This window comes from Haliotis asinina, chromosome 9 (genome assembly GCF_037392515.1).
Source record: "Haliotis asinina isolate JCU_RB_2024 chromosome 9, JCU_Hal_asi_v2, whole genome shotgun sequence".
Lineage (NCBI taxonomy): Eukaryota > Metazoa > Mollusca > Gastropoda > Lepetellida > Haliotidae > Haliotis > Haliotis asinina.
In genome coordinates this window covers 63,185,649-63,474,006 of record NC_090288.1, presented here as the reverse complement: position 1 = coordinate 63,474,006, position 288,358 = coordinate 63,185,649, and the positions used below count along the sequence as shown (strand labels likewise).

Genomic DNA, 288,358 nt, shown 5'->3' with positions numbered 1-288,358 from the left:
AGCGATGACTGCAGCTAAAACTACATTTCTTACATATACCGCACCTCAGCTGAACGTCACATTTATTATGTTTCTTTCGCTTTCTCAGTCTCTGTTATATACCAAATACCTCATAGGTATCCTTGACGTATCGCTGTTCAGTCTCTGTTGTATATCAAATACCTCATAGGTATCCTTGACGTATCACTGTTCAGTCTCTGTTATATACCAAATACCTCATAGGTATCCTTGACGTATCACTGTTCAGTCTCTGTTGTATATCAAATACCTCATAGGTATCCTTGACGTATCGCTGTTCAGTCTCTGTTGTATATCAAATACCTCCTAGGTATCCTTGACGTATCGCTGTTCAGTCTCTGTTATATACCAAATACCTCATAGGTATCCTTGACGTATCACTGTTCAGTCTCTGTTGTATATCAAATACCTCATAGGTATCCTTGACGTATCGCTGTTCAGTCTCTGTTGTATATCAAATACCTCATAGGTATCCTTGACGTATCACTGTTCAGTCTCTGTTATATACCAAATACCTCATAGGTATCCTTGACGTATCACTGTTCAGTCTCTGTTGTATATCAAATACCTCATAGGTATCCTTGACGTATCGCTGTTCAGTCTCTGTTGTATATCAAATACCTCCTAGGTATCCTTGACGTATCGCTGTTCAGTCTCTGTTATATACCAAATACCTCATAGGTATCCTTGACGTATCACTGTTCAGTCTCTGTTGTATATCAAATACCTCATAGGTATCCTTGACGTATCGCTGTTCAGTCTCTGTTGTATATCAAATACCTCCTAGGTATCCTTGACGTATCGCTGTTCAGTCTCTGTTATATACCAAATACCTCATAGGTATCCTTGACGTATCGCTGTTCAGTCTCTGTTATATAACAAATACCTCATAGGTATCCTTGACGTATCACTGTTCAGTCTCTGTTGTATATCAAATACCTCCTAGGTATCCTTGACGTATCGCTGTTCAGTCTCTGTTATATACCAAATACCTCATAGGTATCCTTGACGTATCGCTGTTCAGTCTCTGTTATATATCAAATACCTCCTAGGTATCCTTGACGTATCACTGTTCAGTCTCTGTTGTATATCAAATACCTCCTAGGTATCCTTGACGTATCGCTGTTCAGTCTCTGTTATATAACAAATACCTCATAGGTATCCTTGACTTATCACTGTTCAGTCTCTGTTATATACCAAATACCTCATAGTATCCTTGACGTATAACCATTCAGTATAGACGTAGCGAGACCCGCAGCTACAAACACGGCATTTCTTGCAAATACCCAAGACCAACTTAACGTGGCATTGTTCATGTTTGATTCAACAGAAATAGGTTTTAATGTAATTCGCTTGCCTTTATGTGAGAAGTAAACATTTGAACACCAGACGTCATGGAACACATCTCTATGTGAATTATCTACAGCTTAATATTCCAGTCTGAAAACCGAGGAACCATATCTACAGCTTAATATTCCAGTCTGAAAACCGAGGAACCATATCTACAGCTTAATATTCCAGTCTGAAAACCGAGGAACCATATCTACAGCTTAATATTCCAGTCTGAAAACCGAGGAACCATATCTACAGCTTAATATTCCAGTCTGAAAACCGAGGAACCATATCTACAGCTTAATATTCCAGTCTGAAAACCGAGGAACCATATCTACAGTGGTCTCCTAGCTGTGTATGTAGCTCACCAGTGCACTAGTGATCGTGGTGGGGATAGGTGCACTTGCTGGAACTATTACGAGAGGATATTCTGCTAAGCATGCAGAAAAAACGCTAAAAGTTGTAGCAACACAAACTGCTGGACTAGATGTAGGCAACAAAACTCTTCTTACTACAGCAAGTCTATATTTAGACGAGACGTAATCCTATCATAGATATCACCTTTCTTGACATGTTCTACTGGTGCGGCAGGTGATTCGAAGTACAGTGTCGTTATCAGTCCCACTGAGTAATTACCAGTATCGTGCAAAAACACAACCATTCTCCAGCTTTATCTGCTGTTGTGACGCCAACACAACAGAATCAGACACACTGACCTACAGCGCTTCGCTGCACGTGCGGTACCCAATCACCTTGCAAGCACCTGGTATATGTATTCCTACGCCGACTGCTTGCATACCGCTAGTGGTTGTGCTCTAACAGGTGTTTGCAATTCTGTGAAAGTAATCCACGTCAGTGTGTGCTGCAGTGGTTCTGATATGAATTATCTGAGATACACAAATAGTGCCCGCAAAGGTCGACTTCCTTTCACCAATATGTTGTATAGTGTAAGGATTGTACCCACATGATGAATTGACTGATATATCTTCCCACTGTTGTAAAGAAGTCACGAATTTTATTTGATTAAATTGTGAGTTAGTTTGCTGTTAACACCGCACTCAATGATCCGGCTCATTGACTGCTGTTCGAAACTGTACCGACCGCACAATCCAGTGACTGATCATAGAGCTAAACCTACCGTCATCGGGTTACTTGGGATTGCGTTTAAACATATTGAAACTATCGATTCGGCTGTCGGCGATATGTTATGTATTGCCTCTTTCGCATAAATACCATTTTAACTTTTTGAAAATGGCTAAGATGTGATATTTCTAGTTAGAGTTTGAAACACACTCTAGGGTCGGTACTTCAACTCAAAGTTATGCTTTGAAGAAAAACAAATACCGACAGATACTAATGCCAAGTGGTATAGTAAACACGTCACAGGTATAACCAGCTACAGACGTTAGACGAAGTCCATTTAACGCAGTTATCCCTTCAAACTTCTTCGGCTTGTCCGCAATTACATACCCAGTGGATATTTGTCTGTGTTTCAATTATGTTGCAAATATGTCAACGCCAAAGAAACATTTACCTCCTAGCAGTTATCTCCCTTGTTCCACTTACAAGACTAATGTTAATGTTCCTGAACGGAATTCGAAACTTAAATTATTCATGGGGCTTTGCGCTTAGTCATAATACGATCGATAGGGTTTGACTCACTCCACTTATTTAGTGTTGTGGGACTCGGTGCATGATCCATTGAATGAGAAGTTCAATTATTCACTGACCCAGATAGATGAATCATTAGGTCAAGTAAAATAGTTTTTATAAACGTTTTTTTTTGTTATATTTCATGACAGGTTGTACAAGGTTGAATGGTTTATGAAAATATCAGCATCAGATATTGGTCATGACTACATTACTGTAACAGCTGTGTATTTAATAGTAAGAGACCGGCTTAGTCAGCGAGAACAAAGTGACTGGAAGTGACGTCATGTTTTCTGTTCTGTAAGAGATATTTATTTTATCACCCGACAGGGGCAACCACAGCGATATCGATTGAACTAGCTGAAGGAGATATCGAGATCATAACATGCATCGTGATACTTTCCAGACCAGTATGACGTTATTTGTTTCTATGACGTCACAGCAAAGGGACGTCAGGAACCTCTCCGTGAATGTTTAAGCTGGGCCCCGTCTCGCATATCGCAATATTACATAACTTTGTCGCAAAGACAGCTGGGAACCAGCTTATGTTCAACACCTTGTCAATGAATGCTAACAATCGCAAAGGCGCCATGACCATACTCCGGCGCTGAAATCGACTGGCCGAAAACGCTGAAATTGTGACGAAGCCGGCGTTCCACGTCCTACTGACACTGGAGAATGTTCTTCGATTGAGCAGAAATTTCTTCTGAGTGAAATGAGCTTCCCTTTTCTTCACTCATGGTCATTTCAGCAGTGTTCAAATACACGGTTCAACATGGGTCTGGGGTCTGTTCTCTGGGAGTACACTGAACAAGACTGACGGTAGCGACCCCTGTCCCATGACGGGTCAGAATTATATGTTCAGAAACTAAGCGGTAGTCCAGTATATGCCCACCACTGGACCTCCTAAGCCACATATGGTCATTGGACTCCTAGATTTCCCGGCCCATGCTCGTGGTTTGGAGTCAGAATTCTATCCATAGTCCGACCCAGCCTATGTAGATTGCGCCATGGAACTTGATAACTGTAAATGCTTAGGCCCGTGTCCAACTTCACACGTTTTCAACCAAGCTGTTTTAGGCCTTGTCCAACTTCACACATTTTCAACCAAGTTGTTATACTTTCCAGTGCCAGGAACCGAACACAGCCATTCTAATAATCGCGGTGAGAGTGTGAGCTTAATTTTGCGCCCCCTTTTAGCAATATTCCGGCCACATTGTACCCATGTGGGGAATCGAACCGGAGGTTTCGGTGTGACGAGCGACCTCTTTAACCACTATGCTATCCCACTGCCCAATGTTCTGGGTAGTGTTGGGAGGTGTTCACATAATCCTCCAAGTCCTTGGTGGGTTCGGCCTCCTCTGTGATGTATAATGATATTGTCATTATTATATATAATAATAACAACGGACCTGGGATTTCTATTGTGAGTGGGTGAGTGAGTGAGATGAGTTTTACGCCGCCTTTAGCAATATTCTAGCTATATGAAAGAGGACCCGGGGTTTTACATTGTGGTATATTTTGAAGTACCTTCAAAAACCCACAGAGAAGTTTCGTTCTAGACAAGCCATATTTTGTGTGCAACAGTCATTAGAACGTTGGAATCCTAGGGAAAGAAAGGTCCAAAGTGTTGCGTGTTTGTTCTCCGAGAACATCCTTGGGACAATGAACGTCCTCAATATTGCGTGTGTGTCTTCCGAGGAAATCCCAGGGAAAGAAAGGTTCCTGATATCGCATTGGGTATATCTGCCTCAGGGTCTGTATGAAGGACCAGTTCGGACTGGATCTTGTATTTTGGGGCTCACGCGACTAAATACATGTATAACTTCGTAAAAAAACTGAATGTAACGTTTAGAACGTATTTGGAAAAGCGGAACGCCCCCACTTCGCCTCCACCAACCCTGACCCTCCTTACATGCTCAGTCATGTGGATGTTATTTGGATATTCTGTCAGAGAATTTCATATTTTAATTCCCAGAATAATGTTTACAGACTTTGAATCAGTAATACAGTGCAGTAGAGTACAGTACAGTACAGTACAGTACAGTACAGTACAGTACAGTATAGGCCGCTTCATAGTACACAGTGTTTCCTTGATCACCTTGTCGAATATCATGCAGTTCACATATATGTAAAATAATGAAATAAGCATGTATATGAAGTGCTACATGTTTACAGACTTAACCTCGCCTACTTTGTAATATACTATCTGTCTGACAGTCCCAGAAACACAATTTACTCTTCCGCCCACTTCTTTCTTTAATGAGACACTCCATCTGAGGTAAGTCAAATTTTTCTATCTGACCGGTGCTCCTGTTTAATTTCATGTTAGTTATTGGTTTCTGTCTGAACTATATGTTTTCACAGTAATCTGGTAATCTGGATCTGTTATCGAAATGAGACATACAATTTCTGCCGTTATGATTGAATGATACACATGCGACAGCCGGTTACCAGCAGTGGCATCTCGCATTCACGTGTCACACAGCCCACGCTAGCTGGTCGATGTGGACACATGTCCGCCAATCATGTGGGCCACAGTGACGTCATCAGAGGTTCATACTGATCAGATGTCATCCATGAATGACATTAATCAATAGCTACGACTGAAATAGCATGGTGCTGACGGGTTTGAAAAGTCGCAATGAACACTGAACAAATGACAGCATTTGTATGAAATCCACAGACTGTTGAGAGTCTGTCGGTCAAAAATGATTGATTCCATGTAGAGTCAGATTTCCGTGTACAGTGACAAGGCGATGGTTACACCCAGCTTTACTAGGGGCAGGGACAAGTTATGTCACAGCGGAGACATTTGGTACTACAGGGTGCAGGGACGTTACACTACAGGGTATAGGTATGCATATACTACAGACTAGAGTGCAGGGACGTTACACTACAGAGTGTAGGGACGTTATGATACAGGGTGCAGGGACGTTATACTACAGGGTGTAGGGACGTTATACTACAGGGTGCAGGGACGTTACACTACAGGGTGTAGGGACGTTATACTACAGGGTGCAGGGACGTTATACTACAGGGTGTAGGTATGCATATACTACAGAGTGCAGGGACGTTACACTACAGGGTATAGGTATGCATATACTACAGACTAGAGTGCAGGGACGTTACACTACAGAGTGTAGGGACGTTATGATACAGGGTACAAGGATGTTATATTACAGAGTGCAGGGATTTTATTCTACAAAGTGCAGGGACGTTATACTACAGGGTATAGGTATGCATATACTACAGAGTGCAGGGACGTTATACTACAGGGTGTAGGGATAGGGACGTTATACTTCAGCGGGGAGGGACGTTATATTACAGAGTGCAGGGACGTTACACTACAGAGAGTAGGGACGTTATGATACAGGGTACAAGGATGTTATATTACAGAGTGCAGGGATTTTATTCTACAAAGTGCAGGGACGTTATACTACAGGGTATAGGTATGCATATACTACAGAGTGCAGAGACGTTATACTACAGGGTGTAGGGATAGGGACGTTATACTTCAGCGGGGAGGGACGTTATATTACAGAGTGCAGGGACGTTATACTACAGAGTGCAGGGACGTTATACTACAGGGTATAGGTATGCATATACTACAGAGTGCAGGGACGTTATACTACAGGGTGTAGGGACGTTATACTACAGGGTATAGGTATGCATATACTACAGAGTGCAGGGACGTTATACTACAGGGTATAGGTATGCATATACTACAGAGTGTAGGGACGTTATACTACAGGGTATAGGTATGCATATACTACAGAATGCAGGGACGTTATACTACAGGGTGTAGGGACGTTATACTACAGGGTATAGGTATGCATATACTACAGAGTGCAGGGACGTTATACTACAGGGTGTAGGGATAGGGACGTTATACTTCAGCGGGGAGGGACGTTATATTACAGAGTGCAGGGACGTTCTACTACAGAGTGCAGGGACGTTATACTACAGAGTGCAGGGACGTTACACTACAGAGAATAGGGACGTTATACTACAGAGTGCAGGGACGTTATGATACAGGGTACAAGGATGTTATATTACAGAGTGCAGGGATTTTATTCTACTAAGTGCAGGGACGTTATACTACAGGGTGTAGGGATAGGGACGTTATACGTCAGCGGGGAGGGACGTTATACTACAGGGTGTAGGGACGTTATACTACAGGGTGTAGGGATAGGGACGTTATTCTTCAGCGGGGAGGGACGTTATATTACAGAGTGCAGGGACGTTATACTACAGAGTGCAGGGATAGGGACGTTATACTTCAGCGGGGAGGGACGTTATACTACAGAGTGTAGGGACGTTATACTTCAGCGGGGAGGGACGTTATATTACAGGGTGTAGGGACGTTATACTTCAGCGGGGAGGGACGTTATACTACAGAGTGCAGGGATAGGGACGTTATACTTCAGCGGGGAGGGACGTTATACTACAGAGTGCAGGGACGTTATACTTCAGCGGGGAGGGACGTTATACTACAGGGTGTAGGGACGTTATACTACAAAGTGCAGGGACGTTATACTACAGGGTGTAGGGACGTTATACTACAAAGTGCAGGGACGTTGTACTACAGGGTGTAGGGACGTTATACTACAGGGTGTAGGGACGTTATACTTCAGCGGGGAGGGACGTTATATTACAGAGTGCAGGGTCGTTATACTACAAAGTGCAGGGACGTTATACTATAAAGTGCAGGGACGTTATATTACAGAGTGCAGGGACGTTATACTACAAAGTGCAGGGACGTTATACTACAAAGTGCAGGGATGTTATACTACAGGGTGCAGGGGTGATATACTACAGAGTGCAGGGATGTTATACCACAGGATCCATCAGCGTTATACTACAGGTCGCGGGGATATTATGCTACAGGGTGCAGTGACGTTTTACTACAGGGTGCAGGGACGCTATACTACAGGGTGGAGGGACGTTATACTGCAGGGTGTAGGAACGTTATGCTATAGGGTGCAAGGATGTTATATTACCGAGTGCAGGGATATTATACAACAAAGTGGAGGGATGTTATACTACAGGGTGCAGGGATGTTATACTACAGGGTGCAGGGGCGTTATACTACAGGGCGCAGGGATGTTATACTACAGGGTGCAGGGAAGTTGTACTACAGGGTGCGGGGATGTTTTGCTACAGGGTGCAGGGACGTTTTACTACAGAGTGCAGCGACGTTATACTACAGGGTGCAGGGACGTTATATTACAGGGTGCAGGGACGTTTTACTACAGGGTGCAGGGAGGTTACATTACAGGGTATAAAGATATTATACAGGGTGCAAGAACCTATTCTACAGGGATAGGTATAGGGATGTTATACTATAAGGTGTTGCAGGGATGTTATGATACACGGTGTAGTAATATTACACAACAGGGTGCAGAGATGTAAAACTACGGGGTGCAGGGACCTTATACCACAAGGTGCAGGGAAGTTGCAATACAGGGTCAAATAGTATTATGTACTGACATAACAGAGTGCACTGATATTACACTACAGGGTATTGGGGAAAGGTATATTGTTATAGGGTTCAAGCCTGATCACTACCTTCAGTCTCCCGTTCGTAACGCCGTCTTTAGTGGCTATTCAGCACACAGGAAACTTGTCGATAAATGTGATTTTTCAGTAAAACCCGTTGGAAACTTCGGCCTTGAAAAAAAGGTACTTACGGGATGCCCAACTTTGCCTCTGTCTAACTGCCTGTGTTTAGAACATGTCTCCAGGTCAATACTGAAAACCGCGAACTTGGCTCCGAAAGCATTTCAAAATGTGCTAAATACATGCCGACACAGCGAAATACAAATACACTCCCAGAAGCGTTGAACACATAAGGGGATACAAGTTGCTTTGGAGAAAGGATGAGTTTTTTATTCGATATTGCAAATTGTTAATTTTGACTTTGGTAATGTGTCAAAACATTTCCCTTGCTGTCTCATTTCGGTTTTGGGTGACGCCTTTTAGAATGGGAATTCACGGTGCAAATTATGAATTGTAACCATGAGTCTCCTTCTATGGTTTGCTGCTCGCTGAGATTGCCTCCTGTCAATTTAGCGATGACATGTTTATTATGATGAATAACGTCAGGTCAACCGACGCCATCTTCTGGTTGACCATGGAATGTTCGTCTGCCAAAGTCCAATAACTTGATATTGTCATTGTCACATTTATAGTTGTCAAAGGTGCTGCCATGTGCACGGTGAGCTTTTAATGGCAATATTGTAAGAATGCCAGCAAAGCCACATAGTACAGCAATCATGAATCCTCGTATATTATGCACGCTTTACTGGCACTGTACCCAAATGTCAGATTCGTTATCGGAGCTTGGATGATAAGCTTGGCCCAGAGCCTGTTTCCGAAGCAGAAAATTGCAGGACAAATTGAATCAAATTGTGTAATCTTGGAATCCGGCAAGCTTCTTTGCATTGTAGCAGCATTGTAGCTGGACGTTTGTTCTGAAGGTCAGGGGTCAGTCAAGGTCACGGCGGAGCAATTCTTTCTCAGTATGACGTCGGAATAGAAATAGTTTCAGATATTGAAAATAGAACCTAATAAATGCGATCCATGTAGAAGACACGGCGTTATATCGCCAGATAACTACATTGCTGTGCTACTGTCCACATTCACAATAGCTCAGCAAATATGTATAAATCATGGCGTCTCTTTGGCTGGCAGACGACACCGGAAGTGGTTGATAAGGATGCTGTCATTAATCGAATGCTTCCTAGTCGGGGCACGTGACTGTCAGCGTTGCGAGAGGAAACAGTGACACATTTCATCCTGAGGAATGTTTTTTCATTAGTCAGATTTTCTATTCTCAGAAATTCTCTCACGATTTGTTGACGTTAATCCTGATGGAAAGTCGAGACCACCATCACCATGTGAACATATCACAAATCACTCGGGCTGTATCCAGTCAGACCTCTCCCGGTAGCAGTGTCTGCTCTTGACAACAGGGGTCCAAGAAGATACGAATTATATATTATATACATCTCGATAACTTCAGTCATGAAAGAGGAAACTGCTCTTAGTGGTCGTGGAAACGTCTCCTATGTCGAGGTAGTGGATTTCGTCTGAAAGTTATCATGCACTGATTATAATACATCAGTGTTTCAGACGGAAATACACAGACCTGACACTTCTGTGAAAGCAGTCTATTTCTCAGACCATAGAGGACAATTTAAGGACCAAGAGAAATTCTATCTCAAGACTAGAATGGGTTATTAAATATGAACTGCCTCACCTCAGTGTGCCACGGCTCAGTTTCACAAAAGGGGCTGTTGTCGGCACGTGTACTACAGATATGTACCCCAAATACGTTCCCGTGTTCAGAAAAGTACCCTAGCCAAGGTCTAAATACAGACAGTTACCCTAAGACGGGTTCATTCTGCGTTGTGGCGTTATCTTGATCGGAAATGACTTACTGTTGTATTAGATACTTTGCTCGCGTTATTAATATTTCGAGATGTACATGACCACTTGAACAGGAACAACAACATGAGGTTTAGGTTTCGGTTTGAGGAATATAAACTCGTCCGCCGTTTAGAGTACGGGGTACCTTTCTGTATTTTAATTTTGGCTGGAGTACACTTCTGGATACAGAAACGTTCCTGGGTCACACATCTATAGTATCTATGCCAACAATGATCCTTTCAGTCTCAGTTTCGGATACGTTTACTGTTTGTAGGCTTGCTCTTGGTGAACTGGAACACTGTCTTTCTTGCTTCATGTAAGGCTCTGTAGGATGAATTCTCCAGAAGATAAGCGGTTTCCTCCGCTTAATGATCTGTTCGATGCTATGATGTTACACATGGTGATAGATGAAACGGTGTTTAACAGTGATATACCACTAGAATATAAGACACCCCAAATGAGAACTAGCATTAGCCTCAGTTAGCAGGTCGGGGTCCAGGATGAACCTAATGGTGAAATCAGCGCGTGACTCCCTGTCTCAACAGATGGAGCGTTATGCTAGTTCTCACCACTGATGCAATTACACTGGGCTAGTAGGGCAGGTCAGATCGAGGTGGTACAGCTCAGTGTTCAGACAACGGTCCGGAGGTTGCAAACCGATGGGTCGAATCTATATCTGATGTTCTTATTTAACTGGCTAAATGTGTTTTTGGCAACTTAACCCCCCTCTACAATAATATACAAGTGTATTTATACACAGCACGTTTCTGATTGAAACCATCCAACTTACATGCAGGTTTTTGCAAATACAAGTGGAAGTATAAAAATAGGGACACGCCAGAGTATATATGTTTTCTCCGGAAATTGAAAGAGCTATTGTTTATTTTGTTTATGTCCGTCTTAACCACTACTCATTTGGAAACAGACAATAAACTGGTGGGTTGTTAAAAGTGGTTTGTTAATTTTGTGAAAAGACTTAGCAACCACATGAAAGAAGCTATGTTGAAAATGCTGGAAGAGTCTACCAACAGAAAATATGTCAAGAATACCCTCAGCTGTGGCATATTACGCAAAAGAAAATATTTTGAAAATGTAAATTAAATCACACACAAATTTATGGATTATAACTTCTTTCTTTTTTTCTTTATGTATGTACGTACGTGCGTACGTACATACGTATGTATGTGTGTGTGTGTGTGTGTGTGTGTGTGTGTGTGTGTGTGTGTGTGTGTGTGTATGAAGATCTTCAGACTTTTGTGGGTGTGTATACGCTGTTGCGTGTACATTACAGTTTCGTTTTGGATATATTAATTGTCGCTAAATTAGGTCTTTTTACTTGGACACAAAAACTGACTCTCTATGATGGAGGTGTGTCCTTTATATTCTTGCCTCTCAGTTCATATCTCAGTTCAGATAGGTGCTTGATTGTGGAGGAACGTTCAATATTGTAATCACAAATCATGACGCTCTTGGCTGATGCATCAAGATACAAACAGTGTGGGTGTACGCTGTTCAGTGTAATACAGCAACTTTGTGGAATGTTTATTGCGCGTGATACACTGAAGGCCACTACAATAATCTCAGCGATATCTGAAACCCGTTGTTTTGTTAAACACTGTCAACATACTCGGTATTGTCTTTGGAACCATCATGGCTCCGTCCATTTAAGAACATCCACATTGAACACAAACATATCATTACATATCAGCCGAGCATCTATACTGAGTAAGTTTGCAGTTGTTTGTCTTATTTATAATATTGCAAAACATTTCTTGAAAAATGGCGAAACGCTGAAACAGAGCTTGGAACAAATACACCGTAAACGGAATAGGAAACACTAGCTGCCTGCTCTTGTCAGTGTTAACTGCGGCCCCAAAACATTGACATCTAACTAGAAATTAGCCGAACAAGCAAATCTTCAAGTTTTATAAGATTGTCATCAAGAACTTATTTTATCCTGTACATGTTTTCATATTAGGATGGACAACTCTTAATGTTCTCTCTCGGCTCGTGATGTTAAAGTTTGTGGTCGTCAGGCTGAAGACCATGGTTCGATACCCCATATGTGTACACTGTATGAAGTCTATTTGTAGCATCCAAGCCGTTGTATTGTTGTAATATTGCTAAAACGGCATAAAACTGTACTCATTCACTCGCAATGTTTCTGGTAATTGGCAATCAAATGATCCATTAATTTGGACGTCTTTAACGTGGAGCCTGTTATTCAGTGCTCATGTAGTTCAAACCTCTTTAGCTCAGGGTGCTGTGGGGGTTTAACCCAGGTGGGCACTGTTTGTTTTTCCCCCGTCATGATATTGCTAGAATATTGCTAAAACAGCAAAACACTAAACTCACTCACTCACTCTTTAGCTCGAATCACAGTCTCGTACGGGCGGACTTACAAGACCCCGTTAGCGCAAGTTCAGGGGTACAGACACCCTCAGTGCGAACCCTATAGCCGAAAACTCGCTAGCACGGATTCCGTTAGCCCTGTCCCAGTCCATGCCCTTGTGGACGCCATGACCTTGGGGTCCGTTAGTCGTGAACCCGTTTGTCCTGACCCTGATTATAGCATAGATAGCATAGCATTTGAGACGATTCCTGCCTCCTGTTTCACCATACCAAATGTCTAATTTTACAAAGTCTACACCCTGGGCGGCGATTAAGCCCATGTTCATGGACCCAGTGAAATAAAATAACTTTAAATGTGTCAACTTCCGGTCTATAATGTACAATGTTGGCCGAACACTACACTGAGCTGCCAGTGTCAATTTGCGACAACCGCCTTCAGCATCTTCTCCAATTTCCTCATGTGATAGTGACGCCACGTGACTATATCATATCTCATATCACTCTCAATGCGTCGCGGAAGTATTTCCATGGGCACATGCGCGATACGGCGAAAGTAGTTCCGGAAATTGCCCCCAACCATCACGGACGTTTATACTACTAGCTATTTCCGTCCTGTTGCTAGCGGCCTGTTGGTCAAGAGGCTAAGCCGCACTTGCTTTGGTGAGAGCAGAGATATTGTCCTTTTTGTCTCGGGTTGCAGTGACTGAGTGTCTGGTCATACGATCTGATCATAGACAGCTTGAACACATTGTACCTGTGGAAGGTTGTGTGAGATGACTGTGTCTGTGCAATATTCTAGAGGAGCCACCGACATTTATAAAGACTTCTGAGACATTGTAACGCTGAACTCATGAATATTCACACAGAACAGAGTTTTTGTATTCTTCGTTAACCCTGCTTCCATTGCAGGAATGTTCAAAGTCTGACAACAGTGGCTCTGAAACCGAACTCCTTACAAGGCTGCCATAGACAACAAACACTACATTGTAAATTCATATCACATTATCTGTGTTCGTGAATGGGAATGAAGTCAGTCCTTCAGCCCTTACCATTATCCCCAAACGCCAGCGCCAGACGATCTGACAAAGGTCATTTGATGAAAGAGGACAGAACAAGTCTGTTGCACGACTGGGAATCTAAAAGTCCACACAAACACTTGTGTCTGAACCCAGCAACGAGGGATGTGAACTACAGTGCATTAACTTCAAACGCTGGAGCCACTATACGTGCATTGGGTTCCCAGCTGAGGAACATCATCTCCATGTTGTTGCCCCCAATATGCCATCTACCTTCACGACAACCAACATAGAACTGATAATGTCAAACTATGGTACATCACCTGGGTGAAACACAAGTATAGCGTGGCTGGAAAGCTTGGGGAAAAGAAGAACAGCAGTTAATCCTCCACCCGAACAGAGTCAGAGATTTTCAACACACCAGTCTGTGAACTCATGCCAAGTTGGGACGGCGTATCTTTCAGAATTATATAGACGATTAATGTGGTTTCACACGCTTCAATCGCATAACTATATGTGGCACATGCAGCATCTACACATGTTAGTAGATTATATATCACCTGCTGTAATCTCATTTTTGTATTACTTGTCACCACGGGAAAGAAGGGGTGACTGACGGTGACCTCAACTTCAGGGCATCGCTCTTGGAGTTGCTTGTCTAAATAAGAACTTTTTTTCATAATGCACACGTTGTCTGATAAGAGTCCAGCTTACGATTGAAGAGTTTAGACCATGTGACATCGGCATGACTTTGAGCATAAACTTTGTTCTGAAAGGCCAAAGAAAAATGTGGAGGGTACCTTTATCGGTTTCAATAAAGTTTTTGTTATCGGATGTGGAAATGGTCGGAAGTAGGAACTCCTAACAGACGCATAGCAAGCCATTTTTCGTGTAAGCCCGATAGAGTTCCAAGCGTTATATTTAGATAGTATTGAGGGCTTTACCAACCTGTTCAGCACAAAACATGTGTATACGCAAGCTCAAGCTTTGTTACAATGGCAGCTTTGCACCTTTGAAAAGCCACAATGTGCTTGGTAATGTATGTTCTACATTTGATTATGCTGTCATACCCAAAGATGGCCCCAGTATCCATATAGGAGTCAAGCAACGAAGTGTCTGCGACCCTACGTTATTAAGACAATAAATTGGGCAAAATCACCTGACCACCCCTATTATATGACACACCGCAACCCCACCCAGTGCCTGCTGATGACCTAAGATTGTTTGTTTCCTCTGCTCTTGGTATAAACATAATGAGACCCAGAAAGCAAGATATTCGCATTGGATTCTTAAAGTTAACTTTATAAATTATGTATTTGGGGATCTTCAAAAGTGAACAAAAATCAATTTTAATGGAGGAAAGAAATTAGTTGGTCTGTGGACTCCTTCTTGGGTTGGTGATGGTGGATAAAGGCTGATGGCAATACTCTGAGAGGCAAAGCTATTCCAGTTTGGTAGAAAATCAAACGTCCGCTGAAATCAACTTGCACGCATTCCCAAAACTGTTTTGATGACACCCGTTGCGTCATACGGAGATGAAATATGGTTGCCAGTATGATGTGAACTTCGGATGACATGTATAAAAATTCCAGTAGAATGGGATCACAATCCAAATAACAAGTCGCAAAACAACATCGGGAGTGCCGACGACTGTACCCATTTGTCCCTCTCTTCCACACAGAGACAAAACTCGGTGCAGATGTGTGTGTGTGTGTGTGTGTGTGTGTGTGTGTTTTGTTTTGTTTTTGTGTGTGTGTGTGGTGTCATGATACAAACCCTTAGGTGTCTTGTATAATACTCCTGCATCTTATCTGTTTACACAATCTTAAGTATATGTAAACGTATGTCTTAACTTTATAAATATATTCCCTAATGTAATAATTTTGCATATGATGATTCTCTCGTACAGCACTCAGAGTTTCCCCTCAAGGGTCAGGACGTATCAGGTTAGACCAGAACAGCCCCTGGAATATACAGGGACTAAACACATCTGTCGTTTCTTTTGTTGACTGAAAAGGAGCCCCAACACACACACACACACACACACACACACACACACACACACACACACACACACACACACACACACACACACACACACACACACACTCTCTCTCTCTCTCTCTCTCTCTCTCTCTCTCTCTCTCTCTCTAGGTGACTCACTCACCCACCCACTCACTCACTCCACTTGTACATAATGGTCCCAATCTTCTATCCAGGTAAACGATCTGGTACGAGAAGACATCTTTGTCATGGTCAATGTACCACATTTATTTTATAAGCTTCCAGGCAGCAGACGTAGCGTAGGGTCAGAGGAAGGCAAAGCCTACAAAGACTGGCCCTTTAATTCTACTTACATGCGGGCAATTCAAAACATAATTTACCTCGATGTGCAACTGAGCGTGCCATTGGTACGATGTCGTTATTCACTGAGATGGAGTTTTCGTCGTATGTGTCATGCACGAGGTTGAAACTTATTTTGACACACCCGTATTTATGCGTATGTAATGCATGACATGACGGTGTTGTACCTATATGTAATGCATGACATGACGGTGTTGTACCTATATGTAATGCATGACATGACGGTGTTGTACCTATATGTAATGCATGACATGACGGTGTTGTACCTATATGTAATGCATGACATGACGGTGGTGTACCTATATGTAATGCATTGATGTACTCTACCAAATACTATATACTTGGTGCTGTACATGACGGTGTTCCCATGGTCGTTTGCTCTAATAAATCTATTAGTTAACAATGTCTCTACTGAAAGACCCTCGCGTTCAGATGGGTTAAAGGTTATTCAAATAGTTAAGTGGCTTTTTCCAATGATTATAACAGTCATATTTCTAATACAGTGGAAGCTGTCAGAACCGGGATCTGCTCATTAGCGCAAGTTGTCAACACCGGCATAAAGCCCCAATTTGGGGCCTGTACGTTTATCATCAGCTCGCCAATCCAGCACAGTGTCTAAATTGGATTATTTCTTCAGTCCCTGTGAGTGCCGGTTTAGACAGCTTCCATTATAAAACCCACAACATTCTACATTCGCCACATATATGCTCTGTTAGGGTATGAAATGCACGCATCTTCTTTAACAACAACGACAAGTAAACAAGACTGCTCTGAATAAACAAAAAAGCATCTGGTTCAAGTCAAGTCCAAACTGTTGAAGGACTCTGGAAATTCTAAGACAATAATTCGGTCAACTCTGGCCCAGCCGTTGCTGTGTAATCCACACTTCGGCTGATGGTCTAGTTTACGATATCCCTACGCACTCAATGCGACTTAGTGTGACCGAATTCTCTAGGGGTGTATTACTACGCGCTGACAATGAACGCTCCGAGGAGGTTGTCATTAACAATGGTCGACTGACCTTGAACCTCAAAATATCATTTAGCCGTTATAACATAATGACTGCCGTCCTACCCTATTCGCTGTTTCAGAGTCGCACATTAACACCGGTTCGTAGCCAGCCGACGTGATTTTATCGTCTGCCAAATCTGTCGTCTGCTCAGACTGTCAGATAAATGTCAAGGATGCCACATGCGCCATCTGTGAAAAACTGGATATGACTTATACTGTTGGCTGGTTTCATGGGCATCTCATCCTTGTAGCAATGTTAATCGGATTTCAAGATCAGCTTGCATCCTTCTATGTGTTATCCCTCGCCAAACGTACGATGTAGAACGCTATGCTCTTCTTACTGTGTATAACGGAGAGGAAACAACCTCCGCCTTCCAGTCTCCGCCGGTGACGTATTAAATTGAACTCCTGTATCAAAGAGCGGTATTCATATGTCAGTATGAAATATATTAAGACAGACAGATAGCCTTCATTTGTATCTGAGATCAAGAGTACATGCTAATGATTACACAGTGCCATTTAGAAAGTGTAACATGCTGTATTGGGGATTACACTTTCTTAGTAAAGTACAATTTCTAGTACGTTTTTGAGCTGAGACCCAGTCAGGTTTCGAACCCACACCCTCAGAGTAAGGCACCTGATCGCCAGCACACAAAGTCGCCTAACCCGCTCAGCTGCCGCGACTTCCACAAAATGAAAGTCGGACAACTGGTAGTCTAGACTGTGGGCTGTGTGTACCCTTCTGATAAGCGTTAAATGAGACTCAGCTAAAAAAAGTACTAGAATTTGTAGTTTACTGAGAAAGTGTAATCCCAAATATAATATATGTTTCAGTAGATCCTAATGCAGACTGTTTTGTGTCTTGGGCTCCTTATGGTGATGCATTTCATGTAATCGTTTGCAAAGACTCATAGGTGAGTGAGTGTGTGAGTTTAGTTTTACACCGCAATCAGCAATATTTCAGCTATATGGCGACGGTCTGTAAATAATCGAATCTGGACCAGACAATCCAGTGATCAACAACATGAGCATTGATCTGCGCAGTTGGGAGCCTATGACATGTGTCAACCAAGTCAGCGAGCCTGACCACCCGATCCCGTTAATCACCTCTTAGGACAAGTGTAGTCACCTTTTACGGCAAGCATGGGTTGCTGAAGGCCTATTCTACCCCGGGACCTTCACGGGTAGATTCACGGGTATATAAATACATATAAATGAATGAATAAACACAAAGAATAATAATGCATAGTTAGTGATGTACAGCTTCTTGGGTGCAGTTTAGGCTTGTTGCATAGACCAGAGGTAAATAAATACAAGGCATGACAATGTAAGGTATACAGACTAGCAGGGAGGGATTAAACCTAGCTCTACAGATCCTGGTTATAAAAATACACAAGGTAGGTTTTTCATTGTTGCTGGCTAGTAGTCTACAAACATTTTGAAAGATGGGTGATTTGTATAATACTCTGGTAGATACTTTTGTTTCCTCTCCTCATATCTAGGACATACAAGCAGGACATGGAACTCGTCTTCATCTTTCGACAGACCGGGCAGAGTGACGCGTCAGGGTCAAGGTTTTAGTCCGAGTGGAGTTTCGTATACAGAAGTTGTGTGCATTAAGCTGAATTTTGAAAGTCCTCTGCAGAGCTTCAGGGATTCAAGGTGAAATTCCACGTTTCAGTGAATCTTAATGTGGACATAAGTATGTAGGGGGTTTGGTGATTTAAGATCGTTGGACCAGTCGTGAATATATATATTTCATGGCATCTCTGTTTAAATATTCTCAAGAATACTTTATCATTACCTATATCCTGTGCAAGCCACGTCCCTTCAACACCATAACCAAACAGTAATTGCCTAACGTAAGCTACTCGGTTGACAGCCCTGTTTCGTCAAGTCGTTTCAATATGTAGTAGGATCGTTTTGAAACACATTGTATAGTTAGTGATTACTGGTACTCATTTTGTTCCATCATCTATACTAGCTATCACACCCCATACGTGCAAATTACTTCTGGTGATATCCTTGAATAATTTTCTCAATATTCGGAGGCTTTCTGGACAAGGAGTATATTTCTTTATGAAGATGATTTGAGGGAATTACACCAAGACTGGCTATGGCGGGTGATGTTGGACATTGTTTTGCAGGAATTACCATAACTGCTGCCGAAACAATCAGGAATGGTGCCAGTAGTCTATATTGGCTGTTACAAAGGAGAGGTTATTTCAAATCAGCAATTCAAAACGCAGCTGAACTCTATTTCAGTTTTAAGCTACATTAAATAGTACAATCCAGTGTGCCCTCTTGGGCCTTCAGACAGCCATTACTGCAGTCTTTCATCAGCGCAGCTTGACGCAGTGATGAGTAGAGGAGGGTCTTGCAGGTTAACTGTTGTAGATAGTGTGAACGGGTTACTGTCGATGGCGTTGTACTGTCTGTTTGACCTCAGGAGGCTGAAATTGATTGCTTTGATCATTAGTATATATAGAGAGGGGAAGGAGGGCTTAGTGAAATCTACAAGATATTGACATCTGTCTACTTGAGAGGCAAGGTGATGACGTGCTCATTACACTTCACGTGGTTCTTGTCGTGCGTGTTGTCTTGATTGTGTGGACCGGGAATCTCGACACCGACTAGTCTTGTGGTGCTAGCATCAGCCGTCTAAAGAATGTGCGTGGTGCTAGTTGTGAATTATCCCAGATTAACCTTGTTTATGACCTTTCGTCTGTCAATATTGAGTCGCAGGTTTCACCAAAGTATTTGACGACCACGGCGAAGTCAAGAAGAGAAGAGTCCAGGTATTAAATTGTCGTCATTTAAAACACTTTAAGGCCACGCAGACACCTTATCAAACAATATTGCGAGCGCATTCTTTCTTTCCTGCAAACATATATATCCTTTACAGCTCAGTATTTTACATGAATGACTTTAACATCGCAAAGTCGTTGAGGCATCTGCACACAGGATGCATCGGAAATTTGAGGTCCGGTGCTCTTTGAGACCAGAACGATGATACCTAAGTTCCATTTTCAGCCCAATGGTTTATAAGTGCCAAATTCAGTTAACATCTGTTCATGAACACAGAGATATCCTTAAAGAAACCGAGGTGTAAGTCAAACCTGTGTCAGTCTCAAACTGCACCTGTGGCAGGTATTCTCTCGGCGGTAAAATAGCCCAGTCCGACAATTAAGCACAGTGTTGTTCAAAGTGTGCACACGTACATTTTGGTCAAATCCATTTTCCAAGCAGTCATACCCTCGTTGTGCCCCGTAGAATGTTGGACTGATCTTGTGTGAGATGAGATGCACAACCAATGTCACCAAGTTGAAGTTATATCGGCAATCATCAGTTATATTACCACGTGACAGTTATATTACCACGTGACAGTTATATTACCACGTGACAGGTATATCACCACTCCACTGTTACATCAGCACGTGACAGTTATATCACCACCTCGCTGTTATATTATCACGTGACAGTTATGTCACTACTGGACAGTTATATCGCCGCCTCACTGTTATGTCATAGCGTGTCGGTCATATCACTAAGTGTCAGTTATATCACCACCTCAATGTTATATCATCACATGACAGTTATATCACCACGTCACGGTTATATCAGTTATACACCACGTGGCATTTATATCCCGAAATGTAAGTTTATTTTCAAGTAAAGGATGTTGTGTCACATATATAACATATCCATTCGTGTCAGTTATATAACAGAGAAACAGACAGTATAAGTGATTTAAGAGTTCAAGAGACTATAACTGAAGTCTACCATATTAACCCTACATGAGTTACCTTCCCTGCAATACAAACTACGTATTTACATAATCAGACATCTTATGACTATGATAAACTCAGGCTATTTATCCCGGTTGATCGTACAGACTGTATATCTTCAGAAAAAAGATGGAATATTATTATTTATTCTGCTATTACAAAAGTATCTCCAATGCCAATGTGTTGTTGCATGCAATGCTCCTATATCCCGTGGCGGGCCTACACCACTCCGAGTTCTCCTCGCTGCAAGTGGTGGATCGCACGTCGTCATAAACCACAATATTCAGTTCGGTTATTGACAGCCTTTATGGCAAAATGTCGCGCCGTTTTGCATGGTAGGATAACTCTGTCTCAAATGGTTTATTATTCTGCGTAATACTATGAATCCCTAACTTATTGTACGCAATAGACTTTGTCATTGTATCTGATACAGATTTGGCCACTGTACCCAACAGATGTTGTCATCGCATCTGAAAGAGATCTGGTCACTCTACCCAACAGATGTTGTCATTGTATCTGATACAGATTTGGTCATTGTATTGAGGTTGATCCTGCCTGTACACTGGACATGGTCCTTTCCTGTGAGGAGACTTGTTGCACATGTTTACTGCACCTTTTCCTCGATGTAAAATGAGTTCTTGTCAGTAAACTAGACTTTCTTTTTACTGCGACATGCATCAGCAATGGCAGCTACTGCATAAAAACGTGCGACATATCTACTGACTAAGGACAGCAAAGAATATTGTCGAAGTGGCTTTAAATTGTAGCGCACCCACTCATATATTGATACACAGATGAATTTATGTAAAGTCGAAGTACTCGAAGCATCATATTTGATATGCCGACTTGTTGCATGAGGACCGGGTCCAAATAGTCACTGTGGACATTCAGTCACGGATCATACGACCGGAGAGAATGATTAATGGTAGAGATATTTTACCCTCTACTCCATTTCATTAGACGGTGTTTCACGTATTGATTACACACTCCTTTTTATCCGGGGATAGAATGCGATGTCTCAAAGCAGACCGATCGAAGTGCCCTGGGACAACCTTTATCTAAGACAGATTCAATGGCGAGCCATGAACTTCGATAGTCATCTTTGGGAGGCGACTCCAAACAGGCAAAGAATTGCCTGGTAGTTGAGAACTGGACGGTAATACTTTTAAAGCCCCAAATTACACCCTTAGCGTCTGAGTCAGTGAAGAGGTCCCTCCTATGTCTGGACACTATGAGACTATTGGGAAGGTTTCTGTTCAGTTTAAGCTTGTGCGTGTATCTTGTCTGGGTCGATCTTATTTATGTGATTTGTGTGTTTGCCGCTGGTAACGCTGATACAAGTGCTAAACCAACATGGTTTCAGCACATCAATACATCAGTACATGACTACGGAGCCCCGGCTATACACGACACAGACAACGACACATCGGGCTGTATGTCCTAGTGCACGACTACAGAACCAAATACATCCCTAGCTATTCACGACACCGACAACGGCACGCTGGGATGTATGTCCTAGTGCGAGACCGTGGAGCCAGATACATCCTTAGCAATACATGACACCGACAACGACACGCTGGGATGTATATCCTAGTGCGAGACCATGGAGCCAAATACACCCTTGTTGTGATAGTAGATGGTTATGTGATCGGTGGTGGATGGTTGCGTTGATGGTGGACGGGTGTGGTGATGGTCGAAGGTCATGATGATGCTGGATGGTTGTGGCTATGGTGGGTGGTTGTGGTGATGGTGGATGGTTGCGGTGATGGTGGACGGTTGTGGTGATGGTGGACGGGTGTGGTGATGGTGGACGGGTGTAGTGATAGTGGACGGTCGTGGTAATGGTGGACGGTTGTGGCTATGGTGGGTGGTTGTGGTGATGGTAGATGGTTGTGTTGATGGTGGACGGGTGTGGTGATGGTCGAAGGTCGTGATGATGCTGGATGGTTGTGGCTATGGTGGATGGTTGTGGTGATGGTGGATGATTGTGGTGATGGTGGACGGTTGTGGCTATGGTGGGTGGTTGCAGTGATGGTGGACGGTTGCAGTGATGGCTGTGGCTATGGTAGATGGTTGTAGTGATGGTGGATGGTTGTGGTGACGGTGGATGGTTGTGGTGATGGTGGATGGTTGTGATGATCCTGGATAGCATGAGGGACACGGTCCATCGATGATCACATAATCACCTACGGTACAGAAAGGACGTCCATGAGAGAGTAAGTTCCGCAGGTCTCAATTTTCTCGGTCAACCCGCAGCCAGACAAACAGATAACAACACCCGATGTTTCTAAGTCTGACACCTCATGTGTTGCTCGGCCTGACACCTACGGTAACAACATCCTATGTTACTCAATCTGACACCTACCGTAACAACATCCTACGATAACAACATGATACGTTTTAGTCTAGTGGTTACAGCGGTCGCTCTTCCCGCTAAACGTGGCGTAAAACCAAACCCACTCACTCACTCACATTCAGTGGGTTAATATGACGGAGGTACGGTTACGGTAACACTGAGTATTTCTGTTTTGTCTACTAGCAATGTGTCTCGTTTATGTGTCCACACTAATCCAACATTGATTTATCGGTGTCTTAAACATCTATCACGGCGTTAACAAATTCAATGATGTTTTCCGCGTCTTCTGTGACTATGAGGAAACCACCAACAGCTACCGTTTCATGTCCAGATGAAAGCTGTTAGGATCCTTCTGTTCCGAGCTTCTTTCCTTGGACACAACCTGGTCATTGATTCAACTAATATTCCTCGATAACGAGGGGATGCTAAATACATGGTCTACACAAACACGTCTCCTCTGTGTTCAATCAGTCGCTTAGGGCAACAAGAGGATTACAACATTTCTTATAGCCAAACTTTTAAAATGGCATCGGAAAGACCCAGTTTGGCACGAATAGTGCCAGAAAGCGGGAACCATCGATTCTGAAATGTGACTTGAAGGTTATAATGATAAGCAACAATATGGCGGCTGCGAACAGACAACCAGTCGTAAATGACTTTATTGCGTGTGGCAGCTCATGAGATACCCTGAGGTTTCCCGTTCTGGGCTAGATGTAGTCTTTGTGATTAATTTGCTTGAATTCCTGGCTCGAATGAACCATTGGATTTTGGTATCGTATTGTGCGAGATCTCGCGAGAAGACTTCTCACGCCATGTTGAATCTGCTCGGACAAATCACCTCTTGATAGTTATCCGCGCCCAGTACATGAACTTTTGACCAGTGGCTACTCACTCTAAATCCTTCTGTATCTTCAGATAGTTCGTCAGTCACGATGGATATCATGGGCTGCTTAGTGTCACCTAGGTCCTGTGTGGTCTGTAACTCAAGCACTATCAGAATTCGTAGCAGAAATTGTAGCTGTAGTTGTGGTAACTGTTGGAGGTAGTGGTGATGGTGGCAGTTCATGGTGATGAGGGAGGTAGTGGTGATGGTGGCAGTTCATGGTGATGAGGGAGGTAGTGGTGATGGTGGTGATGGTGGCAGTTCATGGTGATGAGGGAGGTAGTGGTGATGGTGGCAGTTCATGGTGATGAGGGCGGTAGTGGTGATGGTGGTGATGGTGACAGTTCATGGTGATGAGGGAGGTAGTGGTGATGGTGGCAGTACATGGTGATGAGGGCGGTAGTGGTGATGGTGGCAGTTCATGGTGATGAGGGAGGTAGTGGTGATGGTGGCAGTTCATGGTGATGAGGGAGGTAGTGGTGATGGTGGTGATGGTGACAGTTCATGGTGATGAGGGAGGTAGGGGTGATGGTGGCAGTACATGGTGATGAGGGCGGTAGTGGTGATGGTGGCAGTTCATGGTGATGAGGGCGGTAGTGGTGATGGTGGCAGTTCATGGTGATGAGGGCGGTAGTGGTGATGGTGGTGATGGTGGCAGTTCATGGTGATGAGGGAGGTAGTGGTGATGGTGGCAGTTCATGGTGATGAGGGAGGTAGTGGTGATGGTGGTGATGGCGGCAGTTTATGGTGATGAGGGAGGTAGTGGTGATGGTGGCAGTACATGGTGATGAGGGCGGTAGTGGTGATGGTGGCAGTTCATGGTGATGCGGGAGGGTGTGGTGTTGCAGTATTTTCGCACAATTAACATGTATCTGCACCTTTAACAGGCTTAATACATTACTTTGGACTACACGTTATTCTTTGCATGCATGTGTGTTGTGCGTGGTTGTCTGAGTGTGTGGCGCGTGCGTGCGTGCGTGCGTGCGTGCCTTTGTGACCTTTTGTACAGGTCCTTTGATTTTCTGTTTGCAGCGCATACAACGACAGGGCAGATGTTGGCTCGTGCTGTCGTTCTGCGGTTTCCTCCAGAATCTGTAATTATTGGTATTGCCGGAATATTTCCCATCTCTATATAGACTCCAGAGCTGTGCTTAGTGTCTGTGAATATTTTTGGACAAACAGTTGCGAGGCCTCAAATGTTTCTTTGGGCGTCACACAGTGCTGTAGGAAACTCAACGTTACCAGTGGCGACGTGTGTTAAGGACGCGGAGAAATGTTTTATAGAGTACGTATGATGACGTGAACAGAAGAATCACACAATGCTATCAAGGTCAACTACGAAGGGGGGTAACTCTATTTCCGGTGAGACTACGCCACCTTCTGTGGCTTTGCTCGATATTCTTCACTAAAACCTTACCGATCTTGCCCAGCTTGTTTTCAAAGCAGATGCTTAGTGGACAAAAGCACGGATCAATTTGCCGCATCTAGGTTGGTAATGCTCTTCATAAAGGCTTAATGACTGCTTCAATAGTTCTACACAAACACTACGGGAAGGGTCGGGTACTTAGGTAATCTGAGACCGTCCGGTGCAGTAATTACAGACACGGGAACGACCATGTTCGATAACCGTAAATCAGAGACAAGTCTGACACTAAAGCTGGACAAATGTGTGCGTCTCAACTGAAACAAGAGAAACAGAGAAAGTCCAACAGTGAAATGGATGCAAATTCTGTCTCTCTCCTGAAACAAGTGAAAAAATCAGCCTCTTTGCTGAAAGAAGCGAAACGTTGATCCACCAAATCCAACCTACATCACATCAGAATCGACTTACCCTTTCCACACTCAGTCAAAAGAAATGTTGATTTGTATACGTTCAGCTCACCTTGTAGCGCCGAGACATACTTACCTTCAGGACCTGATCTAACAATACAGGTATAGGGCCAGTGTATCATACGGAACTATTACTCACCTCGCGAACTTCACAGCCTGGGGTACAGTTTCAGGCAACCTCCGTTCTTCCATCAAAATAGTTTTAGTCGAAAGCATTGACAGAGGGCCCCGTATTGCACAAAGCAACACTGGTACTTACTGTTGCTTGGGGCCATTTCTGGCTTTTTGTGTGATTATTTGATGAAACAGGATTTTGTGTGTGTTGAAGCATATGTTGATGTTGTTTAAAGATACCCAGATGACCAAATAGAATAAACCTTCCTACCTTGCTAGGCCTTGCTTGCTAGGGTTCCACCAAACCAGTGACTGGTTGCTTGTCTACATTGTTGAAACTGAGATACAGCACCATATGGCGATAAACAGACACACTAACAGTACGTGATTCAGGAAAAATAATAAGATCTTACAGCACAAGTTTCAGATGTTTACGGTACGAGTGACAACTCCAGAATACGTGTTTGTTGAACTTCCAAATCAATGTGTGTTCGATTGGAGGTGCTGGATAAAAAGCAGTCTTGAGACGAAAACCAAATCTTCTCGTGTCTGCGCACCACCTGAAGGATTTAGAACTATTTTCGTTATTTTAACCATGAATATGATCTTTTGAAGCCACGTGAGAGAAGTAGAAAGGAAAGTGTTTATATTGTAATCAAAACCCGGTCTTTGTTGGGCCTCTGGCTGGGTACACGTGAATCAAAATACCAGGCATTGTTACACAGTACTGGAATAGTTCAGCCAGGATTCCTTGATTCCATAGATACTTGTAGCATGCTAATTACAGAAACACCATTCACAGAAACACCATCAACTTGGATAAATCAGAAGTTCGGGGTCACCTGACCCTCTGCCATATACCGGAAGGTGTCCCATGATGATTAGTTCATCGTCACCTGTTCCTCGTTGATATACAGGAACTCATTGTCATCAAGCCAGATTTGACTTTCACTCACTTTGGGGAGAATATTATGTTGTGTAACAATACAAACATCATGGCCGTTGATTGGTTTTGGCTATTTAGATGGAATTTCAAAATACCTCGTCCATATCCCCTCGGTCCGTCATTCCAAGCCACACGCCGACCATTTAACTGCCCAATGAGAACGTAATACTCGCTGTCTCTTCAAGACACTTATTCAATTATTTCTGTCACAATATCCCAAATCAACATGTTTACCTCAGAATTCTATACATAGCATTTGCACTATTATTGGTCACAGAAGATCCTTTCAGTAGGATAATTAGATTTCTCGCCATATCCGTTCTACAGCTCTGTGGGCCCCGGCAGATGACGTCATATCCTATTGGCGATCGATAAATATTTTCTAAGATAATTTCTCAAAACTACTGACGGGGTCAGAATAACAGTTACATATTGCCAGCGGGTCAAGTCAACATATTGCAGCAGACGTTTTCCGGTAAGGCCCGTCGTGACGTCACAAATATCTCTCGATTTTTCTAATCGATAAATTACACCGACTTGCCAAGTGATGTCCACCACACAGGTGTTGGAACATCTGCCGCCGGCCTTGACTAGTTCAGAAACTTGTTCGCAAGGCCATACCGTTCGATAGATGTCTTTACGAAGTAATTCTGTCACACAATTAGATATGATTGGAAATGATTAAATTAGACATTTCTACCTGAGACACTAATTCCTGTACCTGTCAGGTAAGTCTGTTTCCAGCATTATGTCGTCATTTGGGTTTAAAATAAACAGACGAAGGCAGAAGAAGAAGACTGTGGATTGGATGGCCAGTCTCTTTGGTTGTATGTTATGTTAAACGTATGGCTGTTTGGGAATATTGGTAACTGGACCGTTTCCTTCCAATTCCCTATTGTACACGTCGACTTAATGCTGAATAGGTTTATGTGCGGCGTTAAACAAACAACCTCACTGGTTAACTGTATATCCTGTCTGATCCCAGCTCCACAATCTCATTAACGATCCTCGTTAATTTGATTGGCATCACACCCCATACATACACGGCTCGGATTTAGTATCCCTTTAATGATGGAAGTATCTTTAAAAATGTTCAAAATCTGTTTCATAACATAAATAGTTGATGTGACGTTATTTGCTGATATGAAGACATGCGCTGCTTCATATGTCACGCACTTGTTTATTGTATTATGGCTAGAAAGAATCTGACACCTCTTCCAAGCAGAGGTAAGAAAATCAATAGTCCCACACAAATCTATGTTTAACTCCCAAGAAGGAGACATGGATCACATCAGACATTTCAACAGGAAAACTCTTCACACAGCAGCCACCAATTATTCCTGAAGAACCTCCCCGGTTAACGGCCATACTGGTCAGAAGAGACCTGGTTCAATGTCCAATATGTGTGGCTTGTTGAATATCCGTCTTGACAAATTCCTAACAGGATGTGAATCACAGCATAATCTCCGACACATGTGTACAGATGTAAGAAAGGAATTGCTAGATTAAACAATGTTGTCTTGAAAATGAAGTCTAAATGCATGTATCTCCGTCGAATCCTACATTGAGATGGGTTATTTTAAAGCAGGAAACCTTTGTTTTAGTTGAATTTTGTTTGAGAATAGCAAAGGCGTCTGACGTAGTTCAGTCAGATAATAATTTCACAGTGTAATTATGGGTGAAGACCGTTTGGCCACGATGCCTTCTGCATGATACTGCCAAAACGTCAATAAACGTCTCAAAACATCTGACTGGACAAACATAACCAATTACGCACGGTTTGTGAGTACGGTGACATCATCAGACTAAAAGCTGGCCGGTTTCTGACCTTTCCCCATACATCCAGGCTGTCACTACACTGGGTGAGGGGGCACCGTGATGTCTATATCGATACAGGAGATTGAAGTATGTGTCAGTGCTTGTATGGCACTGCAATGGATCATTCCCATTACGAGCTCGTTAACAGCTGTACGGCTTAGACTCAACAAAATACAATTAATGAGGGAATCAGGTGAGGTGAAATTTGATGTTTCCGGTTGGGTGTAAGGTTCATATCAGCATCTTTTCCCAAATAAATAGTCAATAACCGCTCTAGCCAGTCCGTGCTCTAGGCTGTCACAAAAACTATGATTGACAGTTATGACTTTAATTATCGCCTTTGATACGCGATGGATGTACTTGTATACGGGTTGGGTATACATGAATATGCGTAAGTGATACCATGTTGGATATATTTGAGACACACCATACGTCAGAATTACGATCCATTATCGTAGAATTATGAACCAGTAGATACTCTGTAAAGTCAAACAAGGGTATAGGAGCTCGCTAACACAATCTGGAGAAGATGCCTAGTATGACGAGACCTCATGTGGATTTAACGCCCTATGCAGTGTCCACTTTGACGCCAGGTTTGATCATGACCGGGTCTATTCCGGACACCAGTTAGAAATCCATAAGTACAGTTATTATGATTTATAACAAGGTCAACGATATCTTTGATTGTCCTCCAGACATGATATTCAACTGCGCACGCTCAAACTTACTTCCGCTCTTTAAGAGTCACCACGACCTTCGCACAGGATCATATAACAGGAAGTTGTCGATGTGTAACAATGTGTGTAGTGAGATCTTCCTATCGTCCACACTGTACGCACAATAGCTAACATCTGACTACCTCGACATTCTTAGAATTTCTCAAAGGTTTGACATAATCCATACCCTTCCTGCTTCCCTGACTTTGACCTTGTGTTACAGAATGCGACGGCGAGACATGGTGTCGTGTTGTGTGTTTCATTGTTGAGACGTATCAAGAACTATTGTGCACGACTGACAGGAAGACGCAAATAGGGCCTCGCTGTGCCATTGCAAAGTGGTCAATGGTCCGGTGTGTTGGGAAAACATGGGACCGTCCTTGGTCGAATAAGGAACTGCTGACCGTTGGTTCGAATCCCACTACTGTCCCCATTATAATCTTTGACCTTAGCACACTGTCACTCAATCACTGACTCAATTCCTTTCATCTGAGACTCGCGAGTGTCTTATTCAAATCCCGACACGATATTTAGCCTCTTTGCATACATGCCTTGCTTTCCGAATGTTGATGTTGAGAGTTGATGCGTGTCCAAAGATCCTAAAAGGATCGGGTGATCAGGCTCGCTGACTTGGTTGACACATGACATAGGGTCCCAAATGTGACGATCGATGCTCATGTTGTTGATCACCGGATTGCCTGGTACAGAATCTATTATTTCGCGAAGTAGCTGGAATATTGTTGAGTTCGATGTAAAAATAACCACAGTCCCTTCAAATTTATATGTTTAACGCGGATCTTAAAAGCGATTTAATGATTATTGCTAATGGGTGTCGTCAAGTCAGCTTGGTGTGTATCCTGATCTCCTGATCTCCCCAGTACATGTTTTAGTGCTTTGGTTTGATGTCAACGTACATTGATGGCGGAAGCTTATGACATTTAGGTGAATCGATTGATCGTTCACAACACAAAACAATTACCGGGCCAGTTGAGCAATGTCACATGATACTACATCAAAGCAGAACATTTAAATTCCTGTGTAACCAGCGCTACACGTTCACCTTCTGTAATAGGTTAATACAAAAAATGTTTCTTTGAGATCAGATCACCCTCAAATACTCACATGAGTAATCAGCAGCTTGGAACACGCAGCCGTGGTGACGGTGTCCTTGACTGAGGGAGTTATGTATTAAAGCAACTTAATAAATACAACAACCCAGTGATCTTCAACCAATGAATACCCGGGTTACAAATGGTCTTCGCGTAAACCATGCTTATAATAAGAGGCGAATAACGCGTCCGGGTGGTCTGTGTAGTTGATTTGGTTCTCATCGTATCCCATTGCGAAGATTGATGCTTTTGATGTTGATCACTGGATTGTATGCTCCATGCTCGATTGTTTTTACAGAAGGTAGCCATATGACTGGAATATTGAGTGCGGTGTAAATTACAAAGTTATGGGAGGATTTGTTGATGTAATGTTCATGTTCATGTTCATGTTCATGTTCATGTTCATGTACATTCTCCTTGAACGACCGATCCTGCAGATAAATGTAAACGCACTTATACTCAGCAAAATTTTATAAAGGTAAAAAGGTAAAGTGGAAAAAATCTTACTTTGCTTTGCAACTATTCACACAAAATAAATACCTATCACATGTGAATTTCTGATGTCCACATGTATCGGGAATACTTTGTGTCGAAAAGAATAAAGTGCCGCTAAAGTTGCGGAAATCATTGTCATTAATGGTACAACATTTCACCTCAGGTTCAGAACATTCCGGTTTGACGAAAGGTAGTTGTTAAGAGTGTATCATTACCTGACGTAAATAATGGCGTGGAAGCTGCTTTATTGAAAGGGTTTGGGAGCTAAATAACACAGAATCATCAGATCAGGTGAGATTAATCAAGCACAGAATGGGACATTGTAAGAGACTGTGTGGTAAGCGCATGCCCCAGATACCTCGCACTGCATCAAGACAAACGGTTGTGTGACTACAGTATTTTCATTTTTTTTTTTTAGAAACATGACAGCTGATGGTGCTTGGATGTTTGACGTTATTTCTATAACAACGGCTTCAGTGTTTTTTACTGCCTTTGTCGTACTGCCCTTGAATATCGCACTGTCAGCCTATTGCATCACGTTATTGTAAATAATTTGCAGTAATATTTTTCCTTTGTAAACGTAGCTAGTTGTAGGATGCAATTATCAAATGCAGTAATGTATTGTTTCAAGTTGTCAATCACATGTAACAGAACAATAGGTGCAGGAGATCATATGTGTAACAATGTGACAATATGTAACAGAACAATGGGTTCAGCAGACCACATATAACATAACAATAGGTGCAGCAGATCGTATGTAACTGAACAATGGGGGCAGTAGGTCACATGTAACAGAACAATGGAAGCAACAGGTCACATGTAACAGAACAATGTTGGCAACAGATCACATGTAACAGGACAATGGGGGCAGCAGGTCACATGTAAAAGACCAATGGGGGCAGCAGTCACTATGGATACATGGTATCTACCTGATGCCAGATTTTATATCATCTGTAAGGTCTATTGATACTTCTTTTCAGAAGAGAAAGCCAAACATCTTGTGACGTGGCAGTACCATTCACTGTGATGCATGTGTAACACAGCGTTCAAGCTGACATTCGGAAGGGGCACTGCTTCCAGATCCACGTAATAATGAACAGGTACTGTCCCACTAAAACAGGAATCAGAACCAGTGGTCAAACTAATAGGCAGGTAATGGTCAAACCACAAAGTGGACGTTGTGTTTGTCATTCCCCCCCCCCCCCCCCCCCCCCCCCCCTGGTCTCTCCCAATGTGTCTAGTACTGTTGCTGGCTAGTTGCACAGACTGGTTTGAAACGCCCCATCTGATATGGAAATTATTCATAGGTTCTTTCATGCGAGTTGGGTAAGTATCAGCTTTACTGACAGCCGAAATCGACAAAACTGAAATATTCAGCGACTTAATATAATAGGGGGATTTCTGGCCGTACAGGAGGGCTCTTGTAATTGAAGTAATCTATTTGCAATGTCTCCAAACTGAAATAAGACCAGCTCTATCATTGATGCCCCGTCCACGGCGGGCAGATCACCAGAAGCATTGATAATATCGGACATTTGAAACGGTGTATTTAGAATTAAATATAATCTGTTGTTATTGAATTAATCACCCCTGACAAGAAAGAATTTGGTCACCTACAATAGACATTGATGTGCCAACACGACCTTAGCGGGCAGAAGTGATAGGTGAGATGAAGATGTTCACGATGAGTGTCATGGCGTCTATGCTGCAGATTTAACTGATATTACCCACATATATACATTGATTTAAGGCTTACACTTGCCCCATGTTAGGTCACGCGTATGTGTTTAGGGGTTGTGGTGTGTATTGATGATGGGATAGTATGGGTCGTGTGTATTGACTTGTTTAAGTGCTGTGAATGTCAGGGTAGCTCAACAAACACAGGACATTGCGACTTCATTGATGGACAAAAATACCCGTGATCAAAGTGGTCAGCGGAATGACCTCTGTGTTTATTTAGGCGCTGTAATGTCGCTAGTCGTTATGAAAGGGCAGCCGCTGGATCATAGCAACATAGAAACGATGCTCGGGGCCCGACTGTGTTGTTTACGAGCCCTGTGGGAGCATGTTAATGTTTTCATAGCACCAGTGATCTAAAACAGTCGTTGCCTGTGTATTTGTGCTAATCGGCAGACTAGGTGTATGCATTTCCTCGATATGGGCGACTTTGTTACACAGCCCGGCCCTCATTGAGGCTGTTCGATCGTAAGATTAACATACCATAGGGAACTAGGTGAAATAAATGTCAAACGAACGTTTGAAAAACATTCCGATGCACACAAGATTATGTTAGACACAAATACCCGCAGCCGTTACTCATGCATAATGATGAATGAACATCCACATAGACAGTTTGTGTTTAAGCAAATACAAAGAAAAAATTCAGGTACACGTCACGGCAGTAAACGTGAGTGAGTGAGTATAGTTTTACGCCGCCTTTCATATTCCTAGCAATATCATTTCGTGTTTGGGTTCCTCACATTGTACCGTGTAAACGAGCTTAATTATGTTACTTGATGCCCCTTCGTTCCGTAATGTATCGTTCAGAATAACACATGTTCGGATTTCCGATGCATGGTTAACGGTTATGTCCCTTAGCATTTATAGTGATACTGTTGACAAAGGGCTGAGTTTTATTCTCATGGGTACATTGTGAAGAGCGTAAGTAAAGCCCTACTCTCACACTAGTTACGACTGTTGGGGCGACAGAACAATACCCATATCATTTCAAACATAGTAGATACAGCGTATTTGCATAAAGAAAAAATGTGACCTGAATTTATGACGTAACCGACTTTGCTAGATCATATACCTCGATATCATATACGTACATTTAATATCGTCATATACGTAATCAGAAGCGGACTATTTTAACACCATGTCTTTTGGCTCCGTCATCCATCGTCTTTTCCCTACACAAACGTCATTAAATGATGTAGTGGCCACTCTAATATCCTTCTGACTGTTTGTATTGACATTAGTGAAACATCACCACAAAGGTCACTTTGTCTTCTCACGTACATGTCAATCCTATATTCATGGAAATCCTAATATAGTTATTTGTAATAAAGGATTAAAGTAGGGGATATTTCTCTTTGCGAGCTTACCACAGGCCAATGCCAGTTCTTATGATAAAACGTCATATACATGAAAACAGGTGAAACATTCTCAAAGGCATGGAATAAATTGTTACATTACCTGTTGATTTCTCTTCATCATCCGTTTCCTCCTTTGTTCAGCATTTCATCAAACTTGTAAATCCAGTATCTCCTACTTTTGTTATGGTATAGTTGGAAATAGTCACTGTACGTAATACGTAGAAAGCTGGACTGATTCAATACCAACAGACAGAAGGCGTATCTGACAATTTTAAACTTTTTACTGATGAGGGTGATGCTGTCTCTTACTGTGGTGTTTCCAATAGCTTCCCAGTTGGTTCCATCAAATACATCATTATAACACCCGCTGACAGGTGGATTTAGATACGTCTTGGTCAGAGCTAAAAGTATGTGTAGACGTTAGAGATGGCCCCGGTAGGTGATAGGTTTTGATATCTGCTTGATCGAGATCACCCAAATTTCAGTTTGAGTTTCATCCCAAATAAAAGATGCATTTTGATCAAACGTTACACGGTGTTTTGAAAGAGGACAAGCTTTCCCTGAGGTAAGTAGAAATGTTTAATCAATAAAAACTTCAGTGCTTTGAAATTTAAAAAAAATATAAACAACCCAGCGTTCTTGTGTACGTTAAAGTACAACAACAATTACCACTGATGGGTCTCCTCAGACTGGCCAGTACCACGGTTGCCCTGAGAGGAAGTACTGTACATCCAGAGGTCCTGTTGCAGTTTGCTGGGTCTCTCCGAACTGGTCAGTACCACGGTTGCCCTGAGAGGAAGTACTGTACATCCAGAGGTCCTGTTGCAGTTTGTTGGGTCTCTCCGAACTGGCCAGTACCACGGTTGCCCTGAGAGGAAGTACTGTACATCCAGAGGTCCTGTTGCAGTTTGTTGGGTCTCTCCGAACTGACCAGTACCACGGTTGCCCTGAGAGGAAGTACTGTACATCCAGAGGTCCTGTTGCAGTTTGTTGGGTCTCTCCGAACTGGCCAGTACCACGGTTGCCCTGAGAGGAAGTACTGTACATCCAGAGGTCCTGTTGCAGTTTGTTGGGTCTCTCCGAACTGACCAGTACCACGGTTGCCCTGAGAGGAAGTACTGTACATCCAGAGGTCCTGTTGCAGCTTTGTGGGTCTCTCCGAACTGGTCAGTACCACGGTTGCCTTGAGATGAAGTACTATACATCCAGATGTCCTGTTGCAGCTCGTTGCGTATCCCCCGCCTGGCCAGTATAACGATTGCCCTGAGAGGAAGTACTGTACATGGAGAGGTCCTGCTGCAGCTTGTTGGGTCTCTCCGAATTGGTCAGTACCACGGTTGTCCTGAGAGGAAGTACTGTACATGGTTAGGCCCTGCTGCAGTTTATTGAATCTCCCTGATTTGAACAGTATAACGGTTACCCCGAGAGGACGTACTGTACATGGAGGGGTCCTGCTACAGTTTATTGAATCTCCCTGATTTGAACAGTATAACGGTTACCCCGAGAGGACGTACTGTACATGGTTAGGCCCTGCTGCAGTTTATTGAATCTCCCTGATTTGAACAGTATAACGGTTACCCCGAGAGGACGTACTGTACATGGAGAGGCCCTGCTGCAGTTTATTGAATCTCCCTGATTTGAACAGTATAACGGTTACCCCGAGAGGACGTACTGTACATGGAGAGGCCCTGCTGCAGTTTATTGAATCTCCCTGATTTGAACAGTATAACGGTTACCCCGAGAGGACGTACTGTACATGGAGAGGTCCTGCTACACCTGATGGGTCTCCTTACACTGAGCAGTATTACGGAGTTGCCATGAGAGGATGTACTTACTGTACACCGAGACTTCCCGTTGCAAGTTGATGTGTCTCTCCGGGCTGGCATTATTGCTGTTTTTTTTCTTTCAATGAACTGGGAAATTTTAGAAGAACTGGTTGTTGGGGGATATTATGTATTAACACCCCCGAGCAGTGATTTCATGTTGGGTTTAGTATTTTGATGCTGCAACTCGACCTTTGATGTTTCTAGCGTAATGTTGTGGTATGTTGAGTGTGTGATATTTTGTGAAATAAAGGAGGCGTTTGCGTGTCTTGGAGTGCTTCCAGGTACCCTGCGCGGAGCCTGTTTTTATCTCAGCAAAATCTTTTCTATGTTTTTTTTGTGTGTGTGAATTTATGTTTTATTCAGATAACTGTACAAAGAGCACCAAAATCGTATTAAAGTGACCACCACTGCAAATTGTAGAATAAGCAAATTCACCAAGCATGTCTCCAAATCGAACAGGAAAATTAGTGGAATGGTGGTATATTGCGTATTTGAATAATTCAGAAAGGACACCCTTGGTTGTTTCATTACAGGCGGTCCATATACATCTATGCTGAACAAAAGTAATATTATCGTATGAATCTAAGAGACAGACGATTCAAAACGTGTGGTCGATAGTATGGCGACGATAAACGGGAGACCTCTTTAAAGTCTCTTTAAATACATTGTTCCAACTTAAATACTACTTAAATACCACGTAAACACTACTGCATTTACAACCTAACACACTCTCATCATATTTTTTTCAGAAGGCCAGCAAGGTGAAACAGACTCAGTTAGGATACATTTAGTGACAAAATGCACAAACGATTGCCACATTCAGTAGGGCGCGAACTCCTATATCCGTGGCAAAGTGACCTCCAAGTCAATGACCTTTCTGTAGGTCGATAGGTCACGGCAGTACAAGGCGTCGTTGGGAGACCCTCGAGGCACTCTGCGTTGCTTCATGTTGTACATAACTACCTTTGTCATTAACACGATCATAAAGTTAGATTTAGTCTTGTCAGCTGGAGAGAGGTGACAAAAATACCATAAATAACGACAGAATGGCGATACGCTGCACTTGTATGTAAATTCGTCCCGAAGCTCGAATCATTCAAGATTAAACTCATCAGCTTTACTGAGTGGCATATCAGAAGTTTAGATGTGCAATGATCACTGTTCGACAACGCTACAAGAATCTGTATCTAAACGAAATACAAGAAACTGCTATCCATAGAGTTTGCTAAAACTCTTGACGCAGTTTGATAAATACATTGTGAGCTTCAGCTGGGATGCTCAATCTATCAAAATATTAACGGAATACAAGAGGGTTAGGGATGTGAATATATGTGTTCAACAGTTGTTCTTGCTAGCTGTAAAAATATGGGGAAGGTGGTTGTGCCTTGAGTAAACATCCCCTGTAATTGACGAAGCTGATATACCTGCTTTAAACAAAGATCCCATTGTCCCATGCAAGGAAATTCAATTACATAACTTTCTTATCAAATAAAACGCTATCTATAGTTTCCCGGCATTTGGTTTGTTGTGAAGGTTAATATAAATCTAATTTCCTGGGGAGATGTAACACCGTCAGGGTCAACGTTGACGTGGTGCCAAGAAATGGGTTTGAAATTCGATACTTCTTATCTAGAATTTTGTAAATGCACTTGGAAACAGAGATATGTTTGAACGAAATATTGTTAAGAGAAACCTCTTACTGAATAGTAGCTGTGACAGGATAGTATGTACAGGTGTTTCGACCATCTAGTGTGGTTAGAGGCGCGGTAAGTTAACTTAGTCTCAGTGTTATTTGTAACACTCCTCTGCTGAGTGTAACAAACCGTGGTAGGAGGCCGTGTCAGGTAACCCTTGAGCGACCTATGACAGTCCAATCAAACGCGAGACGGCCAAACGGACTTGACCAGTCAGACAACAGCTACTGTTTAGAGTTTGGCGGGACTTACAAAATGCCCCAGTCACCGACATCAGAGACCATATAATAACTATTATATGGTCTATGGTCTCTGCCGACATTGATCCCCCAACAAATGAAAATTCGTATAAAACACAGTCAGATATTTGACTTATAGTATATACGTAGTATATACGCTTAGGGATTTCTGATGACCTGTTTTCCATTAGCCAATATTTCCGCTAGCTGACATCCTTTTATACTGACAAGACCGCTATTTTCTTCAGCGACTGTTTACTTACTATTGATAGTGTTGTAAAGTTTAGAAGTAAAGTTCAAAAGGTATGTGCGAAGTTCCACTTTCGCGATTTGGTAAGCTGTGTTATGATTGGTCAGTCTCAAAGGTTATACCTGACGCGACCTCCTACTTGGGTTTGTTAGACTTAGTAGGGGTGTATTACGAGTAATATTTAGACTAAGTCCAGTTAGACTGGCTTCCTTCACTATCGACAAAGTCGTACTGGTCAACGTTATCACGTCAGACTACACAGGGGCATGATATAAACAGAATTATGACACACGTGGCCACGTCTTCACAGGGACCTGATACACACATGACCATGTCATCACGTTAAAGCAAATAAGAAACGTTTACATAAATACGTGAGACGAGGACCCCGATCAGTTCACTTTTCAGAATCAAAATACTCACCAAAGGGAGGGAACTGCTGCGTGCATAGTCTTCTCAACCAAGAAACAGTGAGCCAATCACTGCCTGTCCCATGCATCAATAGCGTCTCATTGGCTCTCTCTCCACGTCAGTCTCAGCAGTTTCACGGGACAAATAAACGACTGAGTGTGACTTTCACTACATTTACTCAATCCAGACTCGATTTATAGGACGTTTCATGTCGTGTTAGTGATGCTACAGACAGTGGAGGTCGGGTTGTTGGGCATTATAATCCAGTCAATATGGCAGCCGTATTAACGCCTGGCGGCTTCCACTTCGTTTCACTCGTACTGCAAATCGAACTGATAAGCATCCTTGGTGAGGGCCGCTCTATTTGAGTAGCAGGCCCATATGGAGAATTGTACATTCATATGATTAAGGATGTGTGTTCCAAAAGCTAGTTAGCTACGAGTTTAGAAGTTCAATGGAAGACACCAGTCTTGAAACGAACGATGATAGATGTCACTGTGATCCCATCAGGATCATGTCCAATTGTCCAGTCAAAGGTCTCACAGCAAGTGGATTCTACTTGGTACAAGCAGATCAGACAGATCCTCAGAAGTAAAACATTCAACTCACTCACTCAGCCTCTTGATCCACACCCTCGGCCCCTCCACTCACTCAGCCTCTCGATCCACACCCTCGGCCCCTCCACTCGCTCAGCCTCTCGATCCACACCCTCGGCCCCTCAACTCACTCAGCCTCTCGATCCACACCCTCGGCCCCTCCACTCAGCACCCACTCAACCTCTCACACAGCCATTCAGAACCCACTCAATCATACACACAGTCGCTCAACCATACACTCAACCGCTCACACAGCCATTAAGCACCCACTTAACCACTCACACAGTCGCTCAACCATACACTCAACCGCTCACCCAGCCATTAAGTACCCACTCAACCGATCACCCAGCCATTCAGCACCCACTCTACCACTCACACAGTCGCTCAACCATACACTAAACCACTCACCCAACTATTAAGTACCCACTCAACCACTCACACTATCGCTCAACCATACACTCAACCACTCACTCAGCCATTAAGCACCCACTCAACCACTCACCCAGCCATTCAGCACCCACTCAACCACTCACACTATCGCTCAACCATACACTCAACCACTCACCCAGCCATTCAGCACCCACTCAACCACTCACACAGTCGCTCATCCACTGTACATCTAACATGTGCTGAATAGAATATCTCCAGCCGTAGTCATGCCAGTGTGAAGTTATTTAGCATAGCGCGTAGATTTAAGTAAAAAAATATCCATTCAAACAATTAAGATGCTTCCTGATCTGAAACATCAATAAAACAGACGAAAACGCAAGGAGACGGTACATTAAAACAATCGCTCGAACGTACCCCTGTTTAAGTCATGTTGACCCAAGATGAAATATGTGATAGATCACAGCCTCCGGAGTCGGCGATTTGATGTTCCTGTACGGGTTATCGATTCCGTCAACCGGGTGTAGGGGCCGTCTCATAGGTCTCACAGCATTTATTGTGTTGAGGTCACAGGAGAGAAAGTCACATAATACAACGGCTTCTTGGGCGACTCTTGTATATTAATTATTGGAATTGGACTTTTCTGTTTCATTAATTTTGATTAAATATTGGGATAACGTGTACAAATTTGATAGTTGTTGCAAATGTGCGATATAAGGACTACGGTAAGCCACAGTGAACACCATCAGTTGATATAGAAACGTTTTTTGAGTTCCATTAAAGAAGTAATGAACTTGAATCCGATGTCTGGGTATATGATGTAAATGATTAACAATATTGATGTTTTAAATAGAGTGGCATGAGGTGAGGAAATCCTTTCGAAAATTCAGACGAAAGAAAGAGAGCCAATGGACTTTGTTGAATATTATTTCCTTACTGATGCCACCACACATCTAGTACCACTAATAACTGATGTCTTTAACTCGATACTTAGGTCTTGATTTATCAGACGGGCGGTTGAAGTGTAGAATCAGGCCGACATCTTAAAAGGTGAACACCTAGGTTCGAACTCATTCCACGGACGCCACCGACATCCCCCGACATCCCCCTACATGCCTTGTTTGGATTTGAACCCACACCTTGAACGTAAGCTATGTATTTTCACCTGGACGTGTGAGTTACCTGCCCTTTGTTTGGCTACCCGTCAGATTGTGAGAAGCTGTGAGTAATTTCTACGTGACTTCTGCTATAACTGCATATAGGTATATACGGGGTGGCTGTTGAGATGTATTAGGGGACTGCTACTTCGGATTTACGCTCATCTGTCTACTGACAGGCGTTTCACCTGTCAAGAGACCTACCACTCGTCTACATTGAACTTTCACATCTTTCAGCAATCTTCAATCAGTAAATCTATTTTATTCTGAATATCAATACTTTGGTGAGTTCATATTGTAGATTTGTGACCCAGTGCTTAAGATTTATGATCCAGTAGTATTGTATGAGAAATGCGTACTGTTATTTATTGCAATCCTGTTTATCGAGTATTCCGTATCTCTGTTCTATATTGCTAGTTAAAAGGGGACTCACAAGCTTTCCTATGTCAGCAATTTTTAAGCTGTACCAACAGCACATTTCTTAACTTACGAGGAGTGTTCCAAAAGTGGTCGGCCTCACTGTATTCTAGATGTCCAATGTTAGAAGAGTTTCCATTTTATTTTGAAGGAATCATTATCAGAGGCATATACAGAACACGTGGTTAATGTGGTTAACGTGGTTAACGTGGTTAATGTAGTTAACGTGGTTAACGTGGTTAATGTGGTTAACGTGGTTAATGTGGTTAATGTGGTTAATGTGATTAATGTGGTTAACGTGGTTAATGTGGTTAACGTGGTTAACGTGGTTAATGTGGTTAATGTGGTTAACGTGGTTAATGTAGTTAACGTGGTTAATGTGGTTAACGTGGTTAATGTGGTTAACGTGGTTAACGTGGTTAATGTGGTTAATGTGGTTAACGTGGTTAACGTGGTTAATGTGGTTAACGTGGTTAATGTGGTTAATGTGGTTAACGTGGTTAATGTGGTTAACGTGGTTAATGTGGTTAACGTGGTTAATGTGGTTAACGTGGTTAACGTGGTTAATATGGTTAATGTGGTTAACGTGGTTAACGTGGTTAATATGGTTAATGTGGTTAACGTGGTTAACGTGGTTAATGTGGTTAACGTGGTTAATGTGGTTAACAAGATATTTGTCATCACAACACATTGGGATGTAATGTTTCTTTAAACTTTGCAGAAGTGAAAAACAATCTGTCATTTGGTACCTCTTAGATGATGGCCTTAGCTCAGATAATATGATATAAACCATTTTCAGTATAGTGTGGATGACTTCACGTCATAATCACCATTCAAAGATTTGGATTGCTTGATTTATGCAAGGCCGTTTTTAAAGGATACCACCATTTTAATGTTTCAAAAACATTTTGTCCAGATACGTAGATGAAAAGATACCAAGGTAGAAAGAAAAAAAAGCAAACAAACAAACAACAACAACAACAACAACAAAACAAAAACAAAAAAATAAAATAAAATAAAAAGACAACTAACGCTGATCATGAGGCTGGAACATGGCAAAAACAGTTCGCTTGCACTTGACAGATAATATGTAGAAAGAGAAATCATTTGCATTTCTATAACTGTCCAGGTGAGGCGACCGCCTTTAGGTCATCCCTCGTAGCAAAGATCATGTGCCAGAACGTAAGATTCACAGTTATGCTACGTAATCAGGTTTCTTCGTTCGTCCCGTGAAGAGTAAATCAAGGGGGGAAATCTGAGAAATATGTGACATTCCGTTAATGTTTTCTTCATTATGGTAAGCTTTAAAAGTTAAAGAAATATTGAAAAGCAGTTCCGTCAAAACTTCAGAGCTTTAGAGATGTGTAAAGAGCATATAACCTTTGAAATATGCCTTTATTTTGCCGGGTATGTACCATGATAAATATCTTTAAGACTTACCTGATATGTATAAGTTGAAAACACGTTGTGAGAACTAGAGTAAAAAGTATGAAAAACTTCAACTTCATATCAAACTGAATCTATCAATTCCATTCTTACAAATGTCAAAGCCGATGCAAAACCTGACGGGGGTTCCCCGTACCACAGTTCTGTCTCATTTCACAATATTTCTGTAAGTATTTGCTGAATTAATATTATACGTCTATCTCATGTACTACCATTGGTCGTTGTTTCCAACATTGATCCTGGTGTTTATATTTAAAACATCCCGGCCGTTTTCTGTTCTGACTCCACATCTACATTTGGCATATGCTAACCTATGACGTAGACGTGTTGCTCCTGGCAACCATCATTGTACGCGATGACGCACAACCAATATCTGTGTTAGAACAGTGAGACACGTATAACACAGATACGCACTACCATTCACTTGCATAGATTTGTTGTTGCTTAACACAGGACAAAGAAATATTACGCCTATGTGACGGTGGTATGTAAACAGTCAAATCCAGTGACGGACATTATGAGCACAGATCCACCAGATGCGATGCCCTACATCAACTAGGTTAGTGACCCATATACCCAATCCCGTTAGTCGTCTGTTACGACAAGCATCGGTTGCTGAAGATCATATAGAATGCACACACATATACACATTAGAATAATTAATACAGAGAACCAAATAGAACCAGGAGTTTACATATATACACTCACTTCGTTTCTCTTTTCTCACACCAAGAAGGAGTGATTGTTTAGTGAGTGATATCACGGCTGGGGACGCCAGAAATTGGTTTCACACGTTGTACCCATGTGGGGAATCAAACCCGGGTCTTCAGTGTGGCGAGCGAACGCTTTAACCACTAGTCTACCCCACCTACCGTCCTATATCAACAGGGTTCCTACTAGACCGCCGCCATATAGCTGGTGTATTGCTGTGGGCGGCATAAAACTAATCTCACTCACTCACTCACACTTCTACATCAAGAAATCTCACATAGTTTGTTCATCCAGGATGACAACTGCTGTACGATGTAATACCGACTGAAACGAGTTGTAGCGCTAGTCTGGCTCTATGTACTCGGACCCTGCTCATGACTCAGCTGCCGTCCATAGAAGTTGAGGAGGTCAGCTCTTTCAGACACCAGTTAGGCAATCAAGATGATATTGAGTTTCCACTAACCCGGAGCGTGTCTCTGTGTGTGTTTGCTCTAGACGATATTAGACTGTACAAGTACTTTCATGGCTGTACACATCCCCACGTTCACACAAACCACGTCTAATGTCACTCACGGAACATCCTCATTTTCCAAATACTGTCTAGACGACCTGTGAAACCTGCCCTGGGAAATATGGTGTAATTACACATCAAATGGCATACCAGCCAAATATTGTCGATGTCACTCCTCCAGGAGAGCTGTCGGTGGTAATGAGCTTATGTTGTAATGAGCTCGCTGTGAAGAGCATGGCCAGCACCCAAGGCAGAATGGTATGAAACGGGGACATCTTCCTTGCTGGTTTTAATACTGGTAATTGTCCTTCTGGGCCGCAGGGAACAGCCCGAAGTTTCCGGAAATTTTGGCTCTCAAAAATAAGTGGCTTTTTTCATTGAAATAGATGAATTTCATTTTTCCTGTTCTTTTTTTTCATATTTGCTGGAATAATGCATCTTGGTTTGTGACTCATTCTTTAAGATCCCATGAAACTGATATTAATCTTTGATAGCGGTCTTCACGATCTGAAATGAGTCTCACAAAAGTTTCCATCAGTTAAAGATGACGACTCCTTCAGTTTGTTACAGAGAGCATGTTGTACACAGAGCGTTTGAGGTGGTTGTGTGTGTGCGTGTTAAAACAATAGCACATATGATGAAATGTTGTCTACCCCTGGAGGACCTGACATCGCCTGGAAACCCTCAGACCGGTACCGCTGAAGAGTACAGCGTTACGACTGTTGTGGAAAGAGTAACGACAGAGCGATTTGTCTCTGTGGATGTTTAAATTTGATCGAAACAAGAAAAAAACTTTTTAAAGGCAACGCTGGAGGCCGCTGGGTAAATTAAGACATTTAGTGAGATGATGACATGAGATGATTTGTTTGTGAAGCTGATTTCAAGACCTTACCTTCGTTTATTAGAGAGTCGCTTCTGATAGAGATCGGTACTCGTATAGCAAAAAACGGTACCCCCATCTCCAATGTATGACATTTCATATCAAAGGTCTTTGTCATGCATATCAATATACCGTTATCAAAATATCGGCAGGTCAATAATTGCAAGCCATCAAACATCTCCTTCGAGTTACGTGATCGGGTGGTCAGACTCGCTAACTGGGCTCATCCACGTCATCCTGTCCAGTTGCGTAGATTGATGTTCGTGCTGTTGATCACCGGATTGTCTGGTCCAGACTCATTAATTACGACCCGCCGCCTTATAACTGGGACACTGCCTAATGTGGCGTAAAACTAAGCTTACCCACCCACCCGAGTATGTGCTGGTTGTTCCATATAGTAACACACAAAGTTTCAAGTACCTGGTGGTCGTTTGGGGAAATATTCAGACACAGACGCAGATACACAGACAGATAGACAGACACACGGACACGGACACAGACAGACACAGACAGACAGACACAGACAGTCCCTCATATAACCCCTCCCTACTCAGCGATTCACTCACCAATCCCCGCCTTCGTTCACCAGCCTCCTACCTTCAGAAATTCCACAAAATATACTTCTCCCCTATTGCTCACGATCGCCCATACCGAGCTGTTTTCAGTGTCCACTTCCGGCGACCTCTCTTCCGAAAGTATGTTTTTTGTCCCGACGTCTAAACCTCATGTTGTTCAAAACTACACGTCTCTAATGACCTTGAGATGAAGACCAAACAGAAAGAGGTCACGGGGACCTGATGTCCTTTTCAAAACAATCAATTACATTTTCTAAGTTGGGTCGCGCCGTATCGGTCCGCGCAAATATGTATTCATACGCAACCAATTCCGGTTGCAAGGTAACAGAAGAGGATCGTTCCATTATTTGGTTGATCTGAATGAGGTATCTATATTTCTCCAGATGCCCTCAGTCTTATTGATATTGGGCGTGTTCCGCTGTGACGTGTCTGTCTGGCCGTGGTATAATGTACATAACGGTGCACGCTGTTGAGTAATTCCCGTGTGTTATTACAGTAACACACTAGCTGTCTACACAATCTGGCGACGTATCGCATCATCAACAAGTCAATATGGATAATCAAGGAGTGTTTGATTACACAGCTGATGTAGGTATTCAATACTTTAATATACCAACACGTGTCACCAACAGCCAGGCAGGCATATAGGTGCCATAAAAGCACCCACGAGGTGGGCGATGTACCTGAAAATGTGCTCATTTAGATATGCTGGTTCCAGGGAGGTAGAGTGAGAGTGAGTGAGTTGGGGTGGGGTTTATGCCGCCTTTAACAATATTCCACCAATGTCACCAGAAATGGACTTCACACTTTGTACGCTTGCGGGGAATCGAAACCGGGTATTCTGGGCGATGAGCGGACGTTTTAACCTCACAGCCCTTGTTTCTGTAAAAAAATATATAGTAAAAATGACAGTGAGTGATGTTGTTACTGTTGTTGTTGTTGTTGTTGATGATGATGATGATGATGATGATGATGATGATATTGTCATGTTAAGTCTCCGTCATAAATGGTTGTACGGTTCTTTGCCCCACATACCTTTTCCTTGGTGCATTGCTTTAATACGAGAGTCCCAGACAATACGCAGTAGAACTGATATATTATTCATGTATATATTATTTCCCGGTTTGCTGCATATAGGATCCCCGCATTATAATAGTGTGAACTACATCGAGGTTTTTGTAACAGCATATATATATATAGTTTTGCTGCTGTAGCGTGTATGTCTGGGTATAGTGGAATAAATACTCGCGTGCTATTCAACCTAAAGCGATATCATCTGATATATTTTGCAGATAGTTATGTGCATTTATATTAACATTAGATCTGATAAGAGATGTCAGATGTTTGATTGGTCAATGAAAATACATTCGAGATTTGTACAGTTGTACAATCACAATGATGGGCAATGGTAAAAATTACACACTTGAGGATATGAGTACACACTCGAGGTGTCTCTTAACGAACGATAGTGAAGGGGTTACAGGTGTTAAAGCCTTCGCTCGTCAATGTGTAATCTTAGTGTTCTCATCGCAGAAGTAGGACCTTTCAAACTGATCGTTCGTCTTATAGCAATCATGTACACACCGGACGTGGAAATGAGGTAGTTTTGAACATGAGCATGGTTTACTTCAAAATAGTAGTATGTTTGTAGGTGCCAGGTTTCTTTTGTACATCAGTATATATGCTTAAGTGACAAATATTGGTGCTCTTCATCAATCGCCACAGGAGGTGTATATGTGACATATCACGTGACACACCACGTATCGATGGTCACGCGAAAACATCAAGAAACATCGCTACTAAATCATAGATAGCTAACCATCGTAGTGTATGACAGTTTACATAGCTAACCATTGCAGTATGTGACAGTTTACATAGATAGTTAACCACGGCAGTATGTGACAGTTTACATAGATAGCTAACCATCGCAGTGTGTGACAGTTTACCTGCCACGTGATGTGACGGACAGATCGTGTCAAGAAATGGTGGTAGTTCTAAGTTATGTGCAAGTCTTTGAGATGTAGCTATGGGGTGAGACACAATATCTACACCATTGCTTAGTCTCTCACAACAACCCAGCCCATATTGTTTGTTTGATCCACTTAACCGGACGTCGTGCTATCCGGACGATTTTCGAGTGAAACCAAAACGTCCGGATAAACGGGGTTGGACTGTAAACTGAAAAGGAGCCCAAGGGAGACCAGAGATTCCGACCTGAACCTGAAGAAATCTAGACTGGCTTCATTGAAGGCTTTAGCACTGCAGAGAAGATTTGGCAGTAGGGAAATAATGTGGTTTACGGACTATGAGACAGACTACACAATATCCAGCCCTACTCTGATATTCCTACGCATCGATCCGTTTGTGAGGATACTACCGCTAGCTCTGTTTCCATCTGCAGAAATATCCAACAAGATCCATCTTCATTGTCTGTTTTTCAACATTTAACGCCACACTCTTTAACATACATCTAGCCATTAAATTGAGTGTATGAGCCTGTGTCGACATTTAAATCAGTGGGTGCCCAGTGATGTAACACAATCTTGTTAAGAACCCTGCATTTCAGAAAAATATTGAATGAAGTATAAAGTGTCTATGGTGGACCATCCACAAAGAATGTAACACATTTTCTAAGGCGAAACATCACTGCAGTCCGTAATGATCCCGTTTGCTGTCATCTCAGCTATATATACTGACACATCGTTGGCAAAGCTACAACGTACTGTAGGTGTACTCTAAGTGGAACATATGGTATACAAGCATGTGTGGAATACACAACAGCAGAGACTCATGTAGACCTAGCGGACCAATATGTCATTTGTTTGAGTTGCTTGTGTTGCTTGTGTGAGGATCAGATTGTGGAGGTGTTTGTATCTTGTCATGTACAGGCTCATAGCAACGTGAGACTCGTGTCGTCTAAAGCATCTGTTTGTCTTTCATGGTTGCTTCCATTATACTCAGAAAGTCATGATTGTAGGTTAAAATCCCGATTCCTGACACCGTATATTTCTAGGCTTGACAACACCATTACCATTGCTTCCGGGTTTCCTAACGATGTCAGCAATCTTTGAGAATCACTCCCACATCGAACCATCACGTCGTGATAAAACGGGAACACTGAAGCGTCGTGTTGGTTAAACAGCTAATCCCCTCACCCATTCCAACGTTTACCGGTTCATCACAACCACTTAAGCCACTTTAAACATCAATCCCTCATTAAACCTCGTACAATCCACTTAGTCACTCCCGTCAGTCTAAGCATACTTATCCCCAGTACTTTTCGTTACACTCCACTACTGAGTCTAACAAAATCTCATAGCAGGTCGCGTCAGGTAACCTTTGAGATTGACGAATCAGAACACAGCTTACCAAATCGCGAAAGTGGACCTTCGCAGATACCTTTTGAACTTTTTATCTCGAAACGGTTCGTACCCGAACGATCCCGAATGCTATTTTGCGTACATTCGCTTCCGGGTGAGGCACACGGCGTACGTACAACCATGACAACGGTGAGTAAACAGTCGCTGAAAATGGTGTTTTTGGCAATATTCAAGGATGTCATCTTGCGGAAATATTAGCTAATGGTAACGGAAACCACAAAGCGTATATACTGCAGGTCAAATAATTGTTATATGCGGATTTTTGTTTGTGGAGAGATCTGTATCAGTGACGTGAATAAATTGAAAGTCCCTCCGATCCCTAAACACTAGCCGTTGTCTGGTTGGTTAAACCTATTTGACTGTCTCGCGTTTTATGACGGTCATTGGTCGCTCATATATAGGTTACCAGATGCGACCTTCTACTAGGTTTTGTTAGACTCAGTGGTGGAGTGTAACGAATAACATTGAGACAAAGTTTACTTAGACTGTCACTCCCGTCCTTGGTTAAACCCTCCCACTCACTGACTCCCATTTAGCCGTATTCAACCCACGCACTCACTCACGCACTCTCCTGCTGAAACAATCACAACCACTACACGTGCCATCTCCCGCCTTATATCTGTCTGAGATCGTCTTCACTGAAGCGCTGATAGTAACGGTAGTAGAACATCACAGACATTGCTGAAATACCCTCACGCATAGTGCCAACAACATAATTTGGTAGTAAATACCACGCTGACGTCCCTCGTGCTGGTGCGGAGTAAGTACACGGAAGGAGGTGCTGCCAGAACTCCTTGCGTCAGTCACAGAGTTACATAAAGTCCACGTGACTGTCTCTCCGAGAGAGGGTCGTACACGTACACTTCTACCCAGCTAGCACCGGGTGTAGCTCACGTGCTGCTTGTTCCATCACACTTTGTCTCTGAATATATACTAGTATATATACTCTGCAAAATGTACGAAGCAGAAACGGCAAAGTCGACACTTTGGAAATATCTGAGAAATTGTGCATATACATACAACATATTTAAACAAAATGAATACCAAATATTGTTCATATCTGTATGCATTAAGAATGCTCTGTGCGGTAGAATAAGTACGGCAAAAAACTACCCAAAAATGGGGAATACACAGAATCAACTATGTGGGAATATGGCGGCCAAGTAGAAATATTTAATCGCGAGTTCGGGGAATTAGCTCGCTTGGCAAGAGGTATGACTACACCAACCCACACACACCACACCACAACACAACACAACACCTGAATAAAACAAACAAGGCGTTTAATACACAGCAGTAGCAGGATAATCTGTTACATAATCATTCGAACTACCAACAGTCGTATAAAGACAGATACATGCATTGCATCTTGGTTCTGTTAGCTATACAGATACCGGTCATGGTTTAAGTCCGATACTCGTTATCACTGTGACCCTTGACAGGTTTAACATTGAGGAACGTGGTCAGTTGGTCTGTAAATTTCCAGTTTTCAATAACACATACCGTTATAAAATACTGGTAAACTTTTGTCCAATTTCCCCGTGTTAATACAAACACGGAATAAAAGTGAAACATGCATTGTTGGTTTATCTAAAACATGGGTTTTCATTTGTAGACTCTAGAGGAAGTAAACAGGCTTGGTGGGGTTATGTCATGATGGTGGGTCGTCATCTCCCACACCGATACAACATACTTGGTACACGTATTGGGCAACAACCTTAGACAGAAGAAGGTTTCTGCCTGGCCAGTATGCAACAAGCAAAAGTCAATTTTCAAGATAACAACGCCCGCCTACATAACTACTGGCATCGACTATCACAGTAGTGCCATAACCCCCAAGGTCCCCAGATCTAAATTTAACCTCATCGAACATTTATCAGATGCCCTTGATCTACGTCACCGATCGCGTTAATATCAGCTTTAAAAACTCCAACAGTTGGCACAAGCAGTGCCGGAAGAGTGGGTGAACATTCCTCAGGCAACATCTCGTTATCTGATTGATCCATGGGGCGACGATGCCAGGGCGTTTTGTCGTCAAGTGCGGGATATACAAGTTATTGAGGGCAGACGACCATTGTTTGAAGTGTATCAAGATGAACCTCGGTTAGTGTAGAACTTTTGACTTTTGCCTTTTATGAATACTGTATTATGGCCGGTTGAGTTTTTGCAGAGTACATATTATTTCAAGAAACATATATCTCAGAAAATGTTGTCCGAAAGGAGAATTACTAGTTTAGTTAGGAACTATTAAATACGAACGATAAAGTCATCAAAACCTTACTGACTAGTGAAGAACTATGCACGAGCGTCCCGTAGCCGTACCGGAAATCGCCGGTCATTCGTTCGCATCTGAGATACGCCTCGGTGGCAACCATGGTTTGTCTGTACCACCCCTGTTATGCTTGAGGATGGACAAGGAGACAGCGGGTTACGAATGATACCCCACGTAAAATCATACCTTGTTGAAGGTCTACATTTGCGGGTTATTCTGTCTGTTCTGAGATTTTTGTGTAGCCTAGTGGTTAAAACGTGTGTGTGTGTGTGTGCGTGTGTGTGCGTGTGTGTGTGTGTGTGCGTGTGCGTGTGCGTGTGTGTGCGTGCGCGCGCGCGCGCGCGCGTGTGTGTGTGTGTGTGTGTGTGTGTATGTATGGCCATCACTCGTGGAGATCCTGGGTAGAATTTGTCTTCAAGACTGACAGGAACGTGTGGTCAGGCGCTCGCTGACTTGGCTGACACTTGTGATTCTAACCCATTTGCTCAGATAGATGGTGATGCTGTTGATCAAGGATTTTCTGTTCCAGACGCGATTATTTACAGACCGCCACCATATCAATGGAATATTGCTGAGTGCGGCCTAAACCTAACCTTACACAGTCCAGCAACCAGCAGCTGTCTATGCCTTTCTCTCTGTCCAAAAGACCGTCTGTCTGTCTGTCTGTCTGTCTGTCTGTCTGTCTAGCTGCCAGCATGATATCAGTGGAATACCCTCACAAAGAACAACTTCCAGTGTTCCATCAGTCGTCCACGCCAACTTGCCAGACACGGGGCCATATAATGGACGCGCAGTGCACGGTGTAATGTTTAGTTTGCTCCGGATAATCGCTCCGTGGTGCAGGAATCTCCCATTGCCTCATGGCATATCGACATCACATATCTATTACAAACACCTATCACACCAGGTATCATTAGCTAATTAGTCACGCGGCAAACCAGGTGCTCCACTTTCTAAGTTGCAGGTCACGTCCTTTTCGTCCGATCGACTTCTCTCCAGTGAGGCGGACTTACATAATACATGCCTTCACACCCAATCCTGCGAGCTGAACGGAGTGCACAACCTTGGCAACAATCCATGTACCGGGCCAGTTATGTTTGGCGTGATATGTGAGATATGCATTAAGCATGGTATTGGCAGATGTTTGGTTCTTGTTATATATGCTAAATGATACATTGTTTATGTTGTAAAAGAGAACGTTTGGGGTGGTGTGGGGTTAGACTGGAGGCAATGTGTGTAAATTTTGAAAGAGAGGTGGTGTTAAGTTTTAACAAAAGGTTAAGTGGAGGGGAGGGTGAGGAGAGGCGGTGCGTTTGCCAGCAGCGCGTTTGCTAGCCAGTCTTGCTCCAAGACTATATTGAATGTGAAGCCAGTGGGTGTCTGGTAATTCTATCGTTTAAAGAGGCAAGTCTAGATAAGCGGACAATTTACAAAGATGCCAGTCTGTTATTTATATTTTTGTAAGAATTGATCATGTAAACTATTACTTATTACCATAGTAACGTGTCCAAGTCTACTCCTTTGTCTGTGGTCCAGACGGGGAAGAGGGTTAGACAGAGGGTGGTGCGGATAAAACAGGAGTAGTGTCGGTTACAGAAGATAGGGTGTTATTAGGGGTGGGATTACGTGGGGTTGGGTAAGACTGAGGGTGATGTATGTCCAAATGGAGTAGGGGAATCACTGAGAGTGGCTTGGGTTATATTGGTTTAGGGTAAGATTGAGGGTGGGGAAGATGGAGGGTGTTACAGGTCACGGGGGCTATATTAGGGTTATATAATCAACGTTGTTCAGCGTTCAGCTACACATGCAGATCCCTGAACGGCTGCCAGAGTCCACAGCGCGTCAATACCACAACTGTTTTCTCCACAAGCGTTCTTGAAAATAGGTTAATCTCTTTTAAAGGATTTTGTTTTTGCAACAAACATGGCATAAGCAGCATGCCGCATGTACAACAGTGTCCCATCGTACACTTACACGGCCACTCAACCATGCCGCATGTACAACAGTGTCCCATCGTACACTTACACGGCCACTCAACCATGCCGCATGTACAACAGTGTCCCATCGTACACTTACACGGCCACTCAACCATGTCGCATGTACAACAGTGTCCCATCGTACACTTACACGGCCACTCAACCATGCCGCATGTACAACAGTGTCCCATCGTACACTTACACGGGCACTCAACCATGCCGCATGTACAACAGTGTCCCGTCGTACACTTACACGGCCACTCAACCATGTCGCATACCGGGAAGAAAAAGCAACACATCATCACTTTAATCATAGCAGTTATACGATGCATGTGTAATGACTCCATGTCGTAGTGGGTGGCGATCGTGGTCGTGTGTGCTGGTGTGAGTCGACGTGTAGGTGTCGACGTGCAGGTGGCGACGTTACAACAACGAACGACGCTACCAGTCTGATATTAACTGGACCTGAGGGTCAGAGTCCAGCTGAACTAAATTCGGGTATATCCCACCTTCAAGCAGTCTGACTTGGTCTGTATATCGCCACACATGACGTAACGTAATCAACAGAGACGAGAACTGTCGAACTTGGCATGTGTTGGGTAAAAGGCAAAACATATGTCTAATGAGAGGTACTTCAGATGTCCCAGAAACATCGTCACCCAAACACGCTCACGCGTGCACGTCCCGCCCTCACACTTCCTACAATGCCCAGATGGCAACAAATGTATGCTGGAACAGCAGGTAGATGTCACAGCTTTCGACGTCTCCGCTGTAACCATAGAGCAGTGAAAAGCTGGTCGCGTGTCGGCCTTTTGGGGTAAATCCTCCCCTGGCTTGTGTGTGGTGTGGGCGAAGACGAGCGTTTTATGTGCATTGTGGCTTGTAATTGTGAGTGTTTTGTGTGCGTGTGTATGTGTACATAGCGAGCGCATGTATTTTTGCACGTGCTTATGTGTATCCAGGCTTGTGTGTATCTGTGTGACTATTTTTGTGCGTTTGTAATACATGTGCGTATCTTTTAGGTTTGTGTTGAATGAGTTATTATGTTTGGGAGGAGTGAGGGAGTCTATTGTCCACTTTCCACTCTGCAAAAGACTTATTGTTTGTATATTTAGAATATTACTTACCCACCTATTTACTCATTACATGTAATTACATGTATCTATATTTATTCTTCATTCAGTCATGATATCCGTGTCTTTAACGGCGCCCGTCCTCGAATCAATACCATGCATACAAACGTTAAAATATCACACTTTTCCATGGGTTTAAGATATTCATATATAAAGGTACATATACATATATATGTATTCATATATGTATTTCATTCCTCTGTTTCCCTGGCAATTTTCCATACTGACAAATATCTACTGACACTTTGCAGTATGTTTAATCGGTACTTTGCCATCAAACTGATGAGACTCGCGTTTACTGTTCCCATGTCTCATCGTTCAGCTGTTTACTGGCCACAGCTATCGCTAAATCCACTCTCCTCCTCCCTTCGTGGATTCCGATCCTCTATCAGTCAAATGGCATCTGAGACCCACCCACTCGCTGTCGGTATGCGCAGCCATGACAAGAACAGGTTCCGCCCTGATGTCTCCAAGGCCTGAATCTGAACGTGGTCATTAATTAGGCTAATTAATGAACGTAATCTCACTACTGACTTAATCCCGTCCTTTGAGGCTTCCTTGTCCAGCTTGGAATCAGTCGATCAAATTTAGGACGCATCCACCTTAACCATGACAATCTTACTGATCCAGCCACTGTGACGTCACACACATAGTTGTACCTCTCACGTGTCATCATCCACAGCATACATCTCCAGCACGTGCACTATCGTCTCTTTCCCCAGACAGCTGTCAGTAACATGTCCTTTAACACCTGATCACCACACCAACAATCGCCATCAACGCTCATCCAAACAATCACACTTTCTGTGGTTCTAGACTCAGTCTTCCATTGATTCATTCTGTCAAACGTTAGCTCTTGGTGTCCTTCGCTAAGACGCTTCTGAATATCTAGTTTTCGAAGTCCCTTGAGCTTTTTCCAGTCTATGATAAATCTCCGTGTCCAGTGCAAAGACTGGCCTGGTCATTACATCTCATCGTCATTCGCTAAAGACTAATAACTCTCTACTCAAATGTCGTTTCCTCTTCTTGCTTATCAATACAGGACCTATTCTTTATGGTGACCGGACAAAATCCATCCTAGTATTGTGACAAAATCCACCTCTTCTTAACAGAAAAATGGACTAAATCCACCCTTCTGAAATGGATGTAGCTAAAAGTTTTAGTCAGTCCTGATCTTTGATCAAGATGCATTTCTCAAGCATTAGAAGCATTGTTTTGATAGCATTTACGTTTTCATGAAACTCTTTGGTTATTACTTAATCCCCTTTAGTGCATAAATAAAGAATTAAGATGTTGTTGCAAGCCTGACTGGAGATCTTTATACTCATGTTTCGATAGAACATACTTTTTAATCAGTCCGAGATGATCCTGTGGAGACTCATCGACTGTCTGAGAAAAGACAGCTGTCTTGAGTGTACAGCCAGCTACAGGTCCGAAAGAGGCCATCTCCTTTAGTTAAGAACCAGAATAGCCTCCAAACGTCTCCAAGGACGCCTTGCAGATTTGTGCAAGGCCTACGGAGCGAAGGAGGAGACACGTAAGGACTTCCTCCACGGCGTCGGCCGTTGTTGAAGTTAAATGCAGTGTCAGTACAGTCAGAGAAACTGTAACGTAGTAGCTACATTGCTGTATGTTTTCCCTGGTACAATGCATATTGCGTCCATGATTTGTGGCAAGATGTTTATTCATAGATATTCTGCATGATAATAAGAAATAAGGATAAATAATATGTTTCATTATGTGTGAAACATATATGTTTTCGTTGGTTCTGTTATCGATTATGAATAACTGATATGAATAAAATTCATTTCTGTGAGTAAACATGCCATTAGATTTTGATTCTTAGGGTGGAATTTATTAGGGGTGAATTTGTCGGGTTGGATTAGGTCCGGGTTGATTTTGTCCTAGGTTGCAATTTGGGGTTGATTTTGTCCGGGTGGATTCTGTCCTGGATTCATTCTTTACTGTCTTACACCACCACCACCACGTCAACAGCATCAGCATCAGCACCACCCTCGCCACACCACCGACAAGAGCGTCAGCATCTAACCATCGGCACAAGTCATCAGCAGAACACCGTTCAGCGAGCCCCAGACTGCTGATCCATACATGAACACTCTTAATCATGCAAATAGGTAGTTCCAGAGACTCGAATCCAATAGTAGCAATCACCCTTGCCTGCCATCAACGTCCCACCACACCCTCCCCGTTCCACGGACGACTATCTCCACCTCGCTCCTCTCCTCGCAGACAGAAGTCTGAAGAGACTGCTAATCTAATAGGCGCTGTGAAAGAGCGTGCAAATGCGTTTTCTCCATCCCAGTGTGAGAGCAGCGAGGCGTGTAGGCACACAGGGCCCCATACACAAAGACGAGTTAACCCCTGCCGACACTTGTCTCATATACCCTACAGAGTAAATTCCAAACTGAAATCCAATTCAGATCTAGAATCATTTGGCAAGTCTAGATTGCCCCCGCTCTGAAATAAAACATTGTCCTTGGCTAAATTTGCAATGTATCATTTATTTTATAGACACAGTTGAAAATGATTACTTATTTCTGGAATGAATGTTTATGGACTATTCATTCAAGTGGGTTTTCAACATATTACTCACTAGGTGTCAGTTTAGGAAAGACGATAGGGCCATCGTATATATCATCAATCCAACATATAATGTGTGAGCGGCTTGTAGCAATAATCCAGCAAGGTAGAGACATACATCGATAGGAGGTACACGTTCTAGTGTAGACATACATAGATAGGAGGTATACGGTCTAGTGTAGACATACATTGATAGGAGGTACACGTTCTAGTGTAGACATACATCGATAGGAGGTATACGTTCCAGTGCAGACATACATAGATAGGAGGTATACGGTCTAGTGTGGACATACATAGATAGGAGGTATACGTTCTAGTGTAGACATACATAGATAGGAGGTATACGTTGTAGTGTAGACATACATAGATAGGAGGTATACGTTCTAGTGTAGACATACATCGATAGGAGGTATACGTTGTAGTGTAGACATACATATATAGGAGGTATACGTTCTAGTGTAGACATACATCGATAGGAGGTGTAGGTTCTAGTGTAGACATACATTGATAGGAGGTATACGCTGTAGTGTAGACATACATTGATAGGAGGTATACGTTTTAGTGTAGACATACATAGATAGGAGGTATACGGTCTAGTGTGGACATACATAGATAGGAGGTATACGTTGTAGTGTAGACATACATCGATAGGAGGTATACGTTGTAGTGTAGACATACATAGATAGGAGGTATACGGTCTAGTGTAGACATACATAGATAGGAGGTATACGTTCTAGTGTTGACATACATTGATAGGGGGTATACGCTGTAGTGTAGACATACATCGATAGCAGGTATACGTTCTAGTGTAGACATACATAGATAGGAGGTATACGGTCTAGTGTAGACATACATCGATAGGAGGTATACGTTGTAGTGTAGACATACATAGATAGGAGGTATACGGTCTAGTGTGGACATACATAGATAGGAGGTATACGTTGTAGTGTAGACATACATCGATAGGAGGTATACGTTGTAGTGTAGACATACATCGATAGGAGGTATACGGTCTAGTGTAGACATACATAGATAGGAGGTATACGTTCTAGTGTTGACATACATTGATAGGGGGTATACGTTCTAGTGTAGACATACATCGATAGCAGGTATACGTTCTAGTGTAGACATACATAGATAGGAGGTATACGGTCTAGTGTAGACATACATCGATAGGAGGTATACGTTGTAGTGTAGACATACATAGATAGGAGGTATACGGTCTAGTGTGGACATACATAGATAGGAGGTATACGTTGTAGTGTAGACATACATCGATAGGAGGTATACGTTGTAGTGTAGACATACATCGATAGGAGGTATACGGTCTAGTGTAGACATACATAGATAGGAGGTATACGTTCTAGTGTTGACATACATTGATAGGGGGTATACGTTCTAGTGTAGACATACATCGATAGGAGGTATACGTTGTAGTGTAGACATACATAGGTAGGAGGTACACGTTCTAGTGTAGACATACATAGATAGGAGGTATACGGTCTAGTGTGGACATACATAGGTAGGAGGTATACGTTGTAGTGTAGACATACATCGATAGGAGGTATACATTGTAGTGTAGACATACATCGATAGGAGGTATACGATCTAGTGTAGACATACATAGATAGGAGGTATACGTTCTAGTGTTGACATACATTGATAGGGGGTATACGTTCTAGTGTAGACATACATCGATAGGAGATATACGTTCTAGTGTAGACATACATCGATAGCAGGTATACGTTCTAGTGTAGACATACATCGATAGGAGGTATACGTTCTAGTGTAGACATACATCGATAGGAGGTATACGTTGTAGTGTAGACATACATCGATAGGAGGTATACGATCTAGTGTAGACATACATAGATAGGAGGTATACGTTCTAGTGTTGACATACATTGATAGGGGGTATACGTTCTAGTGTAGACATACATCGATAGGAGGTATACGTTCTGGTGTAGACATACATCGATAGGAGGTATACGTTCTAGTGTAGACATACATCGATAGGAGGTATACGTTCTAGTGTAGACATACATAGATAGGAGGTATACGTTCTAGTGTAGACATACATCGATAGGAGGTATACGTTCTAGTGTAGACATACATTGATAGGAGGTATACGTTGTAGTGTAGACATACATAGATAGGAGGTATACGTTGTAGTGTAGACATACATAGATAGGAGGTGTAGGTTCTAGTGTAGACATACATTGATAGGGGGTATACGTTCTAGTGTAGACATACATTGATAGGAGGTATTCGTTCTAGTGTAGACACACATTGATAGGAGGTATGCGTTCTAGTGTAGACATACGTCGATAGGAGGTAAACGTTCTAGTGTAGGAACACACTGATGTCAATGTATGTCTACACGTGAACGTACACCTGAAACCACCACTGTACGTACGGACACCCCCCGTCGACACACTCCTTTTCCCGCTCTGCCGATTGTGACTCACCAGCAGGCATAGTGGCCGGCAACTCCAGACTGGACTTTCGTCTACAGATGCCTATCATAACTGACCAAATTATTTGTTGCAATTTCGCTGCCACGGAGTTTTAAAAGAGTGGCAAAACGGTCAACAAAAGATAGGAAACACTGACATTTGAACCGATGCCATTATGCCCCATAACAAACGCCTGGACTGAATTCGGTGAGGAGTCTACAGACTGGGCACCTGTCTATAGGGTATAAATCTTCACCATGTTTGCGCCATTCTAGCTCGTCGATGAGCTGGGATAATGAGGGACCTGTCAAATTGCTACTACAGTGTGATTTGATTGTGGCATGAGGCCGTAATTCTCCTCAGCGTAGTACTCCCAATCTGTGGGATGTCATCGACCTCAGTTGCTGGGTGTTTGTTGATGCAGACCCCATGTGCGTTAAGTTAGTCATGTTTTTGTAATTACTTTCTCCTCAGTACGAATATTGATTGTATCAACAGTCTGACTTTCGTCTCTTCAAATCAGTGGCCATCTACAATCATTACTACAAGTCGTGACATATCCATTTACTTTTGTCAATACTTATGATAAGCAAAGTTCTCGACCAAATTGCCTTCATAGCCTACCCAATCTCCCAGCCTGTCCTTGTTCTGTCTTAGCGCAGTATTCGTGTGAGTGGTTCGCGTTAGTAACTCTCTGTGCAAATCGTGTCTGTACGTCGTGTGAGTAATTCATGTAGTTCAAGTAAGTGGTGTGTGTATATGTGTGTAATCTGGGGATAAAATGTGAATGGGCTGACATGTCACAGGACTGAACTTGAAGAAAGGATCGGGATGTTTATCCGATTAGAAATGGACCCGTTTTTCACAGGATAATCGGGTGAGTTGAAAAAATAGCGCCGCGAATACAAACAACTTTAAAGGTATATTACACCACAATCAAGGACAATTGTGTATGCGTAATCGGAATGGGGAAATCAGACTCGCTGACACATTTCATTGCATCCAAATAGGATAGGACGATGGTTTTTGCTATTGTTCACAGAATGGTCTGGTCCAGACTCGATTATTGCAGACCGCAGCCATGAAGATTAGTGCATTGTTTATGCAAAATTAAGCAGCCAATCAGCAAGGTAAACTGTCGTGCCAAAGAGAATATAATCTTTTTTGGTGAAAAGTAGTTTCAGCAGCTGTGCTGCTCTGCGCACATTGCGAAAGCGCAGTGAATAGGTTCTCCCAGCTTGAAGCAGGGTGCCCGGATTATAAGGTCGTAGTCTGCTCTAAACAACAAAAAAAATCTACTCGTTACTTTGAAAACAATGTTGATTGTGATAAGCACCCTCTGTCAAAGACAAAACTCAATGCCTGTTTTGATACCTATGTGTCTGCTTGCCTCTCTTCAATCATGACCACATGCAATTTGAACTTAACACCTTCTAAGCTATACGAATAACATAAAGCCCTGAGTATATCGGCAAATAAAGCAATCAATGAAAAGTCTTCGATACGTGCACGCCCACCCGCTCTGACTGGGTTCGGTATCCCGTGCTTCCTTTTGATGGTAGTAAACCCAAGCACAAAATGTTGCGCTTTTAATTTCCGATTGTAATTTTGTTTATTTGGGGTTTTTGTTCATAATCAGCAATGTATATTATGTGTCAGAAATAAATTATAATTGTTTTTTAATTATTAATTATATTTTTGGCAGCATCTAAGCTTTAAGCTACGGCCACTTCACATACATCGCCATAGAATGACCATTTCTTATTATAAATTGTTAAATATGTAATTGTACGTCGTTGTAATTTTCTGTTTCTAGGCACTCATATATTTAGTTTGACAGTCTCAGGAAGACGATGGTTTATGAAAGGTTTTTCGCGGTGAAATAGCAAGTACACCAAAAGAAAAAGACACTATTGTCTGTTTCCACAAGCGAAAGACAATAGGATGGTCGCGTACACTGAACTACATATGTCTCGAAGCCAGTCTGTTGAAAACCGCCTTGGATGTTGATTCACATGACTTAAATACGGACTGGATTTGAACCGCAATTATTCTTGTTCTGATGACGTGGCAGCATTTTCATGTGAAAGGCGATATACAAAATACGATTATTCAAACATTACACATATGGCCCCCACAAACTTCCGGAGAACCTCGGTCTGGTTCCATGTGACGTCATGTAATGCCACCCTGCCACTTGCACGAATTTTGCCTCCAAACTGGCGCGCAGTTTGTCTTGACAATGCGTGTAATTTATAATTAGATGGTAAGCGTGTAATTTAGTTGGCGAAGTGTTCGCGTCCTGTTTACGCATAGGTTACGCTCTTAGCACGTAATACGTGGCCGAAAATGGTGCGAGGTCAAGTATTGTTGGTGCATTGTGTACGTCTAAGACGGGCATTGTTCCAGCATGAACATGTGTTACTACAGCCACTTCACGCATGCGTGAAGCGGTCGTAGTATTTTATGGCACATATATAAAATAGCAGGCAAATTCCCCAGCTTAATGCACCGATGTGGTCCTGCATGGTGTTTGACACCGGAGAAAAAGCTGTTAATACAGAAAAAAGTGTCTATATCCACATGGAAGGTCCAAGAGGCTATGCAGACATTACCTGAGAATGTCCTCCAACTTGTTCCAAGAGATTGTTGAGAATTTAACCCCTCACCTTGAGAAGAAGACAACATCTACGAGAGAACTGCTGGAGGTGGAACCCAAACTTGCAACCATTCTCCGCTTCCTAGCCACTTTTAATTCCTATTCTGTTGTAAAACTACAGTACAGCTCCAGAGGACCATGACTTTTCAGCAACCCCCGCGCCAATACCTGTTAAACTGTCATTACTATTCTCTAAATTCGTTGTGTAAAGAAAGGTATTAAAGAAAGTGCTTCTATTTCCCATTTTAAGGTAGTACTATAGAGTTACCTCCCTTTGGTGTTTCGAAATAAACACGTTGATGGCGATGGTCGTATGTGCTCGAACCTTTAGGAAATGTTGAGTGTATATATGGAGGCTAGTTGTCGACACGGATACTCACAGATTTACTGGAGTACATATCTGCCAATCTCCGTCAACGGTTGACCTACATAACCGCTGCTTGACCGCTCGCTGTGAATCTTTTGTATCTTGCCTTTGTTTTTGCTGAATACAAATTGTTGAAAATATCAAACTTGTCAGTCTTATATTTTGCTGGTTCTGAGGGGATTTCTTATACCTTTTGTCTCGGCAATTTTTAACCGTAACATTAGAATAAAGTGACAGCCCAGTGCTACTGTCCCCTGAACATCCTTTTCCGTCTTGGCAACCTCGGTGTACGGCCTCCTCTATGTTTCTGGTTCTTGTTCCCTCCCTTCTTCAAGTCTTCTATCCTATGTTGGTCCTGCTCTTCTTCTGGCTGTCTTCTTCTTGGCAGGCATCTTGTCGACTGATCGCTGTCGAGTTGAGAAATGTGGGGATTTGCGATAGGCTCGCGTTTATGTACATGCGCGGTCATCGCTGATTTGTGCGCAGACAATGCGCAAAAAACACGTACCCAATGCGTATCATGTTCAAGACATGCGCATACTATACGGGTCGTGCGCAAACTATGCAGGAACTCGTCCTGCCATGACCAAATGAACAAGTCGGTACAATGCACAAGTCCCGTCCGCCCACTCCACGACATGTTTGAAGGCGGATTTTGCGCAGTCTGGCGCGACGATGTCGCACAGAGTTCGTAATGAAAGCGGGCCAGTGCGTGACACTGCGAAATTGACACCATTGATACGCACCGCTCTCAGTGTTTACGAGTAGGCTCCGCACTGTTCACGACTACTTCACTACAGTGACACGAAGATAATGCTGATTATGCTTTGGACATTTTAAAATTATCATTGCGCAGTGGTTCGCAGTCCCCCACCGTTTATGCACACTTCACACAAGTTTACACCGAGTTTACTCACTGGCGCACAAAACTACGTACCAGTGCGGGGACAAAATTCGTGCAAGTGTCAAGATGGTTTAACAGATCAATTGTTAAGACAAAAGCAATATGTGTCTAAAGTGATCACTTGTACCGAAAATGTACTTATTTTACCCAAGCCCCGCGAGGGGGATGGGGGCGGGGAGGGTGTGTGTGTGTGTGTGTGTGTGTCACTTTGTAAAATGGGCAATTTACATCTATGCACGTGTCCAACAACCCGCCCAGATTCTGCCCCAACCTATTACAACGTGTATTAAAAATGAAAATCATTATTTGCTGTTCTCGTCGCCCAAACACAGCCGACCAGAGACCGACGTATAATTAATCATTGGCTAGCAGATCGATACACAGACGACAGCCCCATTTTGTCCATCTAGAGATATTGATATGTCTCATTGCAGTTATTTACACGCCTTCTTGTTAATGGGGCTCCGCTGCGTCTCGTACTTGGACACACATTGAGAGTCAAAGTCACCCGTGGTTAGGAAAGATGCGCCCTAGAGTACCAAGTTGTGAGGAGAACATCGCCGGGAAGAGATGGTACCGTTGTCTTCTTGTTATACGACAGATGCACTTAAAACCCTGCTTCAGTTTAATGTGAACCCCTTGATTAGATTCGCAATCAACACACAAAGATCAGTTCAAGAGGAAGGGTGTTGAAGAAAATTACATTTTCTGTTTATTAAACCTACGATCGAAGACTTCAAAGCTTCAAATCTTGTAAGTGAAGATATTCAAGACTGAAGGCTGTTAAACAAGTATTGAAATATTGTGACTTCCGGTCAAAACATTTCTGTTTGAACCACCTCTCCCATTAATTATGTTGTATTTCATTGGTAGATTGAACGGCTGTTAATTTGATCATACAATCAAAGTTTACTTTTGACAAAGACTTTACATACAGTCTTCGCAGATGTTATGCGAACAATGGAAAAGATCCATACCCTTCCGCCGGCCTGTATCCAGTAATCAGTTGCTCGCGACGAAAGACTTAATAGTAAGACAATGCTTCCGATGTCTAATTAAGGGGTCTGCGCAAAAAAACGTCTCATTTTGAAGTTTGACCTGCAAGAGGGTAAATAAACTAGGCCACGTTTTTTACTTTAAGACACCAACTCCGTTCCATATAGCCATAGAAACATTAATGACACTACCCGAAATGAAGACTGTCAAGTGTGTCTTTAGACATGACTATATTCTCGGGACCTGGCTGCTAGTCTGTCTCACAGACCCTGTGTAGTATTAATGTCCCCAAGCTCACTCTGTGTAGTATTAATGTCCCCCAGCTCACTCTGTGTAGTATTAATGTCCCCCCAGCTCACTCTGTGTAGTATTAATGTCCCATAGCTAATTCTGTGTAGTATTAATGTCCCCCAACTCACTCTGTGTGGCTTCGGCTGTAAATGTACACTAATGCTTAGTCTCTGAGAAACTATAATTTTGATAGTAACAAACTAACCAATACAAGTTGAAAACTAGCCCAGAGACTCAGAACCAGAGGAGATCTAGACTTGCTTCACTCAAAACTTTATCATGGCAGAGATGGCTTGGTAGTAGGGAAAATAATGTGGTTCAGGGACCGTGAGAAAGATTTCTGAAAATGAAGCAGGTCTAGATTCTCCCTTGGTTGTGAACTTTCACACGTGAAACAGTGCTGACAGAACGTCGAGTGGTTACAAGGCTGTCCCGACGAAGTTTAAGTACAATTTAAAGCCAACGATTAGCGTTGATTTTTGGGAGAGTATCACATTGATAATGAAATGAAGTGATTCATCATGGGGCTTGGTGCTTTCATGAAAGGCGGCGACATATTTCTGAATTGATGGAGACAAGGATGAATGAAGGCGGAGATTGTGTTTTCATCCATTTTGACATTCCTCACTTAGGCGTATTGCTCTTGTGTTTAATCACAACTCAAACACGACTGTGTTGTTAGAAAGCATCATTCAGGGCCCCTACTTACTCCACATTGTCCCTTAACATGCATTCAAAGTCATCGGAAGTTCATACGAGTTTGTTTGGGTTTCCAATGAAATGTAAACAAATTGACATCAGATCACACAGATTGAATGAATTGCTCTTTTGCATCATCAATGAGTTATTGCAACCATTTCCAGATACTAATTGATACATCAGAGTACTGGTTGACTGTACTAGCTAACCTGGGCCCTGAAGGATTGCATGATGCTTCTCAGGTGGGCAGGGGTTATACCAAAGACATACCAGTGAAAGGGTGTGTATTATGTCATGCAGGCAACTGAAACTATCCATCAATCATTGTATCCATCATGCCATTGTCTAGTATACCAAATACATACCACATACACATCACTTACAGGGTGTATAATACCAAATACATAGCACTTAAAGGGTGTATAATACCAAATACATAGCACTTACAGGGTGTATAATACCAAATACATAGCACTTAAAGCGTGTATAATACCAAATCCACACCACGTAAGGGCGTATAGTACCAAACACACAGCACATGTATACAATATGTAGAGCACCTGAATGGGTTGATGATGATAAAGCAAACACGTAATACGATAGAAATATCCTCTACCAAATGCAGACCGCTGTAAGGATATATATGGATGACTTTAAGGGTATAGTACCCTAATAAGAGTGCTTTGTACATTATACTGCAACATCAAACGCAGAGTTCTTTAGATGACACTGTACCAAGCACAGCACCTGAAGGTCACAGCAAGCCAAATAGAGAAGACACCAGGAATGCACTTTATCAGCTACAGACTACTTTAAAGATATGTTACACCAAACACAGAACGTTTATGGTATAGCCCAAAGAATACATGCAGACAACTTTAAAGGTGTATTTTACCAACGTTTAAGAAACAAATCACTATACATACATTATACCTCATACCGAAGATATGTGAACACCTATCACGCTCCGGTTACATTTGTACCAATGTTTAGATAACGTGTTTACACTTCCACGTGGACAATGTATTCTATGCACAAAGACTAAAGTGAGCACCGCTACGTGGATCATATCGCGCCTATTACCTATATACAGAGAATCACCCTCCCTCGTATATTGTATTACTTAAACCACTGCGAGCTGCATGTCAATCAACAGATGGCGATATTGGTTTATACAGAAGTACACTACACCTAGCGACATCCAGTCCTGACCGGAAACTATTCAAACCCATCTCGAACGTATCAGATTAGCTTTATGACCTGGAGCAGACGACACTATTAAATGAAGGCCTGGTATTGTCATCGGCTTGTCATCACTGTATGAAGCCTTTGAAAGTGTCAGGGGAACCGTTTACATCAGTTAATAATGTCGAGTTGTTGGATTCGATAGTGGAAGGTATCACAAGTCCAGCTATATTGATACAGGGATGACCGCGCATACTGATTGAATCTGGCTTGGTGAGTGGTTCATGAAATCTCGTCTGCTGGGAAGTCAGTGTGAGATTTGAGCGTGATTTGATAGAAACATCATCCAGCATCGTGAGAGCCACGTAGTAATGCTCAATACAATGATAAAATATGACATACCACACACGGACACTTCATGTCGATATATGTTATCAGATCATAGGACCCACATGAGGTCACTGGGTATAGGGGACGTCATTCTGTTTCGTATGCTACAAACGCATTGACACAATTTGTTCACATGGACCCACGCACACAAAAGACGTATGTTAACCATCACCGTCAACTTGTCAAATACACGTGTAGGTATTCAGGTTTTCAGAATCGGAGTCACTACCCATGCACAGAGTGAGTCATTTTTTACGCCTTATAAGAAATTTGACTGATCATTGGTCTTGTGAATATTTCTACGGAAACATCAATTTAATAAAATATGTTTATTGTCTTGCAAGTATTAATGTAAGTCAGCTAACTGGTTAAAGTGAGTTATTTCCCTTTGTTATGAAGGATAATGTTAAACCCGTCGGGTACCACTTATATTGCCAAACCTTTCTTACTTTAACGCTGAAAAGAACATGTTTCTCATGTGAAAAATTGTGCATAAAATGACAGGTTATCAATCTTTAAGTCAATCCTTCAATCCTGCACCTATAACAGTCACGTGTCATATACTTCAGCACGTGTCGCAGGAAGTACCAACGTGGAAGCTTCTTGTTTTGTAATTTCAGTAAGTCTGTACACATCATCATCCTACCAAGCCCATAAGCCAAACATAAGGTGTCAAGCCATCGAATTAGTCTGTCTGTCTCACAGTCCCCTGGACCACATTATTTAACTGTACGCCCAGTCTGTTTGCAATGGTGAAGTTCCAAACGAAGCAAGTCAAGGTACGAGGGGATGTCAATAAGTGCTGAGCCTTGCATAGAAACACACAAAATATTGGTATGAACCACATATATTTTTCAACATAGTTCACTTGTGAGTCAAGACACTTGTTCCATCTTTTCTGCCAGGCACTGATGCCATCTCCGTAGAAGGCGCCATTTTGGTCCTCAAACCAAGCCTCAGTAGCAGCAATAAGCGCATTATCATCCTGAAATCTACGACCACGCAAGTGTTTCTTGAGATTTGGGAACAGATGGTAATCACTTGGTGCCAGGTCTGGAGAGTAGGGGGGATGTGGCAAGATTTCGTACCCGCATTCCTGGACAGCAGCGACTGCAACGCGAGAGGTGCGTACTGGAGCATTGTCTTGATGTAGAAGAATACCACGTCTGATCTTGCCCCGGCGCTTCTCCTTGATTGACTGTCGCACTTGCCTCAACAAGTTAGCGTAATATTCCCCATTCATTGTTCTTCCTTTTGGTAAGTAATCTATGTGGATGACGCCTTTGCTATCCCAGAAGACTGTCGCCATTACCGTCTGCACTGATCTGGAGGCTTTGAACTTTTTGGTCTTGGGAGAAGTGATATGTTTCCATTCCATGGATTCTTGTTTGCTCTCAGGATCATAGTGGTGGATCCAGGTTTCATCACAGGTTACTAGCCTAAAGTGAAAATCTTCTGGATTCTTGTTGTATCTGGTTAGCATGGAGTTGCTTATGGTGACCCTTGTTTGCTTCATTTCATCTGTAAGCATTCTTGGCACCCATCTTGCGCACACCTTAGACATGACGAGATGTTCATGAAGAATTGTCTCGATGGATCCGTGTGAAATGCCTGTGGTCTCCTCTATCTCGTGGAGTGTGATTCGACGATTTTCCAGCACAAGTCTATGCACTCTGTCAATGTTTTCCTGACTAGTGCTTGTTGTTGGGCGACCTGGACGGGGGTCATCTTCAAGACTCTCTCTACCATGCTTAAATTCATTGACCCATCGTTTGATGGTAGCAGATGAAGGGGAAGATTTCCCATAAACTGCTGAAAGCCTTTCTTCAATGTTCTTCGCCGAGTTTCCTTCAAGAACTAAAAACTAAATTACTGCTCTGTACTCAAGTTTATTCATTTTCGCTGCGGTGAGGGGGGTCTCGTTCTGTCAATGTGAGCTGTTCAATAACTTCTGAGAGTAGGATACCAAAACTTATATATCACATCAGCTACACCCCAAGGTTCAATGTCGTACCATAGGCTGTGACACCTGGGTGTGAAAAATGCTCAAGGCTCAAAACTTATTGACATCCCCTCGTATCCCCAGCCCGGGAAAGAGGGCCAATAAATAAACCTGTCATTTGATTACATATCATTTGATTACATATGATGGCTGTAGAATGTAATTTCTGATTAATAATGTTCCAACGCAGACATGTTTAGTCTGAAACAAACGCTTTGTCTCTGAATATATATAATTTTGACAAGGAGGCTCACTGAGATGGGAGATTCAGAACCTCAAGCTGAAGAAATCTAGACCTGTTTCATTTAAGGCAGGCTTGCTAGAAGGGAAAACAATGTACGTAGTTCACTGACTCTGGTAGTTCAGAGACTATTCCCGAATCGGCCATGTCACATGGGCGCCTTTCAACGTGAGAGAGTCTTTTTTCATTCATATCAAAATTATACACATTCGGAGAGTGTTTTCAAATAATATAAGGGTTTTAAAACTTACCATCTGTCCAATGGGCATTGACAGACATCGGCTCAGGCTGACCAGAGCTGAGTAGTGGAAAATCTCTGCCAGGAGTATGGCATGACATGTCCCACATTGTCCGTGGTCGTCCTGGGAGTAAATAGCTCGGTTAAATCGTTTGTGAGTCACGATTAAACCGGTTGTGTGTCACACATTCTACAGTTTGAACCAAAGGTATGAACTGTTCACAAGTTTAAGTATAAATTAATATGGTTCGTGAAAACCGTGACGTACATGATACAGCGCCTGTCTATGTACAAGCGGCGTTCATTATACCTCGACAGTGTATATAGTATCTGCTTAAAACCCGCCGTTAAGTAGTTAAGTTGCTCCTCAAGCCGACTACATGGGTTCGATTCCACTGGTGCTCTCAATCGTTATAATACTTGAACTATTGGTGTGAAAAGCCCTGACTCAAATTAACACCATCGAGGCCTCCGTGTTCCCGATTGTCCTATCCGGATAGCCTATGGGTTATAGCGTTTGCTGGTCACGCGGAAGACCCGGGTTCGATTTCCTGCATGGTTGCAATGTCTGAAGCCTGTTTCTGGTCTCCCTTGCCTTGACATTGCTGGAATATTGCTAAAAGAGGTGTATAAGTCAATTCACTCACTGTATGGATAGACATCAACAACCTCCCCACAGTCAACCGCTTCTGTTGCTTTGCGGATTCAGTAAACCATTGAAGTAAAACAGTTATTCCGACTGAGCGCTGCCACCTTGGCCCTTGTGTGAATGATTAATATACTAGCGACACTTATGTTTCTAGCCAAGCTATAACCTGCATTTCTCGCCATTTCCGTTCCTTATCGCGGAATTTCAGCCACAAGAGTAATTTGATCAAATGATATTTTCAGAATCGAATCGTGTTATAATAAAACTGATGGAATACCCTGTGTTTGGGGTCAGGTAGAGAATTATACTGTAACGTGATCTGATAGACTTGGGTTTCTTTATCCATTGAATACAGACGGTCAGTATCAGAGAATGGCCGGTCTCGTTAAACTGACGAACCGGATTCCATCTGGCTCAAAGAGTAAACCAGCAGAGAATAGACTTCAAAGTCTCTCAATTTCAGGATTTAAGGTTAGAAGGGTTGATAATAGACTCCCAGAGTTGAGAAGGTGATGTGAGCGGAGAGCAGGGCAGGTGTTATTATTCAGTGCATGGGAAGGTTATGTGAGAGGTTGAGAGACCATGACAGCCCGTGAGGGAAATACCCACCAACTAACCCCATTCTTCAGTTCGCCAGTGAGTGACGACGAAAGGTATTCAATTTTCCTAGCTGGTCCATTAGAGTAAAAGCTTGAGAAACCATGATATGTGTGCTACAGCAGCCAAACCTGCCTAAAGCGTTCATCCAGCTTGTCGGACACCTAAATACATCCTCATGTGTCCGATTTATAGGCTAACCCTACACAGAGGGTATATTTGTGCCCAAAACAAGCCACAGGGATGAACAGAAATAGATCTGACTACCGTCTGTCTGAGTGACCACACGTGTCCATAGTTCAGATGGCTGAATGACCTGCCCACAGAGGTCACATTAGCCTCTCTTACAAGAGATACCGATCGTACAGGATGTGTGGGGAGATAACCCACGTCGAAAACCTAATTTGAACGCTGGCTCAAACAATTGTTAATGTGAATTATGTAAATCCATTTGACGTCGTGGCTTGTCAAACGGAACATATGCATATTTTATTGAATTATTCTTTGTCTGACAAATGCTGTGTTGTTCTCCCGAGGGATTATGTTTGGGGGCGAGCGCTGGCGCATGGTTCTGTGACAGGCAGCCAGTCGAATAATTTGGTCTCGTCGACTTAGGATCATTGTCCTTTGTTTCCATATTTTTGCGTAATAGTTGATCTGTGATAGACATGATGCATCGTATTTCGTCATGTAACATCATGTGTCGTCGTGTAACATCAAGCATCGTTGTAACATCATTTGTCGACGTGTAACATCGTGTAACATCAAGTATCGTTGTAACATCGTGCATCATCAAGTATCGTAACATCATGTGTTATCGTGTAACATCGTATAACGTCGTATAACATCGTGTAATATCAAGTATCGTTGTAACATCGTGTGTCATGTAACATCGTGTGTCGTCGTGTGACATCGTGTATTCAGTGCTTACATAGAGAGAAGAGTCGAAGGGCGCTGTAACATATGGAGGTAGCAGTAAGCATCTATAGACATAAGACAAACTGAATATAATTTCATGTTCGTCACCGGTTTTATGAACCAGGATAATTTACACCAAAACTTGTAAACAATGCATATCTTTCCTGCACAGTGTGGAATGTGTGACACACAAACGATTTAAACGTGACACACAAACGTCTTAACCGCACTGTTTACTCAAAGGAGTAGCACCGTGTATCGTCGGGTAAAATCGTGTATCGTCCTCATCGTGTATCGTCGGGTAAAATCGTGTATCGTCATATCGTAACATCATTTACGTTACATCAGTTTACAGTTATATCCTTTGGATGTTAGATCCGAAGAAAGGCAGATAATCCACAGCTTTCTTCAAAGACTCAGATCACCACATCTTCAATAAATTCTCCACTCATCTACCTTTTCACCGATAAGCCAAACAAAATATCTCTTTTGCAAAATTTTAAATTTACGTCAACAACACATGAATCATGTAAGTAAGTGAAACCTGCCAAACTCCATTTAGGACATCTCGGGACAAGCGGCGATAAATGAGAAATTGTACAACATCTAAAAGAATCCTCATGTTCAGAGCACTGCTAAAACTTTACAAGGTTGAACTTTAAAAAGACAGACAGAATATGTGTGGCTAATAAAGTGAAAGATGGGGATCCCTTTGTGTTGATTTGCTCTGTCTACAATCTTCTAACACAATATACACGTAATATCATCGCCCACTTGAACCCTACGCTCACTATCACTTAAAATACCTCTCAGTTCCTTCAGTCTGTTCCACAGTCCCCGAGCCGTACCTTCTCCCTACGGTCCATCACTGCCTGTAATACAAAACTCTAATTGAAACAAGTCTAGATTTCCTCAGCTTCTGAATATGACACAGGTCCTTTCAGTTAATGTATATATGTTTTCACACAGTCATATCCTTTTAGACATCGAGCACATGTCACCAAGGTAACCTTGAGTGATCACACACTAAACATCGGGTACATGTCACCAAGGTAACCTTGAGTGATCACACACTAAACATCGGGTACATGTCACCAAGGTAACCTTGAGTGATCACACACTAAACATCGGGCACATGTCACCAAGGTAACCTTGAGTGATCACACACTAAACATCGGGCACACCTCTCCAAGTAGACTAACGCATAGTCTCTGAAAATATCATTTAGAGTTTTAGCGTTGCACTGAGGGCTGGGCTGTAGGGAATATATTACGGTTCATGGAGTGTGAGATAGTCTACCCCTCTAGGTAAACTTGTGTGATCATAGACTAAAAATAATAGCAGAGTAATCAAAGTATAATTATTCAGTAGAATAGATTTTTGCAATCAGAAATAATGTATCTAGACTATGTTGAGCTAATGAATCAGTGTATCAATTAACATTCCAGTTCTACGATGCCTATCAGATCAAATTATAATTCAGGCGAGCAGCTAATGACAATCACGAAGCACGTGCCAGATGGGCTGATCACATTAGTCATTATGGCATGGGTGTCTTGAGATTTTAGATTAAGATAAATTAGGAATTAAACCTGTATTGATGAAGTCAGTTAGTAACGTTGGCTGCTGTGGAAGAGAGGAGAGCGGCACTGGACCGAAATGTCATTGGCAGGGCGGTCAAGATGGCGGTCAGGTTTGCAACACATGCGGACTATTGTCATTATGGTGATGGATGGATGCATTACTACAAGTAATTACACGTGCTCTGTTTATACGGGTCAAAGTTCACGTTATCTGATACATCACATGCATAATCTGAATGGGAATCACAAAGGTCACGTGTTTTTCATCTTTCTACAACGTGTTATTACTCCTGTTTTTTATCCCCTTTTTTCACTAGTTTATAGTTGACATAACTAGTTAGAGCATCATGCGCTGAATGCACCCTCTTCCTGATTGTTCAGAGAGGACGTACGGACAAGTATACCTGGTGCAGTTCCAGTCCAGATTATGATGACGAACTTCAGAGAGATTAATTTAATACAAATTGAATACAATTTTGGAGGTTTCGTTCTAACATCGAAATCCCCAGTTAATAGTTTATTTAAACTTTTATTCACTATTTTTATGAAAAAATAAAAATATGTTTTAAATATGGACGAATATTAATATTGCCAAGTGCATTTTAAACTCAGTATTCTATTTGCAGACTGGCGTCTAGAGAATACAAGACCTGGGGACATCCCTGTGAGGAGAACGCAGAAATCATAAATCCTGAATGAATAATTCAAACGTCAGAATAAACAAGCTCCGTTTCGTTATTCCACAAGACGTCCACGAGAAGAAAACCGGCGACCACTGATGCCCTTAAATGTCCCAATCGTTAAATTGTCAGTATTTCGTCTGCAACAAACCGAAACCCGTTCCAATCACATGAAAATCCACATTTTAAACGTGCCCTGCCTCGTAATCTTGTTCGTGGGGAACAGCCAATCAGCGAAGAGCATCTCCATGCCTCGCGCCATGAAGTAACGGCGTGACTTGACCGTGAGTCAGACAGTCTAGTTTCAACGTCAGGGCAATTTTCTAAATTTCATCCTGACGGGGAATTTTATGGCATCGTTAAAGGCATGAAATTATGCTTAGTAATTTTTCAGATTCTCTCTTTTCGCCTTGACGCGATTTCCCAAGCGTTCTATGCTCTACTTTCAATTTCCTCCACCCTTTTCACGTGTCCAACGCGTATCTTTACATTGAAACTCGATGCTCACAATATCTTTCATTTTCTAAAAGTAATGCTTTTGAATTTATTTATAATTAGCACTGAAGTAATTCTCTCTCCAGTCTCATTTGCAACAAATAAGCAAATTTGATATTTTAAGAACATATTTCACAACAGAACGATTACATACATATCACAAACTTATTTTAGTACTCACACACTCACACTTTTAGGCATAAAACCATAATAAAAATATGATCATTAAACGGTAAAGATTTATGCAAGTGGGTCTTATAACAGAACGAGGAAATGGGCGATAGCGCGGTAGGCGGAAACAGTCGCCTAACAGACGTTTCTTATTGTATGGTTAGTGATGCGTTATATTCACACTGGGTTATATTCACACTGGGTTATATTCACACTGGGCAAGGCCAGTATGACGAGTCAGCTTGCTGGACAGAACTATCATTGCCAGTTTCGGTTACTCATCATGTATGAACTACTGGTACCTGACGCCGCCGTGGGGAGATTCAACTGCCGCGTGTTGCTGGGGATGAGCTGGAAGCGCCGCGATAAAAGGTATCGGTTTCCACGTGACACCTGGATCTGGTAGTTCGTGTCTATTGATATCCCACAGACTGAATAAACTGTCGTGTACGTCAATGGAGGTCTTAAAAAACATGTTTATGTTGAACTGGGAGATTGTAAACGATTCATTTGTTTATTGACTGTCGGACTTCAATATACAAATATAGGCTTCAGTTGACGTTACTGACATATTATACAGTCAATATGTACCTATACTACCCATCAAACGTTTAGACTCGCTAGAGTAAATGTAGACACGTACTTCAGTTAGCTGTTCTAAACTAGATTTGGCAAAATATTCCATACTGTTTGAAGGTACTGTTTACACAGGAATTGATGTATTGTAAAATAAACTCGTAACTTTGAAAAGTGTATTGCCATGAGTTCAATAATGATGAAATGTTAACAAAGCTTTGCACCCAAACCCATTTTCACGTGCCTTTCAGCAATCTGATGCAGGATCCTCATGTAATGCATCGGTGTGTGAGTGTGTGAGTGTGTGTGAGTGTGTGAGAGTGTGTGTGTGTGAGTGAGTGTGTGTGAGTGTGTGTGTGAGAGTGTGTGCGAATGTGTGCGAGTGTGTGTGCGAGTGTGTGTGCGAGTGTGTGTGTGAGTGTGTGTGCGAGTGTGTGTGCGAGTGTGTGTGCGAGTGTGTGTGCGAGTGTGTGTGTGAGTGAGTGTGTGTGAGTGTGTGTGTGAGTGAGTGAGTGTGTGTGTGTGAAAGTGTGTGTGTGTGTGTGAAAGTGTGTGTGTGAGAGAGTGTGTGAGAGTGTGTGCGAGTGTGTGCGAGTGTGTGTGTGAGTGAGTGTGTGAGTGTGTGTGAGTGTGTGAGTGAGTGTGTGTGAGTGAGTGTGTGTGAGTGTGTGTGTGAGAGTGTGTGCGAATGTATGCGAGTGTGTGTGCGAGTGTGTGTGCGAGTGTGTGTGCGAGTGTGTGTGTGAGTGAGTGTGTGTGAAAGTGTGTGTGTGAGTGAGTGAGTGAGTGTGTGTGAAAGTGTGTGTGTGTGTGTGAAAGTGTGTGTGTGAGAGAGTGTGTGAGAGTGTGTGCGAGTGTGTGCGAGTGTGTGTGTGAGTGAGTGTGTGAGTGTGTGAGAGTGTGTGTGTGTGAGTGAGTGTGTGTGAGTGTGTGTGTGAGTGTGTGTGCGAATGTGTGCGAGTGTGTGTGCGAGTGTGTGTGTGAGTGTGTGTGCGAGTGTGTGTGCGAGTGTGTGTGTGAGTGAGTGTGTGTGAGTGTGTGTGTGAGTGAGTGAGTGTGTGTGTGAAAGTGTGTGTGTGTGTGTGAAAGTGTGTGTGTGAGAGAGTGTGTGAGAGTGTGTGCGAGTGTGTGCGAGTGTGTGTGTGAGTGTGTGTGTGAGTGTGTGTGCGAGTGTGTGCGAGTGTGTGTGCGAGTGTGTGTGCGAGTGTGTGTGTGAGTGTGAGTGTGTGTGTGAAAGTGTGTGTGTGAGTGTGTGTGTGAGTGAGTGTGTGTGTGTGAAAGTGTGTGTGTGAGTGTGTGTGTGAGTGAGTGTGTGTGTGTGTGAAAGTGTGTGTGAGTGTGTGTGTGTGCGAGTGTGTGTGAGTGTGTGTGTGAGTGTGTGTGCGAGTGTGTGTGTGAGTGTGTGTGTGTGTGAGTGTGTGTGTGTGTGAGTGTGTGTGTGTGAGTGTGTGTGTGTGTGTGAAAGTGTGTGTGAGTGTGTGTGTGAGTGAGTGTGTGTGTGTGAAAGTGTGTGTGCGAGTGTGTGTGCGAGTGTGTGTGCGAGTGTGTGTGCGAGTGTGTGTGTGTGAGTGTGTGTGTGAGTGAGTGAGTGTGTGTGTGAAAGTGTGTGTGTGTGTGTTTGTGTGTGTGTGTGTGTTTTTAAGTTGATTACTATTTAATCATTTGTGTGTGGAACTCATTATATATACAATGGCACAAGGTTGACGGTGGTTACAGATTGACGACGACGTATGGTTGTGACCGATGTAACGGACACTGACGTCGCCGGGAGGTGTTAGCACTGATTATATAGCTATAACTCACAAACTAAATTTGTGTCGTTGATTCAGTATACGCACAAGTGTGTCATCTGTACAATTTACGACACAAACTAAAGAAATCATAATTGTAATGAGCACAGACGGTAGGGGTGGTTTGTACAGTGGGTACAGCTGGGTGTACAGTCTGGATGGGTGGGTGTAGCTTTCATTTCCCTCATTAAGTAATGCACATCAGCGTGATCTAGCAACAGTTATGTGATGTAACGGGACTTGATCACGTAGTTCACTTCGTGTTAGTTTTTCAAATAGTGACATGTGGAGCGAGGCCCCAATGAGTGGTTGTAATATACGGTGATATAATGTAAATACAGTAAATAATGGACAAGTTGTTCCATGACCGCCAGTCATTCTTGCACATTTTTTTTTCAAATTTTCCAGGGGTATGGCATAACTACAAGATAGTGACCTGTCAAAAACAGAGGAGTCACTATCACAAGGGTCAAGGTTGCAGTCCTCAGTGGGAATAGCTGTTTAACTTGAGTTAACGTGAGAGGTTTCACCCCTGAAGATCCGGACTAGAATTGATCTTCAGTAACTCATGCTTGTCGCGAGAGGCGACCAACAGGATCAGGTGGTCAGGTTCCCTGACCTGGTTGACACGTCATCTGTTCCAAATTGCGTAGACTGATGCTCATGCTTTTGATCTCTGGATTTTCTTGTTCAGACTCTATTATTTTCAGACCGCCGCCATGTAGCTGGAATAATACTGACTGCGACATAAAACTAAACTACCTCACTCACTCACTAATGTCATTGGTTCTTCCAATGCTGCACGTCTGATTTCATCCGACACCGTGATACCCCATTCCGCACATCAAGATGCAGCACAAGATAAACTTACCAGAGAATCAGAATCGCTAGAGGCTTCAAACATTACCGCTGTACCCGAATTAATGTGACAGATTGCCACTAATTATTTTATACGTTTCCATGGCAACCGTCGCGTGCGTAAGGTCCGAGATGGGCCTGGCGGCTGATGTGGACGATATTACTGCGATATTCGTGATTCAGTAGATATTGCCGTGAGGGTTGACCCCCGCGCGGTCACAAAGTCGTGACCCGTATGCAGTCACACATCACACCGAAAGGAGAACCAGTGTGTCCTTTTTTTAAACCCCAACACTGTCTAACCACGGCTACCTGGTTGTATGCTGCTATCTTCCATCAGTTGTATAGTGTTCTGTTAGTGCCAGTACAGTCCATGTTCCTAAGTATAGCGCTAGTAGAATCAAGGCAGTAAATAAAATACCTAAATACTTTAATAGAAGCTGGGGTGTTCATCGCCAGGTCCCAATCTCTAGGGATGTCTTCAGTAGGATAAGGATCATCAGTCCACTACATATAGTGCCGGGATGTCATTAAGCAAAGAAGTAGAGACAATATGATATAGGTGCGTACATACGCTAGTGTATCCTGTAATATGCTGTCCTTGAAGTTCCATGAATGTAAAGGAATACCAAGTGCTGTGGACAGTCAACTTCTTTATTGCGAATGTATTCGTTCTTGGTACTAACGCTGTTATCAAGCAAGTGTTGAGTACCTCTACCGTCAGTACTAACGCTGTTATCAAGCAAGTGTTGAGTACCTCCACCGTCAGTACCAAGACCTATAGGCCACACTGATTTCAGTAAAGAAGCTGACTATTCTTAAAACATGATATTCCTCCGTCTGTACAAACTTCGAAAATGCCTCTCAAAGGAGTGCCATGAATGTGGTTATCCAGTGGAGTCTCTTCAGAGTGGACGTCACGTCCTGTGAGTGTAAGTTGCATTTTGTAAGTTGATTTCTTGAATATTTACATTGAGTCGTGGTTTTAACTCCAGTAACATCGTTCCGTAGGCACCCCCACTCCCACTCCCACCCCGACCCCCAATGAGAGATGAAGAAAATCTCTCTCGGCTTCAGAACCACACACATGACCAGTGAGAGTCTGCGTCAGGATCCATCCCCCATGTGTTTTCTTCCCTTTGACACCTCGGTATCCTTGTTCTTAGTGGCTAGTGGGATGAGCCTTGAGGGTCAGCAGAATGGCTTCAAGGAGTGTTAATAGCTTAAAGCCTTCTGGTTAGGTAATGGGTTTAGAAGGTCAATGTACGACCACAGTGCGTGTAAAACTGATTTGTAGATATACCAACAGATACCAACATTAGTTGTTACATAAGACATGAATATAAAGACACACCAGTATGTCAAATACGTCCTTTTAGTCTCCGACATCTTTACAGTGAAAATATACAAATGCACCTCTTACTGCTGAAATAATACATATTCACGTGCCTTGCTACACACATCAAAGTCCTGTCCCACTTGCGGGGATCGATACTCATGGTGTCAATAATATGACCGTCAAGTCCTGACTCGATTGTTTACAGCCCACCGTCATATAACTGTGAAATTAACTGCGGTATCAAACAATGCACAAACAAAACAAGTAAAAGCTGATGACATGAAACATATCAATAATCTGTTTTGTCAGCACAATACATATCGCTCTCAGACTCTGTTAATTATTAGTATTCATTATTCGTGGCCGTAGGGTGGAACCTAGTTAGGACTGACGTGGTGTCAGTCTATAGTTAGATCCCGCTTGTTAGATTTTCAGACCCAAAGCTGCTTTACAGTGCTGGGGTACGATAACTTCTAGCACCGCAGCACACTTGTGACTAAATGAGTTCGTGTTTCAGGTCACATCTGCAGTTTTTCAGCCACATCTAACAACAGTTTCTAGCCCCTGAAATGAACATATTTTACAGATGAAAAAAGTTCATAGTAAAATAAAATATAACAACAAGGAGTCTAGAGACTTTCTTCATTTCAGAAGATGTGGAAATCTAGACTTGGCACATTTTCTAGACTTGCATGGGCTTTGTACGATATATTTGCTTCAGGATCTTTATGACAGACTAAGCCGTACCTGTGTGTTCACTGTAGGGTGAAAGTCCAATCAAGGTATCATATGTGCAGTTCTAACATAAATTTTAGATACACCCAGGGCGGTGGGGTAGCCTAGTGGTTAAAGCGTTCGCTCGTCACGTCGAACATCCTGGCCCGATATTCCTTCATGGGTACACTGTGTGATGTCCGATGTCAACCGCCGTGATGTTGCTGAAATATGACGTTTCCAAATTCCAAAATTGAGATAAAACGGAGTCCTGAAATCGTTCATCCCGTCCAGTATCGGCTTTTAAAACAGTTCTGTCAGTTCTGTACTACAGTTCCTCTTCTTCTTCTTCTTCTATAGCTAAAAGCGGCGTAAAACCATACTTACTTACTCACTCACCTATATGAAATACCCGACGGGGAAATGGGATCCACTGGAACCGCTCGTGAAATCACCGACATCGTTCTGTTAAATACTGAACATGTGTTATGACTGAATAAAATTTAAATATTAACAAAGGAAAGAACAGAGGAAAAGGATGCCGGGGCGTCAGGTGGTAGGAACCCCTGGGTGATGGATGCTGACGGAGGCGCTCACTGGCGTCGTGCGCGCGTGTGTGTGGTGTGTGTGTGTGTGTGTGTGTGTGTGTGTGTGTGTGTGTGTGTGTGTGAGTGTGTGTGTGTGTGTGTGTGTGTGTGTGAGTGTGTGTGTGTGAGTGTGTGTGTGTGAGTGTGTGTGTGTGAGTGTGTGTCTGTCTGTGTGTCAGTCTCTGTGTGTGTGTGTGTGAAAGGATAACGTTCAACATATGTCCTTCCAGGACTCTGTCATGATCGATGTTTGTAGTTCATATTTAATCCAAGTACACCTCTTGCACTAGTGCACTAGAGTGACTTCGACCAGACAGCAAATTTGTTAAGATTACACCCAACGGACCGCAAGTACTTCATTCATTGATTCAGTGTGGTTCCTGGTTTCTCTAGAGCAGACTAGGGTTTGTTAAAGGGCGGAAACCACGTTCTGAGTTAATAATAGGTGTATATTGACCAGGATACTTCTCAGAGAGTCATCCGACTTGTACAGTAGCCAGGTACTTCAAGCACGACTCTGGTGTTCAAGCTGTTATAGAATTGGTGCCTGTCATATTGTATCGTCTTCGTCCCGAATGAGTCACTGGAATTTTAGTTGTAGATTGCACTCAAATCACTGTTTCCTGATCTACATGACGTTTATTACGTTACATCCCATTTATGCCTTCGACAACATGGAACATCAGGTATTGGAGAGAAGGTTATCGCCCCTTTAAGCAAGGTTTCGCCAAAACATTATTTTCATCATAATGTCAACCTTACTCCACGAATTTGCCTGCTCCAAGGCTGTACTGAAGCTCTTCCCATGATGTGTAGTAATTCTATCCTTTCATGGTCACATGCAACGTCTAGATAAGCGGACAGGACACTCACTCTAAGGACGCCAGTCTTTTCGAGGGATGTGTGTATGTATGTATGTGTGTGTGTGTGTGTGTGTGTGTGTGTGTGTGTGTGTGTGTGTGTGTGTGTGTGTGTGTGTGTGGATACATCTGTGGAGTGTGACTTGTCTGTTGGAGTATCAGTCAGACAATCAGCACAGAAACTAAGATTTGAATAAAAGTAACTCCTTCTCAATGATTGTCTGAATTTTAAGGCACTTAAAGTAAAAAAATTATTACATGCATTTATTATTTAGATTGAGTGAGTGAGTTTAGTTTTACGCCGCTCTCAGCAATATTCCTTTTTTATGGAGGCGGTCTTTAAATACGAGTCTGGACTAACCGATCAAGTGATTAACATTATGAGTATCTACGCAGTTGAGACACGGTGGCATATATCATCCAATTCAGCGAGCTTGACCACCTGATCCCGTTAGTCGCCTCTTACGTCAAGCACGGGATACTGAAGATCAATTCTAACTCGGATCTCCCCGGGTAATTTGTAATTTATAAAATGCAGATTTTCAGTTAATGCAATACTAAAAGAATGCACTGTATTACGGATAATGTGTTTAAAATCGTCAAGAGGGTGCATTTCGGATAAGAAATGCTGGCGGTATTTTTTGACACTATACTATTTTCATTGAGTGTGTTTTTCAGAAACCATTTTCAGAAACTTATATAATTACCAAGTTTCTGTCCTCGAGACTCCCAAGGTCTGTTTTAAACATACAGTAAAGTATCAGGAAATGAGGGAGACAGTTGGAATTAACATGTAAAACACACGCCTTCGTTTGCAGGCATCCACTGGAGATCGGAACGACAGCACATTCTAGATACAGTTCAGTCAGTGTTTTTCATTTGATTATCCAAAAACAACAACGAAGCCAGAGTAGAATTTGCTCGTATTAAGGTGAAAATATACATGTTATTGAATAACGTAGTCCACTGACATTTCGTTGGCATCAAGGCTAACAAAGCCTATGTATGATCGTCATTAGCGTCTCTCACAGCACTACGTAGGCGGGTGTGAGGGTCATGAAGTTAACGTTAGATTGATAAAATCGTTTTTATGTGTTTGACGCATTCCAGTAGAGTATGCTGTGATTGTCGGCCATTTTCTAAACACTGCTGCAAGACATGGACTATCCAGATGGGCCAGCATTAAACCAGTTGAGTTCAATAGAGACACCCACAGAATTCTGTCTTTTGGACAATCATGTCTCATGTTATAAAAGTCCTTAAATGTCAGTCCAAGGTTTGACCGGATAATTCCGGTGACGTAGACGTCATCCATGGCTATGAACCGCGTCACGGACGACGCACGGTAGAGCTGTGACACAACGTCACGGGAGACAATGTACCCGTAACCTTGGCAAAAGTCTGGTACAAGGGTAAACGGGTACATGCTAAAAGACATTTTGTATTTTGAATCATTTCGTCTGGCCGCGTGTTTATTTCTGATTATTGAACATTCCAACACATTTGTACGATCCAGCTGTAGCAGATGTCGAACTATTACATACGGATTGATAAACACATCGTCGTCCATTTTGAGGACAAACGTCACTTCCGGGCAGTGATTCAACATCCAGTGTTGACCCATTACATGTTTGAAGGTAAGGTTTGCATAAACGTCTTTGAAATTACCTTGCACAATGTCCTTGTACTCTGCAGCCTCGTGTTCAACACGTTGTCGACATGCCTCCCTTTCGGTTGTTCCAACTAAGAAAATTAAAACTATATTCTTGTTTGAGATATTTTTTACACTTCCAAATGTGTTGCGGATCATTCTTCTAGGTTTAAAATGACACACTGCTGTATGGACAAGGATCAGCAAAAACACAGAACGACCTTGACATTGATCAGAGGTCAAGGTGAAGCTGTACTGGTGAAGGTTGAGGAGTGGATTTCGCTTTTCATTTCTTCTCATTATCGAGAAATTGAACAAACCAGGGATTGCTTCAGTTTGAGGATGAACCAACACAGGTAGATGTACTCTCATGTTGTGTGCGGTAGAATGCGAAGCTTCTATCCAATGGCCACCCATATCTGCATGTATCCAGACTTTCTTTGCACCTAATCTCCGCGTAGAAGTTACATACGCAATTTGCATGTAATTCGATACAAGCCAGGTTGAAAATATCACAATTAAAGTTACCCATTGGAACCGCTTCATGATGTAAATGTGACTGAAAGTAGACGAAAAAAATCTTATCGTTAGGGTCACAGTTCAAGTGTAGCTATGGAATGTGACACCGAGAACAAATTCAGCCTTTGTGTCAATTAGGAGGGTTGAACTCCGTGTTCAAAGTGAGAAGTGCATGAATACAATAATTCTTAGAGAATATCAATCGAGTGCTCACGGCCCCAATGTCAGGGGAATTAATATTAGCGTTTTGCTCATGCTTTGAGTGAGTGCATGCAGCCCAGATTAAAACAAATGAAAAATGCTAAAACATATATACTGCCGACTACTAGTCTTATATTCATGTACATAGTCGTAATGATATAAATGTATTTCTCTCACTCAGGTATGACATGGAAGAAGGAGCACTTACACAGATCGCGGAGTTGGCATGATTGGCGAACTAATGTCAAACCAAATTATCCTGCTACGAATCCTGTTTAATGTTCTTGACAAGAACTTTGAAGAATCCGAACATCTATCAAGATCAACCACCTCACCGACTACGTGTTACAGGATCGGGTTGCAATTTTAATAATTGTCACCAGTTACTGGCTCACTTCCAATCTGTACATAACACTGCGTTAAGAGCTCCATTTGTGAAAGGAAGAAGGCGTCGGTATTGATGACTTTTCATCAGCGTATATAAGTGGTACGAAATACAAGCCAGGTGTTACAAATTTAGCGAAATGATTTCATTACAATCTGCGTGACAGCTTGGGCCATTGTTCACATTTAGTCACTGCGTGTTGTTTTCATGTGGGGACGGAGGGACACAACTGTGTTGAAAAAGTCAATTTTTTTTACCGGTGTAGACTAAAGAGATCAGCTTTTCTGACACGTTCTTTTCAGCGTCGTGGTCCTGTATTCACATTCAATTAGGATAACGCCCGTCCTCAGACCGTTAGGGTTGCCATGACCTTTGTTCAACAGCATAATGTTCAAGTATTGCCTTGGCCTGAACATTCCAAAATATGTTAGATGACATAGAGCGGCGTCTACTCCCTATTGTATATCCTCCAAAACAACATTCGTGACTCGGCAGCGGAAGTTGTAGAGGATAAGGCAAATCTTCTATGCCCATTTGATAAAATCATCGAGTCAGTGATGCACAGCTGTTTTCGTTATCAAAGGTGGACATACCTGTTATTTAAGTTTTATTTTTGTTTTATTTTTGTTTTTTGTTTTTTTTAAATGTAGGAAAAGTAAGTTCAGTGATGCGTGGTTTCTATTTATTGCTAGTATATTATCTTTTGAAAAATGTCACCCCCGAAACAGGTGTCATTGACAGCGTCTGTGGTTTCAATGACCATATATTACGTTGTGTATCCTCATTTAGAAGATAAATTTGTATGATCCCCAGAGAGTTGAGACTGATATATTGTGTCGTGGAGATGACGTAGGCACGATGTATAAGTGTACATAGGAGGTCCTCACGTCACGTTGTTTATCAGTCGCATTTTCTTGTATACTTTGATGGCTATTTTGAGAAGGTCGAGTGTCAATTGACGGCTTTCAAACGTCCAAGAATGATCTTTTTGAGGCTAAATCGTCGAGACTAATGACTAAGAAGTCTAAATTGTGTTGATGTGAAATCTTTTATCACAAATTTCGTGGAGCTATATACGTAATTACTGAGAAAGACAGTTCACGTTTGACCATTTCAGCGGTCAAGGTGAACCGTTATAGATTAAGGTCAAGAAGCACCAAGAATCTGTCGATGTATTCTTATGTACACGTAGGGTATTTGTTAACATCTGCATCTGCATGACACACAACTTGGTGACAAGTGTCAAGTGACACCAGATGTACTAAGCCTATGTTAAAGTATACGACTGTCGTATATACGTCTAGGTAAACCTTACCCGCACGATCATGTAACTTCATCGGTAAAGGGCAATTACCAGACGTTTGACTCAAAATCAAATTATTCATAATGATGTGCTTGCTGTTTACTGTAAAGGTTGATCATCTGTTGCCCTTTTACTGCATCGATTACTGTTCCACACCACGTTAACGCTGTACTTGTATACGTCAATGCCGAACCGTAAGCCACCCCAACAGCAATCACGTCACGTGACAACGGCCTTGGTCAATCGATGTCGGACTGTCATGTGTCACGTTGTTATTGACAGTCAGACCAGACGATATGAAAATATTGGATTTTATGTGAAAATATAACATCTCTGGTTACCTGTGGGATTCTCGGAGTATTGAGACTTGTTTTTTTTGTTGTGGTTTTGTGTCACTGAATGCGTTTGTCCTTGGATGCTGAAAGGATAAACAATATGGAGGAAAGTGATGGTACTCTTACGCTGACGTCAAAATCCCAAGTTGAAGTCATGTACTTTAATACTATGTAATATGTTGTTTCAGACGGGTTACATCCTTACTTGTAGTTGTAACTGAATGTTGTTCAACGCCGCAATCTGCAACAAGTCCGCTTGACCATTATTCCATGTATGTCACTGAATATAGACGAAACTTTCAGTAATGATTCACTCAGACTAGATCAGACAACCCTTCAGTAACTATTCACTCAGACTGGATCAGACAACCCTTCAGTAATAAGTCACTCAGACTAGATCAGACAACCCTTCAGTAACTATTCACTCAGACTGGATCAGACAACCCTTCAGTAATTATTCACTCAGACTGAATCAGACAAACCTTCAGTAATGATTCACTCAGATTGAATCAGACAAACCTTCAGTAATGAGTCACTCAGACTAGATCAGACAAACCTTCAGCAATGATTCACTCAGACTGAATCAGACAAACCTTCAGTAATGAGTCACTCAGACTAGATCAGACAAACCTTCAGCAATGATTCACTCAGACTGAATCAGACAAACCTTCAGTAACTATTCACTCAGACTGGATCAGACAAACCTTCAGCAATGATTCACTCAGACTAGATAAGACAAACCTTCAGTAATAATTCACTCAGACTAGATCAGACAGCCCTTCAGTAATGATTCACTAAGACTGGATCAGACAAGCCTTCAGCAATGATTCACTCAGACTGAATCAGACAAACCTTCAGTAATGAGTCACTCAGACTAGATCAGACAACCCTTCAGTAATGAGTCACTCAGACTATATAAGACAAACCTTCAGTAACTATTCACTCAGACTAGATCAGACAACCCTTCAGTAATGATTCACACAGACTGGATCAGACAAACCTTCAGCAATGATTCACTCAGACTGAATCAGACAAACCTTCAGTAACGAGTCACTCAGACTAGATCAGACAAGCCTTCAGCAATGACACACTCAGTCTAGATGAGACAGCCCTTCAGTAATGATTCACTCAGACTGAATCAGACAACCCTTCAGTAATGAGTCACTCAGACTAGATAAGACAAACCTTCAGTAACTATTCACTCAGACTGGATCAGACACCCCTTCAGTAACTATTCGCTCAGACTGGATCAGGCAAACTTTCAGCAATGATTCACTCAGACTGAATCAGACAAACCTTCAGTAATGTTTCACTCAGACTGAATCAGACAAACTTTCAGTAATGTTTCACTCAGACTGGATCAGACAACCCTTCAGTAATGATTCACTCAGACTGAATCAAACAAACCTTCAGCAACGATTCACTCAGACTGGATCAGACAAACCTTCAGTAATGTTTCACTCAGACTGAATCAGACAGCCCTTCAGTAATGTTTCACTCAGACTGAATCAGACAGCCCTTCAGTAATAATTCACTCAGACTGAATCAGACAAACCTTCAGCAATGACACACTTAGTCTGGATCAGACAACCCTTCAGTAATGTTTCACTCAGACTGAATCAGACAACCCTTCAGTAATGATTCACTTAGACTGGATCAGACAACCCTTCAGTATTGTTTCACTCAGACTGGATCAGACAAACCTTCAGCAATGACACACTCAGACTGAATCAGACAAACCTTCAGTAATGATTCACTCAGACTGAATCAGACAAACCTTCAGTAATGATTCACTCAGACTGGATCAGACAACCCTTCAGTAATGATCCATATATTGACTTGGTTGAGCAAACCTACAGCCATATGATAGCTTTATAACAGGCATATATGGCAGCTGAAGAAAAGCTGACAGTCCTGTGACAACGCTCACATGTTGTAATATGTGTTGATGATGCTACAAATACTGGTGCTGGGTTCTAGTTATCAGTGCATTAGCCATCACTCACGCAGCTAATGACGCTTCAGCTCTCGTCGTATAATGTGCAAAGTCCACCGTAGGCGTCATGTCACGCCGCTACTCTCAGTTGTTCTCTTCCATCACAGAGACCTATTACCCTCTATGATTTCTAGGTGATATTGGTATAATGTGCACCTGTATATTCATGATACTCGACAGACCCAGACTCTAGTGACCTTTCGCATTACACGTTTGTAATTTGTCAGTCGTAGTAATGTCGGCTTCCTGTGGTCAGCGCGGAGACTACATCGCCTTACGGTAGCAACGAAATAAAAGTCTTTCCGCTGCTCAGTGTAATTCTCCTCAACATGGATCATTAATCGTATTGTTCCGAAAACCTGTTTGTCCAGTTTAACGGAACCACTTTGTTAGTTAGCACGGCCTCTGTTGGTGTTGTTCAGAAGACTGTGATAGCACGACCGTGCTCCTGCTCTCGGTCTGAACATGTCGTATGAGTAACAGAAACGTGATTTATCAGGCTGGTGAAATTACCTCACTAGTGAACGGCTGTTTCCGGTAAATACAAACCCTGAAGATCCGGTTAGGAATGATCTCCATCAACCCATGTTTGCCGCAAGAGGCTACTAACGGGATCGGGTGGTCAGACTCGCTAACTTCGTTGCCTCATGTAGACCAATTGCGCAGATCGATGCTTATGATCTTAATCACTTAATCCTCCTATCCTGACTATATTATATACAAACCGCCGTGCACACATCTATAATGTAGATGTATATGTATTAATAGGAATGCTAGGGGATGACAATGCCCTTCTACCCATTTGTGGTGCAAAACTTTCCATCCCTGTCTTCATAAGGCAGCACGGCAAACCATCTTACTACACATTTCTATTCCTTGGATGAACGGTCCTTGGATGTGTACTCCTGAAGTATCATTGCTATAAATATCTGTGCTTTGTAAATACCATATGTTTATATATGTAACTGAGTGGGGCTGTATTTCCATAATCTCCGGATATCTTTTGGAGGAAATAAAGACTTTCATTCATTCTATCATTCATTCTATCATTCATTCTATCATTCATTCTATCATTCATTCATTCATTCATTCATTCATTACGGGCGTTGGCATCTTTGGTGGTTTTTCGTAAGTTTCGGATTTTGTTACCAAATTCATTCGCACTGCCTCTGAACAGAATACTGATCCTAGTCACTGATTACGTCTGGATATAGTTGAGTGATACAAGGTTCCCCTTCACAGAGAAAACCTGCGTATATGAGTGATTAAGTGAGTTTAGTTTTGCGCCGCACTCAGCAATATTCCTGCTTTATGGCGACCTGCGTATATGATGCAGTGTTAAAATACGCATAAAAACAAACTCTGCGTCGCTTCTGATGCAATAAAATCACTTATCAAAACCTGACTATTCACTACTGTGGGTAATAAATTTAACGTAAATGATTTCTGATTTCAAACCGATCCGAAAGTACACACGATAAATCTCTACAATTTAGACTTAGAAGCATATACCTGAAATTCTATTAGGTTATTATTAGTTAAAAATTTGTTATCGTTGTAGAATGGTTGACCCCCAAATATTTATTTTGACTTCCCAAAACATTTTGGAGTGTGAATCTGACCCCAAATGTAAGTGTCAGTGGGGAAGCCTGGTGGTAAAAAGTGCAGTATCTCCATGTAACCATCCCTACACTGGCCCCTGGTGAAAGGCACTGAAGCTACCTATACACAGTTTCTCCCCTTTGCAATACCAGGATTCCCTGCCTTGGTTGAATCCTGTTTTCGCCCTCATCTTTGAACGTTAAATTTGTTATTCGTTATGAGTGGCATAGCAGTCTAAACTATCCAATTAACGCCCTCATCTTGCAGTTAAAGAGTAAAGGTGGGCAATGCGCATGTTTAAACCTGCAGAAAGCGTACCCTTTCTCGTAGGCCATACTAAATGATCCTTAAAGTCCTTCAATATGTAATTATAAACAGACAGCATATCGACCGAAGGGAGTCAGTCATTTTGTAAGGAATACTTGTTCGTGTCCTTACTATGAACTAGAGATTACGAATGAATATTTTATCATTATTGCTCTTGAGGCTTATAGAAGACAACGGAAAGAGAAACAAGTACCTTTACCTGTTGCTAATGGATATCGCGATGACTCATACGCTCAGGTACCTCTGGAATGCAAACTGTGACTACCTGGCCAAGGTGTGTTTGATGATGTGTGCAATGTATATTACGCAGATAGGTTGTGACTGTCAATGAATTCCTCCCAAGTTATATCTACGTACTTATATAAGTGGCCGACGTGTCTCACATGAAGGTCCGGGTTAGAATATTGGCCTTCAGTAACCCATGCTTGAGGTAAGAGGCGACTAACGGGATCGAGTGGTCAAGCTCGCTGACTTGGTTGGCACATGTCATCGGTTCCCAATTACCAAAATGCTCATGCTGTTTATCACTGGATTGTGTGGTCCAGTCTCGATTATTTACAGACCATCGCCATATAGCTGGAACATTGCTGAGTGCAGCGAAAAACTAAATTTACTCAGTCACTCAACATGTCACACCAACAACCGGAAGACCTGATAAATACGTATAGATGACAGTCATAAGGATGTCACGAACAGAACGGTATAATGATGACCCACCTTCACATGTCTTCGCACGTAAACCAGTTATTTGTTTGTTCTAACATCATCTCCTTGGGACAATACAACTACGCCAAGTCATGAGTAGTTCTGACTGACGGAGTTACATCAGTGCAATGTACAAAACTACTACACATATACTCCTTGTTAAAACATTCATGGAGTTATTTCTTTGCATTTAACTTGTGGCTTAAACTTTAGAACATGTATATATTTGGTTGACAGCGTGAGTTCAAAGTCGTTTCTAACGGAAAAAGGGACACCTAACCCTGAGAGAATGTGCGATCTAATAGTATTTCAAAACGCTTAGGGCACTCGTAAAACATGCTTGCTTGACGAATGTATTCACTGATGACGAAGAGGGCGAGTTTCACCGAAATAGCCTCCTGGAACATATTTTATCTATATGTACAGGTCTCTAGATGATACCTAAAATCAGTTCAATGTTGTAATGTACACATCAGCATTCATATCACCACGTTTTCATTCATGTCGACTCTAAATGACGTCACCTGACAGGCTGTTCCACCACCCACCGTGCTGCCATTCATGTAGACTCACGTGATGCTTGAACTACCTTTGACCTCTGTGGGCAGATGTAAATACAATAGTACATGCATGAAGTACACGAGGAATGTACTGGTATCTATTTCAGATAATGACTCCTTCGTATCAAGTCACGCGGTAGACTGTTCAAGATGGTGTCAGTAACACACTGCGTTATCGAACTTGTTAACCAGTACACACCGAGTCTCGACAATAAAAGTGTTTTAAAAATGTCATCGTTAAATTGGTTCTTCTTTGCAGCAGAAAACTGTTCTGAGTCTATCTTCAGTTTCAGACTTCCCCAATGTTTTATACACTAGTATTTCTGTTATGACGTTTTACAGAACAACTTCTTTCTTGTAAACAGCCTTTTTCAGAACAACTTCGTTACTGGTAACGATACTTCGGGAACTACGGTATTTGTGGTTTATGACTAAGTGTCAGGTCTGTTTCGTAACGTGGAATCAAATGAATGACGAATGGGGCTACAAACACAAAAGGATGTGTTATCCGTTGGCTCTAAAGTTAATAAAATTTCCCTTTCTCTTGTTAAAATACTAATTTTCAAGCACGTAAATGTTACATCCTCAACATTTCAAAAATATCATCGTCCTAATTTGATAAGATGTTTATTGCATAGCATTCCATGAAGGAACAGTGGCAAACACAGTATTTACCCACGGTGGGGAATAACAAGAGACTTATGCACCAATTTTATCGTATGATCGATTGGTACATATATGTACCTAGTAATACTGCCAGGGGAGTTGATAATGACAGTGACAACTAAGTACATCATGGCGTTCTGACCACGTCGACCTGCTGTCGGTATCATTAAGACATAAGGTGTGGTGGAATCGCAGTCCCGACTCTAAGCAGTTGATGACTGGTCACCCAGCCGCTCAGCGCTGCCACAAAGGCCAGCAAGGTCGTGGGGGTGGGTCGGGGGTCAGCGTGGGCGTTTCTTTATACACGAATGAGTAATAGCTGACCATAAGTGACCATTGCTCAGCTGGGAATGAGCCCTACTTGATATCGAAAGACGACAGGTCACAACAAGGTCGATAGGCCCACCCTGACGTGTCACAAATGCCCATGTACACGTGGGCGCCCACGAAAACAGAGTTCCTTCTAAACAGGTGAAGAAACATTCCAGTTAAGGCGACGCAGGAATCCGATTAGTTCAGTGAATATATAAATTAATTTGATAGTAACACACTTGAAAACAAATCAGGTTTAAATTATAACTAATTATTCCAAAACATGCCATCACATTTACAATTTCAAATGAATTCTATGTTTCCATGGTCTGCTCATATTGTTTCCATGTCATTATACTGCATATGATTTGTAACATTGTTATAATATAGATCATCTATGTGTATTTCTATATCTTTGTATCTATTGTGCTTATAAATATATTTGTAGTTCATAGAATATTACCATTGTTTCTTCATGGAATGCTATGTAATGAAATATCTTATCTTATCTTACCTTAATCCCATTTAAATTGATCAGGAGCCCCAGTGAAATGGGGCAGATAGAACCTGAAGAAATCTACACTCGCGTCATTTAGGGCTTTACGTACTCTTAAAAAATAGGGGAGCTGTACTTTCAATGTACGATTGTGGAAATAGGGAGATATATGGGATTCAATCAATGTTGATACAAAAATAACAGATGTATGGAGAATGCATCACCGCATGGATTTCATTCAAGGCAAAGCTGCTCGTTCAGTTATCCCCCTTGTTGGTGGCTGGAGTATGACATGCGATGTCATGTTTACAATTTTCAGTCAGTAGTGTGTAATGTGACCCTGAAAACCCTGACCATGCACAGATGCGAGAACATTATCGGGAATGGTCTACAGTGATTTATCGACCTGCCTGAAAAACGTCAAGATTCATAACGTGTAGGAACGTACCTCCCATGCATTGTGCATTGCGTGTGGTGATAACGTGAAATGATGCTACATACACAAGATGAATGTTATTGTAACGTTCATCAATGGGTTGTCTTTCTACCAGACTTCAAAGTTCAGGTTCCCCTACGTTTTTGGAGAGTATATTACAGGAAAGTCTGACTGAATTTAGCTCAAAAATGCACTAAACAGTTTATATACTGATATGACATGACTCTTTTTCACACATGAAGCAGAAAATGACGCGTGTCGTACATTCCACTATTATCGTCGTTCCCAGCTATATTTGCATAATCATACGTAGACATCGACAAAGACCTTCGTATAGTTCAGAAAATACAATCGCACATCTGTGTGAAAGAGTATGTGGTCTCTGAGCTGACAGCGTTTTGTTGATTGTGGACACCATTGAAAGAAGTTGAAAACTTGGCGTGTTCTTGGACCGAGTACCACACCCTCGTCTCTACATGTACCGAGACGTTAATTGTCGGTATTTGTGTTCTTGTAAGTAACCACGTGACATACGTTAGGCGAGTAAACTGCTTATGTATAGTTTTCTGTGGACAATAAATAATGTATTGTAGTGTTAGATATAGACTTGTACTCTGCCCCATGGGAAAGGTCTCTACAATAATCGTTTTTTTCTAGAATGATTTAGTCAACCCACATACGTGAAGCTTTCGACATGTCCTTCAAGACCACGTATCTCTCTATTCCCAGCGGAGTCACTGTATCGTCACAAAGGTAAAAAACTCTGGTTCTGGTCTGCACTCCAAATAGTGACATCTTAACGAGTAGCTTAACGAGTAAACGAGTTGCCGTTGTGTGAGAAGAGTATATTTAGGCCGAGAGGAAATACAGGCGAAATACCTAGACGTACATAAATAATTAGTGTGTGTTTGAGTGAGGTTAGTTTTACGTTTTAGTAATTGTGACATTCCTGATCTTTGAGGGTGGCCAGACAGTCTAGTGATCGGCTTTCTGAGCATGGATGGTGGCCTAGTGGTGAAAGCGTTCGCTCGTCACGCTGAAGATGAAGATTAGATTTCCCAACCAATGTGTGAAACCCATTTCCGGTGTCCCCATCCGTGATATTTTTGGAATATTACTAATATATCCTAAAACTAAACTAACTCACTTAGTGAGCATCGATGACATTCGCAGTTACAATATCAGCAAGCCGGACTATCCCATCTCGGAATGTGTATCCTGCAGCCAAGAATGGCTGCTCATATAATTCTTAAACCGGATCTTCACTGGTCTGGTTATTGAATAAGTCAGGATCTTCAACGGTCCAATATTAAGGTATTCACTGAGAACTGGGTTTAAAGTTACATCAAGCATCCCGCGCGTTCAGGAAGAGTACAACAAAAAGGGCTAGTACGCTCTTGGGCTTTTCAAACCGTCACATTGTGGAGTATGTTTGTTGTGTAACTTACGTCTTTCAGCATCTCATTACGTCAGTAATGGGGAATGTGCGGGATCAAGTGTAAAAGGAACAACGCCATTGGAAGAGGTTGACGTACAGTGGAATATTATCATGACAAGACTTTGAAATATCTCCGCTCGTCAGACTGTCATGTTTCTATACATGCACACGTGTACGCACTCCCATAATAGATCCACACTATATTAGTTCCGCGACGACAGATGAACATGGTAGAAAGCGCTCCTTTCAGCCTGCGTACCGGAAGTGACCGTCAGATTTTATTTCCGGCTCGGTAATGACACGAACCAACGGGTAATGGTCAGTAGCCGCACAGATAAGAAGCTGCAGTAACACGCGGTGTGATTGACAGCTTGTCTGTATCATATGTGTGTTTAACCACTGTTCCATCAAGTCAAGACTTGTTTATGACTAGACTTAATTAGTCAAGATTTGTTTACGACTACACGTCAGAAAGGTACTTAACTTAGTAAGCCCTATGGCAGCTACACCTACGCCTAATGCAATCATTGAAAGTATTATATCGGGTGTCCCAAAATAAAGTGAACCAGTTTTGACAAGTATTTTCTCCACGGTAGAAAAACTGAATTTATTTTAAAACTCCACAGAGTAACCTTAGGGTATCATCAACAAGTGTGCAAAGTATCTAGGAGATTGCTTGCAAATCATGCGAGTACTGTCAAATTTGAAACAGCATGTCCAAAATTGCAATGTCATATCTGACTCGCTAAAGGAGAAAGTTTACCGAGAAGTGGCGGATAAATTGACGGCGCGGGCGTTGAAGGGCAGGATAATTGTGTCATGGAACGAGATATCGGTGGAAGAAATATGTAAAAGTATTTCTGCTTGAAAGAAATTAAGGCTTCGTTTAGTTGTAGACGAAGATGGAGGCCACGCTGAACATAGACTGAAATAAGTGAATTTCCCCTTAATATTATAGTTTTTGACATGCTGTTTTGAACTGCAACCAATCTCTTAGATATTTTGTAGACTCGTTGATGATACTCTGTGGTTACTCTTTGAAATTAGGTTTATTTATCGATGAGAAAATACGTGTCAAAAACCTGATCTCTTTTTTGGGACACCTGGTATATGGAGCGAGAGCGAGTAGGGAGTGGAGGATGGGTTGTAGGGGGTGGAGGGAGGGGGAAGGGAATGGCATCGGTGAGTGAGACAGGACAGGCTTAATAAGATGGGAGTAATTATGTAGGATGGTTAAAATAACACCTTGACACTGACAAAAGAAGGTATTTTACTCTTGCCAAATTTGGGATTCGAACCCACAACCATAGGATCTTGAGACGTAATTTTTAGGAGTTGAGGTTGATACGCCTGGGTAAACACTATGGGTGGAATATCTGTTAAGAGTTCACTGCTGCCCCTAATCAGTACCCGTTATTTCATTTGCTTGTTACCATGTGTTGCTTTGAGTCTTGTACAATGTATTGGTTTTGGTATTGTTTAGGTTCCTTGTTACAAGCTATTGGTTTGGATATAGGTTTGGGTTCCTTGGTACCAGGTATAATTTTAGGTATCGGGTTGGGTTCCTTGGTAGAAGGTATTGGTTCGCTTTGGAGTCTATGAATTGTGTCTGCGAACCTCGATAGCCATTTTAAATACCATACCAAACGGTACCGAAATTACGAGTTTCAGTTGACTTCTACTCAAAGTCTGACTTTCCAGTTCGATAAAATACTCAAGAGGCAAGACGAGCCATTTTATGTAATATGATCGTGGTCTTATAAAACTAAGAAACATTGATAAAATGCCCCCGTACTTCCCTGCAAAAGCAACCAAAGCAAACATCAAAGTTATAATTTTAGGGAATTTATTTTAGAGAAATGTAATACGTATTTAACTAATCTAGGACGTCTTTAGTCAGCGAGAGTCATCATCGTCACTTGTGACATGTGAAATACATGTTTGACCCCTGAGGTCAAGAGGTCAGTCTTGTAAGATATCAGCCTGAAGGCCGTTTGGTAATGTCGAGGTAGGGTTTTGTGTAAGACAGTTCTGTGACATTTAGAAATGATGTCCTACAGGATACAAAACCAAATATAACTGGAAAAAAAGTTCCTGTATCCCGGTCACGTGTCTTGGTCAGATAGGGGAAATAACCGTCAGTCCATAACCACTTCCTCTTTATTTCACGTAGACCTGAACCTGTCGTTCACTTAAAAGATCAGTTCAAATTCCAGACAACAACCTTCAAGTACACTATGCCGTTATGTGCCGTATGAACGAGTGAAACACGTAAGGACACGAACATTACGATGTAAACACCATGACACGCTGTGTTACTACTTGCATCATCCTAATGAGGAACTCGTACATCCGGGTGGTCAAACGATGCCTCGAAAATGAGGTCGTCTTCTGACCACGTGGGTTGGTCGCTTTGTCATTGAGATATTGACGAAATACCGCAGTTCACCCACTAAATCACAGACGTGACTAGATCCCCCACACAATACCCAGTAAATGCAGCGAACCCCTGAGGTCGGCATCTGATCACGTTGGTTGGTCACTATATCTGAGATATTGTCGTAAAACCGTAGTTCGTCCGCTAAATCACAGGCGTGATTGTGTCCCAAATTTTCATGTACAATTACCTTTTGCTTTATTAATTGAGACCTTCACCTCGACTGAACATCGAAGTGACAGTTGTCGTTTGTTCGCTGTGTTTATGAAGGTGGCAATATATTTTATCATAAATGACATGCAAAGACCACCATCGAGAGATATATATTAATGTCAGACAATTCGAACGCCACAGAACTTGCGCAATTCCACTCAGTACCCACAACCTTGCTTGTCACATGTCTTTGCTGTATAACGGTACTTGCTTTTAATTCCTGAGTCTGGTTTCCGAACTAAATGCTATGCACAAACATTCCGACGTTTTAGAGCAGTACAAGGCTGTCATTTTGTCACATGTATTTCATGTCAAGGCAGAACAATATCTCATATAAAACAGTTATCTTGTCGTTCATGGATGACAGGGGTTTGCTGCCATCAAACCATGACTTGACAGCGTGTTATCATCTTCACAAATGTCATAAGAAGACGAATACTTTTAATGGATAGACAACGTCTTTGTTGCAGTAGAATCGACGTTCGGTGTAGATCGTTAGGAAGCTAATGATTACAGGGAAGCCTCCAGACTAATGCTTAGTCTTTGAACAGAGATAATTTTGATCGTAAACAAACTAACCCACATAAATTGAAAAGGAGCTCAAAGATTCCTGAACCTGAAGAAATCTCGACTTGCTTCATTTAAGGCTATGGCATTGTAGGGAGGGCTAGGCACTATGGAAAATAATGTGCTTCAATGACTGTGTGGAAGATTAGGAAGCCTCAAAAAAAAGATGTTCGTATCCCACAGAATCAGTGGATGGAAGCCACAGAACTACAATACCGGGACTTGTTGGCTCCTCGTGTGAATGAAGTAAACATCCTAGCCGAGGACAACATTATGTTCACAGGTTTCCGATTTATTCACAATCTGGAGACAGTTTGTATTTCCAAATATCGTCTTTATTACACTGGTTGAATGAATGTTGAAACAAAAATCTTAGTGATATAACCCATGCTGGTTGTAAAAGATAACCAAACTGATCGGCTTGTCTGATCATTACCTGCTATGGTACATTGTGGAGTGTCTGGTCGAGACATATCTATTTACAGACCGGAATGATGCAGCGTTAAGCACCAACATATAACCTCACGACTTCAGTGTGACGTACAAATACAACAACCAAACGTTAGAGCAAACAACATTAAAAAAATCAAACGTTAAACACTACAGCCGTCAAATACTGAAACAGACAAACACTGCAACGATCAAACACTGCAACAGACATACACTACAACGGTCAAACACTAGAACAGACAAACACAACAACGGTCAAACACTGTGACAGACAAACACTATAACGGCCAAACACTGCAACAAACACTACAACGGTCAAACACTGGGACAGATAAACACTACAATGGTGAAACACTGCAACAGACACACACTACAACGGTCATATATTGTAACACACAAACACTGCAACGTTCAAAGACTGGAACGGACAAACACTACAACGGTCAAACACTAGAACAGACAAACACTACGTGGGTCAAACACTGGGACAGGCAAACACTACAACGGTCAAACACTAGAACAGATACACTACGTGGGTCAAACACTAGGACAGACAAACACTACAACGGTCAAACGCTAGAACAGACAAACACTACAATGGTCAAACACTAGAACAGACAAATACTACGTGGGTCAAACACTGGGACAGACAAACACTACAACGGTCACACACTGCAACAGACAAACACTACAACGGTCAAACACTAGAACAGACAAACACTGGTCAAACACTGGGACATGCAAACACTACAACGGTCATATATTGGAACACACAAACACTACAACGTTCTAAGACTGGAACAGACAAACGTACGTTATAACGGTCAAACACAGGAACAGACAAACACTACAACAATTAAACACTGCAATGGTGAAACACTGGAAAAGACAAACATTACAACGGTCATACTCTGGAACATATAAACACTACAAAGGTCAAGCACTGGAACGGACAAACATTTCTGACTTCCATCAATATATTCCCAACATGTGTGAAGTGCATGAATCCAATTTCTTTTGTTCTGAACTGAACTGAAAACTGCACAAGATGGCTCAAAATCCTCGATATATCCTAAGATATTTTGGAGTTTAAATTTCTAAGATGTTTAAAGAATTCAAAAAAATATATTAACCCTGGTATAACATGGGTATAGCGCCTTTAACGTGTATCGGAAACTAAATCAGGTTTGTGGGTCAAGAGATAAGTACCACACACTGCTATCTTATCCTATATGTAAAAGTTACATGTAATGTGTCAGGCGAGATCGGTCACCAGCACAGGAGAGACTTATGGACGTGATATAGACATGAACTGCACAGGGCCTTCTTTGTCGAGACATACCTTTACCTTATATGGATATCAGAAGATGGTAGGCCTTTGCTGTCCGAACATGCCCGTGATATCAGTCACGAATATGTCGTGTTTTGTCAAAATGATATATTCCTGAGTTTAAAAACTGTCAAATGAGTGAATAATATACGGTGACACAATATCAGTATTTTCAAAATGGTACTAGATACGTGACGCAAAAGCAGTTTGTTGTGTAACCAATTCTCGTGAAGCAACATGTTTTACCAAAATGTAAAAATACAGACTATGCGCGTTTTGTGTGAAAGAAATATGCCAGTGTACCAACAATGTGAGATTGACATTAGATTCCAATTTAATTCGGGCCAGATTTAAGAGTGTATTGACGTAAATAGTTTATTTGTAACTGTTGTGTTCCTGTGTAATGCTTTGAGCTCTGAGACCCATATGTGAAGCACATTTCTGGTGTCACCACCCACTGTGATATTGTTGGGGTGTTGCAAAAAGTGGGGTGAAACTAAACTCACTCGGTAAGAGCCTCAAATCGAGTATTTTTGTTTTGGACAGATTGAAGAGATATACCAACAAAAACTGTGTACTTTTGAGAGAATTGTTCTGTTTAAACTACTACTTGAAATAACACCTGAGTACTGTCCCGTGAAATAGTGATTCTCGTTGTCTCTGAATCTATATACATTATAAAATTGCATCTACATAACTGAAATAAATGAACACCCGCTTAAATATCAAACATACAACTTTATGAATGAGAGCTTCATGTTTGTTGCAAAAAGCGACGTTTGTTGTAGATGTTTACATTGCTGTAAAGCACATCAACACACACCGCAACACACAGCAACACTCCACAACAATAGCACCGTAACACCCAATACCTAAGCGAAGACGCCAGCAGAGGCACCAGAACAACACTGGACACCAGGACACAATGCACTACATCACACTACCCCACACACGTGGTACACCACACACCACACAACACGCACCACGAAACAACGTCCAACACCAAACCACACTGCACTCCACAAAACAACAAACGACTGCACTGCACGCACCGGAAACACATTAAACACTATGCTGCACCGCGCAAAACACAATAGGCACTATGCTGCTCTTCGCAAAACACGTTTTAAACACCAAACTGTACCACACAAAACACGTTAAATACCATGCTTCACCACACAAAACACCACGATGCACTCACATAAAAACATTAAACGCCATCTTGCACACACACAAAACACGTTAAATACCATGCTGTTCTGCATGAATCACGTGAAACACCACGATGCGCTGCATAAATCACTTGAAACACCATGCTGCACTGCAAGAATCACGTGAAACACCATGCTGCACTGCAAGAATCACGTGAAACACCAGGCTGCACTGCAAGAATCACGTGAGACACCATGCTGCACTGCATGAATCACGTGAAACACCATGCTGCACTGCATGAATCACGTGAAACACCATACTGCACTGCATGAATCACGTGAAACACCATACTGCACTGCAAGAATCACGTTAAAGACCACAACCACCACCACAGACACACAGACACACACAGTCTCTCTCTCGACATAAACACAAAGTGATGGATACTATGGTTCATGTACGGTTATATGAGAACTGTGAATTCCAGTCAGTATCATTATGATGAGACATTGTCGTTGCAATCACCCCTCCGCAAACAGGTGTACATCGTGAAGCGCACAACTCGGACGTAATGGCCAGAGATGCCCACGTCCCCGAACGTCCAGACATTGCAGGAATATAAACACAAGCTCACCACCACGTGGCGATATTTGCATATATATTACATTTAATATGCATGTTATTTACACGCACCGCGGACATATCTGTATCCAGATGTCACACTGCTATTGACAGGATACTTTGAACAATATAACGGCTCTATAACAGGCAGTACCACACACACCACACTTTACAACATAACACAACATAACACAACACCACAGCATATCACACAAATACATCACTCCACTCACGACGCACGCATACCAGACCATACAACACACATCTCACCACAGACCAGTAAACACCCATCATACAACAACGCACAGTACATGACACCACCACACACCACAACACCCAATAACACAACACAACAAAGTACAACAACACCCGTCGACTTACAACTTAACGCAACCATACAACCAAACCACCACACCACGCATTACACCACACCACACAAAGCACCACACCGCACAACGCTCCATAACACGCCACGCATCATACCACACCACACATCACATCACATTACACACACATATACACGCCACACACATGACCTACCAATATATACAACACCCACTCCCCGCCATCAAGAATGAATGACTGGTGAGTGCGTGACTGGTGAGTGCGTGACTGGTGAGTGTGTGACTGGTGAGTGCATGACTGGTGAGTGTATGACTGGTGAGTGTATGACTGGTGAGTGTATGACTGGTGAGTGCGTGACTGGTGAGTGCATAACTGGTGAGTGTGTGACTGGTGAGTGTATGACTGGTGAGTGTGTGACTGGTGAGTGTGTGACTGGTGAGTGCGTGACTGGTGAGTGCGTGAGTGGTGAGTGTGTGACTGGTGAGTGTGTGACAGGTGAGTGCGTGACTGGTGAGTGTATGACTGGTGAGTGTGTGACTGGTGAGTGTGTGAGTAGTGAGTGCGTGACTGGTGAGTGTATGACTGGTCAGTGTATGACTGGTGAGTGTGTGACTGGTAAGTGCATAACTGGTGAGCGTGTGACTGGTGAGTGTATGACTGGTGAGTGTGTGACTGGTGAGTGCGTTACTGGTGAGTGTATGACTGGTGAGTGTGTGATTGGTGAATGTTTGACTGGTGAGTGTGTGACTGGTGAGTGTATGACTGGTGAGTGCGTGACTGGTGAGTGTATGACTGATGAGTGCGTGACTGGTGAGTTCGTGACTGGTGAGTGTGACTGGTGAGTGCATGACTGGTGAGTGTGTGACTGGTGAGTGTATGACTGGTGTGTGTGACTGGTGAGTGCGTGACTGGTGAGTGTATGACTGGTGAGTGTATGACTGGTGAGCGCATGACTGGTGAGTGTATGACTGGTGTGTGTGACTGGTGAGTGCGTGACTGGTGAGTGCGTGACTGGTGAGTGTATGACTGGTGAGTGTATGACTGGTGAGTGCGTGACTGGTGAATGCTTGACTGGTAAGTGTGTGACTGGTGAGTGTATGACTGGTGAGTGCGTGACTGGTGAGTGCATGACTGGTGAGTGTGTGACTGGTGAGTGTGTGACTGGTGAGTGTTTGACTGGTGAGTGTGTGACTGGTGAGTGCGTGACTGGTGAGTGCATGACTGGTGAGTGTGTGACTGGTGAGTGCGTGACTGGTTAGTGTGTGACTGGTGTGTGTGACTGGTGAGTGTGTGACTGGTGAGTGTATGACTGGTGAGTGTGTGACTGGTGAGTGCGTGACTGGTGATAGTGTGACTGGTGAGTGTATGACTGGTGAGTGTGTGACTGGTGAGTGTGTGACTGGTGAGTGCGTGACTGGTGAGTGCGTGACTGGTGAGTGTGTGACTGGTGAGTGCGTGACTCTAGCTACTATGTATCTATGAGCCAGACGCCGATTTCTTACGTTCCAGTCTCATCACCCAGCTCCACAACGTCGCCCACGACCAACCAGTCTTCCTCGTCTGGCGGACACTACACTATGGTTTTACAACAAAATTCAGACAGTAATACATACAATTCCAGTCTAAATGGGATCGTTTGTTGCTGTTAGGTCTATGCCGGCCTAATTTCCGCCAGTGTGGGATGTGTGCGAATAAGTATTTTCTTTTATTCTTGAGGATAAAAATCCCTGAATTCATCAGGGTTTGGTTTCGAGAATAGACCTGTTTGATCCTAACAAATTAACACGTGTGTGATCGAACATAGGTGTGGCTGATGCCATCCGTGAAACAACAACACTTGCCTCCATGATATCACAGTATTTCAGTTTTCTCTTCCTCATTTTCAACCAGACAGGCGAGAACGAAAAACTTACTAATAGATATTAATGCCCAGTGTGAGGTAAGAAGGTAATACGTTAAAACAACGCGTCGGAATAATGCAGTTAAAACTGTGATTGACAATAAATCTGATTCCTGATTGCTAAGTTTATCCAATCACTCATAAATATCAACAACAACATTCACAGAACGGGCCACCAACAATGGCAACACTACCAGACACTCATCAACCAACCTATAAGTACACAAATGGACACAACGGCCATTAACTGCCACACCAGAGGTCTAACCCTCTTAATCCCCTCTCTACAGATCTAATGAATGGTTTATCTCCGGCTTGGTCAGTCATGTGGTGGTCAGCAATAGGACCAGCTGATCCCATGTTACGTTGCTGTGACCCGCGAGCTGGCGAATGGAAGAAATCAAAATGGCAGCCGACGAAAGGTGACGGGTGACTAGTGCTGGAAGGCTGTGGCTGGAGGCAAGGTTGGGATAGGTCACGGTGAATTGTAACACCGGTTTCGTAATTTGTTGAAGCCTATAAGTCGCACAGCGGACGACTTGACACGGAGTCGGCCCCAGGCGCGGGTATATTTGTCCCCTGGTCAGAAACATGTGATAGATCAAGGCCATCCACAGCCTAATTTCTTCAGGAACGGACAACAGGCTCATAACAGTATCGCGACCTGTGCACGTTGACCACTGCGTCCATACTAAATACACGATTCTGTTTGCAGATCTTTTGTGCTTCTTGTCTATTATATTTCTATTTATTGAAGATCAGCGAGCCTTCTGTCATGCTATGCCTCTGTTGGCTTATACACAGCCAACGCCAAAGAACAGTTCCCCTGAAATATCTGCTAGTCGGAAGCCAGTCTAACAACTAGTCTCTGAAATGAACATATTTTCCTGAAAAAAAGTTCACAGTAAAAATAAAATAATATATTGAAATGGAGCCTTGAGACTATCTTCAAGGAAATCTAGACACTTTCTAGATACAGAACTCCATGTAGACACAATGCAGTTATAGCAGACATAACATACCCCTCCCCCTCCCCCTCCCCCTCCCCCTCCCCCTCCCCTCTTTATATAAAAGGACATATAATCATATAATACATATCAGCCATTAGACATAAAGAGGACGTATCATGTATCCACCATTGCAATATAATATATCTGTCATATAACCGCTACTAGACATATAATAGGCATGTCATATATCCAGCATTATATATATATACATATGTCCATCACTATATAATAATTGTGGTTTAGTAGTTATGGAGACGGACAAAAGCCCAACCAGACAAAATTCCACCCAGACAAAATCCCATAGGACAAAATTTCTGTAGACAAAATCTCACAACGAAATGGCCAATATAGGACATTGGCCACGGCATCAGATTGTGTTGATGCTGTGAGATAGCGTTGAATCAGGTTATGAGTGTTTATGTGCTTATGATCAATAGTATATTGGATATACCACAACGATGCATTATGTTATGACATTGCGGTGAATCAGGTTATGAGTGTTTATGTGCTTATGATCAATAGTATATTGGATATACCACAACGATGCATTATGTTATGACATTGCGGTGAATCAGGTTATGAGTGTTTATGTGCTTATGATCAATAGTATATTGGATATACCACAACGATGCATTATGTTATGACATTGCGTTGAATCAGGTTATGAGTGTTTATGTGCTTATGATCAATAGTATATTGGATATACCACAACGATGCATTATGTTATGACATTGCGGTGAATCAGGTTATGAGTGTTTATGTGCTTATGATCAATAGTATATTGGATATACCACAACGATGCATTATGTTATGACATTGCGGTGAATCAGGTTATGAGTGTTTATGTGCTTATGATCAATAGTATATTGGATATACCACAACGATGCATTATGTTATGACATTGCGGTGAATCAGGTTATGAGTGTTTATGTGCTTATGATCAATAGTATATTGGATATACCACAACGATGCATTATGTTATGACATTGCGGTGAATCAGGTTATGAGTGTTTATGTGCTTATGATCAATAGTATATTGGATATACCACAACGATGCATTATGTTATGACATTGCGGTGAATCAGGTTATGAGTGTTTATGTGCTTATGATCAATAGTATACTGGATATACCACAACGATGCATTATGTTATGACATTGCGGTGAATCAGTTATGAGTGTTTATGTGCTTATGATCAATAGTATATTGGATATACCACAACGATGCATTATGTTATGACATTGCGGTGAATCAGGTTATGAGTGTTTATGTGCTTATGATCAATAGTATATTGGATATACCACAACGATGCATTATGTTATGACATTGCGGTGAATCAGGTTATGAGTGTTTATGTGCTTATGATCAATAGTATATTGGATATACCACAACGATGCATTATGTTATGACATTGCGGTGAATCAGGTTATGAGTGTTTATGTGCTTATGATCAATAGTATATTGGATATACCACAACGATGCATTATGTTATGACATTGCGGTGAATCAGGTTATGAGTGTTTATGTGCTTATGATCAATAGTATATTGGATATACCACAACGATGCATTATGTTATGACATTGCGGTGAATCAGGTTATGAGTGTTTATGTGCTTATGATCAATAGTATATTGGATATACCACAACGATGCATTATGTTATGACATTGCGGTGAATCAGGTTATGAGTGTTTATGTGCTTATGATCAATAGTATATTGGATATACCACAACGATGCATTATGTTATGACATTGCGGTGAATCAGGTTATGAGTGTTTATGTGCTTATGATCAATAGTATATTGGATATACCACAACGATGCATTATGTTATGACATTGCGTTGAATCAGGTTATGAGTGTTTATGTGCTTATGATCAATAGTATATTGGATATACCACAACGATGCATTATGTTATGACATTGCGGTGAATCAGTTATGAGTGCTTATGATCAATACTGCTTATTTATGAGGAAAAATGAATATCCCTAAACAAATAAATTTGAGTCATTTTTCACATGTTGGGAGTTTGTCCGCAGTGTGCCGACATTTGGTCAATGGGGACTTTGTCTGTCTGGGATTGTGTCCAGATCTGATTTTGTCCTGCCCTCGTGGTTAGAGCGTCCGTCCGGAGAGCTGATGGTCAATGGTTCATACCAAAAGACGATAAAATGTGGTACTTGCTGGTTCCCTGCCCTGCGTGCGGCGTTTATTGGCGGCTTGAAGTCTGTAAAATGTTTCCAACTTCATGCAATAACAGCGGCAAGGTATCCCAGTGAACTACCACTAAGAAAAACAGTTAACGCCTGAGCTACTACAAACAGTCACACACACGCGCGTTTGCACGTCGTCATATAAGCGAAACATTCTTTAGTACGAGGTTAAGCCCCATTTCACCTCACCTCACCCGATCACTGGCTTGTCTGGTCGCGACTTGATTATTTACAGACAGCCAACTGCAGTGAGACTTTCTCAAACAATACAAACACTACAAAATATTGCAAACAATACATGTGAGAGATTCTATTATGCTCTGGCGTGTAGTAGCCACGTGCTCATTCCAGAAACTCGCGACCGAGTTCAAATCTCGACCAGGGTATGTCGAAGCCAGTCTGTGCCATATCACTGTATTGTAGTCCTTGTGATCATGGGACTCCCGGAACCGCTGTCCATTTCCCCGGGCCATTCTTCTCGAGTTCATTAACCGTGTTAATTCCACGGCTGAAGTGCTCATGACGTCAGCCTAGAGCGCTTGGGTGCATACAGACTGATATAACAATTATATAACGGAAGGTGATGACGCTGAGATTGGTCCAAAGACATCCCGAGGTCTCAGGCGACATTACGCCGCAGGCAGCTGCGGACGTTGACTCCGGGTGAAGCTGACATACCAAAATGCCTGGAATGTAGGAATTTAACAGATGAGAACTAATTCATATTTTTGTTATTATATTACTTGAGGAGTGGAGTTTCATACCGCGTTTAGCAATAATTCGGAAAACACGACTGCGGGGCCTGCACTGAGCTTCACCCGCGTGTACCCAAGTTTGGAATTCGAACACGCTTCTCTGGCGTGACGAGCAACCGCTTTAGCCACTATACTACGGTCTTTCCTGTCCTATTTAATGGTTGTAGCTGTTGTTAAGGGGTGAAAAAATGTTAATTGGACAGTACTCCAGATTAGACAGTATCATAGCCAGGTCGAACCTAAGATTCGAACACAGGACAACTAATTCACATTTTCAAGGTTTAGTGATATTTGTCGGTTACAAAAGACAGTAGTCGGCAATTTCAAGGCGGCCAAGGAGCTGTGTCTGTATATTATTACATCACTGAGGGCAAAACGTTCCCGTGAAATGCACGATATGAATATAAACAGCAGACTGTGCAAATGATCACGGTGTCTAAAAAACCCGATTTTCTATTTTAGGTCAACTTGCTTTTGGATGATAAAAAATTGCTACACTGTCTGAAAAAGAACATTTTTTTCAAACAGAAGACTATTGTTTCCCCATGACTATACTACATATGATTCGTAAAGGTTTTGTAATGTACATCATTTATGTATCTGTCTTTCTGAAGATTTGTAACTTCTGTGTTTATATTTGTAGCTTACAGCTACAGCTACTGTCTTTTTATGCAATAAATATCTTATCTTATCAAGGTCGGGGAAAATGTAACACTTCCTCGTCATGAATCACGGAGAGTTAATGTGGGAGTCGGAAGGGGTTGGGAAGCAGGGAAGGTCCAGCTGTCACCAAACTGTGTCAATTCCAATCAATGCTACAGGCTGTGCATAGCCTTTTGTCATGCGTAGAGGCGATAACTGATGACAGTTATCCAGAGTAAGGGTCTTGCACTTTGATAAATCCGCCCTGATCAAGGAAGTAAATCTTAGATAGTGGAAAAACACGGGAAATGTTTAACGTGTGGTCGATTTGCATAATTTAAGACCTACTGACTGTCACCGTCACATTTTAAGCTTTACACAACAGTGTGTTTATTGTCGGTTGGATGTGTTCACTGTCGGTTGTAGGTGTTTACCATCCTTTGTATGAGTTTACTGTCTGTTGTATGAGTTTACTGTCTATTGTATGAGTTTACTGTCTGTTGTATATGTTTACTGTCGATGTATATGTTGACTGTCTGTTGTATGAGTTTCCTGTCTGTTGTATATGTTTACTGTCGGTGTATATGTTGACTGTCTGTTGTACGTGTCTACAGTCGTTGTTACGTGTTTACTGTCAGTGTTAACTCTCAGTTGTATACGTGTTTGGTACAGAACATTTCTTTCACAGGGCCGTCTACGGTGAGGACTGGGTGGCAATGTACAGCCGTTGTTCATACAAGCAATCACAGGTCCAGACACGAGTAGACCATTCAGCAGCAACTTCAGCTGTAAGCCAAGCATCAGTCAGGCTGCTGATAGCCATAGGCGGCTGCAGGTGCTTCTCGGGTACAGATGACGACAGTGTGTTCCATTAGTCCACAGGAAATGATGATGATGATGATGATGATGAAGACGACGACGATGATGATCGCGTGATAAATAATGTTGTCGCAAATATCAATTCGGTCTTAAAACGGGTGAGCGAGTTAATACATTTACTTTTACACCGCTTTTAGCATTAACCCAGCAATATCACGACGGGTACACCAATAATGAGCTTCACACATTGTACCCATGTGGGGAATCGAACCAGGACTTTTAGCGTAACGAGCGAACGTTTTAACCACTAGGCCGCCCCACCGCCCCTAATGTAAAAGAAAGACTCCTTTTTATGACGTACGATTACCACAGAAAAATATCACAGGTGTTTGTCGTCACTTTTTAAAGAGCGAGACATAATCTTTACAACTTGTAATGTATCTAAAAGCAAGTGTACTTCATCATAAAGGTTTCAACGTGGTATAAATAGCGTCGTCTGTAGCTTAGCAACAAATACCGGACAGTGCACCTTTAACATCAATGAGTTGACTGTTACAGTATGTTACATAGCAACAGACACATGACTACTTCAACGAGATAGACACGAAAATGGCAGTCTTTTACATACCAACAGGCACATGACACTAGGCAGTGTGCCTTTAACTTCAACGTGCTCGATACAACCATGGCGGTCCCAGTTCGTTACATAGCAACAGACACATGACACCAGATAGTGGGCCTTTAACATCAACCAGTTAGACACGGACATAGCAGTCACAGTTCGTTACATAGCAACAGACACATGACACCTGATGGTGTGCCTTTAACATCAACCAGTTAGACACGGACATAGCAGTCACAGTTAGTTACATAGCAACAGACACATGACACCAGATAGTGTGCCTTTAACGTCAACCAGTTAGACACGGACAGGGTTGTCACAGTCTAGTGTTACACGAATAACCTCGACATACGTCATCTCAACGACTGTAGACAGGCCATGAGTCATTCCTTACAGTAGGAACGTCTAAACACCAAGTGTGATAATATGTGTTTTTACAGGAGTTTTAGTATAACGGGGCTATCGTGTGAATTGTAAACGGTACACGGAGAGATGGCCTCCAGTAACGCAAGGGTTTGGTAGATCTTATAAACCGTACATTAACTTCTCCGGAAGTAAAACAGTTAAGAAATGCGTGTGTCTGTCCAATGTGTGAACCCCCCACACGATGTACGATACAGTTGCATGCAAGCTATGGGCAGGGTCACCGATTACTGCGCTTCCATTTTGTTTATCAGACAGTACTCTATCACCTTGGAGTGAACCTGATTTTACACCGCTTGTAACACCAGAAAAGGGCTTCATACATTGTACCCATGTGGAGAATCGAACCAGGGTCTTCGGTGTGACGGGCGAAAGGTTTAACTACGTCGAGGCCTTGGGAGATGAAGATGGATTATTTCATATATATCTAATGCCCATGGGTACGTTTCGATATCTAAAGACACTGTCTCTTTAAATACCCCGGTTAAGGGTTGCATGGGGAATGTTTTTACAAAGCGTAAAATGTGCTTTGACAATGTAGGGAATCAACAGCTTATTACTGTAATTAGGGGAGATTCCATTTTGGATGATATGTTAGGAAGTTGTATGATTGTGTATGAATTATGAAAATGATTTTTCTGTCCACATGTTATAAATTTCGTAGGCCTGGTTATTGCTTTACGCCGCACTCAGCAATATTTCATCTTATGTGGCGGCGGTCTACAAATATCAGTTTCGTGCAAGAGCATTTCTTGCTTTGTATGTGAACATAGTCAGAGTAAATAAGTCGGTATGTTGCTGTGTGTTTCAGCGGTAACCAGTGGTAACCAGTTGTTCTGATATTGCTCTAAACTCAATTAAACATTGTTTGGTATGTGTAAACTATTGAGAATAAAGGGAGTTTCAATTTCAACCACCATTTAAGAAAATTTCAGAACGTGGGGTTGGGGGATGACAATCACGACACCAACAGACAAATAACGCTGATGACAGACATTCACCTGCGTGTTCAGGGACGACAACAGGCGCACAAGGCGGACAGGCTGTGTTTTGGAGCCCTGGGCAAGTGGATGTATAGTACTTCTGTCCTAGTGTCAAGTCTAGATAAGTTGACTGCGCCCTTTAAGGAGGCCAGTTCCTTATTTATGTTTTCAGAAATTGTCATTTAAACGTTTAATTACTACCCTAAAGAATTCTGCGAGTCAATGGACGCCAGACTTTTATTTGTATATTTTTAGGAAATGATCATGTAAACTATTAATAATTACTTTATAACCGATAATGTGGCGTAGACGGAATGGACTTTTGTCATGCCATTAACGTTAGACAGAAAGTCGTGTTTGGCTGACTCAGCAATTATATTGGGCGGGATCATTGTGACTGTCAAACCTGTCAATCACGGACGAGTCACTGGGCAGTACTACCTTGACATCATGATGGAGGCACACGTGGTGACAACTGCGCGCCGTCATGGACGCTGTTTCGTGGTTCGAGCTGGCGACGTAATAGAACATAGTGCTCGTGTTGTTACTGAGTACCTTCAGTTGGGAAATCAACCCCACTATGGCCAGCACTCAGTCCAGACCTGGCATCCGTCGCAAATGTCTAGGGTAGCCTTGGACAGTCAGCAACCACCGACTATTCTCAAAGAACCTTCCGCTTGCAAGATGAATGTGATCGAATGAGCCAAGTCGAATACGTGATTGTCTTGTGAACAGAGGCTTATTCGCGCGATGTTTACAGTTCGCAGGGGTGGCGGGGTCTTAACAAAAACGCTGCATTTGCGTTTGTACCTTTTCGGTCTTTTAAAAACATATGCTTATTTAGTTATGTGTGCATATAATGAGCATATGTTGTGAACATCAACAGCTTTCTCTTGCCGTCACTATTCTGCCTACTCGGTCCAGCTCACATGGGTTCTTCTCAACTACACCGAACAAGACATGGTCGAGCATGCATATCAGCTCTGCACTTCGAAACCTCACCGGTGCACCTGTCCACCCTACCCTACAATCCCCTAAACCTCTGCTCCATAACCCCCAAAACCCCCATTCCACTACCACCTGAAAACTTACATCATTTCAACAAAAAAATCTTATGTTTGGAAATACTACAGCTGTAGCCCGCCACTGCGAGCTAGTACTTCTATTTATAACACGTCGTGGACCATGTCATTTCTTTTTTTGTGCGCCTTCAACGAGGAGGAAACCGTGTTTGAATCTACTCAGCTCTTTACGGAAAAGTCATTAAACCGCTTGTCAGGAGCACAGTGCGTCTTTGTCCGACATTTGGCGAGTTAAGTTTGAAATGACCTCTTAAAGTGATCTTGTTATCTCCTGCAGAAGCAGACAGTGAGTAGCTTCATCCAAAGTCTCTGGTACAGCTACAGTGTCAGGTTTTATTGCTAATAACCATATTGATAAGTGTATGCATGAACGAGAACACTTGACAGCTTAAATGTTTTCTGGGTTTTCTGTGGCGATAGGATAGTAGTTTTTATTCAGTTCATTTACATTTTCGGTATGTGATTGTTAACCTTTTTTAGTAGCCATAGGGCAGCTTGGATTAGATGTTCCCCAGGGAGCTGGGAATGATATTCGAGTGTACACTCATCCGGTGATGAGGGTATAAATAACGTAGTGCTATTAACATTCACTTGATGAATGAACTAGGAATTACAAATGGCCTTTAGGGAAGGAAATGGCAGAAGAGTGGTGAATTCACCGCTGACTCTTTAACGAGGTGCTCACGGTAGGAAGTTGGTTCTCTAGACTGTTGCAAGTTTAGCATCACAGGCACCCTCCAGGGCGAAAACACTGAGCCTGGTGCGTGGACTTGCAGTCGCTGCAGCTAAAGATGTCACTGACGCACCAACTGATGCATCCCCTGACCTGGACACGTCGACACTGATACCCCCTGACCTCGACACGTCAACACTGATATCTCCTGACCCCGACACGTCAACACTGACCTAAACACGTCCACAGTTACCTCGACAGGTCAACACTGACATCCCTTACTGCACAGTGCATCTGTTTTGTCTGGACCAGAGGCCATACAATAGATTATATGGTCTTTTGCTGGACGATGGGAGAATCTACTGAAAGCAAATCTGCAACAGCCAGGCGAAGTTTACGCATTCTTAGGCTGGAATATATACTGGATAAAATGATTTTTATGATTGATATTTCATCAGATTGTCAATGAATAAATAGATCCTTATCAATAATTTCAAAATTTACATACATCTCTAACTATTTTACAGTGTATTACAGTGTAACATACGAAAACATTTAGTTCAACACATTTCATTCAATGCCGGGTTGTTGTTAAAGAGAGATATACGCCAGCGGTTTGTGAAAGTTACTAGCAATGACAACCATTGATGAGTTCTGCGGGCCTGTCCTACCCAGGAAGATGTGCGGGGAGCTAGCTCCGTATCACTATGTAGAGCTGTGATTATGGATGGAGCGTTTGTCGTCTAAGATTGAGAAGTGTCCTCTGTTGGTTCAATTTATCTTTGGTGGGCAGTCAGCTCTGACCACAGCCAGACACAACGACAAAGCCCATAATCGTGGCTATTTTTGGACTGACTGCACGTGATGTAGTTCTTTGTCCAATGTGAAGGCACAGCAAGTTAAAGGTGCATTTATATACTAGGTTCTGTCTTGAGGTCGTACATGAGGAACCACCCTGAATACACCAGTAAGCACGTGAGCAAGTCAAGAAGCAAATTTAATTGCATCAAGTCAAGCACATGTATTCGAGACAAGTTAGCATTTAATCGCAGACTGATTAGGATTATCGAATAAATATTGTGGATTTCAGTGCCGATGCATGATTTCTAGCCTGAGTGTAGCTAACTTTATCAGTGAGTGTCCGTCCGTTTAGGTAGCGTTATGTCGAGGACTGTTAAGCGGTATACCGGATGCCACAACGTGGCACGCTGGATGCTTTGAAATGTTAATCTTGTACACGGATGAAAATATTTCAGCATTGAAAAAAAATGGTGCAAGACAAACTGATGGATGTGACGAACACCAAGATGAACCTGTCCGTTCGTCTGTCGTCGGTCTGTCTACCTGTCTGTCTACCTGTCTGTCTGTCTGCCCGTCCGCTAGGGACTATTTGGTCTCTTGAGGCAGAATATATTTATTATTTCTATATGTTTGTACCTTTTATGTTCATATCTGTAGTTTATAGAATATTGCCACTGTTCCTTAATGGAATGCTATGCAATAAATATCTTATCTTATCTTAGTCGTGACTAGACATAAACTTGCTAATCTGTAGTGTGACATTTTAATGACACTGTCCAGAAAGAGTTAAAACTCACGAAAAGTGAACTCAACAACCTTCACCTTAAAAAGACACGGTGCTTAGTCACGTGGCTTGTCGTCTGCTGTCACCAAAGTCAGCCAAGTGCGTGGTGACCTCCAGGGGTCAGGTGTATCTGTGACACGTGTGTGTATCTCAAACGAAGTGGGGTACAAGAAGGGTTGTCTGTTGTGTCAGTTAATCTCCGTCTTAGATACGCAAAGCTACACAGATCAGTTGTAGGTTTAAAGGGCTAAGTATAGACTAAGGCCTAGTCTGTAAATATATATAATTTTGATAGTAAGAAACAAACCCGTTTTAACTGAACATTAAATATAAAATGGTGTTGATATAATTCAATATACTTTTTTTGCCTTTACTTTGACTCCGCCTAATCTCTGTTACGTGTTGGCCAACGAACACAGATCTGTCAGGTTCAGTCGGTCGCTCTGACATATACTCACGTGCCCCACGAGCTAATTTAGGAGGTGACCATATATATATACTTTGCGGTATATGGATGCGACTTATAATATGGATTAGTTCTCTCTACGACATAAGACATATCCTATAACTGGACTGTAGTTTATACTTGTACTTGTCGAGTGTCGGGGACAGTGGACATGGCGCTCTACAGTTGTGTATGTAGACCGGGTTCAACACTCTAGGTGGCAAATACGATACACATGTACAGTATCTATAAAAATGAATATGATTTACTTGTCTGTGTAAATGTTTGAATATGTGTTGACCATCGTCCACCTGTGATATACCTGGTCGACTTACAACCAGAGTAATTAATGCGTTGCGTAACAAGTGGTGATCGGGTGGTCTGGCACAACAAGATGGCTGACTGTGTATTGTGTTGATGTCAGCAGATGAAAATCAATATATATGCATATGTACCCATGTGGAGTGTAGTGACATCATCGTCATATGTGTCAAGGTATTAACTGAGTTTATTTTATATTCCAATCATCAATAGGTATTGGAATACAGAGCGAGGTAAACCTGGAGAACTTACAATGACGCTATGAACAACCCATTGTGACCATCCAGTCACCAGTCACCAGTCACGGGGGTTGTTCGCTCCCCTTGGGTGCTAGGTGTGTTTACAAGTTCATATACCAGTTATGTAGAATGCATAAGAACAGTACTGAAGTAAGTGTTTAGGTAGATTTGAGACGGGAACATGCATGAACGTCAGAGTGCATGCATACTTGTATATTTTTGTGATTGCATATTTTTCATTATTTATGAATAACATAAATGCACTCTCAAGTTCGTATTGAAAAGTGAAAGTACTGGCTACAAGCCACTGTCAGATGTCTGCATGAGGTCTGTCAGAATTTGTCAAATGACCCATCTTAATGAGAAATACGTGCAAATCAGTTTTAATCACAGGTCACACAGGTCTCACAAGTCACTTGTCGAGACACGTACATTGATTGTCTCATGAACCATGAAGATTTAATCAATACGCCTGAGGTTAATGGTTCGTCTAGACTCCAAAGCTGTCAAAAATGCACCCCCGTGTGAGTACCGGATACAATGTATGCCAGAACGCGTATAATCTAGAATTAGTCCGCTAGTGGCAACACAAAGTACAGCTTATTTTTTACCAGCTATCCATTGTATATAGCCTGTTTCGCCTGTACAGTATGAAAAAGTGAGACAATGGGATATATTGTCTATATCATACTGTCAACAAAACTCGTCACCTGCATGTGATACACAGCTGTTGACAAGCTTTCTTCTTTATTTAAATAATGTATACACATGTATTATATATTTTTTTTCAAAACGTGAGTTGAGGTGAAATGGCCTCAATGCCACGTTATTGGCGACCTGTAGGGAAGCACGTTGTATTTGTTTGTCGCTGGTGGTCGTTGTATTGTTGAGAACATATATTAATCAAGTGTACGAGTTAGTATAAATGTCTCTTTGAACACGAATATGAGTAAACTCTTAATTATGTGGAGGTTATTTACAGTGTAAAGAGTTTTAATCACGGAATTAAAAAAACTCTACATTCTTTCGATAAAGGAAACCCCACAACTTCCATTATCTGTAGCGATGTATCCAAACACTGCTGAAAATGATAGCATGTGTTTATCCATAGCCATTTGCCTCTCTCACTTAGTTTGTGATCCCACTTATAAAATACACGTGGGAATGTAAGAGAAATACATTTATCTTTCTAAGATTATATTTAGACGTCTTGTCAGTATCTATCATCTGGTATCAGAGAACGAAGTCCCTGGCACGTGACAGTTGTCAATATCCATGTTTACATTTAGTGACGTCACTTGATACATCACGGCACGTGCGCTGGTATAAGCATGGCCCAGCAACAGCTGAAATCGACACTGTCACGGGCCGAGCAGGGATGGCAATTTCAAGACAGGCTTTTTGCCAAGATAAGATTTTTGCAGGCCAAACCCGCTATGGAAGACCTCACGAATGGAGCGTGTAATTATGACATATGTAGGTTTTAAGGGAATCAATGGGATATCGCGTTCAGGCGAAGTAATTCTGTTCTCTAATTTTCTCGCCAACAAAAAATCGACATATACCAGATGGAGTTTCGTGTATAACTCGGGACACGGGAATTTCTTAGTCAGCATTCAGGGACTGTGACGTCCCTGAACACTGGGATTTTCGGCATATCTCTTGATACAGACACGTCAGTGGGGCTTTGTACTCTCGTGAATGTGATCTGGAAGATAATACATGTATTCTGAATCTTCAGTAAAAAGAAACGATTGAAAACTTTGACTAGAAACACTGGACTATGTGCAATCTAAAGTTCACTTTTAGCAAATCCGCATTTTATCCATATATTCTCCAAGACGCTGTTTACCTTGTTCTACTCACCCATTCGCGGTGTTTACTCTTCCTTCATTTTTTTCTCATCCATTCATGTTTTACTCATCCACTCATGGTGTTATACTCATCCATCCATACATCATGTTTTACTCATCTTCTCATGGTGTTGTACTCATCCATCCATACATCATGTTTTACTCATCTTCTCATGGTGTTATACTCATCCATACATCATGTTTTACTCATCTTCTCATGGTGTTATACTCATCCATCCATACATCATGTTTTACTCATCCACTCATGGTGTTATACTCATCCATCCATACATCATGTTTTACTCATCTTCTCATGGTGTTATACTCATCCATCCATACATCATGTTTTACTCATCCACTCATGGTGTTATATTCATCCATCCATACAGCATGTTTTACTCGTCCACTCATGGTGTTATACTCATCCATCCATACATCATGTTTTACTCATCCACTCATGGCGTTATACTCATCCATCCATACATCATGTTTTACTCATCCTCTCATGGCGTTATACTCATCCATCCATACATCATGTTTTACTCATCTTCTCATGGTGTTATACTCATCCATCCATACATCATGTTTTACTCATCCACTCAACATCATGTTTTACTCATCCACTCATGGTGTTATACTCATCCATCCATACAGCATGTTTTACTCATCCACTCATGGTGTTATACTCATCCATCCATACATCATGTTTTACTCATCCACTCATGGTGTTATATTCATCCATCCATACAGCATGTTTTACTCGTCCACTCATGGTGTTATACTCATCCATCCATACATCATGTTTTACTCATCCACTCATGGCGTTATACTCATCCATCCATACATCATGTTTTACTCATCCTCTCATGGCGTTATACTCATCCATCCATACATCATGTTTTACTCATCTTCTCATGGTGTTATACTCATCCATCCATACATCATGTTTTACTCATCCACTCATGGTGTTATACTCATCCATCCATACATCATGTTTTACTCATCTTCTCATGGTGTTATACTCATCCATCCATACAGCATGTTTTACTCATCCACTCATGGTGTTATACTCATCCATCCATACATCATGTTTTACTCATCCACTCATGGTGTTATACTCATCCATCCATACATCATGTTTTACTCATCCTCTCATGGTGTTATACTCATCCATCCATACATCATGTTTTACTCATCCACTCATGGTGTTATACTCATCCATCCATACATCATGTTTTACTCATCCACTCATGGTGTTATATTCATCCATCCATACAGCATGTTTTACTCGTCCACTCATGGTGTTATACTCATCCATCCATACATCATGTTTTACTCATCCACTCATGGCGTTATACTCATCCATCCATACATCATGTTTTACTCATCCTCTCATGGCGTTATACTCATCCATCCATACATCATGTTTTACTCATCTTCTCATGGTGTTATACTCATCCATCCATACATCATGTTTTACTCATCCACTCATGGTGTTATACTCATCCATCCATACATCATGTTTTACTCATCTTCTCATGGTGTTATACTCATCCATCCATACAGCATGTTTTACTCATCCACTCATGGTGTTATACTCATCCATCCATACATCATGTTTTACTCATCCACTCATGGTGTTATACTCATCCATCCATACATCATGTTTTACTCATCCACTCATGGTGTTATACTCATCCATCCATACATCATGTTTTACTCATCCACTCATGGTGTTATACTCATCCATCCATACATCATGTTTTACTCATCCTCTCATGGTGTTATACTCATCCATCCATACATCATGTTTTACTCATCCACTCATGGTGTTATACTCATCCATCCATACATCATGTTTTACTCATCCACTCATGGTGTTATACTCATCCATCCATATATCATGTTTTACTCATCCTCTCATGGTGTTATACTCATCCATCCATATATCATGTTTTACTCATCCACTCATGGTGTCATACTCATCCATTAACCGTGTTATACTCACCATTACAACATTGTTGCTTTTCTGTCCATATCGTCACGTTGACTGCATGTTACTTAGTCGGAGCTGCTAAGGTAGAACAAGACCAAGCCACTCTTAGTCATCCTGTACTAGGCGTTATCGACTTCAACGTTTTAGTACGTCCCTCGTATAGTTTACTCCACAGTTTTACCATTTCAATCCATTTCAATTCTTCTATTACAGAAGTGTAGGCCATCGGTTCAAAACTACATAGATTGCATTGTGCATGGCCAGACATGGTGTGTACAGTATATGTTGATAGTGTTGACGCCTTAGGTGCATTGCATGCAGATAAAGCTCCGTAAGTTACTTACACGTTTACAATCTGGTGTTCACATGAAGAGTTTGAATTTGGCTTTGATTGATACAACAGGTTTTAGGTAAACGGTTCAAGCGGAGTTGTTTGAATTTGGAACATACAAGACGAAGATGGTATTCTTCCTCAATATTATCTTCATCGCACTGAAAACATAATGAATCATTTTCATCTATCTGCTTCCCAGTTGCAATGCGTGACGTGAAAAACCATCTAAACTGAGCGAGTGCTTCTCTGAACTATTTATTGATAATCACATGTAATTAAAATTCCCTATATTTTGAACTTAGATTTGCTGCCATTTATGACGAATATAATCTTCTGTGGCGGATACTCAACACTGGAGTTGACGTTGTGCATCTATATCCAGTTTGACTCCCTCAGTCCTTACGAGCAGTAGAGATACAGGGGTTTGGATCTGTGCAGCAGAGTGAAGTCAGTGCGACAAGTCAAAAACCTTGCCGTGCACTTAAAGGTTAACGACTTTTCGGGGTCAGCTCCTTAATCCTCTCAATGCTGCCGTCGAACCCATTCGACAGGAGTGCAGGATAATGACATCTCCAAATAAAACTTGCAATAATTATTCAACGAGTCGGATTTACATGTCATATGAATTATGTATGGAGTGTACTAATTCTCACCTTTTTAAATATATAATGTTCAATACGTTTATATACCTTAAAACGAAACGCCCGCGAAATAAAAATGAGATCGCCGAATTTCTCGGCACGCAGTCGAAAATAACAGCCATTGTTGACTTCCAGTGCACCACGTCGTGTGGTACCCAGACTAATACTCTTTTCATAATGAAATATTTTTTGATAGTTTAATCAATATTTTTTGTTCCTTGACGAAGAAAAAGCCCACAAGTTTCCCATTTTCTAAAAATTGGTAACTTTCGGCTCAAATAATTATAAACAAAACCAATCTCAATGTTACATCATCGATTGGACGAACAGGAACGATCATGGCAACGGCGGTAAACAAACAACTCCACATGTTTCGTGATGCCGAAGAAAATGTGCCATCCTTTTGACATATCCAACTATTTTATCTGGAATTAATTACACGGTGTGAATAGGTAAATGTTATTGTCTCTGCACAGAAATTACCAGATTTAGCGATTTTATTTTGATTTTGTTTGATAAACTTTCCAACATTCACAAAGTTGACAGCCGTAGATGACCCGAAAGGGCGTGGCCAAACTCGCGGTCTTTCTAAGTGACAAGATACGAAGGATGTTTGAAAATACGCGTTCATAAGCAGAATCTGAACACATATACATTGAAAGAAAACGACTCAATACCTATATAATGCAGATCATGAAACAATATCACAATATTTGTAATTGTACCCACCCTTGATGAAACCGGAAGCGCGTACACGGCATGGCACTCGTGGAAGTAAAATATGAACGAGTTGGAAAACGACCATTGATGCATTTTCTAAACTGATTCAAATTCCCGTAAGATCCATACTATACACCAGAATTACCTTTCAGTCATCCTCAGTTATTTACTATTAGTTATGTTCAATAGCAGTTGTCATTTGTTGCTTGTTTTGTAGTATTTCTCCTCAAGTTAGCCGTCGATGTGTTGATCTTTACTTTAGCAAATCCGAAGTCGATGATTTTCGCGGTCTATTTTTTTCAAAGAATGTCCTGACACGGGGAGACTTATAAATTGTCAGTGTGTCGTAACAATAACATTATATTGTTCTGTGTATATCGTCACAAGAAGTACAATTTTGATGATTGAAGATGTCATGAAAAAAATCATTTTTCCTTTTGCAGAAACGAACGAAACCAGAGCTAGTGTGAGAATGTAACGTACAGTAAATGTATTTCATAAAAATTAATTACTGCTTAGAAAACAACTGTCATCGTCTTTGTGAATCAGTATTTAATTTAGACATTAAAACAGCTAAACATCACATCTTTTGTACACGACTTTGGAGCAAAATTGAAATTATTTTATTACTCCAAACAGCTGAGCTTTCGGTGTTAATTCTACCTATTATAACGCAGGTAATGTTTCAGATCTAATTGTTTGACGTATGTGCATATTTGTATAAAAACAATCATGTCGTGTGGCTCCATACAGCCGTGTGGCTCCATACAGCTTTTAGATATTGCACTAGTGCAATCTGAACTGCAAAATGTACCTTATGTTTATGGCCATACTTTTTACCTACTTGTAGTGCCCGATGTTCATGTTGTACTGTTAAAACAGACTTCTTCTGGGAAACAGACTGATGATCCAAACTCTTGGAGCAGTGATTACACTGACAGTGATCGAAAGATAGACTCATTTTTTCTTGTGATGAAATGTCATGAAGTAATATGAAATTATCATACCAGACCTAGAATAATTTTGTTGTAGTGATGTTTTGAATATGGAATATCAAAACTACAAGTGACAGATAATTAAGTGTTGAGCAGGAGGTGCAACCTGTGTTAGTCTGTGGCATCAAGGTAATCATGTGGTGGCACCAGGGACAAGTAGATTTCTTTTTTCCTAATACTGAGCTCTGCAGTGAGTGTTTTTTGTTGTCCAGTTTGGAGCTATTCATTATGATTTCAATTTAGATTTTTTTCATTGCCACATTTATATGACAAAGACATATATATCAAATGCTTCCAGATCTTAAACGAAAGACTGCTCAGTCCTTGGCATTTTGCTATTCAAAGAAGACTGGTCTTGATGTTTCTTGTTTTAGGATGGTTTAGGCTATTGAACACTAAATAATTTTAGTATATCACCATCAGACACTTCAGCAAACAGAAACAATCCTTGAAATTTCAATAGACTCATTTCATATTGTGACATTGCCCCTAAACCCTGGAAAAGACAATAAGGTAGAATAATATATATTTACAGAATATGAAGCCTGTTTACTTTCACCAGAGACAATATAACTTATTATGCGTATATGTTTTTTTTATCAAATGATAACATTTTCTGATAAATATACTGTACTGCAAGAACATAAATGACATTAGTCATGTATGATTCAAAATAATTCAGTAAACAAAGTGGTACTGTTGAAAACAAAAAAAGCTCATCACCCATTTGTATTTGATTTACAGTTTGGCACGATACTATAAAGAAATAAAATACACAAAATAATATGTAACATCTATCCATATATTTTATGGCATACATGTAGCTGTATTAAAGAATTGTGTAAAATTGTCAGTTTTCAACACTACTGAAAGACATTAATTAAAATTTGGTTATTTACACGCTGCTAATGCATTGACAGACTTTAAGTGTCTTTGCCCTTGTCTATTTTGGAGAGAAAAATAATTGTCATATTATTAATATCAATTAACACATGAAAATATATGAAAAGATTTAAAGTTGTAACCAGTTATGAAACATAAGGCATTGACAAATCTATCATAAATATGCAACAAGAACGTTAATTCATTGCATAAAATTATGTATGTAATTCAACTTGTTCTGAATTTTTCCAATCGTAATATGAACGCAATATTTATCAAATCATCTCCGATTTCATGTGAAACTATAACTGAAAATATATTTTAGTTTATAAAACATGTATACTGCAGTTCCTACTACACTAAGTCGTCACAAAAAGAAAAGCAAGAAACACAAATGCCACGCCCATATCCGCGCACCTGTTGTTGAGAATGATGTTTGTAAACGTTTTTGTGTCGGACAATGTGAAAAAAAAGAATAAGCTGGGATCAACATGCATCACACATATATCTTTGCTATCTTTATATTCAGGGGACAATAAAGTAATGTGCCTAATATGAACAAAAATTCAAATAAAGATACTTAAAAACTTGCATGTGCAGTATTGATCGACTACTGTTTCCGGGTCACGGGAGCATACAAGGTCAAACTGGTTCGGCTATGTGCGAATTATATAGTCAAAAATACACCAAGAAAATTCTATGAGCTCTGATTAATCATTTTAAACAGTTATTTGTGCTATTGTTGGGTTTGTCAGACGAAATATCTCCAACTTTTCTGTTAATATTCAATAACGAATGAATTTCATCAGACAATCCCTGTCTGTGACATCACATCCGGTGACCTTTGCATTTTCTAGAAAACAAGTTAAATTTCACGATCTTAATTTTCGTCTGTCTCTCGTCATACTAAACGGAAAATGATACATGGAACACTTGTAGAATGAGAAATTCTCCCTCTTTCGCCAGGTCTTACACAGAAGAGTTCTGTAATCTTTCTTCTGACGAAAAAAGCTATATTTTATGTAGGAGTTGGACGAAGCGCGCCATGTTTGTTTTTCGTACGTGTAACACGATCTAACACGGTCTTTTTGCGGGTTTGTGCAAAACTTATCGAACCATAACACTTGAAATTTGCACTCATGAATGTTTATAAATCATGTATTTTATTCTGCTATTTTCATGACATGACACGTTTGAATAAACGTAATAGTGCCATTTCAATAAGACTTGTCATGACATCGAAAATATGATTTGTTTACGACGAACGTTTTCGACTATTTTTTTTCAGAATTAATTTTTAGTTTGTCGTCGCGCGGATATCTGCCAATACAAACATACGAAATTAAAGTCAGATACTTATGAAATATCAGTAGTAAGAATATTGAAATCGGTTTGCGATAAGTGGACAATCTATACGGCTCCTAATATAAAACGCATCCGGCTGTCAATCGAACAGTTCAGTTAAATTCAATAAAATTTACTTTATTTATGTTTGTCTTGTAATTAATATCTGTACGTTTAAAATTATCTGGATATTCTTTTATAATAATGCTTATTTTTGTATCTAGTATTAATGAGCTGAATATTGTTTCAGTTGTTCCTTATTTAATGACACACCGACTGTTTGAAATCACCCACCCTCTTATCAGCGCCTTATGCTGAAATTAATTCAGCAGGCTAAAGGTTAAGGTGCCACCATGTCTGTAGACTAATGCTTAGTCTCTGAACATACATGTATATGATATTGATAGTATCAAACTAACCCATATACACTGAAAAGGAGCCCGAGGAAGACCAGAGATTCAGAACCTGAACCCGAGGAACCCTTGGCTTTAACATTGCAGAAAGGCTTGACATAAAGGAAAATAATGCGGTTCAGGAACTGAGACACAGATTACCATGTCTCTTGCACATTGGAGAAAAAGTGTTTCTTGTGATCAGGGAGAGAGGATTTTGTTATTGCACGTCATCTCCTGTTGTTAAGTGTGGTTAAACCAAAAGGAGATATAAGGAAGAGATGACCAAACTTTACGGATGATGAACTTCTTCAAAACCCATTCAAGTACGTTTCAGTTGTCTCCTTTGTCAAATGATTCAATTAAAGTCACAAAGACACATGTTTCGATGTTGTTTACCTGCTATCGCAGCCTGTTACACATGCGACATGTGGTGCAGATTGTTGTTGGCGTCTCAAGGACTTTATGACGGATTTATATAAGGATAAATATTGTAAACCTGGCAACTCGAGACACCACCTCAAGCCACATAACAAACTATATGGGAATGTACCGGATTTAATATAGGGATACATAATACAATTGTATCAACAATTCTGTGTTTGGAGTGCCAAGTGAAAACCATTGAAGACATTGCTTATGTTAAAATGTACATATTTTATCATACAAACACGAATTAGAGATCGTCAATAGACATTTTTGGGACTGTTTTCGTATCGAAGACCTCTACTGTCCTTTGCTTACACAACACTCCAAAGCCCCCACCCACATGCGACTTGCCGTGGGTGTAGTGGCAGAGTAAAGTGGGAATGTACAGGCTCATTGATCTGACTCACTGTTCCCGTGTGTACCTCTCTATAAACCAGACGGAAGGAAGATCACAGCCCGCCATGCACATCTGAGATCACAACACAAGATGACACTATAGACCAGACGGAAGATCACAGCCCGCCAAGCACACCTGAGATCACAACACAAGATGATACTCCAGACCGGACGAAAGATCACAGCCCGCCAAACGCACCTGGGATCACGAGACGAGGAAAGACCTTCCTTTGACAATTGTTAAGTGAGGTGAACTATAGATTCAACACAGACAAGAACCTAGTTATGACAGAAAGATGGCCTTGAGCTTAGAGCACATATAACAGACAGTTAACTAGCGAACCCATATCCGTCAGGCCAGCTTACGCGGAGGAAAGGAAAATATAGATTCTTCTACATATATACACAAGGACCTTGGAAATTATTACAAAAGCTACTTGAGTTTACGGATAAACGGTTCCATCTGTATTGAATATATTTTGTTTTGCTTTGGCAAATTACTCTGTCGATAATGGAAATAAAATGTAGTTATGCGTCTTCAAAGTTGTTTGGGTAATGAATAATTACTGACATCGTCAACACTTCGCGAGTTTGTTTACGCGAGCCGCTAAAGCGTCGGGGTTGAACTTGTTAACGATGCCAGCTAGAGGAATAGCTCCGTGGCCATAGAGCAGCAAGGAAAATCGTTTATCATGTGGCAGATGTTGATGTAGATGTAGATGTAGATGTAGATGTAGATGTTGATGTAGGTGTAGATGTAGATGTTGATGTAGATGTAGATGTAGATGTAGATGTAGATGTAGATGTTGATGTAGATGTAGATGTAGATGTTGATGTAGATGTAGATGTAGATGTAGATGTAGATGTAGATGTAGATGTAGATGTTGATGTAGATGTAGATGTAGATGTAGATGTAGATGTAGATGTAGATGTTGATGTAGATGTAGATGTAGATGTAGATGTAGATGTAGATGTTGATGTAGATGTAGATGTAGATGTAGATGTAGATGTTGATGTAGATGTAGATGTAGATGTAGATGTTGATGTAGATGTAGATGTAGATGTAGATGTAGATGTTGATGTAGATGTAGATGTAGATGTAGATGTAGATGTAGATGTTGATGTAGATGTAGATGTAGATGTAGATGTAGATGTAGATGTTGATGTAGATGTAGATGTAGATGTAGATGTAGATGTAGATGTTGATGTAGATGTAGATGTAGATGTAGATGTAGATGTAGATGTTGATGTAGATGTAGATGTAGATGTAGATGTTGATGTAGATGTAGATGTAGATGTAGATGTAGATGTAGATGTAGATGTTGATGTAGATGTAGATGTAGATGTAGATGTAGATGTAGATGTTGATGTAGATGTAGATGTAGATGTAGATGTTGATGTAGATGTAGATGTAGATGTAGATGTAGATGTAGCATGATGATGTAGATGTAGATGTTGATGTAGATGTAGATGTAGATGTAGATGTAGATGTAGATGTAGATGTAGATGTAGATGTTGATGTAGATGTAGATGTAGATGTAGATGTAGATGTAGATGTTGATGTAGATGTAGATGTAGATGTAGATGTAGATGTTGATGTAGATGTAGATGTAGATGTAGATGTAGATGTAGCATGATGATGTAGATGTAGATGTTGATGTAGATGTAGATGTAGATGTAGATGTAGATGTAGATGTTGATGTAGATGTAGATGTAGATGTAGATGTAGATGTAGATGTAGGTGTAGGTGTAGATGTAGATGTAGATGTAGATGTTGATGTAGATGTAGGTGTAGGTGTAGGTGTAGGTGTAGGTGTAGGTGTAGATGTAGATGTAGATGTTGATGTAGATGTAGATGTAGATGTAGATGTAGATGTAGATGTAGATGTTGATGTAGATGTAGATGTAGATGTAGATGTAGATGTAGATGTAGATGTTGATGTAGATGTAGATGTAGATGTAGATGTAGATGTAGATGTTGATGTAGATGTAGATGTTGATGTAGATGTAGATGTAGATGTAGATGTAGATGTAGATGTTGATGTAGATGTAGATGTAGATGTTGATGTAGATGTAGATGTAGATGTAGATGTAGATGTAGATGTTGATGTAGATGTAGATGTAGATGTAGATGTTGATGTAGATGTAGATGTAGATGTAGATGTAGATGTAGATGTAGATGTAGCATGATGATGTAGATGTAGATGTAGATGTAGATGTAGGTGTAGGTGTAGATGTAGATGTAGATGTAGATGTAGATGTAGATGTAGCATGATGATGTAGATGTAGATGTTGATGTAGATGTAGATGTAGATGTAGATGTAGATGTAGATGTAGATGTAGATGTTGATGTAGATGTAGATGTAGATGTAGATGTAGATGTAGATGTTGATGTAGATGTAGATGTAGATGTAGATGTAGATGTAGATGTTGATGTAGATGTAGATGTAGATGTAGATGTTGATGTAGATGTAGATGTAGATGTAGATGTAGATGTAGATGTTGATGTAGATGTAGATGTAGATGTAGATGTAGATGTAGATGTTGATGTAGATGTAGATGTAGATGTAGATGTAGATGTAGCATGATGATGTAGATGTAGATGTAGATGTAGATGTAGATGTAGATGTAGATGTTGATGTAGATGTAGATGTAGATGTAGATGTAGATGTAGATGTAGATGTTGATGTAGATGTAGATGTAGATGTAGATGTAGATGTTGATGTAGGTGTAGGTGTAGGTGTAGGTGTAGGTGTAGATGTAGATGTAGATGTAGATGTTGATGTAGATGTAGATGTATATGTAGATGTAGATGTAGATGTAGATGTTGATGTAGATGTAGATGTAGATGTAGATGTAGATGTTGATGTAGATGTAGATGTAGATGTAGATGTAGATGTTGATGTAGATGTAGATGTAGATGTAGATGTAGATGTTGATGTAGATGTAGATGTAGATGTAGATGTTGATGTTGATGTAGGTGTAGGTGTAGGTGTAGGTGTAGGTGTAGGTGTAGATGTAGATGTAGATGTTGATGTAGATGTAGATGTAGATGTTGATGTTGATGTAGATGTAGATGTAGATGTAGATGTAGATGTTGATGTAGATGTAGGTGTAGGTGTAGGTGTAGGTGTAGGTGTAGGTGTAGATGTAGATGTAGATGTAGATGTAGATGTTGATGTAGATGTAGATGTAGATGTAGATGTTGATGTAGATGTAGATGTAGATGTAGATGTAGATGTAGATGTTGATGTAGATGTAGATGTAGATGTAGATGTAGATGTAGATGTTGATGTAGATGTAGATGTAGATGTAGATGTAGATGTAGCATGATGATGTAGATGTAGATGTTGATGTAGATGTAGATGTAGATGTAGATGTAGATGTAGATGTTGATGTAGATGTAGATGTAGATGTAGATGTAGATGTAGATGTTGATGTAGATGTAGATGTAGATGTAGATGTTGATGTAGATGTAGATGTAGATGTAGATGTTGATGTAGATGTAGATGTAGATGTAGATGTAGATGTAGATGTTGATGTAGATGTAGATGTAGATGTAGATGTAGATGTTGATGTTGATGTAGATGTAGATGTAGATGTAGATGTAGATGTAGATGTAGATGTTGATGTAGATGTAGATGTAGATGTAGATGTAGATGTAGATGTTGATGTAGATGTAGATGTAGATGTAGATGTAGATGTTGATGTAGATGTAGATGTAGATGTAGATGTTGATGTTGATGTAGGTGTAGGTGTAGGTGTAGGTGTAGGTGTAGGTGTAGATGTAGATGTAGATGTAGATGTAGATGTAGGTGTAGGTGTAGGTGTAGATGTAGATGTAGATGTAGATGTAGATGTAGATGTAGGTGTAGATGTAGATGTAGATGTAGATGTTGATGTAGGTGTAGATGTAGATGTAGGTGTAGATGTAGATGTAGATGTTGATGTAGGTGTAGATGTAGATGTAGATGTAGGTGTAGGTGTAGATGTAGATGTAGATGTAGATGTAGATGTAGATGTAGATGTTGATGTAGGTGTAGATGTAGATGTAGATGTAGATGTAGGTGTAGATGTAGATGTAGATGTAGATGTAGATGTTGATGTAGATGTAGATGTAGATGTAGATGTTGATGTAGATGTAGATGCTGTATTTGAGTTGTAGCAGCAGCAGAAGAAGACGTCCATAGTCTGACATGTAGACCCTGAAACAGGTGTAGAATTGTGACATCTAGATTACCAGTTTCTGAACACACACACACACACACACACACACACACACACACACACCGCCTTTTGGCCCTCTTCCATTGTATTTTATACATCTATTTTGGTAACCCTTTTCTGTAAAATATGTTAGTGTTTCAGTCTCTAGATGTTACTGTAGAGCGCTTCACATATTAGGTCGAGCTGTGTGATTTTACCTGTTAATAACACTGAAATCCGGGTAACGTTCTCTACTATATCGTCATTTTCCGAGATTCCCTTTCATTACAGGAGAAGGTTTCAACTGATGATACAGATCATCTATGTGTAGTTCTATATCGTTGAACCTTTCATCTTTATATTTGTAGTTTATAGAGTACTGCCACTGTTCCTTAATGGAATCCTGTGCAATAAAATATCTTTTCTTATCTTTTCTGAGGGTGTCTGTTCTTGTCCTATCAACTGTCACTGGGTTTCCTGCAGTTTAGAGCTGAGGGATCTGTGAGCTCACGCTTGCTGTTGCATTATCAGCCTAAACACGGCTTAGACATTAATTAGTCTCCGATACAACTGACAAACATGGCTATGTAAAGAAGAAAAGTAAAGTCGACCTTTACCTGTCTACGCTCACGTAACTAATATGGCGGAAAGGTGTGCTGACGTCGGATGTCGTTGAAGAGATAAAAGGTGAAGGTCAGGGGGCAGTACGCTTTGTAAGAGTCTCCAAGCTGGTTTAGATGCAGTGGATTCACACCTCTTGTTGAATAAGGTTACCTTGTTGAGATCCTAGTGTGCTTCTTCTGCTCTTGTGAAGACACTTTAACTAAAAGTGACAGGATTTTTTCATCAAGAACCAAAGTGTTTACATCGGAGGAAATGCATCTGTTTGGAACCGAGTGAATGTTTTAACTTTCCTGAGCACATTTAAAGCTTTCAAAATTCTGCTTTCCTGTTCTCAGAATATAACAATTAAATAAATCCTTTGACTATAGTGGTGGTGCAGTGGTTTAACCCTTCGCTCGTCTCGCCGAAGGTGCAGGTTCGACTTGTCACGCAGGAACAAAGAAGCACATTTCTGGGTTTGTGATACTGCTGCAACTGAGCTAAAATCGGCGGTAAACAAAATCATTGAAGTACGTGTTACACTCGAGGGCATGCATGGCCCAAGTCCGTAGACCAGCAGATTCACACAATGATTGAGCAGGGATTAGAAACGAATGTGCAAGAAAATTAAAGAGTTTATCTATATAGAGGTATGTTCTCTTGTGTCGAGTTTGGCTGTCTTTAGGAGGGTGTACTTTAATAAAGAAACCGGTCACAAAACGTTCGAATTACTGCACCCGTTCCACTTGCACAAGTATATAAACAGTTTCAACGCTGGCGGGTTTACAGTCAGAACGCAGTTTGAGGGATCGTCGCATTGTGAAAGGAAACTAGGTTAGTCGGATAACTCTTCCCAGTCAGCCATGATAAACCCGTTCCTCTTTTTCAAATATCTCCCCGTTAAAAGTTGTGAAATACTGGATGAGCAGGGAGCTTATTGGTGTGGAGTACCTTGAACACAGCCAGATCACGCCAAGGATCGCTGGCTCGGCCATTGTCCAGTCGTTACCACGGTACACGGGTGGATGAGTCCAAGTAATGCCCAACCCGTGTACAGTTCGAAATTTCAAAATCAGGCTTTAGGTGTTTAGAAGGCTGAGCATTGTCATGCCTCTTTCACGAAAGGAGGAATGTATTTACAAATAGGCCGTTACAAGGAAGGGCTGTCCGTGAAGGGTGCGGAAACTTCTTAATGCTCAAGGCCGTCAACCTATTTCTGTGCACTGACTGTTGTGTATTGTACACAACATATTGCAGTAGAATAGGAACATACCTCGTTAATCCGCACTTGATGTAATCAGTGCCTGGATCAACGAAACATATACTTGATTACGAAAGTGTAATCCCACATATAGTATGTGCTACATATACAATCGCATTTGTTTTGCAACATTTTGGACCGGGTCGAATGTTGTATAAACAAGTTGTTTGTATTAATGGGATTCCAGATTACAAAGAGCTATAAGGCTTGGTTATAAGAAGATGCTCATAGAGAGTTAAGTGGGTGAGAAGGACGGCCCAGAGAGCGCTAAATGACAACACGGTGTTATAACGTGACGAGATCATCCACGGGTCAACGGCTTTCCTCGTAAACTCCCTGACATAGACAGGTACTTGTTTGTTTGTCAGTACAGTCTTCTGCCATGACCAGGTAGTCATTCACATGTGTTGAAGGTTTTCTCAATGATCAGCCTGTCTAATTTAGTCTGGCGTAGGCTGTTCTCTTAGACCAGAGCTTAGTCTCTGAATAAATATATTTTTGATTGTAACAAACAAACCCACTTTAATTGAAAAGGTGCCCCAGGGAGACCAGAGATTTCCTGAAAATGATGAAATCTAGACTTGCTTCATTTAAGGTTTTAGCACTGCAGAGAAGGCTTGGCTGTAGGCAAAATAATGTGGTTCAGGGACTGAGAGACAGACTAGCTGTTCTCTCAGTGGTCGTTGCTACACTGTGCGTATCATACACAATACATGTTTCTTCATATGTCTTGTTGAAATCATCTATCATATCCGATGAACCGGAACTTACACGTCTATACCGGTATCATTTTTCTCTCTTTCGTTGGGCATGGCAAAGGCGGACACGATGGGGGTGGGGTGGACAGGGTTGGGGTGGGAGTGGTGTGGACACGGTGCGGGTGGGGTGGAGGCGGATGCATGGGTTCTTCTTTCCCTTCTCCCCTTTCTTCTCTCTCTCTCTTTAATTATACTACAAAGAAGAGAAACCCTGGTGTAAACTGATGTGAATGAACTCTGTATCCCCCTTTCTCAAAAAGCTGTATTTGCCTCTGCATTCCTTTGGTTGGTCCGGGTTCGATCCCCGGCCGCGTCATACCTAAAGACGTTTAAATGTATGGTACGTTTTGGTACCTGCCTGGGACCCTTACTGATTAATAGGTACAAGAAGGACTTGTCTGCCTCGTATCTCACTGAGACAGTACTATAAAACCAGCTTAAGTCTGGGCTAGTGCAAGCAGTTAGCCATACATGCATATGAACGACATAGTGTTAATTATGGCGTTAAGACCAATTTCACCTCATCCATGTTCGTTCCTTTATATGTACAGGGTTTGTGGAAGTGTCCTCAGTCCCCCCTCCCCCCCCCCCCCTCTCTCTCTCTCTCTCTCTCTCTCTCTCTCTCTCTCTTTCGTTATTTCGTTCATTCCTTTGTTACATCTTGTGTATTTTTCAGTAATTTAGTCACTAGCCCTTTCTTTCATGGACCAGTGAGGGCCCGGGGTAGAATAGGTCTTCAGCAACCCATGCTTGCTGTAAAAAGCGACTTAGTCTGCCGTACAGACCCTCAAGTATATATATCCAAGAAAGCCCACGCAAGTCTAGAAAATGTGGCAAGTCTAGATTTCCATAGCCTCTGAAAATGAAGAAAGCTTCAGGGCTCCATTTCATTATATTATTATTTTTTCACTATGAACGTTTTTTCAGTAAAATATGTTCATTTCAGAGACTAGCTGTTAGTCTAAAAGCGACTCAGCTTGTCGACTAGTCGACTAACGGGATTGGGTGGTCGGGCTCACGGACTTGTTGACACATGTCATCGGTTCCCAATCGCGCCGATCGATTTTCATGGTGTTGATCACTGTATTGTCTGGTCCAGACTAGATTATTTACAGACCGCCTCCATATTGCTCCATACTCATACATGGTTTGTGTAGACTGATTCTCCACGTCCAAGCAGACCTTGACTGATTTGTCAACAAGAACGCAGAACCATGCACCCTTGTTGATGTTGCAGTGACGGCGGTAAACGGGTATTACGGGTAACCAAACACCTCGGGCGGGGTATACTCCGCTTGACATGTTGAATGTTGCATTAATTCTGAAAGTACAGGAAACAAGCTTGAGCAATGACTCCCTTCCCTGTTCACGTCATGTCGGGGATTGAGATTGTTTTATGCTTCTTCCCACACAGTTGCAAAGTGAAGCTATTAGTTACTTAGTTTGTGCTTTTCAGACATATACTACAACCTGGGTATTACAGCCCTTTGGGTTCACACAATCACCCGAGTTAATCTTCTGGATGCCGTTCCAAGAGAGATCACCCGGTTTAACATCTGTCCGGATTAACTAGTCAAGATCGAGGAAAATATCGACGTCAATTTTTAGACGATTACAGTTATTGTCCAGTGACACAGGTTTTCGAAATGACAACGTCCGCCCAAACAGACTTCTATTGCCAATGTTTTTCGTAGATGAAATCAACAGTGCGTATGCTGTAGCCCATACGGCCGAATCAGCATGAGATACTCGAATTTGTATCAATAATGCCCATTGACTTTGACGATAAAAAAATCTTTGTCAGCGAAATGGATGACAATACGACACGTCTCGGTATTATGAATATTTATATCGATATTTTGACATTCACAAACATGATAAGTACTGGTATATTTCAATGTAAGTGTTGCTATTATAATTGTTATAATTATTACCATAGTTATAATGATTGTGTTCTTACTGTTAAGCAGTTAAACGCACCCGTTTGACACTGTATATAGGAAGCTATGACTAAGGGTTGATTACAGAATGCGTAGAAGATATCTTCAGATCGCTACACGCCACCTGATTACGACAACTCTTCATGGCCACCGGGTCAAGAGGTCCTATGGTACATCTCTATTGCAGACTGGTTAAATTCGTCATCAGCTGTGAGGACGCACCTTCAACTCTCACCTGAACGGCGAGGGAATGTGAGGAATATCTGCGCAGTGATTCAGAATTAACCTACATTTCTACGACACAAGCGTGCTTGTCTATATCTTATCTACCTGTGGTGAAATTCGGCCCCCTACACTTCCATTCATATCTGACCTACTTAAATACCTATATCCCAGCCTCTTCAACAAAGGGGGATCGAAGCGAGAGGGGTGAGGCTTCAGGTTGACAAAGGCTTGTGTTCACAGTCTGGCTCTAGTAACCCCATTTGGATTTTAACCCGTAGGTCACCTATAAAGATACATTGAATAAACATCTATAAGAACGATATAAGTAATAAATAACATTTACTCTTTGTCTTAGGGGGTTTTATTTCCATTTCTGTGGAGATTTACGAGGAGATTAATAGGGTCAAGTGACCTCTGACAATCGGTCGAGATTGTATGACCTAGATTAAACTAGATCATCAAAGTCATGCTTATTGCAAATTGTACACATGATTCATCTTTCGTTGCTGTATGCTACAAAACAATGTCCAGAAAATCAGTCTTGTAGCCAAATGGTTGAAAACACACATTGTGTTACATTTTCATATGGTAACGATGATGACTGAATGCTCCTGTTGCCAACATGGTGTTAGTAACATTTATCTGTCGCTGATGCATATGATAATTAGACGATCTCCTAGCAAGACCAGTTTTAGGTGAGTGAACGAATGGCACTATCCTCATGATCCATCCGGTCAAGGCATCATCGACCTGATCAAGGCATCTCCACCTGATCACAAGGCATCTCCACCTGATCAAGGCATCTCCACCTGATCACTAGGCATCTCCACCTAATCAAGGCATCTCCACCTGATCACAAGGCATCATCCACCTGATCAAGGCATCTCCACCTGATCACAAGGCATCTCCACCTGATCAAGGCATCTCCACCTGATCACTAGGCATCTCCACCTAATCAAGGCATCTCCACCTGATCACAAGGCATCATCCACCTGATCAAGGCATCTCCACCTGATCACAAGGCATCTCCACCTAATCAAGGCATCTCCACCTGATCAAGGCATCTCCACCTGATCACAAGGCATCTCCACCTGATCACTAGGCATCTCCACCTGATCAAGGCATCTCCACCCGATCAAGCATCATCCACCTGATCACGGCGTCATCGACCTGTTCAAGGCATCATCCACCTGATCGCAAGGCATCTCCACGTGATCAAGGCATCTCCACCTGATCAAGGCATCATCGACCTAATCAAGGTATCATCCACCTCATCAGGGCATCATCGAACTGATCAAGGCATCACCGACCCAATCAACGCATCATCGACATAATCCAGACATCATCGACCTAACCAATGGCATCATCCACCTGATCAAGGCATGTCCACCTGATCAAGGCATCATCGAATTTATTAACGCATCATCGACCTAATCAAGGCATCATCCACCTGATCAAGGCATCAACCTGTTTCAACCGTGTTTCTTGTCAGTTGACTTGACGTTAACATATAAAAATAATACAAAATGTAATTGAGATGTTTGAAAAGAATATATCTGGATACTCAGTTATCCCGAGTCTTGTGACTGTGACGTTTTGTGATCATCACGGAATGGCGTTCTAGACATGCCGTTATTGTCACGTACGCACCAACAAAACCATGACGTTGTCACGTACAACAGTCCAAACAACGGAATGTGATGACTTCCTAGAAGCGGATATCACCACTCCTGGGCAGCAGGATTAGTCGTTATGATTTAAGATTTAACGCCCCGCCTTTGTTAGTAACAAACTGACACATTCACAAGCCCATCATTTACTCAAAGTCACTCTCAAAAACAGGTCTTCATATACGCACTCTAACATCTCAATACTATTTCTAAAATATTGAGCTACAACAATCCTATTTATAATCTTAAAGAAATGGTTACAACAATACTATTTACAGGCTAACCGAAAGAGCTACAACCCTACTGTAAAAATCCAAACTAAAGGGCAACAACAATACTACTTACTATCCAAACAGGGGCTAATATTTTATCACAAGCAGTTTGAAATGCACATGTATATCTATAGTTTACGGTACAAGTTATGAATTATCAGATGACAGCTCACAAGAGTAAACAGATCCTTCGGGTCTACTGCTCAAGAATGCAAATCCCCTGTAACAGTAGACTTCCACAGTCATCCAAAATATGGCTGAATACGCATAGCAGGTTCGTCCTCATATGTTTCAACATTGCCCAATACCTGTTTTCTATCTTACAAATGACTTCATTACATTTTTAATGAATTCCAAAGTTTATGTCGCACCTATTTTACTTAAAATCCACCAGGACTCGCCTAAAACACTACACGTGCATATCCGCATCATCGGTTAGTGAGGATCTGCATCTGGACATCTGATTTCTGGTAGATATTTCCATTATCAGCAACATCAAATGACCTTGGGGATATTACGTCATATGAATCAGCCAGGCTATTCTCGAAACGTTTGTAATCTTACGAACTTCGTAAGCCCATTCTTAAAACATTGGCTACGATCAAAGTTACGAACTCTAAGGGCTACCAACGTTTGGAGAGTAAGAGCCCTGGTTCATATTAGAAATATACAACGACTTCATAACTGATTATTTCACTGAATATCAATAACCAAAATAAACACCGGTCATGTGACTATGATTATAGCTATTCACGAACTTTGTTATTTTAAATATACAACGGTCATATGACTACGGTTAGTAGCACTACCAACAGTTGTCATATGAAATATAGTCATATGACTATGATTCACTTTTCTAAAATATTCCAAGTTATATAATTTATTACAACACATGAGAGTCTGAAATGAGTGTAGACAAATCCGGCCGACTCCGGTCACAACGAATTCAAAGGGCCATTGTAGTTCGATATAACCGTAGTTCAACTAACACATATGGCATGTGGCCGAAACCGATATAAACTTCGATATATCCGTCAGTTCGTCTTAAATAGGTTCGTTCTGAACGTTGTTTACTGTATGTAATGTATTTCCCGCTTCACCTTAACACGATTACTGTTATTTGATCTAAATTAAAACAAGTGTTAAGGTATCCCTCACCAGGCCAATCTGTTCAGAGATTAATCAACACAGCGTTGGCAGTTGGTCTAGTTATAGCTGTGTGTTGTCAATATAGGGTATTGTCAGGTAACGTCAGGTATAGCTGAAGTGTTTCAGGTGATGTATATTTCCAACAACACACCTGGTCAATACAGGGGATATAGGCAGAATTCATGTATATTTCATATCGGTTGTTTTCGTCGTGGATGACTCAAACGCGTTTGATTAAATATTGATATCAAATAATATCCTGTCATGAAGCTGAACCGTAGACGTGCTTGATAACACGTGTGTTCATATCTCACGTGACATTATCCATACATAGCAGTAGACCAATGACTACATCCAGATGTGAGTGACGACACTGCATTCAAATGGTCGGGATGACACTGCATGCATCCAAATAGTCGGGAAGACACTAGATCCAAATGGGGGTTGAGGACACTGCATACATCCAAATGGGCGTGAAAACACCACACCCAAATGGTTGGGAATACACTAAACTGCATTCAAATGGTCGGGAAGACACTACATCCGAATGAGTGTGAAGACACTACATCCAAATGGTTGAGAAGACACTACATCCGAATGGGTGTGAAGACACTACACTCAAAAGGGTGTGAAGACACTGCATGCATCCAAATGGTCGTGATGACACTACATCCAAATGGTCGTGATGACACTACATCCAAATGGGTGTGAAGACACTACATGCATCCAAATGGTCGTGATGACACTACATCCAAATGGGTGTGAAGACACTGCATGCATCCAAATGGGCGTGAAGACACTACACCCAAATGGGTGTGAAGACACTGCATGCATCCAAATGGTCGTGATGACACTACATCCAAATGGTCGGGAAGACACTAAGCTGCATTCAAATGGCCCTGCATGTAGACACTTCATTGTGCTAACAAAAAAGCCTATTTAAATTGAAAATAAGCCCAGATGCAGAGACTAAGAACATCTACATTGGGGATACACATGTTGGGGTCATTATCAATCAGAAGTCACATTATACAAACATCAGATAACGGATAAGTGACAGGCATATTTATTGGCCCTTGCGTTAGTCATATCCCATTTCCAGGGAGTCTGACCACAGTGCTGCTGTCATTACCTCATGTGGCCCAGTCAAGTGCCCCTACTGTCTAACAGTTTACAGCTTGGAAACTTGCAACTCCCAGTGTTACTTGAACCTGCGGACATCAAGACTTGCTTTATAATGCATCCAAATGGGTGTGAAAACACTGCACCCAATAATCGTGAAGACACTGCATCCAAATAGTCGTAGTCGTGAAAACGCTGCATCCAAATGGCCGTGAAGACAATGCATTCAAATGGTGGTGCAAGGACTGATTGATGGATTTAATGTATGCTTAAGCTATATGGCGGCAGTCTGTAAATACAAACGTATGGGCCAGACAATCCAGTGATCAACAGCATATGCATCGATCTACGCAACTGGAATCGAGGACATGTTTCTAACATGTGCTTAGCAAGTCTGCGAGTGTGACCAGCCGATCCCGTTACTCGCCTCTTACTACAAGCATGGGTTACTGAAGATTACTCCTAACCCTGATCTTCACGTGTGGTCCTACACAGAGGAGATCTGGCGTCATATGATACTCATGAAATCAACCACTGGTTTCTATGACCCGGAATATTTACAGCCGGACTACTGGAGACATTCGCCTACTGTCTCACTGCACAATGGCGTCGTGGTGACGGTGTTGCTTACAACACAGTCGATGGTGAAGCCGTCATTTGTGGATACTGACACCACTTCCTCCGGAATACTGATCAGTCAGTGTCAACAACATCCGAGGGCAAATCAGACAGTCAAGTTGTTGAAACAGACCACTGTTGGGACTATATTCATAGTAGAATCATAGCAAAATGTTAACAGTTGAAATATTTATACACTAGATTGTTCTCTCAGACTGAATTGCATGTTGTAAAGTGTCTCCTACAGCAACCTTTTCCAACTGAGATCAGTGGTGTTTAACACACAACATTCGGCCAAATCAGTTGCTACAACAGTGTAGGTGCTGCTGTGTACCTGTATATGTACACGACACTGCACCAGATGCATGCACTGCCAGACATCGTGGTGTACCGCCGAACTACCTGTCCACAGTCAATGCGAAGTATAAAATTCTACTACATGTACTAAGTACGTTTCCTTGTGTGGGGAGAGGACACCTGGTGACAGAGCAGATTAGAGCAGTGATGATAGCTTCATTTGATAAAAAGTGACCACAGCTTCACCTTCTTTCAGTTTCTATAATTATAGTGTCAAATTCAGGTCATCAGGTGATGCAACAGATCTCCCGGTCTTTCTTTCTTTTTTCCGTCTTTGCATGATATTGCCAGTGGCTGGTCTACAAGGTCAGCACTGCAACATCCAGGGTCAGCCACAAGGTCAAGGTCAGCACTGCAACATCCTGGGTCAGCTACAAATTCAATACTGCAACATCCTTGGTCAGCTACAAGGTCAGCACTGCAACATCCAGGGTCAGCTACAAGATCAACATTGCAACATTGAAGGTCAGCTACAAGGTCAACATTGCAACATTCTGGGTCAGCTACAAGGTCAGCACTGCAACATCCAGGGTCAGCTACAAGCTCAACATTGCAACATCCTGGGTCAGCTACAAGGTCAACATTGCAACATTCAGGGTCATCTACAAGATCAACATTGCAACATTCAGGGTCATCTACAAGATCAACATTGCAACATTCAAGGTCAGCTACAAGATCAACATTGCAACATTCAAGGTCAGCTACAAGGTCAGCACTTCAACATCCTGGGTCAGCCACAAGGTCAATATTGCAACATTCAGGGTCATCTACAAGATCAACATTGCAACATTCAGGGCCATCTACAAGATCAACATTGCAACATTCAGGGTCATCTACAAGATCAACATTGCAACATTCAGGGTCATCTACAAGGTCAACATTGCAACATCCAGGGTCAGCTACAAGGTCAACATTGCAACATTCAGGGTCAGCTACAAGGTCAACATTGCAACATCCAGGGTCAGCTACAAGATCGTGACACTACCTGATGACTTGCGACAACCAGGTCAACAAGTCTGACCACCCGACTCCGTTAGTCGAAAGATCAATGAAACGTCTAATTTGGAGTCTTTTTTCTGGTTAAATATAGTCATTGCTTTATATCAGATTACAATACAGACAAAAAATTGAACTATGATGTGACCTTCACGGTCGGTAACTCCGCTCCACCAAAACTTACTAACAAATGTTTTTTTCTCTGGAACTATTAGAAGTTGCTCGATAACACGGTTCAAAGACGTGCGTTTTTTTTTAGATGCAACTGACAAGTTTCTCAAGTCAATCAATACATTTAATAGAGATGTCTGATTACATCATTACTAGGAGATCCCTTTGATGTGCCGGGATGTATGAATTATGTAGGTTTCAAGTCCTATCGGCTTATACAACATCTGAGGGGAGTCGCGCCTCTGTACACTGAAACTTTAATATACGACTGCCGCTGGTTGGGGCCAGGTTTTGTAGGGATGCAGCCTGTGGCGATCTGGGATGGGGGATGAGAGTGGAGATTAGCGACATGCTGGGCGAAATCACCGCGACTTATGTCACAGGATGGATTGTGTAATTTAACACACTGCATCACAAGGGAATGGTTTTAACCACAGAGCTGAATTTCTTCATGTATTAATCATATGCTTTGTTACTATCAAAGAGGCGGATTTGAAAGGAAGGTCTACACATCTTGTGATTCTAGTTACCAGTGTACCTGCAGTTTTGGGATTGTGATATCGGCAACATCGGCGTTTTACATTTAGAAGTCCTTGGAAAAATAATACTGACATTGAGAAGAAAACACATTCATAACACTATATTCATAACACTATATCATAAGCGAGTACTCGACAGGGTACATAATGACGGACCATTGTTCAGTTGGTCGTTGAGACCATATTCTAATATAAATTTATTACCACCAACTTCTTGGTCTCTACAGCAATTTTGCTTCTCTATCAACCTTTAGCGTGTTCCACTACAGATAGAACAACAGGGTGGAGGGGAAGAAATGGTAACAGTGAGTGAGTGAGTTAAAATGTAACGTCACATCGCCAATATTTGACCTATACAGTGAGAAAAGTTTTGCACACTCAGTAAGTACAAGTTGTTAAATAGCCAGTCATCGAAGGACTGTAGGTAATTATCACAGATGATGTATAAAACCGACATGTAAATCTAAAAATGTTTTGTTTGCGAAGGCAGTTCAATATGAAAACAGTCTATAAGTCGCCAACAACTGTAGGCAGGCCACCATATTTGGGGCCATGGGAACTTTCAGTGCCTTTCCTACTGCATGCACCCCAGCTGGATTTACACCATATGTGAGGGATTCAAATCTAGTCCTAAGTCAAAATAACATATATACTACCATTAAATAACATATATACCAGCATTAAATAGCACATATACTAGCATTAAATAGCATATATACTACCATTAAATAACATATATACTACCATTATATGACGTGGTAGATTTAACATTAACTATGAATTTGTAAGGACTCGTAATATCAAGTATTGAATACAGCTGTAGCTAATGTTACACTTCCAGTGTACAACCCCATGTACAATTCGTGTACAACCGACGGAGACAGCAGATCGGTTCTTGGAGTAAGGTACACCACATCTGCTGCAGATTAAGTATACAGTTGTACAGTTAAATCCACAAAAGTCATTCAATAAGCAGATTTAGACATCCGGTTCCTCGTTCTGGGGACAATATTACATACCTTCCCTTGTTAAATGCAGTCAGTCGTTTTGCATGAGAACAGGAAATGTATACATTTGAGTACTAAGTTTAATGGTTGTTAACTCAACGCTGTCTCAACCGGCGAGGCAGAAACGCGTTTGAAATCTTTTATGAAATAGAGTAGCTACTTTTTTCCCGTGATTAAATTAAAAAGAGTGAAAATGAACAAAATTAGCTGCTAGTTTTTCGACAGGTTCCATGCGAAACATTTCTGTCATAACACTCAGTCATAAAATTGGCACTCAGAAATTGTGTTAGATCTAGGCAAAGAAATAATATTATTGTTTTCTAGATTACGCCGGTAATCAATAATTTCAACAGTAACCACAACGCTGAAACTCCATACCTGTAGAACAGGAGAAGCAATAGAGGAACAGTCATGGCACTGAACACTTGCGCCAATAAAACTTTTTATATATTACAGATAGTGCTGGATGGAAACGTACTTAGTTCGTTTCGGGACAGAATACCTTCAATGTGGATTGGGTGTCTAATGTCTATTCACATGTTGGATGTTAGCTAACACAATATCTTCTAACATAATCTCAGGCTTCTGGAGCTTAACTAACATAATGCCAGATTCAGCTAAACTTACACAATTACAGATTCAGCTAAACTTACACAATTACAGACTGAGGTTAACTCTCCATTTGAGGATAACTAACATAATCTCGGGATGAGGTAAACTAACATAAATTAACCTCACATTGAGGTTAACTAAGGCAGTCCAAGCTAATCTTTGGTTGCTGTGTATTGGGACCTTATCTACGGCTCATACTCTCACTCTATCCCTCTCTCTCTTTCGCACACACACACACACACATACACACACATACACACATATACACATGCACACATATACACATACACAAAGACATAAACACACACATACACACACACAAACGCACACGCACGCACACAAAGTGCGCCCTCAACTCCCCCACCATCCTTGTTCCTACGGCCTTGGAGATCCTTCACACATCGTCTGTAACCCCAATATAAACAAACAGTCCTCCACTCAGACTATGATTTCACAAACGTCTGTCTATTTCCAACACCCAGTCAGCAAATGAACTCACGTTGTATCGCATACTTGACTTGATAAACACCAGTAAACAACGGACCCATCCCTCCCCTCCCCACCGTGGCCCCGTCCTACATGTGAACAAGTCTCCTTCAGTTGAATGTCAACCATTAAGCGCCCGGCCAGATAAACACGTGACGTAAGTGCTGATCCGGCACATACATTCGACAGCCCTGGCTCCAAGCTCGTACATGTTTCGTTTGACGTGTTTCTTGTACGGAGAACCGTCTACTTACCTTCTTTCCGACCGTCTCATAGTTCAGTAGCGTAATGTGGACGAGTGTGCGGTTCTCCGTGGGAGAAAACAAAACCGTGATATCAAAAACCAATGAAATACAGCAAGAATCTTGAAATCATACATCGTTTCTTTGGAGGAGCGCGCGTGCGTGCGCGCCCGTGTATGTGAGAGAGCATGACAATCACACATACGTCTACGTTTGAATATGTGTAGATAAGTCAGCTTGAGTCAGCTTGAGTCAGCTTGAGTCAGCTTGAGTATTATGGGCTTAGAACAGGTATTGAACACCAATGCGTCACTGTGGTTAACGTGATCGAGTGGTCACACAACCAGTTTCAAACCATGAGGTAAACCAATAAAATGATATTCCGCCATGTTTTCAGCAAATACTGGACTTTGACTGTTGTTTCAAAGGCATTTAGAAGTTGGAGGAATGAAACTAAAAGTGCTTTGTGGTTCAACTTCTTTATTATACAAGGTCACAACGTTTGGACTGTGTTAAGTCAGATAGAGGTATGTAATCAAGTTATAAGTAAAAGTATATGCAGTTTCTTAATACCGTGGTTATAGTAAAATGGCGACAAAGGTATTTTGTTGGAAAATCAGAGGTACATAACGAATCTACTTAAAACCGAACGCGTACAAGTCATAATTTCGTTAAATACCTCTGATTTTCCAACTCGTATGTTCATCTCCTGACTGGACAAACAAGTTAGTGCTACTGAATGCCATGTACTTTGTCATGAATCAAAGTTTCATTACGAGATCACGAAGAGCTACGAATACATGTGCATGTTGTTTCACACAGCAGATGGCTTTATTTCGGGTGGATGTATTTCGCCAAGTAGGGGATCTAATCTGGGCAGGGCCAACCAGTGGTTGATGTCTGAACAGAAAACCATTCCGTCGGCGCACGTTGACATCTTAGGTTTCAGCTCATGTTAGAGACGCGATTGTATCTACAGACATGCTATGATATTAATACAGAACATCACATTCTAGGAACACTTCCTCAATTCCGAATGACAGGTTACATGAGTGAGTATGGGTACTCATGTTAGAGACGCGATTGTATCTACAGACATGCTATGATATTAATACAGAACATCACATTCTAGGAACACTTCCTCAATTCCGAATGACAGGTTACATGAGTGAGTATTGGTGTACGCCGCATGTAGCAATATTCCAGTATTATCATGGCTGGGGACACCAGACATGAGAAATCGAAACCGGGACTTCGGCGTGTCAAACAAATGCTTTAACCACTGGGCTACCTCACCGCCCTACCTACTACTGATACGTTAGACTGGACATCACTATGTTGTGAAATGTTCTCGTACACAAGTGCAAAAATATTCTTATCGAGTGTACAAAACACCGATATTGGAATTATAAACGTGTTTAGCGGGACGCTATATACACACGCCGGTATTGTTTCGCTGTGAATTGATTTTCTTAAACAATCCGAAAAAGTTGCATTATGCAAACTGTCTGGTGAAACGGGTTCAAGTGAGTCCGCACTTTGTAACCTGTCATCACATTTCAAATGACATATATACACATTCTGCACCACCTCAATCGATCAGCGTTTATTTGCCACTTTACACCCAGGTCCCTTTCCCCGCGTTTTGAATCTAGAAGTGCAAACTCTCCTTCGAAACGTCGATCGAGTTTTAAAAGTGTAGTGATCGAAGACCGATAAACTCTCCCGCATAGGTTCGCATAATATCTGGGCCTGGCAGCTGATCAATTGAAAGAGACAGGTCAATGTGTCAAGGTCGTATGTAGATTATTTCCAGGTGAATAGCCATAAGGTATTCCTGATTCAAACAGAAAGTACCGTGATGTACCTCGCGGATCGTATGTATTCTAAATCATGATCTTGGAACTTCTCTGACGACTAAGATAGTGTTGTCTGCATAGGCGCACCCAGTAACCTATGACGTCAGAATGCCATTCGTGGCTGCGCGGGCTGCACATGGTGTCGGTCTGCTGCGCTTTACTGTGGAATCAATGCGCGCGCTCTCCAGAACTATTTAGCACAACTTCGTTTATTAATTTCCTCACAATTGTTGTTGCAATTGATTATTTCTTTCCACGGACTTAGAAAATTAATGGCCCAGACATGGGTTATATTAGCTCCTAACAAAGACAATACCAGCAAGAAGGCAGTGAGATGGAAGTGTGCGTTTGCGCAACCGAATGAACGAGCGCTCAGTCTCTGAAAATATGTAATTTTCATAGAAACAGTGGTCTACGAAACAGATATACATGTTAAAGTAAAAAATATGGTAGGATCAGAGAATTTAAACATGCTCCCTTAACGACACGGGCATTTCGTTCATGACTGAACGGGAAACCGTACACTAACGCGAAGTCTGTGAATATAATTTTGATAGTAACAAAAGACGCATTTGAATTGAAAAGGAGTCCCGGTGAGATAGGAGACTTGCTTCATTTACGTTTTCATCATTGCAGGGAGGGCTGGATAGCTGCGAAAACAATGCGGTTTCGGGACTGTGAGACAGACTTGGGAAAATGGTATAATTTAGCTCGGGACTGTGTGATAGATTGAATCATTTATTAAAGCCTGATGCATTTGTTGAAAACTCAATGCTTCATTGACATAATTTATCTGAAACAAACCATGGGCATTACATGCATGTGTGTGAGCACATGTTCAATCCATGTTTAACCTGCATCGTCAGACAACATGCAACATGTGTTCCCTCATTGTGTAGACACGTGTTCATACAACATGTAAACTAGTATCTGTTCAAGCATGATTCCAGACAACATGTAGGCATGTGTTCAGGTAGCTCAATCTAGGCATGTGTTCAGGCAACATGTAGGCATGTGTTCAGACAACATGTAGGCATGTGTTCAGGTAGCTCAATCTAGGCATGTGTTCAGACAACATGTAGGCATGTGTTCAGACAACATGTAGGCATGTTTCCAGACAACATGTGGCCATGTTTCCAGACAACATGTAGGCATGTGTTCAGACAACATGTGGGCATGTTTCCAGACAACATGTAGGCATGTGTTCAGACGACATGTAGGCATGTGTACAGGCAACATGTAGGCATGTTTCCAGACAACATGTAGGCATGTGTTCAGACAACATGTGGGCATGTTTCCAGACAACATGTTGGCATGTTTCCAGACAACATGTAGGCATGTTTCCAGACAACATGTAGGCAGGTGTTCAGGTAGCTCAATCTAGGCATGTGTTCAGACAACATGTAGGCATGTGTTCAGGTACCTCGAGTCCTATGGTCAGAGGGAGTATGTAAGAAGCGTCACGTCAGGTGAGCGTGGGGTGACTATCGGTGGATGGCAGCATTCTGACTGAGACGTTTCTTCGAGAGTGTTATCCTACAGCTCAGTGTAGGAACCCCTTGTTGTACAGAGAGGGCGCTCTGTCGTCCACTGTAGGCACGTGATATGGGCGGGGGTTAAAGGTCACTGCGGGCTGACGTTGCTGATGGATGAGTACTGCCGTCACTGACAGTTGTCTCGGGAGAAGATTCCCGATCGAGTCGGTGAACTTGAGCTGCGCGACGTTCTGTGATAGTATTTGTGATCGTTCCATTACACTTGAGATAGTCAGACAGCGCCCACAACTCACGTCAACAGTGTATATACGGTCTGCCAGCTGTTCCACTGCTCATACTGTGACACTCGGGTATATTTCATTGATTTAGTCATCATCTATCTTGCCACCCTTACTTCCACAAACCATCACTTAGAAAGACATAGATATATAGACCCTACCCTTGTACTGTATAAAAGGAAATGATGTAGGTCCGTGCAGACTGGTGGAGTGCAGAACAAAAACAAATGGGATCTCAGTGTAGGGGCGTACTGCTTGGGGTGCAGTAGAAACTGGATCTCAGTGTAGAGGCGCACAGACTGGGGTGCAGTAGATGTTGGATTTCTGTGTAGAGGCGTACAGACTGGGGTGCAGTAGAAGATGGATCTCGGTGTAGGGGCGTACAGACTGGGGTGCAGTAGAAGTTGGATCTCGGTGTAGAGGCGTACAGCTAAGTGGGATGCAGTATAGAGTGGGATTTCTGTGTAGAGGCGTACAGTTTGACTGGGTGAACCCGAATTAGGATCATGGGTTGAAGTAGGACAAGCTATATGATCGTTGCTGGTGCTGAGATCACGTTCTGATTAAAGATTAAACGCAACATATCCTTGTCAGAAGGAAATACATACTTCTTTTGGGGGGAAGGCTTAAAATTTGTTCGCGTCCTTATTTTTTTCCAAGTTCCTATACTCTAACAAACTTTGAAGGAAACACTTACATATATAAAGGGGAAAAGCACCAAGCGTACTGATCAGTTTGCTTGTGTAACTAGTTTACTATTAAACTAATCGAATCTAACTTGCGGATATAATTTGTGTTGATGCGCGAACCGATGTCGTTAAGACCAACATCACGAGGAATTGTAAACACTATCTCGATCATCTTTTGTTAAAAACAACATAATGCTTTCGTGTTATGTTAGAGAATTGTTGGAAAAAACACAGAAATAATAGCCCAGTCAGTCCTTTACGCTTGCGCATGCTAGAATGGCGGGCATGAGTACGATGTGAAACATGTCGGGCCATCCTACCTCGCCCTGATACCGTGGCGGAGAGTATATTGAGAGTTGGTTCAGACTCCCCTGCTGACACACGACGACATGTGGTTCCATAGTTATACAACGTCCTTTTTTGTATTTTAGAAAACAAAAACCATAACACCTCGATATTAATGTCATTACCAGGGGTGCTATCGCGACTAATATTCAGAATAAGATAGTGCTAGGTCGCCCCTCTGATACCCGATATACAGCTGTATGTGACACAGTGTAAGCTGTTTCAGACTGTATAATGCATGGCCCAGTGACCTAGATCGTACTTAGACCATAAGGCTGCGCTGCTCACCAGCTGGTGATCCAGCGTCACGCCAAGCTGATGTTACTGGATTCATTCAGTTCAGAATACAGCCATCCACAGCGACATGGATCGTTGTGTTCTCTGAGATTTAAGACGTCAGCGTTTACAAGTCAAAGTTGATCATGCATGACGGCCGTTGCAATCCGCACTCCGGGCGCCCAGCCATCTTTAGTGGTATTTCCGATACAGGACGCCGGATGCCATGAATTGTTTGTCTTTTATCTGAATGCCAACATCTCAGTGCTGACATCAATATTCGTCTTGTTTCGTTGTTCTTTTATGCTCGAGGAGAAGTTGTAGCCTCGTGGTCAATGTGTTCGCTCGTCACGCTGAAGGTCCGGGTTGATTCACTGCATGGGTACAATAATAAGATGTAAGATACACATTTTATGGCTTAGCATTCCATTAGGAATAGTGGCAATGTTCTATAAAATACAACTATAAACACAATGTGTACAAAGAAATAGAAATACAGATGGATGATCTTTATGATATCAATTAGATGCTAGATGCTACATAAACAAGATATGTAATGAATCACAGTAACAAGACATATGATATAATGTGTATATTAATGGTATAGGACAATCAAGAAGTCGTCTCTATTTGTTTGAAACTATACATATGGTAACAATTATTGCTATACTATTTGATTGAACATGAGGTTAAATGTTTCTGGTATAGTAAAACCTTTAAATTGAGTATTTTGAGATGAAAGGGACTTAAATAAGTAACATCTTACTGAATATTTTGTACAATACATGAAATAGTGCTCTTCATCCTCAAGGACTGAGTAGTTACTACAGAGACGGTCTTCCAAACGTGTTGGTGGTCTTGTTCCCCTACCTAGTTCAATTTGCAGCCTTTGTTCACTCAATATACTTTGTGAAGTGGACAAAGTGGACATCATGCAGTGTTCAAGGAAAGGTTCAAATATTTTTTCTGATTTAAATTTCTGTAAGTTCTAAGTTTGTTCCTTGAATTTCGTGAATTTGGAATAGAACATGTCTGTAAATTCTAACTGGAGGTGTGACATGTGTGAAACCCGATTCAAGTGTCCACATCCGTGATTTTGCTGGAATACTGCTATATGCGCCGTAAAACTAAACTCTTTCAGTCACTCTTTCAAGCACTTCCTGGTCCTGCAGCCCTTGTCCCAGCTGCGGACTCCGACATAGCCGTAGACGCCATGGTATGTCGCCAAGATGATAGTGACTGGCATCTGATTATCACTTTGATGTCCACAGAATTAAGTGTCATCATTTCGTCTGTCTGTCATGTTCCGAGTCAACATAATCATTCTCAATTCTCAAATGACATAAACTCTTTTTACACGACTATGCAAATGTGTTGACGCTACAACGTCATTACTGTCGGTGTCAGCATCTCCATGGCAACAGGGAGATGCACATGCTCCGAGAGCTTGCACCTCGACGGATCTGCTCCAGTGGCACCGCTCTGCGTCTGGTCGGGAGGGCTTTTCTGAGGGCGTCTGTCACAAAACGTTTGTTTCTGTCTGTCGGGACATGTGTAATATGGGATACACATTCCTCTCCCTTCAGCAGCAATACACTCACTTAGTGTTCACAGCAGTGTTGAAATGTGAGTCGCAAAGAATACCTCCAACTTGTGGGGTTATCTCAAGCAGCGCGCATCCTCGCTACCTCGGAGACTGATCGGACTGATACTGTCAGTCTTATTGGTTCAGTCCATGTGCATGCATCCATCTTCTCAGTGTGTAGAATTCCATGCACGTCTTTTCTGCTATACCCCCTGCCTCATTGATAAATCTATTATTCATAATGTACACTTCATTCTGAATGTTAGCCTGTCTCACAGTTCGTGGACCACGTTGTTTTCCCGTCTGGTGAAGGTCCGTGTTAGAATATTAGCCTTCAGTAACCCATGCTTGTGGTATGAGGCGACTAACGGGATCGGGTGGTCAGGCTCGCCTGCTTGGGTTGACACGTGTAATCTGTTCCCATTTGTGCAGATCGACGCTCATGATGTTGATCACTGGATTGTCTGGTCCAGACTTGATTATTTACAAACCGCCACCATATAGCTGGAACATTGCTGGGTGCGGCGTAAAACTAAACTCACTCATTCATTATTTTCCCTACTACCTAGCTCTCCCTGCAAGTCTAGATTACTTCTGGATCATGTTCATACTTCCCATCTCACTGGTGCTCCTTGTCAATTCAAATGGTATTATTTGTTACTGTCAAAATGTATACGTATTCAGAGACTAGCATATAGACCGTCCGCACATCATGCTAAAGTTCGTGTTCGGTTTGCGTGATGTCATCGTGTTAGCTTTGCCTCAAACTCTATTTAATCGCTCATGTTCTGAGCCGCGAATAACAGCTTACTGATGCCGAGATGGTCCACATGCCAATTTTCGTTATATTGTTTATGCACGAAGCGCTCTGATGGACGAAGCGCCAGATTCCATCTACGGAGGTATATGGAGATCACGACTGACGATAATCTCTCGAACTAGTTCATCACACTCAGTGAATGTAGTCTTTCTTATCAAGCCGAAACCGACTCAGGTACCCCAAAGGTCGGGACCCTCTACCCTCGGTACTTCTCGCTCCTTGAACTATTTTCAGGTAAGCGTGGTAAAAAACCCATGGAATTCAATAAGATCTATATGGATAGCACAACAAATATAATACTTAAGGATGCCTAAGAAACAAGCTATCAATCTCTGTAATCACAATATAGGCTGGGCACATACATTTAGTAAAATAAAGCAAACTTTTGAAATAATTGACACAACTGAATTTAATGTATCTACCATGAATAAACTCAGTCCAAATGTGAAGACACGTTCAAGCTTTCATTAAGTGATTATCCCACATCAAATAACGAATTAAGAACCTACAGATTGGTCAAGTCATCCATAAATCTGGAGAATTATCTATTTCATTGTAAAAACAAAGCTCACGGGTGACATTTTCAAAACTACGGTTAAGTATTCAAGAACTCAAACTTAAAGCTGGACGATATACAAATGACGATATGTATATGTTGTACCAAGTATAGGAAAGAAAGGAAGTCACTTCTACAAACATTGCTTTTTCATAATACAAATACTGCTACACTCTCAAGAAAAGAACGATTTTTAACATTTTTTCAAACAGAAATCCCAAAACTATTTCTAAAATATGTCATGATATTTACAATTTTAAATGAATTCTGTGTATTGCCTCGTGTTGCTTCCATCTGATTATACTGCAGATGATAAACTGTTGGTATGTACATCATTTATGTATCTACATTTCTATATGTTTGTAACTGCTTCATATTTGTAGTTTATAGAATATCGCTACTGTTTCTTTGTGGAATGCTATGCAATAAATCTTATCTATCTTCCTGACATAATCCCTCTAGTCCGGTATAACGAGGTTCCACGGAACATGTGGGTACAAGTGTTGTTGATGGATTCACCGTGAGGCATATCCTTGTCACCATGCAGGAAAACATTTGCACGTGCGAGAATCTACCACAGAGATCCCCTTTGTGCCTAGGGAGAGATGTGTATCTGTGAAAACAAACGGTTTGTAGCTAACTTGCAGTTTGGGGAACACCGGAGAAGGCCGGAGAGAGCCGAGCGTGATTACCATCAGCCATGGGGCGAATCCCACCTCGCTATCGGTGACCCCGTCAGCAAGTCTACCCTCGCACAGCGGGCGTGCACATTCTTGGAATTCCACGTCAATGGAATCAGCATCAGTGCAGTGTCTCTCTCTGCTTCCTTGTTCTTTCTCTCATTCCATACGCACCCGGCCACTCCCTTTCTCTCACTCTAGCAATCTACTGAAACTAATCACTCCTCTAACATCCAAACTAGCAATGTCAGCAGCGATAGCCCATATATCAGCAATATCAACAATAGCCTGTATATCAGCAATATCTGCAGTATTATCCAGTACGCCAGCAATACCTGCAGCATTAACTCGCATGTCAGCAGTAGTACCCAGTATATCAGTAGTGCGTAGTAACTAGTACGCCAGCAACATCTGCAGTATTAATCCGTACACCAGCAGTATCTGCGGTATTAATCCGTACACCAGCAGTATCTGCAGTATTAATCCGTACACCAGCAGTATCTGCGGTATTAATCCGTACACCAGCAGCATGTGCAGGATTAATCCGTACACCAGCAATATCTGCGGTATTAATCCGTACACCAGCAGCATGTGCAGGATTAATCCGTACACCAGCAATATCTGCGGTATTAATCCGTACACCAGCAGCATGTGCAGGATTAATCCGTACACCAGCAGTATCTGCGGTATTAATCCGCACACCAGCAGTATCTGCAGTATTAATCCGTGCATCAGCAGCATGTGCAGTATTAATCCGTACACCAGCAACAATGCAACAGTAACCCGTATACCATTAGTACCTGCAGTGGTACCCAATATATCAGCAGCACCTGCGGTATTAACCTGTTCACCAGCAACATCTGCAGTAGTAGCCCTTATATCAGCAGTAGTAGCCAGCATATCAGCAGCGTCAGGGTAACAGTTAATATTTTTGCTACATCGGCAGAATTAGCGTGGATATTGGAAATATTAATTAACGGTAATGGGCAGGACTTTTGTTCTTAACTAAGAATTCTTAACTGTTGGTACTACAGATAGTCCGCCTACTACTTTAGTCCTACGGTAGCTGGGAAGAAGGTCCGGGTCCGAGTTCCAACCATGTGGACTATCACCTCGTCCAAATATTGTTGAACTTTTTACTAAAACACGCAAACTATTCACTCCCTCCACCGAGCTATGATCGGGGAATACATATCTACTTTATGGAGTAGTTTCGCCACCAGCGTCACATTTACAGGACAGAAATAGATATTGCGTGTAACGTTATCAGACTTCACTGTGGTCGACTCCAGATGTTGCAGTGTTTCGTACTTACACAAATACACTAGTTTATATATTCTGTCATATATTTCCTAAAGTACAAATGATTTGTATGATTGAACAAGAGCGGTTGCTACCCCATCACTCACTCACTCACTCACTCACTCACGCACACTCACGCACACTCACACGCACACGCACACAGTTACAACTGTTCTGGTGCTGCAACAATATTCACACATGATAAAGTCGACATACATCAGAAGACCTAGAGGAAGTACTATTTTCACCAGTAAGAAGTAAGATGGACATGCAAACGCCATCTCTACAGCTTAATCTCCGTCTATGTAACTCCCCAACACGTACTCGTACAGCCATGTGATTTTGAAGATAGAAGGCAATAGTTTAAAGACACCAGAGTTTGCTTCAGCTAATATCTATACAGGTCTGTTTTAGGTCACAGCGACCTGCCCGATTCACCCGTCTCCTGGAAACGGAGTAGCTGCCCATGGCAGCGACGATCGATACAAACATGGCATTACAATAAGTCCATTACGTGTGAGGAAGTTAGAGCTAAACAAGCCATGCACTTCACACTGTGTCAATGTTATTAATAATCAGACAAGTGTATATACCCTGTATATACCCCGGTGTGATTACCCTGGGTATGCTGCGTGGCCAGGATGGGTCATCCGGTCTACCTGGGGCATACACTGGGATGGCGGGCATGGGTCTGGTTGCATAACATGAGCGCGACGGGTGTTAGGGTCAGTCGGGTACGTGAGACAGGGGGAACCCATTACAGGGAAAATTCACCGATAGCCAGTAACGTGCAGAGTGCTAGGTCACATGATGGCACTTGCAAGTATTGTGTCGGGACTGCCAGGAAAGAGATCCTTATATCGGTGATTTGACAAGTGGGCAGTTGGTGTGGGTGAAACCTAAGACTTCAGATTTGACGATAAATGATAATACAGCCTTATGTGACTGTGAGTAAATTAGTGAGTGAATCTGGTTTTAACGTCGCTTTTAGCAATAATGCGGGAATAGCATGGCAGGGGACACCAGAAATGAGCTTTGCACATTGTACCCATGACATGGAATCGAACGAGCGAACGCTACCAGGCTACCTCGCCAACCATGTGGGTAAATTAAGGCGATCAGAATTAGGGTGAGACTGAACAAAGGAGATGTAGGGTTAGGGTGAGCTGAGACAGGACAATTAAAATGTAGGATTAGGGTGAGCTGAGACATGACAATTAAAATGTAGAATTAGGGTGAGCTGAGACTTGACAATTAAAATGTAGGGTTAGGGTGAGCTGAGACTGGGCAATATAAATGTAGAATTACGGTGAGCTGAGACATGACAATTAAAATGTAGAATTAGGGTGAGCTGAGACTGGACAATTAAAATGTAGGATAATGGTGAGCAGAGAGTGGACAATGGAAATGTAGAATTAGGGTGAGCTGAGACTTGACAATTAAAATGTAGGATTAGGGTGAGCTGAGACTTGACAATTAAAATGTAGAATTACGGTGAGCTGAGACTGGACAATTAAAATGTAGAATTAGGGTGAGCTGAGACATGACAATTAAAATGTAGAATTAGGGTGATCTGAGACTGGGCAATATAAATGTAGAATTACGGTGAGCTGAGACTTGACAATTAAAATGTAGAATTAGGGTGAGCTGAGACATGACAATTAAAATGTAGAATTACGGTGAGCTGAGACTGGACAATTAAAATGTAGAATTAGAGTGAGCTGAGACATGACAATTAAAATGTAGAATTACGGTGAGCTGAGACTGGACAATTAAAATGTAGAATTAGGGTGAGCTGAGACTGGACAATTAAAGTGTAGAATTACGGTGAGCTGAGACTGGACAATTAAAATGTAGGATTAGGGTGAGCAGAGACTGGACAATTAAAATGTAGAATTAGGGTGAGCTGAGACTGGACAATTAAAATGTAGGATTAGGGTGAGCTGAGACTGGACAATTAAAATGTAGAATTAGGGTGAGCTGAGACTGGACAATTAAAGTGTAGAATTACGGTGAGCTGAGACTGGACAATTAAAATGTAGGATTAGGGTGAGCAGAGACTGGACAATTAAAATGTAGAATTAGGGTGAGCTGAGACTGGACAATTAAAATGTAGGATTAGGGTGAGCTGAGACTGGACAATTAAAATGTAGAATTAGGGTGAGCTGAGACTGGACAATTAAAATGTAGGATTAGGGTGAGCTGAGACTGGACAATTAAAATGTAGAATTAGGGTGAGCTGAGACTGGACAATAGAAATGTAGAATTAGGGTGAGCTAAGAGTTGACAATTAAAATGTAGAATTACGGTGAGCTGAGACATGACAATAGAAATGTAGGATTATGGTGCAGTGAGTCTGGACAATAAAATGTAGGATTATTGTGAGCAGAGACTGGACAATAGAAATGTAGGATAAGGGTGATCTGACACTGGGCAATAACATCAAATATGTTCCCATCAAAGTTTGACGTTGAGAAAATCTAAATGTACTTAATTTGTTATGTAATGTGTTCAACAAGTCCTTGCGGGGAACCTTTGCCGCTGTGTACCACAGCGCTGTGAATAGTGTGGGTTATGTTGACCATATGGAGTGCGTATGCTGTCAGAAAAGAAGGAACTCACATGCTTGCTTGGGTAACTAAGGCCGAACATTCACAGCATAACTGAAAAACTTTCACTCGTGTGGGTAACACCGTTTTCCTTCGATAGCACGGTTAATGTGGGAGTGAAGTCCGAAGTGATGCAGTAATGATCGCAAAATGAACATTAATTTTCGGCGATATTTAACGTTAAAACTATGTCTCACCGTATTTCAGTTTTGAGGACGAATCGTTCCTATATTCTGTTGTTAGCAGCATCGCTGTCATATCACGCATACATTAACATACTCCTACCTTATGTGGATAATAGCACAACATTTTGGAATGCATGGCTGATATTCACGACGCATACTGCGAGAACTTGGATGGCGTGTGTATGCAAAACAAATCAAAATGAATAATATACATTCCTCAACATAGTAATATTTTTTCGTCTTTAATATATGTGTTAATGTTTCCTGGTGCGTATTACATGTTAATGTTTACATGCATGCAAGCCATCCGAGACATTCTAGTGACCCGTACGTGTCGATTGTTTATGCCTTGGGGAGGGACTAGGGGAACGGAGAGAGGGGTTGGTTAACGCACGGTGAAGCCTCCACAGAAATATGCTGCGAATGTAAGACTTTTATGCATATTGTTGGAAGCTAGACGGCTAAAATCTTGTTATTTGTCCCATTGTGAGAGCCTTACTTGTCTGCATTGTAGAAAGGTCATGTGTAGCAAAGTGTTTTCATGTCTGGGCAACTGCATCAATATTTATTATTATTATGTTAGAATTGTTTCTCTATACATCCATCACTTTAGCATACATTTGTTGTACATTTGATTCCACCAAGTGTACGTATAGGGTGAAGAGCGTCTGCAATTGTGTAAAGATCATGGTGTTTCGCAGAATACATCCATATATTACCTATGCGCGATATGTAATCAGTGAGAAAGATTTGTAGGGGAAAAGGACAAGAAACAATAAATAAACCACTAGGAAACATTATCAGAACACCATATTCTGCAGTATCCAAAATATCATGCTTTCGAAGAATTCTTTTTACCAAACAATGAATCTCACGCCTCCAAAGTGTTTAAGTCAAATAGTCCTCCCAGCGCGGTATGATCACGAGAAAGCCATGAACGAGAGTATTTCCTGAATAAATAAATTATAGAAACATTGTCAAGAAAAGGTTTAAAAGTGGTAATGACCTTTGTTTCAGTTTCTGTGTTGAATTTCAAGGCTCTTATTAACGATCAGTGTCAGAGACGTACGTGCTTGTTAGGACGGAAGCACAAGGGGGAAACTGAGGCAGTTTCAAGTGGTAACTTCGCGGACACAGATTAATCGTAATTACTCATAGTTTATGACTGCTTGTGCCAATTCTCAATGCTGTAATTACATATATGTGATTAAAACCGTAAACGTCAATGGGAACATAACACGACGATATATGGAAGAATAATGTGATGACGTCGTCATACTCATGGATGAAACCTAACATATCATGACATGTGGAGGCCTTCTCAGCGCGAACTTCACACCGAAGAAGAGTTATCGAACCTGGTTGAACAAATTCGTAAATTGCATCTTTCCTCGTGGGGTATATATGCCTTCAGACACTGGGTCAAATAAATGCCCGTATACTGATGCATACATTTACACCGCTATTACTGAGCTCGACTAAATGAACCATCTGGTCAGTTACTTATGCCATCGACTCAAGCAGTTCCCGATGTAGGTGTGCGGATTAGAGGTAATACGGTACTTGAAACAGTTCATTCGACGGCCACACAGAGTTGCCCATACATATTCGTGCTTTCAGCATCACAGGTCTATTTTTTAAGCTATAAAAGTATGATATAATCCATTTTCTTGAAATTTTCACTGCCCCTCCCCGTCCCAGCTAATTAACACGGTAGGTCGATGTTGCTTAGCGGATGTAGCACGTCATTTGTGATTGTGTGGTCATCGACCTCCAGTACACACCCTGAAACGAATATGCCCAGTAAATGAAGGTATTTGCGGGCGGCTCCATTCATTATGTTATTGATATAATATCATAACATGTTGTTTTTCTGTGTTATGTGTGCTTATGTCAGAGGGTAGGTGTTAGTGGACCGGCGCACCTGTAGGTCGGTGTACATTGCATAAAGTGCAAACCTTTCATGTACGGACACACACACACACACACACACACACACACACACACACACACACACTCTCTCTCTCTCTCTCTCTCTCTCTCTCTCACACACACACACACACACACACACTCTCACTCTCCCCCTCTCAGTGTGTGTATGTATTACATTAGGTCTGATAGGAGGGGATCTGATGGAACTATGATCAGTAGGTTACACACACACGAACACGCACACACGCACACATGCACGCACACTCAATGCGTTTACAAGTGCGTGTGTGAGGAGATACCTTGTTCAGTGAAAGTGCGTGTGTGAGGAGATACCTTGTTCAGTGAAAGCGCGTGTGTGAGGAGATACCTTGTTCAGTGAAAGTGCCTTACACTGACAGACATCCTGCAGCGGGCGGAGACCGTGGGTACCAAACTGAGTTTGCTCCTTTCCTGTATTGCCCACGACTATTTATGATCGACATGGGAGAATATAGGAGATACGCGCACCTGCTGACGGTGTATGTCTTACTTACATGAAATTGTATCGACGGTAATGAATAGGAAAGGGATGATGAATTGAATTATATACGTGAATAAGATCACCATCAATGAATACATGCAGGTATACGTGATACTAAACTATCAGCTGACGTGACAAAACACAAAATAATCATTTTGCCAGCCAATAAACTTTGAATACACGTAACGCTGTCGTTAAACATTTAAAATCAAGCCACAGAAAGAAATACATTCGTTAAAACGGGCTATTCAAAAATTTAAATCCTGAACCTACCGACAGTCCTGAACCTACTGAGTGCAGTATATTCAGGTAAGGTGGGACATTTATGGAATAGAATCTAACGGTAAACCGGGTAGGTATTGGGTGCCTTGCCACAGACGTATGTGGGATACAATGGGTCTGAAAACACCCGTGTATTTAAGTAAGACCATGCAGTTCTTACTGACCTAAAACTGCTGCGGGTTCACTGTCATGCGAACAACCTGTTAGTTGAACACTCGGGCTATGCACTTCATTAAGCGAATGAGATGTATATTTGCCAGACATCCAAGGCAGCATGGTGTGTGTGAAATACTTTGACGTAATCACATCCCCGCAATAAACAGGAGTTATCCTTAATGGCAAACTTAGCAGGTAGCCGAAGACTCTTCAATGTATGTAGTGTGCATCAGAGCGATATGAGACGTCATAGTAAATTACTTATTCATGGCCCGTCAATATACGTTATAAATGGAACATAGAAATCTAGGGATCACATCCATAAAGCCGTGTGCTTCATTTTTGACTCACCAACTTCTAGAAAGGCGATCAAACAATTAACGTATGTTATGTAGTACCTATTCTGCAGCGTATAGATATGGCCCGGTGATACATCAACCGTTACAGATTGAGCTGTACATGTATTTATTCAGAACTTGTTGGTGTATTTCATTTAACACTGTTCGACCACGAAACTGCCTTCATTAAAAGTAGCGGGATTATACGGGTTCATACTTTTGCGTGTTTGGTTTCAAAAACTGATATCGTAAATACTTTAAACACTGTTGTGAATAAGAAACTACAACCTGTATACCAACTCTAAAATGAACTACAAAAGGAAGGTAAAAATAAATCATGTTTGAAAAAGTTCCATATTTTGAAAATACCAGTATATGAGGAATGTGTGTTAACAGTTGAAATGGAAAGTGTCTGAAAATTCCACATTAAAACTTCTCCCAGTGTATATGGAATGGACATGAAGAGACGTAGATATACATCTATTATGCATACTACTCGCCCACTCCCCAACATGAATGAAACGTATCGAGTTCACGGGGGCGAGATCTTGTAATCAGATTAACCGATCGAGTGATCAGATATTGAGTTATATGAGTTGCAAATATATGAGTTGCAAAAATATTAACTGAATTTTGTGAATATCTGCATAATAATGACTGTTGAAGCATTTCTTTAAATTTGAAATCCTGCCGTCATTGCCCCGCAGCAATATTAGAACGTACACTTTAATGGAATGTGAACAGGGCATCCAGACCAAGTGTAATCTATTACACGTGTCACCAGCAGCCATATGTTCAGACTTTCTGCAGATGGGATGGTGTACTTAGTCTCACAATGTGTAACGTAAGATCGAACCAGTCGAATCCGGTTTCTGAGAAATCAACATAATTATATGACAAAGGTGCATTTTGCACTAGGTTTTCCCATAAGTGTGTTGGGAAAAACACATGTCCAATAAACGTATCCAGACATCAGCTATAGATCAATATCTGTTCAATAAATAGGTCTCTTAAGTCAAACTGGCAATTGCATTTTCTTTCCCCGGCATGAAGCTACCACTTCGGACCAGTCTCTTCCACGGAGGTCAGACTGTTCTGAATGCTTTCGTCTGCTTCCCAGACGGATATCCGACGTTTCACAACCTTTACGCCTCTCGAGAAATAGTTCCTATTTTCAAAAGTAGTGACCAGGATTCCAGATTTTGTGAAATATGATTCTGGCAACATGCTTACACGTGACGAAATTGGAATTAGTGTACTTATTATGTTGTTTGTGCGATTTCGTGTTTCATATTGATAATTCACGTGAACGCTAGCGAACTACTTTCGCAATCTCAGTTTACAGGGGACTCAGCCGCCATTGTATCGAGAAGACGAAGGTGTATAAGTGTCAAACTGTGACTAGATCTTCGAAAATATGAGTGAACCGATGGATCCAGACTTGTTCCCATGAGTGGGAATTGTTCCACAATCTCCATCCTTCGTGTTGTGGGGACACTGTGCTTCTTAACAATCGTGGAAGGCAATTACATCAACATATTTTAGTGCCCGTTGTTGACCGATATCCAGTGAGCTCTATCAGACATGTAAAACAAGTACAGGAAAATAGGATGGCTGGAGCCTTTCCAGACTGTTTGAACATTGCAGAGTGAACTCAACGTGAATATTCATTTTCCACCCATCTTCTTGGCAGACTTACAAACATGGCTGTAATACATACATCGCTGAATCGGCAGAAGGTAATTTGACAGGCGATCATGCCTGTATCGAAACCTCCGCATTAGCGAGAAACTGTGAGTATTTGATTCTTCTCATTCGCCGAAAAGAATCGACCAGTTGAATAATATTGCATTATTCTTTGTTTATAATCTACATCAGTCTCGGATAAAGTGTGATTCCGGATGAAATCACGATGGAGAGGTTAGATGTGGAAACCCCAGCTCGGTTTGTCTTCAGTGTGGCACACACGAGTGACAGAAAGGGACTGACCATTCAGTACATCAGGTACAGACTGTTACATGATTTATTTATTTAACCTTTGTTTACAATTTGAGTTATTTTGGTTTGTCTGGAATTTCACAATGAACAAAGGTCAGTTTGAACAGACTGTAAATGGATCCCTAGACATGCCCCAAGATAAAGCACATGATGGACCAGGGGAAACAGGAAAGTCAACACGATCCCCTGTCTTCTTGAAGGGAAAGAGAGGTTCTGGAGACATGGGTCAGAAATTCAGTATTCGTAAGGTAGACAGGCGAGCAAATGGGAATAAACAGTCTCCAGAGAGGATAGGCCATGAGAGGTCCTCAACAGGAAGTAGAATTAAGAGAGACAGGAGATGTATATCTGATGATATAACTGGCAAGTCTTTGCAGGCTGAGAAGGCTATTGGAAAGAAGACAAGCCGATTTGTTGTCAGCAATGTGGAACCAAAAGATGAAATACTGAAAAAGGATCGATCATCAAGTCTACCAGGATCGTCTGCATGTGTTGAGGAAAAGGAAGTGTCTAATGTTGATAATCCCAAAGTGAAAGAAATAACCGTCAAACAAGATAGTAAAGCGAGGACTAGGTCGTCAACTGAAAATTTGAAAGACGGTTCAAATGAGAATCTTTCCAACAGAATTAGATCAATGCAAAGAAAGGATACTAGTGCTCAAAGTCAAGAAAACAAATCAGAGGAACATTGTTTGGTGATCAAACCTGATAAATCATCCACATCTATTGGGAAGGACGTTGAGATCAACAGTTCAACACCTGTTCGATATCATCGCTTTATCAGTGAACCTTCTAAACCAGTGAAAAGAAGTGTTAAAATTGATAATGTAGAAAGTAATGTTGTCACAGAAGACTTGCGTTCAGCACTGTCCAGTCGGAGTAATGTCATGTATGTGAATGATGCTGATAGTCATGGCCCTGATGCTAGTATATCTGATCAGAGTGTTTCCATAGATAGTGATACAGCTTTGAGGCTACAGCTTGAAGCAGATTTGAAATTACGTAAAGAAGAAGAAAAGGAAGGTGAAAAAAGGAAAGATGAGAGTGAGGAAACTCCCTTGTCATCTTCACCAGGTGGAAGGTTTCTTAAATTTGATATTGAGATTGGCCGTGGTTCTTTCAAAACAGTGTTCAAAGGATTGGATAGCGAAAATGGAGTAGCAGTAGCATGGTGTGAACTTCAGGTGAGAATTTAGTGTGCTGTTCATGTTTGGTTTGGTAAGAATTTTGATAATGTGATGCTGATAGAGGACAAGACACAGTGCAAATCATTGATTCACACCTGCAATATTTCTTCAGAGGTACTAAATTTTACACTCATTCACTGGAATGGAATGCATACACAAAACTATATTTGCATGTTATTGATATTTATTATCCACTCATCTATGGTGATCTATCACTCTGGCCACAGGTCAGATCATTTTCACTGGTAATATTTTGGATGTATTTTGAAGTTTAAGAATTCATTATAGTAATGAAGTATCTTTATCATTACATGAGTAGATGGTATAGTAGAGTTATGAGGTCAAGATTTGTTGCCCTGCATGGCTGTGATTGAAGTTAGATATACAACATCATTTTTGATGTTTGAACTGTTATTTGATGTCTGACACAGATGACATTATCAATACTAATAGTGTGCCTGTCATTTGATCAACCTTCACACTTGCATATGCCATAAAAGCTTATTCCAGTAATACTGCTCCAGATTTCATTTCAGGAAAAGTAAGAATTTTATCTAAGGCATTAAGTGGTTTCCTTAATTGCATTATGGATGAAATCAGAATGTTGAATATGCATAGTTTTCATTTCAATCAACATCACATTAATGTCTCAGACTAAAGAAGTTTTTCGTGGGCTGTAGTTTAGAAATGCTCTTGTTATGTGTTAATCAGGGTAATGTTGTGAATGGTTGTTAGATCATATACAGTAGGTCATAACACTTTGCCAGTGGTGATATTAAGTTTTTAGAAGATGATTATGTGTATTTTCCTATGTTAACATCGAGATGTTGATAACAATCTGTCTGCATTATTTACATGCAAAACATCTTGGGAAATAGTCTGGGTATCATTCTACAAAAGGATCTTCAGACTAAGATGATCATCCTTTGGCTTCTGAGGATTTCATATCGTTAGAATTACTATGTGGTATGAAACTCTGGATTATATGCCCTCTCATATGAGAGGAAACTTAATGGATTGGGATGTCAGACAGAGTTGACATGAGCTCATGTCTTAATGATGTGTGTTGTAACTCATGGTGCCCAAATCATGTCTGGTGGAGATACATCGTATAACTGTTGCAGTTGTAGATGAAGTATCTGGCGTGTGCTGTATAAAGTGCATGTAGTGACATATTTGGGCACAGTCCTGAACCTAGACTAACCACCAGTCTCTGAAATGATTTTGTTTTACTGAAAAATGTTCATATTGAAAAAAAATAATATAATGAATTGGAGCCCTGAGACTTTCTTCATTTTCAGACTGAAGCTAGCGGAATCTGGACTTGCCACATTTTCTAGATTACATGGGCTTTCTTGGATATATTTGCTTCGGGGTCTGTACGACGGACTATCCTGAACCCTGTGTCTCGTTAATTTGTGTTAGGTGTGGGAGTGAGTGAGTTTAGTTACACACTGCTTTTAACAATATTCCAGCAATATCATGTTGGGCGACACCAGGAATGGGCTTCACACTTTGTACACATTGTAATTGGGAAATTAAACTAGAACGTTGGGTGTGACAAGCAAATGCTTTAACCACTAGGCTACCCTACCATCCAGGTTGATGGAAGAAGTTCAGTTAATATTAATCAGCATTACAACAACTGAAATTGACAGTACAGAGTTTATGGCCACAATGCAATCCAGGGTTCCAGTTGATGCAGAAAACCTGTACATATGACACAGTGTAATTGTAAATTGAAAATATGCATGAGAAACAAACACTGCCTTACTTCTGGTGCAGTACGTCACTAATCAAACCCACACATTTCAATGCAGTAGCTAATAAATGTAACTAAACTGATATCTGATTTGAGACTGATTAGAGAGTATAAACAATAATTATTTAGAATTAAGGATTCAAGGTATACCTTAGTTTTGACTCTTTGCTCTCTCTGTCTTCCATTAACACAACTAAAGATGCAAAAGCTAATATTCTTCATGGACCCTATACTCTCAAACATGTAAATCCATGGACACAGCAGTTTCAGTCCTCATTCGTAACTACTCGTCTCTTTCCATGACCTACAAGAAGACTTGTACCCCTCTCGTCCACCATTATTGCCAAGAATCGTGGCAAACCAATCATATTGCGCATACTAAAACGCATTTCAAAACATGAAAATGGCAGAACCGTTGAACATTGAAACTTCGCTAAATTATACAAAACACAATTTAGACATAAACTTTGAGCTAAAGGATGAACAACTTTCAAAACTGAAACATATTTGCAAAGGGAATGACTGTATTGCTGTTTGCAGTGTTCAAGAATAGCGTCTGACCCTCTGACAAATCTGGCAGATTCGCCGGTGGTCAGATAGAAATCACCAACCTGCTAGCCCCAGCGACTGAATGAATATTTCACAATGTCTTTGTGTGAAGTTGTTATTTGCGGCATGTGACACTTGTTCGCTGTAGAAATCTTATTTTTTGTTATCATATAATGTTGTTGCCGGAAAGACACGAGTGGTTACGAATGTTTCAAACATATGGCCAGCCAGGGTGAAACTGTAAAGTGGATGGTTATTGGTTAATATATTCCCATGTTAAATTCCCTTTACACCCAATGGCGCTTCAGCACTCTGGCACCTTAGACTCATTCAAATGAAGGGGTTTGTCAGTATCATTGGCTTTGTTGATTGTGCATGGTTGTGTCCTATATATACAGCATGTTTGACATGTCATCAACAACATCAGTGATGCAACAATGCCATCAAGGAAAGGAGGGGTCACTTGCAGTCGTGTGTCCATTATGTGCTGTAAGAAGACATGATCTCAGTCTCTGTGGCATTGAAAGACACAAATTTCTCAGGAACAGCTGTGGCATGGTCTGCCAGTGATGTTGAAAGGCCTCTGTCAATTCAGCAACTGTCCTCAGTGGCGCAAGTTGATTTCGAACTCACTGTCCAAGTTCATCCCACAAATGCTCAATTGGATTCTGGTCAGGGGACAATGAAGGCCAGTCCCATCACATGCACAATCTTATTATTCAAAAAGTCCTGCGTTACCCTGACTGCTAGGGCACGTGCATTATCATGCTGAAACACAAGATAGGCACAACTGCCAAGTTGATCAGTCATTGTGAGTACAGCCAGGTGAAGGATATTTTCCACATGAAACGTTTAGCTTTCAGATTGCTAGGGGTAGCTTAGTGGTTAAAAGCATTGCTTGTCACACCAAGACCTGCTTTCAATTCCCTACATAGGTACAATATGTGGAACCCATTCAGGAGTTTACTGTGAGTCCTGTATTTGAGGGTCCCTTGCACTCTTAACTTTCAGGGGGCTTGGAGAACAAAATAGGGTTCTCTGTCTGTTCGTTATGATTATTAATCTTTGTATTGTGTGTCATGATCATAACATTAATTGTCACAGTAACTGCAAATGGTACCATAACACAGCTAGTTGCAAACTCAATGATAACTTATTGTCACTTGATTGGAATTTTTACAAAAAGTATTAAGACTTTTTATCCCCCCGGCATGTAATGCGGGGGGATATAGTCGATGCCTCGTCTGTCCATCCGTCCTCCGTCCATAATCATTTTGTTTCCGGAGCAGAACTCAGAAACTGTTCAATATTTTTAGACCAAACTTGATAGATATAGTAATCTCAGGCTATGGTTGTGCCTTGTCCTATTTACTGATTTTTGGCATTTATATTTTTTTTGTTTTTCCATGGAACATTTTGGTGTTAGTCTTATGGTGGGGTGGGGTTCGTTTCCGGAGCAGAACTCAAAAACTGTTCAATATTTTTCCGCAACACTTGGTAGATATATCAATCAAAACTTAAAGTGTTGCCTTTTGCTATATACAGGTTTTTGTGATTTATTATTTTCTCAGTTTCTATGGAAACGTTTCAGACTTAGTCTCAAAATGGAGGGGTGGGCTTCGTTTCCGGAGCAGAACTCAAAACCCATTCAATATTTTTCTGCAAAACGTAATAGATGTATGTGGCAGACCCCAAAGAGGTGCCTTTTGCTATGTATAGGTTTTTGTGATTTATTATTTTCTCAGTTTCTATGGAAACGTTTCAGACTTAGTCTCAAAATGGAGGGGTGGGCTTCGTTTCCGGAGCAGAACTCAAAACCCATTCAATATTTTTCTGCAAAACGTAATAGATGTATGTGGCAGACCCCAAAGAGGTGCCTTTTGCTATGTATAGGTTTTTGTGATTTATTATTTTCTCAGTTTCTATGGAAACGTTTCAGACTTAGTCTCAAAATGGAGGGGTGGGCTTCGTTTCCGGAGCAGAACTCAAAACCCATTCAATATTTTTCTGCAAAACGTAATAGATGTATGTGGCAGACCCCAAAGAGGTGCCTTTTGCTATGTATAGGTTTTTGTGATTTATTATTTTCTCAGTTTCTATGGAAACGTTTCAGACTTAGTCTCAAAATGGAGGGGTGGGCTTCGTTTCCGGAGCAGAACTCAAAACCCATTCAATATTTTTCTGCAAAACGTAATAGATGTATGTGGCAGACCCCAAAGAGGTGCCTTTTGCTATGTATGGGTTTTTGTGATTTATTATTTTCTCGGTTTCCATGGAAACATTTTGGACATAGTCTCAAAATGGAGGGATGGGCTTTGTTTCTGGAGTAGAACTCAAAACCCTTTCAATATTTTTCTGCAAAACTTGGTAGATATATCAGTCAAAACCTAAAGTGGTGCCTTTTGCTACTTACAGAGTTTTGTGATTTATTATCCATGGAAACGTTTCGGACTTAGTCTGAAAAGTGAGAGGTGTGTTCTGTTTCCGGAGCAGAACTCAAAAACTTCTTAATATCTGTCAGTGTTACTTAGTAGATATGTGTGGCAGACCCCAAAGTGGTGTCTTTCGCTATTTACAGGTTTTTATGATGTATTATTTTCTCAGTTCCATGAACACGTTATTGACTTCGTTTCCGGAGCACAACTCGAAAACCATTTCATATCTTTCAAAAGATCTTGGCAGACATAGAAGACAGATCTTGAAATGGTGACTTTTTTTGGTTATAGGTATATGGCATTTATATTTTTCATGAATTCTATGGAAACAATTCAGACTTGGTCTAAAAACAAAATAAGTAACTATCAGATGATTTGTCCTTTCAAATATGTGGGGGCCGGGGGGATATGTCATCTTCTGATGACTCTTGTTCTGTGTCACTGTGGATGTGGTAATAAATTTCTTTGCATCCGTTGTAAATTTTTATGCATATTGGACACAGACATTTGTCTTGTAAATCTCTGCCCAATGCTGGTGTTGCCCACTTTGTTATTCCTTTAATATTGCTAAAAGCAGCATAAAAGCATGAAAACATATTGGTCAGGAATTTTAGTGGAATGTATAGTGAAATCTTTCGTTATGACTGACAAGTGCCAGTAAATATCTTTTTAAAGAGTCACAGATGCTGCAAACTCCATCAGTATGTCTTGTCTGTTCTTGTGATGAGGAATAATGAATATGTCATTTATTTTGGTACTCTTAACTAAGTTCTAGTGTCAAAATCAGGAAGAAAGCCACATTAACAAATACTTGTTATTGAATGATGCTAGTTCTGCAATGAATACACAATGAATGAGGTGAATATGATATGTTTCACTAATATATAGTAACAAATCTGAATATACATCAGTGTTTCCATTCTCTGGCATAATACCGGCTTTCGGCTGGTAAAAATAGCCCAGGATCGATAAATTCAAATGCTGCTGGCCCTCATGTCCAGTAATCATAAACATCATAAATGCCTAATATAAGCCATTCCATGTATATCAAATGTCAACGAGAAGTCGTTCAAGTATAGCTTCTATCTAAATATGGTTTCAAAAACGTATTTCATCTCATAAGCAAACTAAATTATGTGACGTAATGTACAAAATAGGATTGGTAAGTGCATCGCCAGTCATTCTGATTAAATCGTGTTGTTTGTATCTCGTCCCATTATAGTTATATGTAGTCTTACGAATTATTGCGGAAATGTACGACCGTATCTGATTGTTAAAAGCACATGGTGGTCGTCATATGTGAAAATGGTCTGTAAAAAGCAGAACAAGTGAACAGCTCTGATGAGAATTGTATTATACATGGCACAGGAAAATTTGGTGATTTCTGAATTTTCTGGATTTAGTGAATTATGGAAAAAAATTGCTGTTCAAGTTTGACTGGTGATGTCTACACATATTGTGATAGCATTGGAGAAATGGAAGGTGGATTGCTAAAAGTACCGTGAATAAAAGAAAATTCACTGATGAGACTAAATGTGACAGCTGAAAAAAATTTTGAATGCAAATTGGTTCCCAGAAACACTATTTATAGTGCACTCTCGAGAAAAGAACATTGAAAACAAATAAGAACAGAAAACTCAAAAAGGTATGGTTTTATTCAGGGATTGGGAAAGATAACTTTGACAATGGGCCATTGTCAGGATCAGTAGCCATTTTAGAATTTAGAATGGGCCACTGCCTGTGTATCAATAGTAAACCTCAAAATTTTAATGGACCATTAATAATATGCCTTTCCTAATACCTGTTTATTACCTTTATTGAATTAGAGTATCATTGCATGACTCTTATATATATTGTGACCACCAGATTGCCTACAGGATCAGAAAATGAAATGATTTTACCAGACACTGTGGCCAGTAAAAAAAAATGCCGAGCTGAAACGCTGGTATAAGATTATGAATACTTTACATGTAATAACAAGAAATTAAAACACAAACGTCATGTAATTGCTTGAGTTTAAATATTTGAAATCTATTTTCTAATACATAGCTAACAATGCCACTTTAATAGCATGCGGCTTGGATGTATTCTGTATTGCTTACAGTACCTTACTTCAGTATACAAGAAAGTAGTTCCAAGTGAAAAACACTTACATTGTAAAGTATTTGTAAATATTCATTGCAAGTAACCACATAAAAAGAATTATGTACATAGTAATAATAATATATGGATATTTCTTGTGTGCCCTAGTCCATCTAGAGCATGCACAAAGAGTGTCCAGAGTTCATGAGGAAGATATGACAGTCATCAAAATGACAAGGAGAATATTTCGCAGTTCTTGGTTGTAGACTTTTTTGAAGAAGAAGGTTTTGAGTCCTGATTTGAATGCTCCTAAGGATGAAGCATTTCTGTTGGGCGTTTCTTGCATTTGATTGGAGGTTCTGTAAGGCTCAGCAGTGGAGAGTAACGAAAAGTACTGACACTGAGTTACTTAGACTGCTTGATGCACTGACTCACTCTTGATCTGGCTGTTTGTACATCATCTGGTTGGAAGGAATCCCTCAATGGAGGTCATCGGCAAATGTGTGATGATGCACATGAAAGACTTCCTCTGATGGGTTTGAGTATAACACAAAGAGAAGTGGCCTAAGGACTGAGCCCCAAGGTACACCACACTCTAGGATCGTTGACACAGACATGCCTTCATGAAGGGATATGGTTTTCTTCACTGATTACGCAAGTGGTTGGCTGGCTGGTTGTTTGTTGCTGAATGCCACACTCAGCAGTAAACCAGTTATATGGTGGCGGTCTGTATATAATTGAGTCTGGACCATACAGTCCAGTGATTGATGGCATGATCATTGATCTAAACAATTGAGATACGATGACATGTGTTATCGAAGTGAGCAAGCCTGACCACCCGGTCTTATGACTAGCATGCGTTGCTGAAGACCAGTTCTATACCAGGTCTTTCATCGGTTTGTTTACGAGGGTGATATTCTGTGTATCATTTAGTCCTATTACATTTGGATTGCACGAGGTCTGCCATGTCATTGTCATTATCATTTTTCAACACTTCCAAAAACATTGTTTGATTCAAGTTCTTTTCCATCTGGGCAGTGGGTTAGCCTAGTGGTTAAAGTATTCGCTCATGATGCTGAAGACCTGGGTTCAATTGACCGCATAGGCATAGTGTGTGAAGCCCATTTGTGGTGTCACCAGCCGTGCTATTGTTGGAATATTGCTAAATGTGGCTTAAAACCATACTTAATTGCTCACTCTTTTCCATCTTTCTTTTAAAGTTAAAAAAGTTAAAAACCTTGAGTAGAAACAGAAAATAGATTTATGGTGTGAAATAATAGTTTACACTGAGGAAAAAGTGTCAAGGAGGCCCATTTGTTCAATTGAGGCGCTGCATACTGGATCACCTTGAATCTATGTTCAACCAAATATTAACATGTTTATGATAATATCTTGGCTATCTCACAGATTGTGTCTCCAGACCATCTGCAGACACTTGGTGTTAAAGAGAATTTAGATTCATGAGTAAAACTTATCCTCGCTAGCACCTGGTGGTCAGGTCCAGTGACCAACCTGGTTCAGTGTCATCAGGCCACAGGCAAACTGTAGCGCAAATGTGGTTGCGCAGCGTAGAGAAAATGACCAGTCTCCATATATGCGAAGCGAGCAAAGGTTGGCAAATACACTTCCCTCGCTTCGGTTCAAAAAGTATTTTACGTGTCAAAATAAAATATCGCTTCACTCGCATATATGAAGACTGGTCACATTCTCTATGCTGCACAACCCCACTTGCTTTACAGTTTGCTTGTGATCAGACTTAGCTCTTAATGATTTCAGTAGAAGGTTTACCCGGACCAGTCATGTATTTGCAGGTTGACTGGATATTGCTAGGACATGGTAGAGGGAGACATGAACCCAAATAATTTTTATTTGTATTTGCATTTTCTGGCTTCAAACTAGGATTACAATTATGATGAGATATTGATATGATATTAATTGAATATGTACCCAAAAGTAGAAGGGCTCCTTCGCAAACAGTTAATGATACATAGTAAATGCAATGCATCATATATTCTGTTTGTCAACCCTAGTGCTGGTAGCAGGTATGTTTAACTTTGTTTTTTTACTTACAATTGATCAGTTTCATTGATGATTCATTTCAATTTCAATCCAATGAATCGATCGCTTAATCTATGGCTTCACTTTTGTCAAACTGTTTTCAAAGGTTAAGTGTGAATGAACAAGAGAACTGACTTTGTCGGTATAGATATCAAATTTGCAATTAAACATCTTGACAGGGCTATTTAACTTTTACAGTTCTAATCAGTTTTTGCTAGGCATGGTCTTGTGTGCAGGGATTAAGATTGCCATGTGCAGTAGTCTCATACAGAACTGGAAATAACACTCAGCTGTGCACTTTTCCCTAACCTACTGGTAATTTAGTAAAAACATATCTAGTAATATAACTAGATGAATTTTGATGTACCTATCAAACATACTGATTTGATGGGTCAAGTTAGAGGTCAGTTCATCTACATTTTTGGCTTATCTATGGTAATATATGGTAGATGTGTGTATGTTTGTCTAATTTCAAAAAGCTGTTCAATTATAGCACCTGAATGTTCCAGCATCTCACGTATAAGATGTTCAAGAAATGAAACTTCAACACATGCTTTAAGGTGTATTTGATGAAGTAGTATATTTTTGGCAACAATTGTCTGAAGATGCTTCGTTTTACTGTTTAGTTCTTCACATTTTGATTTACCTGTACCCGGTGGTTCATTGGTTCAAATCAAGAATATGTTACTAGATTTCTTGATTCTGGAAGTTGTTACGATCTGTACGTAAGTTTGCACTTTCCTCTAATTTAAAGGTGGCATGCTTTGTATACTGAACTCCTTTCAGAACAGTTGCATCACCATCCTCTCACAAGCCTCTGATGAATCATGTAAAGTAGTGCTGATATGATTGAATATTTGGCCAATTGATTGATCTTGCTTGCATCAGCAATTGCCGATTGACCTGGAGACGAAGCAGTATTCATAAAACATACATGCAGGTCTCAACAGGAAGTATCCTCTGTCATGGTGATTATTGTATTAACCAGTGCCTGTTTCGTTTTGCACAATGTTATGATTGTGTTCCATTACTTTCCACAAGATTTTTGTAGCGGAGTTGACTATGAAAAATCAATTATTTATCGAATGCAGTTATCAATCTGCGTTTTGTGAGCACTGGAACAAGCACTAATGTAAAGATGTTGCTATGGCTATATTGTTGTACAAGAAAATTGCAGATGATTTCATTAATGTCTTTGAAGTTTGTGCCTTTAAGTGTCAAATGAAAAACACAACTTGAAGTTGTACAAAATGGGGCTGCAACAAATACGTAATGTGGCAGATATGATATGTATCTCGAATATTGGGTAACAAATGCGAAGAATTATTCATGAACATGGGGTTGTAGTTAAGTGATTGATGCACTCTATGGAACCCCCATGTTAATTGTTTTTTTGACATAGTAATAGCTAGTGATCTGACATGACACTCATATTTGGTATGTAATAGATTAATAGTTAACCCTCAGTACCATGTGCAGCTTTTTCAAACTAACATGACATGCACTACTGCAAGGCCAGTACATATTCCATTCTTGCATTTCATACTTTAATAAGGGCTGAAGTTAAACATGCTTAGTTGAAAATTGTAAATATTCTTTAATATTTCCATTCACCTAATATGCAAGTGTATCGTAACAGCCTTAGTAAAAATATGTTTTTCTTCTATAAAGATCGGAGAGGTAGTGTTGATCATTTAATCTATCTGTCATTTGATGGATGTAGGAAGTCAAATCAAGTATGTATCTGCTTAAAGGTATTTTATCAGTATAAAATGTAACTGAAACCAAAAGTGAAATCAAGAGTGCAGATTTCTGAGCTCAACCCAAATGGTATAAAGAATTCATAATTACACACAAATATGAAGTTTAAATTGAAGATATTTTTTTTTTCAAAATTGATTGGTCAATCCCAAGCATGCATCTGTATGCTTCTACTCAATTTGTGTAGTGCTGTTTGGCTCTTGATATGATTTTTGTGATTCATTCTCTTCCCACAGAGGTTTATCAAGTCATATCTTCCCATGTAACCTCTGGTCAAATGCAGCCATATATCCCCATTCCCTTTAAGTCCACAGGTTGCACACAAAGCATTAAATGACTAGTGTGTCTGTTGTCAATGACAGCAATGAAGATGCCATTGATCCACCATTACATAACTGAGTACTGTTTACATGGTTTAGAAGAATCTTTTGCACGTCTCGCAGGTTAAGAGGTTGTTGTTTTCCCGAAACATGCAGAAGAAATTTCAGAGGCTCTGCAAAGGATCATTACTGAAACAACCTCACTGATTGCACAGCCAAATCTAATTGCAACCAAACATGAATCCAGAACACTCACACCCTGAAAGGGCTGTATTAGAACAAAGGTTATGTGAGAAGATATGACTTGATTAACCTCTGTGAGAAGAGAATGGGAGGATTTGTTTGCTTTTGCTTCCTTCAGTACGATAGACTTTGGTATGTTTAATAATTGTATTGTATAAACATGAATGATACTGATAATCAAGTGAGGTACAATTATAAGTCACAGCAGTATTTCAGCCATAACAACGTATGCATTCATAATGCATCAAGTTAAATAAGTGATTACCTGTCAGTGAGGGACAGTATCATAACTAGAATATCATAGATATAGATGTAAAACAATACACAATAAAAAACAGGCTGTAGATCACCAAAAACTGAAGGTGGATCACTATATTTGTGATCATGTAGTTTAATGAATGTTGACATGGGTTTACGGAGTTTGATGGAAACAGGTATCATTAGAAGATTTATATGATTTCAGCAAATTTTCATCATACATTCTTCTGCACCATCACCCAAACTGGAAAATATCTGTTGGAGAATTAGGAAATTTTGGATAACACTTAGTTGATATTGTTGAATTCGGAAAGAAATGAACAGATCTGAAAATACTGTCATTTAGATAGGTAGTTAGGATATTCTGATTCACTCGCATATTTAGACTAGTGAATCAAACTGTAGCCTTTCATGAGTTCAGTTAGTTATTTGTGGTCACCAGAACAGAATATTAATGAATATTTACAATTTTTTAAGGGAGGATGTTTTATTTCAACCTTTTCTCCTTTTTCAAAATGAGATATGCAGTAATGGAATATGTACTAGCCTTGCAGTAGCGCATGTCATGATTGTTTGCCAAGGCTGCATATGGTACCATCAACAATAACTATTACATGCCAAATATGAGTGTCATGAGATCACTAGTTATTGCTGTGACAAATGAACACTACCAACATGGGCATTCCATATTGTGGATCAGTCACTTAAAGGTCACATGCAACCAAAACATCAAACATAATTAAAACACATTTATCACTTATTCATGACATATAATATACATTGCTTCTTTTGAAAAAACAAATAAACAAAATTATAAGCGTACAATCGCGATTCAAAAGTGCAATATTTTGTACTTGGGCTTACTTCCTCAGAAATGAAGCCCTCGGGAGACCGAACCCAGTCATAGCAGGTGGATCTGCACTCAAGTGTAACGACGGCTTCCGATTGGCTGTTTCATTTGCTGATATGCTGAGGGTTCATTGTGTGTACAGAAAGATGATCTGTTTGATGGGCATTTTAGAAGTATAGCCAGTCAGAAGAAAGTAAGATTCTTTATGGATAACAACTTCTTTTTGTGTACTTGATGCGTCGTTTCAGTATGGATTCATATACTGTTGTCAAACAAAATCATATACACTAAAAATCATATACACTAAGAAGTCGCTATCCATGAAGAATGTATATAGAGATGTTGGGTTTTGAAAATACATGTTCTCTGAATTTGCGCTCGATCCAAAAATCATGTCACTAGAGATGGTAAACTACTGCATGGCTGGAATCTGTCATTCGTCCTAGTACAAAGCAGGACTTGAAACTGACAAGAGTTTGCACCAGTTTCCGTCAGATCCAGTCATCCGAAAAAAATGAATGTAGTTTGTTTGCAACCCACAGACATAAAAACATGTCATGTGTATCACATGTGCCTAATTACATAATGTGGCAGACACGGGACTCGGGTGCACGAGTCATAAATCAACTTATTTTCTTTATGTCGTATAGTCTGATAGGTGTTAAGTTCAAATTGCACGTGGTCAATGATTGAAGCTGTGTATTGCATGTTGTCTTTAGCAGACAGGCAGACAGACATATAGGTGTGAATAAACCAGACACTGAGCTTTCTCTGTGACAGAGACTGCTTACCACAATCAACAAGTTTTTTTTAATGTAGCGAGTAGATTATTTACTTGTTTGTGTACACAACCAAGATTAGACTACTGCTCACGACCTCAGATGCTGGGCATGCATACTGTTTCAAGCTCCACGAACCTATTCACTGCGCATGCGTTATGGACGCAGCGCAGCGCAGCAAAGCACAGCTGTTGAAACCAGTTTTCTGGGGGGAATTTAGTGAAACGTTTGAACTCCGATTTCGCAGGCTTTTTTTTCATCGCGTTTTTTCAACTTTATAGGTTGAATTGGCATCTTTTATGATTTGTTTTGGTAAGTACATACGAAAAGGTACCAGTATCTGCAAAGTTGTGTTTTACGTTGCATGTGACCTTTAAATACAATATCGTATTCATGAGTAATTATTTGTATCCGTTACCCAGTATTTGTGATGGGTATCATATTCACAACATTGTGTATTTTATTGCATCTCTTTCATATGAAAAGAAAGGTGAAAAGATGGTATTAGTCCTATAAGTCACAAGATGTCACACCTTTTGGTGAACGTTGACTGTTTGACAAAATGGAGGGATGGGCTGGGTTTCTAGAGCACAACTCAAAAACTTCTAAATATCTTTCTGAAAACTTGGCAGATATGTAGTGGAGACCCTAAAGTGGTGCCTTTTGCTATTTACAGATTTTGGTGATTTATCATTTTCCCAGTTTCAATGGAAACGATTCAAACTGGAGGGATGGGCTTTGTTTCTGGAGCGCAACCCGAAAACTATTCAATATCGTACAGCAAAACTTGGCAGATATTTGAAGCAGACCACAAAGTGGTACCTTTAGCTATTTACAATGTTTTGGCATTTTTATTTTTCCTGGTTTCTATGGAAACAATTTTGACTTAGTCTCAAAATGGAGGGATAGACTTCTTTTTCCAGAGCACAACTGGAAAACCATTTGATGTCTTTCAACAGATCTTGGCAGATATATGAGACAGATCTTGAAGTGGTGCCTTTTGCTATTTACAGATATATGGCATTTATATTTTTCATGACTTCCATGGAAACAGTTCAAACTTAATCTAAGAAAACATCAAGTAACTGTCAGATGAATTGTCCTTTGAAATATGTAGGGGCTGGGGAGATGTGTCATCTTCTAATGACTCTTGTTCAAAATACCGAAAAGCATCCATACAGTATCTATTGGTAGTAAGCCAAAAGTTAGGGAGAAGCAGCCAGACGATTTTGAATCAGTTTGGAGTGCACCCTTGTGCAATATGTGTATAGATATATGAAATGACACAACATCAGTGGTCCTTATGGCACATATTGATTGGTGCAGTGAAAGTCAAGTCACACCCTCTCTAAAAATCTGTTGTTTCTATGTTAGTGGAACTGCGTTAATGTTGTGTTGGTGACACAAGTACTGACCATTCATTCAGCTATTTCCTTCTTAGGATTTGATACAGATAGATAGGATTGTATTTCCTCATCAACTTCCACATAAGTGTACATAATCCTTCAATGCATCCTTTAGTTTTACTCTAAGTTTTATGATTGATCAACACCAATTGATTGTTGAGTGAGTGAGTTTAGTTTTACACCACATTCTGCAATATTCCAGCTATATGGCAGTGGTCTGTAAACAATAGAGTCTGGACCAGACAATCCAGTGACCAAGAGCATGAGCATAAATCTGCGTAATTGGGATACGATGTCTTGCCTCAACCAAGTCAGCAAACCTGACCACCTGATCCTGTTATTTGCCTCTCATGACAAGCCTTGTCACCTTTTATGGCAAGCATAGGATGCTGAAGGCCTTTTCTACACCCAACCTTTATGGGTCTGGTTGTGGAGACTGTTTATCTGTTTATCATATGAACTGACTCAACTCTTTCATACACACAAGAAGTAGTGGTTTATGTCATTGAGCATTGTTGAAGGAACATATTTATGGATTAATTTCCATTTTTGAGTGGTGTTAAAGAAATCATTTGCAACAACATTCTGAAGCCACAGCAAGGTGAAATGTAGAAATATCAATGCATAATACAGAAAATTACTTTTACTCAACATGAACTGTCATAACATTTGTGATTGGGAGTTGTGGAAAGGAATATATCCATGTTTTCACTTAAATTTCCAGTAGTGCAGAACAGAACTACTAATGTTCATCCTAGTTTGTAACTCATTCTTGAATACAACAAACTAAACCATATGTGTCTATACAGGAGTGGACAACAGTAGGAATGTTTGGTGAAGTGTTTGATTTCCCAGGTGTAATAATGAATAATATGTATAGTAAAAAATAATAATGAATAATAAAGTCTGCAACTGCAGCCGTGTTTAACTCTGAGAGGGTACATTTTATCATGGTTTAGGAAAAGCATACGTGCTTCACTGTCAATCTTAACCAAAAGATGCCAAAAATACTCCTAGAATAGGTGTTGCCTTGTAATATGAAAATGTCACTATCCAGATCTGATCAATCTGTTTAAACAATAATGATTCATCACTTCCAGCAATAAACTTTAGTTTGCTCCATACAATTTTGTTTCCAACAACCTAAGAGAATATGTGCAGCTTGCTTAGTTAAAATCCTTTCACCATGAACTGGCTGATAAGAAGATGTAATCTTGTTTTTGGCCTCTTCTTTTTGCTGAGATCAGTAGTATTATACACTAAACTGTTCATTGGCATGTTTGCATGTTCAGTTTACATGTTTATCCAGATTGCTTCTGGTTCATTAAGATATGCATCCTTACTTCGAATTATGAATTCAGAAAACTCTAGTCACTATATTACCTAATCAGACGTATTTACTAGCCAACACCTTAAAGTTTCTGAGTGCCACACCACACCACACCACACCACACCACACCACACCACACCACACCACACCACACCACACCACACAAATGAAAAGTTTGTTTTGGCCGTGGGAATATCATCTCTCCACTCGCTTTTCCATGGTGGAATGTTCTGCCTCCACTCTGTGTGTACAGAACAAGTCCACTTCTAAAGTTCTTGTTCTCTTCCCTGATAAATAAAAAACAACATTATGATAACTCGAATATTATTGTCATTATATCTTTAATTAAAAAAGAACACATTTAACAAAGGAATGTATTACATGAGCTAATCGACATTTATGTTCGAAATCTGTTGAGATTATTCATAGAATATAGGAATAAAGTGCTTCTGGCACAATTCATGTGGAAACATGAACTGTCTTAAATATGTACAGACTTATTGCAACTCAACCATTTCTTGTGTTACTTAGGACCGACCAGTATTTTCCTCGGATGTAAGTATTCACTGACATGACATTGCAGTGATGCATTTCAGTCATGACTTCAGATGGAACTGAATCATGAGACTTACCATTGAGCTGATGTTGTGTTGGTTAACTTAGCTGCTGGCTTATGAGGGGGTCCATGTCATTGACCCTTTAAAAATCAAATAGCCGACTATTTCTATGTAACAAGACATCCACTTACTCTGAAACTAGGCTCATATCTTTCTCTTGATATGGGCTACCTCTCATACATTTACAACTTTATCTTAATCTCTGTATCTATGTCATCTGATAATCTTGATATTCAAGAGTACAGACACAACATTGCTTATGCTATGTTTGAAATTGATGGAAAGGTCAAGGGTTTCTTCTCATAATCTGTACATTAAATGTTTAAAAGCTTGCAGTAAATCACAACAACTCCAGGATCTTCCTTACTTTCTTGTTCTTACACGGTTATTATTAAACTCTACAGTTGATTTAATGTGGGATATTGTAGAGAGTTGTTTCCCCTCAGTTTGAGAACTTGATGCATCACTGTAATGTGCTATGGTTACATAAACCAATTTCTGTCTCTAAAACTGGTTCGAAGTCTTATTTGAAACTCACCATTTTGAAATGCTGCCCCCAGATATCCTCACAGTTTGTCGTTGTGTAGTCACATTTTTTCAAGTCAAAACAACCAACAGAATTTGTTCCATATAATGTTATGTGCATGCTTAACTGAACTGTTTTGTGTTGGGCTCAGAGTTACTGTATGGGTTACATCAGAGATTTATTGCATCATGAAATCCAGTGTCTATAGGTGTTTAGAGTGATGAGTGTTTAGTAATATGTCATGTAATACTGCATGAATGAAAACTCTACAACCCATCTCAATCTGAATGTCTTACTTAAGAATGTTTTGACCATTGTAAAGTGGTAGATGCTTACCTTTTCATGAAACTTGGCTCTACTCACTTGAAACATTGAGTAATATGGTGCTTACAGAATCGTGAACTTTCTGTACTGACCTTCATCCATGAAATGAGTAGCACTGAATGTCCATGTATACTAGAACAAATATTGTGAGAAGTCAGTGGCAATTTATCAAAGGTATTCCTGACGTGGCCTGCATGGAGCTAACAATTTTCATAACTATTTATTCTTTCTTTTTAATAATTTGGATACCTTTACTTTTCAATCTAAATTTGAGTACTAGTATTCTAAATACAGTTTGTATTAATACGATGAGGGCAATTTTCTTTTCAATAATTTTTTATCAAGGTCAGTCTGCAAGAGATCTAACCAGTATATTTATGCGTAATACATTCATTAATTCATTTTTCATTTAGATTTGCATTTAGGGAAGAAGAAACTGTTTAGCTACTGGTTAATGTTACCAGGGTTTAGTTGGTCAATAAAGACACATATTTGCAGAAATAATATATGATTTGAGCAAAAGATGGATACAGTAAATGAATGACCTGCTTGATGCAAAAAAACATTGTCAGTATTTAATCTATTTTGAGGCTTATTTTGTTTAAAAGGCGTCAGCCTCAGTTCAGTGTGTGAATAAATAGTGATACAATCTTTGTGATTTGATGGAAAAAAAATTAACACTCAAACCATCTGGTTTTAAGGGATAAGTTAAAATACGTAAGTAAGTTCAAAGATAAGTTGAAAGTTTTACTGTTTATCGTTGCTATAAAAAAAAAAACCAAGTGACTGAAATATATTTCCTGCTCCAGAGAAAGCACATTATACATGGTTCAGTTCTGTCTGAACACTTGATTGTGACATGTAAGATTGTCCCTGTTGCCTTTTCACTAGCGTTGGACACCTGTGGTCATAAACAAATTGTCCCTTTCTTAGTTTGGACCTGTTGCTTATAAGAAACAACTAGATTTAGACAGATAGAAAAAAATAAATGCTGCAGATTTTCTCATGGTCTATGCTTACTGTGCAAAGAAAATTTTTGTGAGACCTTTAGATTTGTGTATTATTAAAGTTATTCAAATTGGGATTGACTTCTTCGGATTCATTAACCATACTTGAAACTTTCTGTAGAAGGTCAGGTGGGTAGAAATTGCCCTAATACAGGATCAGTTGTGTGTCATTGCTGCTCATTTTTCTTTTGAAAACAGTTATTTGACGTTTGTGATCACGTGTTACAGAAAACACACGATAATTGTATGATTGAGCTTAATCAATAATGATTTACAGGATGATGGAATATTGTTCACTTTTGATAATTATATAAAATTGGACATGAAATGGAAATATAAACAATTACATTTAATGAAGAAAATTTACAGGAACATTTTTCGTTAAAACTACATCCAGCTTTCAACACAATCTGTAATTACACAGAGTGTAGCATGGTAGATTCTGATTTCACTGATGTTTGCACGTCCATTATCATCACCATATCCTTGTTGTAGAATTGTTATGAAAAGTTCTTTGCTTGCATTTTTGTCATTACTTGTCACTTTGGTGAACATTGGTGAAATGAAACATTTTGAAATATTTATTCTTTTGTGACAATGTACTTAGTTAAACATGCGCTTCATGCATGGTGACATGTCTATTTGTGAGCTGCACAATATATTATGTCTCAACCACAGTGTTTAATTTGCAAGCCAATTCATATGAGTTTATTATAGTAAAAAAGTTTAATATTGATATTTGAGAATGAAAAGTAATAGCTCTTTACATCTGAAGTGATCTGCTTCATGTGTTTCAGTGGTGTGTTTACATGTTAGCATTAACACCAAACAGAATATTTAAGCTTTTAACTATGTGCAGCCATAACAAATATTTCTCAGTTAGACAGTGACAGCTTAAAAACACACACACACACACACACACACACACACACACACACACACACACACACACACACACACACACACACACACACACACACACACACACACACACACACACACACACACACACACACACACACACACACACACACACACCTCTCTCTCTCTCTCTCTCTCTCTCTCTCTCTCTCTCTCTCTCTCCACAAATTGTTGTATTCTACACTGTCTGTAATCAAAGATACCATAAGTGAATAACTCCATTAACTAATGACATGCATTTTATGTTTCTGTAAGATGTCAAACATTTGATATTTCTAGGACAAGAAATGGAACAAGAGTGAGCGCCAGAGATTCAAAGAGGAAGCTGAAATGTTAAAAGAACTGCAACATCCCAACATTGTGAGATTTTATGATTACTGGGAGAAAACGGATAGACGAAATAGAAAAGTTATCATCCTGGTAACAGAACTGATGACTTCGGGAACATTGAAAACGTAAGTAGAAGCTACATTATATTGTTCTTGTGAAGGTGGAAAAGGTCTCAAATCTTGAAAGACCCGACATAAGCGAATCTGATGGCTACATAACCTGATGCCTCTGAATAATACTGAAACAATAATAATACTATCCACTGATTTGGCTAATCACCCTAATAATGTACGCAAAAGGAGGGAACTGTAGCTAGTGGTTAAAGCGTTCACTCTTCACACGAAACAAAGACCAGAGTTTGATATCCTATGCTTGTGAAATGTGTAGAACCGATATCAGGTATTTCTTGTGTCACCTACCATGGCATGCCAAAACTATTCACAATTTTCTGCACATAAGCACTGAAAAAAACAGTTCTTGTAAGCATGCTCTGGTGATGGATCCACATCAGAGTTGTCAGTGAGCAAAATAAAGATGTTACAAGCAATTTTTTGTAATTAATTAAAGTGATAAATGAAATCAACAGTTTTTACTTGTAACAGTTGTGAAAGTTACATACAAATCTCGGAACTGAGCCGAGAAATCTCCGAAGATGGCCGATCTTGTTTCAAGTATTACCGACATTGTTTCTGATAGGGGCGTTGTGTTTATGTTATTACCGCTAAACTACCCATATCGCTGCAATTGTTTCGCGAGTGGGCTGCGCTTGTTTACATTTGAGATGCAATTCCTTCAAATTTGCCATAATTCCTTCCATTACTTAGGGGGGCCTGAGATATAAACAACTAATTCTTTCCTTTTGGCACTTGCTGTATATTATGATCAAAGTGCATGTAACAAATGCAGTCCCTACAGAGTTTGTGATAGCCATAGTTTTGTTTTTGTGGTATGACAGCAGATGCCTCTACTGAAATATTTGTCAGAGATAGAGCGGTTTTGGGTTTACTAATCTAATATCATGGATGAGCATGCCTTCTTCATTCAAATGTTAAGTCAGTTAAGCATTTATCCGAATTTTACTTGTGAATGTTTCAGTTCTATTGTAAAATTATTAAATCCAGATAAACATCAAACAGATTGTAAAGGAAAAAGTTCTAAAATGTTATATATATTGAATGAATGATAACTAGCGCCTAGTTTTCAGATTTGACATGACTGCTCAATGGTGCTGGTTGAAGTGAGCAGAAAAAAAGATATGCCTTCAGATTAGTTAGGGCGGTGGGGTAGTCTAGTGGTTAAAGTGTTCGCTCGTCACTCCGAAGACCCGGGTTTGATTCCCCACATGGGTACAATGTGTGAAGCCCATTTTCTGGTGTCCCCTGCCGTGATATTGCTGCAATATTGCTAAAAGCGACGTAACACTAAACTCAGTCACTCAGATTAGTTAGAAAAGAGTCTTTTGTTGGACAATTTCTGATTTCCAGTGGTAGAGCATTCCTCAGTTTTGGAGCTGAAGAGCATAGACCCACTTCACCTGACTTTGTTTTAGTCTTAGGAACTTGAACTAGTTTATCATCAGCTGATTCAAAGCTCTTGTGGGTTGGTAGTGATATAACATGTCCTTAGTGTTAACAGAAACCTGACAGCTACATGTATTTCATTGTGGCGTCATTGTTTTTTCATAGCTACATTAAGAGATTCAAGAAGATAAACATCAAGGTATTGAAGAATTGGTGCCGGCAGATCTTGAAAGGATTGTACTTTCTGCATACACGAACCCCCCCTGTGATACATAGAGACTTGAAATGTGACAACATTTTCATTACTGGTACAACTGGCTCTGTCAAAATAGGAGATCTAGGACTAGCAACTTTGAAGAATAAATCATTTGCCAAAAGTGTAATCGGTAAGTATTTTACATTGGACACATCTTGTCTAACATCCATTGTTGCTGCACTGGAATCATAGATCTTGATAGTGATAATAACATACAGTGACATGAGTGTGTTTTATGTACTTACATTCATTTTCATGCTTTCCCGCAACTAGATTTTTCCCGGAATTTGTTCTGAAACAACTCCCAAAATTCACAGGTATGTGATGAGCAAGTCATACTTGACTGCCTAAAATAAACATATCACAATAACTGGAACACAAAAGGATTGTGTTTTCAAAGTCTTTATCCTGACAATTTTTCCCTCTTTTTTCCCATTCCTCCCTTTAGCAACAGAGTCTACACTTATTTGATTGTTCATCTGACATCCAGATTCAGGTAAGAACTGGAATTCAATGGCAGGTATCAGTCCTTTATTCTTGATCTTGCATATTGTGAAGCTAATGTCAGTTTGTTTCAGGATTATTTGGTTGTGGCTGAAACCATGTACTAATCTTGTCTTCCCCATCCCCCTTCTTCCCTTTGTAGACTGCAGCGTCAGGATGCAAAGACTCCACGATCTTTGTATTCTTTAAGGTACGCCGGAGTTCATGGCACCCGAAATGTATGAAGAACACTATGATGAGGCAGTTGATGTTTATGCTTTCGGAATGTGTATGCTTGAGATGGCGACGTCAGAGTACCCATACAAGGAATGTTCTAATGCTGCTCAAATCTACAGAAAAGTTACCAGTGTAAGTTCCCCAGACATGTTCTTGACAAAGTTATGTCTTGGATAACATTTGATAACACAGTGAAGGACAGATTCTTGTATTTTTTGTGGTTGAGTCTCATCTGGGATTCGAACGCACACTCTCAGGTTGTGTCAAAAACTACAATAAATGTGTCCTTTATTGAAAAAGTATGATCCCAAATGCATGTAACATTTGACCCCTTTCTAAAAGGCATGGTGTATTCATAGCTTTTGGTGATGGAACAGTGCCAATTTACACTTATTAGAAGGGTCTCAAAGTATGTGTACATTCACTTTGTGAAAGGTGCCAGAGCTGAGTGGTTTAGATTGCTGATTTTGTGTTCTCAATGGGACAAATTCATTAAGTACAAGAATCTGGTCTATACTTGGAAAGTGTAACACGAGGTGTAACAATTGTTACATTTAAACATGTTCAGATATGTTTAACTGGGTATTAGTAATCAGTAAACCTAAGCAGTCCTTATCTCTGAAGGAACTTTGAAGGATTTTGGAAATAAATGTTTACTCACTGTCGGGTTTTTTTTGCCTTTTTTATATGTTTCTGTTTATTTCAGGGTGTACGTCCAGAAGCCTGTGATAAAGTAGACAATCCTGAAATCAGAGATATTATTGAAGGTTGCATCAAACAAAAAAGAGAAGAACGGTAAGTATATGTCGTAAAAGGCAATATTAGTTTCCTATCATCTGAAATTGATCTTGTCAGTTGAATACGTTTATATTATGCTCATGCTGTATTTAAATTTAAGAATTATGGAAGTACAACATGCTGTAGGTTAATTTGAGAAAAGTTGCGAGCTTGGGATAGATGCCTAGAACCAACTTCACAATGCTGAGAATTTTTACAGAATGCTGTGACTAAGGCAGCACCTAGGAGTCTTTTAATAACAGTGTTAAGTTTGTGAACACTTCAGGCACCATTTATGATGCCTTAAGCTGCTTTACATGTAATTGGAACAGGAATTATTCATATTCAGGCAACAGCAGTTTCATGAAACATGTCACCTGCCAACCCTTACAGTCTTTGACCTTACAGAAGACATAATCTGTCAAGATTATTTATAGTTTCTGTACATGGGAGGTGGGCTAATATGAATAACACTTACAAGCACACATATTGAGACACATGTTGGTAGTGGAGATACATGTTGTGAAACTATTATGTAATTACAATCTTGTTTGTGTTCGACTATGTGAATATTGTTTTTGTCACTTTGAACAAGATAACTGTGGTAATTTGATAAAACTTATTGCCTAAAACATTGTCCTTTATATTTTAAGGTACACTGTGAAGGACTTACTTCAGCATGGCTTTTTCTTGGAAGACAGTGGTTTGAAGGTGGAGTTGGTCAACCGGGATGATGAACTCACAGACCGTCCAATCATTCAGCTCAGACTTCGAGTTGTTGATCCCAAGAAGCGCAAAGACAAACACAAGGAAAATGAAGCTATCCAGTTTGATTTTCATTTGGAAAAGGATAATGCTGAAGAGGTTGCTCAAGATATGGTATGGAATGTAAAGGAACTGCTTCAAAGTATTTTTTCAGTTTATATTTGAGGTCTGTCTGTGACTTAATCCTGTTGTCTTGTAAACTTGTGTACGTTTCAGTAAGCTTAGTAAACAATGGTTCAATTGAAATTTGAAATAGTTGAAATTTGCTTCTTTTTTTTGAAAGCAAAATTGGCAAATAAACATGAAATACAAGACTGAAGGGACACTGACTGGTTATTGCATATGGAGTGTTCAAATATAACTAGAAATTGTCCACCTCTCAAATTGGAATTTTGTTAGTACAGCTTTGGATTTTCTTTGTCCTAAAAAAGGTAAAATCTGGATTTCTTCAAGAAGAAGATGAACGTAATGCAACAAAACAAATCCGTGAAAGAATTGCTCAAGTGAAACGTGAGAGAGAGAAGTTGTTGAATGAAGTTCAGCCTCCTGTGGCAGGTCAAGGAATGGAAACTTCAACTCCCCTACCCACCTCACAGATCCAGGTAACCGGTGTTCATCAACCTGGTCAGCCTCAACCTAATGCGTCTCAACAGCTAGTCCAGGGGCAGGTTCCCCCAGCTGTGAGTAAGACGCAGGTTGGAGGGGGTCTGGGTACACTACCTGGTGTACAGGGGGGCATGGCAGATGGGGGTGGACAACAGCAGACACCAGCAGAGGATGGAGTAAATGGTTAGTAGTTTCCTACATTCTTATTTAACTGATCCAGTTCAGAAGTGATCTTCATCATCCCATGCTTGCCACAAAAGGTGACTATTAGGATGTTGTGATCAGACTCATTCACTGCTTGATACGTGTCATATTCAATCTGTATAGATGATGTTTTATCACAGGATTGTCTGGTCAACTTAATTATTTACAGACCGCCATCACATAGCTGGAAAATTGCTTAACAACAAATTCATGTCAACCTCAAACCCTCATAACATCCCAAGCACCACACTATGCTTGTGCTGAGGGTGGCAATGCAATATGATATGAATACCATCATATAATCAGCTTTTGTCTCATACTGCAACATCAGATTTATTAAATGCTTATATCCCTTTATGTTTTGTTTGTAGTCTCAGCTGCTATCTCAGAGAGTAAATCTGAAGCTAATATACCAAATTTGCAACAATCACAACAGTTGTCAGGTGGATCAGCTCCAAATATTCCACAACAGGTTTGTAATTTTGCTATATTTTCAACAGACAATTTAGTTAACCCATTCAACATCTTAGGCCGAACATCTGTCACTCTTCGTAATGCCTGTAAACACTTATTACATTTCAAATGTTTATCCCAAAGTGTATCACCTAGCGTAAGGCCACAACAACAACAATACATGTCTAAGATACAGTAAGTGAGACATATCACTTTTTGGCATTATTCAAATTAGTGTGTTCTTAGTTATGCAATGAATGTGTTTGACCAGGAAGTAAAGATTATGAAAATGAATTGGTTTATTGTCACTTATACAGCTCATCTGGGGCTCTGCCATACCAGGATAGCTTGGTCCACTCATTATGTATTTACAAGCTGCTGTGTAGTAGCAGAAATATTGATGGGAGTATGATTGTAGTTCCACTTATCTGTCTTGAGTCCATAGCACTTGCATGTTGTAGGTTCAAACAAGCATATCAGGTATGGGACAAGATGATGGCCAGCCAGCAATACTTCAACAGCAAGCATCACAAACATCTCTACAGTCCCAGGTGTCACAGGTTGGTCAAAACAAATTTCTGGATCACTTAGCGAGTCTGTCAGCCTCTTTATATTCAGGGACATTCAGAAGACTGTCTTAAAAGGAGAAACATTTTGTTTTGATTTTTTTTAAATAATGGTACTTTGGTGCATATATGTTAACATAATTTTGAGACTTTTTCTAATGTCCCTGAAATATGAGTGCATGAAAACCTTTGTTGGTTTTTGTTTTTGTAAGTATCTTATCTGGAAAAAAAATGTCGTAATGTTTAAAGGCACATAAAAAAAGTACAGCTTTCTGGCCTTAACTATCATCCACATGTTGTGGAAAAAAATTATCATTTCTTCGAGCTGTTAGTATAGAAAGTATCTGACACGATGTCATTAATGTCGTCTTTCCTACATATGTGGCTGACTTAATCTTGCATGTATAAATATTGTGGGTTGCCTGATGTCAAGTTTTTACTAACTGACATGTAAATGGATATTATTTGATGGCTAATTTCTTAACCAAAATAATATATTAACCAGTAAGTTTAATGTTGTCAGGAATGCTAATAAATGCCACAGTGATATTTACAGTAAACAGCTGGTCATTACAATGTATTTACCAGTCAAGGTATGGGAGCATCTGCATTCAAAAATATCAATATCTTAATGCTTTATTACCAAACTATAGCAGTTTAACATCAACATTACTGATTTTTCTCTCAGCATAAAGGAGCTGAAAGTTGGAAACGAGTACGGGACAAGGTTTTTTCCCATGGGGTATTGAAGGTACTTCTAGAGTCACTAGAGACCAAAACTGATATCTTATATTTACCATAAATTCTATCCGAACTTTTGCTTGAAACTTATTTATACTCTATCCATACTCAACTTAGCTTTTCCCCTGGGGCAGCAGTCTGCCTGCTGAGTCTTGTTTATAGTGCAACTAGCAACTGATTTTGACAGGGAATGTTAGGCAGTTTGACACCTCAGGAGGTGCAGTCCCCTCAGAAAGGTGTGGCAGGTTCTCGGCACTATCACCAAGGACCTTACTCTGCTCCCCAGACCCCTGTAAAAACCAGATTGCAGGCCAAGGTGTGTTGCACAAAATTCTTTGGTTTATTTGCATGTAGTTAACCATTTAACCTATACTAACTCTGTAGTGTAGTTAATGGCTTCAATTTCAAGGTTATGGCTTTGTGGATTTTGTCACCAAAATATTGTAGCAAAATGTTTGATTTGGCTGGTACTGTTTATTGCATTCTCTTGTTGGTTTTATAAAGTAGAGATTTCATGTGGAAGCTCCTTGTTATCTATTGCTAAACATTTACTTTTTTATCATCCTTGCTGGTTAGATTTAGTTGCCAAGAGCTGTTTGCACAATTAACATTTAATGTCACATTTGCTAGAGACAGTGGTAATTGCTTCTAACCTACATCTATTTAATTTCAGGTGGTTACTGTCTGCAATTGTTTTCCTTAATTTTAGGAATATGTTTGTAATAAATCACAATCCAGCCTGTATTGGGTATTTTTAGTTGCAGCCACCTTTAGGACGTTTTGGAAGTTGTACATTTTGTAGGTTATATCCAGAGACAAGTTGTGTTTTCCTCAGAAAAAAACAAAGCACTCTCTTGTTTGATGTTTGGCGCCATTTCTGAGCCACTACACCTTACGTAAAACATGATCATTTTTGCATACATTGTTACTTGCGTTTTTAGGGATACCTGAATGAGAAAAAGGGCAGGAAGGTATGCATGCTCATGGCTGTGTCATGTACATCTGTGTCTGTGATACCGGATTATCATTAATCCTAAGTAAGGTTTGCTTGATCGGGAGTTCAGGGACTTCTGCTTATCCTGTATTGAGGCTCTGCCCTTTTTCCTCATTCAGTTGTCCTGTATCATTTTGTCCTGAGGTAAACACCAACTGTTGATGCCTCTAATTACATATTTTGAAAAAGTATGAAACTTTAAATGAAATATCAAGAGGATCCCAGCATATTTTTTTTTTAAAAAACGACCTAGCACCTGTAGTACATCATGAGTTTTGAGTATTCATATTGGAGATTTTGCACTTTTGCTAAGCCTTTACACTTAGAAAGATGCATTCGTTCATTTAATGTTGATTATTTTTCTGTTTCTTGTTCATAGATTTTCAGCATGTACCATTTTAAGCAACTGATTCAAAAGTAGTAAAACCTTTATTAACACACTTGTCACTAATCTATTCAGTATTATTTGTTATCATTTATAGTTTGGAGAAAGTTACCAAGGCTCAAAGTGATGACAAAAAGCAACCATGAACTGTAAACATCAAATGAAAAAACCCAAATATTGCAGTATTGACCTGCTAAGAAAGATCCTGTAAATATAACACTAGCACTTTTTTCCAGAACTACTGTGTAATATTCTGCATATGAATATTTATTCACTCCTTCGTCTGTTTTTAATTAAAGTCAGAAAGTATCCAGCTGAAGATTGAAGGCTTGCAAGGTTATTAACCACAGAAAAGAAGGGTTTGTAACTGATTGTTTATCTTTTCAGGCAAGTAACCTGAGCCACTTGGACATCAATGCTGCTCAGCAACTTCAACAAGGAGGTACTCAAACTGGCTCATCTGCACCTCAGTCCTCAACATCAGGCACATCCCAGCTCCCCTCCAGTCATTCAACAGGCTGCCTGCAGGATGATCCCACACACTCCAACAGAGAAAGGTAGGCAGCCTTTCCTTGCAGTTTGTGGTCACTGTTGTCATGGTGGAAACTACTTCTCTGTTTATATGTTTAGCCTAATGGAAAAACATTTTCTTCCAGATTATCAGTTCCTGAAATGTTTCATCACAGTCAAGGCCTTGGAGATTTATGTTATATTTCTGATAATGGTGAATTGATGTTTCAGAATAAAAAATGGGTGTGAGACAGGTTGTGCAATTGGTAAATTGTGGTAAGTAATGATTTATGCTTATTCTGTACAAATATGTTAGTACATATTGCATTGATTTTTTTCACTTGTATTTAACCAATGTTTTTACACTTGCAGTGAAAATGAAGCTCAAGGATCCAGTACTCAAGACAAGTCAAAGAGGAAGTCCCGTCCCAAACGGCGGAAAACTCTCGAGAAAGTTCCAAGAGCTACCATTCTCAGTGTGGGTGCTGACAATGAGGTTGAGTGCAGGCTGGAACTATCCAATAGAAACACTGTCACTTTCACATTTTCCTTGGAAAATGATAAACCTGAGGAGATTGCTGAAAATTTGGTAAGTTTGCTTGAGGTGTGCCTTGCTGAAAAACTACTCCACATTATGGCTTTGGCACAATACCATATGTGATATTTGTTTTTCTTTATCAACTAAACTGACTGAAAGTCAGTCACATGACACAATAATCTTCGAAGACTTTGCTTACCAGAACGCTGTTGTTGCAGTCAGAATCGAACTAAAAGAGAAAATCATCTGAAAAATGATACAAGAGCTGGATTCGTTGTATCTGGCCATTTTTATAATTGTTGACACCAGGATTTGATAAGCCAGTTTACAATGTGGCCACCACTTTGACCATGTCGATTGTTCTAATAGTGGACTCTCAATACATGGGTATGTTTTGTCTTCGTACAGTTTTGGCGGATTCTCTGTGTGTAGGTGCAAGGGTTCGTGCGCGTGCGCGTGCGCATATATGCAGGGCAGGAAAATATCAGAACAACATTGTCAAGTGTTACAAGAAACAGCCTTGATCCTTAGTTGTGGATGCAATTTCTTTTCGCTTTGCACTGCAGCTACATCACTTCTAACTAAACCTTCACTAATGCATCACAGCCAGTTATGATCTTGTTTGGATGGTATGTTCCCTCAACTTCAGAAGGAAAATTGAGGCTGGGGGTTAACCTAATGGTTAAAGTGTCTGCTTATGCGCTGAGGGCCCAGGTTCAATTGCCCACAATGTGCAAAGCTTATTTGTGGTGTGATATTGCTGGACTGTTGCTAAAAGCCGTAACTGTAAAACCATACTCAATCACTGTAGGAATATTAATGGCTTTTGCATGCCCCTGAGGTAACTTGGTACTTTCTCAGAAACAGCAATGTACTCCCCATACATTTTGGTCAGATTGTTAATTGTGGCTGTCTAGGCAAGGTGGAAGACGGTTTGAAGTAGTATTTCAAAGAGATTCAGTGCATTTGATGGCTTCAGAGTTCTCTTTGCGACCTTTGTGGCCTGTCAGGAGGCAGTTACTACTACTTGTGTCCCTGAAGTCTTTGCTGGCTGGGCAGTGGAGTAGGTTAGTGCTCAGTTGTCAAGCCAAAGGTCAGGGTTCATTTTCACAAATGGGTGAAATGTGTGACCTGGTTGTTGACATTTCTATCATCAGATCAAGAATGTTCCAGTACAGGGATTAGTATGTCTCATCCATGACATAATCATGCCCAGGGAACAAGCACACTAATATCACAACCACAGACTATTTCTTTGAGGTTTGCATTGTATATTTTCTGTCAGGATATAAAGTAGTAATTGCAGTAGACAAACAGAGCTCCAGAAAAATTTTCAAGCAAGTGGGTACCTCCATGTCTGTTTATGTATGAGTAATTGCATTTTTTTAGGAGTAACCAGCATTTTCTATACTCCCACTAGTTACAAGAATTGTGTACTTTTACACAGAGTTTTTTTATCCTTATTTGGTATTTAACTCTTCTAAATGTATAATTATAAATGCATCTCAATAGACTAAACATTTTTAGTAATTGTCAAATTGGAAGTCAAGTGACTATTTGAGTAAACCCTGGCTTTGGCTGTAATAGTATATGTGTGTATAAGCATCACTTACTATTAGCTAATGCTGTTGTAGAGTTTGTGCGCCACAATTAATCATACGCAAGCCAGTTTAGTTAATTGAGTAATGTACGCAAGGTATAATAGACCCATTGGGTTTTTAAGTGATTCATATGCATTTTTGTACTCCCAGATTTGTAATTAATTGAGTAAGTGTGATTTTTATTGAGTGAAATATGCAAAAATGCACCTTATATGGAGCTCTGAACAAAGATATTTATGAAATTAGTATTCTTTTCCTGGCAGAACAATTTAAAGGACCCACCCATCTGACCTTGTCTGTTTCAAGCAGTTTCAGGTGTGAGGGACAAGGGAGGCAACTCTTGTTTGGGGACCTTATTGACGAGAGTCCTCAGAGGCGAAACATATTTTGATTCTTTGTTTGAAGGATTTTTGCACTGTTGTATCAGGATTAGTATAACTGCCAATTTAACAGGATAGATGGAAGAGGATAATAGTTATGTTTTACCTTCACCAGTAGTCTACCAGTACTGGATTTAGCTGTGTAGAACATTCTTCTAGGTAACTTATTATGGAAGAATACAACCTGATATTTATGTCTCCAAAGTTGTGAACCCTTTCTTGTCAACAATACATAGTTCCTTGAATACATTAAACACATTTAATACCACTGATCTGTGTTTTCCAACACCGTTATGAATTTCCGCTAAATACAATTTGTCACGCCTCCTCGGGTTTGACATCAAACTGGGCGCATTTCAAGATCACTTAACATTGATAAGTTTATGGTTGCAACCTGTTTTTTACTGGTGGTGGCCACCTATTTAATCACGTTTGTTTGGTTTTTTTCACTTAAGTCTGAAACAAACATCAGTTTTTTGAGACTTATGTGAAAGATAGGTTTATGTATATAAGTTTAATCAAGTTCCTCAATAAACGCCCCGATTATCTATTCCTGAAATGTTGGTAGCCCTACAAATTTCTTAAGCCCATCCTTAAGACATTGGCTATGATCAAAGTTAAGAATTTTTTGACCTACAAACATTTCAAGAATAAGGGGCCTGATCTTAAAATGTTTGATGACGTAAAACTGTTAACAACTAGGGAACTGAGTGAGCATGCTTACATGTTAAAACCATCTTTGAATGTTCTCTCATATATTTTGTCAGTTTACATGTATACTATTTATGCATTTATAGGATAACCACCAGTTGATGTTGCAAATTGTGTACTTCAGGTTGGTGCTGAGTTGTTGCTGAGCAGCCAGGTGAATGGTGTGATAGATCTCCTACAGCAGGTGTTTGCACTGGTTGGCCAGGACCCATCAGCCTCTGTGTCAATATGTGTGAGTGTTGCCAACACACCAACATCCAGTCCCAGCTCAGTCAGAAGAGTCAGGCAGGTCATGGACGGAGACTCGGTTAAGGTTGGTCACATCAAACAAGCAAGAAAATTGTAATTACATCTTGAAGGTCACACGCAGTGTAAAACTTTTCAAATTCTGATACCTTTTGGTATACTCTTACCGAAATAAATCATCAGCAATGCCAATTCAACCTTTAAAGTTTGTAAAAAATGGTGATGAAGAAAGCCCAAGTTCCAAACGATTCACTAATTTTCCCCCAGCGCTGGGGGGAATAAGTGGTCTCAACACTGCACTGTTTTCATAATGCATGCACAGTGAATAGATTTGCGGAGCTTGCAACAGTATGCTTACTTGGAGTATGAGGTCGTGAGCAATATTCTAATTTTGATTGTGTGCACAAACAAATAATAATCAACTCGTTACATGAAAAAAATACAAAGAACATGTTGATTGTGATATCTGGCAGTCTGTCTGCTAATGACTATGCAATCCACAACTTCAATCCGTGACCACATGAAATTTGAAATTTACACCTATCAGGCTTTTAAGCAATAAACAAGGAACCGGCTAAGCAAATCAGCATATGAATCCGTGGCCAATGAAAAGCCTTTGCTACGCTTAAATGGACACCCACCGACTCTTGTTGAGTTAAGTATCACTGCTGCTTTGTTTCGAGGGAGGCAAACCCAAGTACAAAATATTGTAGTTTTGATTTGCGATTGTTTGCTTATAATTTTGTTTATTTGTTGTTTCTTAATCAACAATTTATTCTATACATCATATATAAGTGATAACTGTGTTTTAGTTATGTTTGATTTTTTGGTTGCATGTTACCTTTAAGTGAACACATTACTTCAAATTTGCCATTGTTAAGATGTGTTTTTATGGGTACAATTTTTTGGAGATGCAGTATTTACCAGATCTGTTTTTATCATGAATTGACACATACTTGCTATTTCAGAGGCTTGAGTTTGACCATGCTGGGACCGATACCTCGGGAGTTGCATCTCATACGGAGTGTGGAGAGATGCAGGATTCCACAGTGGTCTTCAGTAAAAGTAGGAAGTTCATTGTGAGCAGGGTCTGTGATTCACACCTTTCGGAGACCAAGATTACTGAAGATGAGGGAGAGGAGCATACAATATCTCCAGACAACATGCCCAACTCTGCTACCCATGTTGGGGAGCCAGACACAATCAATCCTGAGTATGAGAAATCATGGAAGAGCACAACTGCACGATCTGATGTTCCAATTGATATATCTGATCTCCATGAAAAATTGACCAAGTTGACATCCCAAAGAGTAGCAGGACAGGCAAGCAGTCAGGCAGTGACTCCAGGTGATGTTGGGCCTCAGGGTGGGCAAATGGAAGGTCAGTTAGTGGATGGACAAGGAAGACCTCAACAACAGTCACCACATGTTCAGCAGCCATCCACGTCTCTCCAGTCTCAGTCACAGACTCAGCAGCAGGTGCAGTCACAAGATGCACCATCAGGTGTTTCTTCAGATAGTATTCCGACCACTCAAGCTGCACAGAGTCAGGGTGTGCCTATGATGAATCCGTACATGCATGGTGCACAGCAGATGCTTCAGTACCAGGGCTTGATGCCCCATTATCAGGGCCTCTACTACCCACCCTATTATGCAAGTACTGATCAGATGCTGCAGATGCAAATGCATCAACAGATGATGCAGCAATACATCATGATGAACCAGTTGCAGCAACAACCCCAGTCCTCACAACAGCCCAATCCCCTGCCTCCTCAATATTTGATTCCTCAAGCATGGATGTATCAAGGTCAAATGCCCATGTATACAACAGCAGCCATGGGTTCACAGCAGTCTCAAGGTGTAACTCCAGCTCAAGGGCATGGTCCAGAAACTGGTGTCTTGGGTCAGATTATTTCCCCTCCACGATCACCTGGCCAGTCTCGGAAGGCAATGTCAGAGGATGGTTCATCAGATGGCTCTATTCACAGTACAGATGGTCAGAGTAGAAAGGCTGATTTGGCCAACCTTGAGCAAGCATTGATCAAAAAGTTACATGGCAATAGGAAGGATGTTCAGCAAACTACAACATCACATACAATGCCTGTAATGACAATGTCTGCTACAGGGGCTCAGGTTGAAAGTGGCAGTGTTCACATGACTGATGAAATGCAACAAACCGACCTAAGTCCTGCTAATGGTTATGCAGGAGGATTTGTAAGTAATGATGTATATGTACAATCAGATGCTAATCAGACCAATGAGGACTTGTCATCAACCAATGAAAGTCAGACATCTGTGAAAAGGAGGTCACGGTTTACTGTTGAGGCTGTGTCAGAGGACAAAATAGCTGTAGATCAGACAAGTTCAGAAACTGATATTCCGGCGTCCTCTAGTGGTGAAGCTCTCAACCAGTCTGACAGGAGTAACTTACCGGAAAATGTGCCAAATATTACTTCCAGAAAGGGACGATTCTCAGTGACAACTGTGAAAGACAGTGTGACAATTAGTCCTTCTCAGTCACTGGATGAAGCAGATGCGCATTTGGTGGAGGTTATGACCACTAACACATCAGATACTGTATCTTTTCCATCTCAAAATACTAACAAAACTGATGAAGGATCACAAGGTGCGGGCATGCTCAAAGCTACTGGTGTAAGTAGATTTCTGCAAAGGTTGCATGATAGTGATACTTCTTATAATTCTGTAGGAGCCAGTAATAGCCACTTATACAAAATGGCACGAGCTGCATCTCTAGATAGCCAAGAGTTGTATAGAAATGCCACTTCTAAGAAAAAGCGCTCTATATCATTAGGTCAGCTCCCACCCCCACATCCTTTTTCTGAAGATGGTGCTGGTTCATGCATGGGTTTAGGTTCATTGTCATTACAGTCATCATTCACATCTGCTAATGCTCCTCGCAATAAGCTCATTATCCCTGCTGACTCAGTTGACATGGGCACTCAGACGTCTCCCATGGTCGTCAAAAATGAGCCACGTCTTTCTAAGATGGGCACTAAGAGGAAGAAGGTAAGGGAGTACAAGTTTTTGTCAACCATACAGAAACACCATTAGTTACACTAACAATGTATGTCCTATGTAAACAAAATTCCTGAAAGTTACTGTATGTAGTTCAGTATCCCTAAATTTGCTTATTTTGCATTAACATTTGATAAAGTTATCATTGAATCTCTTGATTTGATTTTGTAAGCTGTTGTCAAGGAGCATGTTGTTACTGAATTGTTATCTTTGAATGAGAATATTCTGCGGAATTTGGCAGCAACATGTTTGCATCAGAAAATTCTGATTCACTTGGCCATAGGTAGTAATCATTACCAGTAGTATCAAGATAAAGGTGGGAGAGAGCTGGCCTGTGAAATACAGTGAATTTCTGCATTATCCAAAATGAAGGAAATGTGAAGGTGAAGGAACAGAAAGATATTTGAATGTGGGTAATTTGCTGTTTTTGCAAATGTATTTTTTTAAGAGTATTTGGATTGTCTTTTTTGTGCACTTGTTTATGTATTCATTTAGCTCTTCTTACCTTAATCAGTAATGCTATGTTATGTTTGCAATTGTGCATTGTCAGTTTACAAGGAACTCTCTTTATTAACAGTCTGTGGCCTCTCAAGAAGGGAAGGAAGCCAAAAAAGATATGTATGTTCTACATCATGATCCAGAGTACAATAATATGATTCTGAGGTAAGACTCCAATGCAAACGTGTAACCAGAGTTTTTGTGTACCTGTTAAACGCGAGTTTTGCACTTTGTCTTAGTAACCTACCCTTTTCTACACTCTTAACAGTGAAATCTGTGGAATGAAATAAAGTCAATCTTCCTTCATGAGACTGATGACTACATTTCAACATTATGATGCTATTTATTGAATCGCAAGATTGTATGTTGTGACACTTTTAAGTATCCCCCGCCGCGTGTGAAGTGGGGGATTAGTATTAGGCGCCGTCCATACGTACAGATTGGAATATCTTAAGAACCGTTGACTAGATTCTTTTCATTTTTGGTATCTAGGTTTATCACTGTAAAACAAAGGTCTCTCAGGTTTGGTGACCTTGACCTTTATTTCAAGGTTACAATCGGACTTTAGCATATTACCTTGTAAGCGAGATATCTCAGGAACCGTTCACTGGACTTTCTTCATATTCAACACGAAGCTTTATCTAGGGAAGGTGCACGGCCCAGTCGATTTTGGTGATCACAGCAACACTTTGGAAATTTCAGCTTGTAAGCTGCATGTTAAGCTTGTCAGTGAGACATCTCAAGAACCATTCACTGAATTTTCATCATATTCAGCACCAAGCTTTATCGAGGGTAGGTGACCTTCACAGGATTTTCAAGGTCATGGTGACACTTTGAAGATTTCAGCATGTGAAGTTGCATTTTAAGCTTGTCAGCGAGATATCTCAAGAACCGTTCACTGTATTGTCTTCACATTCAACACCAAGCTTTATCTAGGGAAAATGCGGGACCCTGTCGATTTTGGTGACCTTCAGTTAATTTTCAAATTCATGGTGACTTTGCTCTGTAGGAGTGTCATACACTGGTCAAGGTCTAAGCGACTCTTCAAAGTATTTTTGTGTTTGAACAACTGCAGTACAGTAAGATATCAAGAGTCTTTGAGAGTAATGTTTTTGCTGACATTTTACTTCATCTTAAACTACGACCTTCACTTTCATTTCTTTTAAGTTTGATTTGATATTATGCGGCAGGGGATTGTTCTAGTAATATTTAAATAAGATTGTTGAAAGATATTTTTGTCAACAGATTAAGTACAAATACATTTGAAGTACCACTTTCAAAGATTTCTAAAATAATGTATCTGTTACAGACAGAAGAAGCAGATGGAAGAACTGCACCTGAAGCACAAGAAGGAGATGGAGGATTTTCTGAAAAATAAAGGCATATCTTTGTCTAGTATGATGCCACATACTGTGGCATCTCCAATGATGAGTCCACTGACTGTGCATACAATGTCGCCTGCATTGCTGTCCATGGGGTCAGCACGGACAGTAGCTCCAACTGCCACTTCCCAAAAGGTAGATCAAGGTGGTCAAGGGCAGACAGAAAAGCCAAAAGGTACATTTGATGAGGATCTGTTCAAAAGATATGCAGATTTCAGTCGATCAAACTCACATTCTGCAGCCAAACCTGAAACCAAAAAATCCCTAAATGAACTGAAACAGGAGCAGGAGTGTCCTTGGGACAACTCTCTGAGTTTACAAGCCTCATCTAATGCGCCTGTTGATAGTTCTGTGCATGTTAATCGTGTGCGGAGTGCGGCCAAGCTGCACACAGAGACTTCAGACCTAAAAATGTCTGATAGAATGGGTGGTGAAAACCGTGAAGGTTCAAATGAGAGTAGTCGGAAATCCAGTGTTGATCTTTCCTCCGTGCCGACTTCCATTCCAGAAATACTGAGACAACAAACTCACCATCAGATGATGCATCCATATCTTCACCAGGGCTTACCACATTTTTTCCCCTTTCAATATCAAGGCTTTATTCCAGGTGCCAATGCTCAGCAAATATCTCAGCCATTTCAGTTGCCAGGCTCATTCCCAGGAATGATGGCAAACCCCCAGACGCAAACAGTTAACTCTGCTGCTGCACATGGATCATTTGCTCCCATGCAGAATGCCTTCCCTGTCCAGTCTCAGCAACAGCAGCCACAGCAGCCACAGCAGCTTCCATCATCACAGCTGCCTGCACAACAGGCACAGGCACCTCAGACATCAAGCAGTTCATCCAATACTGCTTTGAACAATCAGCAACCGAGCAAAGGCTAATCCACATGCCAAACGTCTTTCATAACAGGTGTGAAGAATTTAACAGTCTCTGAGTATCCCAGGGAAGTATATGATCTAGCTGTGCTCATCAATCCTTGAAGATTTTGAGAGTGAAACTGAAGTAGATGGAGGTTTATTACAGCCTGCCATGTTCCTTAACACAGCAAAGTGCATTGCTGCTTGAACCCATTCCCAGTATTACCGAATGTCTGTGTATGCAAATAGATGGATCTAGCCTAGCTGTACTTAAGTCAGGCCTATAGTAGGCAATGGCCGAGACATTTGGAAACATGGGCTCCTGACCACTGTAGGACAACAATCACTCACATCTAGTCTTCCTAGGAAACCTCTGCATCCCTACCTTGGTCACTGGTTAGCAGGCGATAGTCCAAATGTTTTTGGACAAGATTCGGGGAATATCCATAAGGATAGACATCACTATATCTTGGACTAGAATGGGTTACTTTGTAATATATGTACTGAATTCTATAGAGTACAGTCCCAACATTGTGCATATTCCATGGGACCTTTGCTCATTACTCCTGTTGCTTGAGCCTGCAAGTGGTGTGGCATTGACACTGTTTGTTACTCTGTTACATGACTTTACCTTTTGCAATAGTTCTGCAAGTTCCAGTTCTCTTCTTATGAACAACAGTATTACAGGCTTAAAAATCAAGAGCACTGCGATGCTGAATCTTGCTGTAAACTTACCAGTGATTTTAACTAATTCCTGTGACATGAAGAATGTTATGCTGATACACCTTAGCAAATTAACTACTCACATCATATGGCATATAATTTTGTCATCTCTTCCAACTCTACTGCTAAAGAGTTGATACCTTGACAGTGTTTTGTAGTATTTATTATGGCAGAATTGAAAAAAAAAGTGCTCAGCATTGTGTAGTTTGTAGCTGTGCCTTGCAATCTGTGATTAATTTTCCTGTACGTTGATCTGAGGTACACATGTCCATGTGCAAGTGAAGTAGCAAAAGAAAATTTCATTGAGTCTGTTCACTGGAAACTGAACAATTTGTGATTACCTCTTCTGTACATTGATCTGAAGTTCATTCTAGTTGCCATGTGAATGCAAATATCTTGATTGATGTTTCGAATGCGCTGTTGATGGAAATTTTGCTCATAAGTACTTGTAATCTATGCCAGAGTCAAGCTGCAATACAACTCTTGTTGACAATTTGCCACAGATAGTGCTAAGATATCTTCATGCATCTATAGTATATATTCTGACAAAAGTTATGTTTCTTTATTTTAAGATGTATCTTATAATTATGTATGCGGCAGGTCTTTTGTTTTGTCTTCATCTAATATGAGCATTTTGGATCAAATTATTTACCAGGGTAGCATGTTATTTTTGCCAGGTTTGTGTTATATCAGTTTTGAGACCTCAGATTTTAAGACACAATCAATACTTCTTGCTAAATTCTTATCTGACATGATAAAATGTATTGTATGACTATAGAATAAATTGCTTATATTGATCTTATAAGATTGATGGATATTTTTATGATAGTGATGGTTATGAATATGGCACACTGAGATTGCAAGTCAAAGAGTGATTGATTTTTTTGAGGGATTACACATCATGATAATAGTTTCTTGTTATTTCTTGTTTATTTTGGAAAATTGCATGATAATACTTTGGATACTCCTTGTAGACAAAATTCTGGTGAATGTGAACTCACTATTATATAATGTGTATGCATCTTCAGAAATACCTTGGATTCTCACTGTCATAAATATCAAGAAATAATCAGATCTGTTATCAAAGCATGTGTACATCCAGCTTTCTAAGTAATAATTAATTGTGGAATATGAATGTTCATGCAGATCCTGGTATGATGGAAATGGGTGACTTTTAGTTACTTCATTCTAAATTTCTTATGTTACCTCGTGAAATGTTAATTTTGAAAAAAAGTTTACTTTAGTTGAGTAAGAAATACCAATTTTGTTTCATTTTATCTCAGTGATATGTATGATTATTTTTTTTCTTATCAATGCATGTTTCATAATACTGTGTTTATTGGCTGGCAAAATATAGCTCTTCTAATTTTAACAAAGTCCTAACAGGTTTCCAAAGTGTCAAATGAGGTTTGCTGTATCCAATACACTGGTGACTGTGCAATGAAGGGAATTACAAATGGTATTGAAAGGCAAGACTACAAAGAAAGTTGGTCTGACATATTCCTCCTTATTTAGTTCCCGATTTAATGTGTTTCCTTGTTGATGATGAGTTTGATTGCATCTAAATGCACCCTAAGCCCTGCCTGTCTTGCACTTAAGGTAATTAACATTGTGATAATCCACATGCAGAAGAAAGAAGAGATTGTAATGTTGGTTGCTGGCCTTTTAATGTTCTATTTTTGGATTTATCTCAGAAACAATGCAAATAAGAAGCTTTTGCAGTAAAAACAATGAAATTGTTCCAACAACATCACCACTGTGTTTGTACTTAATCAGAGAAGTGCCCCCTACAAGCATTTTGATTGATGCTACTCTCTACTATCTTTAGAGAGTACTGTAGAAGGATGTCACAGAAAGGAAGCTGGAACTGGCGATATGATTGTCTTGTGTATGACCAAGAGTACTCGCATCCACATAATATTAACATGACAAGACTAGTAAACTTATTTTAGAGATATAACTTGTGCTGTCAACAGCACATGTTCTGTTACCTAAATGAGTACAAAATGATGAAACTTGTTCTTGGTGTCTGCTGTAATGTTGCCAAAATAAGCATTACAACGCACGCACGCACGCACGCACGTACACAGAGACAGACAGAAAGGCATCAGTTGATCAATGTAATCACATTATGTCACTTTCAAACTGAGGCTTAAGGGGGCTGTTGTTTGTACGAGTACCCAGGTACATTTCTTACACCATCTTCCGAATTGAGAGGAAACCGAAACCTGCCCTTGAAAGATTCCACAGCATTTTGTTGATCCGAACTATCATACTATTGTATGCGATGCATTTGATTGTATTATATGCGAACCAACACACACATTGATTAATACTTCGCGATGCATAGTGTCGTGTCAGCTGTTCAAAAGCATGCATACGAAAGCTTTTCTTGAGCGAACATATTTAGAATTGTCTCTCTTGGACCGCTCAATTGAGACAAGGGGCGTGGTCAGCTGCTATGGTGGTTGTTAAGCGCAGTACCATTGTGAACTTGGCAAACGGGAATTACATGAACCTATTTTGCTTTGGGTTGAGAGATAATGACTGAGGGTACTGACACAATTATGTACATTTCTGAATACATAAACGTACCTTCGGTATCTGTTGGCCCATGCAAAAAAAGCAGGAAGCTGGTTAGTTTCTTCATAGATATTTCAAGAACTGGCGCTTGAACTTTTCAGCCTAAAACAGATGACACGAAAAAACAAAACTGAAAGTGATTCGTTCTTAGCCTTCAAAGCAAATGTGATGACCATCGGTGGGTACACCCATAAAACTAACCATAACACTTTGATGAGGGATTCATCTGAGTGACTTACGAAATCATTTAAGCTTGAGGCAAAATTTATCCAACCAATCGTGCTTTGAATCTGTTTGTGGCATTTCTTCTTCAAAGAAAGAAAACTTCTAATGTCAAGATTTATGTATGTTTTTATATACATTATTGCTAACAATTAAAATATTTCAGTTCTTTAAGTAGTTGCAAACTGGAGCATGGCTTCTTAGCGTTATTTTTTGGTGGATTTTATGTGTGCTTCAATAGTCATCATATGATCTATACGAATGAAATGAAAAGTAAGCTACATATTTCCGGTCTTATTCATGAACAGATATACATTCAAAAAGTATCTGCCTACATTTCAGACACATCCATTAAAATTACAATTACACCAAAGTCTAATGATCCAGATATACTTATAGTCCAAGAGATAAGGCCTTATTTACCTGAGACGTCCAAAAGGTTTGAACATTGGTTCCTATGGAAAAATGTCTGAATTTTCAGAATATGTCAGTCTTACGAGTCAAAACTTGACCAATTTTTCACTAGAGGGCGCTAAAGTCATGACTCAGTAGTTTTTTCACCCACTACCCCACCACTGGAAATTTTCATTTTTTAAATATGAAATAAAAAGAAAGGTTAACATATTGTATATCATATGAAAGCCAACACACTTGGCTTTAATACAATTACAATATTAAATGCATCACTGTACTCACTACTGTGTCAATACACAGAAAAGACAAAACTTACATAAAAAATGGTAAAACGCACAACTTTTGTTTTTCACTATACATACAAATAAACAATTAAAGAGTATTTTTTTCTCAGTTTGAATTGACAAATATATAGCCAAGTTTTTTAAACTAGAATTAGAACTTTTTATTATTCTTTAATGGATCTGCAACATGTTTTGTTTGAACAAATGATTGTCATGTTAGCACCAGGGACGACGTCCCACACCGGAACTGAGTCGTAGACCATGACCTTCCAGGTCATTTGGAAATGTAAATGAAAAATGGCATATACATGCATTGTATCGAACAAATTAAATATAGAAAAAAAATAAATAAATATGAAGTCCACGTTCACTGCCCTGTATCTTGCTTGACTCTCCACGCATGTCTGTAAATAGAGAAGGAAGTGTTTACACATTTTAAAACATTCTTTTCTTTAATACTGATACGTTTCTAAAAGAAACAGACAGTCCATTAAACTAACATGTAGACTCTGAAATGAAGGCATTTTACAGAAAAAATGTTAATTAATAATCAGGATAATAATAAAAAAGGATATTTTCTTCCTGAAAAAGGTGATCTAAACATGCAAGGGGTCTATTGGATATATTTGTCTCAGGGTCTGTATGGCAGCCTAAATGTCCACCTGTATAACCATTTTCAAATAAAGAGTAAATGGTTAAATATGTTAACTGATATCATTAATGGGATACTACCCTTGTCCTCTACCGTTGAATACTACCGACTCTTCTGCATGCAGGAATCAAAATTTTGTTATCACTCCTCAGGTCTTTGTTACGGTTAATAATTTGCCGTGACAGTTCTACTAAATCTTTCTCAGACAGCTTTCCTGCATGTAGGTCAATGCTGGCGAAGACACAGACGCATGTAGATAGGCCGAATGATGACACAGCTCGAATATTACTCCTTTTTTTTTTGTTTTTTGGTGTGTGTGCGTGCGTGCGTGTAGTTGGAATTTTGCGCGGATGCCTTGAAATCGTATTATATAAACGTATTGACTGTGGTGGGTGACCTCGCCTTTATGGTATTGTATACGTATTGACGGTAGTGGGTGACCTCGCCTTTATGGTATTTTATACGTATTGACGGTAGTGGGTGACCTCACCTTCATGGGTACTAAAGGACAAACTGTCAGCTTCAAATGAACACTACCAAGTCGGCTTTCGTCAACTGCATTGTTCCAAAAGATATTTTGAAGCCACCAACTGTGATCAGCAGAGCGCGTTTTACGTGAAGGAAGTCTTCTGTTTCTGGTGTTTTCATTGCCGGGCTGTTTTGTACTTCACTTGCCTTTTCTACACAATCTGACTGTAGCAAAATTCTTATTAAATAGGAAAATGCGACACTAACCGTGTGTACACCACGTGTAATAAGAAAGGAAATATTCCTGAGTGCACGTTGATACGTGGGAGATATGAGCAATAACTGACTGCTAATTATTTGATTAATATATCAGAAAGTGTCGTGACTATCAGAAGTCATATGTTATAATGTGCGACCGACGAGAACAGATCAAAAGGGCCAGAAGACAAAAGGGCCAACATTGACAAAGTCAAAAGGGCGGACAGAAAGTCAAACCTACAACCCCTACCGACATCAAGATTTTCAGTCAATTAAAGTATGCAGAACACTGGATCAGTGTCTGGTAATAGTCTCTACCTGCATGGCACGTATGAAATAATCGTTTGCACACTGGTTGACTAGACACTAGACATGAGAAGTATTATAAAAACACAATGTCTCTGTAAACATACCCGAACAGCAACTACTGCAGTGCATTCACTTGGATCTAGCAGATAGGGTTTTTTTTAGTTTTAAACATTTGAGAAAAGGATTGGGTACAAGTTATACAACTTAGAACACATTCTCCGTAGTATTTACATAATATTATTTACATTCATTATACAAGATGGACAGACAAGAACAGAAAGATGTGAAAGATTGGGGCAATTGCAATAATTAAGAAAATCTTTTTGATTGACAAATGTATGTTTGAACAATTTTAAGTATGTTTTGATTTGCATGATCAGTAAGATCTGCATTGCCACGTAACAGTAAATCAGAGTTTATAGTAACATTGGTAACACTGCGTAAATTAGCCATCATGGCAGATCTCTGTTGAGTATATAGTTGACAGTCAAATAGGTAATGATAAGAGTTTTCACAAATATATCCACAAGAACATTTAGGGTTATCTATTATGCCAGCACGGAATAGATCGTAATTCAGTTGACTACACTTGTAACGTAGTTTTGTAAGGGTGATATTAGTGATTCTCGGTCCAAAATCAAAGTATTTGGGAGCTGTGTTTTGTGTTACAACAATATTTGATTTAAAAGAATTCAGTGACACGCTTTTTCTAACTTCAACTGGAAATTCATTCCACATTCTAATTGTGGATGGAAAATACGAATTATAAGAAAACTTCAAACGGGAGAAGGGAAGCGAGATATCGTTAGAGTTACCAAGATTATAGCTACGTTTTGAGGCTGCCTTCCCAGGAACAAGATCATTAAGGTACGATGGTGCCATATTATGCTGTATTTTGTAGAAAAGACAAAGTTTTCGCTTTCTCCTACGCTCTGCTAAAGATTCCCAACCAGTTTCATAATACAGATGTTCATGATGTGTATATTTGGGTAAACCTGTTACAATTCTTGCTGCTTCTAATTGCAGTTGTTCTAATCTATTTGCTTGGTATTGAGCACACCCATCCCATACCTCACACGCATATTCGAAATGGGGTCTTATGAACATTACATAAATTCTATTCAATACACAGCGCGGTAATAATAATAATTTGAGTTTACGTAGAGAAGAAATCATTTTTGAAGTTGTTTTTACAATATTATCAATGTGGTCAGACCATTTACAATCTTTTGAAAACGTTAATCCCAAATGTTTATGAGTGTCAACGGTTTTGACCCGAACCCCGTTAAAGTAGAGATTGAGTGCCTCAATATTCGTATGTAAGGTGAAAATAATTGCCTCAGTTTTATCAGGGTTATATGTTATAAGCCACCGCTTTGACCAAGCCCGCAGTCTTTCCAAGTTTGAATTCAGTTCTCTTTCAATGAATAGATGATCATGAGAAGATAAACCTAGAGACGAATCATCAGCAAATAATCGTGTCAAGTAGTCTAAGTCATCAGCAATATCATTGACATAAACAAGAAATAAGAAAGGACCGAGGACTGACCCTTGTGGGACACCAGCTTGTAAATATCTCGGCTTGGATAGGGCTCCATTTATAAAGACGCTTTGTGAACGATTACTTATGTAATCAGCTAGTCAATTTAACAATGAACCATGAATTCCGTACTTTTCTAATTTCAACAATAAACTTTTATGCCACACACGATCAAAAGCTTTAGAGACATCACAAAAAACCATACAATAGTGTTTTTATCATCTAAGGCCTCACATATTTGGTCATAAATTTCGATTAATTGATGGACAGTTGAATGACCAGACTGAAATCCTGATTGGTACTTATATAATAATTGATTTACATGAAAATAGTTGTACAGATGTTTGAACATCACTCTCTCAAACACCTTGCCCACACAACTGATCAAGGATATAGGTCGATAGTTAGAGACCATTGAGCGGTCGCCCTTTTTAAATAAGGGCATTACATGTGCTTCTTTCCACATACTTGGAAAGATAGTTGATACAGGTACATTGTATAGCATACACGTATATATTATTGCTTAGCATATGGCTATGTTACATAACATTTAGGTGAATCGTCGAAAATACGTACGTGTATTGCAAATGCAGAAAAAAATCTGAAATTGCTGATAATCAAACAAAATGATTACAAAATATGAAATTCTCATATATACATTGTTTGGAAGTAATTTGTGCGGGTACACACTAGTACAGTCGAAATACGTTTATTTGTCACACATGTCTGTTTAGAAACAAAGAGCGGTGCACTACCAAAACATAAATAGGAACGTACTCCGTACAACTATCCTTCTCGAGTTTTTACTGGAATGCAAACAACAGTGACTGAGAGTTGTCTCCCGTTATTGTAGACAGTTCCGTAAACATCATGCCATCCATGGATAAAGTGTTCAAGTACAGGGACTGTAAGTTCACATATAATTGTTTATAACAATATATGAAACCATTGTTGATTAGTCTGCAATCTACCCATTTGCGCTCCCCACCTCATTAGTTTAAAGGGAATATTTCAACTCTGAAATAAGTTCACCGAATCGACTGGCTGTTTTCACAGATACCTGTTCTCGTTCACTGATTGAATCATGAATGTATATTTAGGGTGAGCTATTCATGTCAGTTTGTATTTTGATTTTTGATGCAGGTGAGGGGTACGAACGGAACTCTTACCATAATCTGTGTTTGACATTAAAACGTATATACAGTAACTCACGGTCACATAATTCACTGCATGTCACATAGAGACACATAATATTATAGTATAATGTTTGTGTTCTCAGACCACAGATAATACAGTATACTTTGAGAGTACGTTAGTTTGTACTCTTACAAAGGTAGATCGAAATCATCCTTGGCTACAATACTCCTAGATACAAATATTTCAAGACATTATGCTTGCAATATGTAGAATGTTACAATCAATCATTGTAATCAATCATGCATTGTTTGTTATAATGATATTAATATTATAATGATTGTAAATAAAACCTCAGGACACAATAAAGCTGCCACCTGTGACCAGAATTTGTAAAATAATTTGATCGATATGAACAGAAATGATGCTACAGCTACAATAGGTGAGTCACAGCTGCGTGAAGCAAGCAGAGATCACTTGAACACGAGCTATTTCCTGTAGTTGTTGCCACGGTTACCATTCCACAAGTCTAAATACTGCATCACATAGTACCAAACAAAAAGAACCTAACTAAGGGCTAAATGTAAGAGAGGTCAAATTGTCCATAATGCAGGCCACTTAAAACATACTTGCATCATCTCCGACATCTCATTGGGGGTAACTGCGGACGGCTTGAACTTGATGGACTGAATATATAGCTAAATATAAACATATAGATGTTGAATTTGACATATGCAAGAGTAAACATTTGTTAAATGTAACAATATTTTAGGGCAATGAACCTGGTGACAGCTAAAAGTAATAATGTTAGTGTCTTATATTCCGCTAATATCATCACACAAGATGTACACTTAAAGCAATAACACAGGCATACTGAACAAGATGGAATATGTCAGGGAAAGAAATTAACACCAGCCATCGATATGGCCTCAGGAAAAGACTGTAATCAGAGATGACAGGTGTGAAGAAGTATTTATTACCTTTCTAGCAATTATTTATAACTATGATATGGATTGTATTGGAGCAGGCCATTTGAGGGTTTGTTTTCAACACGATTTTCTGCAGGTTCCTTTGAAATCTTGGTAAACATCAGAGATATATCTTTGGTAAGGATCAGGTTTAGGATTAGATTTAGGGTAAGGTTTAAGAAGGTATACAGTTGTCTTATTTGTTCTTTTATTCTCAAAATCTGCTTTCAGTGACTGCTGCAAGATATATTTTAAATTTAATTGTTTCATTGTTAACACCCCTCTGTCTGTCACTGTACATCCCACATCTGCCTGTGAGTGTATGCCACACATGCCTGTCACTGAATGTCACCCATCTGTCTGTAACTGTATGTCTCACATCTGTCTGTCAGTGTATGCCACACATGCCTGTCACTGAATGTCACCCATCTGTCTGTAACTGTATGTCTCACATCTGTCTGTCAGTGTATGCCACACATGCCTGTCACTGAATGTCACCCATCTGTTTGTAACTGTATGTCTCACATCTGTCTGTCAGTATATGCCACACATGCCTGTCACTGAATGTCACCCATCTGTCTGTAACTGTATGTCTCACATCTGTCTGTCAGTATATGCCACACATGCCTGTCACTGAATGTCACCCATCTGTCTGTAACTGTATGTCTCACATCTGTCTGTCACTATATGTCACATATCTGTAAGTACATCACACATCTGTCACTGTATGTCACATTTCTGTCTGTCACTGTATATCACACATCTGTTTGTCAGTGTATGCCACACATCTGTCACTGTATGTCACACATCTGTCTGTCACAGTATATCACATATCTGTTACTGTATGTCACATATCTGTAAGTCATTGTATGTCACACTTCTGTATATCACACATCTGTCACTGTATGTCTCATATCTATATGTCCCTGTATGTCAGGCATCTGTCAGTGTATGCCACACATCTGTTACTGTATGTCACCCATCTGTCTGTCACTGTATGTCACATATCTGTAAGTACATCATACATCTGTCACTGTATGTCACATTTCTGTCTGTCACTGTATATCACACATCTGTTTGTCAGTGTATGCCACACATCTGTCACTGTATGTCACACATCTGTCTGTCACAGTATATCACATATCTGTTACTGTATGTCACATATCTGTAAGTCATTGTATGTCACACTTCTGTATATCACACATCTGTCACTGTATGTCTCATATCTATATGTCCCTGTATGTCAGGCATCTGTCAGTGTATGTCACCCATGTGTATGTCACTGTATGTCACCCATCTGTATGTCACTGTATGTCACCCATGTGTCTGTCCCTGTATGTCACCCATCTGTATGTCACTGTATTTCACACATCTTTCTGTCACACATCTGTCTGCCACAGTATCTCATATCTATATGTCCTTGTATGTCAGGCATCTGTCACTGTATGTCACCCATCTGTATGTCCCTGTATGTCACCCATCTGTATGTCACTGTATGTCACCCATGTGTCTGTCCCTGTATGTCACCCATCTGTATGTCACTGTATTTCACACATCTTTCTGTCACACATCTGTCTGCCACAGTATCTCATATCTATATGTCCTTGTATGTCAGGCATCTGTCACTGTATGTCACCCATCTGTATGTCACTGTATGTCACCCATGTGTCTGTCCCTGTATGTCACCCATCTGTATGTCCCTGTATGTCACCCATCTGTATGTCACTGTATGTCCCTGTATGTCACCCATCTGTATGTCACTGTATGTCACCCATGTGTCTGTCCCTGTATGTCACCAATCTGTATGTCACTGTATTTCACACATCTTTCTGTCACACATCTGTCTGCCACAGTATCTCATATCTATATGTCCTTGTATGTCAGGCATCTGTCACTGTATGTCACCCATCTGTATGTCACTGTATGTCACCCATCTGTATGTCACTGTATTTCACACATCTTTCTGTCACACATCTGTCTGCCACAGTATCTCATATCTATATGTCCTTGTATGTCAGGCATCTGTCACTGTATGTCACCCATCTGTATGTCACTGTATGTCACCCATCTGTATGTCACTGTATGTCACCCATCTGTATGTCACTGCATGTCACCCATGTGTCTGTCCCTGTATGTCACCCATCTGTATGTCACTGCATGTCACCCATCTGTATGTCACTGTATGTCAGCCATCTGTATGTCACTGTATGTCAGCCATCTGTATGTCACTGTATGTCACCCATCTGTATGTCACTGTATGTCACCCATCTGTATGTCACTGTATGTCACCCATCTGTTTGTCACTGCATGTCACCCATCTGTATGTCACTGCATGTCACCCATCTGTATGTCACTGCATGTCACCCATCTGTATGTCACTGTATGTCACCCATCTGTATGTCACTGCATGTCACCCATCTGTATGTCACTGCATGTCACCCATCTGTATGTCACTGCATGTCACCCATCTGTATGTCACTGCATGTCACCCATCTGTATGTCACTGTATGTCACCCATCTGTATGTCACTGTATGTCACCCATCTGTATGTCACTGTATGTCACCCATGTGTCTGTCCCTGTATGTCACCCATCTGTATGTCACTGTATGTCACCCATCTGTCTGTCACACATCTGTCTGCCACAGTATCTCATATCTATATGTCCCTGTATGTCACCCATCTGTATGTCACTGTGTGTCACACATCTTTCTGTCACACATCTGTCTGCCACAGTATGTCAAACATCAGTACGTCACTGTATGTCACATACCTGTCACTGTGTTTCAAATATCTGTCCGTCACTGTATATCACATGTGCACATCCCCACACTGTATGTCACATATTTCTCCGTCACTGTATGTCACAAATCTGTATATCATTGTATCTTGCATATCTATTATGTCACTACATGTGACTCATCTGTCTGTCACTGTATGTTATACATCTGTATATCACACATCTGTCAGTGTATGTCACACATCTGTATGTCACACATCTGTATATCACACATGTGTCACCATATGTCATACATCTGTGTGTCACACATCTGGCTGTCACTGTATGTCACACATCTCTATAGTGCCATGTGTATAAGTAGCTGTGAACGGTACAATTAAGGTATCTGATTGCTGGAGAGAGTTCTATTATTTTAGCATATATTATTTGCATGGAATGTCAGGAAGCAATTCTTCCAGTAATGTATGGCAGACCCAGTGGACTGTTTAGTCACATGACTGTTCATGCCAGTGGAGATGTGTTTATTCACCTGCTGCTTGTAACAAGTGCTTCACCTACCATGTCATATGACAACAGGTGTCATAGTGGCAGCATGCAACTCACACTGTGTCACTGTCTCGTGTTATGGAATGTAACTGCAGCTGTGTTTAATGTTTAATACAGTGATGAACACTCCAGGTAGGTGTTGACTAAAGTGTTGTTGATTACATACATGTTGTCAGATCCTGCTCCTGGTTCACTGAGCCCCAGAACCTGGGGGTGCCAATCATTCTACCACAGCGTGATCCCTTACAGTGTTCCCTGAATCACTTAACCTGGAGGTCATGACCATTAGACCACAATGTGATCCTGTACAGGGTTTAGTGATCCACTTAACCAGGGAGCATAATCATTCTACCTCTGTGTGATCCCTTATAGTGTTCCATGAACCTCTTAACCGAGGGATCACAATCATTCTGCTACAATATGATTCTGTACAGGTCATATACTTTTATATACTTGTATGTTTTCTGTGTATGTGTGTCTGGCTGTGTAATAGTTCGTGATATAATGCAATTTGAGATTATCCTCTTTATCCGCTTGGAGCCACATATGTGATCTACAATCAAAAGTGTATATGTTATGTTTATTCCCAAGTTAAACTTAAAGTTAACCTGGAAACAGTCCATGAAAGAACCTAGTGTGAAACCAGCCAACTACAAAGAGTTGGGGTATGATTAACAATTGTATTCATATATTAGAATAACTACAGCATCACTCCCATCCTTGAACGACTTCACTGGCTCCCAATATCCTTCAGAATCAACTTCAAGCTTCTCCTCTTCGCTCACAGCTGCATCTACGATGATGACTTTCCCAAGTATGTGAAGAACCTTGTAACTCTCCATGCTCCCAGCAGAGCACACCGCTCCAGCAACTCCCTTCTTCTTTCCCAGCCATCCACCAAAACCACAATGGGTGACAGAGCCTTCTCAGTGGCAGCCCCATTACTGTAGAAGAGCCTTCCTATCACCATCAGAGAAATCAACTTACTGTAAAGACTCTTTCAAAAAAGCCCTAAAAACCCATCTATTCACATTATCCCTCTCATAGGATTTTCTTACTCTCACCTTTCAGCGCCGTTGAGCAAATACTTTTTTTTTTAAGCAGGCGCTGTATAAATTCATTATTATTATTATTATGACAGTGGCAGTTTAAACTAGAGTGACATTATCATTTCAAAGGCCTCTTCATACAAGACAGTGATTATGACATTTCAGTACAACAAAATATCCAGGTTAAAAATGATATTCACACAATTGCTAGGCTTCTTATAACTTGAGGTTTAATGGGAGATAAGAGACAAGAGTTAACTCCCCTTATATACCTGAGAAGAAGACTCCAGACCATATGAAAGCTCAGATGAAAAATTGTACTTGAGGGGTGACTTCACAGGAGGGAATTTGACGTTTTAACAACATTTGTAAATATTTTAAGTACAAACTGAAGTTTTGAAAGACAGACTATAATCATTCATATAGCCTCAACTAATTAAATAACTTAATTAATTGTAAATAGTTTTGCTGTTTGTAGACATCAATATGTGAAAAAGATGGAACTCTTGTAGTAGTTACATTCAAAATATTTATGCGCTGAGATAATGGAAGTGCAGTCCAAAAATGTAACATATGTTATAGATAATCTTGTTCATCCAGAGGAGTTCCACTTTGTGTATGAGCACTGAACTTTCAACATTTGACTTGATGTATCTGCAGAACAATCAATTTCAGTTGACTTATTGTTTAAGGTAGCCCTTGCGTTGTACCACATACATAAGTAAAGAGAAACATGTAAATTTTCAATGAGTGTGTATGGATTTATTGATGTTCCTATATAACTCACATATTTACAGGCTGTGCATAAACACACAGCTGCAAGTTAACACCTCAGGGACAGTGTTTCCAGTGAAATAGTTTCCAAATTTTGCCAGCCATTTGGGCAAGTTATGCCTGAAAGTTACTAGCCACTAGTACTTCACTAGGACTGCACGGTATTGCTGGTATACAGGTATATCACAACACGCTTTTCAGTGATACATATTGCAATATTTTTTCTCACAACCAGTATCTTGGGTAAAGAACATATATGAATGTTTTGTGATTATCGTTAGGGTTTTGCTAAAAATCTGCAAGACTTTCATTCACAACAGATATTTTCCTTCGTTACTGAGTGAAAAAATGCATACTCTAATACAATCAATTGTATGAAAATAGAATCTATAACAATGCAACCTAATTTAGAGATTTCTGTTATCAGAACCATAACTTATATGACCAAGATCTTTTATAGATAAATATTCTTTTACACAGATTGTTTTGGGGGTCATTTCCGATCCCTTCATCAGGTGAACTGACAGTAAACTGTTGATAATATGATATCGACCCTATGATGTCATAAGTGTGCCATGACGTCACAATGCATGTGACATCACAATCAGAGGGAAGGGTACAGTGTAAAAGTAGTTGAAAACTTGACCTGCTATGTACATAATGATGATAAATTTTATGCAAGAGTTGAACGTAATACACAGTGATTGCTAATTACTTCTCAGAATGAATAGATACTTCACCTGTATAAAAGACATCATAACTTATATGTTTGGAGACTTATAATGTAGAAAATAGAAAATTAAACGTGGACAATTAGTGTTACTCACTGTCAAACACATAAGGTCCCAATATATCGCATTATGTGTCACAATACCCAAACATGAATCGCATATGTTGCAATACAATGAATATGCCAATACACAGACCAGTTATTCACTGGTCCGAAATGTAAATGTAGAAAGTTGTTTCACCATTAGGCAGCTAATACGATAAATGGAGAATCTCATCCTAGTGTCTACTGATATCATATTTTCTCACTAGTTGATAAAGTAACAGATATCTGAGGCTTGCCGAGGATATTTTTACATTTTTTAAGGAGTATTGATATAACTGATATCAGTAGACACGAGGCAAGATTCTATTTATCATCCAAAATCTTCTTCATTTGAAAAACATACATCTATCATGAAATGATAATTCATACCAAAATTCTTTATTAACCTTTAGTAACCAGTACAAGCAATATATTAGCATTCAAATATTAGGAAAATATGAATACAGAATATTAGTTTCATCATGTATCAGTAATAGCTTAGACAAGACTCCTCTCAAAAGTAGTAAAGCTTATCTCACAGACGTTCTATTGAAAAAGGTATAAGTTATGACCACACAATTTCATGGTTAAAAGCCTAGTCTGAGGTAATCAGAACACCACTGTAAGACAAACCATTCACTAAGACAAGGGTTATGTCCAGACAGGTTAATAAATTGCTTTGATGAGGTAAACATGCCATCACCTACAGTAAAATAACATTATACAAACACCAGTTAAGGGTCGTTAAAGATCCAGCCCAGAGTAAGCAATCAAGCATCCAGTAAATGTGCCAACAAGATTAATGCCACTTAGAATAGGATTAAAAGATTAAGTACTCCCCCTGTCTGGTCACTGAAGTTGTAATGGTAGGACACACCCCATTTTGTTTATTCTGTATTTCATTGGCTATTGTAGGTTACACCCATTTTTGTATCAGTCAGCAAATCAGAATCTTTGTATTGTTTAAATTGTAGTTAAATAGTCTCCAACTTCATTTGTCCATCAGTAGGGTTTAGACTCCCAACACAGGTCAGCTCTAGCCCTCAGCCCAGAGGGTTGTACCGACTCTCTGTGGCCACCCTTGTTATTCAATCTCTTGTAAATAAAATTGTAATTAGCTTCTTGTGACTTCGGACTCTTTGCTGAGTTAATTCCCCCAAGCAAACCAGCACGCCAGTTAGATAAGGGATTTCACTGGTACCCTCACTTGGACCCGAGATCCATATCATAACACATCTCGGAACACTGTACTACCATTTGATTTGTAGTACAGCATGTCATGGCATTGTGATGTCATCAACTTATTAACTAATAAACTGTGTTATCATCCAAAACAGGATTGGGCAACTGGAACTGAAAGTGGACATGCCCCATGAAATTTGTGAGAATTAGTGCACTAGGTATTAATACATAGTTTCATGGGGTGCAAAAACTGGTTTTCAATAATTTGAATCGTCAGTTTTTCTGCATTTTCACATAATGAATCACAGTGAATATCATTTATATAACGTGATGTATGGCATCAGGATACTGTGAGAATATTTCATCCATTCTGTTCTAATACGAGGGGAAGTCAATATGTTCATAGAACTCGATATAAAACAGAACACAATGGTTGTGAAATTGGTTTTATTTTTCAATATAGTCTCCTTGAACCTCGATGCATTTTGCCCATTTGTCTTTGAGACTGTCTATGCCCTTGAAATAGAAGTCTTCAGATTGGTCCCTCAGCCACGCCTCTGTTGTTGCCTTGAGGTCATCATCATTGGCAAATCTTGTTCCACGCAAGTGAGATTTCAAATTGCGAAACAGATAGTAGTCGCTGGGGGCCAGATCTGGACTGTATGGGGGATGGTTTAGTTGTTCGAAGCCACATTGTTGAAGAGAAGCTTGTGCAACACGGCTCTTGTGGACTGGTGCATTGTCGTGGAGAAGCATGACTCCAGCTGTCAACTTCCCACGCCTCTTCTCTTTGATGGCCGCTCTCAATCTTTTCAACAAGTCAGCATAGTAAGCCCCTGTGATCGTAGTTTTAGGTGGTTTATAGTCTATGAGAATCACACCCTTTGAATCCCAGAAAACGGTTGCCATGATCTTGCCAGCAGAAGGTTGTGTTTTGAACTTCTTGGGTGCAGGAGAATGCTTGTGCTTCCACTGCATGGATTCTTGTTTGGTTTCGGGATCCCAGTGATGAATCCAGGTTTCATCCCCAGTAACCAGACGAGCATGAAAGTTATCAGGATCAGCGTTGTAGATGTCCAACAGCTCACGACTGGATTCAACTCTCTGGTGACGATCATGTGCATTTAGGTTACGAGGGACCCATCTTGCGGATACCTTGGACATGTGCAGGTGTTCATGGATCACTGTGCAAACACTTCCATGTGAAATGCCACACTCTGAAGCTATCTCGTCCACCTTTATTCTCCGATCGGACATAATTAAGCGTTGGATCCGGGCAATTGTATCTTCTGTAATGGCTTCAGAAGGTCTTCCTGACCGTGGGTCATCTTCCAAGGAGCTGCGACCTCGCTTAAACTCAGCTGACCATTTTGCCACAGTGGAATATTGAGGGGCTTCCTCGCCATACACATTGATCATGCGTTTGTGGATTTCGGTTGCATTCACACCTTCTTTAGTGAGAAACTTGATAACTGCACGAAACTCAGTTTTGGAGGTTTCCATGATTTGTGCAGGGTAATCGTCTTTTAAAGGGTCTAACTCTCAAGTAAATGCTCGAGGAAGGTTGGGTATCAGTATACAGAGTCACAGATGAATCAACTCGATAATGACACCAATGACAACATCACCAAGGATATATCAGCACCCACTTCTATTAACTTATTGACTTCCCCTCGTATTTACCATGTGCTCTCATGTCTGATTTATGTCTGCATAACAATGCCAAGTAAAATATGAGATAAAGTTCATATCTTAAATCAGTGTGTCTAGTTATAATTTATGAAGTGGCCAGTCTGGTCATCAAATCTTAATACTATTTTCAGCAATCTCCACAAGATGCAGATTGCCCTTTTATAAAGCCCTACCCTTCCTTGAGTTGTACAGCAACTTGGCAATGCTCTCTCTGAAGAGTGGAACAGAGAGAGAGTATGAGATGATGTTTTTAGTGTGCTATTGTTTCCTGTGGAACACATACTGGTCATTGAGAGTATTTGTTTTCTTTTGCCATTAAAATTGTTTCAGTGATTGTTTGGCGTTACACTTTTGTTCAGGTACTCCTATTTCGACAGATGAAGTGACTGATTATTGGTCACTACTGTTTGTTGACCTTGACATATGACATCTGTAAGTCGTGATCCTGGTAAAACTTTGAGTGGTATATATGTAGGATGTGTATGGTCATCACTGTTTGTTGGCACTGACATATGACATCTGTAAGTCGTGATCCTGGTAAAACTTTGAGTGGTATATATGTAGGATGTGTATGGTCATCACTGTTTGTTGGCACTGACATATGACATCTGTAAGTCGTGATCCTGGTAAAACTTTGAGTGGTATATATGTAGGATGTGTATGGTCATCACTGTTTGTTGGCACTGACATATGACATCTGTAAGTCGTGATCCTGGTAAAACTTTGAGTGGTATATATGTAGGATGTGTATGGTCATCACTGTTTGTTGGCACTGACATATGACATCTGTAAGTCGTGATCCTGGTAAAACTTTGAGTGGTATATATGTAGGATGTGTATGGTCATCACTGTTTGTTGGCACTGACATATGACATCTGTAAGTCGTGATCCTGGTAAAGCTTTGAGTGGTATATATGTAGGATGTGTATGGTCATCACTGTTTGTTGGCACTGACATATGACATCTGTAAGTCGTGATCCGTGTAAAGCTTTAGTGGTATATATGTAGGATGTGTATGGTCATCACTGTTTGTTGGCACTGACATATGACATCTGTAAGTCGTGATCCTGGTAAAACTTTGAGTGGTATATATGTAGGATGTGTATGGTCATCACTGTTTGTTGGCACTGACATATGACATCTGTAAGTCGTGATCCTGGTAAAGCTTTGAGTGGTATATATGTAGGATGTGTATGGTCATCACTGTTTGTTGGCACTGACATATGACATCTGTAAGTCGTGATCCTGGTAAAACTTTGAGTGGTATATATGTAGGATGTGTATGGTCATCACTGTTTGTTGGCACTGACATATGACATCTGTAAGTCGTGATCCGTGTAAAGCTTTAGTGGTATATATCAAGGATGTGTATAGTACTACTGTTAGCTCACTGTACAGTTGTTGTGTTTCCATACAGCCGCATAGTCAAGGTGATGACAGATGTCACACACGGGATGACACATTCCTAATATTCTGTTTACTTCACCAGTGATCTGGGCATACATTAACATAAACTTGTGAATATTTTAGCTGTAAAAGAGTTTTGAAAATGTTGACACTGAACTCCAAATGTCTGCCTGTATGATAATGTATTGTCAGCAACAGTTAAGTCAGCGTATCTCTTGATAACAGTATCAATTGAAATATGGGAGCCAGTGATGTTATCAACCAGGAACATCTATGAATTCAAATACTGACAACATACATCAAACACCACGCAGAAAATGTTCTGCTAGCTTGTACAATACCTTTCTCTTTTAACCAAACTGGTCCATGTTAGCTGGCTTGATGAATTACATGTTCATCTATCATCACAATAAAATGCTGTACTTTTCTGGTGAATATCTTTGACACTCAGAGACTGTACGTGACAGCGTCTGTATCGTTGAGTGCAGTCATTGGCAGTTTCAGCTGCAGGAAATCACAACAGTATGAAAAAGTCCATTCAGATATAGATGTGATAAACATTCCACTGTTGCCTAACTGTGTTATCAAAGTACAGAGAATGATCACTCAGTGTGATAAAGGCCTGTTTGTTTTGTATGCCATGTGTGATTTATCAGTGACGGGGAGAGGGCCACAGTGGTCAGTGTGACCGAGAAAGTGAAGAGGCAGTGTTAGTGCTGGTGTTGTCAGAATACATAAATGGGTTTGGAAGGAAAGACTAAATATGTGTTGGGACCAGCTGTCGTGGAGCAGGTTGAAGTGCAGCAAGGTGATTGATATGACCATATATGGTCAACAAGATTGTTGTGTGAGTGAGCAAATGTTGCTTCATGTTGCAGTTTCTATAACCTGATCACGTTGTCTAACTTAATGTTAAACTCCCAACAAATTTACATACTCAAGCTTAGGTCCACAAGGCATCATATAGTCTAAGTCTAAATTGTCAAACTGAACTAATGTTCATATTATCCAACTTCTGAATGGGTCACATTTGATGACCACATCACTTTCATGTACTGCGTGTTGTTACTGTTTATTGTCATTTTGTCTGTGAAATGAAAGGCCTCCATTTTGTTTCAGACAATACATCTGTGAAATGAAAGGCCTCCATTTTGTTTCAGACAATACATCTGTGAAATGAAAGGCCTCCATTTTGTTTCAGACAATACATCTGTGAAATGAAAGGCCTCCATTTTGTTTCAGACAATACATCTGTGAAATGAAAGGCCTCCATTTTGTTTCAGACAATACATCTGTGAAATGAAAGGCCTCCATTTTGTTTCAGACAATACATCTGTGAAATGAAAGGCCTCCATTTTGTTTCAGACAATACATCTGATGGCCCCCGCCAGTGGAGGAACCTGGTAGGCTTCTGGTAAGTCCTGAACTAGAAGTCATCATTGAGTGCTGGGAAAGAGAACTTACTGTCTGCTGGCAGCCTTGAATTGGGTGGTACAATAATTGGTTTATGCCTTTAAGAGGGAGGTGCATTGGGGTGAGGGTTAGCCCTGTGTTAACAAGTGGTCTGCTGTCTGAAGGTGCTCTGGTCCTGGAGCATGGGTGTGTTCTGGCTTTGTGTTCTTTGAAATCAGATGGCATTCTTTACTTTGTCACAACTGATACAGTATGTCAGGGAGACCTACATGAATGCCAGTATGACAGACCTAAGTGAAGGCCAATAGGACAGATGGTGACCTGTGACAAGGCCAGTATAATAGAGAGACCTAAGTGAAGACCAGTAGGGTGGATGGTGACCTACAGGAATGCCAATATGACAGGGAAGGCTATGTGAAGGCCAAAAAGGACAGATGGTGACTTATGACAAGGCCAGTATAGTAGAGAGACCAAATTGAAAGCCAGCAGGACAGATGGTAGCCTACATGAACGCCAGTATGACAGTGGGACCTAAGTGAAGGCCAGTAGGACAGAAAGAGACCTACATGAATGCCAGTATGAGAGAGAGACCAAAGTGAAGACCAGTAGGACAGATGGTAACCTACATGAACGCCAGTATGACAGTTAGACCAAAGTGAAGGCCAGTAGGACAAATGGTGACCTACATGAATGCCAGTATAACAGGGAGACCAAAGTGAAGACCAGTAGGACAGATGGTGACCAGATGGTGGCCAGTAGGACAGATGGTGACCTACATGAACTCCAGTATGACAGTGAGACCAAAGTGAAGGCCAGTAGGACAAATGGTGACCTACATGAATGCCAGTATAACAGGGAGACCAAAGTGAAGACCAGTAGGACAGATGGTGACCAGATGGTGGCCAGTAGGACAGATGGTGACCTACATGAACTCCAGTATGACAGTGAGACCAAAGTGAAGGCCAGTAGACTGAAGGTGACCTACATGAATGCCAGTATGACAGTGAGACCAAACTGAAGGCCAGTGGGGCAGATGGTGACCTACATGAATGCCAGTATGACAGTGAGACCAAAGTGAAGGCCAGTAGGACAGATAGTGACCTAGATCAGGGCCGGTATGACAGGGAGACCAAAGTGAAGGCCAGTAGGACAGATGGTGACCTACATGAATGCCAGTATGACAGGGAGACATAAGTGAAGGCCAGTAGGACAAATGGTGACCTACATGACCTCCAGTATTACAAGGAGACCTAAGTGAAGGCCAGATGTAAGACTGATGGTGACCTACATGAAAGTCATTATGACAGGGAGACCAAAGTGAAGGCCAGGACAGATGTTGACCTACATGAATGCCAGTATGACTGTGAGACCAAAGTAAAGATCAGTAGGACAGATGGTGACCTACATGAACACCAGTATGACCGGGAGACCTAAGTGAAAGCCAGTAGGACAGATGGTGACCTACATGAATGCCAGTGTGACAGGGAGGCAACCTAAGTGAAGCCAACCAAAGGACAGAGGGTGACCTACACTCAGGCCAGTATGACAGCGAGACCTAAATGAAGTCCAGTAGGACAGATGGTTACCTATACCAAGACCAGTGTGACAGTGAGACCTAAATGAAGTCCAATAGGACAGATGGTTACCTACACCAAGACCAGTGTGACAGTGAGACCAAAGTGAAGTCCAATAGGACAGATGGTTACCTACACCAAGACCAGTGTGACAGTGAGACCTAAATGAAGTCCAATAGGACAGATGGTTACCTACACCAAGACCAGTGTGACAGTGAGACCTAAATGAAGTCCAGTAGGACAGATGGTTACCTACACCAAGACCAGTGTGACAGTGAGACCTAAATGAAGTCCAGTAGGACAGATGGTTACCTACACCAAGACCAGTGTGACAGTGAGACCTAAATGAAGTCCAATAGGACAGATGGTTACCTACACCAAGACCAGTGTGACAGTGAGACCTAAATGAAGTCCAGTAGGACAGATGGTTACCTATACCAAGACCAGTGTGACAGTGAGACCTAAATGAAGTCCAGTAGGACAGATGGTTACCTACACCAAGACCAGTGTGACAGTGAGACCTAAATGAAGTCCAGTAGGACAGATGGTTACCTACACCAAGACCAGTGTGACAGTGAGACCTAAATGAAGTCCAGTAGGACAGATGGTTACCTACACCAAGACCAGTGTGACAGTGAGACCTAAATGAAGTCCAGTAGGACAGATGGTTACCTACACCAAGACCAGTGTGACAGTGAGACCTAAATGAAGTCCAGTAGGACAGATGGTTACCTACACCAAGACCAGTGTGACAGTGAGACCTAAATGAAGTCCAGTAGGACAGATGGTTACCTACACCAAGACCAGTGTGACAGTGAGACCTAAATGAAGTCCAGTAGGACAGATGGTTACCTACACCAAGACCAGTGTGACAGTGAGACCTAAATGAAGTCCAGTAGGACAGATGGTTACCTACACCAAGACCAGTGTGACAGTGAGACCTAAATGAAGTCCAGTAGGACAGATGGTTACCTATACCAAGACCAGTGTGACAGTGAGACCTAAATGAAGTCCAGTAGGACAGATGGTTACCTACACCAAGACCAGTGTGACAGTGAGACCTAAATGAAGTCCAGTAGGACAGATGGTTACCTATACCAAGACCAGTGTGACAGTGAGACCTAAATGAAGTCCAGTAGGACAGATGGTTACCTACACCAAGACCAGTGTGACAGTGAGACCTAAATGAAGTCCAGTAGGACAGATGGTTACCTACACCAAGACCAGTGTGACAGTGAGACCTAAATGAAGTCCAGTAGGACAGATGGTTACCTATACCAAGACCAGTGTGACAGTGAGACCTAAATGAAGTCCAGTAGGACAGATGGTTACCTATACCAAGACCAGTGTGACAGTGAGACCTAAATGAAGTCCAGTAGGACAGATGGTTACCTACACCAAGACCAGTGTGACAGTGAGACCTAAATAAAGTCCAATAGGACAGATGGTTACCTACACCAAGACCAGTGTGACAGTGAGACCAAAGTAAAGGACAGTAGGACAGATGGCACCTGTGACAAGGCCTATATGATAGAGAGACATAGGTAAGCCAAATAAGACAATGGTTACCTACATGAAGGCCGATATGACAGTGAAAGTAGAATGGAAGGTCAGAAGGACAGATGGTAACCTACACCAAGACAAGTATGACAGAGAGGAGACCTAAGTGATGCCCAGTAGGACAGATGGTGACCCACACCAAAAACGCAACATAACAGAAACCTCTCAGAAGTATAATTCTATTATTCTACATGTCTTTCTCTCATTGACTTTTACATGCAGAGATATGAAGCTGAAAAATGTCATTGTGGCTGATTTAGTCCAACCTTAGTTGCAACTTTATCACAGAGGAATATTTGATGATCTATTATGACAGAAACATATTGCTTTGAATATTTCATGTTAAGTGTCAACCATTTGGACAATTCAAAGACATTCAAAGATAATATTCATACATCCATGCTCCTAGAGCAACATTAATAAATATACAGAGGCTTCAGTTTTAGGAATATGTGCTATACACAAAAGAGTTACACGTAACACTGTGCCACTGTGAGCATCGATCTTCACAAGCTTAATATCATTATATGATCGTATGCATCAAAGTGAGAATAACCACCTGAGCAGCATGGGTTGTTCAAGATCAATTTTGATCCAAAATATATGAAAACCTGGGAGAATGGTTAATAAATAAATGTGTAGTCAGTGTCATGATGCGGATAATAAACCGTTCCAAATACTATTAGTAACACACTGTATGTCGCCAGTATCAAATGGTTTCTGCATAAGCCGTACTTCAGAGAGCCAATTGTCAGTTTACATTCGATTACTATCAGCTATTCAGTACAACGCACACAAGTTGTTATATATATCTTGACAGACGAGTTAGAAGTTTGTATGGAAAACCTTGAAATCGTATATATATATGTATTGACAGTAATGGGTGACATCGCCTCAATGGTATCATATACATATTGACAGTAATGGGTGACCTCACCTTGATGGATACTCAAAGACCAACAGTCAGCTTTAAAATATTGATAGATCTTACCTGGATGAACACTACCAATACGGCTGTCGTCAGCAGCATTGTGACCAGCTGTGATCAGCAGAGCGTGTTCTAAGTGAAGGAATTCATCTACTTGACCAGATCTATATACTTATTTTCAAAAATATGAAAACTAATACTACTAGGAGATTAGTTTTTTAAAATCTGTGTCCCTCCTTGTAAGAAGCATATTCACTCAGTATTGCTGGGACCTAAGACAGACTGAGTAGTCGGTCTCATACTCCAAATTTTCCACCTAACCCTTTCTGCCATGAAATGGTTCAAAATGAGGCCAGTCTAGAACCCCACTGGCTCTGAATCTCCAGGCTCCCTGGGGCTAATTCAGTTTAAATGGAGTTACGTAGGTGTATCAAAATTACGTAGGGGATATCCAAGATAAGATCCTGTTGATAAATTGATTATTTTAACTAACAGAGAAGCAGCAAATGAAGTGACCTATGTTTTGTTCGTACTGTAAGCTTCCAGTCTCTTCTGGTGTGTACTAAAGTTAGGGCCAAATCTGCCAAATGTTTAACCAAGCACACTTCAGACTATGATGTGTGTCATCTTGATACCTTGTTCTCCTTATCGATGAAATGCTAAATGTTTCCCCAAGCACACTACAGATGAAGATATGTGTCATCTTGATACCTTGTTCTCCTTATCGATGAAATGCTAAATGTTTCCCCAAGCACACTACAGATGAAGATATGTGTCATCTTACAAGACACTATTATGGATGACAACTTCTTTAATTCTTTTAACACGACGTTTCAAGGCTAATTCTTGCCCCTTTGTCACGTGGATAATGAGCATAGGTAACATTGCCGAATATATATAGGTATACATGAAGCCAGAGAGGTAAGATGTATATACTAGCACATAAATGTAATTAGCTATGTACAATCACAGAGGAGAGATGAAAATCAGGAATGTTTTAACAGTACATGGTTGTTTACACAGCTGATAGATTGAGAGTCTATGAGTCCTTGTTGACACACCAGGCAGAGGGTAGGTACATGCCTTGATCTCTATTGATCTGAGGTTCTAATCTTCTGATGTTGAATGCTTGCCAAAGCTTCCTTCTCTGCCAATCACTGATGTTGGAAACCAGGATCTCAGTGTTTTTCCAGTTGATGGAGTGGTTTGGATAGTTGACGATGTGTTCAGAGAGGGCCGATTTCAGATCTAATTTTCTTACTGAAGTTTTGTGCCACAATCACAGTTTATCTTGTAGATGCAGCCTCTGGGGTTGGGGTTGGTTTGATCACTGCCACCTCTTCCATTGGCTCTAAGGGTGTTTTTCAATGTCTTATCAGAATAAAAGGTCACATCAACACTGGCAGTTTTTCTAAGGAGTCGACTGATTTGATGACTTATCTTGCCTTGGTATGGAATGTTGATTCGGATGGGTGCAGGCGCTCAGGTTGATGACAGTTTTCTTGGTGTAGGTTTCATGGCTGATGGTTTTGCCGATGGGTTTGGATGCTTTCTGCTGCTGGAGGTTGTTGAACTTCATAGTCTGGCGTTGTTTAATCTTGTCATTGAGGGAGGAGTTGTTGATGTTAGTCAGGGACTGGACTTTCTGCAGGAGGTCAGGGCTGAGGGTGGACTCTAAGTCAGCTGAGGTCTGGCGAAGGTTACTCCCCAGGGATGCTTTCTTCCGTCTGAGTTGTTGCACTTTTACCTTGAGGATTCTGCTACTGGCTTCATGTAGGATCTTGGAGATAGATGGGTTGTCAGTCTGGGTGGGAGATCGGAGTTTGAGTCCATTAGGTACGATGTTGTTGTCTCTGCAGCAGAGTAGGAAGGTGAGGTGGTTCTTGATCTTGTCGATCTTAGAGTTGACAGAGGAGTTGAAGTTGAGGAGTCGGACTGCTTCATCTCCATGTAGATGTCTGATGAAATTCCTCTCTGGCTTCATGTATACCTATATATATTCGGCAATGTTACCTATGCTCATTATCCACCTGACGAAGGGGCAAGAATTAGCCTTGAAACATCGTGTTAAAAGAATTAAAGAAGTTGTCATCCATAATAGTGTCTTGTATTACCTCACCAACTTCTAAATGCCTTTGAAAAATTTCATGTGTCATCTTGATACCCTGTTCTCCTTATTGGTGAAATGCCACTCAACTACATTCAAATCACTATATTTGATCAGGGTTAACTTTTATAATGTTTTTACTCTAAACTGATGCACATGTTTGATATTGAATATATGCTTGATGTCATGGAATATGGGAAGGCTAATCCACATGCATTACATGTTATAATGACCTTGATGTTCTTTTAATTAGCAAGATTGTGTTCTCCTGTTATATATTTACATATGGTGTAGTGGAAAAATAGAAAAAATGGGAGGTATTTGTTCAGTGTGTTGATACATCCAGACCTCCTGATAAACTGTAACTGTTGCTTAAAATACTAAATGAATGCATTTGAATACTAAACATGCCTTAAAGCACTTAAATTAACATTATAACAACACTAGGTATAAGAAACTCTGAGTAATGCAGCTATTTTTATAGATGTTTTGTTATCGATTGAATGCGTTAATCATGACTCAAGAATTGTATTGATGCACGTGTGCAAAACATATCGCATATTATAACAGTGTCATGGTAACTATCCAATACACCAGGAGAGAGTAATAGTATACTGCATAGACTAAACAACTGTCAAACCCAGATGTGAATGACAGCATTTAAGCCTGTAACATCTGTAGCCCTATTCTCCAACTGATAAATTTGTCTAAAGAAGTGACGTTGTAGCAAAGAGGGAACTTATGGCAGTCTTTCTGCTTGCACAACAATGTCTTGCTTAGCCAGGCCGCCATCAGCATGACCCATGGTTTTATAGTCTTTATTTAATGTGATTAACAGTCAGTGTGAACCCACATTTTCTCTGACCATTTTGTTTTACTACATGAGCATATCAGAACTGTTGAAATACATTCCCTTGATATCCGTGAAATATATTATACCATGAAAACATTTGAAAAATACATTCTTTGTAAATGCTTCCCCACCTGAGGAAATATTCGTATTTCAAACCCCAGTAAAGTTGGTATATGCTGGTACACAGACATTATAGATTATGTTGCTGATTCAAAGTACCAACCTTTGTTTCCTTGTTATGTTTTTGTTTGCATACAGTACCAACCTTTGTTTCCTTGTTATGTTTTTGCTTGCATACAGTACCAACCTTTGTTTCCTTGTTATGTTTTTGCTTGCATACAGTACCAACCTTTGTTTCCTTGTTATGTTTTTGCTTGCATACAGTACCAACCTTTGTTTCCTTGTTATGTTTTTGCTTGCATACAGTACCAACCTTTGTTTCCTTGTTATGTTTTTGTTTGCATACAGTACCAACCTTTGTTTCCTTGTTATGTTTTTGTTTGGATACAGTACCAACCTTTGTTTCCTTGTTATGTTTTTGCTTGCATACAGTACCAACCTTTGTTTCCTTGTTATGTTTTTGCTTGCATACAGTACCAACCTTTGTTTCCTTGTTATGTTTTTGCTTGCATACAGTACCAACCTTTGTTTCCTTGTTATGTTTTTGCTTGCATACAGTACCAACCTTTGTTTCCTTGTTATGTTTTTGCTTGCATACAGTACCAACCTTTGTTTCCTTGTTATGTTTTTGCTTGCATACAGTACCAACCTTTGTTTCCTTGTTATGTTTTTGTTTGCATACAGTACCAACCTTTGTTTCCTTGTTATGTTTTTGCTTGCATACAGTACCAACCTTTGTTTCCTTGTTATGTTTTTGCTTGCATACAGTACCAACCTTTGTTTCCTTGTTATGTTTTTGCTTGCATACAGTACCAACCTTTGTTTCCTTGTTATGTTTTTGCTTGCATACAGTACCAACCTTTGTTTCCTTGTTATGTTTTTGCTTGCATACAGTACCAACCTTTGTTTCCTTGTTATGTTTTTGCTTGCATACAGTACCAACCTTTGTTTCCTTGTTATGTTTTTGTTTGCATACAGTACCAACCTTTGTTTCCTTGTTATGTTTTTGCTTGCATACAGTACCAACCTTTGTTTCCTTGTTATGTTTTTGCTTGCATACAGTACCAACCTTTGTTTCCTTGTTATGTTTTTGCTTGCATACAGTACCAACCTTTGTTTCCTTGTTATGTTTTTGCTTGCATACAGTACCAACCTTTGTTTCCTTGTTATGTTTTTGCTTGCATACAGTACCAACCTTTGTTTCCTTGTTATGTTTTTGCTTGCATACAGTACCAACCTTTGTTTCCTTGTTATGTTTTTGCTTGCATACAGTACCAACCTTTGTTTCCTTGTTATGTTTTTGTTTGCATACAGTACCAACCTTTGTTTCCTTGTTATGTTTTTGCTTGCATACAGTACCAACCTTTGTTTCCTTGTTATGTTTTTGCTTGCATACAGTACCAACCTTTGTTTCCTTGTTATGTTTTTGTTTGCATACAGTACCAACCTTTGTTTCCTTGTTATGTTTTTGCTTGCATACAGTACCAACCTTTGTTTCCTTGTTATGTTTTTGCTTGCATACAGTACCAACCTTTGTTTCCTTGTTATGTTTTTGCTTGCATACAGTACCAACCTTTGTTTCCTTGTTATGTTTTTGCTTGCATACAGTACCAACCTTTGTTTCCTTGTTATGTTTTTGTTTGCATACAGTACCAACCTTTGTTTCCTTGTTATGTTTTTGCTTGCATACAGTGCCAACCAAATGTACATATGATCTTCACATGATAAAGCAGAAATAGAAAAACATAATTTTGTAAAATTACCAATAATTTGTAAAGTTGAACTTTCTCATTGAATGCACTTTCTTAGAAATTGACCTTTGACCTTACCAAAACATTTTTTTATTAGCATCTATGTAATATTATTGTCCCCAATATTAAATCATGATGCATTTCAGAACTACTGTTTTAATAAGAATTGGTCAAGCTGAACCAGAATTATGAGACTAAACTATTCAGTTATCCGTTAAACCTTTTCCATGACTGAAATGATATGTTGCACCTTAAAGGGACAGTATTCATGCACAGTATTCATGCACAGTATTCATGCATGGCAGCTGATGACAACCAGCTTTAAATCAAAGCTGAATCATTCCTAATTGTGAAAAATCACATCGGTCATGCACCATCTTTTGAACATTTTGGGGTTTGGCTTCTAGGCAAAGAGGGAGACCTATGTGAAGGTTAGTATGACAGAGACTTATGTGAAGGTTAGTATGACAGACAGACCTACGTGAAGGTTAGTATGACAGACCTACGTGAAGGTTAGTATGACAGAGACCTATGAGAAGGTTAGTATGACAGAGACCTATGTGAAGGTTAGTATGACAGAGACCTATGTGAAGGTTAGTATGACAGACTGACCTATGTGAAGATTAGTATGACAGAGACCTATGTGAAGGTTAGTATGACAGACCTACGTGAAGGTTAGTATGACAGAGACCTATGTGAAGGTTAGTATGACAGAGACCTATGTGAAGGTTAGTATGACAGATAGACCTATGTGAAGGTTAGTATGACAGAGACCTATGTGAAGGTTAGTATGACAGACCTACGTGAAGGTTAGTATGACAGAGACCTATGTGAAGATTAGTATGACAGAGACCTATGTGAAGATTAGTATGACAGAGACCTATGTGAAGATTAGTATGACAGACAGACCTACGTGAAGGTTAGTATAACAGACAGACCTACGTGAAGGTTAGTATGACAGAGACCTATGTGAAGGTTAGTATGACAGACATCAACGTGAAGGTTAGTATGACAGACACCTACATGAAGGTTAGTATGACAGATAGACCTATATGAAGGTTAGTATGACGGACAGAGACCCATGTCATGGGTTGTTAGAGGTATTGTTTACTTTCTCTTTCAGGTTCTTGGGTCTCACCAACAACTTTGCCTATGTTGTGATGCTGAGTGCTGCCCATGACATCCTCAAAACGGAGGAAGGGGGAGAGGGAAACGGCACACTGTTGACAGTACGTAATCAGCAAAGTACCTGGAGTACAGGTCCATAGTGTATCTGGGATCTCAGAGAATAGAAACTTGTGAAAGATGAGATATGTTGTTGTCATGCAAGGGTTGGTGTTTTGGTGTGACAACTGCTACAGTTTGTACTGTACAGGAACACTGTGACATTCCCTGCTTAACACAGCTTTTAGCATTACATTGTATTTGATTATTGATATACTGGATATACAAGCATGTTGGAAATCAGGCTTTAACTACATTGTGGCAAGCAAATACTTTAACCACTGGGCTACCCCACTGTAGCAATTGCCTGATTTATTGTTTCGATGTCTGTGTCTTTCTTTCAGACACTGGTGCCAGAAAATGGCACCACTCCTCCCTCAGTGAATGGAAGCAACAATGTAAGTAACATACCAACGTGCAGCAGTGCTGGGACTGGGAAAGAGTCCAATACCTGTGTTTCTGTCTGAGTTATGTCAAACTACAAATACTGGTTGTGATTTCATGATACATAACACTAGATAATTATCTGAGGCCAGCATCTCTGTTACCATGGTGACTGGTATGTTAAAATGTTCACCCTATAGAACAAATTGTGTCGAATTTTGAGACGCTGTCCCGTAAGGAAACAGTGCAATAACCTCCCCTGATATGCCTTGGTGTCATGTGATCATGTAGAACAGAGGGAAGTGTGCAGACTTAGCTCAGAGACAACTGTCTTTGTATTGTTGACTGGAAACAGCCAACCTCACCATGGGTGTGGGAGATAGGTGTGCCCCTATACAACTGGTATGTGTTGTGTGTTTCAGACAGACAGGTTCTTGGAGTGTAACCAGATCAGCACTGGGGTGAGTATGATGACGTCGGTTATATGTATGAGTTCTGTTCTCAGTACAATGATGACCAGTCGTTTATTGTGTGGATGTATCGGTCAGAGATTCAGGGAAGTAGGGGCACTAGAGACATTGATTTTTACTTTAGATTTTCAGGAGGATCATCCATAAAATATGAATGTTGGGGAGGGTTTTTCAGTTCATGAGTGCATATACAACCTTTAACACCCCTTCCTCAAGCCTGTAGTTTAGTAAGTGATGGGTCTCTTATATCCTAGCATTGTGACATGGTGTGAAAGTCTAAAGTCAGAATGAGCTTCGGGTATGAATATGCTCTATTGTGACTAGGAAAATCCAGGACTTGAATGTTGTTTCCATTTCCAGGCAATCCTACTGGCAGATATATTACCGACCCTAGTTATTAAACTTGTAGCTCCCTTCTTTCTACAAAAGATTGGATACAGGTAAGACGATATATATATCACAGACAAGATATACATCACAGCTGGATTAGATTAGAGGAAGGTAGTATACATAAAATTGGATACAGGTAAAGTAATATTTATGCAGTCATATCTATGAACAGCTAATATATAGATGATGATCTATAGTAAACGGATAAAGTTGGGGATCAGGGAAAGACAGACCGAGGCTTTAGTTGACATCCCTCTTGCTGGTGTCCCTCTTACTCACATCCCTCTTGCTGGTGTCCCTCTTGCTGACATCCCTACTGCTGGTGTCCCTCTTGCTGACATCCCTCTGGCTGACATCGCTCTTGCTGACATCTGTCTTGCTAATATCCTTCTTGCTGGCATCCGTTTTTCTGACATCCCTGTTGCTGATGTCTCTCTTCTAGGCATGCCTCTTACTGGCATCCCCTCATACTGACAACCCTCTTGCTGACATCTCTCTTGCAGACATCCCACTTGCTGGTGTCCCTCTTACTGACATCTCTTTTGCTGGTGTCCCTCTTACTGTCATCCCTGTTGCTGGTGTCTCTCTTGCTGGCATCGGTCTTGCTGACGTCCCTCTTGCTGATGTCCCTCTTCCAGGCATCCCTGTTGCTGGTGTCCCTCTTAGTGACATCCGTCTTGCTGGTGTCCCTCTTGCTGGTGTCCCTCTTCCAGGCATCCCTCGAGCTGGCATCCCTCTTCTTGGCATCAACTTTTACTGGTGTCCCTCCTGCAGGCATGCCTCTTGCTGACATCCCTCTTGCGGGTGTCCAACTTGTTGACATCCCTCTTGCGGGTGCCCAACTTGCTGACATCCCTCTTGTGGGTGTCCAACTTGCTGACATCCCTCTTGCGGGTGTCCAACTTGCTGACATCCCTCTTGCGGGTGTCCAACTTGCTGACATCCCTCTTGCAGGTGTCCAACTTGTTGACATCCCTCTTGCGGGTCTCCAACTTGCTGACATCCCTCTGCAGGTGTCCAACTTGTTGACATCCCTCTTGCGGGTGTCCAGCTTGCTGACATCCCTTCTGCAGGTGTCCAACTTGCTGACATCCCTCTTGCGGGTGTCGAACTTGCTGACATCCCTCTTGTGGGTGTCCAGCTTGCTGACATCCCTCTTGCGGGTGTCCAACTTGCTGACATCCCTCTTGCAGGTGTCCAACTTGTTGACATCCTTCTTGCGGGTGCCCAACTTGCTGACATCCCTCTTGCGGGTGTCCAACTTGCTGACATCCCTCTTGTGGGTGTCCAACTTGCTGACATCCCTCTTGCGGGTGTCCAACTTGCTGACATCCCTTTTGCAGGTGTCCAACTTGTTGACATCCGTCTTGCGGGTGTCCAACTTGCTGACATCCCTCTTGCAGGTGTCCAACTTGTTGACATCCCTCTTGCGGGTCTCCAACTTGCTGACATCCCTCTGCAGGTGTCCAACTTGTTGACATCCCTCTTGCGGGTGTCCAGCTTGCTGACATCCCTCTTGCAGGTGTCCAACTTGCTGACATCCCTCTTGCAGGTGTCCAACTTGCTGACATCCCTCTTGCGGGTGTCGAACTAGCTGACATCCCTCTTGCAGGTGTCCAGCTTGCTGACATCCCTCTTGCGGGTGTCCAACTTGTTGACATCCCTCTTGCGGGTCTCCAACTTGCTGACATCCCTCTGCAGGTGTCCAACTTGTTGACATCCCTCTTGCGGGTGTCCAGCTTTCTGACATCCCTCTTGCAGGTGTCCAACTTGCTGACATCCCTCTTGCGGGTCTCCAACTTGCTGACATCCCTCTGCAGGTGTCCAACTTGCTGACATCCCTCTTGCAGGTGTCCAACTTGTTGACATCCCTCTTGCGGGTCTCCAACTTGTTGACATCCCTCTTGCGGGTCTCCAACTTGCTGACATCCCTCTGCAGGTGTCCAACTTGTTGACATCCCTCTTGCGGGTGTCCAGCTTGCTGACGTCCCTCTTGCTGATGTCCCTCTTCCAGGCATCCCTGTTGCTGGTGTCCCTCTTAGTGACATCCGTCTTGCTGGTGTCCCTCTTGCTGGTGTCCCTCTTCCAGGCATCCCTCGAGCTGGCATCCCTCTTCTTGGCATCAACTTTTACTGGTGTCCCTCCTGCAGGCATGCCTCTTGCTGACATCCCTCTTGCGGGTGTCCAACTTGTTGACATCCCTCTTGCGGGTGCCCAACTTGCTGACATCCCTCTTGTGGGTGTCCAACTTGCTGACATCCCTCTTGCGGGTGTCCAACTTGCTGACATCCCTCTTGCAGGTGTCCAACTTGTTGACATCCCTCTTGCGGGTGTCCAACTTGCTGACATCCCTCTTGCAGGTGTCCAACTTGTTGACATCCCTCTTGCGGGTCTCCAACTTGCTGACATCCCTCTGCAGGTGTCCAACTTGTTGACATCCCTCTTGCGGGTGTCCAGCTTGCTGACATCCCTTCTGCAGGTGTCCAACTTGCTGACATCCCTCTTGCGGGTGTCCAACTTGCTGACATCCCTCTTGCGGGTGTCGAACTTGCTGACATCCCTCTTGTGGGTGTCCAGCTTGCTGACATCCCTCTTGCGGGTGTCCAACTTGCTGACATCCCTCTTGCAGGTGTCCAACTTGCTGACATCCCTCTTGCGGGTACCCAACTTGCTGACATCCCTCTTGCGGGTGTCCAACTTGCTGACATCCCTCTTGTGGGTGTCCAACTTGCTGACATCCCTCTTGCGGGTGTCCAACTTGCTGACATCCCTTTTGCAGGTGTCCAACTTGTTGACATCCGTCCTGCGGGTGTCCAACTTGCTGACATCCCTCTTGCAGGTGTCCAACTTGTTGACATCCCTCTTGCGGGTCTCCAACTTGCTGACATCCCTCTGCAGGTGTCCAACTTGTTGACATCCCTCTTGCGGGTGTCCAGCTTGCTGACATCCCTCTTGCAGGTGTCCAACTTGCTGACATCCCTCTTGCGGGTGTCCAACTTGCTGACATCCCTCTTGCGGGTGTCCAACTTGCTGACATCCCTCTTGCGGGTGTCCAGCTTGCTGACATCCCTCTTGCAGGTGTCCAACTTGTTGACATCCCTCTTGCGGGTCTCCAACTTGCTGACATCCCTCTGCAGGTGTCCAACTTGTTGACATCCCTCTTGCGGGTGTCCAGCTTTCTGACATCCCTCTTGCAGGTGTCCAACTTGCTGACATCCCTCTTGCGGGTCTCCAACTTGCTGACATCCCTCTGCAGGTGTCCAACTTGCTGACATCCCTCTTGCGGGTCTCCAACTTGCTGACATCCCTCTGCAGGTGTCCAACTTGCTGACATCCCTCTTGCAGGTGTCCAACTTGTTGACATCCCTCTTGCGGGTCTCCAACTTGTTGACATCCCTCTTGCGGGTCTCCAACTTGCTGACATCCCTCTGCAGGTGTCCAACTTGTTGACATCCCTCTTGCGGGTGTCCAGCTTGCTGACGTCCCTCTTGCTGATGTCCCTCTTCCAGGCATCCCTGTTGCTGGTGTACCTCTTAGTGACATCCGTCTTGCTGGTGTCCCTCTTGCTGGTGTCCCTCTTCCAGGCATCCCTCGAGCTGGCATCCCTCTTCTTGGCATCAACTTTTACTGGTGTCCCTCCTGCAGGCATGCCTCTTGCTGACATCCCTCTTGCGGGTGTCCAACTTGTTGACATCCCTCTTGCGGGTGCCCAACTTGCTGACATCCCTCTTGTGGGTGTCCAACTTGCTGACATCCCTCTTGCGGGTGTCCAACTTGCTGACATCCCTCTTGCAGGTGTCCAACTTGTTGACATCCCTCTTGCGGGTGTCCAACTTGCTGACATCCCTCTGCAGGTGTCCAACTTGTTGACATCCCTCTTGCGGGTGTCCAACTTGCTGACATCCCTCTTGCAGGTGTCCAACTTGCTGACATCCCTCTTGCGGGTCTCCAACTTGCTGACATCCCTCTGCAGGTGTCCAACTTGTTGACATCCCTCTTGCGGGTCTCCAACTTGCTGACATCCCTCTGCAGGTGTCCAAGTTGTTGACATCCCTCTTGCGGGTGTCCAGCTTGCTGACATCCCTCTTGCAGGTGTCCAACTTGCTGACATCCCTCTTACGGGTGTCGAACTTGCTGACATCCCTCTTGCGGGTGTCCAACTTGCTGACATCCCTCTTGCAGGTGTCCAACTTGTTGACATCCCTCTTGCGGGTCTCCAACTTGCTGACATCCCTCTGCAGGTGTCCAACTTGTTGACATCCCTCTTGCGGGTGTCCAGCTTGCTGACATCCCTCTTGCAGGTGTCCAACTTGCTGACATCCCTCTGCAGGTGTCCAACTTGTTGACATCCCTCTTGCGGGTGTCCAGCTTGTTGACATCCCTCTTGCGGGTGTCCAGCTTGCTGACATCCCTTCTGCAGGTGTCCAACTTGCTGACATCCCTCTTGCGGGTGTCCTACTTGCTGACATCCCTCTTGCGGGTGTCCAACTTGCTGACATCCCTCTTGTGGGTGTCCAGCTTGCTGACATCCCTCTTGCGGGTGTCCAACTTGCTGACATCCCTCTTGCAGGTGTCCAACTTGCTGACATCCCTCTTGCGGGTGTCCAGCTTGCTGACATCCCTCTTGTGGGTGTCCAACTTGCTGACATCCCTCTTGCGGGTGTCCAACTTGCTGACATCCCTTTTGCAGGTGTCCAACTTGTTGACATCCGTCTTGCGGGTGTCCAACTTGCTGACATCCCTCTTGCAGGTGTCCAACTTGTTGACATCCCTCTTGCGGGTCTCCAACTTGCTGACATCCCTCTGCAGGTGTCCAACTTGTTGACATCCCTCTTGCGGGTGTCCAGCTTGCTGACATCCCTCTTGCAGGTGTCCAACTTGCTGACATCCCTCTTGCGGGTGTGGAACTTGCTGACATCCCTCTTGCGGGTGTCCAACTTGCTGACATCCCTCTTGCAGGTGTCCAACTTGTTGACATCCCTCTTGCGGGTCTCCAACTTGCTGACATCCCTCTGCAGGTGTCCAACTTGTTGACATCCCTCTTGCGGTTGTCCAGCTTGCTGACATCCCTCTTGCAGGTGTCCAACTTGCTGACATCCCTCTTGCGGGTGTCCAACTTGCTGACATCCCTCTTGCAGGTGTCCAACTTGTTGACATCCCTCTTGCAGGTGTCCAACTTTGCTGACATCCCTCTTGCAGGTGTCCAACTTTGCTGACATCCCTCTTGCAGGTGTCCAACTTGTTGACATCCCTCTTGCGGGTGTCCAGCTTGCTGACATCCCTCTTACTTATTTCCCTCTTTCAGGCATGCCTCTTGCTGGCATCTCCCTTACAGGCATGCTTTTTGCTGACATCCTTCTTGCTGACAACCCTCTCGCTGACATCCTTCTTGCTGGTCATCCTCTTGCTAGCATTCCTCTTGTTGGCATCCCTCTTGCTGGAATTAGGCTGTTGACTGGTTCACTGATTTATATAGCAGCTTGGTGTATAGATTCAGTCATCTCTATTCATGAGCAGATGATGGAGGAATGTAATGTAAACATTAGTGGTGGTCGGATGAATTGCAATAATTGAAGATAGGTTGTAATGACTAAACAACCAAACAATTGATCATGTTTTCTCAATTGAACACAAACAAGTTTGAAACACTTGTTGACATTAACATTACTTTTCAAAAGGTTTTGCCTGTTACATGTCATAAACGCTACAAGCTTGTTCCAAGTCCTCATTGAGTATGTCTGAAAGACTCCAGGAAATTTATGTTCCTAACACACTAGTCATCCTTTAAAGATGTGAAATTTGCAAATGCATTTTGCACAATTTGCAGCCAAAATATATTCGAAAAAAATTAAATGTTCTTTTCTTCATTTTTGTTTTGTGCATTTACAACTATAACCAGGAGAATTTCAAGAATGTTGCTAACCAATGATTTTTGATGATTGATCAGTTGTAATGAACCAGTCATCTATTATGAGATTTTAACCTATTCCCAACATTAGTAAATAAGCCTGAGAAGTGTTGGCAGATAAGTTTTCACTTCGTTCCAGGGTGAAGGTGCTCCTCGTGGTGGGATTTGCAATGGCCAGTTTTCTCCTGGTGGCTCTGCCAACACAGATGGGTGTCAACATTCTAGGTAACATCATGTGTTGACAGACATTGAAGATAATAACATGTATTGACAGATATTGAAGCTTAAAACACATGCTGACAGACATTGAAGGTAATAACATGTGTTGACAGATATTGAAGGTAATAACATATGATGACAGATATTGAAGGTAAAAACAGATGTTGACAGGCATTGAAGGTAATAACGTGTTGACAGATATTGAAGGTAATAACACATATTGACAGACATTGAGGTTATAACAGATGTTGACAGATATTGAAGCTTAAAACACATCTTGACAGACATTGAAGGTAATAACATGTGTTGACAGATATTGAAGCTTAAAACACATCATGACAGACATTGAAGGTAATAACATGTGTTGACAGATATTGAAGGTAATAACATATTGCCAGACATTGAAGGTAACAACATGTGTTGACAGACATTAAAGGTAATAACAGATGTTGACAGACATTGAAGGTAATAACATGTTGACAGATATTGAAGGTAATAACATGTGTTGAAAGATATTGAAGGTAATAATGTGATGACATATATTGAAGGTAATAACACATATTGGCAGACATTGAAGGTAATAACGTGTTGACAGGTATTGAAGGTAATAACGTGCGTCGACAGACATTGAAGGTAATAGCATGCCTTGACAGACATTGAAAGTAATAAATAACACATATTTACAAACTTTTATGTTAATATGACATGTTGACAGACATATTTGTATGATGTGGTTGTGTGGTGTGTTCGTGTATTTACCTAGTATGGTTCTCCCTCAGGGGTGGTGTGTGCCAGCATCAGTGGAGGTCTTGGAGAGATCACCTTCCTCAGTCTCACTACCTTCTTCCACCAGTAAGTCACTCACTCACAGAACCAACAAAGATATAAGAGTATAATTGCCCTTGTACAGCTCTCCAAACAATGGAAGTAGGAACTGACAAATACAGACTGATATATACACTTTGTAGCAGTCTGATGTGAGACACGCATTATTGACAGTGGCAGGTATTTCTAAGGATGAAGTAAATAATTACTGTATGCTGATTTGTTTAATTAACTGAATGAGATGAGTGTGGCATCAGGCATTATTGTATGTGTTTTAAAGTACAGAAGAACTGGACTAAATTCTGTGCTTCAATACTTTGGTTGTTTTTCTCTCCAAGTGATGTCGTGTCTTCATGGTCGTCTGGAACTGGAGGTGCTGGGGTGTTTGGGGCACTCGCTTACGCTGGCTTCACCCAAGTGATCAGTCCACGTACCACAGTCCTCATTCTCACAGTGGTGCCTGTCATCATGTTCATTAGGTGAGTCTGTCACCATGTTGATCAGGTGAATCCAAGTCTGTCATCATGTATGTCACGTGAGTCTAAGTCTGTCATCGGGTGGGCCTACGTCTGTCATCATGCTCACCAGATGAGTCTAAGTCTGTCATCGGGTGGGCGTAAGTCTGTCATCAGGTGAGCCTACGTCAGTCATCAGGTGAGCTTAAGTCTGTCATCATGCTCACCAGATGAGTCTAAGTCTGTCATCGGAGGGGCCTAAGTCTGTCATCAGGTGAGCCTAAGTCTGTCATCAGGTGAGCCTACGTCTGTCATCATGCTCACCAGATGAGTCTAATTCTGTCATCAGGTGAGCCTAAGTCTGTCATCATGCTCACCAGATGAGTCTAAGTCTGTCAAATATTGTAACTCTTAAACTTCAAGCAAACAATAACAGAGCGGAGACTGTGAAACTGAATAGGCTTCTAAACTTTTGACCTGATATTTTACATCATTACTTATAGCGCCATCATATTCTAAGTCTTCAGTCTACATGTACTGTATGCTTCTAAGAAGCAACTAATGGGATTGGGTAGTCAGGCTCGTTGACTTGGTCCCCACGTGATGAGTTCCCTAATTGTGCAGATCACTGCTCATGCTGTTGATCACTGGATTACAGACGCATAGCTGGAATATTGCTGAGTGTGGTATAAAACTAAATTCACTCACTCACTATGCAAACAGTGTATATATCCCATTAGTTCAGTTGTTCCCTCCTTGTGTTACAGTTACTTCTTTGTGCTGAAGAAGCCAAGACCAAATGATGAATCTGTCGTAGGTAACAGTACGGAACAGCTGATTACCACACAGCCAGGTAAACACAGTCTTACTACAGCTTGAAGTGAAATGTAATGATGTGCTTGTGTGACTATGTACAAGTATTTTATTAATGCTGTCTGTGACAGCTGATGGGCATAAACCAGGATATTAATGAAAATGGGTGTAATTAAAATTGAATGTAGCAAACCCGATTGTCATCGCTTTACATCATGCCTTCATGATTAGTCAGTGTACAGTTCGAGTATGGCGTGATAATAATTCCCAGATTTCATCACCTACAATACCACTGATATCAGAGCCCTTCCTCTATTAATAACTTAGCACAAGATTCTCACCAATGATGCTGACAACCATTTATACGTAACCTTTTGAATGCCAACAGATTTACTTTAAAAACTGGAAATTATAAATGAATCAGAATTTGAATTTTACTTGTAACAATATTCTTGAGTACAAGAAGGGGACATACACTTTTTATCCCCCCGGCATGTAATGCTATTTACAGACTTTTGGCATTTATATTTTTTTTGTTTTTCCATGGAACATTTTGACGTTAGTTGTATGGTGGTGTGGGCTTCGTTTCCAGAGCAGAATTAAAAAAACATTTAATATTTTTTCTGCAAAACTTGGTAGATATATCAATCTGAACCTATAGTGGTGCCTAGTCAAGAGCTAGTCACATGATCTGGTCACATCATCGGATAAGCTGATATTAAGACTACATTGATGACTGCTGGGATTGATGCCAGGCAAACATACAGCCACTTTATACAACCACGTGTATATTTTCTATTTCAGTGATAAGTTTAAAGGGCAAAGCAGCACTCATCCTTGTAAGTATATGATATACAATGTTTCCATGTATTGACAACCAGGGACATGTGGTTTCATGTAGTGCTTTGTGTTATGTGTGGAATAGCTGTGTAAAGATGTTCTCTGAGTAAGGAAGACTTTGTGTGTGCTGCACTTTCACAAACAGATGGTATAGCATGGAACTGACTTTTGTAGAACCTTTTTTCAACTCTTTTTATGATTGTAATGTAGTAATTTCTTTAAATGACGATTGATAACTTTCGTGAAAGGAATCTTTTACTGAATAGGGTACAAGTTTCACATACAGACAGATTCATGTACCATTGTGAAGCAGGTGCTCACGAATGAAAAGGATTTTTTGTCCTTAAATTTAAGTTTGTCAGTATTTCACAAAAGCTATCCCATGAAAAATGAATTCAAAATCTTAAGATAGAGGTTGGTGAAGTATGACAGGTGTCATGTTTGTTTTCAGCCACTACTGAAGTTCATAATACCATTGTCTCTTGTCTACTTTGCTGAGTACTTCATCAATCAAGGTCTGGTGAGTACAGACAACTGGTTTGCACGGGTTCAGATTGGTTCAAGGTGGTGTCTGAGCAGAACAGATTTAAACAAGCAGTTGGCTCTGACAAGTTTAGGCTAGTTACTACTGATGGTTGCAACATATGTCATATTTGGGATTTCACTTTCTTAGTAAAGTACAAATTCTAGTACTTTTTGGTTGAGTCCCATCTGGGATTCGAACCCGCACCCTCAGAGTCAGGCACACAAAGTCAACCGCCTAGTCCAGGAGGTTGTGGTGGCTGAGCGGGCTAGACGGCTGACTTTGTGTAAATAAATCTGTAATTAATCGGTCTGGACCAGACAATCCAGTGATCAACAACATGAACATCGATCTACACAACTGGGATGAGATCTGTCAACCGAGTCAGCCAACCTGACCACCCCAAACTTAGTTTTCAATGAAAAATGTTCATCTCTGAACACAGTACTGCTATTACACTTGCAGTGCAGCTGTGTTATAGCATTGTGAGTCATGTAATTGATGACTTCCAGGCATTGTGCATCTACTGTCTACAGATATCACACAATCAGTATCTCCGGCGGAACACAGTTTTGGATGATAAATGCATCTTTTAGATGTAAATATTCAGGTGGCATGCCATGAAACAACTGGAATATGGTTCAAAGTGGCATTCATCTCCACTTTAGGATGGCCGTACATCCCGTCCATTCATGATGGGGTGAAGATGCTAGGGTAGCACCAGACTCCCTCCCACACAAGTACTGGTGATCAGTTAGATTCTATATGGCTGTTCCATGTTTCAGCATGAACTCTTGTACTTCAATGATATCTGGCTCAGCAAATCCGAGCAGTATCGATGGTAAGTATTGACAGTATTGTGATAGTGCAAGTTAACTGTATCTGATAGTACTTACTGATGATATTGTGATGGTGCAAGTTAACTGTATCTGATAGTACGTACTGATGATATTGTGATGGTGCAAGTTAACTGTATCTGATAGTACGTACTGATGATATTGTGATGGTGCAAGTTAACTGTATCTGATAGTACGTACTGATGATATTGTGATGGTGCAAGTTAACTGTATCTGATAGTACGTACTGATGATATTGTGATGGTGCAAGTTAACTGTATCTGATAGTACCTACTGATGATATTGTGATGGTGCAAGTTAACTGTATCTGATAGTACGTACTGATGATATTGTGATGGTGCAAGTTAACTGTATCTGATAGTACCTACTGATGATATTGTGATGGTGCAAGTTAACTGTATCTGATAGTACCTACTGATGATATTGTGATGGTGCAAGTTAACTGTATCTGATAGTACCTACTGATGATATTGTGATGGTGCAAGTTAACTGTATCTGATAGTACGTACTGATGATATTGTGATGGTGTGTGTTGTCAATATTGTGATTGTGTTTGTTGAAAGCATTGTGATGATACGTTGAAAACATTGTTTGGGTATACTGTTTGACAGTATTGTCATGGTGTGTTTTGAAAGCTTTGTGATGGTACAGCTAAAGTGTAAATAATGTTAATCCAATGCTTCATGTTTCCTCCCCACAAGCTGATCCACTGTTGGTGATATTGCCTCCCCACAAGCTGATCCACTGTTGGTGATATTGCCTCCCCACAAGCTGATCCATGTTGGTGATATTTCCTCCCCACAAGCTGATCCACTGTTGGTGATGTTTCCTCCCCACAAGCTGATCCGTCCTTGGTGATGTTTCCTCCCCACAAGCTGATCCGTTGTTGGTGATGTTTCCTCCCAACAAGCTGATCTATTGTTGGTGTTTTTTTCTCCCCACAAGCTGATCCATCCTTGGTGATGTTTCCTCCCCTCAAGCTGATCCGTTGTTGGTGATGTTTCCTCCCCACAAGCTGATCTATTGTTGGTCTTTTTTTTCTCCCCACAAGCTGATCCATCCTTGGTGATGTTTCCTCCCCCAAGCTGATCCGTTGTTGTTGGTATTTCCCCTCTGCAAGCTGATCTGTTGGTGATGTTTCCTCCTCACAAACTGATCTATTGTTGGTGTTTTTTTCTCCCCACAAGCTGATCCGTTGTTGGTGATGTTTCCTCCCCACAAGCTGATCCGTTGTTGGTGATGTTTCCTCCCCACAAGCTGATCCACTGTTGGTGATGTTTCCTCCCCACAAGCTGTCCCATTGTTGGTGTTTTTTTCTCCCCACAAGCTGATCCGTCCTTGGTGATGTTTCCTCCCCACAAGCTGATCCGTTGTTGGTGATGTTTCCTCCCCACAAGCTGATCCACTGTTGGTGATGTTTCCTCCCCACAAGCTGTCCCATTGTTGGTGTTTTTTTCTCCCCACAAGCTGATCCGTCCTTGGTGATGTTTCCTCCCCACAAGCTGATCCGTTGTTGTTGGTATTTCCCCCCTGCAAGCTGATCTGTTGGTGATGTTTCCTCCCCACAAGCTGATCCACTGTTGGTGATATTTCCTCCCCACAAGCTGATCCATTGTTGGAGGTTTTTCCTCCCCAAAAGCTGATCCATCCTTGGTGATGTTTCCTCCCATCAAGCTGATCTGTTGTTGGTGATATTTCCCCCCTGCAAGCTGATCTGTTGGTGATGTTTCCTCCCCCCAAGCTGATCCACTGTTGGTGATGTTTCCTCCCCACAAGCTGATCCATTGTTGTTGGTATTTCCTCCCCACAAGCTGATCTGTTGTTGTTGGTATTTCCTCCCCACAAGCTGATCCATTGTTGGTTGTTTGTGATGTTATTTCCTCCCCAGAAGCTGATCCACTGTGATGTTTCCTCCCCACAAGCTGATCCATCATAGGTGATGTTTCCTTCCCACAAGCTGATCCGTCATTGGTGATGTTTCCTCCCCACAAGCTGATCTGTTGTTTGGGATGTTTCCAGCCTGCAGACTGATCTGTTGGTGATGTTTCCTCCCCACAAGCTGATCCATTGTCGGATATGTTTCCTCCCCAGAAGCTGATCCATTGTTGATGATATTTTCTCCCCACAAGCTGATCTGTTGTTTGTGATGTTGCAGGTACCAGGTGGACTATCAGGTGGGAGTGCTCATATCTCGCTCCTCCGTCAACTGTTTTGAGATAAAGAAGCTGTGGATACTGCCTATACTACAGGTGAGAATGTACTTGGCTCCAGTATTGTGACATGGTTCAGGTGAAAATGTACCTGGCTCTAGTATTATGACATGGTACAGGTGAGTACATACATGTAAATGATCGGGCGTAGCACAATCATATTGTTTCCACGTGTTCATGACCATATGAACACTGACACATTTTGCTGATATTTGTAGTTTGTCAACCTGGCTGTGTTGCTGACCCAAGTATTCTATCGATACATCCCAAACTTCTGGATCATCATTGCCATCGTGTTCTTTGAGGGTTTACTGGGTGGTGCCGCCTACGTCAACACCTTCTACAGGGTGCGGAAAGAGGTAGGTTATCTTGTGGCATTATATTGTGTCATATTTATCTCTTCATAAAAGGTGTTCTAATGTAGATTCCCTCATTCCCCTACCTGCAACATGGATCAACAAGACTAAAGGACAGGTTTAAGTTGATACAGCGCTAGCTTGTTGCACGTGTATGACTGACAAAACTTGGGGCATTCCTCCAATATCAAGCAGTGTGCTTGGATGATCTGACTGACTATACTTGGGCAGTCTCCCGTAATAGGCTTGCGTGATAAGCTTTTGTTATAAATCAAATACATATTTCTCTCACATAATGTAGACTACAGCTGAACTATTGAAGAAAAGCCTATGTTCAATGTACAATATATTACAGCTTGTCCAAGCTTGACCTGATCAAGTAAATACTAATGCGTTGCATGACTGTCATAACTGGTTGGATCTATTATTATGAAGGGGTGCACCTTTGTCAGTAGATCATCAAGATGTCTGAACAGCTGAGACAAGGTGGCTGTTTAACATTCTTGTCTCCCCTATTAAACAAACAGCAGGTGGAGATACCTCATTTGTTTCCACCTCCGGGGCCATGCATATGTAGAGTAGCTCAGGCCAAGCAGATCAAGCTGTAGTGCTGAGTCTTCTTCCTCTTGCTTGTTTTCTGATGATGCTCCTTTTCCCAGACCGCCCCGGAGGTTAGAGAGTTCAGTCTGGGAGTTGCCACAGTTGGCGATTCTGTGGGTATAGCTGTAGCTGGGGCCGCTGCCATTCCCACTCACAACAGACTGTGCAGCTTGAAGCTGAAGATGTGATAGCACAGCAACAGCAGCACATACCTCATCACGTCACAAGCTACATAATTCTGGAGGATCTCAAGGTGAAGGTGCCAAGTGCCAGCATCAGACGATGTGGTTGTGGTGGAAGACATCTTCAGGTCTCTAGCTGCATCGCCCTGTTTGAACTGGAGCAGAAGTTCTGTTGGAGCAGCAGCAGCAGCAGCAGCAACAGGCAACATCATCAGTTAACCAACTAACTTGGCAGACATATTGCCCTCCTAGAATGTGTCTTATTCTGTGTAACTATCCCCTATACTTTTGTGTCACACCCTTGACCAGTGTTATCAAAATATACCATAAGCAGCCAGATACTGTCAACACAATTTCTTGCGTACTTCGATATGGAAGTGTCCAGTATCACTATATGTTTGTGTTGAGATAAAAACATCAAATCTCCTTACAGATGTACACTCCACTGAAGCTGTCCTGGGTGCTTATACTATTGATATGGCTGCTTTCCTAGCAGCCATGCTATACATACTCTGTGTACATAGGACCAGGTGTTTTTATAGTTCTGTGATGTCTAGCTGCAGGGATTATGTTTTGAATGAGAATCTTGTGATAAGATATAAAGAACAGAACAAAAACATCTCAGAATATGTATATTACCTAACATTCTGTGTACTGCTTTAGACGTTGTGTTCTGATAATGCATATTGATATGTTCATGTCTATTTTTTATATGAATTGTCGTCTTTTGCATCACAAATATATTTTACAATCTTTTATGTTTAAGAAGTGATACTTTGTAATCAGGATTTTGTAATCAGTATAACTGCAGTCAGGCCAGTCTATGTAAACTCTGTATTATTCGTTACACTGCTCTACTGAGTCTCACAAACCTTAGTAGAAGGGTGAGATAATCAGTGTTGGCCAGGTGTTAGTGATGTCTGCCTCTGTTATCGATGGCGTTCTTAATAATCTTCATCAGAACAGAATGATGCAAAACTACCTCAGTGAGTATGAACATGTTTTCAAAATAAAAATATATATTTCACATGATTTTCCAGAAATTGTCACAAGATCACTATGAAATGGGTTTTGTTTAGAAGTAAAAGCTAAACAATTTTGCAGCATACTCACAGCTGTCTGTACCAGCATTACCATGATGTGTGGCACTTCTATAACTGCAGCCTTGTGTGGGTGGAACATGATCTCTGTGTGAATGTTTAATCACACCATCTGCTATATACTATAACACAACTGAGATACACAGAACATTAAGCACAACCATTCAGAAAAAAAAAAATCACAAAAACAGTGAATATGATTTGGTTGCTCGGTGCAGCAGCACCAAGTTTTGCCACCATCCAAATCTGATAACATAGAATGAAAATTCAATACAGAGAACAGATTTATTATTTCTAGAAATCATACATGGAGATATAAGTTGACATTTGCATGTGAAATTTGCCAGAGAAACAGTCCAAGGCTATCAACAATTCCACATATTTGTTTAAAAACAATTTGGTGTATTTGTCTATGCCCCACACAAAATAGGCCATGATAACTCAACACCTTTGTTGGGCTGATGCTTAATAGAGAACCAAACAGGTCTGTATTTACGGGACCATATGTAGCACTCAGTACATCACTGTGGGGGGTTGTCTTGATACAAACATAGCTTCATCAGTTGTTTTACTGCTCCAACTTGGATGTACAAATATTAACAGCCAGTCTTCACATGGAGGAAAAGTGAGATCGCCTTGTATAGGACAGATGCACTTCACCAGATACCTACCCACTGCTTGTTTGATGTTGTGAATACAGAGGCATATGACTGGTTCCTTTTTCTCCCTTTTCAAATATTCAATCTGCAGAACAACGAACCTGCACAATGTCAGAGGTGTAGCTGGATCCAACCTTGAAACTGAACCTTTAAATTCAAAACCACTGAAAATCAACATAAAATTGAACAGAAGTTCCCTGATTGCACATGAAACTGAAAGCCTCCTGTTCCAGAAGTCTTTCTGTGTTTACAGTTATTTAGGAAATATTTTAGTACAAGTCAGTCAGGAGCAAGACCTCACCACTGTTACAAAGGCATCTGCAATACAAAGGTTACATTAAGATCATTCCCAAATGGCAGAAAGTGTTCTTGCTTTGTGTACTTCAACTATCCCATGAAACAATAAGGTGTCTGGTTGATTACAAGACTAGTGGGTAGTGTGATGTTCTACTGCCAAACACCTGGCCTGACTGCTGGCAAGACTTGAGAGTGTCACCCATTACAAACATGCTTCAGGAACAGCAGTAAAAGATTTCTAATCACACAGTACTTGTAAAGGAGCAACAAGGTATCACACACAAGCCCAGAGACACCAGCTGACATATACTTGGATTTTTCTGTAATTTAGAGGATGTGCAAGTTAACTTTTGTTCACTTTCACACTTTAATTCCAACCTTTCCTTGAGATGTCAACAAAATCACTGTCACAATAGGTTCAATCAGTTAATCAATCATGGCAGTATGAATCTAACTCTCCGCGTTGACTTAAAGCATACACATATATTGAGTAACTTCAGTCAGAATACCTGGTTATTTATACTTTAAAAGCCAAGCAATGACAGCTAAAATATCAAATATGATTATAAAAGTCTCCTCATGACACACCAGAAAACACTGGATTGCATGTGTAAGCATGGTAGATGCAAGTGAAAAACTGCAAGACCACTTTTGTACTGACATGTCACCACTGACAAACATTATCACAAAACAGCTACACCAGATATTAACATTTACTGAGAGTAGTATTTGTTTTGAACACCATATCAACCATCAACTTTGAATCCTTAATGATAATCTGTAGTTAAAATAGAGAAGTACAATTCCATGCCCAGACAAATGCAAGTGACTGGTTATCTTCATGAGGCAATAGCACCATCAAACATTGTATAGTTTTTTAGCAAGCAAATATTACCATCTCCTTCCAATCTACGTCCCAAGAAAGTTACATACATGACTGGATAATGGAACAGTCATCGGAACTGTTAAATATCTGTCCATTCTATACTTGCTAGTTTTACTTAACATGCATATATACGGTAAGCAAGTCATAACACCACTATCTCATAGCAGAGCAGTCTTCTTTGTCAGCCATACTAGCATAACAGGTCATGAATCATGTGGTCAGTACATCATGAGGAGTACAATAATATAAATGTCACATGTTTGTCTTGATTTAGGAAGGTTTAGCTGCTAGAAAAGCCAAGCATCACTGGAATATGCTATGTGGCCTTGCAGATCACTAAAAGAACAAGGATTAAAGAATTGAAAAAAACAGTACTAGGTCTTCAACAGAACACTTAACGATTTCTTAGACTATATCAATATCTCTGAATACATAACTTAGCTTTGAATGAAAACTTCAAAAACATCTTTCATGATTAAGGCATGCCTTCTACATATTGATGCTTTATTGTCTTGACATGATCAAAACAGACTCTAATTTGGAATCCTGTTAAAGAAATTATATATATATACAGCATAAAATGTGTAACCATGGTATCTGGGTTCCATTTTAGTGAAATAGTGGTTAAGCAGACAGGCAGTGTATTTGTCATCATACAGACTTGGTACACATATAATTAGGTTCATATTATAACAAAATATTATGAAGGTAATCTGTGTCGTCGTGGTGACGTGAATATACAAGACAGTGAGATGAACAGACAATCATATTGTCCTAGACGATGAGTCACAAATGGCTTGTGAGTTAAAATCATCACAAATACTTTGGATAAATAGTCAATGTTTTTAAATATTTATTGTAACTAAAATATTTAATTCATTAAAAGAAACAATTTAACCATTTTACAAATTTTGCTTGTTTGAATCTTATATTTACATTAGAAAAAATATCAATGTTGAATGACAGCTAACATGCAAGACCCGTTTAGAAATGCTTACTCTAGATTTACCCATTCAAATGAATGATTAGCATTAAGAGAAGGGCAAGTCAACTACAAAATTACTGAAGAGGAAAGTGCTGACACATGAGAATGGGTATCTTGAAGGTACAAATACGAAAATAGGTTATCGCTAGCACTCTAAGGCATTTTGATCATCAGAGTGCAAGTGAAATCAACAAATATCCAACACGACAAGACACATACTGTCAATATTATAGGAAACTCCACTGTATAAAAACATTAATGTTGTTCAATGAAACAATAAATAATTGTCACTCTCGACATTCACACAGGATATTTATCAGGGAGACACCTATACATGTATATACACATCTACGGCTTAAATACAGCACAGTATCACAGTGGCCGCCGGAGAGATCTTCACCAAGCCCTGTGCACCATTGTCGGTATCACGTGTTATCTGAAGACATTGTCACTCACACACCTGCTATGTACATTTGTCGATCATCAGTTGACCTTGACCTTGGGGTACTGTTCCACATGAATGCCATCCCACCACCACGATCATCGTGGAAGCATCGTGCACTTGAGATGTCAGTCGGTAGCCCATATTGAAAGATTGACTGTTTAAAGAGTTGCAGGGCAAGCCAAAAAGCAAAAGAAACACTGTTTGAAAGTGTCTGGTATGAAATTGGTATTTTCGGTATAGATATATTTCTTCAAATACAGAGGCTCAATTTCCATCTTTTAGCTTGTTCCTACCGTACAAAAGGGTGAGTAACAAACCTATGAGACACAGAGATCTTTTCACCATACATCTATAACAGAACAACTGGATGCCCTATATGGAGACCCTAACATGAAAGAAGTGTGGTATTAGACACAGAACAGCACTTTGATATCCCAGTTGATAGTTAGCTTGCTAAAATGTCTCACACAGAGGCAAAGGAAACATCTGTTGAACACTAAATTTCAGTAGAAATCCAGATCAAACACTGTCAACAGTTTCAGACGATGTGGGTGCTATGATCGGAGCAACACCATCCTCTCCTGGAACAAGGTACTCCACAGCTAGAAGTTTCTCCTATCTCTCTACTGTATATATCCTGGTGGAAGCTTGTCAACTGTTCCTAGTCTATCTTGTTTTACTTCCCAAACAATACAGCTTATCTGAAGCAGCGTTGTACAACTGTGGTACCTTCCTCTAGCATTGTATCTATTTCTTGCTGTGTATTTTGGCCTCCTCTACACTTGAAGGAAGCCGTGATGAGATTGGTGGTACCCGGGAGGTGTGCTCATTTGGTAAGGATCATCTACGGCAGGAGGGTATCATGTTGACGTATCCATCTCAATATCATCGCAATGAGCACTGTCTCGAGAGTCAAGTCCATTGGTGCAACAAGATGTCTCTGCCTCAGCTGCAGAACTGGCAGATGCTGTTGTCACAGTGGCTGATTTGGTTTTTGCAGGCACGGATGGCGGGGGCATTTTTTGTTCTCGCTTCTGATACACCAACACATATGCAGCTTTTGTCTGGAAGGAATTAAAACAATCTTGAAATAATGGACTCACCAATTTACTTGGCAAATATGATAGTCAAAGTTTGATAGATCTCTTACACTATATTTTATACTTTGTGTTATGGACTAATAGGAATAGAGTGACTAACATCCTAACAATCCTCTCATAAGAGATTACAAGGCAACATACCACAACAGCCTCTTCGCTGGACTGACTGACGCTAGAGTCATCGAAGTAATGCCACTCATTCTCCTCCTTGTTCTTTGCAAACGCCGTGTCTGAGGTCAAACAAATGCAGAAGTCATGAAATATTCACTGTCAACAGGAGCTCATTACATGCATAGCTAACACTCGCTGCCCAGGGCAAGGTAGTCCTTCTACGGGATATAACTGTTGACATTCGGCTAAGCAGCTGATCCATGTCACTTAGTGTAAAACACATAAGCAGTCACAGAACCAGCTATGGGAGAGACAATTCCTATACATATACGCCTATGTATCTATGCAATGAAGACCAACTTGTTTCAAGTTGTGATCTGGTAACGAATTAAACCCCTTTTTGAGTCCAAATTGTTTCCATGGACATTGAGAAAAACAAAAATGCCAAAAATCTGTAAGTAACAAAAGGCACCATTTTAGTTTCTGTCTTACATACCTACCAATATATCTGTCACCTGAGAGATAGACGTTGACAATATGCCACTAGCATTATATACTGCAGTGATAAAAACACTTTCAGAGAGATCACCATATGCTTAAGAAGAAGTGCATGAAATGAGCTCAATTCAAACGAGTCAGCCAAATGTGTATTTAGGTAATTCTCAACATAGAACAGATGTCGATATACTCACAGTGCCCTCCTCCTAGTCCCCCGTAATGGTTGGAGACAGCAATGAGGTCATACACAGCACGGCCATGTTCAGGGTTGATAATGTACTTCCGTAAATCAAGACCTCTGCAACAGTCAACAAAGATGCTACAAGCACGTCTTCATTCATGACAGATCAGAAATCCAAACAACTGACAAGTCAATATGTAACACAAACCACTACTGAAATCACACAGGTGGCTTTAGGGTAATGAATGTGTTTTGCACAAACTGCAAACATTGGACTTAAGGGTGTGGTACTTACTCTGTGGGGAACTCAACGAGAGCATCAATCTTGTCCCTCCAGTATCTGTTGTAGGAGAACCTCTTCAAGTGGATGATGAGCACATTTGGCAGTGACCATAGGTCGAACTTCTTTGTGGCTTGTTGGTGACGCTTACAAGACGGGCAGTACCTGCACATCATAGATGTCACTCTGGTCACTGATTCACCCATGTACACATGGCATATCGTCTGGTCACTGATTCACCCATGTACACATGGCATATCGTCTGGTCACTGATTCACCCATGTACACATGGCATATCGTCTGGTCACTGATTCACCCATGTACACATGGCATATCGTCTGGTCACTGATTCACCCATGTACACATGGCATATCGTCTGGTCACTGATTCACCCATGTACACATGGCATATCGTCTGGTCACTGATTCACCCATGTACACATGGCATATCGTCTGGTCACTGATTCACCCATGTACACATGGCACATCGTCAGGTCACTGATTCACCCATGTACACATGGCATATCGTCTGGTCACTGATTCACCCATGTACACATGGCATATCGTCTGGTCACTGATTCACCCATGTACACATGGCATATCGTCTGGTCACTGATTCACCCATGTACACATGGCATATCGTCTGGTCACTGATTCACCCATGTACACATGGCATATCGTCTGGTCACTGATTCACCCATGTACACATGGCATATCGTCTGGTCACTGATTCACCCATGTACACATGGCATATCGTCTGGTCACTGATTCACCCATGTACACATGGCATATCGTCAGGTCACTGATTCACCCATGTACACATGGCATATCGTCTGGTCACTGATTCACCCATGTACACATGGCATATCGTCAGGTCACTGATTCACCCATGTACACATGGCATCACTGATTCACCCATGTACACATGGCATATCGTCTGGTCACTGATTCACCCATGTACACATGGCATATCGTCTGGTCACTGATTCACCCATGTACACATGGCATATCGTCAGGTCACTGATTCACCCATGTACACATGGCATATCGTCTGGTCACTGATTCACCCATGTACACATGGCATATCGTCTGGTCACTGATTCACCCATGTACACATGGCATATCGTCTGGTCACTGATTCACCCATGTACACATGGCATATCGTCAGGTCACTGATTCACCCATGTACACATGGCATATCGTCTGGTCACTGATTCACCCATGTACACATGGCATATCGTCAGGTCACTGATTCACCCATGTACACATGGCATATCGTCTGGTCACTGATTCACCCATGTACACATGGCATATCGTCTGGTCACTGATTCACCCATGTACACATGGCATATCATCAGGTCACTGATTCACCCATGTACACATGGCATATCGTCTGGTCACTGATTCACCCATGTACACATGGCATATCGTCTGGTCACTGATTCACCCATGTACACATGGCATATCGTCTGGTCACTGATTCACCCATGTACACATGGCATATCATCAGGTCACTGATTCACCCATGTACACATGGCATATCGTCTGGTCACTGATTCACCCATGTACACATGGCATATCATCAGGTCACTGATTCACCCATGTACACATGGCATATCGTCTGGTCACTGATTCACCCATGTACACATGGCATATCATCAGGTCACTGATTCACCCATGTACACATGGCATATCGTCTGGTCACTGATTCACCCATGTACACATGGCATATCATCAGGTCACTGATTCACCCATGTACACATGGCATATCGTCTGGTCACTGATTCACCCATGTACACATGGCATATCGTCTGGTCACTGATTCACCCATGTACACATGGCATATCGTCAGGTCACTGATTCACCCATGTACACATGGCATATCGTCTGGTCACTGATTCACCCATGTACACATGGCATATCGTCTGGTCACTGATTCACCCATGTACACATGGCATATCGTCTGGTCACTGATTCACCCATGTACACATGGCATATCGTCTGGTCACTGATTCACCCATGTACACATGGCATATCGTCAGGTCACTGATTCACCCATGTACACATGGCATATCGTCTGGTCACTGATTCACCCATGTACACATGGCATATCGTCTGGTCACTGATTCACCCATGTACACATGGCATATCGTCAGGTCACTGATTCACCCATGTACACATGGCATATCGTCTGGTCACTGATTCACCCATGTACACATGGCATATCGTCAGGTCACTGATTCACCCATGTACACATGGCATATCGTCTGGTCACTGATTCACCCATGTACACATGGCATATCATCAGGTCACTGATTCACCCATGTACACATGGCATATCGTCTGGTCACTGATTCACCCATGTACACATGGCATATCATCAGGTCACTGATTCACCCATGTACACATGGCAAATCGTCTGGTCACTGATTCACCCATGTACACATGGCAAATCGTCTGGTCACTGATTCACCCATGTACACATGGCATATCGTCTGGTCACTGATTCACCCATGTACACATGGCAAATCGTCTGGTCACTGATTCACCCATGTACACATGGCATATCGTCTGGTCACTGATTCACCCATGTACACATGGCATATCGTCTGGTCACTGATTCACCCATGTACACATGGCATATCGTCAGGTCACTGATTCACCCATGTACACATGGCAAATCGTCTGGTCACTGATTCACCCATGTACACATGGCATATCGTCTGGTCACTGATTCACCCATGTACACATGGCATATCGTCTGGTCACTGATTCACCCATGTACACATGGCATATCGTCTGGTCACTGATTCACCCATGTATACATGGCATATCGTCTGGTCACTGATTCACCCATGTACACATGGCATATCGTCTGGTCACTGATTCACCCATGTACACATGGCATATCCATGGTGTCTTATGTGTAATATATAAGATCTTGTGAGTTTGTTGCATCAAATTAAACAATGACTGTCATACATACTACACTTTTAGCAATTTGAAAGTGCACAAACCATGGGTCATGTTCGCTGAGCTTCTCTGCATCTGTGAAGATCTTGAGGCAGTCATTGAGCTGGATGGCCTGCCTTTTGGGCACACTGCGGTACCGAATGGTGTCATGCTGCTCAAAGTCCTGCAATAAGAAGTCTCTTCATCAAATGAAATGTGTACATTTCTTCCCTAAGCTATATCTAGGGAGCAAAAGTAGTTTCCACTTTCACTCACATGACATTAGAAAATGCTTAACATCTCCTACTTGGCACTCACTGATGTTACTGTTGACCCTTATTAACTGAATATAATCAGAATTCAAAAATATTTTTGCCACATTATTTAACACTACTACTACAGTTTACATAATTTAACACAGTATGATAAAACTGATTGTACTCGTTTATTTACAATCATGTACCTCAGCATCTTTCTCAATATAAAACTTTTCTTTAGCCAGAGGATCCCAGTCCAGAGCAATGTAGGTCTTGGATGTAAGCTTGAGAGGCCGACCATCGTCCAGCAGTTTGCCATCCAGCTCGCTGCTGCCATATGAGTTGACCTGAGAGAAGGTGAAGAGCCTTCTGGGACCATCCTCCTCCTCCTCCTCTTCTTCATCTTCTCCCATCGTCTCCGCAGCCCGATCTGTCTCCAGCTCGTCATCAGATACATTGGTGTCCATACTGCTCACTTCTGTGGAGGCAACAAAGAGGGCATAACACTTCCTGCCATCATCCACTGCATGTTATGTCTTGCTTGCACTGCACATGAAGCATTAGTTTAATATGACCACTGTCAACATATTTCAGTCGTACTGACTGTAACTGTATGAGTGGTGAAAGAAATATGGGATGAAGGTGATCAACATTTATTCATGAATTCAGCTGCGGCACCTACAAACTGGGCATCAGTACTGAACCATCCACATTTAAAATAACAGGGCAGGAAACCTGTAACGTATGAACATAATGAATGTACCTATAAACAAAGAGAGATCTCATCATCAGTTTTGAAACAACAGTTGACTTCTCTGGTCTTGATTGCTCTAAAAATCAAAGGCACATACCCCCATTAACTTGAGGCTCCTCCTCTAGCGTCTCCTTCTCATCAGCGTTGTTGGAAGAGTTGTCTCCCCCATCCCCTCCCATGTCCACCTTGCTGTCCTTCTCGTCCTCCTTGGCATCGTCTCTCTTTAACTTCACCCACCACTGCTCGCTTGGTTTTGGAGTCTTCACGTAACGTCTAGGGATGATCAAAAACAAACATCAACTCCAAACATATCTATAAAAATGAACCAAGACAAAACAACCAAATATCAATCATTTTCAAATTTCTGACATATCATGCAAGGAGCATTAACTAAACATGTTTTGCAGATGATTAAAGAGAGAGCAGTCATGACAATTATTTCGTCTAAACATGTTATGAAACCAAATACTTACGACATTCTTTGCAGAAGCAAATTATAGAGCTCGTCATAGCTACATGTTCCCTTGGGTACAGGCAGGAGGAGTGGTTGGCCGAACAACTGGTTGCTGGACACATAGGCATCCTTGCCTGACGACCTGGAACATACGCAGCTTCCCTCTCACAGTAACTTGCTTATATTTAGTTATTTAACAGATATTTTCTATAGCTGTTCTCACTGAAGGGAGCATTATCCCAGCTAAAACTGTGATAAAGTAGAGGGGAAGTGTGCAAGTGTGCATGTACATATACCAGCATTGTCTTGTGCCAATGGACCCACAATTGTCATACCTGACCCCTCAATGAAATAACATCACCTCCTACCAAAGACACTGTGGTGCTGGGGTATATTCTTACTGGCAACTTGATGCATTCATTAGTGTACCATTTTCCCAGAGACCCTTGGATCAAAGATCAGATGACCCGAGGAATACAAAACTTGTGTGAGTGACTGTACTGACTGTTGTGTTACTGTACAGTGACAGCTGTAGAGTTACTGAGAGGCATACTGACAGACCTTAGTGGGACAGCAACAATCTATACAGTCATAATCACTTTATCCTGGCCTCACCTCTTATGTGTGGCAGTTATTCTGTCTGGGATAGTGTTGTGTAACCTTCAAGAACTTAGCACTTCATACTTCAACATCAGGGAATAATTTTCTATTACAACCCTGAAATATGAATTACTGTTAGTTTGTTGTGCCACTGCTGCTTACCGTTTCTCCCGTAGATAGACAGGAACAATGAGAGTGTTGGGATCCTCAGCAGTATTCACTGGTACCTCATACCTGAAACCATCACGTACATGAATACACAAGGGAGGCAATCATTGCAGTTATCTCCCTTTAATTAAACCTCCAAACCCTACATACAGGAAGATGATGTTATAGGCCTAGCTATTTGAAAGCATATGGTCTGCATTCTACTATACAGGTTACAACTTCCATATTGTCTGTAAACAACAGGTCCTTGGAACTCACACAAATATGTCATCCCTGTCTAGGATGTGGTTAAGACCTTCCTCCAGGGCAAAGACTCGGTGAAATCTGTGGTTATAGACATCAGTGACAACCATCTGCAACAAAACACCAACAGGCATTAACTTGAGCCACATGCAAACTTAGCAAGACACTGAGGACACACAGCAATAAATAACCATAGGCTTGAGAGACTTGAATGATTGTTAAGATAAACACTGGAAACAAAAATACTACTATCTCCAGTCAGCCCATTTGGATGCTGAGGGAAGAAACATCTTAAAGACTCAATACAAAGTTTTCAAGTTGATGGTAGGAGAGGTACTTTCTCCAGTTCTGGATTTTACTTATTCTCAGTCACTGACAATCACATGGAAACAGATGATTACTGCATTAGACACTGACTCACCTTTTCTGATGGGACATTAACGAAGGATGATAATGCCTTACATATGTCGCCGACAATTCCCATCTTAGGAACGGTCAGTTTCAGCTGAAAATAGATAGAAACATTATCATGACTATTACTCAGGATGACCAGAGCATCTGTGTGAAGGAAATCCCTATGTAAGAAACACCTCCAACATTTACCAAACAAATCTGCTTTCTAAGGCAAAAAAAGAAATGAAAAAACTAACATAAGAAACAAAACAAAAGTAAAGCAATGATGATTACTTTTGGACTTGAACTTCTGCCATTACTTCGTTTTATACACATAGCAATTTTCCTGCAGCTTATAGACAACAGTCTAGTCTGTTAGAACTACTGGTTGATAGCATAGAACTGGTCATCACATCATCAGCTCTGGGAAACACAACTCATTGCACATATCCCTGGCATATAGTATATGTTTCATATACAGTCTTCAATGGAAACCCATCAACAGCTAAGCAGGGTAAGTAATCAACAATTTGTCAGATATAATCTTGTCCTTGCCAAAATATCTTACACTCAAAAGCTGATAAAATGGTTTGGACTTTCGTAATCAACTGACAAACAGGACAATGGTGAGTAAGCAGGGTTTGAGCAGATTTTGGTGGTAATCACAATAGGCGGATACACTGTAGATACATGGGGCTTCAAACCCACTACACTAGACCAGTAACTAATAAAAGCATAAGCCATACAAGAAGACAATCGGTAACATACCTGCACTGGTTTCGCCTTGGGAGCAAGGGGCACCCAGAACACTTCCATCTGACGTTCTTTCTTGATAGGAAGAGGCAGTGAGAGGTAACAGAATGGGTCAAAGGTCACAGAGATTTTTGAACACTCAGGACACTTCACAGTGGATTTGAGAAGTCCATGAAATATATCAACAATTATTGAATCATTCCTTTTGCGGTAATTCTCCCAGGCTTCAGCAGCTACCATCTGTAAAGGAAGATAATGCATACATAAAGAAACCGTTCCATCTAGTGCATGATCAACAGCACAATCAGTAGTACTTCGTGACCCATCCTACATAAAGATGTACAGTTACAAAGGACACCACAGCGCTGGTTACTGACCGCATCTGGCCTTCCGTCATCATCCTTCAGCTCTACATAGGGCTTCTTCCGGATTCTGTTCATGTCTTCATGAAGCCCATCAAGTAGGAATGCCATCAGCTCCTGGGAGTCCTGTTGCTGGTATCCAGAGAACTGGGGTGCAAATCTGCCCACAGCAACCTACAGAGAGAGACATGTTTGGAAAAATCTACCGTAACAATTTTACCTTGATCCAGACTCAGCTCCCATATTCGTTCCTTCGCTTATCAATGCTGAAGTAATACCTTTCATAAAACACATTCCTCATTCAGTAATATCTTGTTGCGTGGCTTGTTTTCTCTATGAAACATGAAATAATTCTCTATCTTCATTATCATTTTGAGGTGGTGAGATGCAATCAGTATCAATGTTGCATTAATAGACAGTGACGTACAGTCAGACCTCGTTTATCCGAATACTTTGGTTTTATTGAATTGTTTGGATACACAAATCATTTGGATGTCTGAAACAGGACCTAGGCAGTCGGCTACACGGGAAAACAAAACAACATTGAAGCACAACTACATTGTACACATGTACATTCTTTATTTAACATAACATCTTGTATAGCATAACATAACATAAATTACATTGGCTTGAAAGTCTTTGATTGATGACTGTTGGTGAGCAGTAGAGTTATCACTTGCTGCTTGAATTTTAAATAACAGTTCCAGATTTGTGATCTTGCCGGCATGTTCGAAGTGATAAATCTGATCTCAATGTGAGATCTCACCTGGTGTGATTGTTTGCCTGTCTGGTGTATACTCTGCACAGTCTTCCTCTTCTTTTTCATCATTTGGATTTTCTTCTGACACGATGTGGATAATGTCTTCATCTGAGAGGGTCTGTCCGGTTTCCTCATTGTGATCCACATCAACAAATTCATGCATGGTGATGGGCGTGGTGTCAGTCTTGTCAGCTTAAGTGTGAAGGGGTTTCCGCCAATTCTGATAGAACCATATCATCTTCCGGGTCATCGCTGTTGTCGCTTGCTTCTGGGATTATGTTTATATGTCTATAACAATTTGTAATTGTCTTTGAAGAGACTGCTTCCCATGTGAACTTGACCATCTGTAATGCTTGCCGCAAATTCACAACAGGGGTGTCATAATGCTCAATACAGTCCTAGAAATGTTTCACCACTTAGTTCCTATAATGTGCCTTAAAAGTCAATATGATTCCTACATACATTCCTGTTGGATGTGTGCAGTTGTGTTCAGTGGTAAGAAATTGACAGTAACGTTATTCAGTTAAAGATTCTTGCAGTTGTGACTCGCCGCATTGTCAAGAAGCAATATCACCCGCCTTCCACGTGATTTCATCTGTCGGTCAAAAAACTGCAGCCAATCACGAAAGAGATCTGCTGTCATCCACGCCTTAGAGTTGTTTTTGCATCTGGTATAGATCTCGGGATTGAAACCACTATCAAAACATCTCAGGTGATGGGATTTGCCAGTACCAAAAGGTTTGATTTTTACAGTTCTAGTTGCATTAGTACACAGTGATCCTTTCCTTTGATCACTTAGTGCCACTTACAGGTTGTGACGCCAGTGTGTGATTAGGTCCCAGTTTGTAGAACAGTCCAGTTTCGTCAATGTTGACTATGTCTTCAGGGTCATAGTCGTGGAGCACAGTTTACAGTTCCTCTCAGCCTTTCACTACAGATTCTTTGTCGGCACTAGCTGCTTCACCTTGGAAATTCTTTTACTTGATACTGTGATGATCTTTGAATCGCATAAGTCATCCTCTTGAATAGGCAAAGTCGGAAATTTGCAGACTGGCACCAATTTATTTTGCTTTTTCTGTTAACAAATCAACATTTACTGGCAAATTTCTACTGTTAACATCACTTAGCCAAAGATAAAGTGCATCCTTGCGTGTTTTGCATTTCTTGAACGTGTCAAATCAGCTGAATCAGATGGAGTCCCATGCCATTTCACTTTTTCTTTCGAGATGTTGCTAATGGTCGTCTTCCCAATGGTATGGCCGAAAGTCGACGTAAAATGGTCCTTTATGGTGTCCAGACTAGCTTTGGGATTCGCCACTTTAAACAATAAATTAACTAGCTAGACACACAATGAATTGGGAAGCGGTAGACATGATAGATTTCGTGTTTTGATATCTCGCTGAAAACAAAGGTAAAAGTAGTGATCACTGTTAATAAGAGGTAAAAATCTGACATCTTGCCGATGTCAGCTTTGGTGTTCGGAAATACGAGGCAAATTTGTACACATTTTGATGTTTCGTTAGCAAAATTGACCATTTGGATACGGAAACTGAACATCTGAATATACAAGGTAAATTGTCACTAGAAAAATTCGTTTTTTGTGAGGAATGTTCGGAAACCGCGGTATTCGGGTATCTGAAGTTCGGATATACGAGGTCTGACTGTACTTGCATGTTCCTGTCCTCACACTAGGCAGTCTCACCTTGAAGTTCCTGGGTACTGTGTAGCTGTACCTCCCGGACCACATGGTCTTGATGAGCTCAGCATACGACTTGGCAATCTCGCCCTTGTTGCCAAGCGGGTTGTCCTCGTTCAGTTCTTTCTCCCATTTCTTGTCATCTATCATATAGTCTGTCAGCTGTGGTACATTGCTCATACACTGAAACAAAGTTACCAGCAATTCATGGGGCACTCCCCGACGACATCTAAATTATCAAGTCAGCAGCATCTCCCGCAAGGAGAAAATACTATTCATGAATATGTATGTCTACTAGGACTATGATTATGTCAAATGTTTTGGTGTGTATATGGCAGTGGAAGGAAAGTACTGAAAGGATTTTATGTTCTGCTCCAGAAACTAAAAAATGGCACCAGTAGATCACCAGACAGAGCACGTGAAAATACCCACTGGCCAAATTAAGGTTTAGTCATATGTGCATCGAACACTCTTAACAAAACTGTTATGAAGATCACTTACGTGTGATAACTGCTCATAGCTGAGTACATACATCCATTTACCTTTGCTTTTCAATAACTGATGTCCTATTTTGGTTGCAACTGCATAAAAATCTCATTGTTTTTAGTTGTGAGAAGGGGATGCGCAGGAAGGACGGTGGTGGGGAAGTGTGTTTATACAAAAACTTGTTCACACAAAGTAAGCAATTTATTTAGCTAGTCCTGGTCTTTGTTTCATAATTGAATTGGGATCACTTGCACTCGACATAAAACAAATTTTCATGTTTTGATTTCTTTTTTTTGATAGAGTGTGTTTACACTATCACTAAAGCATACGACTATACAAATTTGACCAGTTTATATTTTATACGATTCGTGCATGCACACAGCGAGTTGAAATATAAAGTGAAATCAATGAATAAGAGAGATGAGCAGCTCACCTGCAAAGCTGAGTTCATGAAGCAGGTGTTCCCAAGGTTGGCCAGTCCACAGAGTCCGGGGCTGGCAGCACCACTGCCTTTACTGTAACCAGAATCATAGCTTCCATAACTATACCCCGACTCATAGCTGCTGCCACCACCGCCGTAGCCACCACCTGACCTGGAGACACAGCACAAGCACAATAAGCAAGGAATGACAGGTGGTTACAGGTGGATTTCAAAGCACAAAAGATGAGATATGATGAAATGGTTTTATTTCACATGTTCACAAGGCCTACCCTAGCTCAAAACACCAGTGACCATGGAAACCAGATTCCACTAAACCATGTAATTTTCTGAATAAAATTGATATTTTATACTTATCCTGACTCAGGCTTAAATGCTTACTCTCCTCTTCCTGGTGAAGGTAGTGGAACATCTGAAATCCCTTGAAGTTCCCTTCAAAAAGAAGCAGACGTAAAATTAACACTCCCCCATGTATTACCTCCTTTGGTCAGCTGACCGCCATGATACTTCACTCTTTCCTATAATCGACCGACATGAGAATACTAGAATTCAGCGTGTCTGTGAGGGGCGGCTGGGAGGGCTTTCGCCATATCCATAATGAATACAAGGTTGTAATCACTGCTAGTCTGATCAAGATGTGCACATAGACTTTCCACCAAAATACTCCGCAGAACGTCTGGCTTCCACAAGTCACGTGATGAAACGGGTGAGTGAACTCAGCACCGTCAAGGAACTGTTAGTTGCTGAGCAACGAGAGGCCCAAATTGATGAATGCCAGAGACTCTGGCTATGTTTGCCACTCCATTATATTCCAAATGCAGCCCTCCATTATAGTTGATAGCGAGCAATTCCCATGTAGCGCTAGTGTTGAGGCCAAGCCTCTGACTTCATGTGGGTTGGAGACTCGCAGAGGTTCCAATACTGCTGCTTATAGGCTCTCAATATAACAGCTCTGATCCACACTGAGATAGTGTTGCGGGATACTTCCGTAAGTGTCTCAGTAGATATAGGGATAAACAGGCGCTTGAAACGGTGCCTTCTAGACTTGGTACTTGTGATGCATATCTTCAATGCCCAGACAGGACATAATGATAAATCTTGAGATTGCAGATAGTGCCGGTATGTGGAATTGTCTGTCCGGTTGACCTGGCAGTTGATTTTCCGCAATAAAATCAATGCTAGTGTAGTTGAAGTCTAGAGCGTGAAATTCTGATATTCGTGCAGCTGTAGCCAAGGCAAGTAAAAACAGCGTCTTCTGAGTTAGCAGTTCAGATGAGGTCCGATCAAGCGACTCATACGCATCACTTGTGAGATGTTGGAGTAGGATGTTTAGATCCCATGATGGAGCTCTAAATCTAGGAGCGTAGCAAGGAGCGTAGCAAGGCAAGTAACTCGGGTACTTTAGTCAGCTTGGTCCCCATTTCCATGGTGACAACTGAGCTGAGAACTGGCAATTATGAAGACAATGTAGAGCCTTTCAGACTTCTGGAATGTCATAGGTGATATAAATATTCTGCTATCTACGGATATGTTGCCTTCATCGCTGTGAAGCCTTTCATCTTGGTGTATGTCTCAAACCGCTTCCACTTGTCATCATAAAGGGTGCGAGTGGATTTCCGTAAGGCTAAGGTAACTGCTTTTCACTGCTCTCGTCAAGTATCCTCTGTGTTTTAAACAGATTTTGATACCTTCCATACGTGAAGTCGGAGTGCAGATGGGTTGCTGTGTGCCTGTTTCATGTGGGGACGGACGAGAAGATTTTCCCAATCTGGTAGTTGCAGTGTTGGTTGTCCTAACTCCTCTATCAGTGTTGGAAACCAAAGTCTTGTTAGCCAGTAAGGCGCGACCAAAGGCAGTTGTAGCCTCTTGGTCTGTTTTATTTTCTCGATGACTTTTGGTAGCAGCACTGGAGGGCGAAACGCAATGGGATGCTGAGAGTGTATGTTGCCCTGGCTAACGGATCTGGTACAGGCGATACAAACATCTGACTGATTAGTTAAAATGCCTTTCAAAGCTGAATCCACTCTGTTGGTGATAGACGAAGAGGACGAGAAGAAGCTTTGCCATGATGTTACAAACTCCTAGTATGTGGCATGCTTTTATTTGGCAGGTGTAGTAGAGATGGCGATCTCATTGACCCTTGTTTGTTTAAGTAGAAAGCCACTGTTGAATTGTCTGTGTGGATCATCAGTAGCTTGTCTCTCAGTGTTGTCGACCAGTGATGGATAGCATGAATCACACTTTCATCTCCAACTGGTTGATGGGAAGAGTTCGATCTTCGGTCTTCCAGATTCTCGCTGCAAAGTTGTTTAGATGGGCACGCCATCCTTGGAGAGACGTGTCTACATAGAGAATGCCGACTGTAACATATAAGTTCCTGCGCAGCCATTTGACTGGTGAGTTCCCCATAGCGGGTGTGGTTTCAAGTTGTCTATCATCGTAAACCGGTCAAGACGTGAAACCGTGACTCAGGAACTGCAGTCTTTAATGTAGTAGTAGGTGTCTTTGTCTGGTCATATCCTGAGGTGACGTAAGCAAATCGAGTAGACATTATCACTGACATAGTGATAACGGAGAGAGTAGAACTTGTTCTAATCATCGGCTTGAACTTCAACCCACCGATCCTGGGACAGCGATTTATCTTAACGTAGTGATGAATCAAATCCCGTGGAGTTAGATCCTTAAATCATTTGAGCTGAGTTAGTAGCCTGATAGTTAAGTCCACTTGTAGTAGACTGAGTTGACTTCTATGATGAGCTTGTATGCCATGAAGATGCGTCATTCTTCGTCTTCAGATCATCAATGCTGAACGGGTTGACATTCCAAGGAAGTCTATCTATAGCTGGCTGACTGTCCGATCAGAAATTGCCATTCATTGCTACCAGTCTCCTGATAGGCAACATTGAGTCGGCTGTAGAAGATCTCTATGCCGTCTGAACAATCAAATGACGCTGTAGACTGGTAATCTAGTGTGTAAACGACATCTTTCCATTGTTGAATGACTGTAGGTCAAATGTAGACGACTTCCTCACGCTGGAAAAATAACATCATATTCTGCGCAGGACGTTGTCTCTTGACGACCAATCAGATTGTAGATGTAACCTCACTGGCTTTCTCAACAAGGTGTTGTCTCTCGAGGAGCAATCAGATTGTAGACGTGACGTCATCAGTGTAGCAGATAACTGATCATCGTGAAATCTTGTTTAAGTGGTGATACCCTTGCTAGCATTTAGGCTTGTCCGTAACCATGCTATTTGGCGAGCACGTGTCTAGATGAGCAAAGCGCGCAAAAAACCTTCCGCCGCTTGAAACTGATGTAGACAAATCTTCCAAGATAATACTGTCATCTCTTGTGATTGGAGGTGTAGTTTGCAGTGGTATGTTGCAGTTATCTTGAAAAATCTTCGTGACATATTCATTGTTGAGAATTCACCACTTCTTCCAGTCAAGTTGAAGACATTCATTCACATGAGATGGTTGTATGGGAACGGCTGAGGGTAGAAAACTCATTCCGACCCAGATCTTTAATGTTTACCTCCTGGATGCTCCGGTATTAAACTTCTTATATCTCGTTCTCTGGACTCTGGAGAACTTGGACTTGTTATTGTAACGCTGACTTGTCGGCTTGGGTTATAGCTAGAACGGCGCCACAGCAGAATGGCACCTAAGTCGTTTGGAGAAAATGGCACCATATTGGCACAAAATGCTAATGATTGATGGGCTAAACGGCACCATATATAAAACATTGTTATGTTAACTTCATTGTTTTAATATTATATTCCATGTTTTATTTCATTTTACATCAAGTTATCAAGCATTCTTTTGGGTCGTTTGGTGGTCCTAAAAAGGACCGTTGAGAGTGAATATTGGTTTCGCCTGCACCCATCTGCTACAGCACCATTGTCAAGGTGTCCATGGACTTGATCATCATGACTTCTCTAAAGTCTTGGGCAATCATCCTTGTTACCTCTTCAATCTTGTCTAGGGAGTAGATTCAGTCCCACAGTAGTTGAGATGAGATGTTCGGACGTAAACTGCTGATATCTCTGAGTGACAAAAGTTGACAGGAATATTCATTCTTCCTCGTTCGCAGGATTGCTGAACTTGAGACGTGAGTCTAAATCGAGCCCGTCTGAATGTCGTCTATCTTGTAAGATCGTTGCGGGACTGCTAATTATCTTGTATCCCTTGTCTACATCTGGTGCTCTGATGGAGGGCTCTGCATGGTAAAGAGCGAAGCGACGAGCGTTGAAGGGTGGCATATGTTGTTGTTGAAACTTGGATGCTGAGTTGAATGCCGTAGGTAACTTCTCAGAAATCATAGATATCGGAGCGATCGCCGGAAACGTTAACGCATGTCTTCCTTCTTCATCCAATAAGTGTTGGGTTAGTTGGAATCCTTGGGTGATGAGACTAAGTCCAGACCATTCATGATCCACGATGTGACTTCTGAGTCTGAAAATAGGGCTACCTCTGGAGACAAATCACGATGGTGTCTAACTTTGTTCTTCCTAGAGTAAGACGAATTCTGAATTCCCCTGAGTCTAAGTCCGAAGGGGAGGATGACTGCATACAGCGTCTTCTATGAATAGGGGAGACTGAAGGAGACCTTCCCCGTTGATGAGTCCATCCACGAGTGCACTCACGAGAGTGTGTGACGTCACTCCCCCGAGGATAACTACTCGCACAAGTGCACTCACTCGGCGTGGGTATATCCTTCTCTGTGCTGCGACCCAGTGATCGGGACCAGGATCTTCCGGAGTGCGTGTGTGCATGCACCTCCTCTTCATCCTCAGACGTGAGTGCAGGTCTAGATGAATGCTCTTGCTGAATCGCAGTCGACATCGTGGACGAGTGCAGTCATCTTTCCTCTTCCAATCGTCGCTCCAGAAGTTTCATCATCTGCGTTGTGAATTGTTGCATGAAGGCACCTGCGTCAAATGCATGAGGGGCGTGCATTGACAACTGTGTTGAAGAGTTGTCTACGATGCACAAGTTGCAGTTGACATGCGACAGATGTCTATACTCCGAATCATCAACGGAGACTTGTCAAAATTTGACGTTCTTCTAAGGGGACTATCTCCTTACCGAATGATTTCTTCATGAACGAAGGATGATTCTGCGATGATCTTACACATGAAGACTTCGACTTTGATGACTTTTTCTTGGCCTGTGACGGCCCTGGCTCAACAGATTGTCTCTTCTGAGTCTTGGGAGGGGACTCGCCCAACCCTGGTTACCCAACTTTATTTCACCAGATTTAGACATGGCTAATGTGAGCAGACGCTGCTTATCTGTAGCACGTCTGTGAACAGACCGTAAATATAATAAGAATTCTGCTTCAGACAATTTAATGCAAAATTTACGAGTATGAGCAGAACATAAAGGTTTACACGCCTTCAGTTGATGAAATACGTGCTAGAAAAAGGCACAATAATCACAAATTTATATAATAATATAAAACACAAATTTAGTTACAAAAACCAAAAGAATGAAAAACATATCGCCGTATACTGGACCCCAGGAGCCTCCAGCTGCACTCATCAGGCGGTAGGGAGAGAGTGAAGTATCATGGCGGTCAGCTGACCATGTGTGTGGCAAGGGAGGTAATACATGGGTGAGTGTGAATTTTATGTCCACTCCTTTCAGAAGGGAACTTCAAGGGATTTCAGGTGTTCCACTAACTTTGCCAGGAAGAGGAGAGTAAGCATTTAAGCCTGAGTCAGGATAAGGAAATATATATAGTTTTACTTTTAAGAAACATAAGGTGAACATGTAGGAAATCTGCCAGTAAATAATGACCCACCACTTCCACAAGTCAGTATCTAGTTAGCTTGGGTGACAGTACAGCTGCTATGTTAAGGTCAACCTCTCCTAACACTTAGGTCCAAGGGCTCTTCTCATGAAATAAGTTAAAATCATGTTGACCTTATCTCAACATTACACTACGGCCGACTTAATGAGTTTTGTCATCTTAGTGCTTTGTGAAAGGAGGCCCAGATTGTAGACTGTTGTACACACCATGGTGTTCCGATGCACATATTCAGGAGTGTTTCCATGTACGTACCTGGTTGTGTAGGATGAGCGTTCATAAGAGCCGGTGGAGTTGTAGCTACTTGTGCTGGAAACAACAAGGTGACACATGTAACGATGATGTATGTATGTCAGGTCAGACCTAACTTTTTCTTTAAGTTACATCATCTTGTGTATTGTGAAGGTAATAAAGCTAAAACATCCCAAACACTGAGGATCCATACGTAAAGTAGAACTGGGCTTCCCATGAAGGAACTAACAGGATCAGGCAGTCAGACCAGCTGACTTGGTTGACGGATGTCACTGTAACCTAACTGTGAAGATTGAAGGTCCAGATTCCATTATTTATGGACTGCAAAACAGGCTGGTGTTTAAAACATACTAACAACTTACCTCTTAGCCTGTCGTGGCCAGGTGCCATCCTCATTCTTCTCCTCTATCACAATCACCTGGAAGGAGGGAAATGAAAGAAATACTATACTTTCACAAATCAATACAAGAGTCACCCCCACCCCCGCATACTTGAAAGGACAAATCATCTTAGAGTTACTTGATGTGTTTTTAAAACTAAGTTTGAATCGTTTCCATGGAAATCATGAAAAATATAAATGCCATATATCTGTAAACAGCAAAAGGCACCACTTCAAGATCTGTCTCATACATCTGCCAATATCTGTTGAAAGATATGATATGGTTTTTGAGTTGTGCTCCTGAAACGAAGCCCATCCCTCTCTTTTGAGACTAAGTCCAAATCGTTTCCATGGAAACCCAGAAAATGATAAATGACCAATATCTGTAAATAACAAAAGGCACCACTTTAGGGATTTGCATCATACATCTGCCTAGGTTTGCTGAAAGATATTAAGAAGTTTCCGAGTTGTGCCAGTGTTTTTGAGTCTAAACTGATAGGGTAAGTCACTGACCAGTTGGTGGTGAAAAGTTCTGGTCAGTGGCAACAAACAGCAAGTCCACCAGAAATTGATTAAAAAACTATACAACAATTGTCTGTGTTCAGAGTTTTCATTTCAGGCAGAAATACAAATCATGTACAATTTGGCACTGATCAAACCTAAGAACTGACAGATCACCAATCAATATGGAACATGATCATTACTTACAAAAAAATATGGAAAAACAGAAAAAAATGAAGTAAAAGATGCAAGGAGATTGGGGTAACATACACTTTCTTACATAAGAGCTGAATTAAAATAAATAAAACATCAACATTGAATACTTGAGTTAGTTTGTTGTTTCACTTTAGGCAGCAATACTCTAGCAGTACAGGACACCTGCATATTCATGGTAAGAGAAATGTCAGTACTTTCATCAGCTAATACTGATACAAAAGGTGAATTATTTGCCTTTTTTGTGACCTCTTTGTCAATAGATGAAGACACTTACACTGAGTCTATACAATCGCTTCCTGCACATGACAAGTCATACTTGACAGAATCAGAAACTGTTAAAAATTCAATATTTGGAACATGTAATTCCTTCAAAAGATCCATTAATGGCCGAAATGTAATGAGGGCAATGCCCACTTTGCAAATCCAGTAGGCAACTTTCAGTCCTATCAGTGCTCCCTTTTCTTGATCGCTATGCTGAAGGTCTTGGAATTTCTCAACATCTCTTTTCAATGTGGGCGCTATGACGGCAGTTTTGTGATCATTTGTCTTCACGTGGTCATCAATGTTAGGCAATCTATAATTGCAACAACCTTGAGAGAACGCATTGTCTCTGTTTGCATCTACACCCAACTGACAAGTCATTTTGCCGCTCTCACCGTCGTATCTAAACCACGAGTGTAATTGTAACCATCTACCTTGAAACACTCGAGCATGTGTTTGTTTTTGTTTCTCGAGAACGAAAGTACTCTCCGTGTCTGGCTGTTTATGAAATGGGCTCTGCCCTGTGACAAAACTAGTCAACGTGGACTGCTTATTTTTTTCTTTTGGTGGCATGGTTTGCTTATGCACGTGTTTGCATATGTCACCACCATTAGCAAAGTGATCATAATTATAACACGTAAAACGATTGAATAACTGCATTATTCCCAACCCATCAAAAGACATGTAACTTAATTTGCTGCTGACGTACATTCGTAACTACTCGTGTCATTCCGGCAAGCCTTCTTCTTGTAGGTCACGGAAAGGATCGAGCTGTTGCGAATGAACAGCAGCTAGTTGTGCTTTCCGGTTTCAAACATTTAATTTTCACATTAATTTAATTTCCATGATAAATATTTCAAAGGATACTGTAACGACCACTTTCCCTGGGAAACCACCGGTCACAAGTCCGATCAGCATACTAATTCATAAGTCACACACAGATGTCGGTCTATGACCGCTGACTGATGACAATTTGAAACTGTGTGCTCCGCAAATGAAACACACCTCTTCCTGTGTCTCCCCCTCACCCTCCCTCTCCCCTATCCACCAAGCTGTGCAGGAAAATATTGAACGGTTTTTGAGTTAAGCTCTAGAAATGAAGCCCACTCCTCACTCCTCCCATTAGAGTAACACCAAAAGGTTTACATGGAAAAAGAAAACAAAAACAAACAAACAAAAAAACCCCATAGATTCAGTTTATTATATCTAGTAAGTTTGGTCAGTTTTGAGTTATGCTCCAGAAACAAAATGATTACAGACAGACAGATGGATGTACGGACGGACGGACGCACAGACGGACAGAAGCGGCGAGGACTATGCCGTGGGGGATAATTACTGAGCTACATGCAAAAGTCTTGAGTCTGATTGTACACAGCTTTGTAAGGACTGTTGTCATCTCACACCTGTGTGTCTCTGTAGAACACTGTACATGTACACCAAGTATGGGGTTTCTCACACTGATGTCTTTGGTCGTGGGCCAGTCTTTTGGCATTTTCAAACAGTTGACTATACAACTAGGTTTTCAGCTGTAGACAACCTAGCCCTGGTTAGCAGAAACCATTATGACAGAACTGCAGAACAGCAATCACCCCAGACCAGTTTCAAAATAGACATCTCAATCTCCCTTTTTAACAGTACTAAACTGATCAAGGTGATCAAACTTGTATTGCAATCACTGTCATCGATGTGTCTGTATACAAGCTGTACATATACATGGTCGCTGCCCTATCACAATGTTTCCCATGAGAATCTGCACATTTGACGCCCCCAACCATGTCCCTGACTCCAACTCATGACAGCATGGAGTCATAATGACTGCTATATGTGTATGTCTAGGGGCATGCTGACTGGTTAGATGCCCTGGGTGACTGTACCCTGCAACATATGAACATGCCACTATTTATATTTACCTGTCCCTGGTACAGTCCTGCATCCTGCAGTGTGTTGTCAGGTTTGTTGAGATGCTCGTAGGTGGAACTCATGTACCGGTTCCACAGCCTCACCTCCTTGTCCTCGGAGATGCTGAACTCCTGTCTCATCATCTTCTCCAGATCAGCTGCACAGCAGACACACAAGTTCTTACACACAAGCACTCAGTAAAACCAGAACAATCTGAATGATACCCAATCAGTTAAGTCACCAGGGCCAGTTTTACATACTGCATACAACATATGGGTTTACAAGCATAAATTGATGAATATCATTAAACTGTATCACTTTGTGTGACTTAGTTCAAACACTTACAAAAGATGAGATGTGAAAACCAGGTATGGAAAGGATAAAAGAATAAGAGTCATCAGAAGATCACCTCCCTTACCCCTAACCCACCCAACCCACACACTTGACCAATCACCTGACAGTTACTGTAAGTCTAGCTCGATATTTCAAAGACAAATCGAAATAATTTCCATGGACATCTTGAATAATATCAATGCCAAAAATCAGTAAATAGCAAGAGGAACTACTTTGAGAACTGTTTGAAGTGTCTGTCATGTTTTGTACAACAGATATTGAAAGCTTTTCAAGTTGACCTCTGGAAATGAAACACACTCGAAATGTCAAGAATGGAGGTGAAATATATTAAGGAGGAAACAGATATGTCAAGAGTGATTAAAAAGCCTCAGCAACATTTATTTTGCAAAATGTGTGCATTAACATGCTCAAGTAAAGTTAATCGGTATAGTAAAACAGGAACGAAAGGAAGGAAAATTCAATTTTCAAAGGCCAAATTAAAAAATAAATAAAAAAATAAAAAGAATTAAAAAACCCCTGTTTTATTTTATTTTACCATGTTTACATTCTGACCAGCACAGCAAATATTGAGAAATCCCACTGTCAACCATCTAAAAGTGAGTTGCTTCCCTTAGTTTCTTCAAACATGAAATAGCATCATAACTGAGTAACAACAAACTGTAAAAGAACACATTACATACAAAGATGCATGCCTACAATCTGACAAGGGAATATTCCATGCAAGCTTGTTAGTATGACTAGCATCACTGCACCACAAACAACAAGACAGGGGGTATGGACACGTGGAAACTGTCTGCAGCCCGGTGAGATGGTCAAAGGGTCAGGTACAGGACAAATTGAATATTGTGATCTCTTAACAGGCAACACACTCTTTCTAAATTTCTTATCTTTACGTAACAAGTACACACTCTACAACATTTAGCAGTGTTGCCGAGAAGCAAGACAATACAGTGACAATAACAATGAATGTACTTGATTAGTATTGTTCCTGTATTGTGGATTTAGAAATATTGTTGAAAGTACTAGGAAGGCTGTCTATAAATAAGGCTCTATCAGACGTCTACCTGTATTTGCCCAATAGGGCCAAACTGGTGGCTCTGCATTTTCCTTGCATAACCCCAACAAAACAGAGTTCACCTCTAATATGTGTTACAGGAATGAACATGTATCTATACCAGTAAAAGGTTAAAGAAGCCTTTCCTGATATTGTCTTTTTCCAAAGCCATGACAGATGACATGAAACATTTAAGTCAGAATCAATTTAAGGTATAACTTTCAGTACCCCAGCAGAACAACTAAACAGTAGCATCCACCTAACAGTACAACTAGACAGTAGCATCCACCTAACAGTACAACTAGACAGTAGCATCCACCTAACAGTACAACTAGACAGTAGCATCCACCTAACAGTACAACTAGACAGTAGCATCCACCTAACAGTACATCTAGACAGTAGCATCCACCTAACAGTACAACTAGACAGTAGCATCCACCTAACAGTACAACTAGACAGTAGCATCCTCCTAACAGTACATCTAGACAGTAGCATCCACCTAACAGTACAACTAGACAGTAGCATCCACCTAACAGTACAACTAGACAGTAGCATCCACCTAACAGTACAACTAGACAGTAGCATCCACCTAACAGTACAACTAGACAGTAGCATCCTCCTAACAGTACAACTAGACAGTAGCATCCTCCTAACAGTACAACTAGACAGTAGCATCCACCTAACAGTACAACTAGACAGTAGCATCCACCTAACAGTACAACTAGACAGTAGCATCCACCTAACAGTACAACTAGACAGTAGCATCCACCTAACAGTACAACTAGACAGCAGCAGCATCCTAACAGTACAACTAGACAGTAGCATCCACCTAACAGTACAACTAGACAGTAGCATCCACCTAACAGTACAACTAGACAGTAGCATCCTCCTAACAGTACAACTAGACAGCAGCAGCATCCTAACAGTACAACTAGACAGTAGCATCCACCTAACAGTACAACTAGACAATATCATCCACCTAACAGAACTAGACAAAGCATCCTCCTAACAGTACAACTAAACAGTAGCATCCAAATAACAGAACAACTAGACAAAGCATCCTCCTAACAGTACATCTAGACAGTAGCATCCACCTTAACAGTACAACTAGACAAAGCATCCTCCTAACAGTACAACTAAACAGTAGCATCCAAATAACCAAACAACTAGACAAAGCATCCTCCTAACAGTACAACTAGACAGTAGCATCCACCTAACACTACAACTAGACAGTAGCATCCACCTAACACTACAACTAGACAGTAGCATCGATCTAACAGTACATCTAGGCAGAAGCATCCACCTAACAGTACAACTAGAAAATAGCATCTACCTAACACAACAACTAGACAATAGCATCCTCCTAACAGTATAATAGACCATAGCATCCATCAAACAGTACAACTAGACAGAGAAATGTCACCTCCCCTTGCCAAACTTCACCACTCAGTTTGAGTTTTGAGCTTTATGATAACATCACTAATCCCAAGTTCAAGGCCATGGGTCATAATGCAAGGTCAGAATGACGGAGCCTTATTACACTTGGCGCTCAACATACAGCAATTGCTTCACTTCTTCAATTTGTTCCCAGACATTTTCTGTGCATGGCGTGTTGCATTCAAACGCAATGAAAGACACCTCAGATTAATGAGAACTTGATCAGCTGTTTGAAACTGGCAGCTACCTTGATTCCAGAATTACAAAGTGATAATAATTAGGGCTGTTATGATTCATTTACATATTTTCTGAATTGAACCACACCTTCATAAATTTAATTTGATATTCATCATCATTAGAAACGAACATTCATTAATTTTTAGTGTTTTGCATGAATCTGAGTATTTATCCTAATGTTACAGGTATAGGTAAGTCTTCAGTGCAGTGGCCAGAAATGATCTGTATCCCCCATATATAACCTGAACTGTGATGAGATCTGTTTTATCCTGAACAAGTTCTTGCTAAAACACTTGGCTTCATTGGTAAAATTACACAAAAACTTGAACGATGTCAGAAACAGAATCTGGATGTGGCAGAGATATCAATTCAAACATTGTCTCTCAGTGAACTCAATGAACAGGGTCCAGTTCTCTATATGACCTTTCTACCACTGCATTCGACAAGACTTGTGAGGAATTACTTGGAATTCAACATCCATCATCAAAAACATACTAAAACGAAGAGGTAGAAATAAAGGATTGACAAATTTTCATTGTTGTCTTGTCTTTGATAACAGCATCAACAGCTACAACAAAACTTCATATCTACTGCAATAATGAAGTTGTCAATATCTAATACTGGCTCTTCTTCACCATATCAACTTCTTCAAGCAAACCACTGCCACCTACCTGGAATATTGCTGAGGGCAATGTAAAACTTGAAATTGAAAAAAGATTTTCCATCCTTGCAATGATTCTCGAGTAACATATCAGAAACTTAATTGAACATATGTATATACTTGTGGTTGTTTGTGTAATATATTCAGCTTATGATGAAATTAGATAAATCTATGAATGTTTTTCACTAAGGACACCAAGGCAAACAAAGATCTATTGACAAGGTCATTAAGAACACAAGGCCTAAGTAACAGTAAAACAACTACACTGATGAGATGCAAACAATGAACAGTTGATAACAGTTGTCAGTACTGACAAGCAGAAGAGTGAATACCTATTGTTGCTGCTCGACTGACATCTCTTGTCAGTGATTTTTCTTTACTTTGCTGGCCATACAGGCTGAGAACTATATTGTAGAGATATACCTCCACCTTTAGCTGTTTCAGATACATGCCGTCCTCTATAACACACCTACTGATGGGGTCCTGCAAGGAACAAAAGCATGCAAGACTACAGACAGTCTACATCCTGGTTGAGAAACTACTTCCCTAAACACTGCTATCTTCAGTCAACTACAGCAACAATCCTTTGGCCAATACTTCTTTCTGCTAAATGATTACCAGCTTGTAAATACAAAGTATCTCAAAAGACCAGTGATTTATTCATGAGTCAAATGTATGGGGCTAATTGTAAAGAAGGAAATTGAATATTGATGAAGGCCTGGGTTGTGCTGGAGTGAGGACAGAGTGCTGTAAGCTTGTTTCTCACACAGGACATGCTGAGCACTCCATGTGAGGGTGACTGTTCTGGTCCTGTGAGTAGTTGCCCTGTATTCCCACAGCCACAAGAGTCAGTACAGACACTCATAATGGCCTGGACTTCAAGAAGTCTGACTTTGAATAATCATCCAAAAAGCATGATACAACGTATGAAGAAGAATTTTACAATTCAACGTCAGCCTTCCTTAAATCCACAAAGCAACGACACTGATTATACAACATGGCTTCCGTACAATGCAGACACCAACAACAGTAACATTTGATGTATACACAATAAACAATGGTATCATTCATAATGATAAAAAATCTTAATCAAAATATATCATGTAGACTCCATTTTTTTCTCTTTAAATATCAGCAACAAAAAACTGTCACCATTGTCTATTATCAACACAAAAAAGCACAAACTCAAAATGATACCTTTCGATTCTGTAAATGTGTAACATTGTGTGCAGTGAGTGCAAGTAGGTTGGGAAGCCCTGTTGTATACTTGAGACAACATCTACAGCTAACTACACCATGGATCCAAGACCATGCCATGCAACCAACTGACCAACAACCGATCACTGATGGACTGCACATAGCTGTACCTATGGTATCGGCCCTGCTGAACTGGCGAGTGATGAACTTGTTATGATCCGAGTTGTGACTCAGCTTGAGGTCCAACAGATAGACCTCCACCTTACAGTGTTTAACAAACATGCCCTGCTCGATAACCTTCCGCAATATGGGGTTCTGGACAGGGAAATAAACAACCTGGCATTAATAATGGCACTCCCAACAAACAACTATTTTTTAACTTTTTCTTGGCACAGATAAATTTCTGAGCATCAGTTATCATATATGCCCTAAGGGAATGGAGGGTTTTAACCTCAAGTGCTCTGATATATCTTACACTGAAGTCTCATCAATTCTGTCTTATAAGTGTTGCATGTGACATGTCACAGTTAACCGACACACTTACTTCTAAGACTGAAGGACCTTCATTGAAGTGAGTCATGTTTATATAACTGTACACATTATGAAAGATCCATGGGAAGGTTTACTTTGAGTATTCAATAAATCCAAAATGCATAGGAGTTTTGTTGCCATTCCAGTGAAAAGGAGCGCCATGATCATAGTAATACACATCCACATGATTCACAGACTTTAAAGATAGAGTAAGACATCTCCTGAGGCAATAAAAGATCAACACAACACCTGGTGAACAAAGTGGTATCTCACCTGTCCCTCGATCATGCCATACCAAGACAACAGCTTGTTCCAGGCCTCAGCCGGGAACAGTGTATAGTCAAGGTCATCCACAAGGTGCTCCTTCAGCTGACCATTGTCTACAACATAAGCATGATATTACAAAAAACACACTTAATATTTTATTTATTATGTTTATTCAAACAAACTTCAAAACTGACCATGTCCTTTAAAAGAAAAGGCCGTTCATGGACAGGAACTACTGATATACTTAGACTTTAACTTTTGACTCTTCTTACAAATGGTTTAAATTGCATCTGCAAAATTGTGCCTGTCCATCACTCACTGTCCCTTAGTGAAAATGAAGAAAAACATGAATACTCCACTAAGGTTTCAAAAATCAATTGATAAATTCCAGCCAAGTCATAAAACAAATCTCTTTGCTGTTGAAAAATGCCTGTCAAATGTTTGACTAGTTACTACAATAGTGTCATCATCCAGGCAAGGTGCTGGATAAACCAATTTATGCATATCATCCCTTCTTGGGGATGGGTACTTCACAAAAGCATTTCTCTTCTATTGTTGGAGATTGGAACTTGCAGCATAGACATGAAAGAAGATGAGTGAGTTGTTTAGTGGTTCAACCATTCACACTACTTGTAGAGTTTCAGTTCTTTCAGCATGGCCACTTTGAGTGGCAAGACAAGTCCCCTGCCAGTTCGGCGAAGCGTGAGGTACGATGATTCTTATTGGAACCTATTTTAGCGATGTAAGTTTTATACAAAGTGTTTAAACCTTTCACTGTTAAAACAGAAAAATATAATGAATTTGCTTTGCATTTTTGCCATACTCAAGTTTCCACCACAGTACCATGCCAAAAATGGGACAATAAGCTGATGAGTCATCAGTTCCTGCAGCAGATCTTGCGCATGTTTAACACCTTTATGAAGGTCGTGAATAGAAAACACTTCATTATAATCTTCCCCAGCAAAGGCATACATTCATCAGTTTTAATGTTCAGTTCATCAGAAAACATTTTATGGGATCAAGAAAGCCCATGAAATGTTCAGGTTTGTTAATACAAATTGTTTACATAAAAGCCAATACGGTTGTTCTCCCACCACTTAAGCCTAATACACATAACCTAATTTGAGTTCACTCATTTGCATTTTGTCCCATTCAGGTGATATACTTTTGCAGTTAAAAATGTATGGGAAAAATGACACCTCATGCTTTTCATTGCCTGCCAAAAGAAACCAGCTCACAAAATGACAATCTAAGACTATACATAAGTGGGTTAACCCTTCCCCTGCTGACACAGTTTAAATGTGTACCTTTAAGAAGAGCAGAGTTGTCTATCGGTCCTGGGTTTGTGCTTTCATCCCCAACACTGCACGAGTCCCAGCTGTCGTACCCCACAAACTTCTTCCACTGCTTGAACCATTTGATGTCCACAAGGTACCTTCAACACATTTAGGTTGCTGAACACATCATCACACAAGATAATACAAAATCCATATAAAGATCTAATTTATATGTTTAATGCATTCTTTCCACAAACTCACTAGGAAACAGGTTACTTGTTGTGGAACCAGCATGAAATATATATTATCTGTAATCTTCCTGATAATCCAGTTCAAGGTGAAGGTCAAATGTCTCTCCACTTTGACCATGATGACACAGAAAGTGCGAGTGAGTGAGTGAGTTTAGATTTGTGCCGCAATATTTCGGCAATATCACAGCAGGAGACACCAGAAATGGACTTCACACAGTTTACCCATGTCAGGAATCATATTTGGTTCTTCGGCGTGACAAGTGAATGCTTTAAACACAAGGCTACCTCAACGCCACATAACACAGAAAGAAAAAAACTTGTCATTTATAGTTGTTTTCATGTACCCATCTCAAATGAAATACACACAACCATTTCCAACAAATTCTTAAAATAGAAAGTTTTCGGTATGAAATTATTTACATTAAAATTACTATTGTTATAAAAAATTTGAACTTGTCCTATCTGACAAAATAGATACAACTTGACATGCATTATTTCTAACAGGACTAGAGACCTTTGACACACAACATTGCCTGGCCTGTCTTGACAGGTGGATATATGTCAATAGGCACTCCTAAACTGTAGAGTGTTTAATGTGCACTGTTTGCCATTATGAATGGTTTGGATCTGTTCTCATTGCTTTTGTTTGCAATTTCACAGCAACTAAGACAGACTAATAATCCCTACAAAGTGGGTTCGGTGTCATCGAGTGTCTAGCTTAACCACAAGGAATATTTTCATGATGTTGATGAACATGATAAACTGGCTGGACAAGGTTGAACGACATAGTAATAGCAGTGAGGTGAAACTGGGTTTAATGTCATGTTCAAGTTTACTGCACTTATGGTGATGTCCATGCATGTGCGTTTGTGACTGGAGTGAGTGTCTGTGAGTGTCTGAGCGTGTCTGTGAGTGTCTGAGCGTGTGTGGCTGCTGTTTGTGCTAGTCTGGACTAATGCCTGTTTTATAGCAAACAGGTGTTTGATTAAATGTTCTGCATCATCTCATGTATTCTAACTAAAATATTTAGGCTTCGACAAGGAAATCTTAATCTCAGTTCTAAATCTGAGGAATTTAGAAACTTCTTCTAGCACTAATGTCAGACTACTGTGCCTTACAGTATTCCAGGGAAAAGAACACACAACACGGCATGAAAAGCCAAGCTTTATCTCTGGTTTTTAAAACAGTTGACATGACATTTGTTACAGCCATGGTTTATCCGGCCAACCACTGGTACATTGTCAAAAACTATAACAAAACATATTATTCAACCATTTTGATCTTTACTTTCTCCAAATGGTGACAGAAATCCTAAATAATCAAAACATTATCTGATTACTGGTAATATGATCAACAACTGATCATCTACTATCTTTCAAATCACTACAGTTTTGTTGGTTGTAAGCGCTTAAACACAAAACAAAAGGTAAATACTTGGCAACGAAAAAAAGTTAAGTTATGAAACTACAAGGAACTTTCTTGTTAACTCATATGTCATGTTAGATTTTGTCATATTTTCATTTTCCTAATAAGAATTATTTATCTCTTTCAGCTGTATTTTATGCTTTTATATATTGGATATGTGCTGCTTGCCGCATAAATGGTATATAAATCATTTTGTTTATTTGTTTTTTCTTAACCAGCAATGCATTTTATATATGATGAATTAGTGATAACTGTGCTTTAATTATGTTTGATTTTTTGTTTACATGTGACCTGTAAGCAATATTGCAGCAATGTCTTCAGCAATGGGCTTCATAACCAATGATTCATACAAGAAATATAAATATTTTGCGCGAACATTGGTATCCATTTAATGCTGTGAATTATCTACAATTTTCTAAGCAAACCGTCAAACAGACAACCCTGTTTACTTAGACCTCGCATATCCAGAACCTCGCTTTCATGACAATTTCTATGTGAAACGAAACTTACCTTGAGTAATTTTAGTCGCTTAAGCGAATCCTGCACTACCGGACCCAGACAGCAAATTTTCAAACCATTCTCAAAGATTTCCATTGAAAACTAATCTAGTTATCTGGACAGAAACATCTGTGCGCACGTGCATGTTTCACATCAGTACTGTTTACTACACGACTAAGTGCATTCATTCTTCATATCTGGGGAGACGTTTGATGTGAATTGATTAAATACTTAACACTAGGAACGCGTGTCACTTCAGTTATTAATTAGGATTTGTCATACTACTGACTACTGAGTTATTGATATGCACACAAGAATAAGTTGTCACTAATACATCGTCAATGTATGTTTCACTTGCTTGAGCCACTTAACTGGATGCTTCGCTATCCAAACGATTTCTGAATGGAAGCAAAACGTCTGGTTACACAGGGTTCGACTGTATGTCAATTTCTGAATAATTCTAAAGCAACCTTACGTTACCTATGATCAAAATGGTGATAGTTGTCATTGCTATCCAAAACTCTGATAAGATAATACAACACAAAACATATAGTTTAATCACACTAAATGCATTTGTCTATTATTGGCATTGTACCTATATCTTACAAAAATATTGAGAAACTCAGCATGTAAGTTCACACTGCTTGTGTATGCGACCATAACGATAAGCATACTGATGCATGATCAGAAAAGTCACAATTTATTTCATTTGTACATGGACTGATAACAACTGACAAGCTTGGTCATGTACTAGCTACATTAGCCAAAGATTTTTGATGATTTGCTTTAACTTTCTTGTCAGATATAAACAGTGAACGAAACTACTTCAACTTGTATTATTTCATATAAACAAAATATTCATTTGGGAAATGACTTCAAATAAGACAATTGAAGAAGAAAAAGACTATTGCAATTGTATTTCAATAGTTGGTCACGTGGACTATTGCTATCATATCAGTTGCTTCTTCAATAGTCAGACTCATTACTCCTCAGTCAATTCCAAAATGATTTCATCATATATTAGTTTCTTTTTCAAATCATGAATCCTGAGTATGAACAGTTAATCTAAAAATGAAACAATCAAACAAGATAAACAAGGTCCTTCAACAGGAACATTCATAAGACACTTAAGATTTCAATTTATCTCATACATGGATAGGGCCATAATGCATTGGTAAATTATAGTTCATTACACATTTCTAACTTTAACAGTCTTTGTTTTCACAGATCACAGACACTGACGGTACATGAGGATATGAAATGTGGCTTATTGTAAGGATCTAGACCCTTTGACCCTTGCAGTAGGACAACAGTGACGTAACCAATAAATTTCAAACTGCAATGATTTGACCACGCAAAGTCATCAGGAATGCAACCCACAACCACCCCAAACAAAAAACTAAAAAAAAAAACAAACCAAAAAAAAACCAAAAAAAAACCAAACAAACAAAAAGACCACGAAAAACAACAACAACAACAAAAACACAAACAAAAACATTATGCTTGAATATTGTAGTATAACATTATTAGTCAAACTACGGCAGTGGCAGAAGTTGAGCTGTGGATGTCGGTGTGGTGTAAGAGCAGTCTAATCCACTTGTTGCCTGAACAACAAACCAAACAAGATCGACCACTTTCGGCCAAGACGATAGTAATACAACATCAGAGACGTCGACTTGAAAGTGTTTGTGAACGCCGACGGCAGACCTGTCACATTTTCAATCACGTGAATATGTTTCTCTGGACACTCCCGTCGACATCGGTAATGTGACAACATTCGCTTACTTTCGCTATACAATCGCCATTTCAAAAACAAGTTGACACCTGTGATGTTTCAAAGTCATCGACACGATTCCCAAACCTTGCAGTTGACTGAAGTGATGTAAAGTATGATCACAAGGTGATGCATTGGCTAATTATTTGGGTAGATATTTCTGCTGTCAAAACCTTCAACTAATCCCGGTCGTACAAATTTATGAGTCAGCAACCATCACCTCTGAACTATCGCTGTGAAATGATATTATCTTATGCAAAATTATAATAATATATTGACTAATTATGGTGTATTAGGTTTCTATATATACGAATCCTTACCAAGTCTCGCCTTTTTTAAGGGACAGTTTCAGTAAATTGCTTATTTCTGACTTCTGAGTCTCACAATCCGGTGGTCCACCTTCCGCCATCTTGGGAAGTCCAATGAATGAATCTGTGGGCGAATATAACGAGCAATGGGATTGGCTAAATATGTGATGACGCACAACCGTCCTAAGAGGCTGTCGTCTGTTGGATGGGGAAATGTTCTATATTTAGCAAGACATTTCTTGATCGAGAGGAGCAGCAAAACTCTATAAATAGTCGTTATCTTATCTTTTGAAATTTACTTACCTTAACCCAGACTCGCGCAAATGCTGGCATTCAAACGAACAGGTGGGATGTATCAACGCCCATCCCCATTCCTACCACGTCATGTGTATCATGTTTAATGTTTACCATTGCCCATATCAACAAGTATTTACCCCAAAAGAGAGGACCTATATGTTCTTGTTGTCGATTAATTGTTTGTCTTAATAAATATACATGTATTCACATAATTACCGATGATTTAGTTATCAAAATAATAATAAATGGATAAAATAATAATAATAAAAATGAAGATGGAAGAAAGAAAAATATTAAAATTCTACTCTCAATCCACAGATAAATTAAATTATGTATATTGTCTGAGCCAATAAAGAAGATACATTTCATGCTTGTGGAAAAAAAGAACCAGAGATTGTAATGTAAATTTAAGACAGAGGTTAAAAACCGGCAAGTGCGAAGGCTGGTTTGGTAAGTGTAAAGGGAGAATCTACCCAAGCATTAGAGCGCGTTGGAAAGAATATCGTATTTGTGTGATGGTTATGTAATTTAATTTGTCCATATTCGTCGTAGCAAAGCATCTGATATCCCGTATAGCAGGTGGACATTTACACTTACCTTGTTTAATGTGTGACTGCACGGGACAAGGGTAAAATGGCGGGTTAGACAGTTTCATGGCAAATAAACAGAAACGATATACGACCAAAACTAAATGTTTGTTGACGGTAATAATCATATGTTCGGAATTAACGTCGGTCGCATTCAATGATACGTTTGTCCGCGTAATTTATTTATGTATAAAATAATTAAATGACATTTCTAAAGTTGTGTTGGAGTAGCACCATCAACCTGAACCAATGTCATCTGGTAAGTTGTTGTTTGTATGGCTGTGTGTACATGCATGCATGCATACAGCATGTGTTATGAGCCCCCTAACGTTATCCCTCAGCTAAATACTGCATGATTGCTGAAACAATATTTGAAGAGTTGCTTGAAGAGTTTCCTTGAAGATCGTCGCCCCTCGATGTGATTTCGAATTCCATTGTACAGTTATGAATATCATACTTGATCTAGAATCATTAAGCTATAAATGAAGTTTTATTTATCACCTTTGTTACGAGGATGGGATTTGTTTTGTTTGTTATGTTTGTTATGTCACTTTAATTAACTTTTGGTTATTGTGGGTCACAAAATAATTTGAATTTACGCTCATCATCGCCTGTCTGCTACCATCAACGATTCAAGACCTACCCCTCCACTGGCTACTACATTGAACTTTCAACAGCTATCAACAATCTTCCCCATGTACACCTGTTTTTACTGGGGATATCAATACTCTGGTATGTTAATAGTTGTAGATTTGTGGCGCAATATTTAACATTTTGATCCAATAACATTGCATTAGTAATCTGTACTGACATTTACTGAAACTGTGATTACTCAGTACACATAGAATATTATATAGACTCCTTTGTTTTGCTGGGTTAAAGGTGACTGACAATTCGTCTATCTCAGTAATTCCTAAACGGTAACAGCTGATATCACTAAACAAACTTTAACGACCAAATATACAATTACCTGTGAAAGACATTGACAAAATACTTTGTACACATGCCCACTGCGTCTTGTGTCATCTCTCTCAGAAACAAGTAACTCTAGTTACCTATTCCAGTTGTGAAAACACCAACACTATGCAGAAAATGAACAGTTTGTGTCCTTATTTAAAATACTTCCAGATCACACAACTGGAAACTATCCTAAACATCTTTACGTGTACACATGACCACTCTCGATTGTTCACTGAAAGACATTTCAGGGACGTAAAAGGCAAATTATAACAGACAAATAATCGTGATAAAATTGTCTGTCCCTTTTGACAGCAACTGGCAAAGTTCAGGAAAAGCAAGACAAAAATGCGGACCTCGTCTTTGAAATGTCAGGCTTGCATCACAGACAGATTATTTATCAGGGTCTCAACTCACTGACATAAAATAATACAGCAGAATATACAGTAGAAGACATGACCAACCTTTTTGAGTTATGCGAGACCATCCGTTGAAACAATACACACACACACACAGCCACACACACAGCCACACACACACACACACACACACACACACATATATAACTTGTTAAAATACAGTATGATCACACACACACACAGCCACACACACACACTCAGCCATACACACAGCCACACACACACAGAGCCACACACACAGAGCCACACACACACACACACACACACACACACACACACACACACACACACACACACACACACACAACCATACATGCATAACTTGGAATTGTACAATATTTCCATCTCAGTGTCTAAAGTACGTTTACATGGCTATCACAGTGGAAGATAAAATGAAATCAGTTTTAGAGATGCCATCAGCAGTGGTAAAATTGGAACACGCATTGTCTGTAGTAAAACCTGTCGAACATCATTGTAGAGACCACACATGTGTTTTGTCTCCCGTACAATCATTAGAATTAAAACAAATTCGTTCGTCAGCAGGGAGGTTAACCTATCGCCCACTTTCTTCTTGAGTATCGTGCAGGAAGAAACGCATAGCTCGATTCTGTGCACCAATGGTAGAGGGTGTGAAGGGTCCTAGATCGCCGTGCCGTACTGCAGTACACTCCATATTCCACCAAGAGTTGTGTACTAGACGATCAAAGTCCAGGAGCCCTACTTGCAGAACTCGCAACAGCTCAAGGGAAAGATAACTGTAGATGTCAGTTGTCTCAGTGATGCAACAAACGTGCCCAGCTTTCTGCTCTTACATGTTTCTATTAATGACGCCTATTATAGACGTCAGAAACATGCCCATCCGTAGACCAGCGAATCCATTTTGAAAATTCGAGTGTAGGTTGCAGAGATGAGCTTTGCGAGTGTGATGAATCTGTGGGACAGTGGCTCAGAGGTTAATGATACCCTTTGTCCACACACGAGGAGTATCACCAGACTTTAAGTGTATATTGAGAAGTGAAAGGTCAAACAGTTCTTTTGTACCTGAACTGGGATTACATTCTATGCAGGGTCTTTCCCGCTCTTGGCCTTTATGTCAACTTGCATCACCTCGACAAGGGTATATCCTGCGTCAGATCGCTGTCAATATCTTCACTATCTGTACACGTGGCACCGTTCATGTTGTCATTGACATGAGTGTTTGGTAAGTCAGTATGATATTCTTTCTATGTCCCCAGTACGACATCCCTGTCCATAGAATTGTTCCACCTTGTAACCCCACTTCCACAGGTGATCGTTTAGAGTTACATACAGCCATGTGAAAGTGTTATTCACTTCTGTACATACGCACCCTGAAGAGGTCGACCTGGGTGACCTTTACTCCTCGTTCCACAGTTGGGTTAGATCCTCAGACCACCATAACCTCTTGATTCTTTTCCTTCTCGTTCCAGGGTCAGGTCAGAATATGGTATGGTTTAAATTTGTGGGAACATTTTTTGTGATCTCAGTTCTTACAAAGTTGACAGATGTATCAAACGAACAGCCAAGGTCATCTCGTTGTCTAGCAGACGTTTCCAGTACATGTATGTCAGCTAGAGTCTGTAACGTTTCACATAATAATCAGTGAAAATCAGTGGTTACACCGGGTGTCCATGAAGCTAGTACTCACGCCCTGCCCAGGTAGTATAACCTGCCGCAAGTAAGACCTAATACATTGTGCGATTCCTGCTTCGTCGTATTCTCTTATCGTGATCATACGAGTGAAGGCTCTCAAAAGGAGCACGCGCCAGTAAAATCACATGGGCTCGATCACACCACGAATGTTTTGTTGTGAATTCTTCAAGCGCGAAGCAAGCGAGGGAATATTCTTTGCATTCTCAGATCAGTCTAGCTGTTGTGTTTTTTGTTGTTGTTTTACGCAACACTCATTATTCTAGCTATATGACGTCGGTCTGTATATAATGGAGACTGAACTAGACAATCCGGTGATTCTCAACATAAGCATAGACTGGGGTGCGATGACAAGCTTTGGTTGATGAAGGCCAGGTCTAGTTCGGACCGTCACGGATCCAGTCAAGTTTAAACTGTTCGTTAATATTGAAAATACATGGAAAACACGTGCTATGGAACATGACGGCGACAGAATTCATCAAAGTAACATGAGTGCCTGCTGCCATCGTGTACACATTATACAGTTGTGCGACGTTAGGACAGAGATCAGCATTTTTCTTTCTAATCTATATGTACGCCAAACTTGAGAATTTTCCTACTTACAGACATAAAATTGCATTAGATAAACAAAATTTGAAAAATTATACAGCTAACCTGAAATATTTTTGTAGCAAATCTACGTCCAGTCAGTCGAAGGACTGTACTGAACCGACTGACGGAGCATATCATCCCGCTCCGATGTCCTGCAATACGCGCCAGTTTGCTCCAGCGTCACCGACAGGCACGCCTTGCCCGGTACAGGAAACATCTTCGGTGCAGGAGACAAGGTTGTAATTGTGATTTGTTCACTGACGAGTCGAGATTTCATCTGGACAGTTCAGATGGCAGGCAAGAGTGTACGGACGGCGAGGTAAAAGGTATTCTGACGCAGCGGTATTTAACTTTAACATTTTGGTCATGGAGACGTCATATGGTATATGGAAGCATTACATCTCATGTTTGGATACAACTTGCCATTGTCAGTCTAACTGGTATGTGACACATAGATGAGGCCATTGGGTCTCATGTGAATGAAGGCAGAGAAGTACTTTCACGCTACAGCAAGATAATGCCGTCCACATGTCGCTCGTGTTTGGACAGATGTCCTGAGAACATTCCAGTACTCTCCTGACCAGCTGTTTCTCCAGGCCTGTCACCTATCGTTTGGAATGAAATGGAGCGGCGTTTACGTCAAGTCCAGAAACAGACTTTG

General features: G+C 40.9%; 5 protein-coding genes across 13 annotated transcripts; 2 read left to right on the top strand and 3 right to left on the bottom strand.

Annotated features, from left to right (window-relative positions):
* Positions 1-82,091: 82,091 nt before the first annotated feature.
* LOC137297384 (beta-1,3-galactosyltransferase 5-like) lies at positions 82,092-83,105 on the bottom strand. Its single transcript, XM_067829388.1, has one exon. It carries the CDS (start codon positions 83,103-83,105, stop codon positions 82,092-82,094), a length of 1,014 nt encoding a protein of 337 aa, XP_067685489.1.
* Positions 83,106-151,987: 68,882 nt separating this feature from the next.
* Positions 151,988-152,335, bottom strand: LOC137297383 (uncharacterized). Its single transcript, XM_067829387.1, has one exon. It carries the CDS (start codon positions 152,333-152,335, stop codon positions 151,988-151,990), a length of 348 nt encoding a protein of 115 aa, XP_067685488.1.
* A 7,778-nt stretch (positions 152,336-160,113) lies between these two features.
* LOC137296113 (serine/threonine-protein kinase WNK3-like) lies at positions 160,114-201,886 on the top strand. 4 transcript variants are annotated; one of them, XM_067827796.1, is made up of 17 exons: positions 160,114-162,100; positions 181,611-181,786; positions 183,347-183,567; positions 184,132-184,289; positions 184,864-184,952; positions 185,588-185,813; positions 186,131-186,488; positions 186,881-186,981; positions 187,424-187,522; positions 188,217-188,279; positions 190,036-190,205; positions 190,390-190,434; positions 190,531-190,747; positions 193,513-193,701; positions 194,603-196,285; positions 197,247-197,332; positions 198,477-201,886. In XM_067827796.1, exons 1-17 carry the CDS (start codon positions 160,937-160,939, stop codon positions 199,432-199,434), a joined length of 6,003 nt encoding a protein of 2,000 aa, XP_067683897.1. In that variant the 5' UTR covers positions 160,114-160,936; the 3' UTR covers positions 199,435-201,886. The 4 variants fall into 4 exon arrangements, with proteins under 4 accessions (XP_067683897.1, XP_067683899.1, XP_067683898.1 ...); XM_067827798.1 differs by lacking the exon at positions 188,217-188,279; XM_067827797.1 differs by lacking the exon at positions 190,390-190,434.
* A 5,808-nt stretch (positions 201,887-207,694) lies between these two features.
* Positions 207,695-246,756, top strand: LOC137296002 (battenin-like). Of its 4 annotated transcripts, none has more exons than XM_067827624.1 (16): positions 207,695-207,770; positions 220,533-220,581; positions 230,597-230,702; positions 231,042-231,095; positions 231,504-231,542; positions 231,912-231,991; positions 237,989-238,074; positions 238,848-238,920; positions 239,232-239,372; positions 240,116-240,201; positions 240,966-241,000; positions 241,453-241,521; positions 242,310-242,365; positions 244,537-244,630; positions 244,810-244,950; positions 245,607-246,756. In XM_067827624.1, exons 1-16 carry the CDS (start codon positions 207,734-207,736, stop codon positions 245,733-245,735), a joined length of 1,275 nt encoding a protein of 424 aa, XP_067683725.1. In that variant the 5' UTR covers positions 207,695-207,733; the 3' UTR covers positions 245,736-246,756. The 4 variants fall into 4 exon arrangements, with proteins under 4 accessions (XP_067683725.1, XP_067683726.1, XP_067683727.1 ...); XM_067827625.1 differs by lacking the exon at positions 207,695-207,770 and adding an exon at positions 212,285-212,381; XM_067827626.1 differs by lacking the exon at positions 207,695-207,770 and adding an exon at positions 219,764-220,014.
* Positions 246,757-247,100: 344 nt separating this feature from the next.
* Positions 247,101-283,297, bottom strand: LOC137296115 (ubiquitin carboxyl-terminal hydrolase 15-like). 3 transcript variants are annotated; one of them, XM_067827801.1, is made up of 22 exons: positions 283,191-283,297; positions 278,953-279,080; positions 277,652-277,758; positions 277,018-277,162; positions 271,919-272,064; positions 269,014-269,069; positions 268,655-268,708; positions 262,582-262,741; positions 261,669-261,845; positions 259,222-259,380; positions 258,860-259,084; positions 258,120-258,203; positions 257,714-257,808; positions 257,450-257,521; positions 256,707-256,829; positions 256,331-256,506; positions 255,686-255,957; positions 255,288-255,406; positions 252,287-252,436; positions 252,005-252,108; positions 251,343-251,431; positions 247,101-251,165 (listed from the first exon to the last, which is right to left on the bottom strand). In XM_067827801.1, exons 1-22 carry the CDS (start codon positions 283,277-283,279, stop codon positions 250,962-250,964), a joined length of 2,934 nt encoding a protein of 977 aa, XP_067683902.1. In that variant the 5' UTR covers positions 283,280-283,297; the 3' UTR covers positions 247,101-250,961. The 3 variants fall into 3 exon arrangements, with proteins under 3 accessions (XP_067683902.1, XP_067683903.1, XP_067683901.1); XM_067827802.1 differs by having other exon boundaries at positions 262,582-262,663; positions 283,191-283,296; XM_067827800.1 differs by lacking the exon at positions 277,018-277,162 and adding an exon at positions 275,983-276,133 and having other exon boundaries at positions 283,191-283,292.
* Between the last annotated feature and the right edge of the window lie 5,061 nt (positions 283,298-288,358).

What these genes read in the sequence shown, in the direction of transcription:
- LOC137297384 (XM_067829388.1), bottom strand. Translation starts at nt 83,105, where the DNA reads ATGGGTGGCCATTGGATAGAAGCTTCGCATTCTACCGCACACAACATG.
- LOC137297383 (XM_067829387.1), bottom strand. Translation starts at nt 152,335, where the DNA reads ATGCTGCTGATGCACGGATTAATACTGCAGATACTGCTGGTGTGCGGA.
- LOC137296113 (XM_067827796.1), top strand. Translation starts at nt 160,937, where the DNA reads ATGATTTATTTATTTAACCTTTGTTTACAATTTGAGTTATTTTGGTTT. An exon ending in TAGCATGGTGTGAACTTCAG is followed by an intron (nt 162,101 to 181,610) that starts GTGAGAATTTAG and finishes TGATATTTCTAG; the next exon opens with GACAAGAAATGGAACAAGAG. An exon ending in AGCAGAGGATGGAGTAAATG is followed by an intron (nt 186,489 to 186,880) that starts GTTAGTAGTTTC and finishes TTTTGTTTGTAG; the next exon opens with TCTCAGCTGCTATCTCAGAG.
- LOC137296002 (XM_067827623.1), top strand. Translation starts at nt 219,906, where the DNA reads ATGGGTTTGGAAGGAAAGACTAAATATGTGTTGGGACCAGCTGTCGTG. An exon ending in GTAACCAGATCAGCACTGGG is followed by an intron (nt 231,543 to 231,911) that starts GTGAGTATGATG and finishes TTCCATTTCCAG; the next exon opens with GCAATCCTACTGGCAGATAT. An exon ending in CCTGTCATCATGTTCATTAG is followed by an intron (nt 239,373 to 240,115) that starts GTGAGTCTGTCA and finishes CTTGTGTTACAG; the next exon opens with TTACTTCTTTGTGCTGAAGA.
- LOC137296115 (XM_067827800.1), bottom strand. Translation starts at nt 283,279, where the DNA reads ATGGCGGAAGGTGGACCACCGGATTGTGAGACTCAGAAGTCAGAAATA. An exon ending in TTAATGTCCCATCAGAAAAG is followed by an intron (nt 257,809 to 258,119) that starts GTGAGTCAGTGT and finishes GTTTTGTTGCAG; the next exon opens with ATGGTTGTCACTGATGTCTA. An exon ending in CTCAGCGAACATGACCCATG is followed by an intron (nt 252,437 to 255,287) that starts GTTTGTGCACTT and finishes TATGATGTGCAG; the next exon opens with GTACTGCCCGTCTTGTAAGC.